The sequence below is a fragment of the Lemur catta genome, chromosome 9 (assembly GCF_020740605.2).
Source record: "Lemur catta isolate mLemCat1 chromosome 9, mLemCat1.pri, whole genome shotgun sequence".
NCBI classification, from domain to species: domain Eukaryota; kingdom Metazoa; phylum Chordata; class Mammalia; order Primates; family Lemuridae; genus Lemur; species Lemur catta.
Window position 1 is genome coordinate 23,175,169 of NC_059136.1, and position 233,991 is coordinate 23,409,159.

Consider the following 233,991-nt stretch of genomic DNA (forward strand, 5'->3'; position numbering starts at 1 on the left):
CCCCCATCAGAGCTTCAAGCGTGCCCATCCCCTAAATGGTGTGCATCGTACTCATTATGTATGTATACATCCATCCCCCCCCCACATCTGCCCAACACCCGATTAATGTTATTCCTGAATGTGCTCTTAGGTGATGATCAGTGAAACCAATCTGATGGTGAGTACATGTGGTGCTTATTTTTCCATTCTTGGGATACTTAGTAGAATGGGTTCCAGCTCTATCCAGGAAAATATAAGAGGTGCTATATCACCATTGTTTCTTATAGCTGAGTAGTACTCCATGGTATACATATACCACATTTTATTAATCCACTCATGTATTGATGGGCACTTGGGTTGTTTCCATATCTTTGCAATTGTGAATTGTGCTGCTGTAAACATTCGAGTGCAGATGTCTTTTTTATAGAATGTCTTTTGTTCTTTTGGGTAGATGCCCAATAATGGGATTGCTGGATCAAATGGGAGGTCTACTTGTATCTGTTTAAGGTATCTCCATATTGCTTTCCACAGAGGTTGCACTAGTTTGCAGTCTCACCAGCAGTGTATGAGTGTTCCTGTCTCTCCACATCCACACCAACATTTATTGTTTTGGAACTTTTTGATAAAGGCCATTCTCATTGGAGATAAGTGATATCTCACTGTGGTTTTGATTTGCATTTCCCTGATGATTAGAGATGCTAAGCATTTTTTTCATATGTTTGTTGACCATATTTCTGTCTTCTTTTGAAAAATTTCTAATCATGTCCTTTGCCCACTTTTTGATAGGGTTGTTTGAGTTTTTCTTGCTGGTTTTCCTGAATTCTAAATAGATTCTAGTTATCAGCCCTTTATCGGATGTGTAGCATGCGAAAATTTTTTCCCATTCTGTAGGTTGTCTGTTTCCTCTCATGACAGTTTCTTTGGCTGTGCGGAAGCGGTCTTCATAAATTCTTTGACTAGCCCAATGTCTACAAGAGTTTTTCCTACATTTTCTTCTAGAATTCTAATAGTTTCACACCTTAGGTTTAAGTATGTTATCCACTGTGATTTGATTTTTGTGAGAGGTGAAAGGTGCAGGTCTTGTTTCAGTCTTCTACATGTGGCTATCCAGTTTTCCCAGCACTATTTATTGAATAAGGAATCTTTTCCCCAGTGTATGTTTTTGTCTGCTTTGTCAAAGATTAGATGGCTATATGAGGATGGTTTTATATCTGGATTCTCAGTTCTGTTCCACTCGTCTGTGTCTCTGTTCTTGTGCCAATACCAAGCTGATTTAATAACCACAGCCTTATAGTATAGTTTGAACTCTGGTAAATTAATACCTCCCATTTTGTTCTTATTGCCTAAAATTGCTTTTGCTAAATGGGGTCTTTTCTGGTTCCATACAAAACATAAAATTATTTTTTCTATATCTGTGAAAAATGATATTGGTAATTTAATAGGGATTGCATTGAATCTGTAGATCACTTTGGGTAGTATAGACATGTTAACAATGTTGATTCTTCCGAATATGATCATATTCTTTGTTGGGCAGTTTTAACTTTCTTCATTCTCTTGGTTCTGTCCACACGTCTCTCCCTGACAACCTTAAGCTAATAAATATTTTTTTCCATACTCATCTTATTACATACAAATCATACGCAAATACATGCAATTGTACACATACAGCTATCCAGAGGCTTTTGGAATTCTGAGAGTCTTGTTTTGTTCTGTTTGAGACAGGGCCTCACACTGTTGCCCAGGCTAGAGTACAGTGGTGTCATCATAGCTCACTGTAGCCTCAAAGTCCTAGGCTCAAGTGATCCTCCTGTCTCAGGCTCCCGAGTACCTGGGACTACAGGTGCAAGCCATCACACCCAGCAAATTTTTCTATTTTTAGTAGAGACAGGTCTTGCTCTTGCTCAGGCTGGTCTCCAACTCCTGACTTCAAGCAGTTCTCCTGCCTTGACCTCCCAAAGTGCTGGGATTTACAGGCATGAGCCACAGTGACTGGCCTGATTGTTTTTTTTTAATGGTATCGTTTCATACATACTTATTTGTGTTTTTTTACTTTAAAAATACCTTATGAAATCCCTCCACATAATCCTGTGGAGCTCTCATTTTTTGCTGGCTGCTTGATAGCCATGGAGTGGATTTATCAGGATGTGTTTCCACCGCTGCCCCACAGTGGACAGTTGGTGTGTGTCCATGAGCTTATATTTGGGGGATGGAACCCCAGGAATACAGTTTCTGAGTGAAGGCTATAAGTGTAAGAATGTGAGTTTCTTTTTTCTTCCTCACCAAGAGTAACTTATGGTTTTAAAAATAAACTGCCAGCCTGCACTGTTACTGACATTGTGTTGTTCCTCTTATATTTATTTTCTGGCCTTGGTGTATTCCAGCCTGTTATGCCTATCCAGTCCAGTGGAAAAGTGAAGGAGACTTTCCTCCCCAGGTGTCTTCTGGCTCCATGGACCTGTTTCCCAGTGGTCACCAGCAGGTAGTTCATTTCCCTGCTACCAGGTTCCATAATTGAGCCCTTTCTGAGCTTTTAGGAAGTGACATTCCCCCGCTCCAAGTTTGAAAGTGAAGGATGACTCCAGTGGCTTTCAACACTGACCAAGAGGAGAAGAGGCACTGAGGACTCCTAGGGCAGTGACCAGGCCCATGTCCCAGCATGGCCCACACCTGGCACCTCTCAGTTCCTCTCGTACCCTCCCATTACATCGAGTCCTACACTGCAATCAAATAGGCCTCTTTTTTCCCTCTGAGAATGCAGATTCCTTCATCCTTTCCAGAAAGAGGCTGTGTGTCTGTTTATCTCTTGCCATGTAACCTCAGTGGCTCAAATAACAAAAATTATTCTATTTTATTATCTCTTGGCAATTCTAGAGGTTGCCTAGGCTCAGCCAGACAGTTTGCACTTAGGATTTTTCCTGCAGTCGCTGCCAGATGGTGGCCGGGGCTGGCACCACCTTGAAGGCTTAGCCCTCACGTCTTTGGTGGCTGATGCCAACTCTTGGTGGGACCTCAGGATTGTCAGGCAGGACACCTACACATCGCTTCTCACAGCCAGGGCTTCCTCACCATATGGTGCCTGGGTTCCAAGGGCAGCCTCCCGAGACAACAAGAGAGACAACATGTCCATGGCACTTTCATATCCTAGCCTCAGAATGACCATGATGACTCCTGCCAAACTCTGTGGGTCAGGGCAGTCATAAAAGTCTCCCCAGGCTTAAGGGGAGGGGACGGGGACCCAACCCCTCTGTGGGGGGAGTGTCAATGTTACACTGCAAGAAGAGCAGCTGGGCTGGAAATGCTGTGTGTGCTGGGAAGATACAGTCTGCTACAGCGGCCCATGTTCAGCAGTCACAGTATTCCCTCCAAAGTGGTTGTGATCTGAAAGATGGCACGAGAGTTAGAGAGCAGGCCACAGCCCTGCTGCTGTAGGTGGTCCAACACCGTGATGGGTCACCATCCTCTGCCACTGGCAACCCTTGATTCCCCCCTCCTCGCTGGCCTGAGCTGTTTACTGGTGGGGATACCCAGACCTTGATCCCTCAGCAGTCTGAGCTCTTGCTGTTCCTGTTCTTATTGGGCTGGGGTCGTTGTAGTTGTCTCTTGACAGTTCTCACTGATGTGGAAGTCCGAAGCTGCCTGTCCCCCCACCCCGGCAGTGTCCCCACCTTCAGAAACTAGGGCCTCCAACCTGGCAGCATCTCAGGTTTAGGATATGGGGCCACTTCTACTTCATTATCCTTGGTTCTCCTACCCTGGTATTCTAGCTGTAGGGCACACACATGGGTGGGTCCAAGTTTTAGAGGCCTAACGCTTATATAAATTTGGGGTCTGTGGTGTTGAAGGTCCCCAAGATCAGCCCCAGAATCAACGATTTGCTAGGGGGACTCAGAGAACTCAGGAGTATTTAGTTGTACTCCTGGCTAAGATTTCTTATGGAGTGAAAGAACGGTCTTGCTAACAGCTAACAAGAAAATAAATTCCTAACTGGCACACTTAGAGTAGCACAAACCCTGCCTCGAAGGGTATAACCTGAATATTTCTCCTACAGAGATGTTTGCCTAGCAATTAAAAGAAGCTGAGCAAGACAAAAGAAGGTCTAAATCCTCATTAACATTCACCAGAGCTGGTGGATTCACATTCCAAAAGAGAAAGTGTCTCCAGGAGAGTGAAAGAAAGGGTAGACTATCTGATGGACTGGCATCAAAAATTCACTGCCTTTGAAAAGGTTTTTTGAGTATTGTTTAAACAGCCTTGAAGAAGTTCCTGAGCTGACAGTAGGCGTGCAAACTTCCCCGGCTTCCTCAAGAAGAGACAGTACCGAATGCCTCCCACTATCAAGAGGAAAGAAGAAACTAATTTCTGTTATCTGCTACCTGAGAAACAGAAAAAGCCAACACAGCGGTTTCTCAGCTGTCTTCTGCTAACTGGGCTACAGTCATAACCCCCTTCCCTTCCAGCCTGCCTGAATAAAGAGTCAGAGTCCTGCAAACTAGTGCAACCTCTGTGGAAAGCAATATGGAGATGCCTTAAACAGATACAAGTAGACCTCCCATTTGATCCAGCAATCCTATTATTGGGCATCTACCCAAAAGAACAAAAGACATTCTATAACAAAGATATCTGCACCTGAATGTTTATAGCAGCACAATTCACAATTGTGAAGATGTGGCAACAACCCAAGTGCCCATCAATACATGAGTGGGATTAATAAAATGTAGTATATGTATACCATGGAGTACTACTCAGCTATAAGAAACAATGGTGATATAGCACCTCTTACATTTTCCTGGAAAGAGCTGGAATCCATTCTACTAAGTGAAGTATCCCAAGAATGGAAAAATAAGCACCACATGTACTCACCATCAGATTGGTTTCACTGATCATCACCTAAGAGCACATTTAGGAATAACATTAATCGGGTGTTGGGCAGATGTGGGTGGGGGAGGGGATGGGTGTATACACACATAAAGAGTGCAATGCGCACTGTCTAGGGGATGGACACGTTTGAAGCTCTGACTCAGGGGGTGGGGGGGGCAAGGGCAATATACGTAACCTAAACTTTTGTGCCCCCACAATATGCTGAAATAAGAATTAAAAAAAAAAAAGAATTCAAAAAAAGAAAAAAAAAAAAAAGAATCAGAGTCATTTGGCCCCAGGGCTGGCACCTCTCTTTATTTTCTGGCACTGTGCCTTTGAGAGAGAATAAATAAACTTTGTGCTTCTGTCAATCCTAAACTTTTGTCTGAGAATTCTTTCTCCCCCCCACTGCGTATGGACTTTACACAGAAGACAGAAATCAAAGTCAGCAAAGGGAAAGGCACAAAGTCTAAAGGAAACCAGGTGCTTCCAGAGTCTTCTCCCAGTGGACTCACACAGGCACTTAATTCCCCAGCAACAAGTTGGGACAACGTGTATGAAATGCTGCCTTCCAGGGAAATTTGTTAGAGACTCCGAACCCCGGGAACTTTTGGGAGGGCTGATCACAAAAGCACCCTCTGCCAGGAATGTACCCAAATTCCAGACTCCCAGGAGGAAAGCAGGTGTCCAGCATAAGCCATATTTGTTTATACAAACAGGCCAAGAGAGCCACTCTTATCAGGGAATGGTGGGAATCTTTCTGAAACCCATGTTCCCAGATACCAGCCAACTCTGCAAGCTTGCTTTTTTTTTTTTTTTAATTTTTATTTTTTATATTCGTTTCTGATGAATAGTCCAGGGAGAAAGTTTGCCTTTTGAAGAAGAGCAGTCTCAGGCCTGATGTGTTAACTCTACTCTGCCCAGGGTCCTCTTTAAGAAATAGAAGAGGCCGGGCACAGTGGCTCATGCCTGTAATCCTAGCACTCTGGGAGGCCGAGGCGGGAGGATCGCTCGAGGTCAGGAGTTTGAGACCATCCCTGACCAGTTTGAGAGCGAGATCCCGTCTCTACTAAAAAAAAAAAAAAAAAAAAAAAAAAAAAATACAAAGAAATGATTTGGACAGCTAAAAAATATATATAGAGAAAAAATTAGCCGGGCATGGTGGCGCATGCCTGTGGTCCCAGCTACTTGAGAGGCTGAGGCAGTAGGATCGTTTGAGCCCAGGAGTTTGAGGTTGCTGTGAGCTAGGCTGATGCCATGGCACTCTAGCCCGGGCAACAGAGTGAGACTCTGTCTCAAAAAGAAAAAAAAAAAAAAAGAAATAGAAGACAAAATTATATATCACATATTAGGTAAATAGAGTGAGAAAAGAAACCCCATGTAACAAAAATTTTAAAGTTGACAAATACCACAAACCACAAAATACAGAAAACCAATGTAATATTAATATAATGTTAATTAACTGCCTGGCATGTAATTAACTGTAACATGTTTATCCTGCATTTTTTGGATGCATATTCTGATGGCCTTTTAAGGTGACAATCCTTTATGATGCCACCTTCTATATATAGAGAGAAAATAATTCAGTCTCTTCTCTGACATGTTTTATCAAAATTTACTTTTATTATTTATAGGTTAGATAAGTTGCTATCAGGTAACAGCTCCTTTGGGTAATATCATGTACATTTTTAGGATTGTTGTTAAATTTTAGGAAACCTCTATCAAATTTCTTCCATATATGAGCCATAAGATTTCAGGGCTTTTGGGTATTCTTGCTTGTGACTAATCTTAGATACTCATTGAGCTGATGACCCTTGTTAGCCAATTTCACTAGCTTGTGCTGTCATAACACTTGGCGGAGGAGGTGGGTGTGTTTCTGGAAGCCATTTCTACCCCAGAATCACTTGCAGTAGCATAGATATATCAGGAAGTGACTGTTCTCATTAAACTCAAACTAAATGTCCCCTCAACTCAACCTACTCAGAGCTGGGTCCCACATGCCTTCTCCAGCTCCATGAAGCAGAGCAGGTCGTAGTGGGATGAGACAGTCTTAACTGACTGTGGTTAAAATATTTTATGTTTGTAAACTTTACTATAATAAATACACAAATAATATTGCTGGGGTGAGGGGCTGGAGGAGACCCTCATGGCTTCACGGTGAATCTGTCCCTAGAGCCCCGACTCCTTAGGGTGACACAGATGCATCCCAGCAGTGTCCCACCCAGAAGGGGATGACATCCAGCTGGCAGCGTGGCTGGGCCTTCAACAGACAGCACCACCCCATCCTCAGGCTGACGGGGAATTTGGGAAGACCAGGAAGTCCCAATGTTGTGAGCTCATTGCCACAGGTCCTAGGGTCTGGGATGGGTCCTTGGTGTGCAATGCCACCCAGTGGGAACGAGGGCATTTGGGAAGGCTGGGAGGCAGGTACTGGCAGAGGAACTACAGGCAGGAAGGGCATAGTTGTGTCCAGAGTAGGTGCCGGTTCTGGGAAGAACAAATGACTGCCCACTCCAGGGAAGAGGGACCTGAGGATGTTGGTCACTGCTGCTACATGTTGGGCATTTGGCAGCAGCAGGTGGACCACACAAAGCCACCATCCCAGCGACCATGGCCACTCTGTTCATAGGCCTTTGTATAAGCAAAGCTGTGCCATCTTTGCCTGCAAAGTCCAGAATCTGGCCCCTTCAAGGCAGTTACCACTGCCTGCTTGCTCTCCTGAAATCAGTATTGGAGGGACACCTGCACCCCCATTTTCACTGCAGCACTATGCATGATAGCAAAGATATGGAATCAACCCAGGTGTCCATCAACAGATGAATGGATAAAGAAATGTGGTATATTTACACAATGGAATACTATTCAGCCACAAAAAGAATGAAATCCTATCATTTGCGGCAACAGGGATGAAACTGGAGATCATTATGTTGAGTTATATAAGCCAGGCACAGGAAGACAAATATTGCATGTTCTTACTCATGTGTGGGAGCTAAAAGAGTTGATCTCATGGAGATAGAGAGTAGAATGATTGTTACCAGAGCTGGAAAGGGTGGGGATGAAGAGAGGTTGGTTAATGGGTACAAACACACAGGTAGACAGAAGGAATAAATTCTAATGTCAATAGGGGAATAGGGTGACTATAGTTAGCAACAATGTATTGTATATTTTAAAATAGCTGAAAGAGAGGACTTGAAATGTTCCCAACACATAGAAAAGATAAATGCTCAAGGTGGATGATAAATGCTCGGGATGGATACCCCAAATACCCTGACCTGATCATTACAGATTCTACCCATGTGAAAAAATATCCTATGTACCTCATATATATGTATACATATTATTATCAATATAGAATTTTTTAAAGAGGTGTATTATCCTGTTTCCTTGTATGTCTCATCATTTTTTGTTGAAAACTGGACATTTTGGGTGGGCACAGTGGCTCACGCCTATAATCCTAGCACTTTGGGAGGCCGAGGCAGGAAGATTGCTTGAGGCCAGGAGTTTGAGACCAGCCTGAGCCAGAACGAGACCCCATCTCTACAAAAATAAAAAAATGAGCCAAGTGTGGTGGTGCCCAACTGTAGTCCCAGCTACTCAGGAGGCTGAGGCAGGAGGATCACTTGAGTCCAGGAGTTTGAGGCTGCAGTGAGCTATTAATATAATGACATCACTGTCCATTGGCCTGGGCAACAGAGTAAGAACCTGTCTCACAAAAAAAGGCCTTGTAAAAAAAGGCCACAAAATCAAACTGACTGCAGAGAAGTGTCCCTTTAAAACCCAAATTGGATAAAAGAAGAAAGTCCTTTATATGATCTAAAACGCAAGCCCACTGTCACCCTTGGGGGTAGCTCGCCTGTCCCTGGGAAATCCCATCCTTAGGCCCAGGTGATTAGCCACCAGGCTGTGGCCCAGATATGGTTCCTCCTCCAGGGCACCTGCAAGCCTGCTGTACCCTCCAAGTGACAATGCTGTGGCCCTGCCACCCCTGCAACAAGCCCAGCCTGCCTTGAGGTGGCACTTGAGATGGACTGCCTGGTCCATCTTTTTGCCTGCAGCCCCATCCCATGCTGTCCTAAAGTGCTCATTGGCACACCCACACCCATCTAGTGCTAACCCGCCCTGGTCACCTCTGTCCAGCTCCTGCTGCTGCTGGGCCAGAAATGCTCCCTTCCTGCAGGGCAGCTTATGCACCCATCCTCCCTGACCCCTTAGATGCCATGTCAACTGTGACTGCCCAGATATCATGCCTAAGTGCCCAGACTCATGTCCTGGCACAGGCAGACTGGGAAGCTACAGCTGGTGGCCAGTGGCAGCAAGGTGGGCAGGTGGGGATGTCTGGATCCCCTCATAACACACCTGGGCTGGCCTGGGACAAAGAAGCTTCCATCTTCCAGGAGGGGATTTCTAGAGGGACCCAGAGGCCTGGGGCAGGTCTGGGCATCTAGTGGTCATTTGGCCTTCAGGGGCCAGAGATCAGAGGTTAGGTGAGCCCCACCATAGGTGGTCAGAACAGCTGGGCACTGACCCTGAAGTCGTGGAATGTGGCCAAGACATGGGGGCAGGGGCAGCCACTGACCTCATAATGGCAGGATCTGCTGTCCCTGGCCAGCCCGCAGGCTGCTGGCCAGCTGCTGCCCCTGACTGCAGGGCATGTCCCTCCTCAGCAGCTATGAGGGCCTGCGGCAGGAAATCCAGCGGCTGGCACAGGAGAATGAGGAACTGCGGCGGCTTGTGCAGCTCATCCAGGAGAACCAAGAGCTGAAGCTGGTGCTCAGGAACCGGGGCAGCAGCCTGGGCTTCTGTGGCTCCGGGTTCCTGGCTGAGGTCACTGCCAGTCCCCGGCTGCCCAGGCGAAGAACAATCAAATTCAAGGATGCTGACAGAGGTGAGCAGTGGTGGGGGCTCTTCTCAGAGGCCCACAAGGGTACACTCATTCAGCTTGTGCCAAGACAGTGAGAAGCCAGGCAGAAGCCCCGCCCCATGGAGCTGTGCTGGGCCAGGTGCTGACTAGTGCTGTGGCAATCTCGAGGATCTCAGAGCAAAGGAAAGGGCAAGGGGGCACGGTGGGGCTCTTTTAGGAAGCATAGCAGGGAGAAGGTGACATCTAAACAGAGCTGGAGCCAAGTGAGGGAGCCATAAGGCTGAAATGCGGCTTTGCAGGCCAAGGAAATAGTCTGTGCAAAGGCCCTGAGGTGGCAGCAGGTTGGGTGTGCCTGAAGCACAGTGATGAGGCCAGCGCTGCTGCTGCAGCAAAGGGCAGAAAAGGACCAAGAGAGCCTCACAGTTAGAGGGAGCCCGAGGGTAGACTCTGTTCTCTGGCCCTGTGCTCTCTGGGCTCCCTGGACTGATATACCGGTGGTGGGGAGGAATGGGGACAGTCCCACTCCTGGAGAGAAGGGACAGAAGCCTGGTCAGGGTGGAAGCACGAAAAATATTGGGCTCTGGATATATATTTCGTCTTTTTTCTAAAATGACACCTTGACATGCAGAGATGGATATATATTTTGAAGGTGAAAGTAACAGGACTTGTGGCAGATTGGGCATGGGGTGTGAGAGACAGGGCCTTGAGGGCAGCTCAAAGGGTTTGACCTGAGTGCTGGAGGGGGAGCTGCCCCTGGAACAGGCATGCTGGGAGGTGACCTGGATCTTGATGGAATGGGCCCCTTGCTTGGGGAAGTGTCTGGCCATGCAGGGAGAGACAGGAGGTGGGAGGATCCCACAGGCCTGGTCCCTGCCAGAGACAGACATTACCCCAGGGCGGACATACTGGAACAGCTGGGATGCTGACATTCAGGGACAGATGAAGACAAGGAGCTGTCAGGGGCGGGGGGCCGGGAAGGTGGGGTGGCTAGGGTAATGCTCATGGGCAGTGAGAGGGTTTGCAGCCCCGGCACAGGTGAGGTGGGCAGCAGGTGGTGGTGGCTGTTGTGCAGAAGGTTGTGGAATCCTCTCTGGTGCACCCTGGGCTAAAAGCCAGGCTAGAGAGGCATATTGGGATTGGAGGAGTAGAGAGGGGGCAGCACCCAGGAGCTTGGGGGTGTGAGTGGGCTAGCCCCAGTGGGAGGCTGCAGAGGCCTGTGGGTGTGTGTGTGTGTCCTGAATTAAATGGGGTTGCTGAGCAGAGCAGTTGGGGTGGGGCTCCTGCAGCTGGGCAGTGGTGTGATGGTCTAGGCCCTGGCCGGGTGTAGGGATAGAGGTAGAAGGGAGGTCCACGAAACAGGGGTCTGGGGGCAGCACAATGGAGGGCACCTGCCATTCAGTGGCTAGTCATACAGACATGGCAGCAGCCCATTCCTGGGGCAGTGGGTCCCATGTGCCTGATCCCTGTCTACTGGGGAGCTGGAGTCCCTGCCCTTGGCCCTAGAAGGGCTGGAGGAACAGAGACCCAGGGAGGGGCCACGCAGGAGCAGCCCACGGAGGAGGCCAAGAGCCTGGGCTGGTGGAGGGGCCGGGGAGAAGATCAGAGGGCATAAGGCGGATGCCTCGGAGCCTGGCTTGCCCTGAATCAACCAGATCTCGTGTGTCCGCGTGCTGTGGGCCAGTGGACCAAACACTGGGTCCAGTACCTTCTAACGACGTCTCCTTTCGTCTCCCTTCCGCCCTTACTCCCCTGTCGCACGGAGGACACCAGCCAGGGCAGCCTTTGAGGACGCCCACGCTCGGCCAGCTCGGGCCGCGGCCAGCAGCGCCAAGGTGCCCTTGAGCCGGGCTGCGGGCCGCCGGGCTTGCACCGTTCGGGGCGGCCCGGGACTGACGCAACCGCGAGGGCCGGGCAGGGTTGTGCGGGGCGGGCCTACAGGCCCCTCCCCAAGGCGCGCCGGCGCAGGCAGGAAGGGCCGGGAGCTGCAAGAGCCCGGGAGCTGCCTGGAGCCCAGCCTGCGGGTCAGGTGGGCGCCCCGCCGGGTGTCGGCCCCTCCCTTGCCTGCGTCGCCTTCTCCTCCCCGGCCCTGCGCTCCCCGCGCCACCGCCCCCTCTCCGCCCCGGCCACACGCCCCGTCCCGTTGTGGCACAGGCTCCGCCCCATCCCTTGGCCAGCGGGGGCCGTACCAAGGTCTAGCCAAGCGGGAAGTGCGGCTCCCTTGCCTGCCAACCCGGACCCCGTGCCTCTCGAGGAGCCGGGACCGCCCGCTGGCTCTAGAGTCCAGCGGCTCCTCCGCCTCCGAAGTGCCTGCTCCCCGGTTTCTTCCGCAGCCCAGGAACACTGAGAAGTGGGTAAGGGGTTGTGGGGACCGGCGGGGGACCGGCGGGCTGAACGGCCTCTTCAGCTCTGGCTCTGACTCAGGCCACCCTCTCAGTCAGTCCTGCAGCTCTGGCTCTGCCCACAGTCGTGCCCGTGGGTCTCTCCCCTAGGACCCCTCCTGGACTGGGAAGCCCCCTTCCCTGATCTCACCCTGTTCAGGAATCAGTCCCACTACCAATGCCCCCAAGCTGACCCCCACCTCTGTCCAGTTCTCCCAGAGCTACCAGCTGAAGAGCCACTACTGGGCACCGGCCCCACCATCATGGGCAGCCCAGAGGGGCGCTTCCACTTTGCCATCGACCGTGGAGGCACCTTCACAGACGTCTTTGCCCAGTGCCCCGGTGGGCACGTGCGGGTCTTGAAACTGCTCTCAGAGGACCCTGCTAACTATGCAGATGCACCTACTGAGGGCATCCGCCGCATCCTGGAGCAGGTGGGCAGGGGCAGAGTGAGTGGAGTGGGGAGGGACCCATGGCCAGAAGCCTGACACTGACCATGCGGTCCCCAGGAGGGGGGCATGCCGCTGCCCCGGGACCGGCCTCTGGACACCAGCCGCATTGCCAGCATCCGCATGGGGACTACAGTGGCCACCAATGCACTGCTGGAACGGCAGGGGGAACGGGTGGCACTGCTGGTGACACGCGGCTTCCGAGACCTGCTGCATATTGGCACCCAGGCCCGTGAGGACCTCTTTGACCTGGTGAGCTCCTCCATGCCAGCAGGGGGCCAGGTTATATGGCTCACACATCTCCAGGGGAGCCGTGACCCCATGGGGTAGGCAGTTGGAAGCGTTAGTGGTGGCCCCAGGGCACCCACTAACAAGCAGTCTCCCAGTCCTTTGGGCACATGGTACCCTGTTCCTACCTGCCAACATACTCTATCCTGGACTCCAGTGTGGGGCAGCCCAAGCCAGCCCTGTTCAGGCTGAGGGAAAGGCAGGAGCCCTACCCCCACTGCTGGATTCTGGGAAGAAGCTGCCCGTATGGGGCGGGCCAGTTGGCTGTACTCAGTTGCCTGGGGGCAGAGAACCTATCGCTGGCTGGGCCTTGCCAGGACCGCCCAGTCTGACTGTGTCTCCTGGGCCTGTGGACTGGCCTGCTGGGACACATCCCCTCGCCTGCCCTGCCAACCCACACAGGACCCTACCAAGGACCCTCAGGCCTGGGCCTCCTCTGAGCCTCTGCCCACCCCCAGGCCGTGCCCATGCCTGAGCTGCTGTATGAGGAAGTGCTGGAGGTAGATGAGCGTGTGGTGCTGTACCGAGGGGAGCCAGGCGCTGGGACGCCCGTCAAAGGTGCGGGTGTGGGTGGCAGGTATAGGATGTGGGGGCTGGCAGATCCTGATGGCCTTTGACTGTGCTATGATGAGATTTCTGGCAGGTCGCACAGGGGACCTGCTGGAAGTGCAGAGGCCGGTGGACCTGGGGGCCCTGCGTGGGAAGCTGGAGGGGCTCCTATCTCGAGGGATCCGCAGCCTGGCTGTGGTGCTTATGCACTCGTACACGTGAGTGAGGGCCTCTGGTAGCAGGTGGGGGGGTGGGCCTCAGTGGGCACTGCAGCACCAGGGGTTCTCATCATAGGTGGACGCAGCACGAGCAGCAGGTGGGTGCACTGGCCCGGGAGCTGGGCTTCACTCACGTGTCCCTGTCCTCGGAGGCCATGCCCATGGTGCGCATCGTTCCTCGGGGGCACACGGCCTGCGCCGACGCCTACCTTACGCCCACCATCCAGCACTACGTGCAGGGCTTCCGCCGAGGCTTCCAGGGCCAGCTCAAGGTGAGGCCCCTTGGCTGCCTATACCTGGCCCCAGCTCTGTACCTGCCTGGCCCTTCACTGCCACCTGCCGCTGGTTCACAGGATGTGCAGGTGCTGTTCATGCGCTCTGATGGCGGCCTGGTGCCCATGGACACCTTCAGCGGCTCCCGTGCTGTGCTCTCAGGCCCCGCTGGTGGTGTAGTTGGCTACTCAGCCACCACCTACCAGCTGGAGGGTGGCCAACCTGTCATCGGCTTTGACATGGGAGGTATGAGGGCTCAGGGGCAGAGTCTAGGGGAGGCTCAGCTGCCAGGCTGAGCAAAGCTGGGCTTCTAGATCTTCAAGTGACTCCCAGCACCATCCCTCCAGGCACATCCACAGATGTGAGCCGCTATGCTGGGGAATTTGAACATGTCTTTGAGGCCAGCACAGCTGGTGTCACCCTCCAGGCCCCTCAGCTGGACATCAACACAGTGGCAGCTGGGGGAGGGTCCCGTCTCTTCTTCAGGTCAGCCACCGCCACCACCTCTTGGGTGGGGACCCCCAGCCCTGCCTCCCTCCCCACCTCCAATTCCACTCCTCCCTTTCTCAAGGTCTGGCCTCTTTGTGGTCGGGCCTGAGTCAGCAGGAGCTCACCCAGGCCCTGCTTGCTATCGCAAAGGTAAGAGCCAATATCTGCCCAGCCAGGCCTCTCTCTCCTCCTGCTGCCCCCAGTCCTTCCCTTCAGCCTCATCCTGGCTGCCCACTCCTGGTCCCCGGCCTCCAGCTCCAAACCCTACTCCATGCCTACCTCCCAGGGGGCCCTGCGACAGTGACGGATGCTAATCTGGTCCTGGGTCGCCTGCTGCCTGCCTCCTTCCCCTGCATTTTTGGGCCGGGAGAGGACCAGCCACTATCCCCTGAGGCCTCTTGCAAGGCCTTGGAGGCTGTGGCCACTGAGGTCAACAGCTTCCTGACCAATGGACCCTGCCCGGCCTCCCCGCTGAGCCTGGAGGAGGTGGCCATGGGGTTTGTGCGTGTGGCCAACGAGGCCATGTGCCGGCCCATCCGTGCACTCACTCAGGTACGTCCACTTCTGCTCGCCTTCCAGCCCTGCTTCCTGCCCCCAGGAAGGGTACAGGGTAGGAGGGCAGGGTAGGAGAGACCACTGACCCCTTCTGGCTCCCCAGGCACGAGGCCATGACCCTTCAGCCCATGTGCTGGCCTGCTTTGGGGGAGCTGGTGGGCAGCATGCTTGTGCCATTGCTCGGGCCCTGGGAATGGACACAGTGCATATCCACAGGTAGGTCTGGGTATGTTGCATTGGTGTGCGTGTGCTCTGGGCTGGGGAGCCAGATTTGGGAAGTGCACTTATTACCATACCCTTGTCCCCACAGGCATAGTGGGCTGCTGTCGGCACTGGGGCTGGCCCTGGCAGATGTGGTACATGAGGCACAGGAGCCCTGTGCCCTGTCCTATACACCTGAGACCTTCGTGCAGCTGGACCAGAGGTTGAGCCGCCTGGAGGAGCAGTGCGTGGATGCCCTACGGGCCCAGGGCTTCTCCAGGTGGGCTCCTAGGGCTCTCAGGGCAATGGTCAGAAGGGGCTCCTGGACTCCAAGTGCTAGAGAAGGCAGGACAGGTGTCCTTGTGGGGTGCTGGGTGGGTGGGGGGCAGGCCAGCGGGCTCTGTGTGAGTGCCGTATCCACCCACCTACCCCAGGTCCCAGATCAGCACTGAGTGCTTCCTGCACCTGCGATACCAGGGCACGGATTGTGCCCTGATGGTATCTGCCCACCAGCACCCGGCCACAGCCCGCTCCCCCCGGGCTGGCGACTTCGGGGCAGCCTTCGTGGAGAGGTATATGAGCTCCTCATCCTGGGGGCCCTGATGGGTGGCCAGCGAGCTTGGCCACCTTGCCCTGATGGTTCCCTTGTGCCGGGGGTGGCAGGTACATGAGGGAGTTTGGCTTTGTCATCCCTGAGCGGCCGGTGGTGGTGGACGACGTGAGGGTGAGGGGCACCGGTCACAGCAGGCTTCGCCTTGAGGATACCCCTAAAGTCCAGACTGGGCCTCCCCGGGTAGACAAGGTTGGTGGTCCTGCCGTGCCAGCCCTTCCACAGCCATGGGACGTGGGAATAGGTGTTGGTGGGGTGACCATGCCCTGTTGAGAAGCCTTGGGAGAGTGCTGGACTGAGAGGCTGTACTCACCCTACACTCTCCACAGATGACCCAGTGCTACTTTGAGGGGGGCTACCAGGAAACCCCTGTGTACCTGTTGGGAGAGCTTGGCTATGGGCACAAGCTCCAGGGGCCCTGCCTCATCATCGACAGCAACAGGTGGGCCGAGGCTAGCCACGATGGAGGCGGGACTGGGGCCCCTAGTAGGGGATTTTCTGGCTGTAGGGGTCTGAGGGACTCTGTGTGTCCCATCACTGGCTTGGGGCTGTGGGGCCCCTGGTTAGGGGGCTCTGCCTGGTACTTTGCAGCCTCTCTGTTCTTCCTGCCCCCAGCACTATCCTGGTGGAGCCAGGTTGTCAGGCAGAGGTGACTGAGACAGGTGATATCCGCATCTCTGTGGGGGCTGAAGCCCCCAGTGCAGTGGGTACTCAGGTTGACCCCATCCAGCTGTCCATCTTCTCGCACCGTTTCATGAGCATTGCTGGTGAGTGGCTGCTGCCATCCTCCCCACAGCCCTGGCTCCCTGTGGGGTAGGGTACAGAAGTTCTGCAAATGGTACAGAGGTAGGCACGGGCGGCATTGCTGACAGGCAGCATGGCTGACAGCACTGGCCTTCTCATGTGTGGTGGCTGGTAGGGGTGTACAGAAGGAAAGCATGCCCACGGCAAAAAGCACAGGGTCTAGGGGAGGTACCAGGTTCTTGCTGGTAACTCCAAGCAGGGATGGGAAGAAGGTGGTGCCCTTCACACAGGCCAGGACATGGTCTGGCTGTAGCCTCACTGTGCCCTGGTGGGCAGACCACCACCTTGGTCTTCCCAGGGCACAGGAAAAGTTACTGAGTCCTGGGTTTGAGCCAGGGAGGCCTTGACCCTGGTGGGTCCTGTTCCTCCCTTTCCTGGGGCCATGCTGTGGGTAGATGGTGCCAGCATGTGCCTGGTCACTCTGTGTCCCCAGAGCAGATGGGCCGTATCCTGCAGCGCACAGCCATCTCCACCAACATCAAGGAGCGCCTTGACTTCTCCTGTGCCCTCTTTGGGCCTGACGGGGGGCTGGTCTCCAATGCTCCCCACATCCCTGTGCACCTTGGTGCCATGCAGGAGACTGTGCAGTTCCAGGTGTGGTGAGCCCCTCCCCTGCTCTCCACCTACCCATGCCCCATTCCCCCTTCCCTGCTCTGCACCTGTCCCCTTGTTTCAGATCCAGCACTTGGGGGCTGACCTCCACCCTGGTGATGTATTGCTGAGTAACCACCCCAGCGCAGGGGGCAGCCATCTTCCAGACCTGACTGTCATCACCCCGGTGAGGGGTACTGCCTGGCAACCTTTGGTGGGGCAGGGGCAGCCAGTACAGCTGACCATTGTTCTCCACCCCCACAGGTGTTTTGGCCAGGTCAGACACGGCCTGTGTTCTACGTGGCCAGCCGAGGGCACCACGCAGACATTGGGGGCATTACCCCGGGCTCCATGCCCCCCCACTCCACCTCCCTGCAGCAAGAGGGGGCTGTCTTCCTGTCTTTCAAACTTGTCCAGGGGGGTGTCTTCCAGGAGGAGGGTGAGTGGGAGTAGGAGTGGGGCTGGGGTGGCATTCAGCATGCTGGGACATGTGGCTATTGCTGGCAACCAGGAAGGGCTGGACCTGGGGATGGAGATAGGTGGTGACCCCAGGGGGTGGATGCAGATCACCTCTCTGAGATGATCACAGGAGCTGAGAAGAATTCTGCCCTGGCCCAGGAAGGCCTCCTGGGAGGTGGTTTTGAGCGTGGGGAGTTGGCCAGGACACCCAGGGTCAGGCTGCTGAAGGGGGAGGAACTGTTTGAAGGCAGGTAGGCAGTGGCTCGTGGTGTGTGCTGCCTATGCTGGGTGGGGGCCTTGGAGAAACAGCGGGGCCAGGGTCAGGGGCTGCAGGCTCCTGGAGAGTGTTTTGGGCCTGGGTGTGAGTCACTGGGGCGGCTGTGAAGGACTTTCAGCTGGGCCCACGCTGGTCTGCCTATATACCCAGGTGCAGAGAGGACAGAGGTCTGAGTGGCCCCATGGTGGGGCGGGGTCAGTGAGGTAGGAGCAGCTGCATTGTCCCAAGTGATGCTGAGCCTTGAGCTAGGCAGAAGGCAGGGTTGTTGTGGAGGTGGGAGCAAGTGTTTGATGGGATATAGGGGAAGTGGGAGGGGTCGAGTCGGACAGTTAGAGGGTGGAGCTCCGGCACAGGGCAGGTGGGACAGGGAGCCCAGGGAAACATCTGGAGTGAAGGGAGGAGCCATGGCCAGGGTGGGGGTAACAGAGCCACAGGCTGCTCTGGGCACTGGGGACACAAGTAGGATGTCCAGGCCTGGCTGGTCCCTTGGTCATTGTGAACTGGGGCAGGGGCAAGGCTCATGGAGGGACACGTGCAGACGCATGGCAGAGGACGGGGCTAGGGTGCCTCAGAAAGGACCCTCACCCAGACTCCAGGGTGGAGGGGCTTTCCCAAGGTGGGAAGTGGTCCAGGCCTCACTGCTTGCCAGAGGCTGGAGACCTTGTCCAGACCTGGGAAACCTGGGGGAGGGGTGCAGATGGCACTGACAGGTGCACCTTGATGTTCTTTGAAGGCACTTGGCTGGGGCAGTTGGCAGGGCTGAGGGCAGCCAAGTGGGGGAGGGTCAAGGGGAGTGGGCAGAGAAGGTGGGAGGGATGAAGGAGGGAGCACAGTTTGCTGAGGGACGAAACTCACCCCCACTCCAGGCACCTCCAGCTCCAGTGAGGTCATTAGCAAAGCTGCTTGCCCAAACCTAGGGTGCCCTGGGGTGCTGGGCTCTGGTGGAAGGGTGGAGGCTGGGGTCTTTAGGATACTGCAGGAGTCAACGGGGGAGGTAGAGAGCCAGTGAAGGGCCAACGTGGGGGGCCCCAGTGCCCAGTGGGGGTGCAGTGGGTGTGGAATAGGGCACCAGGCAACTTCCAAGCTTGGAGAGGGGCTCAGTGGTGACCCTGTCCATCCAGCGGTTACTGAGGCCCTGCGGGCGCCAGGCAAGATCCCTAGCTGTAGTGGAACCAGGAATCTGCATGACAACCTGTCAGATCTTCGTGCCCAGGTGGCAGCCAACCAGAAGGGCATCCAGTTGGTGGGGGAGCTCATCGGGCAGTATGGCCTGGACGTGGTGCAGGCTTACATGGGCCATATTCAGGTGGGCCTGGGTGCATGAGTTGGGGGGAAGCACTGTGCCTGCCCCTAGGCAGCTGGGCCACCCTGAAGGTGACATGACTGCTGCTGAACCTCCTCCCTGCTAGGCAAACGCTGAATTGGCAGTTCGTGACATGCTGAGGACCTTTGGAAGTTCCCGGCAGGCCCGGGGCCTGTCCCTGGAGGTGTCTGCGGAGGACCACATGGATGATGGTTCTCCCATCCGCCTCCGCGTGCAAATCAACCCGAGTCAGGTCAGGCTGCCTGGGGAGTGCATCCACTTGGGAGTCAGGGGCATGGCCGCCCACGTGCTGATGTCCTCTTCCCTCCCCTTGGATGGGCAGGGCAGCGCCGTGTTTGACTTCAGCAGCACTGGGCCCGAAGTATTTGGCAACCTCAACGCACCTCGGGCCATAACGCTGTCTGCCCTCATCTACTGCCTACGCTGCCTAGTAGGCCGGGACATCCCACTCAACCAGGTCTGCAGGGGTGTGTGTGTGAGAGGGTGCCCGACCAAGTGCGAGGTAACCCTGAGTGTGCCTGAGAGTTGGTCAGCCCAATTCCAGACTGATCCCAGGGGTGCTGGGGGGTGTGTTTCTTCCGGAGCCTGAGAGTGAGGCCCACCCCCAGTTGCCCCCACCCATGCACAGGGCTGCCTGGCACCGGTTCGGGTCGTGATTCCCAGAGGTTCCATCCTGGACCCCTCTGCCGAGGCGGCGGTGGTGGGCGGCAACGTGCTCACGTCGCAGCGCGTGGTAGACGTTATCCTGAAGGCTTTTGGGGCCTGCGCAGCTTCCCAGGTGTGGCGGGGCAGGGTGCATGCAGTTCTGGGGCCTGCTGGGCGGGGAGGGGAGGCTCCGTCGCAGCTGAGCGCAGCAGCCACTTGCCCTGGACAGGGCTGCATGAACAACGTGACCCTGGGCAACACCCACATGGGCTACTATGAGACGGTAGCGGGCGGCACAGGCGCGGGCCCTGGCTGGCACGGGCGCAGTGGTGTGCACAGCCACATGACCAACACGCGCATCACCGACCCTGAGGTCCTGGAGAGCCGGTGAGCAGCGCAGGCCGGCTGGGGGCGGGGGAGCGGGCTAGAGTTGGAGCCTGGGCCGGGGGCTGCACTGAGCTCTTGCCTGCGCAGGTACCCGGTTATCCTGCGCCGCTTTGAGCTGAGGCCGGGCTCTGGGGGCCGAGGCCGCTTCCGGGGCGGTGACGGTGTGATCCGTGAGCTGCTTTTCCGCGAGGAGGCTCTGCTGTCGGTGCTGACCGAGCGCCGTGCCTTCCAGCCCTATGGCCTCCATGGTGGGTGGCCTCCTAAGCCCCTTTAGGCCTGATGTGCCCCCTTCCCCGCCCTGCTAGGCTTCCCTTTATGTCCCACCCTCCCAGCCGGGTCTCTCTTCCTGGCCTCCCTGGACACCTGGCACGTGGCCTCTCCCCACAGGGGGTGAGCCTGGTGCCCGTGGCCTAAACCTGCTGATCCGTAAGGATGGCCGGGCGGTGAATCTGGGTGGGAAGACATCGGTGTCCGTGTACCCCGGGGTAAGGTTGTGGCCTGTCCTGTTCCCACCTCCCCTCGTGGGCCCCATTCCACAGAGGGTGAACAGAGTTGTAAAAATAACCAGAGACCGAGTTAATTTGACTCCCGAAGGGAGGGGCGCGTTCTGGGCCGGGGTGCGGGTGATGGATGCTGCCCCGCTGGGGAGTGGGCTACAGCCACAGACAGGGAGGGGCCACGCCTGCGCTGAACCTGCTCCTCTGCCCTTCAGGATGTATTCTGCCTCCACACGCCGGGAGGCGGGGGTTACGGGGACCCAGAGGACCCCGCCCCACCGCCGGGTCCCCCGCAACCCCTGGCCTTTCCAGAGCGGGGCAGCGTCTATGATTACCGCCGGGCCCAGGAGGCTGTGTGAGGGCCTCCACAATAAAGATCCGTTCAGTTGCCTGGTTCTCAGGGCGCGGCTACCGGGCCAAGTTCGAGCTCTGCGTTGTGCTGTTTGTGTCGGCCCACGCCTGTCTTCCATGTGCCTGCGTTAGGATGCCACTGAAACTCGGAGCTGCAGGCTCATGGCCAGGTGGTCCGTGAGCACCGCCAGGGCCTTACTGAACGTCACCTGTTCCACTTCCTGGGGGCGGGAGTCAGGTTCGGTGGGGGTCGTCCCAGGGCCTGCAAGCCCAGCCCTCAACTCTGGCACTTACTGGATTCAGCGGGCCCCTAGGCACTCCCCGGTATGTGATGTAGTCCACACGCAGGCCCCGCCAGGATTTGGTCCAGCTCCTTCCGAAGGGAGGGCTTGCTAGGTATAGGTGGCGCCCTTTCTCCTGCTCCAGGGCCCTGGGGGAGGGGCGGTGTCACCAAGGCAGGGCACCCCTTGGGCCGAGGGCAGATGGTGCCTGGCCTCCAGGTCGCCTCTTACCTCCACAGCATCTCGGGGGAGCTGGCCACCGAGTGGTGGAGCTTGCGGGTGCTCAGCATCGTCCCTGTGGGAGGCCGAGGGAGAGCCGTGTCAGCTAGAGATTCGGCCCACGGGCCTTCTGCATGTCCACACTCCCCTCCGCACCGCTCCCCAACCCCCAGGCCTGGTACCCAGGGCCCAGGGCTGCTCCTGGCCGGTCCCCTGCCGGCAGGGGTCCCGGAAGCAGCTGAAGAGCTTGTGCTGCCGCTCCTGTTCATGGTCTGCGGAGAGAGAAGCTTGTGCTCGGTGGGCGGGGCCAGACCTCCTGGCCCCGCTCGCCCAGCGTCCCCCTCTCCCGCCAGCCTCCCCTCACATTTCGAGTTGTCGAATTTAGATCGCCCAAGAGCACGCTGAAGGCCACGACTTCATCAGTCTGGCTGCTCTTGGCCTCAAATTGCTCGGCCCAGTCCAGCAGCAGCGTCAGCTGTTTACAGCGCAAGGGCCCGTCCTCTGCGGAGGGGAGGGGTGTGAAGTCTAATCAGCCCAGGGTGGGGATCTGCACCTGGACACCCTCCACCCTACCGCTCCTGATCTGTGAGCCTACCCAGTCACTTCTCAGAAATTCCGGTGCCTGGGCCAGTGAACAGACAGTGGGAGGTGAGGAGTAGAGGTGCAGGTAGAATAGGGACCCAAAGCTGCCACGGAGAGAGGGGCAGGGCCGCCTGGCTAAGTTCTGAGAACACCACCCACAGGGCTTACCAGGCGGTGCATGCAAGTGCGTGCAGTGCAGGAATCCCACTATGCGGCGCCCGTCCAGGTGGCCCAGCTGCGCCTGCAACACCAGACAGCCCCGGCTCCCCTTGCCCGTTCCACCCAGCACCCTGGCTCCTCCCCAACCAGGGCGTGCCTGCACCGGTGAGCCAGTACCTGTGCGGACAGTAGTCCCTTGGAGGGCAGCGCGTCGTCGCCACGCGCGTTGGGGAAGCAATGGAAGGTGGCACGCAGCAGCGGGTAGCGTGAGGCCAGCAGCAGCCCGCTGCCCAGCAGCTTGAGGTGCGGCCCAGGCTGCAGGCCGAGCGTACCCACGTCGTACAGCACTGGGCCCATATTTGGCGCCAGGCGGCCCACCAAGCAATGAGCGGCGCGCAGATCGAACACCTCCTGCAGACACACAAAGTCCAGATCCGCGGGCACTGCGGCCACCACCACCCCGCGCTGCGCCCGGGGCCACGGCTGACTGCAGTCCGTAGTTCTGTAGAGCGCGGGCCGCAGGCCCGCTAGCAGCGCGGCGCCAATGGTCTCGGCCCGCCGCTGGCTGTGCGACAGGTTGTTGAAGCGCGCCAGCCCGTCAGGGAGCAGGCACAGATTGGCCGAGAGGAAGACGAAGCAGCGCACCTGTTCGGCGGGTGGGCGCCAAGGCGCGGGCGGCACCCAACAGGGCGGAGCCGGCCGGTAGCAGAAAGGGCGGCGCCAAGCCTGCAGCGGCAGCCAGAGCAGTAGGCCCGGCAGCTAGGGGCAGGCCGACCAGCAGCAGCAGCAGCAGCAGCGCCGCCCAGCCGCCCGCCGCCGCTCTCAGCCACCCCAGGCGGGCTGCGCGTGTCGCTGGTGCACAGCAGCCCAGCAGCTGGTCCAGGGCCCAGTAGGCTGGGAAGAGCAGCACGCGGCCCAGGCTGTGGAGGGCGTGTAGCAGGGGGTGCGGGAAGGGCGAGGGCCGCAGGGCGTCGGGCGTCGGGGGCCAGTCCGGCGGGGATTGCATGGCGCACGGGGCTTCTCAGAGGCGGGCGTCCAGGCGCGTCAGCGCGAGCTGGGGAGCGACAGGGGTCAGCGCCAGTAAGGCGCTGTTTCCAGCCAGCCAGAGGGTTCAGGCGTAGGCAGAGAGGGGTGCTTCGGGTAAGTTGCCCTCTCCTCACTCGCGATTTCGGCGGCCCTTGGGAAGAACAAAAGAAAAAGCAAAAGGGACCCTGACCTCATAGCCCCACCCAGATTCTCTTAGCCCCGCCCCATCCACCCCTGAAGGCCGCAGGGGATACCTCAGAGCTCCAGGGTGCAGCCAGCCATAGGTGAAGGCGACCCTTCTAGATAGAGTGCCAGCGGGCGCAGCGCTGGCGAGGGGAGAGCAGTGTGCTCTGCATCCGGCTCCCCAGTACCCCCACTCCACCTTCCCCCTCGCCCCCCGCAAGTCAGCATGGAATGGGCCGGGCACTCGGCTGCCCAGACTGCAGGGTCTACCCCGCCCCGTCTCTCCGCAGTTCCGCGGTGTCCGGCGCCTGAGTTCAAAGACCCGACACCAGACAGAGGAGGGACTAGGAGCCGCCTAACCAGCCTCCGGCCCAGCGCCCAACAAAGTCCTCCAAAGGGCTGCCACATGGGCGGCGGCCCTGTGACCCTACCCCAGAGAGCTTCAAATCCGGGGGGGAAGGGACCGTTGGTCCTGCCCTGCATGGCCGCTGCGCCGGCGCGCGAGCAGCATGGAAGCCCCCTCCCCCATTCTCGGAGCCCTCTGGCACTTGTTCCGTTGGTTCCCAGGACAGTGGTGCCTGGAGCTCCCAGGCGCTGCTTACTTCCCACGTTTCTGAAGCACCCTTGCTTTAAAAGCACCCCTTTCTGCCTCTCCCTGACCCCCCAGGTTCGCTGGAAACAGTGCCTTACCGGCTCTGACCCTTGTTGCTCAGCTGAGTACAAGTGTCTTTTACATAGCCCTGGAGGTTTGGGTCAGGGCTGCCCTTCCCCCTGGCTGGCAGGGAGGTGGAGGGGCTTCTGGGCCCCACATGGCCAGGCTGGCCCTAGAGTTGCCCTCTGGGTCAAGAGTCCTTCCCTGCTCTTCCCAAGAGCTATTGGGCTGGATCCCCCTGAGGCCTCAGGAGGCCTGGGAGTAGGGAGGCCAAAGAGGCAGCCAGCCCTGGGCCTGGACATTCTGAAGGGCACCCTGGAACGAGGCTCCCAGCTTTTTGGACTCCTTGCTGCTGGCTGATGAGATTCCCGTTTGAACCCAAACCCTGTGGCTCCTCTGGTCTCTCCTGCCATCCTCTCTGGCTAGCAAGCACTGGTGCTCTGGGACCCTCCTCTAAGGGGGATCCTTATCCCCCCTCCTCCCATTGCAGCCAGTGCTTTCTTGCCTTCTCTCAGGCAGGCTCTCCTTTTCTACCTGTGGGCCAGAGGCCACTCTGGACTGTCCCACATTGCCTGTCTCTCCCCCTCAGGCACTCCCTCCCCAGGGACAGCCTGCCCTGGCCAGAACCCCTCAGTTTCCTGCACTGTCCACAGGCCCTTCCATCTCCATCTACAGGTTCCCTCCCAGGATCCCTCCCTTCCCTGTTTCATCTGCTCCCCCATCCTGCCTGTGCCTTTAGCCCTCGTGACAGGTGGGCTTTGTCCTTGCCAGCTCTGAGGCCCCCACCCCAGGTCTCCAGGACCCTGTGGAGTGGGTATCTCTTCCTGAACCTTGGGTGTCTTGGGAAGGGACTGCCATGTGCCTGAGCTGCCCCACACCCAGGTTTGGGTGAGCTGCAGCTGCACTCCCTCTAATGCCCTCCTGTCTTCAAGGTCCAGAAGATACCCCCCAGTCCCAGCCTCTGCCTAGTAGGGAGGGAGGGACTCCCACACCCGTATACTTGCCTCCTCCTACCTCTGCCTTGTGCTCTGCACTGAGGTCCCTGCTCGGTGGCCCTCACCAGTGCAGCTGACCAGAGCCACAGCCCTTCCCTGCCCTCTCCACTCCTTCCCAATTCCTGCTCTTCCTGCTCCAAGTTTCAGAAGCTCCTGCTGCTCCCTGCTAAGTGACGGGAGCCTGGGGCCTTCACACCAACCCCTTCAGCCAGACAGTGCTGAGCCCCAGGGTTGCGTGTGGACATCCAAGGCAGGCAGGACTGCAGGGGCCCAGTGCAGGGGTCTGGCGGGGCACCCCAGGGGAGGCAGTACCATCCAGGAGTGCTGGCGCGGGCCCAGCGGCCAGCGTCTATGGAAAGCTTTAATGGCCCTGCACAGGGGTGCGGGGCAGAATGAGCCTGGGCCGCCGGGCACCAGCGTCACCAGATGAACATAGGCTTGCCGTCGTCGTGTGCCAGCCGGTTGAGGCAGGAGAGCAGCAGCAGCGCATCAGTGAGCATGCTGGGGTGCACAGTCTCCACCAGCACACACTGCAGGAAATCCACGGTGTAAGAGCCGCCCTCAGACACTGCCAGCTCAGGCCGCTCTCGTAGGATGCCATAGGCATTCACTAACTGCTCGGTCAGTGCGGGGTGCACCCGGCCATTGTAGCCCAGGCTCTGCAACCTGTTCATGATGCTCACATAGCGCTGTGTGAGTGTCTGGCATAGCTCCTCATCCAGCTTGTGGTCACTAGGGTTCAGGGAGGCCTGTGGGGAGACCAGCCATCAGGTCCCTTCCACTCCACACCCCACGCACAGGGGCAAATGATGCTGAGGGAGGTTGTTGGGAGGACCACGCTCAGAGGGGTGGACATGGAGGGGGTCCTGTGAGGGGCCTGAGGGTCAAGGGTAGGAAAGCCCAGTGGGCAGAGCTGACAGAGAGGTAGGTCCCCCAGGCCTGACTCAGGCAGGGCAAGTGGCCCCCAGAGCTCCCCAGTAGGGCCTCAGCCACAGGGGATGAAGCCCACACCCCATCCTCATCGCCTGCTCCATCCACCACCAGGGATTTGGGACTGGGCTGAGGCCACCAGAGGCTGAGGCCAGGGAGTCTGGCTGGGAGTCTGGAAGCGAAGGAAGGATGGAGGTGGCTGGGGGACTCCTAATACCCCCAGGGCTGCTACAGCCAGGAGTCACAGGCTTTCCTGGGCCTTCTCCTGGCTCCCTGCCCTGTTCTCTTTCCACCTCCTCTGGAGACCCCTCCCATCCTCAGAACCTCCTGGCCTACATGCCCTGTGCAGCTGCCTTTACTTCCTCCTCGTGCCTGGACCTGGGGATCAGCAGCATATGGTCACTTCCTCATTGCCCTTGTCTCACCAGCCAGGCAGTGGCCGCACCCTGCAGCATCGCATGATGGCAGACCCTCCTTGCCACCCCCTGCTATTGTCTCCTGGGCGCATCACCTGGGCAGTCACACAAAGCCCCGTGTTTAGCTTGATGCTCTGCTGTCCCCATCCCGAAGTTCTTAATACATTTTGAACAGGCTCCCTGTGTTTTCATTTTGCACTGGGCCCTGCCAATATGTTGTAGCCTGTCTGCTACAGGTGCCCCTGTGCCCTCTCTGCACAGACCCACAGAGCCATGGTCTGAAGTTGGGGTGGGTGGGCTCTCCCCTCCTGAGCCCCTCCTGCACTTCCCATTGCTCCCACTCTTGGCGCCAGGGTCGGCCTGCAGGATTAGGGTTAGGGTTAGCCCGATGCTGAGTCCCAGCCTGCTGGGAATACTCTTCTCCACTCTGCCCAGACAGGCTGTTCAGGCATCACCTCCCTAGGAGACTCCCTTGGCTGCACCTCCCAGGCTGGTTGTATAAGCAGAGAGCACCAGGCACAGGCTGGACTCAGGACTGGGCTCAGCCTGAGTAACCCCTGACCTCTGGCAGGTGCTCCCAGAGCCTTTGTTGCTGGGCATCTCCTGGGACAGCTAGTGTCCCCAAGTCTTCCAGGCAGAGAACCAGCACAAGGGGTGAGCAGGGAGACGCCAGCGGCACCCTAGCAACCAGGTTCGATGGCTACTTGTGTTACCACGTGGGGTCTGAGCCTCAGTTTTCCTGCTGTGACGTGGAGGAAATCACAGCACTATCTGATGGTTGTTTTGAGGATTAAAAGAAATGTCCCCAGTGAACACTTAGCACAGTGCCTTTTTGGTCACTGGGGACATGGGCTCTGAACCCGCACCATGGAAAATGTCAGTGGCCCCTCATACTGCAGCAGAATTGTGTTTCAGAAATATCACTCTGGCTGCCACTAAAGAAATAGAGAAGGCGGGGGCATCCAGGATGTTGAAGTTTGAGGCCAGGATCTGGCTGGGGGAGGCTGCAAGGCCATGCCACCATCTGTCAGCACCACTCCCTCAAATGCTCCTGCCCCCACAGCACATAGCACCTCCTGACCCCTCTATCTAGGGTTTATTGCAGGCCTCCCCAGCAGAGGAGGCGCTGCCTGAGGGCAGGGGCTGTGCCTGTCTGGTGTGCACTTGGCTCTTCCCCAGGGAAGCGGGGACGGCATGTGAACCACAGGCTTGAGTGGATGAGAGAAGTGAGTGGATGGGAAGAACATTTAGGGGGGCTCAGGAGGACCTAGTGTTGGACGAGATGTGGAGGAGAGAAGGCGTAACCACACATGTGCATTCTTCCAAGACAAGCGCATGTGCTCACCACCCCACTTTCCACCCTGGAGCACCCACGATGCCAGCCACACGCTCTGTAAGGGAATGGCAGCACACGTCACAAGACCAGTGTTCTCTGAACACAGGGCAAGTGGGTTAGAAATCAATAAAAAGACAGCCAAAAGCCCCTGTGAAAGTTGCCAGTACGAAAAAGGAGTCACTTATGTCAAACCAATAAGAAGTTGGGAGGCCATGAAGAAGCCCTCACACACACAGGCCTGAAACAGGACTTATCGCGAGAACTTCCTGAAGGTTGCAGTGTTCCAGGTATGCCGCTTGCTCAAAGACACTCGCCTAACGATGCCTGTCTCCACCAACAAACTAGGCACACTGCAGTGAGCTTCTGTGCTCTGTGACTTTGTTTCAAAACAGCTTTCACAGGCTTTTTTCTCTGTCTTTAAAAGTTTCCCCTCTACCTCGATCCCCCTGGATATGCCTGTGATCCATCGTAGCCTGCATACTCTGATTGCAATCCTCTATTCCCAAATAAACTCATGTGTTCTGGAGAGCTTGTCTTTCTGAGTTTCTTTGTAGATTGACATCATCTGATGTTAGAACTAGGACCCAAAGAAGATAAGCATTTTCCGGATTGGCAACCCCTGGAACCATGTGATGGTACCCATGAGAGCCCACATGCTCTCAACCTCCACAAGTCATCATCCCTGGATGGTAAATCACCTCTTAGGTCTGAACTCCCTCCCTTTGGTTGAGTTCTCTAACTTTATTTGGGATCTCGTTTTATAAGACCTTTAGAAAAGGACATGGTCCTTCTGGTGAGTTCCTTTTTGGTTTCATTTTTGGTTGACTTGCATATCTGGTTAAAGATTTTGGTGAGTTAAGTGGCCGTGATGGGGATCAAACTCCCCAAGATTGTTTTCTTAGGACTAAACTAGAAGAGTGTGGCTATAGGGTTAAACAGGCTGAAAGGGACACATATTTCAGTTGGAAACTTGAGGTTTAAAACACATCCAGGACTCAACAATTGTTTCACTGCAAATACCATCTCAAAGGCAGCTGCAACACATACACAATTTAAAGAGGATGTAAAGGTCTTCTCCCACTCTGGAGCCTTCCCCTCCCCTCCTACCACCCCGTCTTCTTCTCACTCTTCTCAGGCTGAGCTCCCTCTCTCCCCAGACTCCTTGGTAGCTACTCCTCAGCTGGAACTCGTTAAAACCTTCCCCTTTAAATAAAATCCTCTGATGACACAGATAAACCCTGAGTCTCTGGTGTTGCTTGGAATACCGCTGAACTGAGTCATTGCCAAGGAATTTCCAAAAGCGACTTGAAGACCTTCCCTGATTGGCTGATGAATTCAACATAGCAATCCAGTCTTATCAGCCTGACTTCTCTGATCTAAACCAGTGGGGTCACATGCTTGTCAGTGAAGGCCAGGTCCAACTGGATGGCCAAACCTGAATGGACTCACCCTGACCAACACTTAGAAAAACAAATACCCCAATATTGGAAAGAATCTTGTAATTTAGCTAGACTCCTTCATAAGGCCATTGCCACAGCCTTTCCTGAGGCTAGATTGGAACAAGATCCAAGGTCGCACCCAAGAACCTAATGAGCCAGTTCATAATTATTACGGCCAACTCTAGGTTGTCTTTCAGGAAAATCCTGGACTTCCAGTGGATGCCCATTCTACTTGAGTAGCCTTTAATTTTATGTTTGTGAATGGCCTCTCTTGAGAACTTTCCTAACTTGTTAAAAGAACCTGCATGGAATGGGAAACTAAGTCCACTCTAGATTTAGCAAATTTGGCTACTCAGCTAGCCTGTACTCTGGAGGATACTAATAAATAGAAAACTACCCAAATTCTCAATCTCCAGCTCCAACAGACAGAGGTGCCCAAACAAAATCCTCCTGGTCTCTGCCATTATTGCAAAAAGCCTGGACAATAGAAGAGAGATTGTGATATGTGAAAGAAGGCCCAACCTCTCCCTCAGGAAACTCTAGGTACACATTGCCAGAGATGGGGCTCTGTGGAATTACAGGGCCACTTCCCCACCCTTCCCTCAAGTCATCTTGGGAAGGGAAACCACCCTTCTGACTGGGAATGAGGTCCTCATTGACGCTGGAGCCAACCCCACCAACCCCCTAAGCTGCCTTGGAGTGATACTGAAGTTCAATAGTGGGGTCTCACACAGCCCCCAAATGTCTTTCTGTCCCTACCTATCCCTTTTCACCTTGGTCCTTTACAGGACACCCACTGCTCTTTACTTAGTAACTCTGCTCCAACCCACCTTCTTGGCCAAGATTTTTTGGAAACATATCACATAGGAATTTATTTCTCCTGAAAGGAAGAAATATTTTGGACTTTGGTAAATCAGGTCAAACTGGCTGACTCCAGAGCCTCTGTCTCTCCTAATCCCCTTGTTTACTATATTGTTCCTCATTCAGATAAAAAATGCCTAACTCACTTCCTTCTACTGGGTCAAATACTATCTCTTTATTTTTCTTTTATTATTTTTCTTTTTAATTTTTATGGATACATAATAGTTGTACATATTTATGGGGTACACATGGTATTTTGATACAAGTATGTATAATGGTCAAATCAGGGTAATTGGGATATCCATCACCTCAAACATTTACCATTTCTTTGTAGGGGAACATTCCAATTCCATTCTTTTAGTTATTTCAAAATGCAGAATAAATTATTGTTAACCATAGTCACCCTGTTGTGCCACTGAACACTAGCTCTTATTCCTTCTATCTTAACAAATATCCATATCTGAATGGACAAAATTATCAATATATGTAGGCAGGATTTATAGTGCACCCCCATTAAGATTCAGTTTGACCCATCGAAACTTCTGCCCAGGATTAACCAGTACTCTTTAAGAGAAGAAGCTCTACTGGGCATTAAAGCCATCATTGAAGAGTAGAAGGCAAAGGCTCATTATCTCATGTATCAGCCTTTGTAACAACCCAATCCTGCCTGTGAAGAACCTGATGCCTGTGGGTGGAGATTTGTTTAAGGCCCTCAAACGGTAGACAATGTTGCTGCACCCCCACTGGGCATCCCAGCCCCATCCTTGCTCACCCTGATTCCAGCCCAGAGCACGTGCTCCACAGTTAATGCTCTGTGCAGTGCGTTCTTCAGTATCCTGGTCAACCAAGCCAGCCCATACCTTTTTTCTTTCTCTTGGGAAGGCCAACAATATACCCGGACGGTCCCGCTAAAGATTCACTGAAAGCTCCTCTTACTTTTCACAAACTCTAAAGGCCAACGTATAGGATGTTTACTTCCCTCAGCAATCGTCTCTACTGCAGTGTGGTGACCTTCTCCGCTATTCTCCCTGGTAGGCAGCATATCAGGAAGACAGTGTACACGTATTAAAACTTTTAGCTACCAAGGTCATAAAGTTTCTGAACTTTATGTTCAGAATGTTACAACTGGTAAAACCCCAAGTAAAATATTTTGGCTATGTAATTTCAGAAAGTGGATGACACTTAGATGCGGACTGATACAAGGCGTCTTACAATTTTCTCAACCCAAAACTAAGCACCAATTCCTTTACTCTAGGAATTCTCAGAGACTCTGCTGCAAAGGATATCGCTACACAACAACATTCATTAACTTCTCTTGCCAGGGTAGTCTTAGATAACATCATTGCCCCCATTAGCTGCTTGCTGAACAAGGTGGTGCCTGTGCTATTGCTGATGCCAGATGCTGTTCCTGGATGAATTTGTCTGGGGAAGTTGAGAACCAATTACATGAAATAAGAAAATAGGCCATATGGCTACAACAGCGCTCACCCAGCTCCCCATGGTCATTTGATTTGGTTACCTTTGGGCCTTCTGTCATGGCTCAAAACTATTGTGCAAACTGGGGTTGTCATATTACTGTTATTTTTACTCAGTGTTATGCTATTAAAACTTTGTCCTCATTGCCTGTCAAATTTCTGCAAAAGTACAAAGTAATGCTGGCCTAGCATTGTGAGATGAAGGCCAACACCAATGAAACAGAAAAAATTAACCTTAACAATGAAATCTAGGCAGACTAAGCCTGAGAGCTTCTTTGGCCCCCTTGTTGCTCAAATATGGCTAAAAAGGTTTTGCCATTGACTACTAATTGTTAGCCATTTCCTCCCAACATGGGACCAGACCAACCAGAACAGGTCCATCTTGGCACTGAGGGACAATCAAATCTGACTTTAAAATCATTGTTTAGGCTGGGCACAGTGGCTCACACCTGTAATCCCAGCACTTTGGGAGGCTGAGGCAGGAGGCTGCCCAGCCTGGGCAACATAGTGAGACCCCATCTCTACAAAACATAAAAAAATTAGCTGGACGTGGTGGTACATGCCTGAGTCTTAGCTACTCAGAAGGAGGCTGAGGTGGGAGGATTGCTTGAGCCCAGGAGTTGGAGGTTACACAATGAGATATGATCATGCCACTGCAAACCTTGAATGATAGAGAAAGACCCTGTCTCTGGGAAAAAAAAAAATGGATCAGCAATGCTTTCAGAGAAAGATCTTGATCGAAAGGGGGAAATGTGTGAAAGTTGCTGGTATGAAAATGGAGTCACTTATGTCAAACTCTAAAAACATGGAGTCGGGGGGGGGGCTGTGAAGAAGCCCTCATGTACATAGGCCTGTAAGGGAACTTATCACAACAAACTCCACAAGGTCACCCTAATCCTGCAGGCCCTCTGTGTTCTGGGGCCTCTGATGCTAGGCAAGGGGTTGTCTATGCTCGGAAGAAGGCTATCTTACACCATCCACAGTGGTCATTTGCGTGAGTCAAAGAAACACGTGAAAAAGAAACTTTAAACCCTTAGAAGAAAATATAGAATAACTTAGAATACGGAAAATATAGAATACTTTCTGGACTTTCTGAGAGGGAAAGATTTCTTAAATAAGACTTGAAAAGTACAAACAATAAGGAAAAAGGTTGATAGTTTTGACCACATTAAAACCTAACCAAAGGAAAAGGCAAGCTGAAACCTGGACCCTATATTAACCCATTTAACCCAAAGTTGTTCCTGCCCAGACTCCACACAGAAGGTCTGTCTCTAATCCACAAAGACGGCCTGAGAGAAAAAGTGGCCGGGAAGTCAGTAGGGCTGTTTTCCCAAGAGAAGCTGGAGTGGGGATCTGTGCCCTGCGCCACCTGCCTGCCCACCTCAGAGGGCTAGTTCAATGAGATGAGAAGAGACTGGCAGCCTGTGGCCCAGCCAGGCCTTGTCACTGTAGGCAGAGCAGCTGCTCCCCCACTAGTGCTCACGGTGCTAGAATATCCTCGTCTTCCACAGTAAGACCTACTACGACATGCCAGTGCTGGATGGTGTCATCCAGTGCATGGAGGAGGACAAGTTCTCCTACCAGAGGTGATGCCAACCTGCCTTTCTGCAGCCACCTCAGCCCACAAAGGTGCTGATTCTCGCGGGCAGTGACAGGGCATTCTGCGAGAGGTGAAGCACCTGCCATGGAGTCCACGGTCCAGTGGGAAACTGAGGAGGATGTCATTCAAGCCTCTAAGAAGTTCCTGCTGGGCATGGCCAGTGGCTACTCTAGCTCAAAGCTGACCCCCTACACATGGGTTTGTGAAACAGAACCAGGATGCCTTCAATGTTATCAGCACTGACTTCTCAGACCCCACAGGCCCCACTGAAAGCCTCTTCAAGGAATCCTATCACCAGCTCATGAAGACGGCACTCAAGGAGGGTGGCAGGGTGCATGCCAGTGGCTCACCTCGACCTCATTAAAGAGATGCGGCAGTTCTGCAAGTGGCTTTCCCATGGTGGGCTACTCCTCCTCCACCATCCCCACCTACCCCAGCGGTTTTGTGCTGTGCAACAAAAAACCTGAACATCAACTTCCAGGAGCCTGTGCAACAGCTGACACAGAAGCAGGTGGAACAGATGTAGGGAGCCTTTGTACTGCCCGAGTTTGCCTGCAAGGCCCTGAGTGATGTGAGCTGAGCCCAGGTGCCATCACCGACACCACCCAGAACCTGGGACCAGGGAGCCTCCAAGGTGCCTGGACCCCTCCAGCCCTGGACCAGAACTGCTAGCTCTTGCCCACCAAACAAGGATTATAGGTCCTGGAATGCTGCCTGGCTTGCCCTGCTGGGTGGACCGTCTGTGTTTGTCTCTCTCTCTGTGCAGCATTCAGCCTCCAAACCTATAACAGCTGTGTACAGCACTGTCTCTCTGCCTTTGTTGCCCCCTGCCCACCAAACATGTGTATTTATAACAAAAAAAGGAGAGAAGCCCAAGTGATGAATATGTAGGGACATGGTGGTCCCACCCTGTGGTGGCCAGGGAGGAGAGGGCCTGGAACTCACTGCAGACTACCCAAACGCCCAACCCGGATCCCTCCTCAGTGTCTTCTACAGCCTGCCACACACGGTGGCACAGAGACACGCATTTCAACACGTTCACAGAGGTGTTGTCCTCCACACCCTTCCATGGAGGAGGCTGAGTGGATGACATCCTGGGAATGCATGGGAATGAGCCTGGGGCTTGGGGTCCCCAGTAACCAGGCCCACCACTGCTTAGAGGCTTCCCCAGGGACCTTGGAGAACACAGACAGCATAGGGGAGAGCACCCGTGGGAGCCACTGTTGGAGGCCACCCTGGTGGCCCAGACGGAGAGCTGCCTGGCTGTGCTCTGAGGAGGCTGTGCCTTCGGGCTGTCTCCCTGAAGCTCTTGCTGGCTGTGTGGGCTGAGCACTGTGCTTCCTCTGACCCCTTGGATTCTGGCACGTTTGGCCTGCCTGGAGTCCATCGCCCCTCAAGGGGCCCTCATGAGCCAGCATGCCCCCATCCCTGCAGGCCCCTCTGGCGCTGTGTGGGAGACAGACAGCCACATACCTGGATGATCTTCTCTGGAATGTTGGAGACGGTGAAGCCGTAGAGGCGCACACGCTCTGGGAAGATGCTGGACAGGATCCTGCGGTCCAGCTGGAAGGCGATCTCCCCTACCAGCCTCTCCCAGGCCAGCTGCTTCGACTCTGGGGACAGCAAAGGGTCTCTCAGCTGAGCTGCCAGTGGAGGGGGTGGCAGGGGAGATAACCTGGAGGGTCCCCAGACTCCTGCTGAGCCTCTGTGGGTCACTAACCTCGGGCACTTTCAGGGAACTTGCTGATCTTGCGGTGGGTCACCTTCCGATCCAACTCCATGACACTTTTCCGAGACGGTTCTGTGGTGCGTGGACTCCGGGCATTGTTGACCGAAGCCAGGGAGGATGAGGTGCGAGGCGGGGAGCAGGGGTTGCGTGGAGGAGAGTGGTGGGTGGGTGGGGTCCGGGTGGGGGAGTGCTGTGTCCGAGCCATGTGGAGTGTGCTCAAGGGGGTGCAGCTGGTGGCAGCTTGGGAGGGGAGGTTGGGGGCTGAGGGAAGCACGGTGACAGTGGGGGAGGTGTTAGTGGTGGGGACAGAGGCAGGGACCATTTGTCCCTGGGGGTAGCTGGAATGGACCCGGGCATCTGCAGTGCTGTAGAAGGCCGTTGGGGGGCCAGGTGCGCCCATGGTGCCCACGGGGGTGGAAGTCTGCAGGGGTGGGCCCACAAACGTCATGCTGAGGGGCTCTGGGTCCTGGGCTGGCCGGGGGTTCTCAGTGGAGACTGGGGCTGGTGATTGGGAGAGGCAGAAATGAGACCAGGGGGATTAGAGCGAAGGGGGAGGGGATCACCCCGGCACTCTGTGCCCGCCTCCCCACACCTGTTACCTTTGGAGGTGGCAGCAGGCACCATGCAGGCTACGTGGGCCTCCGAGGGGCACCCGCGGAGTGTCTCTGCCAGCCGCACCCTCGGGGCCTCCTCTGACAGTACCAGGTTGTTCATGGGGTTGGCCATAAGGTTCTGTGAGATGCCTAGAGGGGCAGCTGTGGAGCTGAGCAGGGGGCTGCTCAGAGAGACAGCCACTGGGCCTGCCATGGAGGCCATCAGGGGGCTGCTCTTAGAGACAGCCACAGGGCCTCCCAGGGCACTGCTGGGAGTCAGGGGCCCAGTAGAGGGCAGGCCCAGGGAGCTGGCCAGGGTGCCACCGGGGGGCACAGCCAAGGGGCTGGCCAGGAGGCTGGTGAGGGGGCTGCTCTGTGGCACGGGCACTGGGCCGGACAGCAGGGTATTGCGTAGGCCCACCAGGGGGGTCATGAGGGAGCCTGCCGCGGGGCCGGGCTGCGGGCTGCTCAGCACTTCGGCCAGGGGTGCCAAGGCCACAATCCCCACTTCTTCCAGGACTGGTTCGTTTGCTGCTGCTGGGGACGGGGGCAGGAAGACACCTGGGGGACACAGAGAAAGCACTGAGACCCCAGATGAGCCCCTCCAGGACCACGGGGCACAGTCATGGGCTGTCCCGTGGTGGCAGAGCCTGGCCACGGTGTCCGTCTGCCTCTGATGAGCAACTGGTCTCACCTGACCTCTCTGATTCTCACTTCCTAGGTGGGCTGGGGTGCTGACCTCTCTGCCTCGAGGGCAGTCTATGGGGTGGGGAGAGGACACTCTTTGCTGGGCTCAGAGGACCCTGGACGTGGGCCTGCCTTCCTACCCTCCCCCCAGCTCCCCACCAAAGGCCTCATCTCTGGCCCTGACTCTCTGGTCAGTCCTCTCAGGCTTCCTTCTCTGACCACCTGCCCCCAAGCCACACAGGGACATTCCTTGACTCTCTCCTCAATTGTGCCCCCTGCACCGAGCAGCTCACCCCCACCCAAGAGAATAGAGTCTCACAGCAGCTGGATCCCCAGGATGCCAAGTTGGCCCCTGTGTTCTCTGGTGGGAAAGAGGGGGCCCCAGCCTCCTGACCACCATCCTTGTGGGAGAGATAAGCCTCTCCAGGCGGGGGCCCCTCAAGGGGTCAGGGACACAGCAGTTAGAGTCCCTCTCTGCCCAGCACCCGTGCGTGGTCCTTGCCCTGCAGTGCTCCATGTGGCCACCAGAGGGGGAAGTGCCGGTGCAAGAGGGCAGGTCAGACCCAGTCACGCACCCTAAGAGGCCCAAACTTATGCCTTATACTCCTGGAGCCCTGCCTGGGGCCATGGCGGCCTGTTCTCTGGGTCCTGGAGGAGTGTTCCCTTCAGTGACCACGTTCGGGGGAGAAGCCCCTTGGAGGAACAGCTGCTGGTGGAAGGGGGAGTGCAGGGACAGTTTTTGTGAATATGCAATTTAATTGAAAATTTCCACTTTTGTTGCCGTTGTTGTAACAGCAGCACCTGCTTATTATAGGGAAAGAATGGACATACAGAAAAGTAAAAAAGGATGAAAAACTACAGTCGTCCCATGGCTAGTCACTCTTGAAAAGCCCCGTTGCCTTGGAGACTTCCTCTACATATTTATATAGACCAGGAGTTGGCAGGCATCTTCTGTGAAGGGTCAGGTGGTAGATATTGTCAGCTTTGCCAGCCATATGTGGTCTCTGTCACAGCCACTCAAGTCTGCATTGTAGCAAGATGGCAGACACAGACAATCGGAAGTGAGTAGAGGTCGGGTGTCAATAAAACTTTATTTCTGGACACGAGTTTTTGAATTTCACGTACTTCTCATGTGTCACAACACAGTATTCTTCTTTTGATTTTCTTTCCACCATTTAAAAATGTAAAATTCATTCCTTATTCACAGGCTGTGCACAAACTGGTGGTGGCCACATAGATCTGTCTTTTTGTACTTTGCCTCTTCTTATTGGACTCATGCACGGCCTCACTCAGCATCCTCATTCTTTGAAAACAGTTTTTGTTGCGGCTGCAGAGATTTCTGTCTATGGATATGCCATTGTTTACTGAGTTATTCTAATTGTTGAGCATTTAAATAGATTCCAATGTTCCCAGTGACAAACAACCCTATTATGTAAATCTTTATTATTGATTTTTTCCTGGAAATGGACATTTTAGAGGTTCTTGATGCACACTGCCAAATCTCCCTTCTTTAAGATCCCTCAGGAGTATCCTGACACTGCCCTGGGCTTGTCACTTCAATCTCTGCCAATGCTAACACTGTACAATGTGTGGCAAGATGTTTTGCTGCTTTAATTGCCTTTTAAGTTCTAAGTTTTGTTTTCCAAACAAATAAACCATTAGATTGCATAATCTAATCAATGCTTCTTTCTTTTATTTCTTGCTTTGTTTTGGTATCCAAGAGATGATAGAGCTTGTGGGCCACAGGGAGGCAGCCTGTGGAGAGAGAAGCCGGAGCCTGGTGGGAAGACAGAGGGATGGACAGCAGTGTTGCAGAGGATGGAGACTGGCATGTGGATATCTGTCCTCTTGGCCTCTGTTTCCTCTCGGAGAGCCTAGGGTCTGAGTGATGTGGAAAGGACCACTTGGGTGGCATTTTTAGGATGGCAGGAGAGGACAGTCACTGCTCATTGTCTCTGAATGGCCAGGGCAGCCCAGGGAGCACCTGTGGTCCTATTGGTTGGAGCAGCAGGCAAGGCAAGAAGACAGAACAGAGGTTTCACCTTGGTGCCTGTTCTGGGAAGATAACTGTGGTGGAGTGAATGCCCGTTAGGGCTGTGAGGCAGAGGAGTGCTGGGCAACCTCAGCTATCTCTCCAGAAGAACATGGTCCAGTTTGCGCTTTGACCAAGTTGTATTCCAGGCAAAACCATCAAACAGGACAAAGAAGGTAACTTTATGACCACAAAAGTTGCAATTCACAGAAAGTACATAAAGCAAAATATATAAAGCAAACACACAGGGACTCCCAGGAGGTGCTGGAGTAGTAGCTGTACCCAGATCCAGCGTAGAAGGAACAGGGTGCAGGGATATGGTGATATAACTATGGAGTCAGGCTAATGTCTAACTTGACTGTGCACACGGAGCGGGTGGCTGGGCTGCAGTGAGCTGGATGCTATTCCTGGCGGGATGAGGGCAGCCTGAGAAGAAAGTGGGCAGCAGTGACTGTATTTGGGTGAGGGCTGAGGGGCACCAGCAGTGGGATCATGAGCTCCAGGGAAGGCCAAGTTCAGATCATATACAGGAATAGCAAGACAGAATTGAACGGGGGGAGGACAGGTGGGCCTGGGGCAGGAGAGGGTGTCCAGACCCTTAGAGCTTGTGGAGGGCAGGGGGCAGATGCCAGTCCTCAGAAAGACCCATCCTGTTTGTCTGTTAACGGTAAGAGCTGGCACAACCCACCACCAAAAAAATCGTCCAGCAAACCATGAAATGTTCAAATGTACCTTAATGTGAAATCATTTAAAGTGCTGTTTGCAAAGCAAATATGAAAACACAATGAAAATGTTTATAGTAAGTATTAATGTTGTAATATTAAATATAGAAATATGAATTAAAAACTGAGATTTACAGTCTCCATTCTGTTTGGAAAATAGGTGAATAAATACTCCTGATGTGTCTGGTGATGTCCTCTCCGGGGGAGGGTTGTATGTGAATATAGAGTTGATTTTTTTTTCTTCTTTATTATTTCTATATACTTTCCCAAATTTTCACAATATGAGTATGCAATTTTTTTTTTTTGAGACAGGGTCTTCCTCTGTTGCCCAGGCTGTGAGACAGGGAACTGGCAGGTACTGCTTTGGGTGCAGCATTGCTGCAGCGGAAGCCTTGGGCATTGCTTTGGTCACTGCTGCAGCAGTACCTGAGTGGGGAAGTCTTAAGACAAAGTTTCAAATTGCCCTGATCAAAACAGGATGGAGGCAGGGCAAGTTCCAACCAGTTAGAACCAAGATGGTGGAGGAACACCACCTGCCCCTTTCACGAATATCCTCCCCTTGTTTAGCCCTTTGCTTAAATAGAAAGACAACAGGAACTAGGGGGCTGGTTCTCTTCTGCAGGGGGAACCTGCCTCTTCTCTGTTTGTGGAGTGGACTTTCTATAGTTTCTGAATAAATCTTGCTTTCACTTTGTACTGTTGGCTCCTGAATTCTTTCTTGCATGAAGCCAAGGACCCACTTGGACTTCAAGTGGCTCCCAGCATTGGGAGTCACTTTTCCTGTGTTATCTTGAGTGCAGTGGTGTGATCATAGCTCACTGCAGCCTTGAATTCCTGAGCTCAAGTGATCCTCCTGTCTCAGCCTCCTGAGTAGCTAGGACTACAGGCAGGTGCCACCATGCCCAGCTAATTTTTCTTATTTTTTATAGAGTTGGGGTCTTGCTATGTTGTCCAGGCTGGTCTCAAACTCCTGGCCTAAAGTGATCTGCATGCCTCAGCCTCCCAAAATGTTGGGATAACAAGTGTGAGCCACTGTACCTCATAGAGTATGTATTTTAAAAAATAAACTTTATAAAGAAAAATGTATTTTCCCAAAAAAAGGAGAATGTATTTCTACCTGGTTTCATCCTGAGACCAGCAGGGGCCTCATAGCCCTATTCACACCCAGCAAACAAAGCCAGGTTCCTGAGGGCAGGACTGGTCAAGGGTGGCACTCAGACCTGAAGGGATGCCCCAGACACAATCAAACCCATGTAGAGGGAACTGAGCCTCCTTCACCAGCCTGCATGTCATGGGAGGCTCATGGCATGCCCCAGCCCTCTTTGTGACACTTGGGCTGCCCATCCTCTACCATGCCCTGGACAACATGCCCTTTCCCAGGTGCCCACATGTCTCCCCTGGCTGCCTCCCCAAGGCTGACTCTGGGCCCTTGTGGTCAACTGGGAAGGACCCTATAAATAGAAGTCTAGCTGCAGGGGAAGTTGGGGGGATGTTCAGATCAAGAGAAGTAAAGAACAGATCCTGGAAAGTAAGGGGTTTTCAAGTCCAAGTGGCTTGGCTGCATCATGCCTACACAAACTCAACCTCAGCTCTTTCAGGTGGAGCAGAGCTCCCCCAGGACCACCTCCCCATCGGGACTCCTCCTCTTTTCCTTCCTTCCTTTCCAGATGGGACCAGCCTGCCAATGCTCATCAGTGATGTGGTTACCTCTCCCAAGTCCCTGTGCTTCTGCTGGTGGTAATTCACAACCTATTTCACTATGGACTGAGAAAAGCCAACATTAGCATGAAAACAGACCCCAGACGGGGGCACTAGAGACCCTAGAGTCACCAAGGACAGTGTACGCCTCCTATACCAGCCTGCAGGGCCAGCCACACCCACTTTCACTGCCCATGGAGTGAGGCCATGTGCAGTGAAACTGTCTTTCCCTTTGGACTCAAGACTAACCAGCCAGGATATAACTGAAAATGGAGGAATAGGGAGATCCAAAATACCACCCCTCTACCAAAGCCATGATTAAGCTGGCAAAAACAATCAGAATAAACTTTTTTGGATCTCTAGAATCTAATGAAAAACTTACAGTAACCAGGGGAATGCTTAATGAAGAAAGATGCTGCTAAATTTTGGTAAGAAAGCATTATGGTATTTTAACTTTTCTTGTTTCATTGCATGCCTTATAATCTTTTGCTCTTTGTTGAAAACTGGACATTTAAAATATTATAGTTTGGTAACGCTGGAAATCAGATTCTCCCTCTTCCCGAGGGTTTGTTGTTGCTGCTTTTTTGTTTAGTGACTTTTCTAAACTACTTTTGTGAAGGCTGTATTCTTTGTTGTATGTGTTCCTGGAAGACCCTATCCACACACCTGATACATGGAAGTCACCATCTTCATAGACACTTACTATCTCCCACTCTTCAAATCAGTGATGGCCATAGGGACACTGGTCTGCATTCCTGGTGTGGCTTGCTGGTGCCAGAGGGAGCAATATCGACAAAAAAAAAAAAAAAAAAAAATCTTAACAAAAAAACAGTTTAGAAAAGTCATTAAACTACCAAATAAGTACAACCCACAATGAGCAGCAACAAACCTTGGGGAGGGGGGAGAATCTTATTTCCAGAGTCATTACATTATAATACTTAAAGGGTCCAGTTTTCAAAAAATTAGAAAGCATTCAAAGAAAGAAGGAAGAATGGCCCATTTACAGAAAGAAATTAATTGATACTCTTCCTGAGGAAGCAAATATATTGGACTTATCAGACAAAGACTTTAAATCAACTGTCTTAAATATGCTCAGAGAGGAAACCATGGACAAAGACCTAAAGGAAACTAGGAGAACAATATATAACTCAATAGAAAATATCAATTAAGAGATAGAAATTATTAAAGAAATCAAAAAGAAATTCTAGTGCTAAAAAATACAACTAAAATAAAAAAATTTACTGTAGGGATTCAAAAGGAGATTTGAGCACACAGAAGAAAGAATCAGCAAACTTGAAATTAAGGCCATTTAGATTAACCAGTCTCAAGAATAGAAGGGATTATGAACAGATCCTAAGGGACCTGTGGGACACCATCAAGCACACCAACATACACATAATAGGAGTCCTAGAAGGACAGGAGAAAGAAAAGAGCAGGAAAAAAATTTGAAGAAATAATGTTTGAAAACTTTTCAAATTTGATGAAAGACATGATTGTACATATGTACAAAGAAAGTCAATGAACTACAAGTAGAATAAATTCAAAGAGATCTGCACTGAGACACATTGTAATCAAACTGTTGAAAGACAGAGAGTATCTTGAAAGCAGTAACAGAGAAGTGACTTATGATGTACAAGGGATCCTCTGTAACTGTGGTCCCCAAACCCCAGGCCGTGGACTGGTACAGTAGTCTGTTGGGAACCGGGCAGCAGACCTCCGCCTACCCCTCAGTTCTGCCTCCTGCCCTAAGCTCCACCTCCCATCCCCATCTGTGGAAAAATTGTCTTCCATGAAACTGGTCCCTGGTGGCAAAAAGGTTGGGGACCACTGCTCTATAAGATTAACAGCAAGTTTTTTTTTTATCAGAAACTATGAAGGCCAGAAGGCAGTGGCTTGATATATTTGAAGTGCTGAAAGAAAAAAAAACTATCAAACAATAATTAAATATACCACAAAACTATTCTTCAAAGATGAAGAAGAAATTAAGACATTTTCAGATAAACAAAAGCTGAGGGAATTTATTGCCAGTAGACCTTCCCACAAAAAAATGCTAAGGGGAGTCTTTCAGGCTGAAATGAAAGGAAACTAGACAGTAACCAGAAGTCATGTGAAGAAATTAGAACACTAGTAAACGTAACTACATACACAAATGTAAAAGCCAGTATTGTATTTCTGGTTTGTAACTCTCATTTTTCCTATATGATTTAGAAGACAAATATATAAAACGATTATAAATCTATGCTAGTAGACACATAATGTATAAAGATGTATCTTGGGACAATAAGAACACAAAAGGGCTGGGCTGTGGTTCACACCTGTAATCCCAGCACTTTGGGAAGCCAAGGCAGGAGGATTGCTTGAGTCCAGGAGTTTGAAACCAGCCTGAGCAACATAGCGAGACCCCATCTCTAAAAAAAATACAAAAATTATCTGAGTGTTGTTGTGCGCACCTGTAGTCTCAGCTACTTAGGAGGCTGAGGCAGGAGGATCGCCTGAGCCCAGGAGTTTGAGGTTGCAGTGAGCTACGATGACACCACTGTACTCTAGCCTGGATAACAGCGAGACCCTGTCTTAAAAAAAAAATAATACCACCAAGGGGAGCTACATATTATTTGTATGCTGTATGTATATTTTACATACTATTAAAGTTGCTTTTAGCTCAACTAGGCTGTTATAAAGTAACCAAGAAAATAACTAAAAATATATACAGAAGAAGACATGAAAAGGAATCAAAATTGTACACTAAAAAAATTAATGAAACACAGAAGACAGTAAAGGAAAAATTGAGGAAAAGCAACAACAACAAAACTATAAGACATGCAGAAGACAAACAGCAAAGTGGCAGAAATAAGTCCTTCCTTAACAGGGACTTCTTTTCTTTCTATTTTTTTTTTTTTTTTTTTGAGACAGAGTCTCGCTCTGTTGCCCTGGTTGGAGTGAGTGCCGTGGCGTCAGCCTAGCTCACAGCAACCTCAAACTCCTGGGCTTAAGCGATCCTACTGCCTCAGCCTCCCAAGTACCTGGGACTATAGGCATGCTCCACCATGCCCGGCTAATTTTTTCTCTATATATTTTTAGTTGGCCAGATCATCTCTTTCTATTTTTTAGTAGAGACGGGGTCTCACTCTTGCTCAGGCTGGTCTCTAACTCCTGACCTTGAGCGATCCACCTGCCTCGGCCTCCCAGAGTGCTAGGATTACAGTTGTGAGCCACCGCGCCCTGCCTGGATCTTTTTGAGACAGGGTTTTTCCCTGTCATCTGGGCTAGAGTGCAGTGGTGTCATCACAGCTCACTGCAACCTTGAACTCTTGGGCTCAAGCAATTTCCCCACCTCAGCCTCTTGAGAAGCCAGGACTATATCTGCACGCCACCATGCCTGGCTAATTATTATATTTTTTGTAGAGATAGGGTCTTGCTTGTGCTCAGGCTGATCTCGAACTCCTGGCCTCAAGCAACCCTCTCGCCTCAGCCTCCCATAGTGCTGGGATTACAGGCTTGAATCACCTCATCCGGCCTCTTTTAATGGATTAAAATCTCCAGTCAAGGTCGGGTGTGGCTCCAACACTCCAGCCTGGGCAACAGAGTGAGACTGTCTCAAAAATAAATAAATAAATAAATAAATAAATAAATAAATAAATAAATAAATAACAACATAACTGCACACCTTAAGGAATTAGAAAAGGAAGAAGAAATTAAACTCAAGCAGAAGGAAGGAAATAAGATTAGAATGGAGATAAATAAAATAGGGGATAGGCCGGGCGCGGTGGCTCACGCCTGTAATCCTAGCACTCTGGGAGGCCGAGGCCGGTGGATTGCTCGAGGTCAGGAGTTCGAGACCAGCCTGAGCAAGAGTGAGACCCCGTCTCTACTAAAAATAGAACGAAATTATCTGGCCAACTAAAAACATATATACAAAAAATTAGCCGGGCATGGTGGCGTGTGTCTGTAGTCCCAGCTACTCGGGAGGCTGAGGCAGTAGGATCACCCGAGCCCAGGAGTTTGAGGTTGCTGTGAGCTAGGCTGACGCCACGGCACTCACTCTAGCCCGGGCAACAGAGTGAAACTCTGTCTCAAAAAATAAAAAAATAAAAAAAATAAAATAGGGGATAGAAAAAAATTGAGAAAATCAGTAATACCAAAACTTGGTTCTTTAACAAAAATCAGCATAGCTGATAAAGCTAACTGAACAAAGGCTAACCAAGAGTCCTCTTGATGCACAGAGGGAGGCACAGGGCACAGACACTCAGAGTTTTACCCTCACCTTCCACTGAGATGTTCTTGCAGGGTCACTAGTGACCCTGCGCTGCTAATTCAGCACTCAGTTCTCAGATCTGTTGAACGTGCTGGTGGTAGCATTCACACTGGATTGCTCCTCCTTGTTGAAACCCTCTCTTGGTTTGACATCCAGGTCCCTGGTCATTTCCAGGTCCTGGTGGTGCCACTTCATCTGCCTTCCTGGAGGTGTCCTAGGCTCCCCCTTGATTCTGCTTTTCCTTGGCAAGCTGATGCAGCCTAGGCACTGTGGATGGGCCACATGTTGCCGGCACCCTTGCTGACTACCCAGAGTGGACCTCTCTTCTAGACCCCAGACCCACACCCCAATCGCCTGACCTACTTCTTCCCCAGATCCTGAGGAGGTTGTAGCTTAGTGCTCTCCCACCCCTCTGCAGCCCTGGCATACTTCCCCATCCCTGTCAGCAGGCACCTCTGCCCTTTCAGTAGCTCATGCCCAGAATGGTGCAGTTAGCCTCAACGCTTCTTCATCATTCACACTTCCCATGCAATCTGTCTGCAGCACCTTCCAACAGATCCGGAATTCAGGCATGTGGCCTAAAACTGCCCCACTGGTCCACATTGCTGCCACCCTGCCTGGTTTCCTGATGCTGGCCTTGTCCCTCAAACATCAGCCAGAGTCCTCAGTCAAGATCCCCACCAGTCCACTATCTCATTCTGAGTGCCAGGTCATTTCAGGCTGCCCACGATCTGGCTCATAGCTTCTCTGACCTTATGCCCCCTCCCTCTTGTCTCCTCCTCACTCCCTCTGCTTCTGCCCCTTGGGTTTCCTTGCTGGTCCTCAAATGCTCCAGGCACACTCTTGCTTTGGGCTTGTGTTGGCAGTTCCCTTTCCCAGAACACTATTTCAGTGTGTGCGGCTGGCCCCCACACTTCCACCTATCCCTTCGATTGTGACCTCCTCCGTAAGGTCTTCCCATCTAAAATCACCAGCTTCCTCCACCTCAGCAGCTCCTTCCCTTTCTCTTGAACTTCTTCCTCCCCAGTATCTCTAAGATACTCTAGTTTAACTTATTGGTTTGTCCTATCTCCCTCCGTTAGAATGGAAGCTCCATGAAGGCAAGGGATTTGTCAGTTTGTTTTCCCAGTGCCTAGAACAGTGTTTGGGCCACAGAAAGAGTTCAATAAATACAAGTAAAATGAGTATGTGTATGAGCAGAGATGAAACCTGATGTTAAAAAAAATTGTTCAGGGTAGGAATTGAGGTCTATTTGACTCAAGTTGTGCCCCAAACACTAAGAGCTTAATCTGACCACAGAAGTGTTCATAGAATGACCTTATAAACTGTGACCACCCAGACAGCCATACGAGATATTAAAAATTCAGTCAGATAGCATGTTATTAACAGAAAAAGTCATGTTGCCCTCAGAACACAAAGAGTGCCAGGTTCATCAGGGTCTACAAAAATCAATTGTATTTCTATATAGTTTCAATAAACAATCTAAACATGAAATTGAGAAAACAATTTATAATAGCATCAAAAAGAGTAAGACATTTAGGAATAAATGTAACAAAAGAAATACAAAACTTATACTCTGTAAACTTTGTTTAAAGAAATTAAAGATATAAATAAATGGGAAAACAACTCATGTTTATGGATTGGAAGACTATTGTAAAGACAGCAATACTTCCCAAATTGACCTACAGATTCAATGCAATCTGTATCAGAATACCAGACGGCTTCTTTGTAGAAATTGACAAGTTGATCCTAAAATTTATATGGAATTGTAAGGGACCCTGAATGGCCAAAGCACTATCAAAAAAGAAGAAAGTTGGAGGACTTACTTCTGGATTTCAAAATTTACTACAAAGCTACAGTAATCTGAGTGGCAGTGGCATAAGGACAGACATATAGATCAATGGAATAGGATTAGGAGTCCAGAAATAAACCCATAGGTTCATGGTCAACTGATTTTTGGCAATGGTGCCATGACAATTCAATGGAGAAAAAATAGTTTTTTCAACCAGTGGTGCTGGGACAACTGGATATCTATGTCCAAAAGAATGAATTTGGACCTCTGCCTCACACCATATACAAAAGTTGAATCAAAATGGAGCAAAAACCTAAATGTAAGAGTTAAAACTATAAAACTCTTAGAAGAAAACATGGAGGTGAATCTGCATGACCTTGAATTTGGCAATGGATTCTTAAATATGACACTAAAAGCATGAGCAACACGACAAACAATAAATAACTTGGACATCATCAAAATAAAAAGCTTCCATATTTCAAAAAGCACTATCAAGAAAGTGAAATGACAACCCAGATAATAGGAGAAAATATTTACAAGTCATATATTTGATAAGGGATTGTATTCAGTATATATATGAAGAACTCTTACAACTCAACAATAAATGATAGCCCAGTTTTAACATGGACAAAGCATCTGAATAGACATTTCTCAAATAAGATATGCCAATAAGTACATAAAAAGAGGCTTAATATCATTAGTCATCAGGGAAATGCCAATCAAAACCACAAGGTAATACCACTTCATACCCACTCTAATAAAAAGAAATCAGATGATAACAAGTGTTGGCAAGGATTTGGAGAAATTGGAACCTCATATGCTGGTGGTGGGAATGTAAAATGGTGTAGCTGCCTTGGAGAACAATCTGGCGGGTCCTCAAACAGTTAAACACGGAGTTACCATCCAACCCAGTAATTCCACTCCTACATATATAGCCAAGAGAAATGAAAACATGTCTACACAAAATTTGTACACAAACGTTCATAGCAGCATTATTCATAACAGCCCCAAGGACGAAACAACCCAAATGTCCATCAGCTGAGGAATGAACAATATGGAATAGTATTTAGCCATAAAAATTCAATTGTTTACATCAGATAAGTGAAGGTTTTTTTAAAAAAGCAAATGTCTTAGACTTACAAGTGCCGTTTACAATGTTTTAAACTGTGTAACAGAACTCCCAGTTTCCTCCCCAGACCTGCTGTTCCCTTCCCTTAGGTCAGGAAATACTGCCAATTCAGCTGCCCCCACCGCTGGGCCCCTTGGTCCTCCAGGGGGCCTGGCCGGTCCAGCGCGGGGAGGGAGGCGGGGCTGCTGGCCAGGGATCCAGGGGCCTTCCTCCCCAGAGTGGCCGGTGGCAGGAGCTGGGGGGACTAGAACACCAAGTGGCCCAGAGGCCCTCAGGAGGGATGGGGCGTGGCCATTGTGCCTGGGGCAGGGCCCTGGAGGGGGCGGGGTCATGGCATATAGGCTCGGGTTCTGGGGGCGTGGCCCGTGCGTAGGGGCAGGACCTGCCCTGGGGCGGAGGGCGTAGTGCTAGGGCGGGGCCCTCATGGGCGGGGCCAGAGCTTTTTGGCGGGAAGCTGAGGACCCAGAGAAAGGACTGAGGGGAGCTGGTGAGTGGAGGTGGCTCTAGCGCTCTAGGTGAGGGTTCCAACGCTCCAAGGTGGGGAGGATGGCGATGGGTCCTGAGCTGAGGGGGGAGGGCTTTGAGCGGGGAGGGTCCTGAGGAGGCAGGGTCTGAGGGGCGGGTCCTGAGGGGGGAGGGTTTGAGGAGCGTGGTCTGAGAGGGGGCGGGTCTGAGGGGGAGGGGCCGGTCCTGAGGGGTCAGGGTCTGAGGGGGAGGTCATGAGGCGGGGAGGGGGGTGGGAAACAGGCCCCTGGAGGAGATTGGAGGTCCTGAGGCGTGGACTCGCCTGGGTGTGGGGCTAGCCTCAGACAGGTGACGCCGTGTTCTCCTGGAGAAAGGAGAAAGGCTGCCCTCTGCCGGATGAAACTCCCAGCCTGCAGCCCTGGGAGGAGGGAGGGGACAGCCGGGCGTGAGTGGAGGAGGGAGGAGGGAGAGGACAGCGGGCGAGTGGAGGAGAACACGGGCCCTGGGCGAAGGGGAGGGCTGCGGACAGGGAGGAGCGCCAGGCGGCGAGTGCGGCTATCCTGTCCTGACCGCCGTCCCACCCCGACGGCCTGTGCCTCCTGTCACCTGACCTCTATGTGGAGGAGCCAGTTCTCGGTGCAGTTACTGTTTTTAGGGTCTTGAGCACTCAGTTGGGCCTTCATGTCCTCTCTCCTCCCTACCCCCACAGCCCTGCCTCCCCGACCGCTTCTGTGGGGAGACTTCCCAGTGCGTGGCTCTGAGCAAGTACCCGAGCTCTCAGGGGCAGCAGGCGCTACCGTCTGAGTGTCCCAGCCCCGTCCTGGCGCCTTCTCGCTACTGCCCTGTGCACAGGGCCAAGTCTGAACCTCTGGGCGCTTGTTTTTTCCCAGTGAAGTTAATTTGGCCAAGGGCCAACGTTTTCTGATTCCCTGCCACTCAGATTACCCATTCTGGCCACACAGTTGTACTTCTGGCTTGCTCAGAAGATCACTCCTGGCCACCCGGTCTTCCAGCCTTTCCAGATCTTTAGTACACTGGCCTCTTTATTTTCTCCCCATCTGACAGCCTTCTTGGTTTTGGCTTCCCTCAGCCAGTGCAGTCTTTGTTGAGCTTAAACTCTGGCTGAGCCCTCCTCAGAGCTCTGCCTGCCTGCCTCCCCCATGCCTGCCTCCAGTCTGAAAAATGCTGCTGGAGAAGGCACGAGGTTGGTGGCTGCTGCTTTTATAAATCCATAGATGGCTAGTGCCATTTGGCCACTGTACAGCCAGACAAAGCTCCCAGGTTCCCCTCTCAGTTCCTCCCCCATTTTCACTCTATTTCAGACCTTCCCCACATTCCCCACTCCATCCTTGCTTTCAGAGAAGGACATTTTTACAGAGAAAATTGAGGCCATCAGTTTGGAGTTCCCTCAGCTTCCCACCACCTGGCATTCACACTCACACTTCCCTTTCTTCTTCCCTTTCAGGACAGTGTAAAAGATGTTCTTCCTTCGGTCAAGGGCACTGTTCCATAAAGTATCCTTTTTCTCCTGCATCTTTTCAGAGTCTTTTCTGGCCCCTTCCTTTCACATATAAACAAACTCAGGTCTCTGTCATCTTGAAAAGAAGCTCTGGACTCCATGTCCCTCTTGAGCTACTGTCTTCTCCTTGCCCACTCACACCCTCCTTTCCCCAAAGCCAAACTTCTTGAATTAAGTGTCTCCATCATCTGTTTTCTCCATTTTCTCACTCAGTCTTCACTCTGGTCAGCCTTTCCCCATTTATAGTGGGGTTGAAATCTTTCTAACCAAGATCATGAATGCTAAGCCATTATTCACTAAAGGCTGTGGACATTTTTAGTACTTTTCTTGCTTAACTTCATGGCAGCCTTTACCTTGTTGACTCTCTGTTCCCTTTAAGCTGTCTCTTGGCTTTTTTGATGTTACGCTTTTGAGGTTTCCCTTTCCTCTCTGGATGCTCCTTTTCCAGCTTCTCTACTTGTCCTCAGTCAGGACTTCTCCCTCAGTCTCTTCTTACTGTACACTCTCTTCCCAGAGGGTCTCACCTCCACCTCCACCTCTCCAACTCCCCCAGCAGGGCTTGAATTATCAAAACTCTTGAATCTTTTCTCTCTAGCCCTGACCTGTCATCTGAGCTTCAGGCTCATAGTGCCACTGCTTCTTGGACATTTCACGTGGATATTGTGTGGATATCTTAAAATCAGTTTGTCCAAAATACAACTCATTTTGTTCCTCCAAAACTGCATTTGCCCCAGACTCACCTCTAACATTTGCAGGGCTGTGAGCAAGAGCACAAATGGAGGCCCACATACCATATATCAGAGTAGTTAAAAGTTACCACTCAAGCTAACTGTTACATTACATTTTCTTTTCTTTTTCTTTTGTTAGAGAGGAGACAGGGTCTCACTCTGTCACCCATGCTGGAGTGCAGTCATCATAGCTCACTGCAGCCTCAAGCTCCTGAACTCAAGTGATCCCCCTGCCTCAGCCTCTGGACTAGCTGGGACTACAGATGCATGCCACCAGGACTGGCTAAGTTTTGTATTTTTTGTAGAGACAGGGTCTTATTGTGTTGCCCAGGCTGGTCTTGAACTCCTGGACGCAAGCCATCCTCCCACTTCAGCCTCCCAAGTGCTAGGATTATAGGCATGAACCACTGCACCTGGCCACATTCTGTTTTCTTACTCTGACAAATAAACCCTTTTAACAACCTGGAGGGTCAGATTTGAATTTAGAGTTCTTGTGCTCCTTGGAGTTCTGTGCCAGGATTTGGTAGCTTGGGGAGAATTGGCCCCCTGGCCCCAACCCCTCCTCCTGCACCTCTTTTCTTGCCATCTGGGTTTGGTCCTGTACTGTGAGGGGCCTGATGCACACACTTGTGAGCATCCTTAGCTCACGAGTCCAAGCTCTGTTCCTGCCTCCCAAGTACTTCTCAATAATACCTAAATCTAGAATAAGAGCCTGACTCTATGAGGAAGGGCAGTCACAAGGATTGGGTGGGCAGGGGGAACAGGCAGGATGAGGAAATGGCCAAAGAAAGATCCTCTAAGGCAACTATATGGATCTGCCTTGTCTGGGCCTGGGAATGGTGAGTTCTGCAGTCTCCTACTCACCTCAGCTGGGACAACAGACACATTCTGGATGCTGTCTTTGTCATCCCTCACATCCAAGCAGTTAAGGTTTCTATTTTCTTAACAAATAACTTGAATGGATTTCTTTCCACCTGTAGTTCATGCCATCATCTCCTACCTGGATGACTGCAACAGCCTTAGTCTAACCCATCTCCCTGCTTCAGTCCTGTCTCCCTCCATTCCATTTCCCCTATAGTGGCTGGAATGATGTTTGTGAAGTGAAAACATGATTGCTTCCTGTTAGAAACCACAAGTCCAAACTCCTTAACATGTCATTTGCAGCCCTTGGTGATCTGACCCCTGCTGACCCCCTAGCGGCATTGTTCACCTCTTACTGGCCCTCAATACATGCAAACACACCACACACATACCACATAAACTCACATAAACAACACACTCACAGTCAGAATATCAGACATACATCATAAACACTCAAACACCCACACAACACACACATTCATACACACACTTAAAAACATTCATACACTATCACATACAAAAACACAATCACATGCACACATTCATTCACAGATCACATGCTCTCTCAAAGCACACATTGTACATATTCTCTCACACACTCATGCACATTTTCCACGCACATAGTCCACACAGAGCTCACTCACACATATCCATACATAGTCATATACACATACACTGCACACCCGAATCACTCACACACCCACACCATACAATCCACATACACATGTCCCACTACACACTTATGTACCACACATACTCTCACACCACATTCATACACATGCTCACACATACATACCCCCATACTCCACATACACCACATACTCCCACACACCACACCACACATACACACAGAATCTGGGCTTTAACCTCACTGATCTGTTTCTCATTCCTGTAGTCCCCAGCGACTTCATACAAGTTGCTCCTTCTCCTGGCATGCTCCTTACCCTATCACAACCAGCTGGCTGGGCTCACCTCCTCCAGAAAACCTTTCCTAACCCCCGAAGCTTGACCGTTTGGGAGTTGGAAGATCTGAAGTGGTCCAAGGATTCCCTTAAGAACCAAACTTAAGAGGATAAGGTTTGCTTGGTTAGCCTAGGAGTAGGAAATCAGAGTCTAGCATCTTAAACTGTGTGATTTCTTTCTTTCTTTTTTTTTTTGAGACAGTCTCACTCTGTTGCCCGGGCTAGAGTGCTGTGGCATCAGCCTAGCTCACAGCAACCTCAAACTCCTGGGCTCAAGCAATCTTCCTGCCTCAGCCTCCCGAGTAGCTGGGACTACAGGCATGCGCCACCATGCCCGGCTATGTGTGTGTGATTTCTTAAATGTTGTATCTCCCCAATGTGTATTATTTTTGTCACCCTGTCTGTTGTCTCAGTGTCATTAGAGGTATAACATTTAAAACCAGGGAGGACTGCATGCTTGTGATCAATAAGGGGGAATGCAAGGCCAGCCCCATACCACTTTCAGGTTGGATGGCAGGGAACTCAGTGGGTAGGAAGCAGGGAACCCAGTGGGTAGGAAGCAGGGAAGTAAAACGGCAGGGGAGTGAGCACACACACAGGCCTGAGGGGCTTTAGCATCCTGCAGGAAAGGCCCAAGTTCTTAGAAACGTGTCTAGTTTGAAGTGAGCTAAGTTCCAATGACTCCTTGGGCCTTCAGGATCTTCTGAGGGGATCTTCACTTCTAGTACAGTTTTGAAGCCACACAGTGGGTGGGCCGGCTGAAGGTTGAGGGGCCGAACCTGAAACCCGAGCCTGGGAGCAGCAGTGATTAAGATGAGCCAGAGGGGTGGGTGAGCCAGCTTGGGAACTCAGAAAGAGGGACATGGAGGAGGGTTATCAGGGGGAGGAGGGTTATCAGTCTCAGATGCCATACAGAGGTGGAGAAGGATGCAGCACCTAGGAGGCCACCTGCGACCTTTCTAGAACAGCAGCATTGGGGTCGATTGCCAAGCTGTAGAGGCTTAAATAGGCAAAGAGCAGAAAGAGCAGAGTCATCATCTCAGGGAAGGAGGAAGGTTTCATGTCTGATGGTGGACAGAGGAGAGGGCCAGGAAGGGAGTACAAGGTGCAAGGCCTGTGACAGGGGGGCAGGTTGCTGCAGAGGTTGGGGGGTTCTGAGCACATATGGAGAAGTTCACCTTGGAGAGGAGGGAACATAGGTTTCTCCGGGACAGAAAGGACATTGTAGGGAGGGAAGTGGATGTAGCAACCACTGGCATTTCGTCACCTGCTTTTGTCCGTGGTAACCTTCACCAATACACCATGTCAGCCACAAACTCCTGTGGCCACACCCTGGGGCCTTTCTACCACCAGAATTTCTCCCTCTAACATCTTCAATGCTGACCACTCTCTGTGTATAGCTTTCCATTCTTCCAGAACCTTCCTTGTTCCTGTCACCACACTCAGCTGTGTGGCCTCTGGCCTCCCAACCTCTGAGTACCCTCCTAGCCTCAGTCCCTATACTCCAGGCCTAACCCAAGGATCATCACTTCAACTATTTTTCTGCAAACACCTGCAATTTCTTTGCCCATTCTTCTGTCTCACTCTACTCTGTAAATTTGCTCCAGCCCCAGGGCTTCTGACACATGTTAACAAATTTCCAAACCTCAAACTTCAGTCCTGGTTTCTCTCTTCAGCTTCTAGACTTGGGTTGTCAATTGCCTACTGGCCATCTCTAACTGGAGAGTAAGGGTGGAGAAAGATGGGGTGCTAATGGTAAGGGATGGGGGTCAGGGGTGGAGAGGCTGAGGGTTAGTGACATACTGGACCCAGTAGGGCAGCACATTTGGATTCCAGAGCTGGGAAATTCTGTCTTTGGAGCTGCTTGGAAATTCAGGTGAGGGAAGGAGTGTGAGCAGGGGCTCCTACCATCAGGTGAATGAGATTGGGGCATAGTTTTGCCCTTTCATCCTGATGGTCCTGTGTTCTCACACTACTCTCATCTGGTGGGGCCAGTGTCCCCCAAGTTTGTTACTATCTATGCACTCCCTGTATGACTTCCTGAGGCCCCAGCACGCAGAGTCTCTCCCCTGTGGTGCAGCCTCACCCTTCCCTCCCCATTCTCCTTGGACCCAGGCCTCTTACAGTTGCTCTGGTGTGAAGGAGGGCCTGCTGCCACCTCGCCAAGCCCGCTGGTGAACCCGCTGATGCCGAGGCCACCTGCCTGATTCTTGATCGCAGACTTGAGCTCGTGATTCTCTCGAATAAGCCGCACCAGCTTCTTGAGTTCCTCATTTTCCCGCACCAGCCTCTCTATCTGATGCCGAAGCCCCTCATAATTGGTGAGTAGAGACATGCCCCGGGGCAGCGGGAAGGGTGCGGCCCACGGGAGGGCACTGCACCTGGAGGTTGCCCAGGGCCCCGGGCCTTGCCCGGGCTGAAGGAGGGCACAGAGCCTGCAAGGCTGGCCCAGTGGGCCCTGGGTATTGTGAGGTCAGAGACTGGGCCCTCCTCTTTGCCCTCTCTGCTCTAACAGGCTCAGCTCTCCGTGCCTCCTGGTCTGTGCACAGGCCTTGCTTCAGCCTGAAATGTCCTGACCCCTTATCTGTTTGGCCAACTTCACTCTCAAGGTGCCTTCTCTGTGAAGCCTCTTCTTGCCCACTGCAAGCTAACTGCTGCCTGCTGGGCTTCCCCAGCAGATGTGTCCTGTGTCTTAGCACTTTCCCTAGTTCCATGCAGTTTGCTCCTTAACACTGTCCACTCACTTTACAGGGAGGGCAGAGATTGTGCCACTCTTCTGGACTCCCCAGCATCCAGCAAAGGGCTTAGTAGGTAACCAGTGAATATTTGTTAAATGAAAACTCACCATCCTGCCTTCCTGGCCAGGGTGCCCCTTCTTGCGATCTTAGACATGCCCGGATTTAGCCTGTCAGGATCTGGGGATGCTCTGTCTTGGATGCCTGGGCACTGGCCCATGATTTCTTCTGACCCCAGGTGCTCCGAGTCTTTCTCTAACTGCTGGCCCGGGAGCTTCTTCCTCTAAGCACCTGGCTCCCTGCAACTTGGAGTTTCCATTTCTGGTGGAAACTCAGGTTTCCTGATTCCAAATCCCGCAGTGGTACCTCCTCTGCACCTGGATCTCTATTCCCCAGCTCCTTGAATTTTCCTGACTTTAGTCCTTCAGGAACCCAAGACCACATTCCTCATCTGGTTCCAAGAACTTGGGACTTCGAATCCTCATGGTGCTCCCTTATCTTAGAGCTATCTACAGAGAACTCCATGAACCTGACCTTGGGTATTGAGAGAGGGCTTTTCCTCATAACCTCCACTGGCTCTGTGGGCATCTGGTTTCAAACCTCTTCACAGGGTAGGGAGAGGATGGTGAAGTCCAGGTGCAGGACAGAGGGCAGACTCCTGGTAGAGGGTGGGGATGAGAAAGGGGCAGAAGATCAGCTGCAACCAGTGTGAGCTGAGCATTCTACCTGGACCTCACAATGGGGGGCCTGCCCCCCTGATGCCCCAGACTATAATCCTGGCTGAGTCACTCTGGCCACATGGACCAGAGCGCTCAGGGACCAGGGCTGAGGTTTCTTCAGTCATCTCTCTATAGAATGTCTCTGCTGGGCTTTCCTACAACATGTAAAAATAAGCTTATCATGGTCTTGTCCCACTGTTGGCCTCTCCTTGGGTTGATGCTGTCTGTGATAGTTACATTTTATGTGTCAATTTCACTAGATTATGATGTCCAGGTGTTTGATCAAAATATAGTCTAGATGTTGCTGTGAAGGGATTTTGTAGAAGTGACTAACATCTACAAAATGTTGACTTTAAGTAGGTTACCTTCAATTGCATGTGGGCGTCATCCATTCAGTTGAAGAACTTAAGAGCAAAAAGACCTGAGGTTTTCTGGGGAAGAAGGAATTTTGCCTCAAGACTGTAACAGAAATCCTGCCCAAGTTTCCAGCCTGCCCTACACATTTCAGACTTGCCGGCCCCCACAACTGTATGAACCAATTCCTTAAAGTAAACCTATTAATATAGAATAACTCTGACTGATACACCATCTCTATTTCACTTTGTACCAGTGCTCTTTCCTCCAAAAAAATTTTTTTTTGAACACCAATTGTGTGGCAGGCATTGTGTTAGGAATCAGGGGTTCAGTGCTAGTCATAGCAGGCATTGTTCCTGCCTTATCAGCCTTATGGTCTAGTGGGGAGCAGTCATGCATTCAATGATCTCCTGTGATGAGCACTGCCTGGGAAAGGCACTGGTGCTGGGAGAGGGTGGATCCAGTCAGTCAGGGCAGCTTTCCCTGAAGAAGTGCTGATCAAAATGATGTGAGGGAGGAGTATCAAGTGTGGGAAGAGCTTGGAAGTCATTAGGGACTGTGCTCCCTAAAGGAAGGGAAAGAGTGGTAGAACAGTATGAGGGGAGTGGACATATGTGCTGGGGAAGGATGGAGATCCCAGGACAGATCGGAGCTTATGGCTATGGGACTGATGTTGATCTTCATCCTAAGGCCTTGGGAAGCCCTCAAAGGGCTTTAAGGAAAAGGATGTGGGAACAGATTGGAGGGAAAAGAGTTGCTGAGTGGTGCATAGTGAGGAGGCAACTGCAGTCAACCAAACAAGTGATGAGGGTGGCCGGTTTGCAGGTACTGCCGTGGAAAGAGGGTGCAAAGCTGAGAAATGTTTAATGATACTGGGTGGACTGGTCTTGGGGATGGCTTGTAAGTGGGGATGAAGGCAAGAGCGAGAGCAGGGACGGCCTTGCCGTTTCTGGTGTGGACGGTGGAGCAGTTGATTATACCAACCTAATAGGGAAGACCCGGTTTATAGCAAAGATCCTTAGCCCATCAGGTTTGAATGTGCTACTGAGCTTAGGATGTCAAGGAGATATGTCAAGGAGGCAGGAAGTTACCACCCCAGGTCCCAGAGGAGAACTTGCTGTGCGGACTGGAAAGATACACTTTGCATTCGTCAGCTTCTAGATGGCAACTGAAGTCATACGAGTGGATGAGGTCACCCAGGAATTAGTGGTGAACAAGAGAGAATAGGCCTTAGGCCCATTGTGCCTAGCAGGGCCAGAACAGGTCTGCAGAGGACATAGAGCAGAAGCACCCACAGGGACGGGTGGAAGACCTGGGAAGGCTGGGGTGGGGAAGCCACAGTCAGAGGATACTTCAAGGCTATGAGAAGCAGCTCTGGTGTTTAATGCTGCTGAGAAGTCATATGAGACAAAGACTGAAAAGTGTGCATCAGCTTTAGGGACTTGGAAGTCATTAGGGACATATCAAGGGCTGTTTGGGTGGAGTAATTTGGCCAATTCCAGATTCACAAGCCTGAGAAGTGAGAAGGAAGGTAAAGTGGAGATGGGGCACACACAGCCCTTGGGCCATGTGGAGTAAGAGTATGGGCAGAACTGCAAGCAGATTCTTCTTGCCCTATTCCCTTCCTCCTCTGGCAGCCTGGAGCCAGGGAAGACTGTGGTCCTCTCTGCCCAGCCACTGTACCTCTGCTGCCTCCAGCCTCTCTTAGAGTTGCAGTGTGCAGTAGAGGTCTTTAAAATACCCAAAGGCTTCCCCAGAATGTTAAGCTGCAGCCTCCTGCTCCTTTCCTTGTATTTACCTCTGCCAGGCTGCATCTGCTCTCTCTACTCTTATTTCCACTTCATTCCAATTTTCTTATCATTATTTTTATCTTGTATATACAGAATATCCTTTGGTATCCAAATCTACTGGGTTTGAGTTTGGGATATAGAGTAGCACAAGTTTGGAGAATGAGATTCATCCAAAAATTTCTACACATCAATTTGGATCATGTGTTTGGGGTGAGAGTCTGGGAAGTGAGAGACACTGGGCCTCACTACCCTGTCTTCAGTCCTGCTCGTTTGAGCTCCTGGACAGCATCACTTCATGGGCCACAGCTCTTGACTACAGGGAGGTTGGACCCGCAGGACTGACGGGAACCTCCTGGCATCCACTCAGAGTTTGCATTCCTCATGGGCTTGTTAAGAACTCGCTGTAAACAACCCTCTGTGTTGTTCCACTTGCTTATGCTGCATCAGATCTCCTCCTTGGGTTTGGGTCAGTGGCTTTTGTGCAGTTTGTCCCCATTCACATTTGCCTCATTAGATTCAGCTCAGCATTCCAGGTTGGCAAGGCCTCCAGGGATCTTTGCTTCCCTCTTGGCTTGGATTCTTTGCAGGTTTAACAAGCTTTCTTCTAAAGGCATCTTTTCAAGGCATAAAGTTGCTGAAGAACAGGGCCCTTTAGCCTGGAGCCTTCTGTCCATACTCCTCTTCCTCCTTTTACCTCCACTCTTACCCACAAGGACAGGCTGTAACATATCGCCCCCATGCTGGACGTGCTGAGAGGCACCTGCTGGCAAGGAGCCACATACTGCACGTGGCCAGCGCACATCCTGGCAGTACTGGCCATGTGATCATTTCAATCCTGCCTGCTGTGGTTGTTTTTGACCTCTGGGTCTGCCAGCATGTAGTTAGTCGTGTTGCTGACAGGGAGTTCCTGGGCAGATTTGTCCAGTCATCGCTACAACAGATTTAGTTGGTCTTTGACTGCCAGTACCTTCCTGGATGTCTGTGGCAACTCTTCTCTACCCACCTCCTATACTTCAGACAATGAAAGGGTCATGGATGACACTTACTGAGTGCTTATTTTAGACCAGGCACTATTGTGACAGTCCTAACAACACCCTGAGGTGGATAGTACCCTATCCAACAGGTGAGGGCACTGAGGCACAGTCAAGTCATGTGCCTAGGCTCCCCTCTCCCCACCGCCCCCAGGGCCTTGGGTCTTTCAGCATTTTTCCAGCTGCCAAGGTCAGGGCTTGATGCAGGCAGCCTGGCCTCTGATCTGCTCTTCTTGCTTCTAGCCTCACCTGTCATTGTAGTCTCTCTCTGTGAGCTTCCAGGGGGAAGGGGGCATCTTTCTGATACCCTGTCGGGTGTAGGCTCTGCCCAGAGGGAAAACTCAGAGTGACATCCTGGGAGAGGACAAGGGCCACAGCATATTCTCCTCCATATAATAGAGCCCAGCACAGGCCCTGGCACATACTAGGTGCTCAGTAAATGTATGAATGCACTTTTAATTTAACTTTTTTTTCTTTTCTAAAAGAATCCTATCATGAAGCTAGAGAAAATGTTGTGCTGACTAGCAGTTGAAATAGGCAAGGTGCTAACTGGTCTTCTGAGTGTCTGAGGACATGCCCCTGAGTTTCTGAGAGAGCCCATTGTCCCCTGGATGAGTCTGGAGGGCCTTGGGAAGGCAGATGACCCCCAGAAGAGCAGGGACATCTGCTTGTTTACCCAGGGCCCTGCCAGATAGGAGATGGGAAGAAGGGCCTCAGGACAAAGGCTCCTGATGTCTTGGCTAGAAGCAGAGAGTTCTGGAGGTATGACCTTAGTCACCAACCCCAGGGGTCATCCAGTTACCCCTCAGGAAGGGCTCAGGGACTAAAGGCCAGGGGCAGAGACAAGGAGGGCTCTGTCAGGCTTCCGTGTTGTTGGTTCTTTTCTACTTTTTACAAAGCATTGTTTGGAAGGCAGCAAGGAAAGAGAGAGCTGGGGAGACCAGAACTTAGGCTAGGAGTTGAAAACCGTGAAGGGTAGAGCGGTAGGCTCTAAGAGAAAAGAGCAAGCTGACACAAGGGCCTACCAGAGGCGTGTGGTTGGGGTTCCAGACCCTCAGACTCTGTCTTAGGCAGTTCGGGCTGTTAAACAAATTATCATAGATGGGGCAGCTTAAACGTCAAACATTTATTTTTCACAGTTCCAGAGGCTGGGAAGTCCAAGGTCAAGGTGCTGGCAGTTCTGGTGTCTGGGTGAGGATTCATTTCTTGTCTGCGTTCTTGTTGTGTCCTTACATGGTGGAGTGTAAAAAGACAGAGAGGAAGCGAGCTCTCTGGCTTCTTTTTATAAGGGCTCCACCCTCATGATCTAATCACCTCCTCATACCATCATATTGGGGGTTAAGATTTCAATATACAAATTTGGGGTGGGGACACAAATATTCAGTTCCTTGCAGACTCTGAAGCCACAACCTCAGACCTGTGCTGCCCTCAGCCCTGACCTTCAGTTAACCGCTACTCCTCCTTCAGGGCTCAGCTAGCATGCCACCCCTCAGCATCCCCCAGTCTCCATCAGTCCTCATCAGACTGGTCGCTTTCCCTTCAGCAGTAGCATAGTGGAGATAGAAGCCCCACTTCCCAGCTTCCTCACGGTGGGCTTGGGGCAGGCCCTGACTCTACTTTCTGTGTCTCTGTCTCTTCATCTGTCAAGTGGGGACAGTAATGCTTCCTTCTCCTGCTGTTGCTGTGAGTACCAGACCAGGCAGTGCATGTAAAGCAGTGAGAGCATTGCCTAGCAGAGTACAGCTAAATGCATTTTCTCATCCACCCATGGATCTTGAAAACCTGCCAGGCACCAGGCACGCTGTGGGTCCTGGAGGAAACAGCAAGGAACAGCCAGACGTGTGGGAGTCCCTGCTCTCTCTCTGGCTCTGTTTATATTGCCAGGAGCTGCCAGCATAGCCAGGCTAGAAGCTGACAGGCGGATGGGGAGCACCAGACTCCCCTAGCCCCATTTCCTGCCCAGAGGGTGTTCACCAAGTCTCTGGAGAGACAGGAGGGCACAGAGGATCTGACAGGCCTGAGTGAAGGTCCTCGCTCTGGTAGTTATGGTCAGGTGACCAGGGACTGTGTGATCCCCTCCATGCCTCAGTTTCCTTCTCTGGAGCATGGGGTGGTGATGCTATCTCACGGCCATTGTGAGGACTGTGCATTCGGTTCTTTGCTACACAGCAGGCATTGAGCACCATCTCTTACCCGTGCAGGGAGTACAGCAAAGGCCCTGCTGCCCTGAGGCTGACATTCTGGAAGACAATGGGCAGTCAACAATATAAAGGGATGATGATGTAGGGGTGTGTGCCTTGAGGAGGGTGAACCAGGGGAGGTGAGGGCAAGAGGGCAGAGTGCTGCCTGGTGCAGAGTGGTTGGGAGGCCTCCCTGACAAGGGGCTGCTTGGGAGAAGACCTGAAAGAAAGTAGAAACTAAGAAAAGGCAAAGCCTTCCCAACAGAGGGGACAGCCAGTGCAAAGGCCCTGGGGTGTGTGAGCAGGCTTGGTGTGTTTTTGGAGACTATCAAGGAGGACTATGAGATGGAGGGGAATGAGCCATGTGAGAAGAGGGGACGACTGAATCAGAGAAGCCCAGGATGGGGTCTGCAGCTGAGATAAGGGCTTTGGATTTCACACCCAGTGAGATGGAAAGGCTAGGAGGGTTTACAGTAGAGGAATGAACTGGTCTTATTCAAAGAACTATCCCTGTTTTAAAGGACCAGTTCACATGATTATATGATTGGTGAGCCCCGGGGATGCAGGATAGTAGCTTCTGTCAGGTCCCTGAGGTCCACTGTCAGCACTTCCGAAGGTTCCTGGTAAGTCCTTATGGAGCAAACATGTACACCCTGCCTGACCCTGCCCACTTCCCTTGCTCTTTGTCTTCAGGGTGAAGGCTAGGCCTCTCTGCTGACTCCCCCATCTCCTGTATCTCCACCCCACCTCCAACAGCTTGCCTCGGACTTTCTGCCTTTAGAGATGTTGGTCCAGCTGCAGACCCTCTACTTACTCCTCTCCCAGTCTCTTTTGAGCTGGGTGCTGTGCTCACCCCATGCACCACATAAGCCTGCCTTGCTCCCAGTTTATGCCTTGACCCTGCTCTGGGACACTGGGCCTGACCTGGTGCCTGTGTCACATTCTTGCTGGTCCCCGCAGCCAAGGACAGACCTGGGAGGTACTGTCTCAGATATAGCCTGTTCCTGAGTGGACAAGTGAGCCGGCTCTCTCCCCAGCCCTCAGCTCAACTGAATCGGAATAGATTCTGGAAAAGTTTTTATCAGGAATCTCCATGAACACAGAGGGAAGTGGCAGGCAACAGAGGGGCCTGATTTTAGGCCCTCGTCTGGGGAGCGGCACTTAAATCCAGCCTTCCACTGGCTGTGTTTGGTGGGAATGTAAGGTCATTGCAGACTGGTCTGCCTCCTGTGTGGAGTGGGGATAACACCTGCACTCAGTTTGTCTTAAGGGGCAGACAACGTCTGGTAAGTGCTGAGGCCAGTGAATACCTGCTTGTGATTCCAGACTTCTGAGACTCAGATTCTTCACCTGCCTGAGCCCCAGGGCTGCAGGAGGAGGGACTACAGCAATGGTGTGCAAGAGTGGAATGGCCTAATGGCGGACAGACCTTACTAGGTTATTCTGATAAGACCACCAAGCTAAATCTCATATGTCAGGATTGGCACAGGATTAGAGCATCTGTAGGGCATCTGCCAGTCCTCTCTGAAGCCAGTCAGGCCTCCCTTCCCTTGGCCCAGAGGCTGCCCAGGCTCCCACACCTGTACTAGTTAGCCGTTGGGTTGGGGTCTGGGTTCTGGACCTGGGGTTGGCTTTTCTAACTTGTTCATACCTTGCTGGGTTCCGGACAGAGCTCAGTGGCAGCCTTATTCCCTGGGAAAGCTTCACTTCTTCGCTTGACATTTTTGGCCAGGCTTTTCTGCCTGGTCCTAGGAATGTGTCTCTGCTTTTCTTCCTTCTTTGGCCAGATCAAAAGTAAAGACTTTCTCAAACCCAAGGAGCTCAGGTTTCTGACACAGGATCTTCCTAGATCTAAGTATAGGACCTTTCTAGATCTTTGCTGGGTGGTGATGATGGACACCTGCTTAGGCCAATCAATGCTCAGACCCTGCTCTGACCAGTTTTGCCTCCACTCCCTGTGGATGATCCTCCCTCCCAGGCAGTTCCCCCTGCAGGGTCTAGGAAAGTCTAACCTTCAGGCCATTGTCCCTCAGAGAGAAGACTTCTGAACACAAAACCTCTCTTCAGCTTGTCTAGATCCTTGGGCCCATTGTGCTGTAGTTTTATGATATAGATGAGTAGAAGTACCCTTATGTGGTATAGTTGGGACTCTTAGTTTGTTGTGTTATAAATGGGAATAGTTTGAGCATAAAGCACATTTCATGTTTGTTTGTGTGTGATTTTATCCACGAGAAACATTATGTGAAAATAGAAACCAAAAACAGCATTTAGCTGAATGGATGGATCACAGCCACATAGGAGTACACAAAATACACACACCTCAGAGGTCTACCAGTTGCCTCAGTTTGTCGAATGTCATTGTGTGTCCTATGAGTCACACCTGCTGACACCTGGTATTACATCTTTCCACTGGATTTCAGATGACCCCCTCTACAATAATTCACAAGTCATAATCCTTCCCATTCCCACTTCCACAAGCAAACTTCGGGTCTTTTTCATGGCAGATGCTATGTTTATTGTAATATTTATGTATTTCTTAATTATTTAACATATGCAAAACTGTGCTATCATTTTTGGTAGGTTCCTATCACTTTAAAACATTTTATTATTTAAAAAATTGTAGTGAAATACACATAAAATTTACCATCATAGCTATTTTTAAGTATACAGTTCAGTATTAAATACATTCTTAATGTTGTGCAAACATCATCACCATCCACTTCAACTCTTTTCATCTTCTAAAACTAAAACTCTGTCCCCATTAAACACAAACTCCCCATTCCCTCCTTCCCCAGTCCTGGAAACCACCATTCTACTTTCTGTCTCTCTGAGTTTTACCACTTTATGTACTTCATATAAGTGGAATCATATAGTTGTCCTTTTGTGACTGGCTTATCTCACTCACCATAGTGTCCTCCAGGTTCATGCATGTTGGAGCACATATCAGAATTTCCCTCCTTTTTCAGGCTAAATAACATTTCATGTATGTGTATACCACATTTTACTTATCCATTCATCTGTTGATAGACACTTGGGTTGCTCACTTTTAAGCTATTGACTATCCCTTTTTATTTATTTATTTATTTTAATTGTTTAATATTTTGTAGAGATAGGGATCTCACTATGTTGCCCACACTGATCTCGAATTCCTGACCTCAAGAGATCCTCCTTCTTCAGCCTTCCAAAGTGTTGGGATTACAGGCGTGAGCCACTGCACCTGGCTGACTATCCCTTTTTAAATGTGTTACTAATGAAGTTTCTTTTTTTTTGTTTGTTTGTTTTTTGAGACAGAGTCTCACTCTGTTGCCCGGGCTAGAGTGTCATGGTGTCAGCCTAGCTCACAGCAACCTCAAACGCCTGGGCTCAAGCAATCCTCCTGCCTCAGCCTCCCGAGTAGCTGGGACCACAGGCATGTGCTACCATGCCCAGCTAATTTTTCTATATATATTTTTAGCTGTCCATATAATTTCTTTCTATTTTTTAGTAGAGACGGGGTCTCGCTCTTGCTCAGGCTGGTCTCAAACTCCTGACCTTGAGCGATCCTCCCGCCTTGGCCTCCCAGAGTGCTAGGATTACAGGCGTGAGCCACTGCACCTGGCCACTAATGAAGTTTTTGAGTGTTATGCCTGTAGCGCCATTTTCCTCATAAGTCTTTTGGTTTTTATTGTGCTGGTTGGACCCTGGCTCAACCTGCCTTATGGCTCTCTGCAGTTATTTAATCTCCCTGAACTGCAGACTCCTCGTCTTTGAAATGGTGCTCATAATCCTGCCTCCTCTGTTAGTTTCTCTGTTTGACAGCACACAACTGGACATGTCCCTGCTGTGTATAGATGTGTTCACATCCCTATCCCCTGGGCATGCAGTATGGACAAGACAGTGAAGCTACTCCAAGTGCAAGGGTTGTGAAGACAGTAGAGCAGTGTGATGGGACAGAGGGGCCAGCTGAGCAGGGCAAAGGCCCTGGGGGGACTTGTGGCTGAGATCTGGGGCTGAGGCAGGACAGCAAAGGTCCTGAGACAGGAACCAGCATGCTGTGTTGAAGAACTGCCGGATGACGGTTGGGCAGGACAGCATGAGCTGGGAAAGAGGCCAGGAGGAGCAGTCAGTGGGGGAGACTGGGCAGCGCACATGGGGCCTGTACACAGGATGCATGCAGAGAAGGCTGGGTTGGAAGTCTGAGTGACACAAGGTATGTAAGACACAGGAACTGCTCTGTAAGTTTCAGCTAATGATTGACTCTGTGTGAGAGCAAGGGTAAAGAGAGGGGGTGCTGTGAATTTGGGACAGTGGGGACATGTCAAAGACACTGGGACACCCTGCCCTGTGACTGTCCTCCCTGCCTTGGTCTGCCCCAGCAGAAAATGGAAAAGGCTGGTAGGGGTGTGAAGGCTATGGGACATGTGATATGGAGCAGGCCCTGTCCACCTTAGGGAGGGAAGGACAGACTCTGCCTGAGGGAAAGTCTAGGAAGTGGAAGAGAAGGGAGAGGGGGAGGGTGGAAGGAGCTGGTCCCTTAACAGTTCTGTGGAGGCCAGAGGGGCACCTGGGGATTTGCACCTGGGGGGCTGGAGGAGCAGGATGAGAAGAGCCTGGCCAAGCCTTGACCCAGTTGTGCAAAAGGGAGTGCCCCAGACTACGAGACTCCCACATGAAAGCCTGGTCCAGTCCATTCCCAGAGCAGATGGGTTGAAGGGTGCATCAGCTCAGCCTTACTTTGGGAGCCTGGATATGGAGAGGTGAGCTCACCCAGGTGGAGAAAGGCTGAAATCCCTGCAGGGCAGTGCCTGTGTCAGGGCAGGGAGTCAGAAGAGCTGGAGAGGAAAGGTGAGGGCCATAAACCTGCTGAAGTCAGCACTGAAGTCTGGGAGAATGAAGAAAAAAAGAAGAGAGGCTGGGTGAGTGGGATCTTCCAAGGAGCACATGGGAGGGCAGAGGGGAGCAGATAGATGACAGACACTTGGAAATAGACACTTGCAAGAAATGCCCAATTCAGGAGAAAATCAGACTGGGATTTTGTCAGGGCAGTATCTCACCCACCCACATGGCAACATGGCAAGGTGGGAGAGGGTGTGCCCATGGGCTGCTGGAGTACTCTCGAAGCTCCCAAGTCTCCTCTCAGGCTTGGTTCTCAGTTCAGTGACTGTTTATTTTGTGTCAGGGGCTGTAGATACAAAATAAGATATTCTGCTCTTAGCTTACTGTCTCCTAGATGAAAGTGGCCAGAGCAATGTGACCCTCAACTAGGACAGTAGTGTTGGGAATGGAAAAGGTGCAGAAAGAAAACCACCACCTTCTTTCATACAAGTTAAAAGTCAGATCCTGAAAGATTGGTATCGGGAAGTGAGTCACCTATGGGAGGGGTAATTCTTTTTCTTTGGGTTTCACCTACCTCTTGGGGGTTCTCTGTCCTTCCTACCCTTAATTCCACCATTAGACTCAGGGACTCTTTGAGATAACTCAACAAAGATTGGATTTACTGAGCACCAATTTTGCACCATACAGCATACTAGGCATTGAGGTAGCGTTGGGCACATTACAGAGAATTAATGAAGTGGCACACACAGATAAGTGAATGAGCAGTGACCAAACAGTGAGCAAGGGCTCTTTTGGGGAAGCTGAGGCAAAGGTCACCTAACCCTGGCTGGGTGGTCAAGGGGGTGTCTCAGAGGAATAACTTCTGAAGATCTAAGTCTTAAGAGGGAGATGGCCAGGTTAAAGGAATGTCAGGTGAGGTCAGGGTGGGTAAACACTTGAAGATCCAGAATCAAGGGAGGTTGGTGTGGCGGAAGTGTGCAGTGTGAGGACGAGAGAGGCAAGGCTGGGGACATCGGCAGAGGCATATCACACAGGGTTTGAGGCTGTGTAAGAGTTTGGATTTTATTTTGGGTGATGAGGGTGGGGCAGTGGTTCTTACCTAGGGGCTGTACATTTGGAAATGTGTGTGGGCTCTTTGGACTGTCGCAAGGACTGTGGGGTGTCAGTGCCAAAAATGCTAAGCCCCTTGTACTGTGCAGGATGGTCCAGCACAACGTTTGTTCTGCCCAAATGCAGGAGCATCCCTGTTGAGAAACACTACATCTTCAATGCTTAGCCAAGAAAGAGTATTTTAGTTTCCAAATATATTCTCTTGTTATCTTATTGTTAATTTCTGATTTTATTACCTTGTGGTCAGAAAGCAAGATCATAATAATATTCTTCCATATAGCTATCATTCTTTCATTTTGATTGCTGGACATTCTGTGCATGTTCCACAGTTTATACATCCATAATCTTGCCTTTGGACATTTGGGTTGTTTATAGGTTTTGCTAATATGAACAGTGACACTGTGAACATTCCTATATATGTCTCCAGGTATACAAGTACAAAAGCCTGTCTTGGATATACCTAGGAATAGAATGCAGGGTTGTAGGAATGTAAATTTTCAACTTTACAAGATAATGCCAAAATTTTTTTTTGTTTGTTTTGAGACTGGGTCTCGTTCTTGCTCAGGCTGGTCTCAAACTCCTGAACTCAGAGGATCCTCCTGCCTCAGCCTCCCAGAGTGCTAGGATTACAGGCATGAGCCACTGCACCTGGCCAATAATGCCAAATTGATTTGCTAATTTACCTGCTTATCAGTGACATGCAAAGTGATTCTATAGCTCTGTATCTTTTCCAATACTTGATATTGTCAGATTTCTTAATTTTTGCCTATCAAGTAGTATCTCACTGTGGTTTTGGTTTCATTCAGTCATTCAACAAATATTTATTGAGTGCTAACTCTGTGCCAGGCACTGCATTAGGACTAGACTTGCATCCCCTTATGATTTATCAGGTTGAACATACTGTCACATGTTTCATGGCCATTTGTGCTTACTCTTCTGTGAAATACCCATTGCAGTGTCCACCCTCTTAGTCTACTGAATATTTAGCCCCACCCATAAGACAACCACAGGCCACCCTTGGCACCCATCTTCTCAGAATGGTGTAGGCCAGGAAATATAGTTGGCCAGCTGCAGAGTTATACCTTCTTTTTCTGCAGGAATCCATCCAGTGGTTTATGTAGCCATCAAGGCTACATCTTTGGAACTCTAGGTGACAGCTCACATGCAAGGATATGAGATCCATATCAGGTGGGGCAGGAGTCATCTTGGCTTCCAAACCTTATGTTTCACAGGAGCTATTGTGTTTTATGACAGTTCCAGAGGTGTAGCTTTCAGGGTCTTCATGAGAGACATGCCCCATTTCAAGAGTCACTGTCCTCCAGGAAGCCCACAGTTATGGCTTCCCATCAGGCATTCACAATTCATCTGTGGTTCCTCCCTGTCCACATGCAACTTACCAATAGGGGCAATTTTTACCGTAAGCTGTGTTGCCTAGTCACGTACTTGACATTCTACCTTTATCTGGTTACCAGGGGAACATAGCTAGAGAGTTAACCAAAAGTCAGATTCTCAAGCAGAAGAGAAATGAGTTTTGTTTACCCTTTGCCCACATCCATTTTAAAAAATCAACTTTATTGAGGTGTAATTGTTGTGCAAAAAGCACTTATTTTAAGTGAACAATTTGATGAGTTTTGACAAATGTATATACCATGTAACCACCATTACAGCAAGGTACAGAATACTTCTATTACCCTAGAAAGTTCCCTTGGGCCTTTTCCTAGTCAATTCCCACCCCCTACCCCTGCAGTAATAGATCAGTCTTTTCTAGAGTTTTAGTCATACAGTATATCCTCCTTTGTGTCTGGCTCTTTTGTTCAGCATAGTGTTTTTGAAATTCATCCATGTGGTTATGTATATTATTAATTAGTTCCTTTTAATGACTAAGTAGTATTTCATTATATGACTATACCTCAATTTGTTTACCTATCTACCTGTTGATTGATATGTTAGTGATTTCTATTTTTGGCTATTATGAATAAAACCGCTATGGACATTTATGTATAAGTCTTTGACTAAAGATCTAGAAGTGGAATTGCTAGATCATATACTAAATATATGTTTAATGTTATAAGAAACTGCCAAATTGTTTCCAAAGTGGTGGTACCATTTTACATTTCCACCAGCAGTAAATGAGAGTTCCAGCTGCTCTACATCTTTGTCATAATTTGGTTTTGTAAGTCTTTAGCTACTCTAGTGAATCTACTGGCATCTCATAGCAGTTTTAATTTGCATTTCCCTGATGACTAATGACATTGAAAATATTTGTATGTACTATTGGCCATTTGTATATCTTCTGTGAAATTCCTTTTCAAACTTTTGCCCATTAAAAAAAATTAGATTGAGTATCTTCTAATTATGAAGTTGTAAAAATACGTATACAGTCTGGACACAAATCCTTTGTTAAATATATGTATTACAAATATTTTCTCCCAGTTATGGTTTATCTTTTCATTTCCTTAACAGTGTCTTTTGACAAGCAGAAGCTTTTAATTTTGATCAAGTTCAGTTTATCAAAGATTTTTTTAATGGTCCATGCTTTTTGTGTCCTACCTAATCTGACTACTCTAGGGTCATGAAGATATTTTCTTAAGTTTTCATGTAGAAGTTTTTATAATTCATAATTTTACATTTAGAGTACATTAGATTTACATTATATTTCAAGTTAATTTTTGTATATAATGTGAGATAAGAGCTGAGGTTCTTTTTAAGACAAATATGGATATCCAATTTTTCTACCTCCATTTGTTTAAAGAAATATGCATAGGTCTATTTCTGGATTCTCTATTCTCTTCCACTGATCTCTATGTCCCTCCTTATGCACTGTCTTGATTATTTTTTATTAATATATTTAATATTTATTAAAATATTGAACATATTTTGGCTGTAGTAGTAATGTACTTTTTTTTTTTGAGACAGAGTCTTGCTCTGTTCCCTGGGCTAGAGTGCCATGGCATCAGCCTAGCTCACAGCAACCTCAAACTCCTAGGCTCAAGCAATCCTTCTGCCTCAGCCTCCTGACTAGCTGGGACTATAGGCATGCGCCACCAGGCCCAGCTAATTTTTTGTATATATTTTAGTTGTCCAGCTAATTTCTTTCTATTTTTATTACAGACAGGATCTCGCTCTTGCTCAGGCTGGTCTTGAACTCCTGAGCTCAAATGATCCACCCGCCTCGGCCTTCCAGAGTGCTAGGATTACAGGCGTGAGCCATCACGCCTGGCCTGTACTTCTTTATTCACACATTAAATAATAAGATCTAGCAGTGGTTCTAATGACTATGCTAATTTTGAAGAAGTGATAGGCACGGCACTGTCTTGATTATTGTAGTTTTATAGTAAATCATGAAATCAGCTAGTATAGGAGCTCCAAATTTGATCCTCTTTTTCAAAATTGTTTTGGCTTTTCTAAGACTTTTGCATTTCCATATAAATTTTAAGGTATTTGTCAATTTGCCAGCTGGGATTTTGACTGGGATTATGTAGAATATCTAGATAACTGGAGAGAATTGACTTCTTATCAATGCATCTTCTGATCCATAAACATGGCGTATCTCTATTTAGGTCTTTTAAAATATCTCTTAGCAGTGTTTTATAGTTTTCAGTATGTAGGCATTCCATATGTGTTGTTAAATTTGTCATTGTGCATAAAAGAGTTAACACAGCAGGCCCGAGACTGCTATCCTTAGAAATGTCTGTTTGCAAGTTTGGCCCTTGGCTGTCATCTGGGAACTTGAGAATTTCTGGGAATTTCAGGAGAATTCTCACCATTCCCAGAACTGAAAAGAGTGGTTCATTGTGTCTGAACAGTTTGTTAAAACAACATAGTTTATGCCACGCTTCTGATTTCCTTCTGAAAGTCGGGAATTTTGGTACATGCTTGGCAGAGGATGGATACTTGATCAGCCCTCCAATAAAAACGCTGGGCTCTGGATCTCTGATGAGCTACCTTGATAGACAACATTTCACATAGGTTGTCACAACTCATTGCTCAAGAAATTAAGTGCATCTTATGTGACTCTACTGGGAGAAGACTGTCAGGGTTGGTTTTTGGGAGAGCTGTCCTAGTTCTTTGGCTCCTGGCTTGGAAGAATCACAAGCCAGGCCAGTGTGACAGAGTGATGACAGACACAAGCAACTCACACAAGCAGCTTCACTGCAGGAAACAGGAAGCTTACAAAGTGAAAGTAAAGTGAGAATACGTTCTGGAAAGAGAAATGGGTCTGTCTCTGTGAGTGGAGAAGACTGAGTTTAACAAGATTTCCCCTTTTATGTTGGTTCCCTAATTCTATGTTAAACTGGGGGTGGAATATTCATGATTTCTCTGAGAAAGGGGTGGGGAATTCCTAGAATGGTGCCCTCCCACTTTCTGTCCTTGTATGGCTGGCTCTGGAATTGTCATGGTGCTGGGGGTGTGCTTTTTACCATGTTAATATATGTTAATGAGAGAAAGGTTACCTTTGGCCATAGGCTCCTAACTTCTGCGTGTGCTCCTGGTGGGGAAAAGTCCCCAACCTCAAGTCCTTGCTGTTGTGGTTTCTTTTCTCTGTTTTCATTGGTCCTAACCCTCAGCCCTTGACCACATCCTCTTATCACCTACCTTGTTACCTGCATGTCTAACCACCTGCCCTGCCACCTGTATACCTTCATCCCTACCTAACAAAAGGTTTTGGAAGTTTGCATCTGGTTTCCTTCAACTTTGCACTATGAATCTTCCCTTTGGTAATTTTGCTTTATATCCTTTCTCTGTAATAAATCAGAGCTGTGAGCATGACCATATGCTGAGTTGTGTGAGTCCTCCTAGTGAATCATCAAGCTTGGGGTGGTCTTAAGGACCCTCAACCACATCCATAAACATTTTTTATATATATTATTTATTTCAGCTTATTATGGGGGTACAAAAGTTCAGGTTATATATATTGCCCATGTCCTGCCCATCCCCCCGAGTTTCTGTCTGCTTTGTCAAAGATCAGATGGCTATATGAGGATGGTTATATATCTGGGTTCTCAGTCCTGTTCCATTGGTCTATGCCTCTGTTATTGTGCCAATACTATGCTGTTTGGGTTACTATAGCCTTGTAGTATAGCTTGAAGTCTGGTAAATTGATGCCTCCCAATTTGTTCTTTTTGCTTAAGTTTGCTTTAGCTGTAATGGGGTCTTCTCTGGTTCCATGTGAAGTGTAGAATTATTTTTTCTAGAGCTGTAAAAAATGATGCTGGTATTTTAATAGGAATTGCATTGACTCTGTAGATCATCTTGGGTCGTATAGACATTTTAACGTTGATTCTGCTGATCCAGGAGTATGGTATGGTTTTCCATCTGTTTATGTCCTCTGCTATTTCCTTCCTCATTGTTTCATTAGTTCTCCCTGTAGAGGTCTTTCGCCTCCTTAGTTAAATATATTCCTAAGTATTTTATTTTCTTTGTTGCTATTGTGAAAATTATTGAGTCTTTGATTTGGTTCTCAGATTGACTGTTGTTGGTTGTATACGAATGTTACTGATTTGTGTACATTGATTTTGTAACCTGAGACTTTGCTGAACTTATTTATCAATTCCAGTAGTCTATTGGCAGAAACTTTGGGGTTTTCTACATATAGGATCATATCAACAGCAAAGACTCATAGTTTGACCTCTTCTGCTCCCATTTGGATGCCCTTGATTTCCTTCTCTTGTCTGATTGCTCTGGCTAGGACTTCCAGCACTATGTTGAATAGAAGTGGTGATAAAAGGCAACCTTGTCTGGCTCCAGTTCTAAGCGGGAATGCTTTCAATTTTTCCCCGTTCAGTATGATGTTGGCTGTGGATTTGTTGTATATGGCTTTTATCGTTTTGAAGTAAGTCCTGTCTATGCCTATCTTGTTAAGCATCCTTATTGCCCTTTCCGTCTGGCGGTGGCCATCAGATAAGCCAAGATTGGTGCATACAAGTATATCCAGGAGCTATGGAGGAAGAAGCAGTCTGATGTAATGCGCTTTCTTCTGAGGATCCGCTGCTGGCAATACCGCCAGCTCTCCGCGCTCCACAGGGCTCCCCGCCCCACCGACTGGATAAAGCACGCAGACTGGGATATAAGACCAAGCAAGATTATGTCATATATAGGATTCATGTGCGCTGTGGTGGCCGCAAACGCCCAGTTCCTAAGGGTGCAACCTATGGCAAGCCTGTCCATCATGGTGTTAACCAGCTAAAGTTTGCTCGAAGCCTTCAGTCTGTTGCAGAGGAGAGAGCTGGACACCACTGTGGGGCTCTAAGAGTCCTGAATTCTTACTGGGTTGGTGAAGATTTCACGTACAAATTTTCTGACGTTATCCTCATTGATCCATTCCATAAAGCTATCAGAAGAAATCCTGACACCCAGTGGATCACCAAACTGGTCCACAAGCACAGGGAGATGCGTGGGCTGACATCTGCAGGCCGCAAGAGCCGTGGCCTTGGAAAGGGCCATGAGTTCCACCACACTATTGGTGGTTCTCGCTGTGCAGCTTGGAGAAGGCGCAATACTCTCCAGCTCCACCATTACTGCTAATATAATGTTTGTAAAATTCATACCTAATAAATAATTTAGGACGGCCTGTCTGCTTAAAGGTGTTATTTGTCTGGTTTTTTTTTTTTTTTTGAGACAGAGTCTCACTCTGTTGCCCGGCTAGAGTGAGTGCCCCAGCTGTGGCGTCAGCCTAGCTCACAGCAACCTCAAACGCCTGGGCTTAAGCGATCCTACTGCCTCAGCTTCCCGAGTAGCTGGGACTACAGGCATGCGCCACCATGCCCGACTAATTTTTTCTATATGTATTTTTAGTTGGCCAGATAATTTCTTTCTATTTTTAGTAGAGACAGGGTCTCACTCAGGCTGGTCTCGAACTCCTGACCTCGAGCGATCCTCCCGCCTCGGCCTCCCAGAGGGCTAGGATTACAGGCGTGAGCCACCGCGCCTGGCCTTGTCTGTTAAACTAGTCTGCAGATTGTTTCATGAATGCTTTGTCAAATTATGAAGTTAAAAGTGCAATAATGTTTGAAGACTATAAGTGATGGTGTATCTTGTTTCTAATAAGATAAACTTTTTTTGTCTTTGCTTTATCTTACTCGGGAGTTATATGTCAGTGTTTAAAACATGCTGTGTGGTATAATAGGTGTAAAATAAATTCTTTACAAGAGAGGAAAAAAAAGCATCCTTATCATAAGAGGGTGCTGAATTTTGTTGAATGCTTATTCTGCGTCTATTGAGAGGATCATATGGTCTTTGTTTTTACTTCTGTTTATGTGGTGAATTATATTTATAGATTTGCAAATGTTGAACCATCCCTGCATCTCTGGGAGGAAGCCTACTTGGTGTGATGGATTATTTTTTTGATGAGCAGCTGAATTCGATTTGCTAGGATTTTATTGAGAAGTTTTGCATCTATATGCATAAGCAATATTTTTCTGTAGATTTCTTTTTTTGTTGAGTCCTTTCCTAGCTTTGGTATCAGGGTGATGTTGGCTTCATAAAACATGTTGGGGAGAATTCCTTCCTTTACAATGTTATGGAATAATTTCTGCAGGATAGGCACCAGTTCTTCTTTGTAGGTCTGGTAAAATTCAGGTGTGAAACCATCTGCTCTGGGACTTTTTTAGGAAGGTTTTTTATTTCTCTTTCAATTTTGGTACTTGATATTGGTCTGTTCAGGAATTCTGTTTCTTCCTGATTTAGGCTAGGGAGGCTGTTTGTTTCTAAGAATTTGTCCATTTCCTCTATGTTTTCAAGTTTATGTGCATAGAAATTTTTATAGTATTCAGAGATGATATTTTGTATTTCCATGCTATCAGTTGTAATTTCTCCATTTTCATTTCTGATTGAGCTTATTAGAGTCCTTTATTTTCTGCTTCTGGTTAATCTAGTGAGAGATGTGTCAATTTTGTTTATCTTTTCAAAGAACCAACTTTTTGTTTCATTAATCTTCTATATATTTCTTTTGTTATCAATTTCATTTAGTTCTGTTCTGATCTTGGGTATTTCTTTTCTTCTGCTGGGTTTGGGATTGGTTTACTTTTCCTTTTCCAGTTCTTTGTGTTGATTCATTAGATTATTGGTTTGTGACCTTTCTGTCTTTTGGATGTAGGCATTTATGGCTATGAATTTTCCTCACAGGACTGCTTTAGCTGTGTCCCAGAGATTTTGATAGCTTGTGTTCCTTTTATCATTTAGTTCAAAGACTGTTTTGATTTCTTTCTTAATTTCCTCCTTGACCTGAATATCATTCAGCAGTAGGTTGTTTAGTTTCCATGACGTTGTGTAGAGACGAGTATTTCTGTTGGAGTTGATTCCTAATTTTACTCCACTATGATCTGAGAAGATGCATGGTATAATTTCTATTTTTTTTAAATTTGTTGAGACATGTTTTGTGGCCTAGGAAATGGTCAGTCTTAGAGAATGTCCCATGAGCTGATGAGAAGAATGTATATTCAGTGGTCTTGGGATAGAATGTTCTGTAAATGTCTGTTAGGCCCATTTGTTCTAGAGTTCTATTTAAGTCCATTGTTCCTTTATTTTCTGTTTGGAAGATCTGTCCTGTTCTGTCAAAGGGCTTTTGAAGCCCCTGGCTATTACAGTGCTGCTGTTTATCATTTTGTTTAGATCAAGTAGGATTTGCTTTATGAATCTGGGTGCATCTGTGTTGGGTGCATAAATATTTAGAATTGTTATGTCTTCTTATTGAATTTTTCCCTTTACCATTATATAATGACCATCTTTATCTTTCATTACTTTTGTTGAAGACTAAGTTATCTGATATGAGAACTGCTACACGAACTTTCTTTTCATTTGTGTGGAATATTTTTTTCCATCCCTTCACCTTGAGTCTGGATGCATCCTTGTGGGTTAGATGTGTTTCCTGGAGGATACTTGGCTTGTGTATATTTATCCATTCAGCCAGTCTATGTCTCTTCAGTGAGGAGTTCAAGCCATTCACATTTATTGAAAGAATTGATAAGTGGGGTGGATTTCTGTTGATCCTGTTGAGTAGAACTTTGTTACTTCGTTTTATCTCTTGAGCCATTATGGTGTCTGTCCTTTGACCTTTAGCTTTTGAGTGATTTTACACTGGTGAGTGTCTATTGTGCTGATCTGTGTATAATGCAGTTCTAAGTACTTCCTGTAGGGAAGGTCTTGTCTTGACAAATTCCCTCAGTGTTTGCGTGTCTGAGAAAGACTTTATTTCTCCCTCATATATGAAAGGATACAAAATTTTAGGCTGGGCATTATTCTGTTTGAGAAGACTGAGACTGGGGCCCCAATCCTTTCTGGCTTGTAAAGTCTCAGTTGAGAAGTCTACAGTTAGTCTGATGGGTTTTCATTTGTAAGGTACCTGCTCCTTTTGCCTTACAGCTTGTAAGAGCACCTCTTTCATGTTAATTTTGGCCAGTCTGATGACTATGTGTCATGGTATTTGCCTCTTTGCAATGAATCTCCCAGGAGTCCTCTGAGCTTCTTGCACCTGGATATCCAGATTTCTAGCAAGGCCAGGGAAATTCTCCTCAATTATTACCTCAAATAAATTATCCAACCCTTGTGTATTTTCTTCTTCACCCTCAGGGATGCCTATGATTCTTATATTAGGCCTCTTCACATAATCCCATATTTCTTGTAGGCTTTTCTCATTCCTCTTATTTATCTGCTCTATCTCTTTGACTAACTTGTTTAATTGAAAGCTATTATCTTCAAGCTCTGAGATTCTTTCTACTGCTCAATCTAACCCATTCCTAAGGTTTTCCAGCATGCTTTTTAATTCCTGGAATGAATTTTTCATTTCCAGAAGTTCTGCTTGATTTTTCTTTAATAATTCAATTTCCGTAGTGAATTTTTCATTCATTTCCTGCATTGTTTTTGTGGTTTCCTTGTGTTGGGTTTCCATTTTATATTGCATTTCATTCGGCTTCCTTGCAATCCATGTTTGAAATTCTTCATCTGTCATTTCAATATTCTGATTTTGGTTGGTATGCCTTGCTAGAGAGCTGGTGCTCCCTTTTGGGAGTATCCTTTTGCTCCGATTCTTCATATCTCTGGAGTTCTTTCACTGATTCTTTCTCATCTGGGGCAGCTGTTGCTTCTTACCTTTGGATTTTCTTTTTCAAACTCCACGTTTTCTAAAAAGCCTAGAGAACACATTTCAGGCTCTCCTCTTTCCTTTCATGTTTATCATTTTGGTGAATTATTGGAAAATGACAGTTCCAGTCAAAAGGCTCTTTTTTTTTTCTTTTCTTTTCTCTTTCTTTCTTTCTTTCTTTCTTTCTTTCTTTCTTTCTTTCTTTCTTTCTTTCTTTCTTTCTCTCTCTCTCTCTCTCTCTCTCTCTCTCTCCTTCTTTCTTTCATTTTCCAATTCATTTATATCTGTTATTATTTTTGTCATTACTTTCTTCTATTTACTTTGGGTTTTATTTGCTATTATTTTTCTAGCTTCTTGAGGTGGAAGCTTATGTCACTAATTTTGGACCTTTTCAGATGCAAGCATTTAAAGCTATAAATTTTTCTTAAGTGCTGCTTTAGTAGTATCCTACAAATTTTGATGTTATATTTTTATAATAATTAAGCTCAAATGTTTTCTAATTTCCCTTGTGATTTTTTTGACCCATGTATTCTCTAGAAATATGTTGTTTAATTTCCAAATCTGAATTTTCCCAGATATCTTTCTGTTAATTATTTCTAGTTTAATTCTATTGTGATGCAAGAACATACTCTGTATGACCAACATATAGTCTATATTGGTGAATTTCACATGTGTACTTGAAAAGAATGTGCATTTGGCTATTGCTGAGTGAACTGTTTTATACATGTCAGTTAGGTCAATTGGTCAATATGTCTTTGATATACTTTATGATGTTCTGCTTCCTTGTTTATTAGTGAAAAGATAGTGTTGAAATCTCAAGCTACAATTGTGGATTTTTCTATTTCTTCTTTTAGTTCTCTCAGTTTCTTCTTATGTATTTTGAAGCTGTTATTAGGTGTATATGCATTTGATATTGTTATGTCTTCTTGATGAATTGACTCTTTATCTCTATGAAATGTTCCTTTTTATCCCTGGGAATATTCCATATTCTTAAGTTTTATAATTAATGTTTGCATGATATATCTTTTTCCAACCTTTTTTTACCAGCCCATCTGTGTTTATATGTAAGTGGCATTCTTATAGACAACACGTATTCAGTTGATAATGTCTGTTTTTACCTGGAGAATTTGGATATTTACTTTTAATGCAGTTATTGCTGCAGTTGAGTTTAAATCTACCATCTTGCCATTTGTTTTCTGTTATCCCTTCTGATCTGTGTTCCTTTTATGCTTTTTTCCTTCTTTTGGATTAATTTTGGATTAGTTTATTATTTCTTTATTCTTCAATTTTGTTGAAGAAATTGTTTTATTTTCTATGCCTATTTATTTATTTATGCTTTGGACACTGGAGTTTACAACGTGTGTCTTTAACTCATCAAAGTCTGCCTTCAAATAATATTACATCTTCCTTTCTTTTGTGCTATTATTGTTGTACATTGTATTTGTACATTTTAATAAGGTCACAATACATTATTAATATATTTTTTTTTTTGAGACAGAGTGTCTCTTTGTTGCCCGGGCTAGAGTGAGTGCCGTGGCATCAGCCTAGCTCACAGCAACCTCAAACTCCTGGGCTTCAGCGATCCTACTGCCTCAGCCTCCCGGGTAGCTGGGACTACAGGCATGTGCCACCATGCCCGGCTAATTTTTTCTATATATATTTTAATTGGCCAGATAATTTCTTCCTATTTTTTTTAGTAGAGACGGGGTCTTGCTCTTGCTCAGGCTAGTCTCGAACTCCTGACCTTGAGCGATCCACCCGCCTCGGCCTCCCAGAGTGCTAGGATTACAAGCGTGAGCCACCGTGCCCGGTCATTATTAATATTTTTTATTTAAACATTCTTTTAAATTTTTTTGGGGGGGAGGCAACAAGGTCTTTCTCTGTCACCCAGGCTGACAGAGATTGCAGTGGCCTGATCATAGCTCACTGCAACCTTGAATGCCTGGGCTCAAGTGATCCTCCAACCTCAACCTCCTTAGTAGCTGGGACTACAGGCATGCACCACCATGATTGGCTAATTTTTCCATTTTTTTGTAGATGTGGAGTCTTGCTATGATGCCTAGGGTGGTCTTGAACTTGTAGCCTCAAGCAATCCTCCCGCCTTGGCCTCCCAAACTACTGGGATTACAGACATGAGTCACTGTACCCAGCCAAGAGATTTAAAAATGGGAAAAATGTCTTATATTTACCTGTATATTTACCACGCCTGGTGTGCTTCATTCCCTTTTGTATATCTAGGTTTCCATCTGGTATGTTCCCTAACAATTGTTAACATTCCTTGTACTACTGCAGGACTGCTGGTAACAAATTCTCTCAGCTTTTGTTTTTCTGAAAAAGCCTTTATTTCACCTTCATTTAAAAGATATATTTTCAGATATAGTATTTTATGTTAACAGTTTTTTTTCCTCCAGCAGTTTAAAGATGTAATTTCATTGTTTTCTGGCTTGTATAAATATATGGTGACTAGCCTGAGCAAGAGTGAGACCTCGTCTCTACTAAAAATAGGAAAATTAGCTGGGTGTCGTGGTGTGTGCCTATAGTCCCAGCTACTTGGGAGGCTGAGGCAGGAGAGTCACTTGAGCCCAGGAGTTTGAGGTTGTTGTGAGGTAGGCTGATGCCACGGCACTCTGCTCAGGGCAACAGAGTGAGACTCTGTCTCAAAAAGAAAGAAAGAAAGAAACCTATGGTAAATCTTATCTTTATTTCTCTGTATGTAATATGTTTCCCTCCTCCCTGGCTGCTTTTAATTGACAAAAATTGTATATATTTATGGTGTACAAAATGATGTTTTGATGTATATACATTGTAGGATGGCTAAATCAAGCTAATTAACATATGTATTACCTCAAATATTGATTTTTGTGATTAATTTTACTTTTTAAAAAGTTGACAGAATTGTGTGTTATTCATGGTGTAGCTGCTTTTAAGATTTTCTGTTTATCACTGGTTTTCAGCAGTTTGGTTATAATACACCTTGATGTGGTTTTCTTTGTGTTTATCATGTTTGGGGTTCATTGAATTTCTTGATCTGTGCAATTACAGTTTTGATCACAAAGGGGATTTTTTATTTTTATTTCTGCAAGTACAGTCATGCACCACATAATGATGTTTCAGTCATTGATGGACTGCACATATGATGACAGTCCCATAAGATTATAAAGGAGCTGAAAAAATTTCTATTGCCTAGTGATATTGTAGCCATCATAATATCAGAGTACAATTACTTTATAATTTAATAAATTTAGTATAGCCTAAGTGTACAGTGTTTATAAAGTCTGTAGTAGTGTACAGTAATGTCCTAGGCCTCTACATTCACTCACCACTCACTCACTGACTCACCCAGAGCAACTTGCAGGACTACAGGGGCCATTCATGGTAAGTGCCCTGTACAGGTGTGCCAATTTTTATCTTTTATACTGTATTTTCACTGTACCTTTTCTATGTTTAGATACACAAATACTTACCATTGTGTTACAGTTGCCTACAGTATTCAGTACAGTAACATGCTGTATAGGTTTGTAGCCTATGAGTAACAGTGTAGGTGTGTAGTAAGCTATACTATATAGATTTGTGAAGTACACTCTGATGTTCGCATGACAAAATTGCCTAACAACACATTTCTTAGAACATATCCCTGTTGTTTAGCAATGCACGATTATATTTTTTTATGTTCTGCCTGTTTCCTTATGGGACTCTACACATATGATAGGTCACTTAATATTAGCCTACTGGTGCTCTGTTCATTTTCTTTTCAGCTTTTGTCTCTGGGTGCTCCATTTTAGATAATTCCTATTGTTATGTCTTCAAGTTCATTTATCTTTTCTTCTGGAACATCTCATCTGTTGTTAATCTCATCCAGTGAATTTTTCATTTTAGATATTGTATTTTTCATTACAAGAAGCCCCATTTGGCTATTTTTATATCTTTCTCTCATTTTGGCCATGCTTTCCTTTAAACATTTGGACTTAGTTTAATGTCCTTATCTGCCAATTCCATCACCTTTGTCATTTTGAGGTCAGTCTGTTTCTATTGACTGATACTTCTCCTTGTTATAGTACATATTTTCTACTTCTTGGCTTATCTGGTAATTTTTTATTGGATACTTGACATGAGTTTTACATTATTGAGTGTCTATATTTTGTTAAGAGTGTTGAGCTTTGTTCTGGCAGGCATTTAAAGTACTTGCATTTGAGTTTGACCCATTTGAGTCTTGTCTTTAAGCTTTGTAGGGGCACCTCTAGAGTAATCTTTATTTTCAGGATAGTTCAGCCCCACCTCTAAGGCATGACCTTCTGGTCATGACTGGTTGAAACATGAATGCCTCCTAGGCCTGCATGAGTTCTGGGAATTATTCAGCTTAGGAGTTTTCCCCTTTGCATGCATGGCTTAGTATTCAGCAAAGACTTAAGGGGGACCCTATGCAGATTTCTATAGCTCTTTATAATGTATTGTTCCATTCTTTCCAGAATTCTGTCCAGTTTTTCAGCTTCTCTGACCTTTAAGTTTTGTCTCCTTAGCTCAAGGAGATGTCAGTGCTTTGCTTGGGACCCCTTTTTGGTCCTGTGTCCTGAAATGTGCCTCTAGGCAGAAATCCAGGGTGATCACAATGCTCCCATCTTTGGGGGTCACAGTCCTGTGCTATTTTATAATTTTTGAAGAAAAATAAATAAATAAATAAATAAACAAACAAATAAATAAAAATACAAATTTTGGAAAGTCTTGTTTCATAAAGATTTTTTAGTTGTTTGCAGTGGGGAGAGTGAGTATAAATCCTGGTTCACTGTTAGTCCATCGTAGCTAGAAGTGGCAGTTTCCACATTGATTTTTTAAAAATTTTTTAAATTAAAAAAAAATTGTCCTACATTGATTTATAGGAATTCTTCATATATTCTTGATGCAAATCTATTGTCAGTTACATGCATTATGAATATCTCTCCCAGTTTATAACTTGTTTTTTCCAATTTAAGGTATAGTTAACTATACTATCCAGGTCTGTTTCACTGACTATACTTTTCAGGTCTTTCCCCACTGATTGGCTGGACATACCACCTTTGTCATATATCAAAATCCTATGTAGTTGTGGTTCTATTTTGGGGTTTTCTGTTATATTCCTTTTTTTTTTTTTGGTCCATCCTGCACTAATACCACACTGTTTTAATTGTTATTGTTTCATAATATGTCCTGATGTCTGATAGGGCTAGTCCCCATCCAGAATTTTCTTCAGAAGAAGTGTCCTGCGGATTTGAGTATTCCTGTTCTTTCACTCTTTCATGTAAATTTTAGAATCAGCTTATTGAATTCTGTGAAAAATTCTACTGTGATTTTTAAAAAAACATTTATTTTGAGTCAGGGTCTTGCTATGCTGTCCAGGCTGTTTTGAACTCCTGGGCTCAAGCAATCCTCCTCCCTCAGCCCCTTCAGCAGCTGGGACTAAAAGGCGCATGTACCATCATCCCTGGCCTATTTTGATTTTTGTTGGAATTGCTTTTTTTCTGGAATATTTTAAAATCAATCCTAGGCACTTTTATGTTATTTCATAAGTATTTTGGTATGTATCTCTAATGGTTAAGGACTTTGCTATTTAACGTAACAACAATAACATTATTACTTCTAATAAAATACTGAGAATTGACATATTTTTAAAATGTTAATTTTCCTATATATGAATATGGTCTATCTCTCCATTTATTAATGTCTTCTTTGATGTAATTTTTCCATCCCTTTATTTTTCAACTTTTTGGATTAGCAAGTTTTATATTTGTGTCTTATAAATGCTTAAAACTAAATTTTTATTTATTTATTTATTTATTGTTTATTTATTTTTTTTGAGGCAGAGTCTCACTCTGTTGCCCAGGGTAGAGTACCGTGGCGTCAGCCTAGCTCACAGCAACCTCAAACTCCTGGGCTCAAGCAATCCTCCTGCCTCAGCCTCCCAAGAAGCTGGGACTACAGGCATGCGCCACCATGCCCGGCTAATTTTTTCTATATATATTTTCAGTTGTCCATATAATTTCTTTTTATTTTTAGTAGAGACGGGGTCTCGCTCTTGCTCAGGCTGGTCTCGAACTCCTCAGCTCAAACGATCCACCGGCCTCGGCCTCCCAGAGTGAAAACCAGATTTTTAAAATTCAAGTCCAAGTTTATCTTTTTTTTTTTTAAGAGATGAGGTCTTTCTCTCTATTGCCCAGGCTAGAGTACAGTGGCAAAATCATTTCTCAGTGCAGCCTTGAACTCCTGTGCTCAAGTGAATCCTACCCTTTCAGCCTTCCAAAGTGTGGGGATTACAGGCACGAGCCACCACGCCCAGCCAAAATTTGTCTTTTAATAGCTGAATTTAATCTATATATATTTATATACTTGGTCTTATACATGCCATATGATTTTTTATTTTCCATTTACTATGTTTTGTTATTTGTTCTTTGTTTTCTCCTTTCCTTCCTCTGTTGGTTTGCTTTTTTTCTTCTTCCTTTTTCCTCTACCTATTTGGAGGTTATATGTCATATTTCTGTTCCTTTCATAGTTTCCCTAGCTTTTATTTCCCAATTTTTCTATTGTGGTAAAATTTACTGTCTTAACCATTTTAAAGTGATATACAATACATTCATAATGTTATATAAACGTCACCACGACCCATCTCCAGAACTCTTTTCATCTTGTAAAACTGAAACTCCGTACCCATTAAATGATAACTTCTCATTTCCCCTTCCCCCAAGCCCCTGTCAATCACCATCCTACTTTGATTTTTGACTAATGTTAAGTACCTCATGTAAGTGGAAACATGCAGTATTTATCTTTTTGTGGTTGACTTATCTCACTTAGTATAATGTCCTCAAGATTCATCCATGTTGTAGCATGTGTCAGAATTTCCTTCCTTTTAAGGCTAACTGATATTCATTTGTATGGATATACCACATTTTGCTTATCCATTCATTTGTCGATGGATGCTTGGGTTGCTTCTATGTTTTGGCTATTGTGAATAATGTTGCTATCAACATGGGTGTACAAACATCTCAAGACCCTGCTTTCAATTCTTTTGGGTATGTATATACTCAGGATTGGAATTGCTGGGTCATTGTATTTTTTAATTTTGTGGGGGCTGGGGATGGTGGCTCATGCCTGTAATCCCAGTGCTTTGGGAGGCCAAGGTGGGAGGATCACTTGAGGCTAGGAGTTTGAGGCCAGCCTGGGCAACGTAGCAAAGGCCCCGTCTCTAAAGGAAAAAATAAGAAAAATTAGCCAGGCATGGAGGCACACATCTGTAGTCCCAGCTACACAGGAGGCTGAGGTGGGAGGATCACTTGAGACCAGGAGTTTGAGGGTACAGGAAGCTATGGTTACATCATTGCACTGCAGCCTGAGCAACAGAGCCAGACCCCGTCTCTTAAAAAAACAAAACAAAACAAAAAACGGCCCGGGCGCGGTGGCTCACGCCTGTAATCCTAGCACTCTGGGAGGCCGAGGCGGGTGGATTGCTCGAGGTCAGGAGTTCGAGACTTAGCCTCAGCAAGAGCGAGACCCTGTCTCTACTAAAAAAATAGAAAGAAATTATCTGGCCAACTAAAATATATACATAAAAAAAATTAGCCAGGCATGGTGGCGCATGCCTGTAGTCCCAGCTACTGGGGAGGCTGAGGCAGTAGGATCGCGTAAGCCCAGGAGTTTGAGGTTGCTGTGAGCTAGGCTGACGCCACGGCACTCACTCTGGCCCGGGCAACACAACGAGACTCTGTCTCAAAAAAAACAAAACAAAACAAAACAAAAAACTGTCCTTTTCCCATTGAATGGTCTTGACACCCTTATCAGAATCATTTGACCATATATGGGAATGTTTTTTCTGGGCTCTCTGTTCTATTCATTTGTCTATATGCCTGTCTTTACGCCGGTATCACACTGTTTTGATTACTGTGTAGCTTTGTAGTAAATTTTGAAATTAGAAAGAGTGAGTCCTCCAGCTTTGTTCTTCTTCTTCAAGATTGTTTTGGTTATTCAAGGTCCTTTGAGATTCCATATGAATTTTAGGGATGAGTTTTTCTAATTCTGCAAAAAATTTCACTGGAATTTTGGTAAGCATTGCAGTGATTTCCTAGGTGCCCCCCACCCCTAGGAGAAAGCTCAAACACAGTCCCCTACTACCACAAATTATGCAGTCAAGTTTCCCACATTTGGGGAAATCGCAGGGGTCAGCACATCGGGAGAGCAATGGATAAGCCTTGCCCTGGGAAAACCGCATTCGTAATCATGGTATCTCCCCTGCCAGGTAAGTATAATTCTGCCATTTTTTAAACATATATAATCTACTTTATACTTTCCTAACTCAGTCTAAGGTTAATTAAATCTCTGAAAGGATACGTGAAAAACTGATGACATTGGTTGATTCTGGAGAAAAGAAATGGGTGACAGGGAGATAAGCGTGCAATAGTCTTTTTATAGTAAACCCTTTATACTTTTTGACCTTGAACCATGTGAATGTATTACTAATTACAAAAGGAAATACATATTATTAAAATAAATAATAATGTTAATATCTCAATTCTTTTCCCAAATAAGAACCTTAAAAAGTGTTAACTTCCCTTCAAAGGTTTTCTTCTTCACTTACATGTTACTATTGTCTAGCATGTTATTTATATACTATGTACAAGTGTTTTCAGAATTAGTGGTTATCATTTTCCATAGTTAACACTGATCCAGATTTATCAATACATTCTACAAATGTGTTTGCTCACTATTGCAGCTTGCAACCATGCATCCCTCTGGGTTTGTTTTACTTCTACTGAAATATATCCTGTATGTATTTTAAATTAAATTTTAATTTTAAATATTAAGGTTCAATGAATGGTAAAATATCATGCTTTAAAAAAAATCTTACATCTATGAGTAGTAGATTATTTTAGCCTTTGTTTATCTTAAAATGCTTTTATTTTGTTCTCCTCCATGGTAGTTTGCTAAGTATAGAGTTCTGGATTGAAAATTATTCTCTACCCCTACCCCAATACCCCTGCATTTTCAAGATATTATTCCATTGTCTACCAGCATTTATTGTTGTTGATGAGTCTAATTGACCTTCCTCTGTTTGTAATTTGCCATTTATTTCTGGGATTTTTCCTCTTTTTTCCTCATATGTAATAAGGTTATTGTTTTGCAAAGTTTTTATTGACTTGACTTGTAACATTTAGACAGAAAAGTGCACAAATCATAAATGTAGGTCTATGAATTTTCCATATTGTTGCTTTAGAGTACTCCATTGTATAATTATATGATGAGTCATTTCTCCATTCTACTGCTGAAAGATTTTTGGTTTTTTTTCCAGTTTTGCCTTGTTACAAATAGTACAGCTATGAACATTTTTACACAGATCATTTTTTTTTTTTTTTGAGACAGAGTCTTGCTCTTTTTTGCCCTGGCTAGAGTGCTGTGGTGTCAGCCTAGTTCATGACAACCTCAAACTCCTGGGCTCAAGTGATCCTCCTGCTTCAACCTCCCCAGTAGCTGGGACTACAGGCATGTGCCACCATGCCCGACTAATTTTTTCTATATATTTTTAGTTGTTCAGCTGACTTCTTCCTATTTTTCAGTAGAGACGGGGTCTCACTCTTGCTTAGGCTGGTCGAATCGCTCAGGCTGGTCTCAAACTCCTGAGCTCAAGCGATCCACCCGCCTCGGGCTCCCAGAGTGCTAGGATTACAAACGTGAGCCACCGCGCCCGGCCTACACAGATCATTTGTTAAGATGTTTGTAATTTGTTTGCAGGGCATATACCTGTAAGTGGAATTGTTGGATCATAAGGTATGTGTATATTCAGCTTTAGTAGATATTGCCAAAGAGTTTTCCCTAATCGATTTTCACTTCACCAGCAGTTATACGAGTTTTGGTATCCTTGCCAACACCTGGCACTGTCAGCTAAAAGGTAGCCATTTTCGTAGGTGAGGAGTGGTATCTCATTTAGGTTTGATTTGCATTGCTCTGATTAAGGTAAGCACATTTTCATATGTTATCTCAATATTTTAATGAAGTAAATGTTCAAGACTTTTTTTTAAATTTTTTTTTAAAAATTTGAGACAGAGTCTCACTCTCTTGTCAGCCTAGCTCACAGCAACCTCAAACTCCTGGGCTCAAGCAATCCTTCTGCCTCAGCCTCCTAAATAGCTGGGACTACAGGCATGCACCACCATGCCCAGCTAATTTTTTTCTATATATTTTTAGTTGTCCAGCTAATTTCTTTCTATTTTTTAGTGGAGACCGGGTCTTGCTCTTGCTCAGGCTGGTCTTGTTGCTCAGGCTGGTCTTGAACTCCTGAGCTCAAATGATCCACCCGCCTCAGCCTCCCAGAGTGCTAGGATTACAGGCGTGAGCCACCGCGTCTGGCCTGAATGGTGCGTCTTTAGATTAGTTTATATTTTCTATTTCATGATCATTCTGTTTGCAAATAATGAAAATTGTATTTCTTATATTTTAATCTTTATACCATTTTAGTTTTCCTGCCTTGTTGCAGGAAGGTCTGCAATATAGTGTTGAGTAGAAGTGACAGGAGATACTCTTATCTCATTTCCAATCTCAGGAAGAGAGCTTTCAATAATTCACTATTAAGAATGATGTTTGCTGTGGGGTGTTGTAGATATTCCTTATCAGATTAAGGATGCTCTTATAGATTCCTAATTTGCTGAGAGTTTTTATCATGAATGAGTAGTGGACTTTACAAAATGCATTTTCTATATCTGTTATGATGAATATGATTTCCTTCCTGTTTTTTTCTGTTAATATGGTTACAAGTTGGGTGTTAAAACCACCCTTGTATTCCTGAAATAAACCTCCCTTGATCACGATCTACTCTCCATTTATACATTATTGGATTTGATTTGATAATATTTTGTTTGGAATTTTTACCTGTATGCTTATGAGATATATTGTCTTGTAAAAATTTTCTTTCTTGTAATGAGCTTGTCAGAATTTGGTATCAGTGTTGGGCTGGGTATATTAGTTTGCTAGGTCTGCTATAACTAAGTACCACAAATGGAATAGGTTAAACAACAGAAACTTATTCTTCACAGTTCTGGAGGCTAGAAGTCTGAAATCAAGGTGTCACCAGGGCTGTGCTCCCTCAGAAGGCGCTAGGGAAGGATCTATCTCAGTCCTCTCTCCTAGCTTCTGGTAGTTTCTTGGTTTGTGGCGACCTAACTCCAGTCTCCACATGGCATTCTCCCTGTGTTTGTGTCTGTGGTCAGATTTTCCCATTTTATAAGGACATTAGTCATGTTGCATTAGTAGCCCACCCTACTCCAATGTGACCTCATCTGAACTAATTATATCTGCAACAAACCTATTTCCAAATAAGGTCACATTCTGAGATGCTGAGAATTAAGACTTCAACATATGAATTTTTGGGGGGACATAAATCACCCCATAAAGTTGGGCTCATAAGACGAGTTGGAGAGTTTTATGAGGCATAACCTTCTCTTTGTGTCTGTTTTGGTAGATTATGGGTTGATGTCTTAACCCATTTTGGAAAATTTTCAAGCATTATATCATCAGACACTATTACTTCTTCCTCATTTTTTCTCTCTTGTCCTTCTGGGACTCTAATTATGAGTATTTGCGACTTTACTTACCACATATCTTATACTTTACTTACTTTTTTTTTTTTTTTGAGACAGGGTCTTGCCCTGTTGCCCGAGGTAGAGTGCCATGGCATCATCATAGCTCACTGCAACCTCAAACTCCTGGGCTCAAGTGATCCTCTTGCCTCAGCCTCTTGAGTAGCTCGGACTACAGGTGTGTGCCACCATGTATGGCTAATTTTTCTATTTTTTGTAGAGATGGTGTCTTGCTCTTGCTCAGGCTGGTCTAGACTCCTGGCCTCAAGCAATCCTCATGCCTCAGCCTCCCAGAGTGCTGGGATTATAGGCGTGAGCCACCACACCCGGCCAGATATCTTACAGTTTTCTCTATCCATTCTCTTTTTTCTCTTTGTGAGTTAGGCTATTTTCTATTGACCTATCTTCCAGTTCACTAATACTCTCTTCTGACTTGTCTTATCTGCTCTTAAACCTGTCTCTTGGATTTTTGGTTTCAGTTGATTGTATTTTTCCATTAAAGAAGTTCAATTTGATTCTTTTTATAGAAACTGTTTCTCTAGGAAAATCCTCCATATTTTCCTTCATATTTCTTCATTTATGTCTGTAGTTTCCTTAACATATTGATCATATTTATTTTAAAGTCCTTTTTTGTTATCCCTAATCTTTGAGTCACCTCTAGGTCTGTTTCTGTCATCTTGTTTTTCCTCTCAATTTTCAGTCATAGAGTCCTGTCTTTTAAAATGCCTAGTAAATTTTAATTGAATGACAGGTATTATGTATAAAAAATTGCAGAAGTTCTGGATGATGTTATCTTCTTCCAGAAAGAATTCACCTTTTCCTCTGCCGGGCAGATAGAGTGGGCTGATTTCCTTTGACCATTAGGGGCAGAGCTGAGCGGAATCTGGGTTGGGGTTTTGGTAAAGCTGTCTGGTTCACACCTGCCCCCAGGTGGAGCATCAGGTTTCTAGCAAGGAGCCTGGGGTTCATGAATGAGAATTTTTGTCTTCTCAGTGCAACTGCTGTAAATCACACAGCTACAGTGCTTCCCTCACAATTAAGGGGTCTCCTCTCTTTACATTTAGTTCTTGCATTCCTGCTCAGCTATGTATGTTTAAATGTTTTAAAATATTTTGTCTAGCAATTTTATGTGTTAAGATTGGGATTTGGGATCCCAGGTCAGTTCAGTCCACCATCTTGACTGGAAGTTCCCTGAAGGAGTTTAAGCAGGAGAGTGACATTATCTAGTTCTTCAGAAAAATCCCTTTGTCTGTGGTGCTGAGGATAGATGAGGGGCTGTTGTAGAGATGACCATGGTCTTGACTTGAGAGAATGACATAGCTTTGAGAGGTGTTCAGAGGATAGAGCCTGTGATGCCCAGGGATCAAGTTAGCAGTCGGGGTAAGAGGAGGACTTTGAGCCTGGTACTAGAGTCCTCCCAGAACCAAGAAGCTATGGATAACAACCAGAGTGGGATGAAGGAGAGGAGGAGGAGGGAGTTGCACTGGAGCCTCAGGGTGGGAAGTTGCAGTGAGAGGGAGGAGACATGGATGGTGTGGGGTGAAGCAAATCCAGAGGGCAAGGGCCCACAGGGAGAAGAGGCACTCGTGAAGAGAAGAGACTTGAGAAGTCAGAGGGTGAATACTTGCATTTTTGGCATTCTGAAAGGTCACCAATGGTCCTACAAGCCTGAGACAAACTAGATATTCAAGAGACATTTGCAGAGTATTTTGGTGCCAGAATGGGCTCAGCCTTCCTGCTGTCTGGGAGGAAGCATCTGGGCCCTAGTGGGGAAGGGGCCACTTTGGGGGCTGCAGGGCTGGGACCAGGCCCCCAGCTGTCCCTCTTCTCCTGACCTTTCACTACCCCTAATTCCGGGTTCTCCCTGCTTGCACCGTCACCATAGTGCTCACTGATCTTCAAACCACTTCCAGGTTTATCACTGCCAATAAAACATGGTTCAGATTTTTGACCTTTCCACCTATGGTTGTCCACACTTGGCCTTAACTCACTTCCCCAGACACCCGTGACTCTTCCCTGCATCCTCTCCTCCTTCCACCTGGTCCCTCCAGATGTGTCTCCATGCATTCCATGGGCTTTTAGTTTTGTTGCCCACACTCCTGGAATGCCTTTCCACCAATGTTGATGTTGAGCCAAACTCCAGAAGTGTGCAGAGTTCTCTGTTCCTGGTCCTGGGCAGTTGGTGTTCATGCAGATCGTGCCATGTAAAGGGCATTCCTTCACTCCATGTTTGACACCTGTGGTGTGCCAGGCCCCGGACTAAGTGCTAGGCTGGGCATTAAAACTCACAGATCATACCCTGTTCTGAAGGTGCTTCCAATCCAGAGATGCTGAATGATAGCCCTGGTTAGTCAGGGGCAGTGGCACAGGGCACCTGTGCTGGTATTATATGAGCTGAGGTCCAGAGCTGGTACCATTGACAGTGTTGCTTTGCAGGGCAGGGGATGTAGTAGAAACTTGGAGATTTTGTTCCATAGATACTTGTAGTGTTTAATTTTGCAAACAAGAGTGGATTTAATTATTACTTATGTAAATAATTTTTTTTAAGTTTTTTTTTAGAGACAGGGTCTTGCTGTGTCACCCAAGCTGGAGTGCAGTGGCATCATCATAGCTCACTGCAGCTTCCAACTCCTGGACTCAGGGGATCCTTCCACCTCAGAATCCTAAAGTACTGGGATTACAGGTGTAAGCCACTGCACCCAGCCAGTAATGTTTTCTGATTGAAAAATAAATTTGCTTTTTTTGGCCTTGGTATAGTTACCTGTGTTGGTGTTCTCCCATGAAGCTCACTGGAACACACCCGTGGCTGAACAAGTTGAATTACTGCTCATTATAGTGAGGCAGGATGCACACTGTGGGGAGTCATGGTGAAAGGGTGCTAGGAAAGGACTTTTTATAGGATTTGGCTTGTTTTGAGTAATTTGGGGAGGGTTTAAGGAAGTAGGCTTTTCTCTGTATTAGCCTCAGTATATCCTATTTGGTTTAGCCTCCAGTCCAGCCTCTGACTGGAGCAAGACTGAAGCTGTCAGTTATAAGGAGGCAGCAGCTGCTCAGATTGGTCAGGATAGGGCACTGCTTGGTCTTTTCTATGGCTTGGACAATGCTCATGTTTTGTCTGTGTCTAGACATAATTACAGAGGGGTCACAGAGTGGCCTTGTCTAATGTTGATTTTCTGTGAAATTATTTATATTTTTACCAGGAGGGCACTGAGGTCTCTATCTCTGAATGCCAGGCCAGCTCCTAGCAGCACCGAGGCCTCTATCTGTGAGTCCCAGGCCAGCTCCTAGCAATGCTGAGGCTTAGCAGATAGGACCAGGCCAGCTCCCACATGGCAGGGACTGCTTTTCTTTCTCCCCTGAAAAATTAACATGATGACTTCAAAATTGCTGTTTCCATTCCTCTTGGTAAATCAACATGCGCACCATCAACTTGTGCCTTTGCTTGGCCAGATCTCCAGGCACTGGGGCTCATTTCCCTCCCTGGGTGGTGTACAGCAGACAGCAGGGCTCTCAGCTGGCAGACATCCCCTGCTCCCCCTGGCTGCATACAGCCCAGTGCTTCTGGAGGCCTCTGTACTATCTGCTCCTAGCTCCTCCTAGCACACCTCAACAGCTTCCCTACTGCTCACTTTACCTGTGCTCACCCCACAGCCTCCCCTGTACGTTCTACCACTGGACTCACCTTCCTAAACACAATCCCCTGCCTGAGTGCCCTTCACCGACAGGATAGGCTTGAGCCCTCCCTGGCCTTTTCTCTTGCACTAGGGGCTTTTGCTGTAGATCCCCCTGGCCCTGGTCCTGGTCCACACCTTCAGACCCTAGCCATCCCCAGGGAGCCTCACCCAAGCCTCTCCCTCTTAGCCAAGGCATGTGTCCTTGAACTTCTCAAGAAAACACTGTCCTTGCACATTTTGCTTAGCAGTTATTCCTGAGCTCCTCCTTTCACTTCTACAGATGTTCTAACCATGTAAAAATTCTGTGTTTTCCTCCTTAGTGTAAAATCCTGATGTGTTTGGGAGTTAGCACTAGACAGGTCGCTTCTCCTAATCAGAATGCTTACAGCACTTGCAGTCACCCTGGAGAAGGAACCGTACCTGCTCAAGGAAACTGGCAGAAAATGGGGGGAAGGTGGAACCATGTTGCCTGCCCCATGCCCAGCATGTGACTAAGCTTAGCCCTGTGTCCCATCTAAGGAGTGTGGACTTCATTCTGAGGGCACCCATTAGAGGGTTGTAAGCAGGTGAGCAGTGTGATCACCATTTCTGCCTGGTGGAGGGCTGATGAGCCTACAGGGTCAGTGTGAGGTGGCTTGAGGCAGGTGGTAGGGAGAGGGGAGGGAGGCTGGCCTTGCTCTGTACTGGGAAGATAATGCAGAAGCAGCAGGTTTCAGGGAGCAGGAGCTTGGCTTTGGGCAGGCCCCAGCTGCCTGTGAACATGGCTTGTGGTGTATGGGTCCCTTCACAAGCACTGAGGTGCCGGTGCCAGTTAAACAAGTGGATTGACAGGCTGGTGGGGAGGAGGTGGAAGAGCAAGAGAGGTTCTCATGCCAAGTTGGAGAGTCCTGGGGAGAAAGGCTACAGTGGGGAATGTCCAAGTCTAAGGCCGTCCCTGGCCCTGGAGGCACTGGAGTTAGGAGCTCAGGAGGGCTCAGACAGAACCCCAGGAAGCAGAGGAACCTAGCTTTGGAGCAGCAAGAGCCACAGCAGAGGAAATGCAGAACAGGCTGAGCTGTGGGCTTAGGAGAGGACAGGACCTGACTAGCTGAGCCCTCAGAGCCTTTGTCCAGCTTACTGACTGGGGCTCTGGTCTGCAGGTTTCTGGTGACAAGGACGGAGAGGTGCGGAGGCTCTTTGTCTGAAGCAGACCTAGGCAGCATTTCAGGGTGCCCACTCAGATGGACTCCACGGTGACTGGAAAGCCCTAGGGAGAGCCTAGCAGAGCCCCAGGGGCAGGACAGGCTGCCCTGGGGTGGGTCAATGACCTGTACCACTGGCCCTTGCCTGGGGCAACAGACGGTAAGGGGCTTATGGGGCCCACTGCCACACTGTGCCCCTTCCAGAATGATCGAGTGTCAGACATAGCCAGGTCACTTACCATCATGTGACCCGGGCATAGGTGTAACTAACTTTGATGGAGCCTCAGATCTCTCCATCAGCTGGGAATCCCACGACATACCTTATAACACAGTGGGGAAGATGGCGAGGAAGGATGTACAGTGTGGACGGAGGATCAGCTACTGTCATTAACCTTTCATATTAATGCCTGGTCCTGTGCCCCCATCAGCCAGGGGTGCCCAGAGCCCCCTCCCTACCTCAGTGAGGCAGTGAGAAGAGTGACCGGGAGAAGGCAGAGAGCAGATCTCATTTATTGGCATTTTAACGACAGCAGAGTGAGAGGAAGGCTTCTGCCTCCCCTGAAACATGCCGTCCTCTCTGCCCTCAGGGCTCAGCACAGGGATGAGACCCCCACACTAATGTCCCCCAGAGGGCAGCACTCCAGGGTGCAGTGGGGAGGGGAAGGGGTACTCTATGCCAGGCTGGGGAGCTGGGACAGGAGGGAAGACGTGCACCCTCAGCTCTTGGCTCAATCCCTCTCCCCTGGGACCTGGTGTTGCCCCCAGACCCTAGGGTGGGCTGGCAGACAGGGCTCATGCAACAATGAGTGAATAGGAGGTGGCCCGGAAACGTGGCCTTGTTGCCCCTTGGCAGGGGCGGGAGGACTAAAAGGGCCATGCTGTGGCCACAGCGGGTCCAAAGAGAAGTATCTGCAGTATACATAAAGGAGGGTTGGAGAGGGGCTTTCTCTGCCCCAGGCTGTGCCTAGGATGAAAGAGAGGGGAAGTACAGATGGCACTGCCATGCCAGGGGCAGGGTCCAGGCCAGCCATGCCACCTGATGGGACACAGCGAGTTGGGGGCTTGGACTACTCCTTGGCGCGGCCGATGATGGTGAGGATGTACAGGAAGATGTTGATGATGTCTGTGTATAGGTTCAGTGCAGCAAACACATACTCCTCTGGGCTCAGGGACAGTTGCTTGTTCCCCAGTAGCAGCTGGGTGTCCACTGCCAGGAACTAGGGGTGACAGAACAGTGGTGTCGAGGGACAGGCTTGCCTACCCGGTGTCCCAGCCCCTCCCCACCAGGGGCTCCCCCTGCCCTCACTCACACAGGTGAAGAGCAGAGCACCCAGTGAGGCATACACAATCTCCAGGATGCGGTTCCGGAGGAAGATGCAGAGGATGGCGAAGATGAAGAGCACCACCATGCTCACCAGGAGCACGCCCATGCACGAGGTGAAGTCGTAGCGAGTCTAAGAGGGCGGGAGAGGAACAGGGGCCATGGGTGCTTGGCCCCCTGGGAAGGCCTTTGGGCCCCAGGGCCATAGCCCTGCCATAGAGGGCCCCTCACCTGCATGGAGAAGATGACCACTGTGAAGCAGACGGCCGTGGTGATGCCCACGGCCATGATGACTGCCTCAGTGTTGTAGAAGCTGGCAATCATGCCCACCATGTAGGACAGGCTGACGGTCAGGATCGACTGTGGGGAGACGGGAGGAGATGGGGGCGCACCAGCCTTGGGTGTGCAAGCTACTCCCTGCCTCCCCCACGTCCCCTACTCTCTCCTGCTTTGTGGGCAGAAGGGGAACCAGGGTGACCAGGCTCCCTAGAGTGGACATGTGGGACTGAAACACTGAGCCCAGGGGGCCAGAGGCCCAGGTTTGGGGGTTACCAGTGCAACAAGGTTCCAGGGGTGCTTCCGCCGGAAGTCCCCACAACAGCTGAGGACGATGAGGGAGATAAAGAAGATGGCGTAGGAGACATAGTAGGTCCAGACGTTCTCTCGGACAAAACCCTTCACCTCCCGGACAAAAGTGAACACAGACACCGTGGACAGGGTCACCGACAGCTGCAGGGTCAGCACCAGGAACACCTGGAGAAGAAGTGACTCAGAGCCTGCCAGGCGCTGGCCTCCCACCCCACAGACACCCTGGCCCCACCTTCCGGATGAAGGCCTGTCGGATGCTCTTGTCATCCCAGTTGGTGGCAGGAAAATCCTGGTTGTCATAGTAGGATGGGGGCCCCTCCTCCTGGTAGTTCCCATGCTGTGGTGCTGGCAGCGGATGGGCTGTGTTAGTGCACTTCTGGGTACCGTACCCATGCCCGTGACCCTGCCCTGCCCCGCCCCTGCCCTTGCCCTGCCCCTGCCTCTGCCCTGCCCCTGCCCCACTCACAGTCAGGGTCCTGTGCCTGGAAGGCCTGTGGTTGTCCATAGGGGTTAGGGGGGAAGGGGCTCTGAGGGTATGGCCCCTGTGGGTAGCCCTCTTGGGGGTAGGGCCCCTGAGGGTAGCCCCCTTGGGGGTAGGGGCCCTGAGGGTAGCCCCCTTGGGAGTAGGGGCCTTGAGGGTAGCCCCCTTGGGGGTAGGAGCTGGGGCCATGGGGATACCCTGGCTGACCATAGGGGGAGGGCTGGAAAGGGGGCTGTGGGTAGGGGGCCCCTGGATAAGGAGGCTGAGCATAGGGAGGCATGGGTGGCTGGGGCCCGCCAGGATATCCAGGGTTAGGGGGAGGATAGTTGTCCCCAGACACCAAGAAACTCTTTTCATGGGACATGGCCTCCGGTTCCGTGGTCTGCCCCTAGAGGAGACAGAGAGAACAGTTAGCCCTGCGTGACACTGTGGGAACCAGCCTGTGGCGGTCTCACCTGCTGCCAGGAACCCAGAGGGAAGGAACGGGAAGCCATGACCTTTGCCCCCGGCTGTAGGGAGCCCTGGAGAGCAATGGGGCCAGGAAAAGCGGGTGGGGACCTAGACCAGCATTGGCCTTCAGAAGGGGCGGCTCTAGACCAACCCTAAAGGTGGGGGAGGAGACGGACGAGGGAATGGATGACTGTCAGCCGGGACCTGGGGCTTTAGTTGTTTCTTACAAGCAACTGGAGGGCCCTTCTCACCGCTGCCGGCGTCTCTCGAGCTAGAGCTCAGCCCGTGAGGGCTGGGGGCGCGGCCGGGGATGTGTGAGGGTGTGTCCGGACCCTCCCCTTCACAACCTGCCCCTTAAGCAGCTTTAAGGGGCCAGAGCCCGCGGCTATTTCTATCCCAGGAAATCCCCAGGCCATCTGTGACCCACGAGAGCCCTGGCACCCCCATCCCAAGAGCAGGGCCCAACCGTCCCCCGTTCCAGGGTTTGGGGGGATCAGGCCAGGATCGGCTACCGGGTGCTTGCCAGTAGGGTACGCTGGGAACAGCGGCGTGCGGGGGTGTGTGGGGGATGGAACCGACCAGAGGGCGTGCGGGGGAACGAAGCAGGTGTGCGGGCGAAGCGGTGGGGGCGGCGGCCGCGGAACCCGCACCCAGGGGGGGTGGGCCCTCCAGCCGGGTTGGGGGCTCTCGGGGCCCGCGAGTCCTGACGTAGCCGCAGCGCGTCCCCCCCCCCCCCAGCTCCAGGCCGCCGCGGCTCCCTGCCCCCACTGCTGCTGCCACCCTGGCCCCGAGCGGGCCGCGCGCCCTGGACAGACTGGCCAACCGAAGGCGGGCCCCCGCTCAGCTGCGAAGGGTCGGCGCGGGGGCGGGGGCGGCCGGCAGTGGGGCTGCGGCAGGTCACGCGCTCTCCTGGGCTCTGGCCGGGGACTCACCGCTCGGGAGGCGCCGCAGGCCGGTGCGCACGGTGTCCACTGCGCGGCCGGGCGGTGATGGCCGGTTCGCCTGCACCTGCTCGGAGGCCGGCTAGGCTGGGCCTGCCTGCGCCTGCGGCTCGGGAGACGCAGAGGGCCCTTGTGACGGGGCGGGGCTGGGGCCACGCGGGGCGGGGCCGGGGCGGGCTCTGCCGGGACTGCGGGAATTCTTCCGCGCGGAGCAGAGTCGGTACGGCCCCCCGCGGCTGACCTGCCGGCTCTTCTCCTGGTCCTAGACCCAGGGCCAGCGCCGCGCGGCTGGCAGTGTCTGCCGAAGGCGGGGTGGAGGGTCGGACGATGGGACGTGAAGACCCCTGGAGGCAGAGGCCTGGTTTGACCAATTTGGCGGTTCGTTCAGGGAGTTAAGAAATTTATTCCTAAATCCAGGGTTTGCTGAAGCTGCCAAGGATTCTCAGTCCCTTCTTGGCCGTAAAGCACAGCGTTCACTTTCCCTTTGCATCCAAGTCTATCGCAAATCAAGAGGCCTAATCGTTTAATTGCCCCATTCTCTTTACCAGCCCAGCCTCTGCCAGGCTCCATCCTAGAGACCCTTTACCTTTGCTTGCCTTCAGCACATCCTCGTAAGCTGTAAGGGGCTGAGGCTTAGAGATACAGTAGCACTGGACGCCAGGCGAACTGCCCTCCTGGCCTTGGAAGTCCTCCTGAGGAAGTGCTGTCACAGGCAGAGCATCCCCTGCAGCAGGGCCTCTCCACTTGGGGCCTTGGGGCCTTACTCTGCTCTCTTGGCCCTTGGATGGCTGGCGTCTCCCAGACTGGGTAGTGGTTGGGGAAAGACTCTGCCCTGTGCCCCACAGTGTGAGTTCAGTATTTACCAACTTGATCTAGTAAGGGGAAGCCCTGATCTGTAGCTTTTGCACATGCCCGTGGTGTAAATACTCCCGCCACAACTGGTTTCAAGCTACCACCAGTTTAACGACCAGTTAATGGAAATTCCTGTAAATGTAACAATCTGGTTGTGGTGTGAGCTGCTCCAGTGCACCACTTCCTGTAGCAGAACCTCCTCAGCTGTGATAGGCACAATGAGTGATAGACAGTGGTAGAAGGTGATGAGTTCTATGACAAGGGAAGAAGTAGAGCAGGCAGGCATAGATTTAGGTTTTGTAGAACCAGAAGCTCAAAAAATTTGAGGGGCTTCAAGAAAAATGATAAATACAAAGTTGAGTACAAGGCTTCGGCAGGGGCTTATGCAAGTCAGAGATCCTTAAGGGTTTTTAGCTTTGTGTTAAATCTGCTCCTAAGAGCAGGATAAGGGAGGTCACAGGGGAGGATGCCCATGTATCTCTGTGGGGAAAGCCAGGCCAAGCAGAGGGATGGGCCACTGCAAGAGCACTGATGCAGGAGTGGCCTATAGTTTTGGAGGATGAGCTGAGAGGCTGGAGCCTCCCTGAGCATCAGGGTATGCAGGCAGGCATGGAGCCAGAGAGAGGACTGGGACCTTGTCAGGCAGAGCTGGACAGGCCCTCAAAGGGATTTTGGCTTTTACTATTACTGGCACTGGGAGCTGTAGTGGCCATTGGTACCACTTTACAAGGTCCACCCTGCCCTCTCTGTTGAGGGCCCACTGTGGGGACAGGCAGAAGTGGCAGAGGGAGATCAGCTAAGAGGGTAGCATAGCTGCCCAGTGAGAGATGCCGGAGGTGTGGACTAGGCTGGGGGCAGCAGAGGTGCCAGGTGTGCAGGGCTGGGGGTGCAGGCTGGCTAGGGTCCTTGGCTCCCTGGAGGAAGGAACAGCAGGGATGGGAATAGGTTTCTGTGGGCTGAGGGGTGAATGGGAAGTGGGGGGTGCAGAGCTGGGTTCCACTCTGAGAGGCTGGAAGCAAACAGAGCTTGGGTGATGTTGGGGGGGTTGGTGGGAATGGGAGTGTGGATTCTAAAGGCACAGCCTGGGTGTGAGCCCTGGCACTGCTGTGGGCCCTGTCTGCTCCTCCATTTCCCCTTCTGTGGTAAGGATTAATGGCAGCAAGGCATGCCAGTACAGTGCCCATCACATGTGGGATCACACATGGTGATGGCAATGATGATGATAACATGAGATGGGAAAGTTAAGTGGATGTGCAGGCTGGAGAGAGAGCCACAGGGATGGGCCCCAGTGGGGGACCAAGGAGGCAGGAGGAAGGCTGTGCTGAGATGCAAAGTCTTGTAAGTCACAAAGTATTTTCATGACTGTGGGAAATCTGGTCACCTGGGAGGTGTGAGGGCCCCGGAAGCATGGTTTGGGAAGGTTGCTGGAGGCAGCTACAAGCCAGCCTCAGGCAGCAGCAGGGCTGGAGACCCAATGCTGCTCCTGTTGAGTGAGGGTGACACAGAGACTTAGAGACCCTCAGTTGGGGGCAGTGACTCAGGCCCCTTGGTGGATTTAGTGGGGAGGGTGATTGACCATTTCTGGGCCACAGGGAGAGGCCAGGGGAGTGGAGGACCACCAAAGGACACTCCTGTCCACCCTGCCAGCCAGGGGCTGGAGTGGGCCAGATGAAGCCAGTGGGCTGGGCTGGCAGGAGGGTCCTGAGGGACCCAGCCCAGCCAATACTTCCTGGTCAGAGCTGGGAGTTGAGGCTTCAGCAGAGAGGAAGCACCTGAGCCCCAGTAATCAGGCCCCAGTGTAGAGGACTGAGTTCAGCCCCTCCCTCCCTCTCACCCTCTCTCTTTCAGTTTCACTTTTGTTTTCCTGTTCGGGCCTTCTGCCTGTGGGGATCCATGCTCCAGGAGGGGTAAGCAAAGGAGTCCTGGTTGAGGGTGTGGGCTGAGGCTGCCCAGCAGAGGGGGTCTGGGGTGTAAGTGCTGTCTGTGGGGCCACCCACAATCAGGGGGAACTGGGGAACACTGCAGAAAGGCCTGGGGAGAGGCAGGAGGGGTGGAGCAGGCATTTCTCTACCCAGCAGATGCCCTCTCCCAGGGTTGCCATGGCAGAGGTGGAGGCAGGGGCAGCAGTGGAGGTCTGTGGACTGTCCCCCGATGTGTCCGATGAGCTGCTCACTCTCTACTTCGAGAACCGCCGACGGTCTGGTGGGGGGCCTGTCTTGAGCTGGCAGAGACTTGGCTGTGGGGGCATTCTCACCTTTCGAGAGTCTGCAGGTGAGGGGGTGCCAGCTGAAGGGGCAGCCTGGGTGCCCTGATGCCCTGATGCCTGATGTTCTACCCCACTTCTGCCTGCAGACGCTGAGAGGGTCTTGGCCCAGGCAGAGCACGAATTACATGGTGCCCAGCTAAGCCTGCGGCCAGCTCCTCCACGTGCCCCTGCACGACTGCTGCTCCAAGGACTGCCCCCTGGCACTGCACCCCTCCTTCTGGAGCAGCATGTCCAGGCCCTGCTACAGGCTGCGGGACTCCCAGTGCAGCCCTGCTGCGCCATGGCCAGCCCCCGGCCAGACCGGGCCCTGGTCCACCTGCCCAAGCCCCTTTCTGAGGCAGGTGAGAGGCGGGAATGGGGCTGAGGTGCTGGTTAGGGGAGATGCCCCAAACCGACCTGCACATTCTCCACAGAAGTCCGTGTCTTGGAGGAGTGGGCCCAGAATCTGGGCCTGGAGGGGGCCACGGTGTCCCTGGCCCAGGTGCCCCAGGCCCGAGCAGTGCGTGTGGTGGGGGGTACCCCCTCCATAGACCTCCTGCTGCTGGAGCTGTACCTGGAGAATGAGCGCCGCAGTGGTGGGGGGGCCCTGGAGGGCCTGCGCATCCTACCCAGGCATCTGGGGACTGTCGTCTCCTTCCAGCAGTGGCAGGGTGAGTGGGGCAGGATGGACCCAGCTGAACCCCGCTTTCCCACAGAAACCTGATGGGCTTTCTGTCTTCTCCCTTCCCCAAAGTGGCTGAACGGGTGCTGCAGCGGGACCACTGGCTACAGGGCTCAAAGCTGAGCCTTGTACCTCACTACGACATACTAGAGCCTGAGGAGCTTGCTGAGGACACCAGTGGAGGGGACCACCTGTCCAAGCTGGGGCCTGGGGCCACCAAACATGCTCTCCTGAAGGCTGGAGGGCTGGCGAGGGCACTGAAGGGTACAGAGACTGTGACAGTGGGCTCTAGAGAGACCCCAGGGCAATTGGAGGCCTCTCTGAGGACAGGTCCAGCGGGGTCTCTGGGACAGACTGGGCCAGTCAGCTCAGAGACCAGGGGCTCTCTGGAGCAGGAGGGGCCCATGAGCCTGGGGACTGTGGGGTATCCAGAGAAGGCTGAGCTGGTGACCCTGGGGTCCATGGTGTCTCCTGCCCTGGGGGAGATCTCTATGGGGGAGCTAGGGCAGGAGGGCCTGGTAGAAATTGCCATGGGCTCACCAGGGCAGGAGGGGCTAGTGGGTCCAGTGGAGATCACTGTGGGGTCTCTGGAGAAGGCAGGGCCGGTGAGCCCGGGGCGTGTGGGGCTGCCAGGGCAGGTGGAGACGGTGCTGTCGATGGAGCCTGGGGCGATGCGCTTCCTGCAGCTCTATCATGGGGACCTTCTTGCTGGCCTGGGAGATGTCGCCCTCTTCCCACTTGAAGGAACAGATGTGACTGGCTTTCGGGTAAATGACTCCTCAGGATGCCTCACCTTTGGCCCCCTCCTCCCACTGGGGACTCTGAGTACCTTTCCTGTGCCCTAAACCTGCAAACTGCCCCTCCCCATGGTCCTGCAGCTCTGTGGAGCCCTGGCTCCATGCCAGGCAGCTGAAGAGTTCCTGCAGAGTCTGCTGGGCAGCATTAGTTGTCATGTGCTGAGCCTGAAGCACCCAGGCAGCGCCAGGTTTCTCCTGGGCCCAGAGGGGCAGCACCTTCTTCAGGGGCTGGAGGCTCAGTTCCAGTGTGTCTTTGGGACAGAGCGTCTGGCCAGGGCCGCTCCGGACACAGACTCTGAAGAGGTAGAGATGGAGTCCTGCCCCTGCCCTTTCTTATACCCCAGATTCCAGGACCTCTACCCTTGCCCAGAGGCTGATTGTCCTGACATCCTCTCCCTACAGGTGGACCCCACTGAGGCCCTCCCGATCCTCCCTGGCAGTGCCCACATCCTGTGGCCCCCAGACAGTACAGGCAATGACCGGGAGAACATGAGCCTGGGTACAGCTCCCTGGGAACCCTTAGCACGTCTTAAGGCCCTTGCTTGACCTCCTGCTCTGCCCTGCTCTGTGTTTCCACCTGTCTAGTGACCCTTCCCAGGCCCACCCTGTACCTGCTAAACCTGCTAGCTATCTTTCACCCATTTTGACTCCACCTGTCTTCAGTGACACCCTGGCTGGGCCCAACCCCTGACCCAGTGGCCTCTCCCTGCTCCCAGAGGAGGTCCGAGAACTGCTGGCCACCCTGGAGGGCCTGGATGGGGAAGACTGGCTGCCTCTAGAGCTGGAGGAAGAGGACCTTGAGGAACAGCCAAAGGAGGGGGTAACTCCAGGACATGAGGAGGGTGATCCTGTGGTTCCCAGCACTGGGGCACCTGGACGGCTGGAGGAGGAGGCCGCACTGCAGCTGGCCCTCCACCGGTCATTGGAACCTCAAAGCCAGGTGGCTGAGCAGGAGGAGGCTTCTGCGCTACAGCGAGCCCTGGCCCTCTCCCTGCTGGAGCAGCCCCTGTCAGAGGTAGAAGAGCCCCCAGGTGGGGCGATTGGTGGTAGGGCCCAGCTGGTGGTGCACACAGCCTTTGAGCAGGACATAGATGAGCTGGACCAGGCACTAGAGGCTGCCTTGGAGGAACACCTCTGGGAAGAGACAGCGGGTCCTCAGAGCCATATGCTGCCCACAGAGCTATGTGCTCGCCTCGAGCGGTGCCATGGTGTGAGCATTGCCCTGCGTGGGGACTGCGCCATCCTCCGTGGCTTTGGGACCCAACCTGCCCGTGCGGCCCGCCACTTGACTGCACTTCTGGCAGGCCCCTGGGATCAGAGTTTGGCCTTTCCCTTGGAAGCTTCAGGCCCTACCTGTGAGTCTGCATCCTGGACTAGGGGAGGGTGGGGTGGGCCAGCTATCAGGAGCTAGTGCCCCAGACATGGCCCTGACACCCTGTCTCCCCATGTGTCAGTGCCAGAGCAGGGCCTGAAGGAGCCCTTAAGCAGGCTGGAGCAACTGGCAGAGAGCACTAGGGAGTTCCAGGAGGTGGTGCAGGCCTTCTACGACACCTTGGACGCTGTCCACAGCAAGATCCGCATTGTCCGGGTGAGTCTGTGCTCTTTTTCACTGGCCTCATGGCCTCCTGGGCTCTTGGCACCATTAGCACCTTACAGAGTCTGTGAGCTGTCACTCTTGCCTACATCAAGGTCGGCTCAGTGCAGGCAGACTGGAAAACTGATGGTGGGGGTAGGGGGGCAGGTAGCACGAGGCCTCCCAAGCCCCCTTCCCTGCCCAGGGGATGTTCACAAAGTCAAGTAGGAGAGACAGGAGGGCAGAAGTTAGTGGGGGTCCCTAGAATCTGACAGGCCAGAGCGAGGGTCCCTGCTCTGCCAGTTACAGCCAGGTGACCAGGGACTGTGTGACCTTCTCCATGCCTCAGTTTCCTTCTCTAGAGCATGGGGTGGTGATGCCATCTCATGGCCATTGTGAGGATTACTTATTCCACAGATGTGTACCGTGTGCTGTTCTGGGGGCTCTTCTGCCTCCAAAGGGGGCCACTTCATCAGGGAAAGGGCCAGGACTTGCTGCAGCTCGGCAGCCTCATCCTGTATTCTTACTTGCTAAATGTGGCAACTCTGAGCATGAGTGTGTTTCAGAAAAGGCTGAGAATCATTGGTGGGGAGCCAGAGAGAAATTTCAGGATCCCCAGGAGCCACCAGCCTATCTGGGCAGCTGAAGGAAGAAGAGGCTGAGAAGGAGGGACAGGGAAGGCCAGGGAAGCATGAGCACATGGGTTACAGGAGGCAACAGGGGGATGAAGAAGGGAAATGGGGTCCACAGCATCTGCACTGCCTAAAGGAAGGTCTGCGGAGAGATGGTCTATTGGCTAGTTGGTGTGGGGTGGGGATGGAGAGTAAATAGGAGGTGTGGGCAGGGACAACAATGGAAATAATAAGCTGGTTACAGGAGGGAGTGATGGGAGAGTAGCCAGAGGGGAGAGCAGGGTTGAAGACAGAGGTTTTCCACTTGGGAAGACTCAGTGTGCTCATAGCTGAAGTGAAGGAATCCACAGAGATGGCTGGGCACAGCCAAGTGAGAAGAAAGCGACAATGAAGATCTGGGGTCACTGTGCTAGTGAGACTGGGCCGGACACTCACAACTCTTGATGCTCAAAGTTGTGGGTGGGGCCAGCAGCATCAGCCTCCACCTGGAACTGGTCAGAAATGCAGAAAGAGCTGCTGGTCTTCTCCAGACCTGGCCCAGTCACCTACCACCACCCACTACCACCACCACCGCCACCATCACTACCACTATCACCACCATCACTACCATCACCTTCACCATCACCATCCCCACCACAACCATCACCATCACCATCACCGCCACCCACCACCTTCACCACTGCCACCCATCACCATCACTGCCACGCACCACCATCGCTGCCACCCACCACCATCACCACCATCCACCACCATCACCTTCACCATCACTGCCACCCACCACCATCACCATTATCACTGTCACCATCACCACCATCACCATCATCACCTTCACCACCACCACCATCATACCTTCACCACTGCCACCCACCATCATCACCATCACCACTACGACCACCGTCGTCATCATTACCATCACCATCACCACACATCACCATCATCACCTTCACCATTCACCACCACCTTTACCAATCACCATCATCACAATCACCATTACCTCCCATCACCATGATCACTCACCACCATCACCATCAACTTCACCATCACCACCCAGATGCACTGTGCTCATATCCTGCTGGTTTTGTTAATTACATGCACTTGGTTCTCCTAGTGAGCACCTTTATGACTTTAGATGGTAACACTTGAATCTTTTTTTTCCCACTAAACAACTTTAGAGACTGCTTCTTTCCTTCATGCACAGAAGATGAGGAGAATGGGCCTCCCTTCTCTCTTGCTTACTCCTTCCTCTTCCATCTCATGGTTTGGTCAGTTACATTATTTTATTTATTTATTTATTTTTTAGACAAGGTCTCACTCTGTTGCTGGGTAGAATACAGTGGTGTTATCATAGCTCACTGCAACCCCAAGCTCCTGGGCTCAAACGATCCTTCTGCCTCAGCCTCCTGAGTAGCTGGGACTATTGGTGCACACCACCATGCCCAGCTAATTTTTCTGTTTTTTGGTAGATATGAGGTCTTGCTCTGACTCAAGGTGGTCTCAAACTCCTGGCTTCAATCCTCCCACCTTGGCCTCACAAAGTGTTAAGATTATTGGCATGAGCCACCATGCCCAGTTAATTGAAACTCTTTTTATTATGTAGTCAAAGTTTATAGACAAATTTCACATTGTATTCTATAACTATCATGAAGCCTCCATGCTTGGGCCATAGGTTGATAGACACACTATGATAATGAAAAAATATCTACCATTGAACCATAGAGAAGGAAATGAAGTCCTAGTTATTAAAACTGTGTTGCATGAAAGAGAATGTTCTAGGATTCAAGGTCTAATAGCTTCTCTTTCTTTTACTTACTTGATTTTTTCTGGGTCATGCTAGATTGTTGGGTTACTCTTTGTGCCCTGTCACCCTCTTTCATGATTCTTGTGTTTAGTGGGAGTATCCCCTTGAGTGGGTAGTAAACATCTTTGACTTTTAAGTTTATGGTACCTTTTACAATTAGAGGTATTTTGCAACTATAATTTGATATTAGTGTTAACTTTCCATGTTCTTACATGTCCTAATAAGTCCTTATTTGTCCTCATTCACTCTTCATTAATGGTTTGACTGGATATAGTGTTCAGGTTCAAAATATGTTTTCCCTCAGATATTTGAAAGCTGCTCTTTTTTTCACTTCTAAAAATTTTTTCTTGGAAAGTTACAAAAAAATTCCTCCCTGGTTTCTTAGCATCTGGTATTGGTAGTGAGAAACCTAATGTAAGAATATGAGATTTTTCCACCCATTTGTATATTGATCTTGTGTATGTGTGTGTGTGTGTGCATGCACTCTTGTAGGGTTTTCTTCCACCTTGAAGGTTGAGGTTTCCTGGCAGGTAGGTAAGTGCCAGGGGTGTGTCTTTTCCCATTGTCCTTCTTGGTATTTTATGGATCCTCTCCATCTGAAGATCTGCCTCCAGCTCAGGGAAACTGCCTTCCTTTGTGTGTTCCCGTGCTTTGGCATCCTCTGGAGCTCCTGCTTTGAGCGAAGACCTCATGCTGCCTCACCTGCTCTCTCAGGGTTCCCTTCTCTCTTTAGCTTTGCACTCGGCCTCAGTTCCTTAACTCCATCTAGACCCGAAAGCTGGGTCTTTAGCTTTAACCATTTCATTATTTGGCTCACTCAGCAGTTCCCATTCTTCATGTAAGAACTCTCTTATTTTCAGACTTTTTCTTTTTTCATAGCACGTAGTCTTATTTAATCAATATCATATTTTTTTGCATCACTCTGAAGAGACTAGAATTTCTTTAAAAGCTTTTCCCAGGGCTGATTGTCTGGTGGTCACCTGAGGCCTTCTCTCCCACCTGAGCCTTCCAACACTGAGAGGTCCGTGGGCATCTCTTGTGTTGGAAGTAGGGTCCTGTGGGCAGTGCAGGCACCTGGCCCAGCTTTTTTCTGCAGAGGCCTGGCTTGGGGTGTGTGGGTGGGTCTGCCCACCTGCAGGCCTCCATGGAGGGCTCAGACATCTCTGGGGGGACTCAGGCCTCTCTGGAATTCTTCTGTTACTTGCCCCATGTATGTGCTGGGCAGAGCATGATGGGAGCTGCTAGGTCTTCTCCAAACCCTGAACTCCACCAGAGGAGGGCTCTAGATTGCAGGGCTCAAGTCTGCCCTGGGTCAGCCCAGGGGCACAGGGACAGCCTCTCAATTGCCTGTTCCTGACCGAGTCACCCTGGGCAGGTGGAGCGTGTGTTGCACCTACTACTGCAGCAGCTGTATGAGCTGCACCGGGAGCGCCTGCTGCAGCACTGTGACCGGCACCCAGTGGAGCAAGTCCTGTATCACGGCACAACAGCGCTGGCCGTGCCTGAGATCTGCGCACATGGCTTCAACCGCAGCTTCTGCGGCCGCAACGGTCAGGCCTGGGCTGGGCAGGGGCGGGGGTTCTGCCCACCCCTATGACTCTGACCTCCACCCGTCCTGCCCCGCAGGCACGCTCTATGGGCAGGGTGTGTACTTCGCCAAGCGCGCCTCCTTGTCGGTGCAGGACCAATACTCACCCCCCAACGCTGACGGCCACAAGGCGGTATTCGTAGCACGGGTGCTGACGGGAGACTATGGGCAGGGCTACCGCGGTCTGCGGGCGCCCCCGCTGCGGGCCTCTGGCCACGTCCTCCGGCGCTACGACAGCGCCGTGGACTGCCTGGACCAGCCCAGCATCTTCGTCATCTTTCACGACACCCAGGCGCTGCCCACCCACCTCATCACCTGCGAGCACATGCCCCGGGCTTCCCCAGAGGACCCCTCTCGTCTCTTGGGCCACTCCCCGGCCACCTGACCAAAGAGGCCACCCTCTGGCGTTCTGCTCCCCAGGATCCTCACTCCTCACTGCCCTCTTTCCTCTGGGGACGCCCTGGCCTCTTGCTGCGTGGGGCCGGGTGGGGGGCAAGGCGACAGCAGCGGACGAGGAGGGCGGGGGCGGTCCTGTCTTGCCGACCCAACCACCAGGGGTCAGCAGAGCCCAGAGCCCCAGCCACCACCACCCGTCTTGGCCACACCTTGCCCGAGCGCGGCTCTGTTGTTTGAATAAACGTTTAGGTGAAGCCAGGCGTAGTGCCTCTGGAGCTATGGGAAAGACCTGTTTGGGGAGTGGGGGACCTCATCGTGACAGGGGCGGGGTCGGCTGCCCCGCGAGGCGGCCCGGGGTAGCAGACCAAGGCTACGCCGGGACGACAGTGTGGGGCGTGGCCGAGCGCGCACCCGTGCGGCCCCACGCCGTCCTGGTGTCACGCACGCTTGTCCCAACAACGTCTCCTTGCCTACCCGCTCGCTCTGTACGCTCGGAGAGCAGGCTGCGCCGACAAAGTGTGCGCACGCGGGGGTCGCACCCGCCGCGGACCAGATCTCGTGGGCATAGCTCACATGCTCTCGGCGGGGCCGGGGCGGGGCTCGGGCTAGGACTCGCCCAGCCTGCGCCGCCTCCGCGGCTCCCGGGTCCTAGCAGTCTGGCTGCGCCGCCGAACTGAGGAGAGTGGAGCCACCAGGAACGTAAGAGCAGGGCTGGGATGGAGAGGCGCACAGCGTGCGGGAGCCGTAGAGTCTGGGTGGGGACTCCGGCCGCAGGCAACCCGGAACTAGGGGCTACGCTGCGGCCGATCCTGCCCTCCTTCTCGAGGGCAGCACCTCCCTGCGCGCCCGAGACTGCGGAACTGGACGGGCGGTGCCCCGGGTGTGGGCAGGGAGGCTGCTGGGGAGGCGCGGCTGGCCGCGGGGCTGCGGACGGGGCGCTGGAGCGGACGCGGCCCTCGGAAGAGCCAGTGGGGGGCGGGGGGGTTGGCCCCCTGCTCTGTGCCCGCTGACTCCTCCCTAGCCCTTGGCCTGAGAGCGGAGGCACAGAGCCCACATTGTGCCCCCACACCAGCCCGCCCCCGCCTAGACAGAACCCCATTCACCTCCCACACGCCAGTGCTCTGGAGGACGGGGAGCTGGGGAGTGAGTACGCGTGGGTATGCGTGCGCTCTGGTTGCGCCCGCGATGCCGGCGTACACGACACGCAGGGTGGGCTACAGGAGCGGCAACACGGGCTCCCTCCCGGCCTTGCCGCAGCCGAGCTCCCACGGCCCACGTCGCTGCGGCTCCAGCTATTTATAGGCTGCCACTGCGGAGACCGCGGTGGGGCCGCGCGGGGCTGAGGTGCGATGGGGTGATGGAGAGTCCTAGAGACCGAGACAGCTTGGAGATAGAGGCTCAGTGTTGGGGGTGGGGGTTGGGTGTCCTTCCCTGATGCCCCAGTGAGGAGAGGGGCAGTGATCAGCGTTTGCTGATGGCCTCACTTACCTGCTGATTCCAGGATTCGAGGAGAGGGAGCCCGGGTTTGGGAAGGAGGGATGGGAGGCCGGCGTCTGGGTGACGATAATCACGCCGCTCCTGTGTGACAGGGTGGAGAGTGGATTCAGTGCTGTGGATGGGGTGAGCCCCTGGGTATCAAGATACAGGGGTCTGGGTTTGGGTAACTAATAGTGGCAGTCAATGCTTGCGGGTCAGGGTGGCAAGGGTGGTCACTGTCTCGCTGATAGACTAGAGGGGTGAGGTTAGTGTCTCCGGAGTTGTCACCGTGTGGGCATCTGAGAGACGGGCTGGAGGAAGGAGGGTTGTCAACATCTGGGTTGACGGTGTATGGTCCGTATGTGGATGAGGCAGAGCATAGGAGAACCGTGGGTGTCAGTGTCCAGATGATAGGGTGGATGGAATGGTGTCAGTGTCTAGGTGAGGAAGAGGGTCGGTCAGTGCGCACCATCTTCTCCCTCCAGTGGTAGAGGTGTGACTCTTCCTGCCCCCGCTCCAGGAGGCATGTCGGGTGAGGACTCTGAGGTGCGGGCAGTGGCTGAAGATGTCTCCAATGGAAGCAGTGGCTCGCCCAGCCCTGGGGACACACTGCCCTGGAACCTTGGGAAAACACAGCGGAGCCGGCGAAGTGGGGGTGCCGCTGGGAGCAACGGAAGTGTCCTGGACCCTGCTGAGCGGGCAGTCATTCGCATTGCAGGTAACACCGGCGGGGCAACTCTTCAGCACACCTTGTTTGGGCACATTTTGTGTGCTGTATGCAGGTGCTGGGACTGGGTGAGAAGTTTGCTGAGATCTGTGGGTCAGGGAGGGCTCCTGCAGTCCCAGGTAAGTGCAGATAACACAGTGCCACCTGCTGGCCCCACCTGGGAAGCTGCAGTGGCCTGAGGTTGGGCTCCTTGCTGCAGTGGCACCATCACTGGCCTCATGACAAGGATCCAGGGCCCGCATGTGACCATAACTTCTTGGGCTTCTGGGGCAGAGCTGCCCACCAAGCCCCTGGTCTTGGCTGCCACCAACCGGGGCAGGTGGGAGTGTATACGAGCAAGACAGGAGGGGGTGCCTGTTTGTCCAGAGCCCCAGCCCCTCCCTGAGCCAGGGTCTGGCCTTGCCCTCCAGTAGCTGCCAGTGTGGGGAGGAGGATGGGAAAGACACAGTGAGAGGCCCCAGGGAAGGGGTGGGCAGCTAGAGGGTAGCCCCTCCCTGTAGGAAGTTGGTGACCTAGGGCTGGGGGCCACTTGGCCCGATGTACTGGGAAAGGGAGGAGCCAGTGGAGGGTCTCTAGGCTTCTTTGCAGTACTGCCCTAGTCCACCACTAGGACCCCTAGGGGGATCAGGAGGCACCTGAGGGGGGGGGACTGCAGGAGGATGGGAGGGTGGACTGAGACTTGTCTGGAGAGGGCTGGGAGGCCAGGTGCTGAGCCTGAGGAGCTTGGTTGGTGGGAGCACAAATGTGGCTTGTGGAAGTGGAGAGGGACAGAAAAGAGTGCAGGAAGCTCTGTCGCCACCCTGCACCTGGCCCCTGGGGCCGGTGTGGGCAGTGCATGCCCTTCTGGGCTTTTCATATCACATACGGATTTTAATGAATGAGGTCATCTTTTTCCCACTTGAAAGGGTCAGGAATGTTCTTTCTCAGCCCTGACCTTCTTCAGCATCACCTTTAAAGATGTGGGGGCAGGGTAGAGTGCTGGGCATACCAGCAACCCCTGCTGCTGCCCGCAGTGGTCTTGGGCCATGTCTCTGTGCCATGATCTTCTTAGGACTGATTCCTAGAAGTGAGACTCTCTATCACAGGGCATGCAGCATTTAAGGTTAGAGAGGTATTGCCAGGGGCGTTCTCGAAAGGAGGACATTTGTAATTGCTGGGAGAAAGGCTTTGCCAATCTGATGGGTGGAAAATAATTCTTTTGTTGTTCTTAATTATTTTTTAGAAATTTTTGCAGAATTGTTTGACAGTTAGGTGCAGGCATCATGAGGTTTTATTCTTTTGTGTTTTTCAAGAGATGGGGTCTCATTATATTTCCAAGGCTGGACTCCTGGACTCAAGGGATGCTCCTGCCTCAGCCTCTCCTGTAGCTGGGAGAGGTGTGCCACTATGCCCAGCTTTCTTTTTCTTTTATCACTATTTTTTTTCCCTTGTGTAAGTTGACTATTCCAGTTTTATGTGTAGTTTTTTCTTGTGTTTTAATAGCTATTTATATACAGAAGATTCCAACTCTGTCTATCTGCAATGTTGCAGTGGGAGAATTCCAGCCCAGGTGAAGGAGCAAGGGAGGGAGGAGGGCAGGGGCGCGCCTGGGGCGGCCAGGTGAGGTCGCTGTCTCGGCTAGGATCTGGGCCCGTTAGGGCCGACGGGGCAGGGGGCCGCCTCGGGGTGGGGGCCCAGGCGAGGGATTCGGGCCGTCGGCGGGCCGTGACTGGGTCGGGAGCGGAGCTGGAAGGGTTGTGCGCCCGCCAGGATGCGTGTGAGACCGAGTCTCGGAGCCCGCGGGGTTGGCCCTGGCCAAGCCAACGCGGGGAGGCGCTCAGCTGCCCGACTGCCCGACCGCCCGGCCGCAGCTCCCCTGGGCCCGGCCCCCCGCCCCGCCCCGCCCCGCCCGTGGGGCATCCTGGGTGCGGGGGCGGGGCGGGAGCGGCCTCTTTAAGTGGCCCGCGCGGCCACAGGGACAGAACGGCCGCAGGGGGTTGAGGCTCCCTCAGCGCCGAGCCCCGCGCCCGCCGGCATGGCCGCCCTGCTGACGCCCGGCCAGCCGCCCGACGAGCAGGACTTCATCCAGGCCTACGAGGAGGTGCGGGAGAAATATAAAGGTACGGCGCCCTTCACCCGGTTCTGGCCGTGCTGCCGTCTGGCCCGGCTGCTCCAAGTTGGCCAGCCTGACAACCCGGCCACTGACCACCTTACCCACCGTGGCCGTCCAGATGGCAGCCCAGCCAGAGCCGGGCCACCCTGTTGGCCTGCCAGCCTTGCTCGTCCCCTGCCCCCAGTGCCCAGGGAAGGGGCGGGCACACTGGGCTGAGCCCCCGCAGCCATGCCCTTAATAGGGCATCCTGAGGCATGCATGAATGGGTGGGGTGGGCCGCTGCGTGGGTGGGTGCACCCAGGGCTTGTCAGTCCCCCAGTCAGGTCAGTGACCAGTGTGCGTGCCTAGCAGACACGTGGGTCAAGGCTGAGCCATCCCCCTGCCCCTCCTCTGGGGCGCGTCCCCATGGAGCAAGGGTGGCTGGGGCTGCCTGGCAATGGGTTGCATAGTTGTTGCCTCTCCTCACCTCCTCAAACTGGCTTGGGCCTGGGCTGCCACCTTTCTTTGGCAGGGACTCCTGTGGCACCCCTTCTCTGACCCCTGGGGGGCAGCTTTGGGCTGGGGAAGTCAGAACAGCCCCTCCGTCTTCTCTAGAAGAACATCAGGGTGGCCTGTCCACCCACTCTGTGGCATTGACAGACCCCCATGTCCTGCTCCTTGCCTGCCCAGAGCCTGTGGACCTGCCCAAGCCCTCATTGCTCTTGCCACTCTTGCAGCCCAGCTGCCTGGCTTGGGCTTGGGTCGCTGGGTTCTGAGCAGGCATGGACACAGGCCTGGCTCCCAGCCCACAGAGGCTTAGAGGCCTGGGATTGAGCTGCCAGGGAGGGTCAGGGTGGGGGCCTCAGGCAGTGCCGACCACAGCAGGTTCCAGCTTCATGCGGCTGGTTTTGCTGGCTCTGCCCCCAAGGGCAGCTCAGGGAGAGAGGTCCTGCTGGGGCTCTGCCCGGGGCCCTGTGGTGCTGCTCTCCACTGTGTCCTTACCCAGGCAGGACAGTTTTCACTGTGCCTTGGGTTCATCTCTTCCAGGTGTACCCCATGACCAGCTTTCCTGGGCAGGGTGGATGTACTGCTGTGGTCCTCTTTGCTGGCCAGCCTGTTTGCCTGTGTGACCAGTACACCTGGGCCAGGGGAGACGCTCCTGTGAGAGTGGCTCCTAAGTCTGACCACCGCACCCCAGGGAGGCCTTGGGAGGCCTACCTGTTGCTCATGCTCTGCACAGCTGGCCCTGTCTTGGGGGGGTCCACCTGGACAGCTGCAGGGCAGGGGAGCAGCTGCCTTCTTGGGCCACAGTCTTCTTGGCAAACCCCAGGAGAGAACTGTTTATGAACTGGCCACTCTGTTTAAAGTGGAGATACCTATGCAGAGTAGTGTTTCCTTCTGGAACTCTCCTTGGTCTGGTCAGGTCTCTGGGTTGTGTGTGGTGCCAGAGCCCATCCTGGCCCAAGGGGCTTTATTTCCTCTACTTCTGGGGTGGGGACCTACTTCCAACTTGTCCAGGAGTGGGGCCTGACAGATCCCATCTTGGTGCCCTCCCACCCAGTTCCTGCGTGTGGGTGCTGGGGTGCCTACCTGAGGGGGCATTGTCGTGTGGTGGTGCAGCTGCCTGCATGTGTATGGCACTGGCCTGAAAGTCACTAAGCAGGAAAGCAGGTGCTGAGGTTCCTTGAGCAGGATCGAAGTAAAGAGCATGTGGGACATACTAGGTGCCTGAGCTCCTCAGCTCCTGGCTCAGACAAGGTGGTAGGGGAGGGGCTGAGCTGGTACCTGTGGCTGGGAGGCACAGGGTGAGGCTTAGCAGTGGCCTAGGGAAGGCCAGAGGTGACCCCGTGTGCCCCACACCTCTTCCAGGCCTGGTCTCTGTGAGCCCCTTGGATGCCAGAGAGGGAAGAGGGAAGGACATGATGCCTGCTGTTGGCCAGTGACTGCCTGGGGGGTAGTACCTGAGTCACCTCCATTGTGAGCAGTTGGAGAAGGGATAGGGGAGTACCGCTCTCCTGGGCCCAGCTCAGCACTGGCCCATGCTGAGGAGGGCAGCGAGGCCCAGACCTGTACCCTGGGACTGATCCCCAGCCTGTCACTGAGCTGAGGAAGGTTCTGGCTTCTGCCTCCTGGACTCCTCCCTGCTCTCACACTTGCTCCCAGCCCTGCCCTCTCTCACAGAGGCATCACCTCCCCTGTCTGACCCTTACCCCAGTGACCTTTACCCCTCCAGCATCTCAGGCCCTACCCTGGACATGTCATTCCCTGGCTCTCCCCGTGGAAATCCCCAGTCTTCCCTTTGCAGTTGGTTGGTCATGCTCCTCCCAGAATATTTTCAACTTCCTGTCTGCCCAAGCCCCTCCCCCTTCACCATCCTCCCTGCTTTCTCTTCAGGGCAGATTCCTCTGGGGCTGAGGCCTTTGGGGCCTGTGGTGGGAGAGCTCTGGTTGCCCCATGGGAGGGGGCCTCCCATGCCAGGGGCTGTGGGCTGGTGACTTGCAGCCAGTGAGCCTAGCAGCAAAGGGGTCCTGACCCTCTCAAGCCTGGCCTGTGACAGCTCGCTGAGGCTGAGCCACCCTGCTATAGGGTGGCTCATAGGAGCCTGGAGAGGCCTGTGTTCGGGTGCAGGAGGGCAGGAAGGGGTTTGGGGGAGAGTTGAAGTGATGTGGGTGACTGAAGGGGAGGATATTTGGTGACAGAGGAGCAGCCTGAACCCCAAGCAGTACTGTACACACAGCAGGCAGGGCCTGTCCTTGGGGTCAGGGCATAAGGTGCAGGGCGGGGAATGGGGAATGAGGCCAGCCAGGGGACCTGGGCAGCCAGGGGTAAAGACTTAAGCTTGTCTTGTCAGGGATGGGACTGGGGTGGAAACGGAGTCAGTGTGGATCCGAGGATAGGGCTTGGGGATGGCTGACCAGGCTGATGAGATGGTCCTGGAAGGGCTAGTAGGTGTGAGAGGGGCGAGCAGGGGTAAGTGCTGTTGGTGAGTGGGTGGGGTTGATCCCTGAAGAATGCACCCACCTGGGAGACGCCCATTGGTCTGGGGAAAAGGTGGGGCTGGAGAGGGGCCAGGAGGAGTATCAGTGTGTCCATAGGGCATGTGCCAAGTATGTGGCCTATGCTTTCTTTAAGACCCTCGCAGGCCCTGGGCCTACCCAGTGCCATTGTACCTGGCCTCTCCTCACGTGTCCCCACTCTCTCCCATTCTGGCCTCTGAGCTTGGGTTTATCTCTGTCTCTGGCACTGGCCGCAGCCCCTCGGCCAGCATTTGCAGGGTGTTTGCATGGGTGAGTGGGTTAGGGTGTGGGGTATCATCTGCAGTGGCTGGAGCTCAGTTGGCAGAAGCAGAGGCTAGCAGTTATTTGGGGCTCTTTGGAGAGAGTTTTTGGTCTGCATTTACTGTCAAAAGTAAAATATGCTAAAAAAAAATCAAGTACTGTAGAAGTACATGAAAAATGGTGAGAGTACATCTCTGGCCCCCAATCTTACTGGCTGGGATGACCACTATGTGCATGCGTGAAAGAGGGAGAGAGAGAATGCAGAGATGTGGCCTGTCTTTACAGTGAGCTCAGATGGTGATTTCCTCTGGAGCCACTGGCTTTCCATGTCAGCACAGATTAGGTCAGCCTCATGCTAAGTATCACTATTTTTTAATAGCAGCTTTATTGAGATGTAATTCACATGCCATACAATTCACCCATTTGAAGGGTACAATTCAGTGGTTTTTGGAATATTCAGTGTTGTGTAGCCATCACCACCATCAATTCCAGAATATTTTTGTCACTCAGCCCCTGGCAACACTGATCTACTTTCAGTCTTTATGCATTTGCCTGTGTTGGACATTTCATATGCGTGGAATCATACATGACTTCCTTCACTAAGCATACTGCTTTCAAGGTTCATCGTGGTATAGTGTCCATCAGTACTGCTTTCCTTTTTATGGTAGAATAATATTCCATGGTGTGGATATACCAATTTTTGTTTATGCATTTGTTAGTTGGTGGATATTTGGATTATTTCTGCCGCTTGGCTGTTAGGAATGATGCTACTGTGAACATTTACTTGTAAGTCTTTTTGTGGATGTATTTTTTTAATTTCTCTTGGGTAGAAACCTAGGAGTGGAAATTCTGGGCCATGTGATAATTCTATATTTAACCATTTGAAGAACTGCCAGATTGTTTTTCAAAGTAGCTGCACCATTCTGCATTCCCAACAGTAATATGTGAAGTTTCCAATTTCTTCACATCCTCATCTATACTTGTTATTATCTGACTTTTTTATAGACATCCAATTCTAGTGGGTGTGAAGTGGTATCTCATTGTGATTTTTATTTGCACTTCCTGATGGCTAATGATGTGGAGCATTTTTTCATGTGATTTTCGGTCACTTATATATCTTCTTTTGAGAAATGTCTATTCAAATCCTTTGTTCATCTGTAATCCTAGCACTCTGGGAGGCTGAGGCGGGTGGATCATTTGAGCTCAGGAGTTCAAGACCAGCCTAAGCAAGAGTGAGACCCCGTCTCTACTAAAAATAGAAATTATATGGACAACTAAAAAATATATATATACAGAAATACTTAGCCGGGCATGGTGGTGCATACCTGTAGTCCCAGCGACTTGGGAGGCTGAGGCAGTAGGATTGCTTGAGCCCAGGAGTTTGAAGTTGCTGTGAGCTAGGCGACGCCATGGCACTCTAGCCTGGGCAACAGAGTGAGACTCTGTCTCGGAAAAAAAAAAAAAATTCTTTGTTCATTTTACAGTTGGGGTTTTGTATTGTTATTATTAAGTTATAAGTGTTCTTTATATACAAATCCCTTAACAGATATATGATTTGCAAAAATTTTCTCTGATTCTATGGGTGCCTTTGATGGTGACCTTTGAAACACATAGTTTTAATTATTATGAGTCCGGTTTATCTATGTTTTGTTTTTGGTTGCTTTTGCTTTTGGTGTCATATCTAAGAAACCATTGCCTCATCCAAAGTCACAAAGATTTATGCCAATGTTCTCTGATAAGAAGAGTATTATAGTTTTAGCTTTTACATTGAGGTTTTTTTTTTTTTTTTTTTTTTGAGACAGAGTCTTGCTCTGTTGCTCTGGCTAGAGTGCTGGGCGTCAGCCTAGCTCACAGCAACCTCAAGCAACCTCAAACTCTGGGCTCAAGTGATCCTCCTGCCTCAGCCTCCCAAGTAGCTGGGACTACAGCCTCAAGCCACCAAGCCCGACTATTTTTTTTTTCTGTTTTTAGTTGCCCAGCTAATTTTTTTCTATTTCTAGTAGAGACGTGGTCTTGCTCTTGCTCAGGCTGGTCTCAAACTCCTGACGTCAAGCTATCCTCCCGCCTCAGCCTCCTATAGTGCTGGAATTATAAGTGTGAGCCACCTCACCTGGCCTTTTGTTTTATTTTGAATGAATTTTGTGTATTGCATGAGGTAGGGGGTCCAAATTCATTCTTGTGCATGTGGCTATCCAGTTGTCCTAGCACCGTTTGTGGAAAAGATTATTCTTTTCGCATTGAATGGTCTTGGCAGCGTCATGCTTTCTAATGCCTACAAAATACTCCATTATATGGGAGTACCACAGTTCATTTACTCAGTCGTTTAAATGTCCTTTAGATAGACATTTATCATTAGAAAAGATTGTGTTTCTAAATCGCTCTGCAGTACAGATGAGCCCGGCAGATATGAGGCTGACATTCTCCTTTTGCTTGCTCATCTGATTGATGAAAAATTCTAATTTGTTTTAATTTGCATTCTTTGAGTATTAATTAAGGTGAGCGTTTCATAGTTGTTGACCATTTGTATTTTTATGAGTTGCTTGTTCAAAAGCATTGTTCATTTGTCTATGAGGTGTTTTATTTCTTTTTGACTTATAAGAGCTCTTTACATATTATACATATTAACTTCCTTATATATTAATATCTTTTCAAATTTTTTGCTCAGTTTGTTACTTTTTAAGTAAATTTTAAAAAAACTTTCTCTCTCTCTCTTTTAAAGAGATGGAGTCTCACTATGTTGCCCAGGCTGGACTTCGACTCCTGGGTTCAAGCAATTCTCCAACCTCAGCCTCCTGAGTAGCTGGGACTACAGGAGTGTGCCACCGTGCCTGGCTTTAAATATACTTTTTATTGAAGTATGACATTTTTACAGAAAAGTGTACAAATTACACATACGAATCCTTCATATCTAAGGGTTCTGCATCTTAGGACTCCACCAACTGCAGATCGAAAATATTTGGGGGGAGTAAAAACCAATAAGAAATAATAATACAAATAAAAAACAACATAACAACGATTTACACAGCATTTACATCATATTAGGTGTTATATGTAATCTAGAGATGATTTGAAGTATGTGGGAAGATGTGCATAGGTTATATGCAAATACTAAGCCATTTTATATCAGAGACTTGAGCATCCGTGGATTTCGGTATCCTCAGAGGTCCTGGAACTGACCCCTTACTGATACCAAAGGATAACTGTATACCACTTAAATTTCAAAGTTGCCTTGTAATCAGCACCCAGGTCATGGGACAGAGCTTTTTTAACTCCTTAAAAGCTCCCTGTGTCCCCAGTTGACCCTGTCCTGACATTTCACACCATGGATTAGTTTTGGTTTAATTCTATGTTGTCTTGAGCCAAATCAACTTTTAATATTCACTAGTCTCCTGTTTTATGACCCCTGGATTTTATGTTGTGCTTAGGATGGCCTTTTAGAAACATCTGCTGAGAGTTTCTTCCAATACTGGTACATTTTAAAAAATATCTTCATCTTTAATCAGTGTGAAATTTGTTTGGGGGTGAGGTATGCAGGAGACTATGGGTATCATGTTCTCAGGGTCTGGATGTGGGTTCGTGGGCAACAAGGATTTTAAACATCTCCCCTCCCACCAACTCGGCTTCCCAAGGGCAGCGTCCATTTTCTGCTGCACCTCTTTGGCCCTGAGCCAGACCTTGCCCTGTCATGTGGCAGGTGTGGCTTGAAACAAGTGGATGGACGGTGGGGACAGTTGGACTCCGAGCTGGAACCTGCAAGAATCATGGCCTGGCACCTCCAGAGGAGCTGCCGAGGAGAGACCCCAGTGGCAGCAATCGATATGGAGAGCAGCCTGGGGTGGAGGTGGTGTGTCTGCAACAGGGAAGGCAGAAGAGCAGTTTAGCTTTGGGCATATAAAATTAGAGATGGCCATGAGATAGGAATGCATGCACAGATGCCAAGATGCCAGGACATCTGACTGAGCTAGGGGAGACCAGACTCGGGGGCAGTGGTTCGGGCCCTCACTAGAGAAGGCCATGGACCTGAGCTCTGCAGCCCAAGTCCTCCAGAGTCTAGTGACTGGTAGGCCAAAGCTGTGAGGGAGCAGAGCAGTGGGCTGGGGTGGCGCAGGGTCCTGGTAATGCAGAGAAGGAGGCAGGGCATGAAGAAGCAGGGAAGGGCCACCTGGGACAGGTTCTCGAGAGCAGGGTGAGGCCTGAACAGTGCTGGAGACCAGTTGATGAGGTGCATGGGAGACCTCAACAAGACTGCTTGGGGTATGGTAAGATTAGAGGTGGGAGGCCATGGTGGGTCGAGCAGCGTGGGAGGGAGGATCCTCTCCAGGATGGAGCAGTGACATGGAGGCTGTGCTGCCTGCAGAGCACAGCCTTGTCAGAGCACTGGCCCGAGGTCCCTGGGGAAAGGGCCAAGCCGAGTACTGGGTGATCTTTCTCATTTACCTAGCCACACCTGTGGGGGGGGGCAGTTATGATTGCTGCTTGTCACTGAGGGCCTAGTGGTTCAGATGTGAGGGGTGATTTTCCCAGCATTGAGCTGTTGGGCCCTAGCAGGATGGGAAGATGTGAACAGTATGCCCTGTGGCCCAAAGGGAGCTGGCAGCAGAGGGGCCAGCCAGGGGCAGGCATCTTGAGAAGGGACTCAAGGCCGGGCGCAGTGGCTCACGCCTATAATCCTAGCACTCTGGGAGGCTGAGGCAGGCGGATCGTTTGAGCTCAGGAATTCGAGACCAGCCTGAGCAAGAGCGAGACCCCGTCTCTACCAAAAAAATAGAAAGAAATTATCTGGACAACTAAAAATATGTAGAAAAAATTAGCCGGGCATGGTGGCGCATGCCTATAGTCCCAGCTACTCAAGAGGCTGAGGCAGAAGGATTGCTTGAGCCCAGGAGTTTGAGTTGCTGTGAGCTAGGCTGACGCCATAGCACTCTAGCCTGGGCAACAGAGTGAGACTCTGTCTCAAAAAAAAAAAAAAAGACAAAAGAGAAGGGACTCAGGAGGCTGGGGAGGGATGATACTGGTAGGGGGCCAGCTGCCCAGATCTGCCATGGATGGCAGCAAGGGTGATGCCCACAGACCCACGGTAGGCAGGGAGACTCAGGGCCTGGAGAGGTCAGTGACTCAAGAGGAGCATGGGCCAGGTTATCTGTAGGATGGTGGCCTAGGGCAATGGCAGACCAGGTAGAAGGGGAGTCAGGAACTCCCTCTCAGATGATAGAAGGAAGGTGTCGGCTTGAAAGCCTGGTGATCCCTATAAGATTTGGGACCCAAGCATGCGGGGTCTGCTTCCCTCCTCCCTTCCCTTTCTTCCTCTACTCTGTGGGAGTTTGGGTCATGGTTTAGCTGCAGAAGGGTCTTCCCAGCTGAGTGGTCAGCTCTTGGCAGAGACCTTTTTTGCTTCTTCCCTGAGGCAGAGGTAACTTGGGCCCAGGATGGGGGTCACTCTGCTGCCCTATCTGGTTCCAGGAGTGGGGGCAGACCCAGGACCAGTGCTGTAGGAAAGGAAGGCCCTAGAGTGGGCCTTGGCTGATCTGAGTCTGGGAGATCTTGGGCAGGCAAGTGTGTCAGGTGGGCTGGGGCAGTACCCGGGACAGTGGGGTAGGGAAGGCCCTCTACAGGAGGCACACCAGGGCAGGGATTGGGGGGCTGGATGCTCAGTTTTACAGGGTGCACATGTGAGGTAGCTGGTAGGAAGCAGAGAGAGGTGTCCACAGTAGGATTCTCTAGATGTGACTTTAATGATCTTTATTCCACTCTTCTTTTGTTTTCCAAATGAGTATGCATTTTGACTTTTTGAAAATGCATCTTTTTTTTTCTTTCTTATTAAATGAATGGCTACATGGGAAGCTAGCAGAACAGGCACAGTATAAGCCTTAAGAGACACAACTGGACAACTGGGCTTCACTTTTTTTTTTTTTTTTTTTTAGAGGCAGGGTCTTACTGTGTCACCCAGGCTGGAGTGCAAACTCCTGGGCTCAGGTGATTCTGCTGCCTCAGACTCCTGAGTAGCTGGGACTATAGGTGTGCACCGACCACACCGGCCTAATTAAAAAAAAATTTTTTTTGTAGAGATAGGATTTTGCTATGTTTCCCAGTCTGGTCTTGAACTCTGGAGCTCAAGTGATCCTCCTGCCTCGGCCTCTCAAAATGTTGGGATTATAACGTGAGCTACCATGCCTGGCTGGGCTTTGGTTTTATTATTACCACAGGAACTCATGGTTATTTACAGAATACAAATTGCCCCAGAGAACATCCCCCGTTTCAGGTTCCTGTGGCGGCTGTAACAATTCCCACAAACTAGGTGGCCTGGAACAATAGGAGTGTGCTCTCTCACAGTTCTGGAGGCCACACATTCACAGTCAGGACATTGGCAGGACCACACTCCCTCCGATGCTCTCTGGGGCAGATGCTCTTCCTTGCCTCTCCTAGTTTCTAGTGGCCCTTGGTGTACCTTGGCTTGTGGCTGTATCATTCCAATATCTACCTCCATCTTCCCATGGCCTTCTGTCCTGTGGCTTCTCTTCCACTTCTTGTAAAGACACTTGTCATAGGTTTTAGGGCCCCACCTGAGTAATCTAGGATGATCCTCATCTCAAGATATTTATCTTACTTACATTTGCAAATACCCTTTTCTCCAAATAAGGTAACATTTGTGGGTTCCAGGGATTTAGATGTAGACATATCTTTTGGGGGCCTCCATTCAATCCACTACAGTCTGCCCTCTGGCCTCCCAAAATTGATGTCTGTCCCATGTCCAAAATACATTCACCTTCTCCTGACATCCCCAAAAGTCTCCACTTATAGCATACCCTCTAAGTCGAAAATTTTAGTGAGGGAGCTGCTCTGCTATGTACAAAACCCTGACCCAGAAGCAGGTTGTTTACAAATGGTTGGCCCCAGGTTCCCCACAAACATGTGTTGCATGATGGGTGCCTTTCTGGCCATGCCCCCAAAGAACCAAATCTCATCACATAAATTGTCTAAATCAGGTATGGCTGAGGCTCTGCGTAGAGCCCAGACTGGGACAAAATTCTTCTCCATCTTTGTAAAACTAAAAAGTAAGCTGTATACTTCCAAATTACAATGTTGGGCATTGACTGGATATTCCCATTTCTAAAGGGAGAAATGAGAAAGAATAAAGGGGTCACCAGTCCCAAGCACATCTGAAATCCAGCAGGACAAATTCCTTTAGGTTTCAGGGCCTGGGAATACAGAAGAGTTTCTGTGGCACAGTGCTCCACTCTCTGCACCTGTAGCTCTGCTGGCCTCTGCCTCTGCACCCATGCATGGCTCCACCCCTCTGGGCCTGAGGCTCTGCTCCTGAAGTCATTCTTCCTTTTTTCTTGAAGGGTATCACATGTTTGCAGCTGACTAGTTCTGTCACCCTGTTTCTTGCCTGTAGAGTCTCAGAAGTCCAACACCTTCCTTCATTTCATCCTGCTCTGTCCTCTTCAGTACAAGCTGGCAGTGTTTCTGCTGATACAACATTCTCATAGAACTTGTGGGTCTCCCTTGTATGTCACAGGGAGCCAGGCCATTAGATAGGTGGGCTCACCACTGATCTTTCCTGGATAATCTCATCTGTAGTCCTGGCTTCTGCTGAGTTGGTTGAATGGACCCAGGAGTCATGCGCCTGATCTGTTGATTGAAAGGCTGTGCAGTCACACTTGTGTCTCTCTCTCCAAAGCACACTTTCCTAACAGTGAACCTCCCAACATTACCATCTTTTGCAATCTGAATAGGCCTCAAATTTCCCAAATCACAAGTGTTGGTTCCGTTTTGCTTAACAGTTCCTTCCCCAGTTTATCTCTTTCTTCCTGCACTTCACTGTAAGCAGAAAGAAGCAGCCAAGCCACACCTTCTACACTTTGCTTGGAAATCTCTTTAGCTAAAAACCCAAGTGCATTGCTTACAATTCTACTTTGTACCCAACAGTAGAACACAATTCAGCCAAGCCTTTGCTGCTATCTGACAAGGCTCACCTATCCCCCAATTTCCAATAATATGTTCGTGGTTTCCTTCTAAGGCCTCACTAGCAACATGTGTAACCAACATCCATATTTCCACCAAACTGTCTGGTCAGGTAATCTAGGCTTTTTCTATCATGTGCCTCAAAGTTCTCCAGCCTCTGTTCAATACCCAATTCTAAGGCCACTTCCACATTTGAGGTATTTGTCACAGTAGCACCCCACTCCTGGTAACATCTGTATTAATTTCTTGTGGTTGCCATAACAAATTATCACAAACAGAGTGGTCTAAAAAACCAAGATTTATTTTCTCACAGTTCTGGAGGCCAAAAGTCCAAAATCCAGGTGTCAGCAGGTCCGTACTTTCTCTAAAGGCTCTTGGGAAGAGCCTGCTTTGCCTCTCTGGTTCTCCCATTCCCTGGGTCATGGCTGCATCACTATAATCCTGCCTCCGTGTATCTCTCCTCCTCTGTCTTTTCCAAGGACACTTTGAGATCTAGTGCCCATCCAGATAGTCCAGGATGATCCATCTCGAGACCTTTAACTTAATTACATCTGCAAAGACCCTACTTGCAAGTAGAGTTCTAGGGATATGGGCATATTTTTTTGTGGGCTACCATTTAACCCCCATCCCAAGTCATTCTGCAATGGTTGATTGATATGTTGTGTGCTTGTTTTAAAAAGTGTGCACAGCGACGGGGCGCGGTGGCTCACGCCTGTAATCCTAGCACTCTGGGAGGCCGAGGCGGGTGGATCGCTCAAGGTCAGGAGTTCGAGACCAGCCTGAGCAAGAGTGAGACCTCGTCTCTACTAAAAATGAAAGAAATTATCTGGCCAACTAAAAATATATAGAGAAAAAATTAGCCGGGCATGGTGGCGCATGCCTATAGTCCCAGGTACTTGGGAGGCTGAGGCAGTAGGATCCCTTAAGCCCAGGAATTTGAGGTTGCTGTGAGCTAGGCTGACGCCACGGCACTCACTCTAGCCCGGGCAACAAAGCGAGACTCTGTCTCAAAAAAAAAAAAAAAAGAAGTGTGCACAGCACTTTTTCGTATTTTTAAATTTATTTGTAATTTCATAATTCAATGTTATAAAGTATTTTAGACATATGTAACTTCTTTTTACTTAATGATACAACATGGACATCTTTCTATGACATCAATTTACAATATTATATTCCTTCATACGGTAACCATGTAATATTTAAATCAATTCCTTCTCATGGAACATTATTTTTGTTTTTTTGGTATTAGAAACTGCTGCAGTAAACAGCTTTGTAGCTGGATCATTGTGCATGTCTATGACAGTTCTTAAAATAGAATTTCTGGGTCAAATGGTTTTTAAAATTTAAGCTTTATTAACACCAAGATATCATTTTTCTCCTATCATATTAGCAAAAATCCAAAAATCTGGATTTCTGGATTCTGCTGGTGAAGTTGTGGGAACCAGGCCAGTGAAAGTGTCTGTCAGATCTCTAGACACAGGGTGTGAACAAGCAGAAGACAGGGGCGCCATCCTGAGCACCTCGCACTGTAGGAGCTGGGTGGGTGGGTCCATGTGCAGAGTGGTGACTTCCAAGGGGTGGGGTCGACAGAGAAGCCAGGGCAGAGGGTGCACATTAGATGTCACCATTTGTGTTAAATGGGGGAAGCCAAGAATCACATTTGTATTTGCTTTATTTTTCCATAAAGAAATTCTGGAGGAGTAAACAGGAAGCCACTAACAGTGATTTTCACTGTGTGTGTGGGTGGGAAGGGTTCAGGCTGGGAAGGAGACTTTGCACTTTATACCTGTGATGTTTGATTCACATGAATATTTTCTATTCAAACAAAATTTTAAAAATAATTTCTAAGAAGCTTGTTAGGTATCGCAGTTGAATCCCCCCAGGTAGTGCCTGTGAGGCCGACTCCTCGCACCTGCCATAGCTTCAGACAATGGAACCTCGCCAGTCTGATGTGGAATTGTGTAAGTGAGTAAATGGGGCAATTATTAATGGAGTCTTCTCACGGAGCCAGCAGGAGGGCCGGGCAGAACTGCAGTGGTGTTAGCACATAGGTTAACTTGCGGAGCGTTGGTGTCTATGAGGTTGGACCTCTGCATTCAGGAACCTGATTCTCCTCATGGAGCTGGGGCTTTATGTACTAGGGCTTTCCATGCTTAAGTTCTGACCAATTGTTGTTTATCTTATTCTAGAGTATTTTGTTTCTTGCACTGCTGATGAAGAGTTTTTCCTGTTGTGTTTTCCTAACAAGTTATTGCTGGCCTATAAGAAATCTCTTGGTTCTTTTAAAAATGTATTTGAAGCCAGCCCCTTCAATGACCTCCTTTGTTAGTTCTAATGAGTGGTGAGTTGAGTTTGTGTAGGTGCCCTTAGGAGCAGCGCTGACATGTATAAATGCTTTACCGTGCTCTGGTGCTGGGATGAGAGCCAAGCCGGTGCTGTCTCCTTTCATGTTCACACACCCTCATGGGCCTTGAGAGGCCTGTTGCCTCTGGGAGGATGCTGTGGTGGCCTTCAAAAGACGTTCTCATGTTAACAAGTGCACTGTCTTTCCTCAGTTACTGGTCCATTTTAAAAAATCAGAAGTGCTGATTGATTTTTATCAAATGAATTTTCAGCATTTTTGAGATCAATATACAGGTGTTCTCCTTTAATCTACTAGTGAAGTAACTATATTAAGAGTTCCTGGGATGTACATCATCCTTGAACTCTAAGAATTCATTTATCCAGGTGTTGAGAGTTGCAAAAATAAGAAAAACAAAACAAAAAAAGAATTCATTTAGTCTTTCACCCCATGTTTCCTGTGTGACACACCTTTGTGTCCAGTGCTGGGGTGAGACAGCCACCTCAGGGGCCCACGCAAGTGTCTCAGCATTGGTGCCATTCCTGCTGGATGCCTTTCTGCTGAGGCCTAGAGATGGGGTCCACCGTGCCACAGCAGAGAAGATCCCTGTGAGGAGGGACGGCCGCAAGGAGGCGTGGTGGCAGGGCTGTGGCGGGACCTAGCTTGTGCTTTAAAAGCCCCTGGCTGCTGTGTGCCCAGTGCTTGGAGGAGGAGGGGGTAGGGGCAGTGAGGAGGCCACCACTGTCCTTGAGGTGAGCAAGGTGGTGGCCAGGCCCGGGGTGGTGGCGGACACAGTGGGAAGAGGATGGGTTTGAGAGATGTTTAGGAATGATAAGAGCCTCCCAATGGGTGGGATGTGTGGGTGGGACCCAAGACCTTCCCCCCAAATAGGTCTCTGGTAGGCCTCTGGTCTCATGATACTCTTGTACTAGGCTGCAAAGGCAGAGAGGTAGATGGGGTAATCTCTGCATCCTGGGCCCTCATTGAGCCACCAGGAGCCCTGGCAGGCACCCCACCCAGCAGTGTGGCGGACCTGCACCCAGGTCCCAGGAGCCCCCAAGGTGGCTGGCCAGCACAGGGGTGGCCTCCCCGTTGGAGGAAGGCTTCTCTCCCACCCCTGTCCGGCAGGTTCTCAGAGATGAAGGCTGGTGCTGGGCCAGGGCTGCAGGGCTAGTGGTACAAGGGGGTTGGCTCCTGTGGTCCTGAGCATGTACAGGCAGGGAGCACAGCAGGGATCCGTATGTCAGGAGAGAATGTCACCTGCAGGAACAGTCTGTGGTGGGTTCTCACTCGGCTTGGTCTCCCTTGGGCTATCATGGGGGTCCCTGAGTGCAAAGTGTCTGCTGGCAGAGTCTCCAGCTATCAGAGGTCATCCCTGCACAGGACCACCCAGATCACCTGCCCACTGGCCTGCTCCACCACTACCAGTGAGCTCCAGCAGGGCTGGCTGCCATGGGGATGAGGGAAGGTGTGAAGATGAGGGGCCCTGGGGGGGGGGGCGAAAAGCTGAGGGCAGGCAGGGTGGTGGTTGGCAGGGCCTCAGAAGTGGGACCATCCTACGTGCATGTGCGGTATGTAGGGCAGAGTCAGGGCCCCCTCTCATTGGCCTGAGCCTAGCCAAGGGTACCAGGGTCTAGGGGACTTATGAAGAGGGGGTTGCTTTGTGCCCAGATAGAGGGGCTGGGAAGGAGGGAGAGCCTGTCTGTGGTATCTGGGCTTGGCTCAGGTTCTAGGGTCCAAAGGGTGTGAGCTGCCTCCTGGAATCTGCAGAAAGCTTTGAGAGGGTTTGGCCTTGCTCAGGGTGTAGGTCCCTGGCCCAGGTGACCTGGTGGGACCCTAGTTGGGCAAGGGGGAGCTGTGCTGGGCCAGACTTCCCACCCTCTGGAGAGGCCCCCAGGTGGCCAGAACACAAGCTGGAGGCTGAGGGTTCTGCTGCTGCATCTGGTGGTCAGCCCTCCCACTGGGGGTTTCCCCAACTGATAGACCCACATACTTTTTCAGTCAAACTTATTTGTGACCCATGGTTTGGTTACCAGGGGTCAGAGCAATGAAATTTCCTGGGCAGTAAGGCTAGGAAAAGTTGAGTGCTGTAGTGAAGGGTCAGGGGCTTTGCTTCTCACTCACCAGAGCTGGGTAACCAGGGGCATCCAGTTTCCTCTACACCTGCTCCCTTTCCCCCAACCCTGCCTAAATCTCTCACCTCTAGGCCCTTCTCCATTGCCAGCCTGGGACCTGCCTGTCCTGCTGAAATCTGACTGTAGCTCTGTCTCCAGCTGCCCCCTCCTGGCTGTAGCCACCCCTACATTCTTTGGTGTTGGCTGGACTTCCTTTCTCTTGCCTCAGTCAGGGCCTTTGCAGGTGCAACCTCTCTTCCTTTGCTGGCTAACTGCAGCCTGTCTTTCCATCCCCACTTAGCTGCCCTTTCGCCTGGGAAGCCTGTGCTAAGAAAGAACCGAGGAGCCAGCTCCCACATGCCCTGCAGAGCCTTTCCCAGGGTCCTGTAGCTGCTGCCACTTCAAAGGCTGCACTGTGTAGCCACAGTTCCAGGCAGGCTGAGCAGGGCCATCTCAGGGACACCTTCACTAGACCTTCAAGCTGCCAGAGCTTGTCTAAGAGACCCTTGGTTGCATGCAGGTGGCTGTTCACATGTGGGCAGCTCAACTGGAGGGGCACGTTACAGGCAAGGTCAGTGCATGGAAACCTGGGGCATCCCTTCTCTGAACAGTTTCTGCCTTCACTTTTTCATTAGCTTCAAACCAGGATCTTATGAAGTTCAATTTTATGCAATTAAAAAAATAGAACCAGCGCTGATTTTTTTTAAACATATGAGCTTTTCCATAGTTTTTAGATCTGCTTATATAAATACCTATTAGTTTCATTTGAGTTTAATAAGGAAGTACTGTTCACTTGCAGACCAAGTTTAGGTTTATCCAGAAGTAGCTTAGTAAAAAGTAACTAGGAATTTGGGTGTAAGGAGTCAAAAAATTCTGTTTTAATTTCTCAGTTTACCATTCACCTACCCCCAGTTTGGCAACTGGTGTTTCCTTAGACCCACCCTGGCCTGGGCTGCTTAAGTCCCAGGGAGGGCAGGAATGGGAACAAGAAGCCCAGAGCTGCTAGTCTCCAGCCTGGGGCTGGCACTGGCCACTGCTTTGCCCATTAGCCTGTACCTGCAGGTGCTGCCTGTGCACTCCTGTGCCACTACCACGTCTCCACCCCAGCCCAACCTGGCACACAGCCGCCTGCCTGCAGAAAGGGTAGGCACCCACAGGAGGTGGCCTGGCTGGGCAGGTGCTGTCAGGTGAGGTCAGAGGAAGGGCCTGGCTGGAGACTGAGGCAGGCTGGCCACTTCCCATGGAGACTATCTTGCCCTCCACTGCCCAGCACAGAGGGCCAGGGTAGAGCACAGTCTGGGTGCTGATGCTGAAGGAGTGCCGTGGTGTGGGCATGCCCTACATGTTCCTTTATGTCTTCCTGCAGCACAGTGAGTGAGCAGAACTGGTCTCACATTGTCCCCAGGAGGCAGGCAGTGAAACACTCCACTCCCCACCAGCTGCCCTGTCAGCGATTGGGGTTAGATCAAGAGCAGCTGCCTAGGGTCCCCAGTGGTGGTGGGGAGGTGTGGAGGTGTGGAGGTGGGACCCTGCAAGGAGCCGCTGTGTCATCCTGGTGGCAATGGAGATGGTGACAAGTGGACAGACTGGCAGGTGGAGCCAAGAGGACCTGTGGGGCTGGCTGTGTGGGGTGATGATCCAGGGTTTTGGCCTGAGCCACTGGGTGGTGGATGGTGGGATACCCACGAAGCTGGGAAGACAAGGTCATTCTAAGGCCAGCTTAGTTGGGATTTGCTGAGTGGCAGCAGCTAGGGTGCAGGTGGGAGCCTGGAGGGACATGTCATTTTGGGAGTATAGAGAGCATCTTGAGCCATAGAACTTGGTGAAGTGACCCAGGGAGCATGTTGGTGAAGGGCTCACGGAAACCAGGGGAGAGGGCACAGGGAAGGGGCGCTGCCGTTCAGGTGTGGGAAGTGAGGAAGTGGCCTCTCCTCTTGGTGAATCGTGGCTTGTCCTTGGTCCTGGGGGCATGACTGCAGACAGCCCCCCAGCCCCAGCCCTGGAGAGGGGCTGGTTGAGGAGGTCATTGGGAGGTCCGTGGGTGTCTCCTGCAGGGAGTGGGTGGCGGGGTCTTTGAGGCCACGGACAGGCCCTTGCACATGCGTCCTGCAGGCATGGCAGTAGAGGTAGGGGACTGTGAGGTGGGCCGTCTGAGCGCGCCTGGATCCGGCCTGGTAGCCTGGTGGTCCCGCTGGAGTTAGCCAGGTCCCATGCCCCAGAAAAACAGTCTAGGAAGGAGGGGTGGGGCGGTGCCTGGCCGGGAGCATGCGCCCGGGACAGCCCTGTGCGGCGCATTGATTAGCCGAAGCCCCGCCCCTGGCCAGCAAGCCCTGCCCCGCACCTCCGGGCTCCTCCTCAGGCTGCGGCGCTGGCCCGGGCAGTGCAGTGCGGGGCTGGACTCCGCGTGGCGGCGGCAAAGCCGCTCTCAGTCCCCCAGAGCCGATATGGACCCCTCACGAGCCATCCAGCATGAGATCAGCTCCCTCAAAGGTGGGGTCCGGGACTGGGCCCGAGCTGGGGGGCGCGGACCACGCAGTGACCTCTAGCTGAGTGCAGCCTCCGCAGGGTGGCGGTCAGGGTCGGCCACCCCAGGAGCAACTGTGGGGCGCTGAGCTGGAGCCGCGGGAGACCCCAAGCTCATCCTCACCAGGCTCCACCTGGTGCGGTGTCTTCCCTGGGCGGGCTCCAGAGGCAGGTCTGCAGCTTTGCGGGGAGTGTCGGGGGTGCGGCCAGGGTCGGTGGGAGCTCAGCCTTTCCAGTGGGACGCCCCTTCCTCCTGGATAGCTTGAGGCGCAGGGTAGGGCTTGGGGGTCACTGTGCAGAGGCGCCGGCGGGCTGGCCCCCCGGCAAGTCTACAATGTGGCTCTTTGTCCTGGGGTGGGGGGGAGCTGGGGGCTGCCCAAGAGCCCTGACTGGTTGCCCTGGAAACCTGAAGGGGGCCTGGAGTGGGGGAGGGGAGAGGAGGGGGCGGCCCAGCCCACACCCTGGCCCTCCTAGTGCTGAATCAGCTACTGCAGGGTGGGGGCGGGGCAAGGAGCGGACGTCTTCCCGCCCTGTTGACCTAGGGGGACGCCTGGACCCTGGAAGGTGGTGGAGGGAGAGGGGGGTGTGCCGCAGGGGCGTGTACCGCAGGGGGCGTGTATCAGAGCTGGCGGGGTGGTGGAACATTCTGCTCCACTCCTCCCTGCTCCCCCCATGCCTGCAGGCGCCTGGGCTCGTGGGAGGGACCCCACCGAGCCCCGCCCCCTTTCTTTGGAGCCTGTAGCTGCTGCCCTCTCCTGCCTGGGGTTGGCAGGGGGAGAGACACCTGGGGGTTAGGGGCCCATACAGGGCTGTATAGGAGGAGAGACCTTAGGCCCAAGTGCTTAGGGACCTTGGGTGTGGCTTGGGACCATTTTGGGATAGTATAGGGGCCATGGGTTGGTTTCATGGGGCATTGGAAATTTGGGGGTTAGGTTAGGGAATCATACTGGGAAGATGGTATGGATGTATGGGGTGGGCATGGGGGGAGTGCAGGGAGTCAGTGTGTAGGGGGCTGAGGGACAGGCTGAGAGAAAAGGAACTTATGTGGGCACAGGGCTGGACTGTGCTGCTGGACTGAGGGAGACCTGGATCCCTGCTGTTGTAGGTTTCCAAGCCCAGCCCTGGTGGTGTGGAGGGTCTACAGGCACTGCGGGGCTGATGGTGCATGGCCGCTGCCTGTCTGTCTCTGGGTGTCCCTTGAGGTGGCACTGCATCCTCCTAGAGGTCTCAAGGGGCTGGCCCCCCATTCCTGCATGGGCCTGGCTGGAGGGGAGGGAGAGTGGTGTCAGTGCTGCAGTGAGTGTCCTGGCAGGCAGGCTTTGGGAGCAACAGCCTTCAGGGTTTCGTGTGTGTGTGTGTGTGTGTGTGTGTGTGTGTGTGTGTGTGTGTGCGCTGCAGTGAGTGTCCTGGCAGGCAGGCTTTGGGAGCAACAGCCTTCAGGGTTTCGTGTGTGTGTGTGTGTGTGTGTGTGTGTGTGTGTGTGTGCTGCAGTGAGTGTCCTGGCAGGCAGGCTTTGGGAGCAACAGCCTTCAGGGTTTCGTGTGTGTGTGTGTGTGTGTGTGTGTGTGTGCGCTGCAGTGAGTGTCCTGGCAGGCAGGCTTTGGGAGCAACAGCCTTCAGGGTTTCGTGTGTGTGTGTGTGTGTGTGTGTGTGTGTGTGTGTGTGTGGAGCCTGCACCGTGGCGCCATGGCGACGGCCCCATAAACCCGCCCCCACTAGCTGCTCCTTGGCCGCCTGCCTGCCGGCTGGCCAGTACCTCCCACCTCGAGATCCCCCACCCCCGCCCTATTTATAATCAGTTCCTGGGCTAGCCCTGCTTGGTGGGAATGGGTGTGTCAGCTTGTGGAGAGCACGAATCCGGTTGGGGGTTGATGGGGCACAGCATGGGCGAGTTGGGGTGTTGGGTGAGGCCCCGGCTATCCATGGTTGGACCCTCAGTTGTGGGGGCTGGGGGTGGTGACGGGTGTGGCTGGGCCAGACTCCTAGGGCCTTACAGGGCCATTTCCTCTTCCTTTCCCTTGGGCCCCTGACTCTCTCCTGCTGTGGTATGCTTCTCACCTTAATCTGTCTAGCTAGACCACAGGCTGGCACTCTCTGTGCCCAAGGTGGGAGTCTGTGTGGGCGGTAGGGACTGGGTGACTTTGATTTCCTGCAGCAGCCGGAGTCTCTGGCCTCTGACAGCTGGCCTGGGCTGGGGGTGGGTAGAGGCCCCAGTCAGAGCCCCACCTTATGCTCTTCTCAGCATGCTCTGGGCTCAGAGTGGCTGCGGTGTTTCTGAGCCATCCCTAATCTGGCCTAGAAGGGGAAGTGTTAAATCAGTGGCTATTGCCTCCAGGCTCAGCCTTTGGAGGTGGGGGCTCTGTCCCTTTGCCTGTCTGACGGACAGCAGCAGGGCTGCCTGCAGCCTGCCTGTCCACGTGCTCCAGCAGTACCCTCTGCTGCCCCCTCAGATTTCTGCCCCCCAAGGCCCAGCTTCTTCCCATGTCCTCCCTCAGACTTCAAGTGCCCCCTCTTTAGAGCTGTGTGAAGCCACGATGCCCTGGAGTCACATCCGTGGTGGGCTCCCTGGCCTGAGGACCCCTCCCTGTCCCCCCACTCAATCTGCCACCTTTTTTTTATAGATTCTTGGTTTATATCTACTCCCTGTTCCCCACCACCTCCATAATCTTAGGAACCTTGAAGGAAGTGTTTAGAAACTGATGTAATTTCTGATGTTGGTGCCGTGGGGCCTGGGAGGGGAAAGGGGCAGCAGCCGTGGGGGTGGCAGCTGCCTTGAGGTGCCCCTGAGTCCATGAGGGGCCCTGTTGGCTGTGGGTGGGAGGGGCCGCCCATGCTGCTGAGTCAGAGGGGGCTGGCCCAGCGTCCTGGAGGGCGGGCAGGCGGGAGGCTCGCACAGGCGGTCAGGCAGGCAGCAGTGCCGGCTGGAATCGAAAGAGCCAGGGAGCCAGGCGCCGCAAGCCACGCCGTCCCAGAGCCCGTGCCTGAGCCTGCCTGCCCTGCAGCGGGCCTCTGTTGCACCCTGTGCTGAGGGAGCCTCCTCAGGCCTCCTCTCTGTGCCCTGCTGGCCGCCCTTGCCCGTGGGCACACCCGGCTCCCCTGCAACCATGGTGGCTGGCATGCTCCTGCCGCTGGACCAGTTGCGGGCCATCTACGAGGTTCTCTTCCGTGAGGGTGTGATGGTGGCCAAGAAGGACCGGCGGCCTTGCAGCCTGCACCCCCACGTGCCCGGTGTCACCAACCTGCAGGTCATGCGCGCCATGGCTTCCCTGAGGGCTCGGGGCATGGTGAGGGAGACCTTTGCCTGGCGCCACTTTTACTGGTACCTCACCAACGAAGGCATCACCCACCTGCGCCAGTACCTGCACCTGCCGCCGGAGATCGTACCTGCCTCTCTGCAGCGTGTGCGCCGCCCTGTCGCCATGGTGATGCCTGCACGCCGCAGCCCCCATGTGCAGGCTGTGCAGGGTCCCTTGGGCCCTCTGCCCAAGCGGGGGCAACTGCCGGCTGAGAGCCCTGCCCGTGAGGAGCAGCGGGTGTACCGCCGGAAGGAGCCTGAGGAAGGGACACCTGAAACCCCTGTGGTGCCTGCCACCACCCTGGGGACCCTGGCCACACCAGGCCCAGAGCCTGCCCCAACCACAGGTCAGCTACATCCTGGCCCCAGCTCATGAGGGGCAGAAAGTGGGGGGTTCTGGCTGTCAAACGCTCAAGCCAAGGCCTGGTGGGCTAGGGCAGGCAGTGTATGTGCAGGAGTTTTGCTCATGCCAGCAGGTGGCGCCTTCTCTATCTGAGGGTGCTGGGTGGGCTGGTCAGTGGAACCATGTGGCTCCTCCTTCTGGGTTGAGGACTTTGGGGTGGGTCAGCCAAGGAGGAGCTTGTGGGCTGATGCCAGCCCATCCCCAAGTGTACCCCAGGGCTGGGCACAGGGCCTGAGGGGCCAGCTGCTGGCTCAGCCCTGCCCCTCTCCCCAGCACTGCCTTGGCCTTTGCCGCCTGTCACTCCTCTCCCTGTCCCAGTGGCCTTTCTGCCTGGAGGCCCCTCTGCAGAGAGGTAGGGGTGTGCAGAACAGGTGCTGGCTTGGGACAGTGTGGCCCGGGCGAACTGCTCCACTTTTGTGAGCCTGCACAGTGGGGTGACACCTGCCCCAGGTATTGGCTCAGGTTCAGTATTGCACAGAGAGTGTTGGGCATCACCAGCAACCAGGTGCTTGACTAGTGTCGGGGGTGGCCCTGGGTGGGATGGGGAGGAAAGCAGACCCCAGGCAGGAGAATCCTCTGGTTGGCAGAGGCCAGGGCTTGGTGGGTTCTGGCACAGTCAGGTAGGCCCCTCTCAGGTAGAAACCAGGTCCCAAAGGGTGGGACAGGTCCCGTCCTCCTTCCCAGAGACCCCTCATTCTGTCTCTTCTCTGTGGCCTCCTTCTGTCCCCTGTGCCTGTGCAAGCAGGCCCCAGGTGGGCAGATGTGTCCTATGCAGCCTGAAGCCCTCTCAGGTACTCCCAGAGCACAGTGCCCTCAGTGCCAGCTCAGGGCAGCCCGGGTCCCCCAGCACAAGGTAGGCTTGGCCTCCGCCCCTCTCTCTGTGACTTGCCACTGGGGGAGAAACTTGTTCTCTAAGGAATGAGGAAGGGGCCTGGGCTGAGGCTAGCAGGGTGGGCAGGGGCCTGCCAGGAGAATGGGGTGAGGGGACCTAGGTGCAGGCCCAAGCTGCTTAGGGCACAGCTGCTTATGCAGGGTGCTGAGCAGGAACCCCAGTTCTGGCTGGCTTGTTCTGTGGGAGCCCATCTGGGAGGGTCAGTGAGGGTTGTGGGAAGGGCAGCCTTCTGGCTCTCCCCATGCCTCGGGCAAGTGGTATGGCTTCTCTAGCCCCTCTGTAAGCAGGGTGACATAGTCTCCCAAGAGGAGCCATGAGACGAAAACCGCTTGGTTGGGCATGTAGTCCAGGCCCTGGTCCCCTGGCTTCCCCTCTCCCTGTGCCCCTGCCCACTCTCAGCCACTTGGCAGACCAGCCGTCTCCCCATCCTCGGGCCCTGGGTGTGGTGAGTGCGAGCCCCTCCTTTCTTCTTTCCTTCCTTCCTTGTCCGTGGCCAGGCTGGGCCAGCTGGGCAGCAGTTGGCAGAAAGGGCCAGGAAGGGGGGACTGGGTGTGGCCGCAGCAGGCAGAGCTGAGGGCACCCCCCCCAACCCCCGTCCCCGAGGAGGTGACTCAGTCTTCCCTTCCCAGCCACAGCCGCCAGTGGCAGCTCACAGTTTCCAACAGGAAATGAGCTCCAGCTCCAGGCTGAGTCAGGGCCAGCAGGCAAGGACCCCCAGTCCCCCCCCAACCTCACAGGGTGGAGCAGGAGGCTGAGGGAGGGTGAAGGCTTGGGTGCTGGGTGTGGCTCAGGGCCAGGGCTAAGTCCCAGGCCCCTGTCATTGGCAGGGATCATGATGGTTCCACATACAGGCTGGGGCAGTTCTGATGGCACCAAAAACTGTCCACTTCTCAGAGTTTTAAAAGTGACCAAGTAATGAGCCACATAGACCCTGTCCTTCCCCGTGGCATGGCCCCTCCGTGGCAGAAGGGCTGGCAGAAGGGCAAGGTCAGGAGCTTGTGGGGTGATTGCACTGGTCACCAAAATGGCTCTGGTTGGGAGGGCTGCCTCTGTCCGTCAGCTCTGGCTAGGAAGCTGAGGACAGAGCAAGGCCAGTAGGGAGTGCCTGCCGTACCTGGCCCCTGCCTGTGTGTCCCCCGCCCCACTGCCGTGGTGGTCTGCTGTCTCTGAGTTGGGGCCCTGTGGGCCTCCAGGGAGCACATCCGTGTGGGAAGGTGTCCACCTGCTTGTTCAGCTACACTCAGGCCAGGGTCAGACCCAGACTGAGCCCTGCCCCAGGGAACCCCCAGATATGTGCAGATGAGTTGGATGAGGAGAAAGCTCTGGGAGGCGTGATAGGAGCCGTCAGGGAGGCCCCTGCAGAGGTGCCCTGAGCTGAGGCCTGGGTAAGGAGCGCTGCCCTGCCTGGAGCAGCCCAGCAGAAAGAGGGAGAGAGGGAGGCTGTGGGGCTGTGGCCGGAGGGCAGGGCGAGGACACGTGGGCTGGCCCTGTGCCTCCGGCAAGGAGTTTGAGTTGACTTTGTGTGGTAGCAAGCCTTTGGGGTGGGTTTTGTATGTGAATTCCATTTATGTTTGGAATAGTAACATTTTCCCTGGCTCAAAATTCAGAGTGAACTGAGAATTGTATAGACAAAAGACTCCCAATGAACTTTGCCGAGACATTTTCCACTAAGCAGGGGGCCCTATGTAGACATCAGAGGACACACTTAGGCCTTAACTTCCCTGGGTGACCCTCCATTGTGGAGGAGACATGAAGGTGGATGTAGAGCTGCCCTGCTCTTCTTCATGGCTATATGTAGCACCCTGTTTGGAGGTGGGACCAGCTTTTTGTGGTGATCACTAGCTTTGCACGCAGGGTATGTCTGTACAGCTCTGGCAGGTTTCTAAGCGCAGTTATAGTGGTATTAGATTTGCCTTTTGTTGGGTCTTGCAGCAGCTAGGTGGAAAGGGGTGTGGAGGAGGAAGGCAGAGGCAGAGACAGGAGGTGCCACGCTGGCCCAGGTCAGGCCATAGTGCCTGAGACTGAGTTGGTTGTGGGGTCTCACACAGGAAGGGGCCAGCTTTGGGGGCTGGGGAGACATGGGTGCTTAGGAGGGCTTGGGGGGTAGTTTGAGGCTCTGCTTCCACGTGGCTCTTGAATGCCACAGGGCACGTGGGTGCCTGGAATGTGGGTGGGTGGTGTGACAGGGCTGGGCTGGTGGGGCCTGCAGAGGGAAGGGAAGGCTGTGGGGGTGGGCTGGGCAGGGCAGGCACAGTAGGGAAGACCACTGGGCTGGGGCCTGAAGGCTCAGGGATTACTGGCAGGCTGGTCCCTTGCACCCCCAGGCTGGTCCGCCTGGGCTGGTCTGACCCGTCCTGTAGGTCTACACTGGGCTCCTGCTCGCTGGCTGCTCACTGAGGGTGGCCCTGAGGAGGAGCCACTGTTCCTAGCGCTGGGGCTGGGCGGGGAGACCAGGGCATGAGTGAGCCCTCCCTCTGCCTCCCACCCCTTCCCTCCTTCCTGCCTTGCCTTCCTCTCTGCTGGTGTGAGCGGCCTGGCCTGTGCTCGGCAGCCATGGACAGGTACAGCATGGAGGAGCTGATTCAGCTGGGCCAAGGTAGGGCAAGGCAGGGACTGGGCTGCAGGGGGAGAGGAGAGAGGGAGGGACCCAGGCCTTTGCTGGGGCTGGGCCCTCCCTGGCAGCCTGTGTAGGAGCCCTGGAGGGGCTGCCCCGTGCAGATCTGTCTCTGCCTCAGACCCACAGTTCTAGTGCCCTCAGATGCCAGAATCCAGGAATACAGAGATGCGCATGGCCCTATCAGAGTTGCCCCTGTGTGTGATGTCGGTGTGTGTGGTGTGGGTGTCCCAAAAGCCCAGGCCATATCCAGGCCTCTGTGGGGTGGTCGAGGGGCTGCCCACTGCAGCCAGAGGCACTCCTACCTCTGGGAGCCAGTTCTCACCCAGGCTCCTCCGAAGCCTCCTACAGCCAGGTGGGGGGAAAGGGCCAAAGACCCTGTCCACTGCTGGCCGGCTCAGTCAGAACTCGGGCCCTTGCTGGCCTGCCTTTGGGGCAGTGGGTGTCCCCCATCCTTGTTGGTGGCCTGAGCTAGCCCAGCACCTGGCTGCCCACAGCCAGCCACCGCAGACCAGTTTCCTTCAGAAATGAGCTTCTGAACCATGGGGCTGCAGGGCCCTGGGCTGTGGGCCCGGACCCTTCGTGATCCCACCCCATGTGTAGTTTGCTGTCCTTTGCTGCACGCGGAGGCTTTGCGCAAGGCAGAGACCGCCTAGGCTCACATCTGGGCTCCCCTTGCGGCCTTGTGGGAGTCCTGCGGGCTCCTTCCCTTTCTGTTCCTTAGGTCCTCACCTGTGTGATGCTCCACAGGAGTTGCTTAGGATTCAATACAACGGCACCAAGGAAGTGCCACAAAATGGGATGTGCCATTGTCAGTCTGCCACAAAATGAAATATTTGATTGTCAGTCTGCCAAAGCCTGACCTGGGGTCTGGCCAGCAGGTCCTGGCTCCTGGGAAGAGGGGGGCAGGATTATGTCCTCACATCCTGTTTCTCTGGGTACACTGGGATCCAGATCAGCACAGGATATTCAGGGCCTGCCTGCTGACATGACCTCCAACCTCAGGCCTTCCACGGACCAGGGCTGCTTGGGGTTGTGGGCAGGGCCAGGACAGTGTCCCTCTCTGGCCCAGGAAGGGCCTTTCCTGTCCCAGCCTGCCTGGGACAACCAGAGAGTCTTGGGGTAGGTAGGCGCAGCCCTGTGCTGTGGGGTAGGCGCTTGCTCACATTGTCTGGGCCCTGATTTTGGGCTGCCAGGGTCTCTGGCCGGCAGTGTGACCTTGGGGAGGCTGTCCTATCACCCTAGGGCCAGGTGTTGTGTTGAGTGACCTGCGCTGGGCCCTCTGGGAGAAAGGGCAGTGGTGTCCCTTGGCCTGAGTGGTGCTTCCAAGAGCACCCCCTGGTGTGGGCAGGTCAGACAGTGGGTGCCACTTTCCTTCATGGGACATGAGCCCAAGGCCCCTGTGCCTTGTTCTGTGTGGTTGGAATCACCAGTGGGCACCTGGGGGTGTTGGACAGCGCCACCCGGACAGACCCGGCTCCAGAAGGCCACAGAACCTGGGCGCCCTCGCTCTGCACGTCATGTTCTAAGTCTGGACCAGTGACGGGCCCTGCTTGCCCTCCTCAGATATTTATATCCCCCTGGGCCCCTGCCCACTGCTCCCCTCCCCCATGCACTGCTGCTGACAGCCGCCACCGCACCCTCCTCCCACCCGCCGCTGCTGCCGCCGGCTCACTGCCTCCACAGGGCCTGTGACCCCCCACACCCCTCGCCCGCTCCCTGTCCGCCCTGTGGGCTCCCGTTGCTGTCCCCAATGAAGATCGTGCCCGGTAGGTGGGGCAGCCCTTGAGAATCTTGTGAGAGCTGGACTAAGGAGAGGGGACAAAGGGCTGGGGCAGGGGCTGGAGGCCAGGGCTCTGTCCTTCCATCCTGCACCTAGTCTGCTTCCCATGCCCTCACCTACACCTCCCCTTGGACCCTGTCTGAGGTCCCACATGGGGGCATTGGGACTTGTGAGGCGGGTGCACGTCTTTGAGTGTGGTGGAGTCAGCTGCAGGCCTGGGTGGGGGCACCAGGGCACTGGCATCGCCTGGCAGCTGTCCCCAGAGGGCACCCTTGGAGGTAGAATGGGGTGCTTGGGCCCTCGTTCTGGTGGGGACAGCTAGGTGGCGGGGGGTGGGCGGGCAAGCGGATCTTGTGTTGAGGCGGCCAGGCTGGGCTGGGGGGGGCTGCGGCTTGGCCATGCGTACTGTAGGCCCCTCCTCCTGGCGGGTGTGGCCATGGGTAGGCAGGGGTTAAGGCTCCCGCTAACCTTGAGCTCACAGCTCTGCGCAGGGACAGCTGAGCTGGGCTGAGGTTGGAGGGAGGGTGGGGAGGTGCCGGGCGGCCAGGAGGGAGGAGGCAAGGAGGGCGGTGAGCCCAGTTGGTGCAGTGGCCGGGAGTTGCCCTGGTCCCCAGGCTGGTGCGGCTGAGGGCGGTCCTGTAGGCAGGGCAGGCGCTGGTCTGGTCTCTGGGCGCTCCCCCTTGCGCCCTCCACACAGGGAGGGGACTGTCCAGCCTTGGAGCAGCCGGGTCCTGGCGCACGAAGGGCAGTGCTGGCAGCTGTGGTTGGCGGCCATGGAGCCGTCGGGCAGCCTGTTTCCCTCCCTGGTGGTTGTGGGCCATGTTGTCACCCTGGCCGCTGTGTGGCATTGGTGCAGGGGGCGTCAACAGGCGCAGGACGAGCAAGGTAAGCATTGCTTGCTGCTACCGCCTCAGCCACTGTCACTGGCCACCGCCCCTGCCAGGGAGCTGGGGGCGGGGCAGAGGCGGAGGGGCCGCCTCCCTCCCACCCCTTGAGTTTCCCTGCACCCTCCTCTTCCTGTCTCTGAGCTAAACAATTGGAGGCGAGTGTTTGAGAAAGCTGTGTAGGCCCCCTGCCCCTACCCTGCCTCGAAGACCCTGCCTGCTTGCCAGGGTAGGGCAAGGCTTTGCGGCTGTGCTCAGCCTGGAGCTGTACCCGGCAGTTGCATGGAAGGAGAGGTTGGGACTGGGCTCCACTGGGGAGCCTGGGCAGTGCAGGAGCGTCCCCTCCTGAAGGGAGGGCCCTCCCAGCTGCCACAGCAGGGACAGGTGAGCCCAAGTGGCTGTCCTGGGCAGGACTGAGGTGGGCGTTATCTCCTCACCCACAGAGTGTGGTGTGGAGCTGCACAGAGGGGAGGCAGGTGCCACGTGCCCTCAGGTAGGGCTAGGACCATATTCAGGGCAGGCAGCCAGGCTGTACTCTGCCCTCCCAGCACAAAGTCACCAGCTTCTGGGCCATCGCCTGAGGCAGAGGCAGCAGCTGTGTCCTGCACAGGATGGGGTGGAGCCTGGGGTGGGGCTGGGGATTGGGCAGTTCTGTGCCTGGGCTTCTGGCCAGAGGGACTGCCCTAATGGGGACACCAGCCACACCTCAGACAGGGACTAGCCTGTTAGGGGGGGGAAGCTGACCAGGGCTGCCCCCTAATGGGCCTGCTCAGTCTCTGCCTCTTGTGGTAGATCCCTGGACTTGAGATCTGAGTTAGGATGGGGCTTCTAGGCGTGGCCTGGGGGCTCCTGGGAGCAGCTGGTGACTCAGCTGCAGGGATGGAGCATTCAATAAAATGCTTGGGCTGAGGGCTGAGGGCTGAGGGCTTCTTCTCCCTCAGATTGTTCTGTTTGGGGACCAGACTCTGTCCTTCCCTTCATCAGCCCACCTCTTTCCCGTCTGCATGTGGGACGGGAGCTCCCCTCTCAGCCTGCTCGCTGCCCCCACCTGGTGATACCAGGCTTACAGGCCTGGGTCTTGTTCTTGACTGTTTTTTACCCACCGCCTGCGCACCATCCCCCACCTTCCTTCTGGTGGCCGCAGCCCCTACCGCACATCCCGCTGGGAGTGGCCCTCTTGCAGACGTCAGTCTAGGGGAGTTTCCCAGTGTGTGTATCCCCCGGGGCTCCCCTCCCAGGAAGCCCGGGCCCCAGACAACCCCTAGGCTGCTTTGTCCTATGGCAGCCTCCCACCTGACCCTGGGGCTGAGTGGCTTCTCTCCCAGGGTTGGGGCAGGGCTTCCTGGCCTACGCTGGGCGGAGCCACCCCGCTAGGGGCAGGTTCTTCTGGTCTGGGCCTCCCTCTCACCGTGGTCGGCGGAGGATGTGGAGAGCAGCCTCGCAGCCTGGGCTGGAAGCAGAGCCACCTTGCTGTCTGTGGGTGACCCCAGGCCACCTGGGGCTCGTGGCTCTGCAGGCATGTGGGAGGTGGGGGGCGCCTTTGCCTCACAGAGAGAGGTCCTGCTGGAGCGGCCGTGCTGGCTGGATGGGGGCTGCGAGCGGACCCGCAGGGGCTACCTCTACCAGCAGCTGTGCTGCATAGGTGGGTGCGGCCACAAGGGTTGGTGGCACAGGACCTGTAACCTCATCTGGTCAGGCCGGGTCTCTGCTAGGAACTGCTGCCTGGGCTGGGATGAGGGTGGTGCCTGGCCCAGGTGCAGCCCCGCCTCCGCCTCCGCCGGAAACACCTGGGGAGTGAGGCCCAGTGGTGTCCCCGGCCCACTAATTTGTCTCTTGAGAAGAGGCTGGGGGAGGGGCGGGGCTGGGGGAGGGGCAGGGCCGGCCCACCCCCAGCTGCTCCCTGCCAGCCTTGGCTTTGGCCTTGTTCTCCAGCCAGGCGTGGGCAGGAGGGAGGAGCAAGGGAGGGAGGCAGGCGCTGGGCTCTCCAACTTTTGCTGACTTGCAGCTCTCCTTGGCCAGCGGGATTCCCTTCCCAGTCTTGGGCATTTCCCTGGCAGGACCAGATCTTTACTAGCCATAGGGCATCCAGCTTTAGTTTCTACATCTGTGAAAAAAGCAGAGGAATGCTTCTCCTCAGAGGGCCGTGGGCAGCTTCTGTCCCCTAAGGGACACTGTGCTAGTAGCTGAGGGTTAGCTGCCTGGACTGTACAGGAGTCAGTCAGATGTGCAGGAGCAGCAGTGCTAGGGGTGTCTGGGGCAGCACAGACAGAGATGGCAGGGCCAGGTGAGGTGTATGGCAGTGTTGGAGGAGGGGGCGTGGCCTGGCTGGGCGAGATGGGGGCCGGCCAACCTGCGAGCAGTTGCCTATTGGTTTGAGGGTCTGAATAGGATGGACTGGAGAAGGGGCAAGGAGCAGGCAGGCCTGGGAGGGGAGGGGTCACGAGGGAGGAGGAGCTCAGGGGAAGGAGGCACCAGAGGCAGGAAGGCTTCGAGTGGGGAGGGGTGCTGGAGCTAGGCTTGGGGAAGTGGGGCCCCAGTCCTGCCCTGGGTATCCTTGGAGGCCCTAGTGGCAGACTAGGCTGGAGAAGGGGATTGGTGGGGGCCTAGGGTGGGGGCCCACATGCCTCTCCAACCCTAGGCCCAGGCTCCTCCAGATTCTGGCAGTTCCTGGAGTTCCCCATGCCCACCACCCCATTCCCAGGAGCCTGTGGTATGTGCCCCTTAAGCAGAATGGCAGCCCCACTCCTGCAAGGTGCCCCCCACCCTGCCCCTATCAACACCCCTGCACTGCTGGGCCCTCTGTTAGCCTGCATACAGCAGGGGCCTCTGAAGAGTCAGGCAGGCTTCTACCACTCCAAACCTGGGGAGGGGCAGGTGGGTGAGTGTGGGTGTGAGATGTTCTAGAGCACCCTGGGAACACTGACCAGTGTGGGGTCAGATTTGAGATTGTGGAGGGCCTCAGGAGGGTATAAACTGGAGTCTGGTGGGATTTAGGGGGCTACTGGGCTGCACAGGGGGCAGAGCAAAGCCGGGGGTCTCCCTGAATCTCAGGCCAGGCTGAGTCCAGGCTTGGAGATGGAGTATGTTCAGCGGTGGGGGTAGCTGTAAGATGTTTGGGGCTGTGCCCTAGGCATGGGGGGTGGGGCTTTAACCACCTCTGCCTGGCTTGGGAGGCAGTAGGGATGGGGTGGGGTGAGCTTTTCCTGGAACTCAGGCCCGAGGCCTGAGAGCACTGTGGCAAGGGGGGCAGTCCTTCAGCACCTCACAGCTGGATCACATCAAGCTAGATGCACATACTGGAAAATTCTTGTGGTTTGGGATGGTGCATTTTTTCCTATGGTGGTCGGGTGGGCTGGGTGGTCCTAGATGCTGGCCATAGGCCACGGACCTGAGGAGCCAGAGGCCCCATCAGGGCAGGCCCATCAGTCACTGGCGCCCTTGGTGCCCTTTGCCCAGGTCTTCCACCTTTATAGCCCTGAGCAGCTGCTATCTGCAAGCCCCACCCGACTGCGAGCAGCCCCCATGTCCTGCCCCAGGTGTGGCTTCCTTTCTAGTGAGTCACAGTGCCTGGGCCCCCCTCCCCAGCCCTGACTCACTGGCTGGGTCCCCCTCCACCCCCAGCGTCACCCCCCCCATGTGTGGAAGTGTCCCTGCAGCTGGGCGGTCCTGCCTCTGTGAGTCAGTGCGTAGCTATGCACCCCTTCCCTGAGGTGTGCTGCCTGGTCAGCCTGGGCTTGGGGTGGGCTCTGCAGGCAGGCTTTGCTCCAGGGCATGGCTGGTGGGTAGCTGGGAGGGGCTGGCCTGGCATAGGACCCCTGTGGCTGGGAGCAGTGGCCGAGGAGCTTGGCAGGGGTGGGGGCTACAGGGTAGGGTGTGGTCTTTTCTTAGTGCAGGTCTATGAGGAGGTGTGGTTTAGAGCAGCCACAGGAAACAGAGAGGTGTGGCCTTGAAGCCCGGCCCCAGCCCTGCTCAGGCACCAGCCCTAGGTGATGGGGGCCCCTCCCCATGATGGGGGATCCTTCTGGGTGGTTGTGGGGATGGTGTGCATTCCTTTGCGGTCCTGGCACCAGTCCGTGTAATGAAGTACCATGCTCCCCTGCATCCCCAGGTGCCATCCCCCAGGGCTGCGGTAGGCACAGTGGGTGAGGAAACCCCCGTTTCCTGTTTCTGGGGCCGAGGGTGTGGCTGTGGGGGAGGAGCTGCCTTCCTCCTTCCCGCTGGGACACTCCTCTCTGGCCGGCAGGGTGGGGCTGGGGGTGGGACGGCCGCCTGCTGGGGAGTACTGCAGGCAGGGAGTGTCCACACCGACTCTGAGCTGAGCCGGTGCCGAGGGATCATCCCGTGCAGCCATAGCCGCCTGTGTGCCACTCAGGGCTGCCTAGCATTGAGGGCAGAGGAACAGGGCAGCTGAGGGGCGGGGCAGCACCATGTCCCAGCACCAGCTCCGTGTGCCTGAGCCCGAGGGCCTGGGTCGCAAGAGAACCAGCTCGGAGGACAACCTCTACCTGGCTGTGCTCAGGGCCTCGGAGGGCAAGAAAGGTAGCGGGCACTCCCTGCTGTATAGGGCGGGCCTCTGTAGCAGCAGCTGCTTCCGGTGGCAGGAAGCCTTGGCAGCATGTGGGGGTGGGGGTCCAGACTCTGAGGTGGGGGGACGCTAGGGGGTCAGCCACCCATGCCCAGTGTGGATTGGGCTCCCCAGCGTCCACAAGGCCATCCAGGGTGTTTGAGCCTTAGCTGTAGGGCCAGGGCAGACTGAGGGGCTCTCTCCGCCCACCCTGGGGAAGGCCCACTGCCCTGTTGGGAGAACACAGCTTTCCCTGAACTCCCCGGCTCTGCTGCACCTCTGCCTAGGTCGCAGAGGCAGCGTGTTGCAGAGCAGGCTGGGACTTGTGCAATCTGGGCATGGCTCTGGACCCTCCCCTCTCTGAGGGGAGACAGTGGAGGATTGAGCAGCAGGCCTCCCTGTGCCTGAGCTCCTGCTTGGACCAGAGCTGGCCAGGCCAGGAACCAGGGTCTCTGCTGTCCTGGCAGGGCAGTGGGCCGAGGGGAGGGCTGGTTCTCTGTGGGATCTCAGGGAGGCTTTGGGGGCTTCCTCAAGTGGGATCTGGCCAGCCAGGCCTCTGTGTCTGCACAGTGGTTGCCTCTAGGGCTTCTCTGGGCTTGTCCCAGGCCCTGGGTAAACTGGCCTTATCCCCCACCCAGATGAGCGGGACCGTGTGCAGAAGAAAACCTTCACCAAGTGGGTCAACAAGCACCTCATCAAGGTCAGTGGCGTGTGCTCAGGAGCCTGTCCTGAGGCAGAGGAGGCTGGGGGTCAGGGAGGAGGGTAACCCTACCCGCCCCATGGTTGTCCTCACCCTGCCCTCACTCTGCCTTTCATCTCTGAAACCTGTCATTTCTGTCCTCTCTCCTCCTCATGCTTGCTCCTGTCTCTTTACTACTACTCCTCTTCCTTCTCCTGGTCTCTCCTGGCTTCTCCGTAGCACTGGAGGGTAGAGGTAGGTGCTTCCAAGGGGCAGAGGCCGTGCTCTGTGCCCTGAGGGACTCAGACCCCATCTCTGCCCCTCTGGGGTTAGGGCCCAGCTCTGGGCTCTGCCCTCCAGGGCCTGTTGGTGGGTGTGGGGATCTGTGGTCAACCCAGCTCCTATTGTCCCTGCAGGCCCAGAGGCACATCAGTGATCTATATGAAGACCTCCGAGATGGCCACAATCTCATCTCCCTGCTGGAGGTCCTCTCGGGGGACAGCCTGGTGCGTGTGCCCCTGCCTCTCCACCTGGGCTCCCCTGCCTGCCCTCCCTCCTTGGGACCGTCTCCTGCCCACTCTGTGTCCAGCTCAGCCCCTCCTGCCTTCTCCTGGGGAGCAGGCTGGCCTGCCCCACGGTGCCTGCCCATCCAGGGTGTTGGGGCATCGCAGCTGAGGGCTGGCCTAGGAGTGGCCACGACCCCCATGCCTTGGGCTGTTCGGACCCTTGCTGCCCTCCGCCTTGGAGCCCTGACACAGTAACCTCATGCTCTGCTCTGCTTTGGTTTCTCTGCTGCTTGGACTCTGATCCTTGACCTCTGCTCTTTACCCTTTGCCCTGCTCTGGCTGGGCAGCCGAGGGAGCGGGACGTAATCAGGAGCTTGCGCCTGGTGAGTGGTTGTGCCTGCTGGCCACAGCGGCACGTGGGCAACCCGAGACCGTGGAGCCCAGCTCACCCGGGGCTGGCGGCTAGTTTAGCTGACCCATGCCTGGCCCTTGGGTGGGCAGATGGCCGTGCATCAAGTTGCCTGCTGTGCTGCCTGGGGCTGGGCCTGGGACCCATCAGCAGCTGCCGTGGCTGCCACCGCCAGGCAGGAGGACCCTCCCTTACCGCCACTGCCCTCCACCCGCCGCTTCCTGACCGTGTCTCCTCCCCACCACCCTTCCTTCCTTTCTGGAGCCTGGGTTGCTGGACTTCCTAAGCCCCTGCTGGGCCTGGCCTAGACTCTAGGCTGGCGTCCTCCTTTTCCAAGCTGGAGAGGGTGCACCTAGGGTGTGGGAGGGGCTGCTGCCCCAGTCGCTGTAGTTGCTTTGGGGGGTACTAAGGGGTGGGGCCCAGGATATGCAGCTGCTATGTGGACGCTGACCATGCCATGCCTCCTCTCACAGCCCCGGGAGAAGGGCAGGATGCGCTTCCACAAGTTACAGAATGTCCAGATTGCCCTGGATTACCTCCGGCACCGCCAGGTAAGGCTGCCCACCTGGCCCCAGGCCCCTCATGCAGCCAGGTTTGCCCCGTGGGCCATGACTTAGAGGTCTTTGCTCACAGGTGAAGCTGGTGAACATCAGGAATGATGACATTGCTGATGGCAACCCCAAGCTGACCCTCGGCCTGATCTGGACAATTATTCTGCACTTCCAGGTAGAATGGTCACCCGCAGGAGTCTCCAGGGTTGCCGTGGGCTCCTGGGCTGGTGGGCTGGCCTGGTGGCACCTGGGCACCTTCCTGCCAGCCCTAGCCCTTGGCTGGCTCCGTGGCCTGAGGGCCTAGGCCTCTCTCCAAGCCTATTCTGTGCCCTCTGGCCCTGGCTGGGCAGGGCCTGGAGACTCCCTGTGGAGGAATGTGTTCTCTGCTGCCTGCCCTGGGGAAACTTCTGGAGCACCATAGGCTGTACCGGCTGACTCACCCATTGACCGTCCCGGCTGCACAGGAAGCCACAAATCTGAAAGCTGGGCAGGCAGAGCCTGGCTGGCACGGTAGCTGAGTCACATGGGCCAACAGGATGACAGACAGCAGGGCAGGCAGGCTGCCAGGCCCACACGCCATTCACAGTCCCCAGGGTCCTACCCCCAGCAAGCGGAGAGGGGCTTTCCTAGGCCTTGGGGTTCTGGGCCTGCACCTGCTCTTCTTGTGCCCACTCTCCACCATCTCTATGCCAGCCTCTGGGGGCATAGGGTGCATCCCAAGCCTCCTCAGTCAAGGTGGTGGCGGTGGGGCTCCGACTTACTTTGTGGCCAGTGGCTGGCTGGAGTGGCCTGGGCTTGTGGCCCTGAGATATAGCTGGTCCTAGCTACATCTCCCCCAGGGGCAGAGCCCTGGGAACCCTGCGCAGCCCAGCCAGGTGCTGAGCCACCCGCCCTCATGCATGTGGTCATGGGCATTGGGCAGGTCAGACAGCTGGGCTGAATGCTCCCTCCTGTCCACTGCATGGGGCAGATCTCGGACATCCAGGTGAGCGGGCAGTCGGAGGACATGACAGCCAAGGAGAAGCTGCTGCTGTGGTCACAGCGCATGGTAGAGGGCTACCAGGGCCTGCGCTGTGACAACTTCACTTCCAGCTGGCGCGATGGCCGCCTCTTCAATGCCATCATCCACCGGCATAAGTATGTGGTGCTGGGGAGTGAAGGGCTGTGGGCCAGGGGCACCCCCAGGGCACCTCAGCTGGGCAACTTCAGACAAGTCAGGGCAGGGAGGGTGAGTGCCAGCCGCTTCTGGGTGGTGCAGGCCAGCAGGGCCCAGCCCCACCCTGGCGCCCGACCCACCTCCTCCTGGGCCCTTCAGAAGCACCGCTGCCTTCTCAAGGCCTTGGGCCACTACTTCTCATAGCCATGAGCATCTGTCCCATTTGGACAGCTCAGAAGGGGCCTGGCTGGCCAGTGCCCTGCACTGAGTGCACCATGCCTGTGCCCATGCCCACCACAGGCCCATGCTCATCGACATGAACAAGGTATACCGTCAGAGCAACCTGGAGAACCTGGACCAGGCCTTCTCTGTGGCAGAGCGGGACCTGGGAGTGACTCGGCTCCTGGACCCAGAGGGTGCGTGTCGCTGGCTCCTCCCTGTCCCTCTCTCCTCTACCAGACAAAGCCTCCTCTGACCCCCCACTCCCCTACAGATGTGGATGTGCCTCAGCCCGATGAGAAGTCCATCATCACCTACGTCTCATCCCTGTATGACGCCATGCCTCGAGTGCCAGATGCACAGGATGGGGTGAGGGCCAATGTGAGTGGTGGGCCTGGGGGGCAGGTGGGCCTCATGTCTTGACGGCCCCCAACAGGCCCTGACGACCACTTGCTCATGTGCTCGCAGGAGCTGCAGCTTCGCTGGCAGGAGTACCGGGAGCTGGTGCTGCTGCTGCTACAGTGGATCAGGCACCACACAGCTGCCTTTGAGGAGCACAAGTTCCCTTCCAGCTTTGAGGAGATTGAGGTGGGTCTGCCACTTGGGCAGGGGTTCTGGGCCTGCCTTGGGGGCTGGGCATGGTGCTGACACCCCTGTGCCCACAGATCTTGTGGTGCCAGTTCTTGAAGTTTAAGGAAACAGAGCTTCCAGCCAAGGAGGCAGACAAGAACCGGTCTAAGGGCATCTACCAGTCCCTGGAGGTGAGGGGGTATCCCCTCAGGAGGTGAGGGAATGTCCTGGGAGGCTCCTCTGAAGTTCAACTTGGCCTCGCCTTTTGAGCCTCTGGGACCAGGGCTGTCCCAGGTCTGGTGGGCTGGGGGCCCGAGGGCCCAGCACACCTACCACCACCCCCTGCAGTCTCAAGCCTGAGCTTGGCCCTGCCCACAGGCCGCGGTGCAGGCAGGCCAGCTCAAGGTGCCCCCTGGCTACCACCCGCTGGACGTGGAGAAGGAGTGGGGCAAGCTGCACGTGGCCATCCTGGAGAGGGAGAAGCAGCTCCGGAGCGAGTTTGAGAGGTTGGCCAGGGTGGGGGAGGCCCAGTGGGTGGGGCCCTGTGGTAGCAGGGGAGCCACCCGAGGGTGAGTCATTGCCTGGGGAGGAAACCCCCCCAGGCCAGGGAACTGAGCTGCTGCTAACCCGAGGGCCAGTGGGCGGGGGAGGCTGGAGCCGAGGGGAGCTGTACTCTGTGGCCAGGGAAGCTGGAGCAGGAGTGGGGCTGCGCTCTGTGGCCAGGGAGGGTGGTGGCTGACCCAACTTACAAGTGGGTCCCTGCGTGCCTTGGGCTGCAGGCTGGAGTGTCTTCAGCGCATAGTGAGCAAGTTGCAGATGGAGGCTGGACTGTGTGAGGAGCAGCTGAACCAGGCCGACGCCCTGCTGCAGTCGGTGAGGGGGAGGGATGGGGCTGGAATGGGCGGGAGGGAGGCAGGAGCCCTAGCCTGCCCCGCCCTGCAACCAAGGAGCCTGGCAGGGGCTGGCCAGGCAGGGGCGGGCTTTAGGGTGGGGAAGCCTGAGCTCCTCCCTCTTGGTGTGCAGCCAACTTTCACTGCAGGCTTTGGGCAGAGTTGGCTTCTGGGCACCAAGCAGTCCCCCTCCTATACAGTGGCTTGGTGTTAGGGAGGGGTTGGTGGGGGAAGGACCCAGACCTTCTGTCGGCTGAGTGCCTGTGGGGCCCAGCATGCACAGGGCTTTGTGGCCTGGGCAGAAGCTTGTTGTGGGAGGAGGAGGGAAGTCATGGACAAGGCCACAAGGCATCTTAGTCCTTGGACCTAGCAGAATTCCTGTGGACTTGTTCCCAATCCTGCAGAGAGCTAGAGGGTAGATTTGGTCAGAAGTGCATGTCAGGGTCGGTAGGGAGGGCAGGCAAGGACGGGGATTGGGAGCAGCAAGCCAGCTGAGGGCTGGGACTTGGGCTGGGCAGGTGAGTGAGGGCAGCTACCTTGGCCGAGGCCCCTGTGGGATCAGGAGGTGGGTCAGCTGGGCTCTGTGTCACAGATAACCACCTTGCAGGATGTCCGGCTACTGGCCACAGGCAAAGTGCCACAGCGCGCGGGAGAGGTGGAACGGGACCTGGACAAGGCAGATGGCATGATCCGGCTGCTATTCAATGATGTGCAGACCCTCAAGGATGGACGGCACCCACAGGGCGAGCAGATGTACCGCAGGTGGGGCCCACCCTCACCCATCCCGGGGTGCCCTGGGTATGGGCAGCCTGAGGCCTGGCTGACCCCCTCCCTGACTCTGCTGCCCCAGGGTGTACCGCCTGCACGAACGCCTGGTGGCCATTCGCACCGAGTACAACCTCCGGCTGAAGGCAGGCGTGGCTGCCCCTGTGACCCAGGTGACCCAGGTGACGCTGCAGAGTGTGCAGAGGCGCCCTGAGCTCGAGGATTCCACCCTGCGCTACCTGCAGGACTTGCTGGCCTGGGTGGAGGAGAACCAGCGACGGGTGGATGGTGCTGAGTGGGGTGTGGACCTGCCTAGCGTGGAGGCACAGCTGGGTGGCCACCGTGGCCTGCATCAGTCCATCGAGGAATTCCGGGCCAAAATCGAGCGGGCGCGGAGTGATGAGGTGAGTGGCACCCAAGGAGTGGGCAGTGGGTGGGGGCCAGGCCCTGGCCACTGTGGGCCTCAGTCCTCTTGTCTCTTGCAGGGCCAGCTCTCCCCTGCCACCCGGGGTGCCTACCGTGACTGCCTCGGCCGGCTGGACCTGCAGTATGCCAAGCTGCTGGTGAGTGGGGGGGCAGGGCAGGGGCTGGGCGAGGTGGGCAGGCTGTGGCCTGTTGACACACACCTGCCTGCCCACAGAACTCCTCCAAGGCCCGCCTCCGGTGCCTGGAGAGCCTGCATAACTTTGTGGTGGCAGCCACCAAGGAGCTGATGTGGCTAAACGAGAAGGAAGAGGAGGAGGTGGCCTTTGACTGGAGTGAGCGCAATGCCAACATGGTTGCCAAGAAGGAGAGCTACTCGGTGAGGCAGGCAGTGGCCTTCTAGAACTCTCCCATGACCACCCCACCTGTTCCTGTGGTTGTCCCCCAAGGGTGGGAGCACCTCAGGTGGTGGCTGGTCAGGTCCAGCTCCAGAATCCACAGACACCAATATGGGACTCAAGTCAAATTTGCTGGGAGACTGGCAGACCCCGGCGTAGCCCGACACTGTCCCTGAGACTCTCTGCCCTTTTGCCAGGCCCTGATGCGTGAGCTGGAGCTGAAGGAAAAGAAAATCAAGGAGCTCCAGAATACTGGCGACCGGCTGCTGCGGGAGGACCACCCTGCTCGGCCCACAGTAGAGGTGGGGCAGGGCTGTGGGGACCACCCTGGGCCCTGGGGGTGGGATGGGGCCTGACAAGGACCTTGCTGTCTTGCAGTCCTTCCAGGCTGCCCTGCAGACCCAGTGGAGCTGGATGCTACAGTTGTGCTGCTGCATCGAGGCGCACCTGAAGGAGAACACCGCCTACTTCCAGGTGAGAGCAGGAGACCCCCCCCACCCCACACAGCTCAGCTGCAGCCTTGGAGCAACCCCTGGACCCCCATGGCAGACATGTGGCCCCTGACTAATAGCTTCCTGTCTGTCCAGATGCTGCCAGCTGCTTCCTGAACTCTGTCCCACTGGGCTTGGAGTTCTCCCCGGGCCTCCCAGGGGGTTCATTGTCCCTTGCCTCAGGCCTCACCCCTTAGGCCTACACTGAGGCAGCTCTGGCCTGGGGCTCCTGGCCCAGGCAGCCTGGCATAACCCCCTTCCATCACCCTAGTTTTTCTCAGATGTGCGGGAGGCTGAGGAGCAGTTGCAGAAGCTGCAGGAGACGCTGCGCAGGAAGTACAGCTGCGACCGCTCCATCACCGTCACCCGGCTCGAGGACCTGCTGCAGGATGCCCAGGTGAGGCAGACTCGGTGCAGGAGTGCAGGGAGAGAGTCTGGCCTGGGGTTTGGGCTGCATGGTACTCTGGGGGTGGGAGCAGCCAGAGGGGCCAGCAGGGGTTGGGGATGCATGATGGGGGGCATAGAGGCCACTGAGTGTAGGGGAGACAAGGTGTGGGTATATAGGGAGTAGCTGGCCGCAGCCGATATGAATCCCTGACCCCTGGAGCCCACGGAGCAAACAGAGGCTTGAAGTCAGCTGCCGTCACCAGCCCTTTTATCATAGATGAGTGCAGTGGCCTTCTGGCCTGCAGCAGACACAGTCTGAGGGCTGTGAAGAGCGGAGGAGTGGCTGGGCACCCAGGAGGGCAGAGCATGCTTGGTGGGGGGGTGATGGAGGGAAGAAGGGATGGGACACTGGACAGGTTCCTGTGGTCGGCAGGGGCTGGGAGAGGGCAGGAGAGGTGTAGATAGCTCCAGGGTGGACTCTGACCCACAGCCTGGGCAGTCCTTGATGGGGTTTGCCTCGCACAGAGGGGTTGGATGGGGGAGGCAGGTGACCTGCCGCCTGAAGGGGAGGTGGGAGGCGAGAGAACACTGTAGGGGCTGGTGCATAGCCAGGCTGTACTCTGGGTCCTGGAGGACATAGTGGGTAGTCTGGGGCACAGGAGGGCACCCAGTCCTGATTAGGAGAGAAGAGAGTGGGTGAAGTCTGCTGGGCTTGTCTCAGCCACACCTGTTGCCTCCAAGTGCCTCCCGACCCCAGAGTACCAGGAAGTCCCCATAGACTTGTCCTGGGGGTGCTGGACATGTCTGCGCTTCACTGTGGCAGGCCCGTGGGTCTTCATGGCCTTCACCCAGATGTCCCCTGTGTCTGGATGCGGCCATGTCGACCTGAGCTGCCCCTCTCCCACAGGATGAGAAGGAGCAGGTGAACGAGTACAAGGGCCACCTCGCAGGCCTGGCCAGGAGAGCCAAGGCTATTGTGCAGCTGAAGCCCCGCAATCCAGCCTACCCTGTGCGGGGCCACGTGCCCCTGCTGGCTGTGTGTGACTACAAGCAGGTGGAGGTGAGGGCTGGGCCAGGGGTCACATGGGAGGAGCATGGCCAGGCAGGGCACAGGTGTGGCCACATCGTTACTGATTCTGACTGTCCCAGGTGACCGTGCACAAGGGTGATGAATGCCAACTGGTGGGCCCTGCACAGCTGTCCCACTGGAAGGTGCTTAGCAGCTCTGGCAATGAGGCTGCTGTGCCCTCTGTGTGCTTCCTCGTGCCGCCACCCAACCAGGAGGCCCAGGAGGCCGTCACCAGGTGGGTGGTCCAGGGTCCAGCAGCTGGAGGGGTGGGCAGCAGGCAGGCCCCAGACACCCTGACTGTGTCCTGACTTGCCAGGCTGGAGGCCCAGCACCAGGCCTTGGTTGCATTGTGGCACCAGCTGCACGTGGACCTGCGGAGCCTTCTGGCGTGGCAGAACCTCAGCCGAGATGTGCAGCTCATCCGCTCCTGGTCCCTGGTCACGGTATGACTGCCCACTGGCCGCGGGCTCTCTGAATGGGAGGAGGGGACCAGCCTGCCTCACCCTGTGCTCAGCCCATGTCCTGTCCCCAGTTCCGCACGCTGAAGCCAGAAGAGCAGCGCCAAGCCCTGCGCAACCTGGAGCTGCACTACCAGGCCTTCCTGCGGGACAGCCAGGATGCTGGTGGCTTTGGGCCTGAGGACCGGTTGATAGCCGAGCGCGAGTATGGCTCCTGCAGCCGCCACTACCAGCAGCTGCTACAGAGCCTGGAGCAAGGTATGGGGCGAGCAGGGCCTGGCAGCGCGGGTGGCTGGCTATGGGCTGGGCAACTGAGTAACCAGGATGTGCCCCCAGGTGAGCAGGAGGAGTCTCGCTGTCAGCGCTGCATCTCAGAGCTCAAGGACATCCGACTGCAGCTGGAGGCCTGGGAGACTCGCACTGTGCACCGCCTGCGGTTGCCACTAGATAAAGAGCCAGCCCGGGAATGTGCCCAGCGCATCGCTGAGCAGCAGGCAGGCACCTCCCCTCCCCTGTCTCTGTCCCTTTCCAGCCCCACCTCCCTCCCTGGGCCTTCTAAGGGTGCTGTGCTAGGTCTGGGGGTCAGCATGGCCCTGCTTGGTCTCTCTGCAGAAAGCACAGGCTGAAGTGGAGGGGCTGGGCAAGGGGGTTGCCCGGCTCTCCTCGGAGGCCGAGAAGGTCCTGGCCCTGCCTGAGCCATCGCCGGCTGCCCCCACTCTGCGCTCGGAGCTGGAGCTGACACTCGGCAAGCTGGAGCAGGTGCGCAGCCTGTCTGCCATCTACCTGGAGAAGTGAGTGAACCTGTCTGTGAGGGGCTGGTCACGCTACGGTGAGGGCTGTGACCACAGGAGCATTCTGAGCAGAGGAAGGAGGGGCACAAGGGGATGAGGGCTACTGGGTTAAGGGCTGTAGAGGGATCTGGCCAGGGGACGGCTGCGGAGGTGGCAAGAAGAATTCAAGTCCTGAGGTGTTTCAGAGACAATACCCTTGGGACTTGCTGATGATTGGATGGGGCATGAAGGAGGAGGAGGAGGGCAGGAGCTGTTCACTGAGGTCAGGGGCTGATGGAGCCAGGACCTGGGGATCCCAACCTATGGGAAGTCGGGGCAGCCAGCCCAGGCGGGAGACAGGGAGTTTAGGTGGTGGACAGAAAGGAGTGCTAAGGAGGAAAGAGCCAAGGAAGCACCACCCCAGCCTCAGCATTGGGAGGTCAGGAGGAGGAGGGTAGTTGGGGTGGCCCAGGCCAGAGAGGTTCTGAGGGGGGAGGGCTTGGCCTGAGGGCAGGGGTGGCCTCAAGAGAGGGTCTTCTTGGTGGAAGGTGGGCATGGAGACCTGCAAGGAGTAGGTGGGAGTGGAAATAGTAGGTGAGACACTGGAGGGCAGGATGTGAGAGGCCCCCAGCGCCAGGGTCTGTCTGGGCATTGCCCCCAGCATCTTCCCCTGGTCACAGAGCCCTCACCAGGTCTGCCCTTCTCCTGCCTGCTGGTGCCCAGCCACAGAGCCTCTTCTATCCTTTCTTTGCTGCTTATTTCAGCAAATTTTAATTCAGAGGCATAAAAAATACCTTCACGTGGATCCACTTTCAGTAGAGTAGTAAGAAATCTTTCTCCACCCTATTTCTCATCTGTCCCATTCCTGCCTTGCCCCTCAGGGGCTTCTGGCATATATTTGTTGTTTTTTTTTTTTTTCCCCCGGAGACAGTCTCACTCTGTTGCCTGGGCTAGAGTGCCATGGCATCAGCCTAGCTCACGGCAACCTCAAACTCCTGGACTCAAGCAATCCTTCTGCCTCAGTCTCCCAAGTAGCTGGGAATACAGACATGTGCTACCATACCGGGCTAATTTTTTCTATATATTTTTAGTTGTCCATGTAATTTCTTTCTATTTTTAGTAGAGACGGAGTCTCGCTCTTGCTCAGACTGGTCTCGAACTCCTGAGCTCAAACGATCCACCTGCCTTGGCCTCCCAGAGTGCTAGGATTACAGGCGTGAGCCACCACACCTGGCCCTTCTGCCATGTATTTCTAATGTATTATTTCTTAGGCTCCTATATTGCAAACAGTACGTCCGCCCTTCACCCACAAATACTAACTGATGTTTGAGAGAAATGTCGCTGTCTGGTACAGGCTGCCATTCCCCTGGGTACCCCTCACCCAGTCTTGGGCTGGAAGGCTAATCACTACATCCCTAGGCCCTGTGGGCATCAGGATGCTGCAGGAATGCAGCCTGTGGGCTCCACTTGCCTCAGGGCCTTGGAGTCTGCTGTTCCTAGCCATGTGACCTCCCTCCAGGTCTTTGGGCTAGAGCTTAAACCACCTTCTCCCCACATGTCTGTTTTTCTCCCTGAAGCCTGTGAACACAAGGGTCAGCTGACCCTCAGGGCTTTGGCTGGTCAGGTCTGGGCTGGGCAGGCAGCACTCACCAGGAACCTAGGCTCTGGTTCCATCACTTTGGGCCTGGCTCTGAGCTGTGCTCTCTTTCAGGCTCAAGACCATCAGCCTGGTGATCCGCAGCACACAGGGGGCAGAGGAGGTGCTCAGAGCCCACGAGGGGCAGCTCAAGGAGGCCCAGGCTGTGCCTGCCACCACTGCAGAGCTTGAGGCGACCAAGGCTGCACTGAAGGTACTGTTGCAGGGCTGGTGCCTTGCCAGGGGCGGAGAGACAGTGGGACCCAGCTAAAACGGCACCCTCCTCTCCTGTCCCCAACAGAAGCTACGGGCCCAGGCAGAGGCGCAGCAGCCTGTGTTTGACGCTGTGCGGGATGAGCTGCGGGGGGCACAGGAGGTGGGTGAGCGGCTGCAGCAGCAGCACAGCGAGCGGGATGTGGAGGTAGAGCGCTGGCGGGAGCGGGTCACCCAGCTGCTGGAGCGCTGGCAGGCTGTGCTGGCCCAGATCGACGTGCGGCAGCGTGAACTTGAGCAGCTGGGCCGTCAGCTGCGTTACTACCGTGAGAGTGCGGACCCGCTGGGTGCCTGGCTACAGGACGCCCGTCAGCGGCAGGAGCAGATCCAGGCCATGCCGCTGGCTGACAGCCGGGCTGTGAGGGAGCAGTTGCGGCAGGAGAAGGTGGGCCAGGGTCAGTGGGGTCGGGGGCAGTAGGGCACACCCTGTAGCCACTGTGCTGACCACCTTACCCCTCAGGCCCTGCTGGAGGAGATTGAGCGACACAGCGAGAAAGTCGAGGAGTGCCAGAGGTTTGCGAAGCAGTACATCAATGCCATCAAGGTGAGCCTCCAGCCTCCTGCTGTGCTGGCCAACCCCCATTTCCAGGGACACTTGCGGGGTCAGTGGGCATAGGACTCTGCAGTGCCTCCTGAGCCTGGGCCACGCCGGGGAAAGCCGGTGGGTAGGTGTGGAGGCTGGGCACAGGCAGCCAGAGGACAGAGCTGCTGGCTGACCACAGTGTGTACCCACAGGACTACGAGCTCCAGCTGGTCACATACAAGGTGCAGCTTGAGCCAGTGGCCTCCCCAGCCAAGAAGCCCAAGGTCCAGTCTGGATCAGAGAGCGTCATCCAAGAGGTAGGGTGGGAGTGGGCTGAGCCTGGCCTGGTGAGGGGCTGGGTGGGCCTTGTGGAGGTGTGGCTCTCAACAGGGCTGACCCTGGCTGTGCCCCCTACCCCCCAGTATGTGGACCTGCGCACACGCTACAGCGAGCTGACCACACTCACGAGCCAATATATCAAATTCATCAGCGAGACTCTGCGGCGCATGGAGGAGGAGGAGGTATGGTCACGTTTGGTGGGGCCGGGTAGGGGTGGGGAGGGTCTTGCCACCTGCCCCTACAAATGCAGCCAAGGGAGCTGTCTGAGATCACTTACTGCAGCCCCCTCACTCCCCTTCTGCCTGGTGCTATCCAGCACCCCTTGCCCCCCAGCACGGCCCACCCCAGGCTGCCCCCCCTTGGCCTGGCACTGTGCTGCTCTCCCCATGGTGGCTGGTGCCTCCTTTCTCCTCTGTTTTGGCGAGTGTCCTTCGCCAGCATCCCATTGGCTCTTGTGTGCGTTCTTCCTGGGGCTTCTGTATTGGTCTCCACACTTGGCCCTTTGCTCTGGGAAGAGTCGGTGGCGGGGCATTAGGTCATGGGGGCCAGGAAGTGGTGCCCATCTGTTCAGTTCCTTCCTGCCTCTCAGCTGCCCCTGCAGTTTGGGCTGCCTGTGGCCCTGTCTCCTCTCTGTTCGAAGCTGCTGGCTGGAAAGTCCCTCTTGTGAGCTGTACTGCTGTGCCCACTCCGGCCACTCTGCCCTGCCCCAGCCAACCCCACTGGGCTTTGGGAATGGCCCCTGACTGGAGAGAGGGGCTCTGCGGTGGGTGCCAGGCCCGCTGGCCTCCAGCAGAGCTCAGGCACGGCTGTGTGGTAGGCACAGCTCACAGACCCTACGAGCCTCCTGCTTTGCTCTCTCTTTCTCCCCCCATCCGTTTGTCTGTCTCCGTCGCCTGTCTGCGGGGAAGAGGGGAGGACACCTAGGCCTCCTTCCCCAGGCTGGTGAGCACGGTGGGGCTGGCTGCGCTCGCTGCCCGAGTGCCCTGGGCGGGTGCACGCTGTCTCCTTGGCCGGGCTGGGACCTCTGTCCTCTCTGATCCCCCTGCATTGCGCTGTCCAAGTGAACTGTGGTAGTGCTGTGTCCTGTGAGCACCTGGCACCTGCCCCATGCTCACGCTCTCTCTGGTTCTCTTCCTCTCTCTGCCGCGGCCTCAGAGGCTGGCTGAGCAGCAGCGGGCAGAGGAGCGGGAGCGGCTGGCCGAGGTGGAGGCTGCGCTGGAGAAGCAGCGGCAGCTGGCTGAGGCACACGCCCAGGCAAAGGCTCAGGCAGAGCGGGAGGCACAGGAGCTGCAGCAGCGCATGCAGGAGGAGGTGGTACGGCGGGAGGAGGCGGCGGTGGATGCGCAGCAGCAGAAGCGTAGCATCCAGGAGGAGCTGCAGCATCTGCGGCAGAGCTCGGAGGCAGAGATCCAGGCCAAGGCCCAGCAGGTGGAGGCGGCTGAACGTAGCCAGCTGCGCATCGAGGAGGAGATCCGCATTGTGCGCCTGCAGCTGGAGGCAACTGAGCGCCAGCGCAGTGGGGCAGAGGGGGAGCTGCAAGCACTGCGCGCGCGGGCAGAAGAAGCTGAGGCGCAGAAGCGGCAGGCACAGGAGGAGGCCGAGCGCTTGCGGAAGCAGGTGCAGGACGAGAGCCAACGCAAGCGGCAGGCAGAGGCAGAGCTGGCCCTGCGCGTGAAGGCCGAGGCTGAGGCAGCTCGAGAGAAGCAGCGGGCCCTGCAGGCACTGGAGGAGCTGCGGCTGCAGGCTGAGGAGGCAGAGCGGCGGCTGCGGCAGGCCGAGGCAGAGCGGGCACGCCAGGTACAGGTGGCCCTGGAGACAGCCCAGCGCAGCGCGGAGGTGGAGCTACAGAGCAAGCGTGCCTCCTTCGCAGAGAAGACAGCGCAGCTGGAGCGCACTCTGCAGGAGGAACACGTGGCAGTGGCACAGCTGCGGGAGGAGGCTGAACGGCGGGCGCAGCAGCAGGCAGAGGCTGAGCGTGCCCGCGAGGAGGCAGAGCGTGAGCTGGAGCGCTGGCAGCTGAAGGCCAATGAGGCGCTCAGGCTGCGGCTGCAGGCAGAGGAGGTGGCGCAGCAGAAGAGCCTGGCACAGGCTGAGGCTGAGAAGCAGAAAGAGGAGGCAGAGCGTGAGGCGCGGCGACGCGGGAAAGCGGAGGAGCAGGCCGTGCGCCAGCGGGAACTGGCCGAACAGGAGCTGGAGAAGCAGCGGCAGCTGGCAGAGGGCACTGCGCAGCAGCGCCTGGCCGCGGAGCAGGAGCTGATCCGGCTGCGGGCTGAGACAGAGCAGGGGGAGCAGCAGCGGCAGCTGTTGGAGGAGGAGCTTGCCCGGCTGCAGCGCGAGGTGGCCGCAGCCACGCAGAAGCGCCAGGAGTTGGAGGCCGAGCTGGCCAAGGTGAGGGCTGAGATGGAGGTGCTGCTGGCCAGCAAGGCACGGGCCGAGGAGGAGTCGCGCTCCACCAGTGAGAAGTCTAAGCAGAGACTGGAGGCTGAGGCCAGCCGGTTCCGTGAGCTGGCTGAGGAAGCTGCCCGCCTGCGTGCCCTGGCGGAGGAGGCCAAGCGGCAGCGGCAACTGGCTGAGGAGGATGCAGCACGGCAGCGGGCCGAGGCAGAGCGTGTGCTTGCCGAGAAGCTGGCTGCCATCAGTGAGGCCACGCGGCTTAAGACGGAGGCGGAGATCGCGCTCAAGGAGAAGGAGGCAGAGAATGAGCGCCTGCGACGGCTGGCAGAAGATGAGGCCTTCCAGCGGCGGCGGCTAGAGGAGCAGGCTGCGCAGCACAAGGCTGACATAGAGGAACGCCTGGCCCAGCTGCGTAAGGCATCGGAGAGTGAGCTGGAGCGGCAGAAGGGGTTGGTGGAGGACACACTGCGGCAGCGGCGGCAGGTAGAGGAAGAGATCCTGGCACTGAAGGCAAGCTTTGAGAAGGCAGCTGCTGGCAAGGCGGAGCTGGAGCTAGAGCTGGGGCGCATTCGCAGTAACGCTGAGGACACTCTGCGCAGCAAGGAACAGGCCGAGATGGAGGCTGCACGGCAGCGGCAGTTGGCAGCTGAGGAGGAACAGCGGCGCCGCGAGGCAGAGGAGCGCGTGCAAAAGAGCCTGGCGGCCGAGGAGGAAGCTGCACGGCAGCGCAGGACAGCACTGGAGGAAGTAGAGCGACTCAAAGCCAAGGTGGAAGAGGCGCGGCGCCTGCGGGAGCGAGCAGAACAGGAGTCAGCCCGGCAGCTGCAGCTAGCCCAGGAAGCTGCCCAGAAGCGACTGCAGGCAGAGGAGAAGGCTCATGCCTTCGCAGTGCAGCAGAAGGAGGAGGAGCTGCAGCAGACACTGCAGCAAGAGCAGAGCATGCTGGAGCGGCTGCGTAGTGAGGCTGAGACGGCGCGGCGAGCGGCCGAGGAGGCAGAGGCGGCACGAGAGCAGGCCGAGCGTGAGGCGGCACAGTCTCGGCGGCAGGTGGAAGAGGCCGAGCGGCTGAAGCAGTCAGCAGAGGAGCAGGCACAGGCCCGGGCACAGGCGCAGGCTGCTGCAGAGAAACTGCGCAAGGAGGCCGAGCAAGAAGCAGCACGGCGGGCACAGGCAGAACAGGCAGCCTTGCGGCAGAAGCAGGCAGCTGATGCAGAGATGGAGAAACACAAGAAGTTTGCTGAGCAGACGCTGCGACAGAAGGCACAGGTGGAGCAGGAACTAACGACACTGCGGCTGCAGCTGGAGGAGACCGACCACCAGAAGAGCCTCCTGGATGAAGAGCTGCAGCGGCTAAAGGCGGAGGCAACAGAAGCCACCCGCCAGCGCAACCAGGTGGAGGAGGAGCTCTTCTCGGTGCGCGTACAGATGGAGGAGCTGGGCAAGCTCAAGGCTCGCATTGAGGCGGAGAACCGCGCACTCATCTTGCGTGACAAGGACAACACACAGCGCTTCCTGCAGGAGGAGGCCGAGAAGATGAAGCAGGTGGCAGAGGAGGCTGCACGACTGAGCATAGCAGCTCAGGAGGCTGCACGGCTGCGGCAGTTGGCGGAGGAAGACCTGGCACAACAGCGGACCCTGGCTGAGAAGATGCTCAAGGAGAAGATGCAGGCAGTACAGGAGGCCACGCGGCTCAAGGCCGAGGCTGAGCTGCTGCAGCAACAAAAAGAGCTGGCGCAGGAGCAGGCTCGGAGGCTGCAGGAGGACAAGGAGCAAATGGCACAGCAGCTGGCACAGGAGACGCAGGGTTTCCAGCGGACGTTGGAAGCAGAGCGGCAGCGGCAGCTGGAGATGAGCGCCGAGGCTGAGCGCCTCAAGCTGCGTGTGGCTGAGATGAGCCGGGCCCAGGCCCGTGCTGAGGAGGACGCCCAGCGTTTCCGGAAGCAGGCAGAGGAGATTGGTGAGAAGCTGCATCGCACAGAGCTTGCCACGCAGGAAAAGGTGACACTGGTGCAGACGCTTGAGATCCAGCGGCAGCAGAGTGACCATGATGCTGAGCGCCTGCGGGAGGCCATCGCTGAGCTGGAGCGTGAGAAGGAGAAGCTTAAGCAGGAGGCCAAATTGCTGCAGCTCAAGTCCGAAGAGGTACCAGCCCTCTCTCCATGCACTGGGTGGACCCTGGGGATCTACTCTGGGGTGGGGTGGCAGGTGTTTCCGGGCCGGTGGTCCCTGACTTCCAACTCCCTTCCCCACAGATGCAGATGGTACAGCAGGAGCAGCTGTTGCAGGAAACACAGGCCCTGCAACAGAGTTTCCTCTCGGAGAAAGACAGCCTGCTACAGCGTGAGCGCTTCATTGAGCAGGAGAAGGCCAAGCTGGAGCAGCTCTTCCAGGATGAGGTGGCCAAGGCACAGCAGCTGCGCGAGGAGCAGCAGCGGCAGCAGCAGCAGATGGAGCAGGAGCGGCAGCAGCTGGTGGCCAGCATGGAGGAGGCACGGCGGCGTCAGCGTGAGGCGGAGGAGGGCGTACGGCACCAGCAGGAGGAGCTGCAGCGGCTGGAGCAGCAGCGGCGACAACAGGAGAAGCTGCTGGCTGAGGAGAACCAGAGGCTGCGTGAGCGGCTGCAGCGCCTGGAGGAGGAGCACCAGGCTGCACTTGCACACTCCGAGGAGGTTGCTGCCTTACAGGCGGCAACCTCAAAGGCCCTGCCCAATGGTCGGGATGCTCCCGATGGTCCAGCTGTGGAGGTGGAGCCTGAGTACACCTTCGATGGCCTTCGGCGGAAGGTGCCAGCCCAGTGGCTGCAGGAGGCAGGCATCCTGAGCACGGATGAGTTGCAGCGTCTGGCGCAGGGCCACACCACAGTGGCTGAGCTTGCACGGCGGGAGGACGTGCACCAGTACCTGCAGGGCCGCAGCAGCATTGCAGGGCTGCTGTTGAAGCCCACCAACGAGAAGCTGAGTGTCTACACGGCCCTGCAGAGGCAGCTGCTGAGCCCCGGCACAGCCCTCATCTTGCTTGAGGCCCAGGCAGCCTCAGGCTTTCTGCTGGACCCTGTGCGAAACCGGCGGCTGACAGTCAATGAGGCTGTGAAAGAGGGTGTTGTGGGCCCTGAGCTGCACCACAAGCTGCTGTCAGCCGAGCGTGCCGTCACTGGCTACAAAGACCCCTACACTGGGGAGCAGATCTCCCTCTTCCAGGCCATGAAGAAGGACCTCATTGTGCGGGACCACGGCATCCGCCTGCTGGAGGCCCAGATCGCCACGGGTGGCATTATTGACCCCATGCACAGCCACCGCCTGCCTGTGGACATGGCCTACCAACTCGGCTACTTTGATGAGGAGATGAACCGTGTCCTAGCGGACCCAAGTGATGACACCAAGGGCTTCTTTGACCCCAACACCCACGAGAACCTCACCTACCTGCAGCTGCTAGAGCGCTGTGTGGAAGACCCTGAGACAGGCCTGCGCCTCCTGCCACTCACAGATAAGGCTGCCAAGGGTGGGGAGCTGGTCTACACAGACTCAGAGGCCCGGGATGTCTTCGAGAAGGCCACCGTGTCTGCACCATTCGGCAAGTTCCAGGGCAAGACAGTGACCATCTGGGAGCTCATTAACTCGGAGTACTTCACGGCAGAGCAGCGGCGGGACCTGCTGCGGCAGTTCCGCACGGGCCGGATCACAGTGGAGAAGGTCATCAAGATTGTTATCACAGTGCTGGAGGAGCAGGAGCAGAAGGGCCAGCTCTACTTCGAGGGCCTACGCACCCTGGTGCCTGCTGCTGAGCTACTGGAGAGTAGGGTCATTGACCATGACCTCTACCGCCAGCTACAGCGAGGTGAGCGCTCAGTGCGAGAGGTGGCTGAGATGGACGCCGTGCGGCACGCTTTGCGGGGTGCCAACGTCATTGCAGGCATATGGCTGGAGGAGGCGGGGCAGAAGCTAAGTATCTACGAGACCCTGAAGAAAGACCTGCTGCAGCCAGACGTGGCTGTGGCCCTGCTAGAGGCCCAGGCCGGCACTGGGCACATCATCGACCCTGCCACCAGCGCCCGGCTGACCGTGGACGAGGCAGTGCGTGCTGGCCTCGTAGGCCCTGAGCTGCACGAGAAGCTGCTGTCAGCTGAGAAGGCTGTGACAGGCTATAGGGACCCCTACACAGGGCAGAGCGTCTCCCTATTCCAGGCCCTGAAGAAGGGCCTCATCCCCCGGGAGCAGGGCCTACGCCTGCTGGATGCTCAGCTATCCACGGGGGGCATTGTGGACCCCAGCAAGAGCCACCGTGTACCCCTGGATGTTGCCTGTGCCCGGGGTTACCTGGATGAAGAGACCAGCAGGGCCCTGTCAGCACCCAAGGACGATACCAAGGCCTACCGTGACCCCAGCACACAGGAGCCCGTCACGTATGGCCAGCTCCAGCAGCGGTGCCGGCCCGACCAGCTGACCGGGCTGAAGCTGCTGTCACTCTCAGAGAAGGCTGCACGAGACCGGCAGGAGGAGCTCTACTCTGAGCTCCAGGCCCGTGAAACCTTTGAGAAAACGACAGTCGAGGTCCCTGTAGGTGGCTTCAAGGGCAAGACAGTGACCATCTGGGAGCTCGTCAGCTCTGAGTACTTCACGGCAGAGCAGCGGCAGGAGCTGCTGCGGCAGTTCCGCACAGGCAAGGTCACTGTGGAAAAGGTCATCAAGATCATCATCACCATTGTAGAGGAGGTGGAGACTCTGCGGCGGGAGAGGCTGTCCTTCAGCGGCCTCCGGGCTCCTGTACCAGCAAGCGAGCTCCTGGCTGCCGGGGTCCTCAGCAGAGCCCAGTTCGAGCAGCTCAAGGATGGCAAGACATCTGTCAAGGACCTCTCAGAGCTGGGCTCTGTGCGGACGCTGCTGCAGGGCAGTGGCTGCCTTGCTGGCATCTACTTGGAGGACTCTAAGGAGAAGGTGACCATCTATGAGGCCATGCGCCGGGGCCTGCTCAGACCCAGCACAGCCACGCTCCTGCTTGAGGCGCAGGCAGCCACCGGCTTTCTGCTGGACCCCATACGGAACCAGCGCCTGTACGTCAATGAGGCTGTGAAGGCTGGTGTTGTGGGCCCTGAGCTGCACGAGAAACTTCTGTCAGCTGAGAAGGCTGTCACTGGCTACAAGGACCCCTACTCAGGCTCCACCATTTCCCTCTTTCAGGCCATGAAGAAGGGCCTGGTCCTCAGGGACCATGGCATCCGCCTGCTAGAGGCCCAGATCGCCACGGGTGGCATCATCGACCCTGTGCACAGCCACCGTCTGCCCGTGGACGTGGCCTACCAGCGCGGCTACTTTGACGAGGAAATGAACCGCGTCCTGGCAGACCCGAGCAATGACACCAAGGGCTTCTTCGACCCCAACACGCACGAGAACCTCACCTACCTGCAGCTGCTGGAGCGCTGCGTGGAAGACCCTGAGACAGGCCTGCGCCTCTTGCCGCTAAAAGGGGCGGAGAAGGCCGAGGTGCTGGAGACCACGCAGGTGTACACAGAGGAGGAGACACGGAAGGCGTTTGAGGAGACACAGATTGACATCCCTGGTGGTGGTGGCCATGGAGGCTCTACCATGACCCTGTGGGAGGTGATGCAGTCAGACTTGATACCTGAGGAGCAGCGGGCCCGGCTGATGGCTGACTTCCAGGCTGGCCGGGTGACCAAGGAGCGCATGATCATTATCATCATCGAGATCATCGAGAAGACGGAGATCGTGCGCCAGCAGAACCTGGCCTCCTATGATTACGTGCGCCGCCGCCTCACTGCCGAGGACCTGTACGAGGCCCGGGTCATCTCCCTCGAGACCTACAACCTGCTCCGGGAGGGCACCAAGAGCCTTCGTGAGGCCCTCGAGGCAGAGTCCGCCTGGCACTACCTCTATGGCACAGGCTGTGTGGCTGGTGTCTATCTGCCTGGCTCTAGGCAGACGATGACCATCTACCAGGCCCTCAAGAAGGGGTTGCTGAGTGCTGAGGTGGCGCGCTTGCTGCTGGAGGCACAGGCGGCCACGGGCTTCCTGCTGGACCCAGTGAAGGGTGAGCGGCTGACCGTGGATGAGGCTGTGCGGAAGGGCCTGGTGGGCCCTGAGCTGCACGACCGGTTGCTCTGGGCTGAGCGGGCAGTTACTGGCTACCGAGACCCGTACACCGAGCAGACCATCTCGCTGTTCCAGGCTATGAAGAAGGAGCTGATCCCTGCTGAGGAGGCCCTGCGGCTGCTGGACGCCCAACTGGCCACAGGTGGCATTGTGGACCCTCGCCTAGGCTTCCACCTCCCACTGGAGGTGGCTTACCAACGAGGCTACCTCAACAAGGACACACATGACCAGTTGTCGGAGCCCAGCGATGTGCGCAGCTACGTGGACCCCTCTACTGATGAGCGCCTCAGCTATACGCAGCTGCTCAGGCGGTGCCGCCGTGACGAGAACAGCGGCCAGCTGCTCCTGCCACTCTCAGATGCCCGTAAGCTGACCTTCCGCGGTCTGCGCAAGCAGATCACTGTGGAGGAGTTGGTGCGCTCACAGGTCATGGATGAGGCCACAGCGCTGCAGCTGCAGGAGGGCCTGGCCTCCATCGAGGAGGTCACTAAGAACCTGCAGAAGTTCCTCGAGGGCACCAGCAGCATTGCTGGTGTCTTTGTCGACGCCACCAAAGAGCGGCTGTCAGTGTACCAAGCCATGAAGAAAGGCATTATTCGCCCTGGCACAGCCTTTGAGCTCCTAGAGGCACAAGCAGCCACTGGCTATGTCATCGACCCCATCAAGGGACTCAAGCTGACTGTGGAGGAAGCCGTGCGTATGGGCATTGTGGGCCCCGAGTTCAAGGACAAGTTGCTGTCAGCTGAGCGCGCCGTCACTGGCTACAAGGACCCCTATTCCGGGAAGCTCATCTCCCTCTTCCAGGCCATGAAGAAGGGCCTGATCCTGAAGGACCATGGCATCCGCCTGCTGGAGGCCCAGATCGCCACGGGTGGCATCATTGACCCTGAGGAGAGCCACCGACTGCCCGTGGAGGTGGCCTACAAGCGTGGCCTCTTTGACGAGGAGATGAATGAGATCCTGACTGATCCCTCAGATGACACCAAGGGCTTCTTTGACCCCAACACAGAAGAGAATCTCACCTACCTGCAGCTGATGGAGCGCTGCATCACTGACCCCCAGACAGGCCTGCGCCTCCTGCCACTGAAGGAGAAGAAGCGGGAACGGAAGACATCCTCCAAGTCCTCAGTGCGCAAGCGCCGTGTGGTGATCGTGGACCCCGAGACAGGCAAAGAGATGTCAGTATATGAGGCTTACCGTAAGGGCCTGATCGATCACCAGACGTACCTGGAGCTATCCGAGCAGGAGTGCGAGTGGGAAGAGATCACCATCTCTTCCTCGGATGGTGTGGTCAAGTCCATGATTATTGACCGCCGTTCTGGCCGCCAGTATGACATCGACGAAGCCATTGCCAAGAACCTCATCGACCGCTCGGCACTGGACCAGTACCGTGCTGGCACGCTCTCCATCACTGAGTTCGCAGACATGCTCTCGGGCAATGCCAGCGGCTTCCGCTCCCGCTCCTCCTCGGTGGGTTCTTCCTCCTCCTACCCCAGCAGCCCTGCCGTTGCCAGGACCCCGCTGGCCTCCTGGTCCGACCCCACTGAGGAGACGGGCCCAGTGGCCGGTATCCTGGACACGGAGACCCTGGAGAAGGTGTCCATAACGGAGGCCATGCACCGCAACCTGGTTGACAACATCACAGGCCAGCGGCTGCTGGAGGCGCAGGCCTGCACTGGGGGCATCATCGACCCCAGCACCGGCGAGCGCTACCCTGTCACTGAGGCTGTCAACAAGGGCCTGGTGGACCGCATCATGGTGGATCGCATCAACCTGGCCCAGAAGGCCTTCTGCGGCTTTGAGGACCCGCGCACCAAGACCAAGATGTCAGCCGCCCAGGCCCTAAAGAAAGGTTGGCTGTACTACGAGGCAGGCCAGCGCTTCCTGGAGGTGCAGTACCTGACGGGTGGCCTGATTGAGCCCGACACGCCAGGTCGCGTGCCTCTCGACGAGGCCCTTCAGCGTGGTACCGTGGATGCCCGTACAGCCCAGAAGCTTCGTGACGTTGGCGCCTACTCCAAGTACCTCACCTGCCCCAAGACCAAGCTCAAGATCTCCTACAAGGATGCACTGGACCGCAGCATGGTGGAGGAGGGCACGGGGCTGCGGCTGCTGGAGGCTGCTGCCCAGTCCAGCAAGGGCTATTATAGCCCCTATAGCGTCAGCGGCTCTGGCTCCACTGCCGGCTCCCGCACCGGCTCCCGCACCGGCTCCCGGGCTGGTTCCCGCCGTGGCAGCTTCGACGCTACTGGCTCTGGCTTCTCCATGACCTTCTCTTCCTCCTCCTACTCCTCCTCGGGCTATGGCCGCCGCTACGCCTCAGGGCCCTCGGCCTCCCTGGGGGGGCCTGAGTCAGCAGTGGCCTGAGCCCCTGCCTGCACCCTGCCCTCGCGCTCTGCATGTGGCCAGGCTCCCCGTCGAGGCGCTGGGGTCTTTCTTTAATGTTTAAATGTGTCTTCCTCCCAAGTGGTGCCTAAAATTTAACCAAAAAGACCAGACTAACATATTAATATATATCTGCTGTCCAGACAGCCTGTATCTTGGGGGACAGGGTTGGCCCAGCCCCACTGACCACCTCACCCTTGTGGGTCTCTCCACTCCCTTCTACCTGCCACTCATCACAGCCAGGTGCCTTGGAGGGTCCAGAGCTGGGCCCTAGCCCACCCCTCCTGTCTCCCCAGGGAGGGTTCTGTCTGGGCGAGACCCCCAGCCGCATAAAGTGGCCCACTGGACGCCCACCTGCCAGTTCTAGCTGCCAAGGGCAGCTGGTGCCAGTCCTATACACAGGGCCCTTGGCCAGCATTTTCTTCCCAGTGTTTCCAGGACTGGCCTGCTCAGTGGGCCTTGCTGGGGAGGGAGGCGGTCCCGGGCCAGCCATCTTTTCCTGCCTGCTCAGAGAAGCCCCTTCCCCATGGGAAGACGAGGAGCCAGCTGGCCCAGGCTAGGTCCCAGCCTGGTCCCGTCCCCTCCCAGCTCCTGCAGCGCCCTCTGAGCTCTGCCTTCTAGCTCACCCCCCGCCCCCACACACTCCTGTGACCCCTGGCCTCTGGCTTCAGCCTTCCAGCCTCAGCTCCCCTAGTAAGTGCCTTCTGTGTCTGCCCTCGAACCCCAGGCCCCGAGGACCCAGATCTAGGGTGGGAGACCGATGTTCCCGGCTGGGCATGGCCCGAGATTCTATCGACCTGTCCTTTCTGTGGGCCCTGTGGAACCCTATCCTGGGGGCCTGCCTGCCTGTCCCAGGGAGCCCCAGCCCCACATCATGTGGCCCAGGGATGCTGCTGGGCTATCTGCACTGACACCCCAGTGCCATCCAGCCCCTGGCCTTGGTGGCCCCTATCCCTGCCTCCACCCTCTGAGCTTTGCATGTTCCACTAACCCAGGTAGGCAGCAGGTGGAGGTGCCAGGCTGCTGGCTGCCTCTGTGAGGGCAGAACACTAACCTGACCATGGGTGGGGGGCTCTGTGGCCCCCACCCCACAATAAAAGCAATTCCAACCTTCCTGTGGGTCCTACCTCTCGTGTCTTTGTCCTGGGGTTGGGTGTGTGTCGGGGGTACACAGGTGCTGTTGTCCTGGGCTTCAGGCTCTGAGCCCAGCCACCACATCCTACCTGGGACAGAGGGGCTTTCGTGAAGATGCTGGCTTGAGGCCAGATGTCTGCAGGCAAAAAAGACTGGGTGGCTGCTGGAGGACAGACTACGAGGCCCTGGGCAGAGGGTACGGAGGAGGGCAGGGTAGAGGCCAGGCAGGCTGGGGGTGCTCCAGGATGTCCACCCCATCACCCTGCCCCATTGCCCATCTTTCTTCATCTGAGCTGGGTGTCTGCCATACTCCCATGTCAGTCATTGGCTGTGCCCCTAGGGGCAGCCCCCCAGACAAGGGGGAGTGAATTAATGGCTACTAATTACTTTCTAAATAGATGAAAACCATGAATAATTATATCGAAAAAGCGCACTAAAATCCTGGTATGGCAAATAAAACATCTATATCAAAACACATTGTAGCAAAATTGCAGAAAACCAAAGACAGAGAAAAATTTTAAAGCAGCCAGAGAGAAAAGACAGATTGCCTCCTAAAGGATGCCGTTTAGAACAACAGCAGATGTCGCATTAGCAAAGATGGAAAGCTGCTCAGAAGGTGGCCCATAGACAAGGAGCTTGGGCATCATCCTGGAACTTTTGGAAATGCAGAATCTCGAAGCCCACCACAGACCCACTGAATCAGAACTTGCATTTTAACAAGATCCCATGTTAATGTTATTTTAAAACAAAATTTTAGAATAGTTTAATATTTGTAGAAAAATAATGAGGATAGCACACAGTTATCATATACTACACATGTAGTGTCTTCTGTTACATAGTAATATAAATTTGTCACAATTAATGAACCAATACATTATTAAAGTCTACACTTTATTCATATTTATTTATTATTATTTTTACCTAATGTTCTCCTGTCATAGAATCTCATCCAGGCTCCCACATTACATTCAATCATCATATCTTAGGCTTCTCTTGGCTGTAACAGTTTCTCAGGCTTTCATTGTTCTTGATGAACTTGATGACAGTTTTGTCTAATGGTCAGGAATTTTCCCACATTAATGTTTGAGAACCACAATGCTAAATTTATGCCAAGCTTTACCATTCGAGAAATAGACTAAATAAAGATGTCTGTTCTTTCCATCTCTGCTCAGCCTTATACTGGAGGTTCTAGCCCAGCCAATAAGGGAAGAAAATGAAATAATGAAATAAGAGGCAACAAGATTGGAAAGGAAAGAGTTAAACCACATTTGTAGAGAGCATGATCTTACATATAGAAAATCCTAATGAATCCACTAAAAAACTAAATCTCAGCGAGGTTGCAGGATACAAGATCAATAATGATCAATTGTTTATCTATACACTTGAATATTAAGAAAACAATTCAATTTTAATAGCATTGTATTTAGTCAGAGTTCTTCAGAGAAACAACCAGCATGAGCTGTAAAGAAATCTGTTAAAAGAAGTTGGATCACATGATTCATGGAGGCTGAGTCCCCAGGTCTACAAGCTGAAAACTCCAGAGAGCTGATGGTGTCCAGTCAGAGTCTGCAGACAGGAAAAGCCCAATGTCCCAGCTCAAGCAGTTAGGCCAGAGTAGTTCACTCTTACTTAGCCTTTTTGTTCTATTCAGGTCCTCAACTGATTGGATGTGGCCCACCCACATTAGGAAGGGCAATCTGCTTTACTCAGTCTACCAATTCAAATGCTAATTTAGGCCAGATGGCTCCTTCCTGCCTATAATCCTAGTGCTTTGAGAGGCTGAGGTGGGAGGGTCACTTGAGGCTAGGAGTTCTAGACCAGCTTTAGCAACACGGCAAGACCCCATCTCTACAAAAAAAATTTTTTTTTAGTTAGCCGGGTGTGGGGACTCATGCCTATAGTCCTAGTTACTTGGGTGGCTGAGGCAGGAGAATCACGAGTCCAGGAGTTTGAGGTTAAAGTGAGCTACAATTGTGCCACTGCAACCCAGCCTCGGTGACAGAGCAAGACCCTGTTTCTTAAAAAAAATAAAAATAAAAACACAAATGTTAATTTCACTAGAAACGACCCCACAGATCCACTCAGAATAATGTTTAGCCAAATATCTGGGTACCCCATGGCCTAGTCAAATCGACACACAAAATTAACCACCACAAACACAAATTTAGCAAAATAAGTGCAAAACATGTATTTTAAAAATTATAAAACATTGCCAAAAGAAATTAAGGAACTAAATAAATGGAAAGACATCCCATATTTGTGTATGGAAATAATTATTGTTTCTCAAAATGGCAGTACTTCCACAATTGATCCAAAGATTCAATCCCTATAAAAATTCCAGCTAGATCCTTTGCAGAAACTGACAAGTTGATCCTAACATTCACATGGAAATTAAGGGATTCAGAATATCCAAAACAATCTTGAAAAAGAACAAAGTTGGAGAAACTCACACTTTTCAATTTCGAAACTTATTACAAAGCTATAGTAATCTAAACAGTGTGGTACTGGCATGACGATAGGCATATATTTGAATGAGATAGAATTAAGAATCCATAAATAAGCCCATACATCTACAGTTAATGGATTTTTGCAAAATTTATACAAACCTTTGTGCATTAAAGGACACCATCAAGAAAATGAATATAGTATGAGAGAAAATATTTGGAAATTATACATTTGATAACAGACATATCTAGGATACATAAAGGATACCTACAACTCAAAAGACAAAGGCCCAATCTAAAAATGGGCAAAGGATCTGAATAGACAAAAACAAAGAACAAACTCTTTTAAAGCAGGCAGAGAGAAGAGACAGATTGCCTACTAAAGGATGCTGTTTAGACCAACAGCAGACATTGCATTAGCAAAAATGGAAGCTTCTTAAAGTGTGCTTCGTGGATCAGGAGCTTGGGCATCACCCTGGAGCTTTTGGAAGCGTGGAATCTTGTGGCCCACCACAGACCCACTGTATCAGAACCTGCATTTTAACAAGATCCCACATTAATGTTATTGTAAAACAAACTTTTAATTTTAGGATAGTTTAAGGGTCTGAATGGAAATTTCTCCAAAAAAGATATACAAATGGCCAATAAGCACATGACTACATGTAATTTTTTGTTATATGCCTGTCTTAGTCTGTTCCTGCTGCTATAACAAAATACCATAGACTGGGTAATTTATAAGCAACAGAAATTTATTTTTTACAGCTGTGGAGGCTGGAAAGTCCAAGATCTAGGCACTGAAAAGTTCACTGTCTGGTGAAAGCCTGTTCCACCAATGGCATCTTGCAAGGGCATCCTCACATAGCAGAAGGGTGACCTGCTGTGTCCTCATGTGGCAGAAGGGAGAAGGTCAAAGGGACCTAGCTAGTTCCTTCCAGCTCTTTTATAAGGTTGCTAATCACATTTATGAGGGCTCTGTCCTTGTGACTTAATGACCTCATAAAGGCCCCCACCTCTTAATACTGTTGCATTGGGGATTAAGTTTCAACATGAATTTTGGAGGGGGCACAAACATTCAAGCCATAGCAATGCCAGACATTATCTGTCAGGGAAACAGAACCACAGCGAGATGTCACTTCATACCCACTAGGGTGGCTATAATCGAAAAGACAGATAATGACAGATGTTAGAGAGGATGTAGAGAAATTGAAGCTCATACATTGCTGGTGGAAATGTAAAATGCTGAGGCAGCTTTGGAAAACATTCTGGCAGTTCCTCAAAGGTTAAGCATAGAGTTACCATATGACCCAACAATAACACTACTAGGTCTATATGCCCAAGAGAAATGAAAACATACATGCACACAAAATCTCATACATGAGTGTTTACAGCAGGATTATACACAGTAGATGAAAAGTGGAAACATGTCAAATGTTCATCAACTCATGAATGGATAAATAAAATGTAGTATATTCATACAATGGAATAGTATTCAGCCTTATAAAGGGGGGAAATTCTGACACATGCTACAATATGGATGAACCCTGACATTCTGCTAAGTGAAATAAGCCAGTCACAAAAGGACAAATACTGTGTGATTTTACTTATATGAGGTACATAGAATAGTTAGTTTTATAGAGACAGAAAGTAGAATGGTGGTTGCCAGGAGCTCAGGGGAGGGAGAAATGGGGAATTATTGTTTAATGGGTCTGAAGTTTGAGTTTTGCAAGATTAAAAGAGTTCTGGAGGTGAATAGTGGTGATGGTTGCACAACAGTATGGATGTACTTAATGCCACAGAACTGTACACTTAAAAATGGTTAAAATGGTAAATTTTATGTATATTTTACTACAATTAAAAAGTAAATCAATAGTATTGTTCAATTTGGAGGTTAAAAAAATGGAATTGGACTTTCACTTCTGTCCAAGATGGGGTGAATGAAAAAATGAAAACACCAGGTAAAATATATGAAACAATGGTTCTCAAGTCTTTGGACAGTAGTCAATGGAGGACAATGATCCTGAGAGATGGGAAACAAACAAGGTGAGCCTTACAATTTTTCCAGCTTACTGCCTTGAGAAAATGTCCCATGCCTTGGCATAGGGAGGGCAGCCCAGGTGGGTCCTGACAGACTCCCAGAGGTGAAGTGGAGCCGTGAGCCCAGGGAATTAAGGACAGCTAGAATTTGCATGGTGGGAAACCGGAGTAGGGAGAACGCATAGGGAAAGCAACTGCACAGCAGGTCCTCCTCAGGGATTCAGCTGAGTGCTGGTCAGTGCCTATGTATAAAGGACCCACCTGAGGCTGGGGAAGGAGCACTCAAATGGATTAGAGGGAGAATCCAAGAGGTCATACAGGGCCAAGAGTATTGCCTGTTTCCACCAGCCAGAATGGAGACCATATAATTCACAAAGTATCAGGCAGAGTACTCAGGTAGTCTTACTTTAGTGGTGGGGAAAAAGCCGTGCCTAACAAAGCTTAGAAGCAAGACCCGAAAAGATCACAGTTGCTAAGCAACTTAACTGCCTCCCAAAACAAAGTTCAAAATATTTATAGGAAACAAAAATATCTGGCACCTAACAAGGTAAAATACACAATGTCTGGCATATAACAAAAAATTACAAGGCATACAAAGAAGCAAAAATCTACATCCTGTACTGCAGAGAAAAATTTAAAAAAAATTAGATGATAGAATTTGTAGACAAGGACATTGAAAAGAGCTGTTATAACTGTATTCCAAATTTTCAAGAAGCTTGAGGAAAGATTGAACATATTAAGTATAGATATGGAAGATATATATTTAAAAAAGAACCAAATTGAGCTTCTAGAGGTGATAGATTTAGTGACTGATATGACAAATACACTGGATATATGATTAACAGCAAATTAGACATCACAGAAGAAAAGATTTGTAAAGCTAAAGAAATAGCAAAGGAAACTATTTAAAATGAAACGTAGAAAAATGAGTGGAAAACAAATGAAAAGAGCATCAGTGATTGGTGGGACAACTTCAAGCAGCCTAATTACATGTAATTGGAGGCCCTGAAAAGGGTGAGGGGCATTAAATCTATTTGAAGAAATATTGGCTAAAATTTTTCCAAATTGATGAAAACTATAAACTATCTATGAACTAAAACACAGATCCAAAAATCTCAGTGAACTTGGAGAAAATTACACCAAGATCATCTTAGAACTAGTTGCTTAAAACTAGTGATAAAAAGAAAATATTAAAAGCAGCTAGATAAAAAAATATACATTATGTGTGGAGGAACAAAGATAAGGATAACAGCAGATTTCTTGTTGGAAACAATGCAAGTTAGAAGATTTAAAGAAAAAGTAACCTGTCAACCTAGAATTCTTTACTGAGTGAAAATATATTTCAAAAATGAAGGTGAAAGACTTTCAGACACACAGAAGCTGAAAGAATTAATCACCAGTAGACCTGCAATGCAAGAAATGTTAAAGGAAGTCCTTCAAACAGAAGGAAAATGATACCAGATAGAAATCTGGATCTACACAAAGGATTGAAAGAACATTGGAAATAATAACCATGTGGGTAAATGTAAAGACATTTTTTCTTATTTAAGTTTCCTCAAAATATAACAAACTGTTCAAAGTAAAGAGAATAACAATGTAATGTGCGGTTTATAACACATTGAAATAAAATGTATCATAGTAATAGCACAAACGCCAGAAAGGGAGAAATGGAACCATATACTACTGTAAAGTTCTTATGTGTTAAGTGGAATAATTTGACTTGAATGTAGACTGTGATAAGTTAAAGCTGTATACTATAAAACAGTAAAGCAATCACCAAAATGACACAACTAAGAGTAATAGCTAATGAGCCAAAAAAGAAAAAAGAAATAAATGAAACACTACAAAATAGTTAATCTAAATGAAGACAGAAAAAGGAGAAAGAGAAAACAAAAAAGAGATGGGAAAAACAGAAAACAAACTGCTAAATTGTAGATTTAAACCCAACTATATCAATAATCACATTAAATATAAATGGTTAAAACACCTCTATTAAAAGGTACAAAGGCAATTCAGTGAAGTGACGATGACCTTTTCAACAAAGGATGCTGGAACCACTGAATGTATGCGAAAAATGAACCTCACACCATGTACAAAAATTATCTCAAAATGGATCATAATTGGAACCTAAAACTATAAAACACCTGAAGGAAAACATAGGAAAAATCTTTTTGACTTTCGAGTTAGGCAGAGATTTCAAAATCATAACACCAAAATCGTGATCCCTAGAAGAAAATAATGGATACATTGGAATTTATCAAAATTAGGAACATATGTTCTTCAAAATCCACTGTTAAGAGAAGTAAAAGACAAGCCACAGACTGGCGAAAAAATACTTGTTAAGTCACGTAACTGATAAAGGACTTGTATTCAGAACATACAAAGAACCCTCAATACTCAATTAAAAAAAACAACCCGATTTAAAAATGGGCAGAAGATTTGAACAAATGCTTACCAATGAAGATATGCGGATGATGAAAGGCACACAAAAAGATGTTCAGCAGCAGCTGTCCTTAGGGAAGTCAAATTAAAATCACAATGAGATAGAACCCGCTAGAATGCCTAAAATTTTAAAAAAACTAACCATATCAAATGTTGGTGAGGATGTGGAACAACTAGAATTCTCACACAAAGCTGATGGGAATATGAAATGGTTCAACAACTTTGGATAACAGTGTGGCACTTACCATGTGATCCGGCCATTCCAGTCCTGCTGAGCGTGGGGCTGGCTGCATGGTGTACAGTACATCAGAGCTCATTTGAAAACACCTATGAGCCGGCATTTTCACAAATAGATCTCTATTCTGAGAAAATCTTACAAACATGCACAGAAGACGTGGCTACATTTGCCACATTCTTGGATATAGGGATAAGAGTGGAACTAACCCATGTTGCCTCAATTATTAATCCTTGCAGTAGGTGAAATATTTATTCATACATGGGAATAAGCAGAGGTTAACATGAAAAGAAAACAAGCTGGGCGAGGTGGCTCACGCCTGTAATCCTAGCACTCTGGGAGGCCGAGGCGGGCGGATCTTTGGAGCTCAGGAGTTCGAGACCAGCCTGAGCAAGAGCGAGACCCCCGTCTCTACTAAAAATAGAAAGAAATTATATGGACAGCTAAAAATATATATAGAAAAAATTAGCCGGGCATGGTGGCGCATGCCTGTAGTCCCAGCTACCCGGGAGGCTGAGGCAGAAGTATCGCTTAAGCCCAGGAGTTTGAGGTTGCTGTGAGCTAGGCTGATGCCACGGCACTCTAGCCTGGGCAACAGAGTGAGACTCTGTCTCAAAAAAAAAAAAAGAAAAGAAAACAGATGGAAATAAAAGCATTGAGATCAGTAACATGTAAAATGGAAGGTAGACTGTGAGTTAAAACATTTCTTTTTTTTTTTTTTTGAGACAAGGTCTCACTCTGTTGGCCAGGCTAGAGTGCCGTGGCATCATCATAGCTTACTGCAACCTCAAACTCCTGGGCTTAAGGCTCAAGCGATCCTTCTGCCTCAGCCTCCTGAGTAGCTGGGACTACAGACATGCGCCACCACACCTGACTAATTTTTTCTATATATTTTTAGTTGTTCAGCTAATTTCTTTCTATTTTTAGTAGAGATAGGGTCTCACTCTTGCTCAGGCTGGCCTTGAACTCCTGACTGGCCGTTTTTCTATTTTTTGTAGAGACTCACTTTTGTAGGGTCTCGCTCTTGCTCAGGCTGATCTCAAGCAATCCTTCACCCTCAGCCTCCCAGAGGGCTAGGATTACAGGTGTGAGCCACTGGCACTCGGCTTGAGTTAAAACATTTTAATGCCTTTATATTTTTCAGGAAGAAGTTAGAGATTTTGATTGACTCTGGACTTTGCTAAATATTCATGCTAAAAATGTAACAGCAACCATTAAAAGAATTGAAATACAGTTGTGTTTGCCAGTCTGAGTCCCAGCAGGAAACAGGGAAGCTGAGGAGAGTTTAACAAAGGACTAGTTCGCAGCGCCGGAGGGCGGGGGAAGGGGAGAGTGGCCGGGCAGGTTCTCGGGACCTGCCAGGGGTACCTGCCAGCACTTGTACTTGCCCGGTCAGGCAGATCCTGGTTAAGAACTGCTGATCCCTGCTGTGGTCGAAGGATTTCTCTTTTCTGTTTCCAGAGGGTGTTTTATCTGCTGTTTATTTACCTGGTTCTCTGAAGTCCCCAGGTGACAACTTAATATCACAAATTTTATTGTCAAAACAGCTGACCCCAGTCAGGGAATATGTGGGTGCATGGAAGCTCCGGAAACCCCCGTGGTTTTCACACCTGTGCTGCCTATGGGCCCAGCCTGACGGGGAGGGAGGCTGCCCCAGACTCAGGGCTCTGACCGGGGGTGGGGGGTGGGGATTCTTCAGTGCTGGGAACCTGCCCCCCCCCTCCCCCCCTCCACTGGGCATATGGTTGCCTGTGGTTCCAGAATGGGGCCAGTCAGGCCTCTCCTGTGAAGCCAGGCCCCTCTATCCTGGGTGGAGGCCCTCTGGGGACCACTGCTGGCAGAGGGCCCACATGGGGGAGGGGCGGTCCCAGGCAGGAGGCAGCTCCAAGTGCTCACTTAGGACCACATGTATCCTCTGGGGTCTCTGGGGACAGCCCAGCACAGGTGGTGGGTCCTTGCCCTGCTTGTTCATATGCAGGTGAGACCCAGGTCTCTGGGACCCAAGCCCTCACCCCTATCCTGTCTGTCCACCAGGGTCCCTGGGACAGCACTGTGCCCGGCTCTGCATGGACGGGCTGTCCTTGTACTCTGGGGGCCTCAGCTGATTCCCAAAGACAATCCCACAGCCCCCTGGCAGCTCCCACCAGGAACCAGTGTTTCCACATGTTAATTAAAACAGAAATGAGGTTTATATATTTTTTTAAAATGAGAGCTTTGTTTCTCATGAAGGGTTTCTCAACCTGCAGTGGCTGGGAAACATTACTCCAGCCACAGCCAGGAACAAATAAAATGGAACAGGATTTTATAGGGAGGGGGTTGCTAAATATACCTGTTTAACAAGCTATGGGAGGAATCATGAATATTTATGAAGAGAAAATGCGCGTGTGTGATTGTGCTTTACACGCCCTGTCATGGCTGAGAACTCGGTTTTAAGGCTTTTTTCTGGGATCCCCTTGGTCAAGAGGGGTCGTTCCGTTATCGGGGGACTTAGCATTTTAGTTTCAGTTCACACCCATATCCAGCGGGGCTGTGGCCTGGACGTGGGTGGGGAGGAGAGTGAGCAGCCGCCGGCCGCTGGGCAGAGGCCATGGCTCAGGTAACCACAGTTGCCTGGGAGGCCCTGGAGGAGCCTGTTTTCTGGGCCCCAGACCCCAAGGATGTCTCAGTGTCCGTCTCAACAGGGTGTCCCTGAGGGATACATTCCATGGCACAGAGGACTCCAGGGAGTAGTCAAGGTTAGGGCCACAGCAGGAGTCCCAGACAGACCTGTACCCAGAAGGGCTGGGGGTTCTTGCTCTGTCTCCTCTCAGAAAGGGGGGCTTTACCATATTAGAAATCTGTTTGGAAGAAGGGACAGTTTGAGTATCTCAACTACTTAAATCCCTGAGTTTAAAAAAAAACCTAATTGCTCATCTTTAGAGGATCCTGGGAACCAACTTAAAATTTTTAAGATGATAAATAAAGGAAAAGAATTAAGCTTTTACCCCACTTTTCCTGTAACAGACTGGGCCTCCAGGTAACCAAATGTAAGAGAGGGAAGTTTCTCTTCATAGAATTATTCCGGCTAGTGAACAAAGATCAGGTAGCAACTGTTGACAGTCTGCAAGGATGCCAACCTCCCCATGGGAGCACACACCTCACCCACCCGCTGATCTCACCAGAGTCCCATTCTGACACATTTCAGAGCCTTCTGGGGGCAGAGTCCAAACTCCCACCCACGGAGCCAGGAGGGTTCCCAGAGGGCATGGCAGGACAGAGCCTGGATCTGTGAAGGGGAGCAGCAGAGTGTGCTGATGACTGCCGGGCTCTGGGCTCAAGCTCTGGGTTGGGGGTGGGGGTGGGCAGCCACACCCCTGGGGGACCACCAGCCAAGTGGGGTTAGAGCTGGGAGGTGTTGGGGGACCCTCTCTTCCCACACTGAGGAGTTCCCACAGTTGCCTGGCCATGCAGAGTGAGAACCTGGCTCAAAAACAAACAAAAAACACATGATAATGAAAATACGAAACAGTCTAAATTAAGGAGGCCATGCATAGTGTGACAGTGAGCCCCGGAGGTGGCGCTCCTGCAGCCCAGGAGCCCAGAGTCACTCTGCTCTCCTTGTCAGCCTCTGAACCAGGACTGGGTCCTGACCAAGCCTTGTGCCTTCTCAGCCCACACACCGGTGCCACGTCTTTGTGAGTTCACTTCATCCAGCCCCAACTGGGCGTCTTCCTCTTACTAGATGGGGTCTTGCTCTTGCTCAGGCTGGTCTGGAACTACTGGGCTCAAGCGATCCTCCTGCCTCGGCTTCCCAGAGTCCTGGGATTACAGGAGCGAGCCACTCCACCTGGCCTATCATGTGTTTTAATTATGGCTTCCTGGTCCCCACTGACAAAGTACATATCTGTTTTTTGAGTTTCCCAGCAGATGGCAGCAAAGTGTCTTATTCTAACACGATGGGCGTTTCACTCCATTTTTCTGACAGAAGAAAGGGAGCATTGTGTCTGATCTGTGAGGCCCCATGTCACCTCTTGAAAGAGAAACCGGTCCAGTAACCAAAGGGCCTCATTGGCCTAAAGTCATCTCAAACAACCTGAGCTTCCAACACATGGGCCCTCTGACCAGAGGGTGTCTTAAAGGAGAGCTCCCACTGGGGACACTAAACATGGGACACTGGTCTTAAAACTTATTCTCCTCAAATATAGATTTCTAATCTCCAAAGCAGTAGTCACAGGGAGGAAGTTTTTGGAAATTTATTAAACATGAATTCTTCCAACTGGTGAATTTTTAAAAAGATTGGATCCTGCTTACTCTATAATTATAATACTCAAGGGAGTATGTATTTTGTTTTTATTTCAACCTCTCTGGACATGGAAAAAAAAGAGCTGATGAGTGAGGATGGTGGCATTTATCCACAACCTGAGCAAACATGAAAGTATGTATGACATGTACATCAGCAGTAGTATTGAATATTGAAAGTTAATAAAAAGTTTGAAAAAGATAATCTATGCTGTAGAATAAACACAACTTGAAAAACATTCAAGTTGTGTACTGCTCTTGATTGCTCATACACAGGCATCCTCCACTTAACATCAAGAATCCATTTCTGGCCGGGCGTGGTGGCTCACACCTGTAATCCTAGCACTCCAGGAAGCCAAGGCGGGAGAATCACTTGAAGCCAAGAGTTCATGACCAGCCTGAGCAAGAGCGAGACCCTGTCTCTACTAAAAATAGAAAGAAATTATATGGACAGCTATAAATATATATAGAAAAATTAGCTGGGCATGGTGGCACATGCCTGTAGTCCCAGCTACTTGGGAGGCTGAGGCAGGAGGATTGCTTAAGCCCAGGAGTTTGAGGTTGCTGTGAGCTAGGCTGATGCCATGGCACTCTAGCCCGGGCAACAGAGGGAGATTCTGTCTCAAAAAGAAAAAAAAAAAAGAATCCGTTTCCAAGAATCAGACATTCCCCACAAAAACTTCAGTTGAGAATCTATTTTAAATGAGAAAAATTATAATGTAACCAAAATCAAGAAAACACTTGTATGTAAGTAACACACTTACATATAAGTGACTGTAAAATGCTAAGCATGTTGCTCTCTGAACGCTATGATGAGCAAGGGTGTCAGCAGATCTCTTTTCAGGAGCACCGCCCCTAAGCCCAGCCCCCGTTCCAACAGTACAGACATCCCTTTGTTGATCCTCAAGTTTTGCAAAACACCCTCATGTTATTGCAACCATCTATTCATTGTTTCTGGAATGTAATTCAAGACTTTTCCTACACATTCTTTTGTTAAAATTCTTTTATTGGTTTTGGGGGATGTAAATATAAAATATTTCTGTATAAATATTGCTAGAAAGTACATTGAGAGATACATATGTTCTTTGAAGTTTAGGAATTAAAAATACAGAGGTGTTCCCTGGCAAAAATGTTGCTCTTGTAGATGTTCCGCAGGTTATACCTGTACTGGGTTCAACTCTCAGTGAGGCAATATCTAGGGTCCAAAAGACCATCCAAACAAAACTGCACACATGGGATAAGGCAAATGTTTTTCATTTGACAGAAAGCATAGCAAAATTCAATAACAGATGCCAGATCATTTATGCAGAAAACAATGATCTTTACTAAATGTTACTACTTGTTACTTAGTGGATAAATTATAAGACCCAAATGATTAAAATTACAGCAGATCGGATAAAGGTGATGATTTTGAATTAGGTGAGTAGGTGGTCAATAGTACTGCTCGCCAACTCTGCTCCATCTGCTGGCGAGTGGGGGAAGATTGCACTGCCTGGGCCCCTTGAGGTCAGGTGGGACCATGTGACCTTATTGGCCAATGAGTTATGAGAGGAAGTGTTTCCATGGCACCTTCATACCAGAGCATTTAACTGCCATCCTAAGACCCTCTGGAGTTCTCTGTTTCTCATCCAGGAAGATCCACAATGTTCCAGGTAGTGGTTGTTCTATCAACTTAAAGTGAAGATGGAAGAGCCAATCCCTGCCATGCAATGTGAGTGAGAATAAGCTGTAGCTTTGAGCCACTGAGATATAGGGGTCATTTGTGAGCATGGCATAACCAAGCCCATCCCAATGATGGAGACTGATACCAGAAGAGGGGCACTGCTACAGCAAACCCCATATGACACTGACTTAGATCTGACAGCAAGGCAGCTATTATCAGAGGTTAGAAGGATGGCAATCCATGTTATGCAAAACTGTCCCCAAGATAACTGAGAAGCAGATTGTGTGCTAATGAACTTGTGCCCAAGAGAAAAGGGTGGAAATAGAGTTTGTGAAATATGTGAGTCACTATGACTGCAATTGCAGGGAATTTATAAGAGAGAGTTTTGTTCAACTACAGCAAGCAGCAATAATGACAAACCCTGGGTGAGGTGTAGAATCTAATCTATGAAGTTGTCACATTATATTACTTTAAATGTCTAGTTTTCAACAAAAAAATTACAAAACATGCAAAGAAACAAAAAAGTCTACTCCTATACAGGAGAAAAAAGAATCATTCAGCTTACTAGACAAAGACTTTAAATTAGCTGTTTTAAATATATATTCAAAGAGCTAAAGGAAACAATGTCTAAGGAGCTAAAGGAAAGTATGAGATTAACACCTCACTAAATAGAGAATATCCATAAAGAGATAGAAATTATAAAAGGGAAGTGGGAAACAATCCAAATGTCCATTGATGGATGAATGAATAAACAAAATGTGTTATATACATACAATGGAACATTATTCAGCATTAGAAAAAGAATCAAATTCTGATGCATGATATAACATGGATGAACCTTAAAGACATGCTAAGTGAAACAAGTCAGTCACAAAAAGACAAATATTGTATGATTCCACTTATATGAGGTACCTAGAGAAGTAAATTTGTAGAGACAAAAAGTAGAACAGTGCTTACCAGTGGTAGGGGGAGAGGTGCATGGGGAGTTATTGTTTAATGGGTACAGAATTTTAGTATGGGATGATTCTAAAAGTTCTGTAGATAGTGGTGATCGTTGCACAACAATGTGAATGTATGCCCCTAAACTGCACACTTAAAAGTCATTAAAACGGTAAATTTTATGTTGGGTATATTTACGACAATAAAAAAATTCAAGGAACCAAATAGAAATTCTAGAATTGAAATGGACAATCACTGAAGTAAAAAATTCACTCAAGGGGGCTCAACAGCAGATTTGGACGGGCAGAAGAAAGAATCAGGCCGGGCGCGGTGGCTCACGCCTATGATCCTAGCACTCTGGGAGGCCAAGGCGGGCAGATTGTTTGAGCTCAGGAGTTCGAGACCAGCCTGAGCAAGAGTGAGACCCCGTCTCTACTAAAAATAGAAAGAAATTATATGGACAACTATAAATATATATAGAAAAAATGAACTGGGCATGGTGGTGCATGCCTGTAGTCCCAGCTACTTGGGAGGCTGAGGCAGGAGGATTGCTTGAGCCCAGGAGTTTGAGGTTGCTGTGAGCTAGGCTGATGCCATGGCACTCTAGCCCGGGCAACAAAGTGAGATTCTGTCTCAAAAAAAAAAAAAAAAAAAAAAAAAGAATCATTGAGCTTGAAGATAGGTTAACTGAGATTATCTAGTCTGAGAAACAGAAAAAAAAATAAACGAAGAAAAGTGAACAGAACCTCAGAGACCTATGAGGCACCATTAAGTATACCAACATACTCCTAATGAGAGTCCCAGGAGAGGAGAGAGAGAAAGTGGCAGGAAGACTACTTGAAAAAAGAATGGCCAAAAATGCTCAAATTTGATGAAAGACATTAATCTACATATCCAAGAAGCCCAACTAACCCAAACAGGACAAACTCAAAGAGATCCACACCTAGAAACATTATAGTCAAACTATTGAAGGTCAAACACAAACATAGAATCTTGAAAGCAGCAAGAGATAAGCAATTCATCACATACAAGGGAGCCTCAAAAAGATTACCAGCTAATTTCTTGTAAGATACCATTCAGGCGAGAAGGCAGTGGGATGACATAGTTAAAGTGATGAAAGAAAAAAAATCTGTCAACTAAGAATTCTATGTCCCCCAAAATTATTCTTCAAAAATGAAGAAAAATGCAGACATTCTTAGATAAACAAACACTGGGAGAGTTTGATACTACTAGACTAGAGTTTGCTTCTGACCTACAAGAAATACTAATGGAAGTCCTTCAGGCTGAAATTAAAGAACATTAGACAGTAACTTGAATCTATATGAAGAAATATAGGCCAGGCACAGTGGCTCACACTTGTAACCCTAGCACTCTGGGAGGCTGAGGCAGGAGGATCACTTGAGCTCAGGAGTTTGAGATCAGCCTGAGCAAGAGCGAGACCCCAAAAATAGAAAAAATTAGCCAGGCATGGTGGCGTGTGCCTGTAGTCCCAGCTACTTGGGAGGCTGAGGTGGAGGATCACTTGAGCCCAGGAGTCTGAGGTTGCGGTGAGCTAGGCTGATGCCACAGCACTCTATGCAGGGCAACAGAGCAAGACTGTTTCTCAAAAAAAGAAAAAAAAAAAAGAAATACAGAGCACCAGTAAAGGTAAGTACATAGGTAAATATAAAAGACAGTATAAATGTATTTCTTGCTTGTAACTCCCTTTGCTCCTACCTGATTTAAAAGACAACTGCATAAAGTAATAATTATAAATCTATGTTAATGAAAATTCAATGCACAAAGATGTAATTTGTGACAATAACAGCAAACAGGAGGTGAAAATGGAGCCACATAAGAGCAAAGTTTTTGTATACTATTTAAGTGTAGTTGGTAGTAATTCAAATTAGATTACTGGCAATTAATTTGTTAGTGATAATTCCCAGAGTAACCACTACGAAAATAACTAGTTTAAAAAAGAGAGAGAGATGGAGTGGACGATAATATCAGACGAAATAGACTTTAAGACAAAAGTTGTTTCTAGAGAAAAAGGACATCTTATAATAATAAAAGGGTCAATCTAGGAAAAAGATATGATATTTATAAACAGATATGTGCCTAACAACAGAGCTTCAAAATATGTGGAACAAAAACAGACATAATTAAAGCGAGAAATAGACAATTCAATAATAATAGTTAGAGACTTCAATATCCCACTTTCAATAATGGATAGAACAGCTAGACAGAAAATCAGTAAGGAAAGCAAATACTTGAACAATGCTATAAGCCAAACAGACCGAACAGACATTGATAGAACATCCCACCCGACAATAAAAGCATATACAATCTCTCAAGTGCACATGGGGCATTCTCCAGGATAGGCCATATGTAAGCCAAAAACCAAGTCGCAATAAATTTGAAAGATTTGAAATCATACAAAGTGTGTTCTCTGACCATGATGGAATGAAATTAGAAATCAATAAACAGAAGGAAATTTGGAAAATTCACAAATATGTGGAAATTAAACAGCACACTCCTACATAACCCATGAGCAAAGAGGAAATTCAAAGAGAAATTAGAGAATTTTGAAGTGAATAAAACAAAAACACAACATACCAAACTTATGAAATACAGTGAAAGCAGGGCTCAGAAGGAAATGGATAGCCATAAATACCCACACTGAAAAGATGAAACATCTTAAATCAATAGCCTAACTCCTTAAGAAACTAGAAAAGAAATCCAAAGAAAGCCTAAAGATAGAAATAACAGAGATTACAGCAAACATAAATGAAATAGAAAATAGAAAAACTGTAGAGAAAAATCAATGATAACAAAAGTTGATTATATGAAAAAATAGGCCGCGCTTGTAATCCTAGAACTCTGGAAGGCCGAGACGGGTGGATCATTTGAGCTCAGGAGTTCGAGACCAGCTGAGCAAGAGTGAGACCCTGTCTCTACTAAAAATAGAAAGAAATTATATGGACAACTAAAAATATATATAGAAAAAATTAGCCGGGCATGGTGGCGCATGCCTGTAGTCCCAGCTACTCGGGAGGCTGAGGCAGGAGGATCAGTTGAGCCCAGGAGTTTGAGGTTGCTGTGAGCTAGGCTGATGCCACAGCACTCTAGCCTGGGCAACAGAGTGAGACTCTGTCTCAAAAAAATAAATAAAATACAATAAAATAAAATAAACAAAATTGAAAAACCTTTAGCTAGACTGACCAAGAGAAAAAGAGGAATGTAAAATTGGTTCAACATGAAACTTAATCAATGTAATACATCATACAAAATTAATAAAGGGAGAGAAACCCACATTATCATTTCAGTAGATAGAACAAAAGCATCCATTCATAACAAAAAGAGTCAACAAACTAGGAATATAAGGGAACTTCCTTAACCTGATAAAGAACATCTAGGAAAACCCACCACTAAAACCATACTTAGTGGAGAAAGGCTGAAAGTTTCCTTCCTAAGGTAAGGAGCAAGACAAGGATATCAGTTCTCACCATTGCTAGTCAACATAGTGGAGGCTCTAGCCTGGGAATTAGGCGAGAAAAGAAATAAAAGGCATCCAGATTAGAAAGGAAGAAGTAAAACTACCTCAATCTTGTATATAGAAAACTCCAGAGAGTGCACCAAAAAACTATTAGAGCTAATCAGTGAGTTCAGCAAGATTGCAGGATACAGATTATTATACAAAAAGTAATTGTATTTCATACTAGAAAGGAACAATTCAAAAGTGATATTAAGCGGCCAGGTAGGGTTGCTCATGCCTGTAATCCTAACACTCTGGGAGGCCAAGATGGGAGGATCGCTTGAGCTCAGGAATTTACGACCAGACTGAGAAAGAGCAAGACCCCATCTCTACTAAAAATAGAAAAATGGCGAGCACCTGTAGTCCCAGCTACTTGGGAGGCTGAGGCAGGAGAATCCCTTGAGCCCAGGTGTTTGAGGTTGCAGTGAGCTATGATGACACCACTGCACCCCATGTGGGATGACAATGCAAGACTCTGTCTCAAAAAAAAAAAATGATATTAAGCAAACAATTCCATATACAATAGCATTAAAAATAATGAAATACTTAGGACTAAATTTAACTGGAGGGGCAAGGCTTGTACACTGAAAACTATAAAACACTGCTGAAAGAAATTAAGAGGACATAAATAAATGGAAAGTCATCTCATGTTCATAGGTATTCATATTATTAAGATGGCATTACTCCCCAAGTTGATCTACAGATTCAATGAAATCCCTATCAAAATTCCAACTTCCTTCTTTGCAAAGATGGACAACTCCCAAAATTCATATGGAATTGCAAGAGACCCAGAATAGCTAAAACAATCCTGAAAAACAACAAAATTGGAGAAATTGTACATGCCAATTTCAATTATTAATAATACATAGCTACAGTGATCAAGACAGTGGCATAAGGATAGACAATAGAAAAGAATTAAGTCCAGGCCATGCACAGTGATTCACGTCTGTAAACCCAGCACTTTGGGAGGCCAAGGCAGGAGGATCACTTGAGGTCAGAAGTTTGAGACCAACCTGAGCAAGAGCGAGACGCCATCTGTACTAAAAATAGAAAAAAAGTAGCAGGGTATGGTGGTGCACACCTATAGTCTCAGCTACTCAGGTGGCTGAGGCAAGAGGATCATTTGACCCCAGGAGTATGAGGTTGCAGTGAGCTACTGCACTCTAGCCTGGGTGACAAAACAAGACCCTTTTTCTGGAAAAAAAAAAAAAAGAAAGAAAAAAGAATTGAGTCTGGAAATGAACCCATGTATCTATAATCAATTGATTTTGGACAAGGGTGTCATTTGGTGGGGAAAGAATTTATTTTTTAATTTTTTGAGACAGAATCTTGCTCTGTTGCCCGGGCTAGAGTGCACTGGCGTCTTCATAGCTCACTGTAACCTCAAACTCCTGGACTCAAGTGATCCTCCTGCCTCAGCCTCCAAAGTTCTGGGATTATAGACATAAGCCACCAGGAACAATAATCTCTTTAACAAATGGTGCTGGACAAATGGATATCTACAGGCCAAGAATGGAGCTGGACACGTTCCTCATATACCATATACAAAAGTTAGCTGAAAATGGATCAAACGAGCCAGGCACAGTGGCTCACACCTGCAATCCCAGCACTTGGGGAGGCTGAGGTGAAAGGACCACTTGAGCCCAGGAGTTTGAGGTTGCAGTGAGCTGTGGTGGTGCCACTGCACTCCAGCCTGGGTGACAGGGCAAGACCTTGTCTCAAAAAAAGAGAAAAAAAAAAAGAGCTAGAAATTATTAATCTTAGTGAGGAAAGCATGTTGAAAGCTAAGATAGGTCAAAAGCTAGGTCTCTTGTACCAAACAATTAGCCGAGTTGTGAATGAAAAGGAAAAGTCCTTAAAGGAAACTTAAAATGCTACACCAGGCGTGGTGGCTCATGCCTGTAATCCTAGCACTCGGGCAGGCTGAGGTGGGAAGATTGCTTGAGGCCAGGAGTTTGAGACCTGCCTGAACAAGAGCGAAATCCATCTCTACAAAAAATAGAGAAATTAGCTGGGTGTGGTGGTGTGCACCTGTAGTGCCAGCTACTCAGGAGGCTGGGGTAGGAGGATCACTTCAGCCCAGGAGTTTAAGGTTGCAGTGAGGTCTGATGACGTCATGATGACATCACTGCACCCTAGCTGTGGTGACAGAATGAGATTCTGTCTCAAAAAAACAACAACAAAAAAATGCTACTCCAGTGAACACATGAGTAATAAGAAAGTGAAAACAGACTTATTGCTGATATGGAGAAAGTTTTAGTGGTCTGGGTAGAAGATCAAACCAGACACAACATTCCCTTAAGCCAAAAATCAATCCAGAGAAAGGCTCTAACTCTTTTCAATTCTGTGAAGGCTGAGACTGGTGAGGAAGCTGCAGAAGAAAAGTTTGAAGCTAGCAGAGGTTGGTGCAAACAATTTAAGGAAAGAACCCATCTCCGTGACATAAAGGTTCAAAGTGAAACAGCACGTGCTGATGTGGAAGCTGCAGCAAGTTATCCAGAAGATTAGCTAAGATCACTGGTGAAGGTGGCCACACTAAAGAACAGATTTTCAATGTTCTTCTTCCTTCTGTTGGAAGAAAATGCCATCTAGGACTTTCATAGCTAGAGAGGAGAAATCAGTGCCTGGCTTCGAAGCTTCAAAGCACAGATTCTCTTGTCAGTGGCTAATGCAGCTGGTGACTTTAAGTTAAAGCCAAGGTTTATTTACCATTCCAAAAATCCCAGGGCCCTTAAAAAAGATGCTAAATCTCCTCTGCTTATGCTCTATAAATAGAACAACAAAGCATAGATGACAGCACCTCTGTTTACGGCATGGTTTACTAAATATTTTAAGCCAAATGTTGAGACCTACTGTTCAGAAAAAAAGATTCCATTCCAAATATTACTGCTCCTTGACAATGTATCTGGTCACCCAAGAACTCTGAAGGAGATGAACAAGGAGATTAATGTTGTTTTCATGCCCATTAACACAACATCCATTCTATAGCCCATGGATCAAGGAGTAATTTTGACTTTAAAGTATTATGATTTAAGAAATACATTTGTAAGGCTATTGCTACCATAGATAGTGATTCCCCTGATGGATCTGGGCAAAGGAAATTAAAAACCTGGAAATGATTCACCATTCTAGATGCCATTAAGAACATTCATGATTCATGGGAGAAGGTCAAAATATCACCATTAACGGGAGTTTGGAAGAAGTTGACTCCAACCTTCGTGGGTGACTTTCAGGGGTTCAAGACCTTAGTGGAGGAAGTCAGTGGGGATGTGGTGGAAATAACAGGAGAACTAGAATTAAAAGTGGAGTCTATGGCCGGGCGTGGTGGCTCACGCCTGTAATCATAGCACTCTGGGAGGCCGAGGCGGGTGGATCGCTCGAGGTCAGGAGTTCGAGACCAGCCTGAGTGAGACCCTGTCTCTACTAAAAATAGAAAGAAATTATCTGGGCAACTAAAAATATATATAGAAAAAATTAGCCGGGCGTGGTGGTGCATGCCTGTAGTCCCAGCTACTCAGGAGGCTGAGGCAGTAGGATTGCTTAAGCCCAGGAGTTTGAGGTTGCTGTGAGCTAGGCTGACGCCACAGCACTCACTCTAGCCCGGGCAACAGAGCGCCACTCTGTCTCAAAAAAAAAAAAAAAAAAAAAGTGGAGTCTAAAGATGGGACTGAAGTGCTGCAATCTCAGGATAAAACTTTAACAGGTGAGGAACCACTTCTTATGGATGAGCAAAGAAAGTGGTTTCTTGAGATGGAATCTACTCCTCAAAAGACGCTATGAACATTGTTGAAATAACAAGAAAGGATTTAGAATATTCCATACACTTAGTTGATAAAGCCCTGGCAGAGTTCGAGATGTTTGACTCCAATTATGAAAGAAATTCTACTGTGGATAAAGTGCTATCAAACAGCAGCACATGCTACAGAGAAGCTTTCATGACAGGAAGAGTCAATCAATGCAGCAAATCACTGTTATCTTATTTTAAGAAATTGCCACAGCCACCCCAACCATCAGCAGCCACCACCCTGATCAGTCACACCATCAACATTGAGGAAGGACCCTCCACCAGCAAAAAGATTACAACTCTCTGAAGGCTCAGATGATCCTTAGCATTTTTTAGAAATAAACTATTTTTTTTTTTTTTTTTTTTAGACAGAGTCTCACTCTGTTGCCCAGGCTAGAGTGCTGTGGCATCAGCCTAGCTCACAGCAGCCTCAAATTCCTGGGCTCAAGAAATCCTCCTGCCTCCCAAGTAGCTGGGACTACAGGAACTCACCACCACAGACGGCTAATTTTTCTATTCTTAGTAGAGATGGGGTCTTGCTCTTGCTGATGCTGGTCTCAAACTCCTGAACTTAAGCTATCCTCCCTCCTCGGCCTCCCAGAGTGCTAGAATTACAGGTGTGAGCCACTGCGACCAGCTCAATAAAGTATTTTTAAATTAAGGTATGCATATTGTTTTTTAGACATAGTGCTGTTGCACACTTAATAGACTACAATATAGTGTAAACGTAACTTTTATATACACAGGAAACCAAAAACTTCATGTGACTGGCTGTACTGTGACATTTGTTTTACCGTGGTGGTCTGGAACGGAACCTGCTGTATCCTAGAGATGTGCCTGTGCTGGTTTGATCTTTTGTTTCATTGGTTTCTTCTCTATTTCATTATTTCTTTACTTCACGTTTCTTTGGTTTGCTCCATTCTTCTTTTGCCAATTTCTTGAATTCTTAATTCTTTTGCTTTTAACTTCTTTATTTCCTGATAAAATGTATTTAAACAGTGCATTAGTTCAAATGACTGCTTTAGCCGTACCCCACAAAATTTGTTATGTGATGTTTTCATTATCATTTGGTCCTCAATATTTTAAACTTTGCTTTATAATTTCCATTTTAACACAAGGGTTATTTGGTAGCATGCTATTTAGTCTCTAACCATGTGGAATATATTAATTAGGGCATGAGTTAATTAATATATTCAGGGGGCTTAAATAATATAGAAGCTTATTTCTCAGTCACAAAGAGCCCAGATGGCGGTGTAGGGGGCGGTGGGGCTGCCGCAGGCGCACGGCAGGGCCCAGCTCCCTCGCCTCTCCTGCCCTGCTGTGCCCGGGGGACTGTCCCGTCCACCACTGAAGCCTCCGCCACGGCTGCACTGGCGTCCTGGCCGTGGGAAGGGGAAGGAAAAGGCTCAGGCAGGTGGTCGAGGAACGAGGCTTCGGCACAAACCTGGTCCCGCGGCCACACTTGCTGCAGTGGTCACTGGGAAATGCAGCCCTCCGCAGGGCGGCCCTGCGCCCACCATGATGTAGGCTGGGTGAAGTGCTATTTATACACTGATACAGTCACTGCTTTGTGGGATTTTTGTTGTTAGAGATTTTTAAAAATTAATGTGTCTTGTTGCATTTCCCTCAAAAGATAGTCTGTGTGATGTTGACCATTTGGGTTATTCCAAAACTTCTTGGTGTCCTGATAAACAAGCAGAAATGTTCCCTGCGCAGTCAAAACGCACGTGTGCCCATTGCAGGGTGTGAGTATCTAGTGCGTCTGCAGGTATCTGGCAGATCGCAGCTATCAACTGTTTTGCTCAGATCTTCAATATGTCTCTTCATTTCCCCTCCCTGGGCTACCAGTTTTTGTGAGGCCTGTACCCCTGGGGGACCCTGAGGGTCGCTGGGCACTGAGGGTTCCGCTGCTCCTCGGAGCAGCACAGGTGGCAGCTCTTTTCCTTCCAACACTTGTCCGAAATCCTAGCTGGGCCGAGACCAGGACCTCTTTCTGTCTTTTGGTTTTAACATTGTTCCTTGTAGCCCAACATGTTGTTGGGTCTGGTTTGCTCTTTTTTCAAATCCGATCTAAGAATCGCTTTCAACTGATGAATTTGATCTTTCACGTTATGTGTCTGCTGTTAGATTTGGAGTGACTTCTGCCATCCCATTTTACACTTTCTATTTACTGTGCTTTATTTTTGTTTCTTTTTTTCCTTTTCTGCTTGCCACTGGATAAATCAAATTTTCCTTTGGAGATTTATAAGTTATGTCTGGTCCTTTTGCTCTTATCCTGCTGCCCCTAAGATCCAGGCTGGTGTTCTTTTCCTGCTCGTTGTTTTTCACCTTCGTGGATCCACATCTTCCCCTAACTCATCACCCTCCCACCCCTGCCCTGCCACCATCTTCAAGTGCAGTGTTCATGGATCTCAGCCGTGCCCCTTTCCCTTCCTTCACCCTGCTGCTGTGACCCAGCCCAACCAGGCCCCTGTGGCTTCTATCCTCCCTGTCCTCCACATTTCTCCCACTAGGGGAGGGATAGGAGGGCTGAGGATGTAGTTCCCATTACCGCCTCACATTTGCATGATGTTTGAATGGCTGGAAACAAGTCCAGAAAGGTCCAAAGTTCTTTCTGTTCAGAGCCGAAGAACAACACACCCCTGTCCTCGGGGCCCAGCTCTGTGGCAGAGAAGTCTGACTCTGTGGTTATGTCCCATTAAGCAGTGTTCTCTTGTTTCTTGAATAGTTTCCAGCTCAGGAGGTAGTGTAAGGGGCCAATGAGCTCTAATGGTCCTGGGCTCGGAGGTGGGTGTTCCCTCTCTAGGGAAAAGGGGCCCTCACGCCCACACCTGCCCAGCAGCGCCTGGCACCAAGGCCTCGCTGTCCAGGAGGGTTGGCTACATGTGGCTCCCAGTTTGGGGCTCTGGTTATAAGCAACGGAAACTTAAGCAAAGGTGGCTGTTGGGAGTGCAGTGGGGGGCCCGCTGAGTTGTGGAGCCAGGGAACAAGCCTGGGGAAGGTGGGGCCAGGGGCATCCCAAGAGGTGAGAGACAGGAGGCACAGCAGCAGGGAGAGAAGGAGTGGGAGCCGGGAATGCCAGCGCGACACCCCCACTGCAGCCATAGGTCGATCCATGATTGGACCACGTCCAAGATCCAGGCTCCAGGGCTGGGCGTGGGGAGACGAGGTGCGGGGAGAGTGTGCCACCACTCAGGACGAGAAGAGCTGCGGGTGGCAGGGCCGGGCTCCAAGGAGCCAGGGTGCATCTGTGACCAGCCATGTGCAGCGGGCCCCATCCTTTGCCCAGTGGCCTAGACCCCCAGCTCGGGTTCATTGACTAACTCAACACCAATTGTGCACCTACTGTGTGAAGGCTCCCCGCTGAGAGCTGCGTGGTGTGCATGGTGTCTGTGTGTGGTCAAGCCAGGGAGAAGCCTGGGCCTTGGGCAGGATCCCTGGGGGGCAGACCCTGAGGCAAGGGTCCGGTGAAAGCTAATGGGGATCGAAACCGGGAGAAGCAAGGAAGAGGTGAGGTGGGGGTAGCAGGGAGGGTGCATCTAGCGAGCCACAGGACAGATCAGTCCTGCAGGTGTCTCGACAAGGCTGGGGGCAGGATTCCACATACCAGTCATAGACTAAGGGTGGCCCCAGGGACTTAGATGTCCAGTCACTTTCACCCATGTGCTCACAGACTGGGCCGCAGGTGCGCACCGGGCTTGGAGGCATCTGTGCAGCCCAGCCTGTGCCCTGGGTCCACACTCCACCGATGCTTCAGACTTGCTGCTTCCCTGGTTTCTGGAGAAATGAGGAAGTCTTACGAGAGGAAGGTTAGTAGAACTCTCTACAGCCCCACAACTGTGGTTGGCCCCAAGGTCGTCACCAACACGCGGCATCTTCTCACAGTTGGCCAGTAGTCAGGTGCCTTAGCTGGCAGGTGACCCCTGACCCCTCAGGGGTCTGAGTCCCTGTGTGGTGCCCTCACTGCTAGGCTGCTCCAGCTGCCCTAAGGCTGGCAGCTTCCCCATGTGGCCATACAGAGGTCGGGCGTGGTCCTGTGACTTGCGCCTGTTGTGGTACCACCTTTGTCATAGGGCGAGTATCTTGGTTTGAACTAGGTTAAGTCGAATCCCACACAGGTAAATCTCTCCCTTATCCCTGGGAATGTGCTCTTTCCATACCATGGCGAGAGGATCAAAAGGAGGCTGCCTTTTCCCAGGAAGGATAACAGTGCACACGTGCAGTTCGCCACAGGGCAACCGTACTCTCCCACCGCCGCCATAGCGTGGCCCCCAGCACGCGGCTGCTCTTGGCAGTGGGGATGTCGAGGCACATTCTGCATGCCCTGTTTAGACACCTCGGTCTCTGGACATGGACACAGACCCGGGAAACATCCCAGGCACAAGGAACATATGCAAAGCAGCATGGAAAGGAAAGCCAGTGTGGGCGGAGCTCAGTGACCGTGGCAAGAGGCAGAAGCTGGAGAGGCCCACGGGCCTGTAAACATGGCGAGGGGCTGGGCGCGCAGGAGTTTGGGACGGCAGTGCAACCTCGGCGTCTGCGGTCACATTTACTCGGACGCAGTTCGGGCACACGTAATCATTTGGAGCTCACAGAATGGCCTCTAGTGTTGCCCTCCGTCCTCTGAAGCCACACGAGGCCTCTCGGGTTTTGTAGCCTCAGTCATGCAACTGGTACAACCTCACACCACAAACACAGGAGTGAGAGAAGACTGACTATACCATTTTCACAACTGAGGTAAATTCTTATTTGAGCAAGCATGCCACAGACTCTGGCTCAGGCAGCCGGTTCCCGTCTGCGGGGCGTGTCCGAGGTCCTGGCTACTCCCGCATAATGGCAGCGGCGGGGGTCTCCCTCCTCTATCTGCTGAGATGCGTGCTCACCCTGCCCGCGGCCCACCTTCCCCAGCTCCAGCCTCTCCCACCGGGTCTCTCTTCCCCCGCTTCTCTGGGAACCACTCCCTCCCGCCCTCACTGACACAGGTGGACCAGTCTCCTGGCACTGCCCTAAGACAGGACCACAAACCAGGTGCTTAAAGTGACAGGAACTTTCTCACAGCTCCAGACACCTGAAGTCTGAATGGAAGGTGTCAGCAGGGCGTGCTCCCTCTAAGGCGAGCCCTCCCTGCCCTCTCCCTGCCAGAAGCTGCTGGTGGTTTGCCGCCAACTCCTCCTTGGCTTGCAGCTGCAGCTCTTCCATTGCTGCCTCCATCAACACTCGGCGTCCTCCCTGCCTGTCTGTCTCCGTGTGGTGTTCCCTTCCAAGGACACGCGTCATATTGGATCGGGTCCCACCCTAATGACCTCATCTTGACTTGATTATATCGGCAAAAACATCGTGTCCAAATAAGGTCACATTCACAGGTACTGGGATTAGGGCTTCAGGATCTCTCTGGGGGACACAGTTCAATTCATAACAGCAGGTGACTCAATGAGAGCTGATGTGACTTTTCTGGAACTCCTGGGAGAGAGGCAAGTGGGCTTCCTCTGCACTGGGCTGGTTACATTCTCAGTCTGGGCCAGCCGGTCCCAGCCACTCTGGGCTCACCTGGCTCTAGGATGCAGCTCCTGCACCCGGCCACCCCGACTTTCCCGAGCTGCTAGTCAGGAATCACCTCTCTGTTTTTTGTTTTTTATTTTTTATGACAGTTTGTGTTGGGTTTCTGGTGCCTGGTGGAAGCTGGGTTCTGCCCATCCCTTGGCGGACCTGCCTTCAGCTGTGGGAGGGGCCTGGGGCTTTCCCACCACCTGGGACAGGGGTGCAGGTTCCCTGGACTCAAGTTGCCCCAGACACTCTGGCTTTTCTGTCCAAAGCATCTGCACTGGTTAAGGGTGGAAACTCTCACACTTGCCACAGCTTCCTTCCTAGTAAATCTCTGAATCTTGCAAAGAAAAGAGTCTCCTGCCTCCACACACATGTCCTGCCAACCCAGGTCTCTGGGAGTCAGCTCTCCCTGATCTTCCCTGTGCCAGCCCCTTCCTCCCACATATGAGCTGCCCCGTCCCGGCTGCCTTAGCTCCTCACCCCAGCAGGCTTCCCAAACCCCCGGTGCTGCGCCCTGGCCCCCTGACCACATCAATGGGCCCCCACCGAAGCTGGCCCATCCATGCCAGCTCCAGCTGGTCTGGCCACCAGCCACTGTCAGACACACCATGGCATGTCCACCAGGGACATTCACTCCAACGAGGGCTGGCGCTCAGTGGGACCCATCTGGGCTGCGTCTCCAGATCTGGTTCTGCCTGCATTCCCCTCTGCATTCTAGGTCCCTCCGACCATGCACAGGGAGGCCCAAGTGTGCATAAGTGACCACCTGGGGGCTTTGAGTGGTGCCAGTGGGGCCAGACCTCTAACCCAGCCCAGTAGGGGCACTAGGTCTGGTGTGGCCTCTGGAGGGGCTGCCCAGAGCATCAGCTTGATCATGCAAGGAGAGGACACAGAGAAGGGAGGTTGTGGCAGAGAGGTGACCTGTGCAAAGGCCCAGTGGCAGCACCACAGATGAGCCTCCAGCTACGTGATGTGGCCCCAGCAAACCAGTGGCCACATGGTAGACACAAAGGGGTGTGGGGTCAAGGCCCCTCCCTCCCGAGGCCCACTATGTCATTCCCCTGCAGTGACAGGGGAGCCCGTGTGGAAAGGGGACCACATGGCCAGCTGAGCTGCCAGGAGCTGGACATCTGGAGAACGGTCATCAGTGCCCCAGGGGCAGGGTAGCTGGTGACTGTGCTGGAGGGGCCTGCTAGGTGGGTGTTGCTGTCCCTGCCCAGGAAGAGTGGGAGGGGGAGGCTGGAGGCTGCCCCAGGCCGCCCCACCCACCTCCAGCCTCCAGCCCTCCCCGTCCAGGCATCTGCTCCGCTGCAGCCCCTGACTGAAATCCTACCCAGCCCTGCTGTGGGCAGGGAGCAGACCAGGGCACCTATGCTGCCTTCCACATGGGCCTAGGGAGGAGCTGGGTCAGGGAAGGACATTCTACGCCAGGGTCAAAGGCCTGGGCCTAGATGGGGTGGCCAGTCCTGGGAACTTCCTGGTCCCTGTGGGCACATGCTGGCAGCAGGGGGACATGAGCAGACCAGGTCTGAGGTGAGCAGGCCTTTGCTGGGACATGCCCTTCCAGCTCACTGAGGCTCCTGGAGGGGCCCTCACATGCTCCCAGGGCCTGGGGTGGGGGCTGAGGACAGGAATGGGCAGGGCAGGGGCCACCCTAAGGTGTGGGACAGACAAGCCCCTCCTGGGAGAGGCGTCCACCACCCATCCACCCACAGCGTGTCTGCGGCCTGCCCTGGCCTGTCTACCCGCCCACCCCACCCACCCCGCCCAACATTTCCATGGAAAGTATCCAGGGCAACAGCAGCACAAACCCATGAGGGAGACATGCCTGAGCAGGGGTGGACCTGGGTGGTCATGGGCTGGGGGCAGGAGTGAGGTCAGAGCTGACACAGTCCACATCCCAGGCTGCCCAGAGGCTGAGTCCCAGGCTCTGCTTCCCCTCCCAGAGGGTCTGGGGCCCAGCATGGTGGGGGACACCGGAAAGCCCCCAGCTTGTCTGCCACACAGTGTCCACTCCCCGTGGTGGCCAGTGTTGGGCAAAGGAATCGATGGATGGAAAAGCCCATGTTGGTGCCCACTGACCACCTGACCGCAAAGCACACCTGCAACTGCACACCCAGGAGCACTGCCGCTCTGCTGGAGAAGCACTTCCCCCTGCCTGGCAGGCCTGGGAGAAGGGGCTTCCAGGCTGGAGGAGGGGTAGGTTCATTCCAGGCCTGGGTGGGGGAAGGTGTGGCCAAGGTGTGGAGGTTCCTGGAAGCAAGAGCCCACAGGTGGGGGGTGGGAAGTCCTGGGTGGAGCATGTTGGAGCCCCAGGGTGGGTGGCTGCAGGATGGAGGGACCATCTAGGGGCGTGAGGCAGTGGGGAGCCATCCCTGGGACATGTCTGGGGAGGAGGTGGAGGAACCCACCCACAGGTCCCCAGCCCTACTCCTCATGTGAGCGATGTGAGCCTGTTTCCTCCTACCAGCGATCCCTCCCTCCCTGGCCTCCACCCTGCTTGGGAACTCAGCCCCAGGGCAGGGCAGTGGGCTGGGCTGGCTGGGTGGGGAGTGAGCACCCTGCCAGCCCCCAGCTCAGGGAGCTGAGGGGGAGGGGCGGGAAACCCCAGCAGCCCCTTCCCCAGGCCCTCCCCCAGCCAGAAAACAGGAGGCTGAGATGGCAAGGCCAGAGCAAAGTGCTGGGGCCTCGGCTGGACTGGCCTTTTGAGTGAGCAGTGGTGGCCAAGATGGTAGGCCGGGGCAGGGAGGTGGGTCAGTGTGGGCATCGGCCCCAGGGGCTTGGGCTCCCTCTAACGCCTGCCCAGGCCAGGGCCAGCAGCAGTGACCCCCAGGTGGTAAGCCTGAGGATGTAACCCCAGCACCAGCCTTTGGCACAGGGGCCTGTGGGGTGCCAGGCAGGCTGGATGACTGTCCAGATCCTGTGTCAGGTACCCCTGGCAGGGTCACCCTGTGTCCTGCCTGTCCCCCCCACATCCATAGGAAACCTGTCCCTGAGGCTGGGTTGTCTGGGGGGCAGCGGGAGCCATGCAGGGGCTGGCGCTGGCCTGAGGGGCAAGGAGGGCAACCAGCCCAGGTTAGGCAGGACCACTGGGTTGGGGAGAGTGGGGCACAGCCCCCAGGGCCCCTGGACGCCCTGCACAGGTGGCTGGACAGCATGGAGGGGCCGCAGGCCTCACAGGGGCCCCTGGCCACAGTGGCCACCTCCCAACTTTGGGAGCAGGAGGTATAGGTGTGGGGGGCAGGGCTGGTGGGACCCCAAGTGCTCCTCTGAGCCTCAGAGCAAAGCCCCCAGCACAGGATGCCTGCTGGGTGCTGGGCCACAGCTGACCCTTCCTAGAGGGTGGGCTGAACATATACTCAGGGAAGGAAAAAACCACCAGTGTCCCCATAGCCAGTGACTCCTGAGAGAGGCAGGTGGGAGGGCAGATCAGGGCGAGGGGCAGCAGGTGGAGCTGAAGCTTCAGGAGGTGTGGACTGTCTGGCCATGGGGTGGGACTGGGGAGGGTGTCACTGACTGCCCTGTCTTGGTCCCCAGGTGGGAGCTCTGGGCTCTCCTGGCAAGGCTGAGCCCAGGGAAAGGGCTCCTGGCTGCACCATGGCAGGGCCCACGGGGGCCTGAGGGGAGGGCAGGGGCCTTGTAGCCCCTGCAGGTAGGACTGGGGCGCAGGGCAGGGGCCCAGGGCTGGCGCAGGGCTCAGCAGGAAGTCTGTAGCATGTGCACGTGGGGCTGCAGCTCGGGTCAAGGACTTGGGACTGGAGACGGGCCAGAGGCTAGCAGAGCTGCCTGCCTGGTAAATGGCCCCTTGGCCTGCCCTGGCCTGGTTCTGACATCTGTGCCACTGTCCAGGGGACATGTCCCAGGCCCAAGGCCAAGGCCTCTCTCAGTGCTCACATCTAGTCACTGGCCCCTTCCAGCTGGTGAAGCAGCAGCTGGAGCAGCTCCAGGAGTGAGTGAGGCTGACCAGGGACAGCGCTGCTGTGTGCCCTGAGGACAGGGCCCCCCCCAATCCCTCACCCCCAGTGGGCCCAGCAGCCCAGCCTGTACTGGAGGGGCAGCCTCTGCACGTCAGGGACTCAAGAACCAAGAGCACGTGTTTGCGCTCCCCTCTGCCCACCCAGAGGAAGGGTCTCCACCCTGCCCCTGTCCTCTAAGGAGGCTGCAGCCCACACCCCCCGGAGCAGAGATGGCTGGGAGTGGGCACTGAGGGCCACCTGCGGTAATGCTGGGTTCCTCCCTCGCTGAGTGCCAGGCTGGCCCAGCAGGCAGAGCGGCATGAGCAGCTGGCACAGCGGGCAGAGTCCCTGGCCAGGCCACAGCACACAGCATCTGCACAGGAACAGCTCCCACCAGGTACCCCGGGCCTACAGAAGTTGCCAGAGAGACAGTGCATGGCCAAGCCCAGGAGGTGGGCTGAGGCCTGGGTGCACAGGAAGCTGGGGCCAGCTGGGGTGGGTGGGGTGCTGTCCCCAGGGCTGGGCTCTCGAGTAGACCTGTTTCTCCCCACCTGCACTGCAGGCAAAGGTGGGGCCTCTGGGGAAGCCACTGGTCAGAGGCTCAGGAGCAGGACACTAGGCTGACGGCCACTTGGGGTCAGCCCAGTGGACCTGGTGGGGCCTAGGGGAGCTGGCGGAGATCAAGGAGGGGCTGCAGACTGAGGGTGGCTGGGCCCCAGCCTTGGAGATGCTTTGGAAGATTGGGGGAGGGAAGAGGTCACCCAGAGGCCCTCAGGAAGATAAGGGCGACCACAGAGGGGCTGACAACCTGGGGGCTCTGGGCTGGAGCTGCTGTCTGCTGGTGGGAGGGGCCTAACCAGAGGACACCCACCCTCTTGGAAAGTGAAGAGAGTATGGCATAGGAGCAAGGAAGGCGGGTCCAAAGTGTTGATAGAAGGATTTCTATCAATTTTATGACTTGGTTCCCATATTTCCAACAACCTGAGTCCTGCATGACACAGTCACTCTGCTCTCCCCGTGGGGTCAGGGCTGGAGGTACAGGCAGACCCTGGCTGCCAGCCCCTACTGGTGGGAAAGCACTGTCCACCTTCTGAACTGTGTTAGGGTGGGGCAGAGGAGGCCACGGCGTCTGGGCCCCTGCCTGTTCTGCCAAGCAGTGATCCCAGCAAGACCACAGTGTTGTTATTTAGGACTCCCATTCATGCAGCGCCTGGGAAGAAAATATGTGTTTGGAGCAAGATACAAAGAAAATTAATTCTGAAGTACATGTTGGGGCCTTCTCTCCTGTGTTTAATGCAACCTTGAGGCCCAAAGGGGTTCTGCCCTGGCTTGGCCTTCCTCCTCCTCCCCTTCCTCCTCATTTCATCTGTAAAATGGGAGAAACTGGCCTTGCACGAGGCAGTCCTGAGGTTTGCCTCCTGCCCTGAACTTCCAGATCCTCTCTTCACTTGCTCTCCCAGGTTTATTTCTTGTACTTGGGGGCTGTATTAACCAACTACCACCAATTGAGTGGCTCAAACAACAGAAATGTATTGACTGCCAGTTCTCGAGGCCAAAAGTTTGAAATCAAGAGGTACACAGGGTCATTTCTCTCTGAGAGCTGTGAGGGAAGGACCCGCTGCAGGCCTCTCTCCTCTGTGTGTAGATGGCTGTCTTCTCCCTGTGTCATCACATCATCTTCCCTCTGTGCATGTCTGTGTCTGCGTCCAAATTTCCCTTTTATAAAGACACCAGTCACATCGGAGTGGGGGCCCAGCCTACTCCAGTATGACCTCATCCTAAGTAATTACATCTGCAGTGACCCTGCTTCCCAACAAGTTTGTATTCTGAGGGGACTAGGCGTTAGGACTTCTATGTGATGTGGAATAACCCTGCCGGCTCCACTGGCCTGTCCTCACCCCACCCTGAGCGTCCAGCATGATGGACGGCGCCAGTAGGGCAGAGGCTGTGCTCCTGCTGACTACCTCTGAGGCCCGGGGCAGGAGGGGCTGGGCCAGCCTGTGTCGTGCTGTCTGGTGCCTTCGTGGTGGGGTGGCCCAGCCCCATGAGGAGGGCCCGCCTGGTCCTGCTGCCCAGCTGCCATGTCCAGTCCTTTGGTGGCGTGGTCAGCCTGCTGCAGGGCTCTGTGCCCAGCCCGCTCCCACCTGGCCCTCCCTCCTGCCCACATCTGCCACATCTCCTCTCTGGGCCACACACCCTGGAGCAGGTGTGGCTGCTTGTGGGCCACTTTATAGAGCAGCTGCTCACACCCCCTCATGGGCTGGGCCAGGCTGAGCCCCAAGAGACCAAGGAAGAGCCTGTGGCCAGAGGTTCTGGCCTGCACAGCAACCACTCTGTGGGGTCAGGGCTCCCCAGCCCAGGGTCAGCACGGTGACACTGCTCTTGGGTGCCCTGGGCCCCCCCTTGGACCACACCCTCTGAGAGTCCTTCTGACCTACTGGGAGCCTGGGGGAAGCTGGGCGACCTGCAGGACAGGGTGCGCCTGCTGATGGGCTCTGGGTCAGGGGCAGCAGCAGCAGGCAGAGCGGTGGCAGTCCTGGCTCAGGGCCCACCTTGCTCACTTCCTGTCCCCTCCCATCCCTCCCCAGTGCCCTGATGCCCCTCCCTGCTGCAAAGGTGGTGCAGGCCCAGTCCTGGGGACTGCCAGCTGAAGCACCGGACCTGAGCCCCAGGGGTGGTATTGGCTCCAAGAAGCCCTGACCATGAGTGGCCCAAGGACCTGGGAAGTAGGGCAGCCACCCAGGTTTGCCTCCTGGGGGAGTCCCCCAAATCGCTGAGCTGGAGGCCACCCCTGGATAGAGGCCATCACAGGGAGCTGGAGCCACAGGAGAGGAGCTGGGAGACAAGGACTAGGGGGTGCAGCTGGGGAGGGCCATCTTCATGCAGCTGGCCCCCATAGAAGGTGGGGCAAACAGGCACATGCCCCCCCAAAAGGTGAGAGCAGACAGGCACATGCCCACCCTAGCCAGCATCACACTACGTTCTGGAAGTGAGGGGCCGGCACACACCTGGATTTCATGGCCTGGTGGGGATGCTTTGCTACCTGTGATGACTTGGCCACAGGAGAAGTGGCTCCAGGGTGCACCCCAGCCCATGAGCCACAGCCAGCACCACTGTGGCTCCCTGTAGGACTTAAAGGACAGGGTCCAGGTGTCTGGTGAGCAGGGCTGGGACAGCATGGTCAGCCTGGCAGAGCCCTGGGAAACATGGGACACATCAGAGCTCACCCCTCTGTGGGGACAGGGCTCCCTAGCAGCATGGCCAGTGTGGAGGACATGAAAAGGGATAAGCAAACAGGTGGCCAGAGGCTGGCCCAGGGTCCAGGAAGCCCTGGTGAGCAGGTGTGAGTGTGAGCCTGGTGGGTGGGCTGAGGGCAGAGCCATGGGAGCTGTCCACCCCCACCCCAGGAGGCCTGACCCCATCTGGGATCTCTGGGCAGCAAAGGGGAGGACCAGCCAGCAGAACCACATGAGGCTGCTGGGCTGGGGTTTCCAGCAGGCCTGGCCCCCCAGGGCACCCCTAGTGCTTCCAGTCTGCCTTGAAAGTTGAGTACTGGGACTGGCTTCGGAGGGGGTTGCCAGGCATTTCCAAGGAGACAGGGAACCTTCTCTGAGCCCAGGTGGAGGGGCTGGACCTGTGGGGTGAGTCCTGGCTACCTCCGCAGACAGGGCTGGGAGCCCGCTGTGGACACAGAGGACACAGACAGCCCAGCTCTTACAAGGTCAGGGCAGAGGAGCCCACAGAGAGTCCATGGACACCTGCACCGAGGGAGCTGGCCACCAGGGCTGGGCAGGACCTGGGGAGAGCGGGCAGGAGAGGGAGTGTTGGTGGGCAGCCACCCCCAGCCCGCAGGGCCCCTGCCTGCTCCCACTGTCCCGCAGCACTGGCAGGTCTTCATTTCCCCGCCAACTCCATGGGAAAGCCGTCGGAGATCCCCGCCCCCAGGGCGGCCTCGCTCCTCCGCAGTGACTGGGGCGGAGGGCGGGGCGGATGGGAGGGCCCCTGCCTGTCCCGCCCCGCGTCCCTCACTCCACCCCGCCCCCTCCCCGAGATGGAGGGCGGGACCGCCTTGGGGAGGGGCCTGCGCGGCTTTAAATGCGGGCGGCAGGAGGCTAGAGAGGGAGAGTACACCGGTTGTCCTGTGGACGGGTGCAGGTAGGTGGGGACGCTTGCCAGGGCCACCAAGGGAAACCGAAACACCTGCAGGTCGCTGGTTGGGGACTTGGCAGGCGGTGCAGCTGGCAGGGAGCTCAGGGCTCTGTCCTGGCCTGAGCCGCGGCTGGGCCTGTGGGATGCGGTCCAGGGCGGGGGTCTCTCGGGTCCCCCAGCTTCTGGGCAGGTTGGTGCGCTGCCCTGGGTGGCCCGGCAGGTCCGGTTCCTTCCTGTCCTCGCCCCGGTGGGGGGGGGGTCTGCGAGGAGGCGCCAGGCCATCCGGTTGACAGATTGAGAGGGCAGGGGCTCCTGGCAGCGTTGCTGGGGCAAGGGGGGCGTCGCTGACCCGTGGGGGAGCTACCTGCCATCCAGGGTGAGCGGTCAAAGGGAGGGCCACTCTGGTCATCTCGAAACTCTGGCGAGGCACAGGTAGGAGGGGCCCTGCTCCCTCCCCCCAACCACCAAGCTTGTGTCAAGGTCTCTGACTACAGGTGCAGAGTGCAGATGGGTGGGGTCTTCCCACCAGCTGCCCACATGGGGGCAGAGGTCAAGGTTGCTGCCTGGCCACCTGGATCTGTTTTGGCTTGGCTCCAGGCTGGAGGGCGGGGGGGCCTGCAATCAGTGTGGGGACAGGTCATCCCACGCCTCAGGGATGCGGACCCACCCTCCTCAGGAATGGCCCTCCTTCCACTTGGCACCTGGGGGCTGCCTGAGGTGGGGGCCCTTTTCTGCTTCAGACTCCTGGGCAATCTGCTGGGCCTCCTCCCGCAGCCCAGCCTGAAGAGGATGCTGACCCTTTGGCTTCTGTGACACACTGGGCTTGCCTGGGTCTCCTGCCTTGAAGCTGCTCCTTCCCCCCTCCCCAGGCCCTGCCCTGGACGTCCCAGCTGCCTTCCCCAGGTCCACAATGTGGACTCAGGCTGCCCACTTTGGACCTTCCCTCTGTCCAGCCTGGGAAAGGGCGGGGCCCAGGAGACACATACCAGGTCCAAGGTCACCACTGAAGGCACAGAGAGTGGCAAGGCCATCCCCAGTCTGCAGCTCCTGCCCTCACACACAGGCCCTGCCTGCCAGGCTCCTCCTGGCCTCTTCCCTGGATCTTCCTTTGTTCGGGGAACTTGAGCCACTGGCCCCAGCCCTGCTCACGCTGGCTGTCTCTGGCTTTCTTGCCCTGGCATCGCCCTTCTCCACGGCAGCATACCTGTCTGGGCCCGCTGCCCAGTCTAGGTCCAGGGCCGCCCTGCACCATGCCCCCCAGCCCCTTGCCCTTCCACGGCCACGATGTCTGACCTCCCCTGGGCTGGGTGGTCTTCTCTCCCCACCTGGGACAGGCCTTTACCTGACCCTCCTGCCGGAGCCCACCCTGGGCTAGACGCTGTCCTCGTGCATGGTTCTCCTGGGATCCCAGACCCTGTGAAGGGGGCCCTGGAACAATGCACACTTGGCAGAGGAAATGGTGCCTGGAGTCACTGGTACAGGTGGGCACAACAGCACCCAGGTCAGGTTCCTGGAAGCAGAGTCTGAGACAGGTTATTAGGGAGTGGCCTCAGGACTGCCTAGGGGAAGGGAAGTGAGGAGGCAGGTCTGGCAGAAGAAGCTGGCCTGTGCTGCTGTCTCGCCACCCCCGAAAGCAGGTCTGGGCAGCCCTGTGTCCATCATGGCCCACTGTGCCCTTGAACCCGGCCTCCTCCTGGGGAAGTGCGTAAGGAGAAGGCTTGCAGGATGGATCCAGCCCTGCCGCTGCAGCAGGTCTCAGCAGCACCGGGCACCTGTGGTCTCCCACTATCCAGTCCAGATCCCTCAACCTGATGCATGTCTGCTGGCTCAAGCCTCACTGGGGAGTGACCAGATCCCTTTCCCTAGGGTTTCCTCCCAGGGAGAACTGGACAGGGCAGACCCACCTGGCTACCGGGGCCCACACGTGCCCCAGCCCCACACGCACGCTGCCCAGTATGTAGGGGCCCCAACCCCTGCTGGTCAAGTGTACTGCCGTGCTGGGCGGGTGACTCCTCTCTGGCCGCGGGGTCTAGACATGAGGGGCCAGAGCACGCTGGGAGCCACAGTAGCCTTTGGCTCAGTGGGCCTGGCTGTGTGCCCTGGCAAAAGCTCTCCTTCCTCTGGGGACCAGGACTTCTAAACCCACTGACCCAGAGCCGTGGGGTTGAGGAGCCCAAGCTCCCAGTGGGTCACTGGGGACATGGCGGGGGTTCCTGGACCTGTGTGGCTCATGTCCTGGGACATAGTGCTGGGGGAAAGGCAGGATTTAGAGTAGAATGCCTGGCCTCCTGGGAGATGATGCCCTAGCCTGCAAGGTGTCCCCTGGGACCCAGTGCTTTGGCTGTGCCTTCAGTGGGTCATCCAAACTCCGTTAGGCCGGCTGCTTCCTGGGCGGCACACTGCATAGACAAGGGCCCCGGGCATCCCTTGGGCTGGTACTGTCCAGCTGGTCATTTACAGCCTTTTGTGATTTTTTTCTGGAGCTTAGTTGCTTAGCAGCAGTCCCCCGGGCCTGTCCTGCACGTCCTCTGTTTCTTCTCTGCTGCCCGACAGTCCTGAGTACACCACCTTGGGAGAGCTGGACTGCGACTGTGCTTCCTCCAGCCTGGGCTCTCTTCGCTCCCCAGCTGAGCAGCTGTTTTCCTGGTTCTGGATTCCCAAAGGGGCTGGCAGTAGGGTCACCTGCCCACAGCCGTCCCAAGCCAGGGGCCCAGTCCTGCACCCCTGGAGGGTGTCTGGGCAGCACCTGTCTACCCCACCAGGTCCTGTGACATCAAAGCCCTATCTTACTACTAACTGTGGGGGCTCTGTGCTCATCTCAGTCATGCCGCCCTGGCACAGGTAGGATTCAAGCCCACTTCCCCCACCAGCCCCAGTGTGGGCTCCTGCTCTGTGGTGTGGAGGCCCCCCGAGTGGGCAGGCTGCAGGGCAGCACGGGAGGCTCAAAAGCTGTGGTTAGGGCATGAGATGCTCATGAGCTGTGGGGTAGCCTCTCGTGGGGCCAGCCTGGGAGGACCCTGGCACCTTCCAAGGTTAGGTTCTGCAGGTTCACAGAGCACGGGTGGGCATGGGTGCCCACGAGACCAGGGAGTGGCTGGACAGGTAGTTCTGGGCTCCAGCTGTAGATTTAGGGAGCTGAGGGAAGACAGGTGGTGGTCTCTTATTTAATGGGTGGATGGAGGCAGAGTAGAATCCCATCACCAGGGAGAGGAGTCGGAGGTGGGTGGTAGGCAGGTCCAAAATAGGTTTGTTGAGCTTGGCAGCTGGACTTGGAGGCTGCCTCAGCAGGAGCTGTGGAGTGGGAGTGGGGGTAGATGTGGGGCTCTGACCCTTCTCCCAGGACCCTGTGGGAGGAGGTTTGGGCAGGCTTCTGAGCAGAAGGAAGGTTCTAGCAGGAATGAGGGGGGCTGGGGGCCATGGTTCTGAGGAAAACGAGCAGACCTGGCCCCCGGGCAGTGGACATGGCAGGTGGGGAGGTGTACCCGTGATCACAGACTAAGGGGCTTGAAACAGCAGAAACTGACCCTCCCGAAGCTCTGGAGGCCAGAGTCTGAAAGGGACACGTAAGCAGGGCTATGCCCAGCCTCTGCCTCCATCAGCACGAGGCTGCTTCCTCCCTGACTGTCATCTTTTAGGGACACTGGCTGCACTGGGTTAGGACCAACCCCATTATCTTACCTTGGTGACATCTGCAAGGCACAGGTGCTGGGAGTAGGCCTTGACATGTTTTTTGGGGGACACAATTCAACACAGCATGGAAGGGGGCAGACTGTGCAGGTGTGGCCAGGATGGAAGAGTGGCTACACGGCTGTCTGCCGAGAGGGGCAATGTGTGGAGCGGTGGGGCTTGGAGCCAGGTGACAGGAGCGGTGGGTGAGAGGCCCTTGCCTGGCCTATGCATGGCTCTTGCCAGGACTGGCATCCGTCCACTGAATCTGTGGCCCTGGTCCGGGCCCCCCAGGGCAGGGTGAGTGTGTGTAGGGGGGCCACAGCACAGAGACCATGGTTGTGGGGTGGGCTGAGGGGGATGTGGGATTGAGTGGGCAGAGGAGACACAAGGCCAGGCTGAGGCAGGACACCTGGTGGGTCAGAGGGCAGGCATCTCACGGGAGCCGGGTGGGGAGCTGGAGAAGGAAAGGGGGACCCCAGGAGATGTGGCGGGGCTGGTATTCCTAGATTTGAAGGCAGGAGCTTCCCTAGTTGGGGTGGGAGGTTTTGAGAGGCTTCTGGATTACGGCATGCACAGGGCAGAGCCTTTGGGGAACCAAAGGAAGAGCCCAGAGGTTGGAAGACTGCCAAGCTGAGGGTGGGCCCTTGTGGGTGGGGCCACAGACTTCTTGGACCAGGGCTGAACCCCGCAGGCAGGGCTGAGGACAAAGGGGCTGGGAGGGTGTTGGGCCAGGGTCAGGATAAGCCTCCAGCAACAGTTCCCCAGGCCTGAGAGGCTGCCGATGGCCAGCCCCCAGTCTCGGAGCTCACACTGGCCCTCTGCATGCTCTGAGCTCCTGGGGCCTCCTTTACTCCCTCTACAGGATTCTTCGGAGCCCAGGGAGACCCCTGGAGGGGGGGTGTTTGTTCCCCAGGGCAGGGCTGACTGGGTGTTCCACTTGCAGGAGCAGATCTGGCTTCTCAAGGAATGCTCTGGCCTGGGTGTCTGGACTCGTCCAGCTCGGGATGGTCTGGGGTTGATCCAGGATGGTGTCTTCCGCTCACACCCACCCAGGGCACTCAGGGTCCCTGGCTGAGCCTTTTTGTCCCCCACAGGACACAAGTGGACCTCCAGCAAGTTCTGCACAACCAGCTGTGTGTGATGAGTGGCCACACCTCTCCTCTGCTTGACATCCTGGTCACCGACAGCACAGAGGAGGCCAGCATCGCCCAAACCATGACAGCCATGCCAGGAGCTAGCACACCCTCTGGGCTCCACGCTGAAGCAGCGCCGTCTTCCCAGGCCAGAAGCATAGCTGGGGTGTACGTGGAGGCCTCAGGCCAGGCCCAGAGCTTCTACACTGCCATGAGGCAGGGCCTCCTGCCTGCTGGCCTTGGGCTGGCTCTGCTGGAGGCCCAGGCAGCCACTGGGGGCCTTGTGGACCCTGCCCAGGGCCACCTGCTCCCTGTGTCCGAGGCCCTGCGGCAAGGCCTGGTGGGGCTGGAGCTAAAGGAGAAGCTGCTGGCCGCTGAGTGTGCGGTCACTGGCTACCCAGACCCCTATGGGGGTGAGAAACTGTCGCTCTTTCAGGCCATTGGGAAGGAGGTTGTGGACAGGGCTCTGGGGTGGAGCTGGCTAGAGGCCCAGCTGGCCACAGGGGGCCTGGTGGACCCTGCCCGGGGCATTCGAGTGGCCGCAGAACCAGCCTGCCAGCAGGGCCTCCTGGATCAGGAGACATGGCACAGCCTGTTGGAGCTCGAGCCCAGCACAGGGGTCCCAGGCTTCCTCGACCCCAACACACTGGAGCGGCTGACATATCGCGAGCTGCTGGAGAGGTGCGTACAGGCCCCTGGCTTGGGGCTGGCCCTGCTGCCTGTCAAGGTCACCTTCCGCTCCTTGGGCGGGGCAGTGAGTGCGGCTGAGCTCCTGAAGGCTGGCATCCTGGACAAGCAGACCGTCCAGCGCCTTCAGGAGGGCAGGTTAGCTGTGGCAGATGTGAGCGGGCGCGCCGAGGTACAGCGCTACCTGGAGGGTACTGGCAGCGTGGCAGGGGTCGTCATATTGCCTGAAGGCCTCAAGAAGAGCTTTTTCCAGGCCACTGCCGAGCACCTGCTCCCAATGGGCACCGCACTCCCACTTCTGGAGGCTCAAGCTGCCACCCACGCCCTGGTGGATCCAGCCACAGGCCAGCGGCTGTGGGTGGATGAGGCGGTCAGGATGGGCTTGGTCGGCCCAGAGCTGCACGAGCCGCTCCTGGTGGCAGAGCAGGCTGTGACAGGGTACCACGACCCCTTCAGCAGCACCCGAATCTCCCTCTTCCAGGCCATGAAGAAGGAGCTAGTGGACAGGCCACTGGCGCTACGGCTCCTGGATGCGCAGCTGGCCACAGGCGGGTTAGTCTGTCCAGCCCGCAGGCTCCGGCTGCCCCTGGAGGCCGCCCTGCGCTCTGGCTGCCTGGACGAGGCCACTCAACAGTTGCTCTCGAAGGCAGCTGGCTTCACGGACCCCAGCACGCACCGGAGACTGCACTATGGGCAGTTGCTGGCCCATTGTGTCACTGACCCTGAGACAGGCCTCGCCTTCTTGCCCCTCCCAGGGGGGCCCAGTGGAGAGAAGCCCCAGGGACCCCCATTCATTGAGCACTGCACTCGGCAGGCCTTGAGCGAGGCTGTGACCACCATCTCCATGGGGAGGTTCCAGGGCCGACCCGTTACTCTCTGGGAGCTGCTCTTCTCCGAGGCAGTCCCCGTGGAGCAGAGGGTGACACTGGCCCAGCGGCACCAGGAAGGGACCCTGTCGGTAGAGGAGCTGGCTGCTGGGTTGAAAGTTACCATTGAACAGGCTGCAGCCAATGCCAAGGTCACCTTTGCTGGGTTGAGGGACACTGTGACACCAGGAGAGCTGCTGAGAGCCAAGATCATTGGCCAGGACCTGTATGAGCAGCTGGAACGAGGACAGACCACGGCCCAGGATGTGAGCAGCCTGGACTCGGTGCAGAGGTACCTGCAGGGTACGGGCTGCATTGCTGGCCTGCTGCTGCCCGGCTCCCAGGAGCGGCTCAGCATCTACGAGGCCCGCGGTAAGGGGCTCCTCAGACCTGGCACCGCCCTTATCCTTCTTGAGGCACAGGCTGCTACTGGCTTCATCATTGACCCCAAAGAAAACAAGAGACACTCTGTTGAGGAGGCTCTGAGGGCTGGTGTTATCGGGCCCGATGTGTACATGAAGCTGCAGTCAGCCGAGCGCGCTGTCACCGGCTACACCGACCCCTACACTGGGGAGCAGATCTCCCTCTTCCAGGCCATGCAGAGGGACCTCATTGTGCAGGACCATGGCATCCGCCTGCTGGAGGCCCAGATCGCCACGGGCGGGGTCATTGACCCCGTGCACAGCCACCGCCTGCCTGTGGACGTAGCCTACCAGCGAGGCTACTTCGACCAGACCCTGAATTCGATCCTGTTAGACCCCTCTGACGACACCAAGGGCTTTTTCGACCCCAACACACATGAGAACCTCACGTACCTGCAGCTGCTGGAGCGCTGTGTGCGCGACTCCGAGACAGGCCTATACCTGCTGCCGCTCCGCAGTGCACAGCCCCAGCTGGTGGATGGGGCCACCCGGCAGGCCCTCCAGAAGCTGCTGCTGTCTGTGAAGTATGGGCGGTTCCAGGGGCAGAGGGTCTCCGCGTGGGAGCTAATCAACTCGGAATACTTCAGCGAGGACCAGAGGAGGCAGCTGCTGCGGCAGTACCGGCTGCGCAAGGTCACGCAGGAGCAGGTCAAGTACCTGATGGAGGCAGCATCATGGAGGCAGGCAGACATCATGCTGCCTGCACTGCAGGGCCGTGTCAGCGCCTACCAGCTCCTGGAGGCCCACATCATGGACCAGCAGCTCCTGGACCAAGTGCTGGTGCGGACAGTCAGCCCCGAGGCCCTCCTCCACATGGACAACATCCGCAGGTTCCTGCGTGGCTCCGGTGCCGTGGGGGGCGTGCTGCTGCAGCCTTCCAACAAGCGGCTCAGCCTCTACCAGGCCATGAAGCAGAAGCTGCTGCGACACAGCGTGGCCCTGGCTCTGCTGGAGGCTCAGGCAGCCACTGGTGCCATTGTGGACCCTTGCAGTCTGGAGACACTCTCAGTGGATGAGGCCGTGCGCAGGGGCGTGGTAGGGCCAGAGCTATGTGGCAGGCTGAGGAGGGCCGAGGGTGCTGTCACTGGCTTCAGAGACCCCTTCTCTGGGAAGCGGGTGTCCCTGTTCCAGGCCATGAGGAAGGGCCTTGTCCCTTTGGAGCAAGCTGCCCGCCTCCTAGAGGCCCAGGTGGCCACAGGAGGGATCATTGACCCTGCAGGCCACCTACACCTCCCCATGCCAGTGGCCATCCAGCGTGGCTGCATTGACCAAGAAATGGAGATAGCTGTGTCCAGTGCCTCTGAGACCTTCCCCACACTAGACAGCCAGGGACACACTAGCTATGCCCAGCTCCTGGAGCAGTGTGCCCAGGACGAGGCCTCTGGCCTTCACCTCCTGCCCCTGCCAGAAAGTGCTCCCACCATCCCCACCGACGAGCAGGTCCAGGAGACCTTACAGGCCACACCGGGGACAGAGGATGGCATGTCCCTCTGGGACCTGCTTGGCTCCTGCCACTTCACTGAGGAGCAGCGGAGGGGCTTCCTGGAGGACGTCCGGGAGGGGAGAACCACCGTGCCACAGTTGCAGGCAGCTGTGCAGAAGTGGGTGCAGGGGGCCAAGCTCCTGGCCCAGGCCCATGTCACGGTGCCTGGCCCGCGGGGTGAGGTCCCCGCTGTCTGGCTGCTGGATGCCGGCATCATCACCCAGGAGACCCTCGAGGCACTGGCTCGAGGCACACAGTTGCCCACCGAGGTGGCTGAGCAGCCGGCGGTGAAGGCCTGCTTGTGGGGCACGGGCTGTGTGGCCGGCATGTTGCTGCAGCCCTCCGGGGCCAAGGTCAGCATTGCTCAGGCTGTGAAGGATGGCATCCTGCCTGCAGGCCTGGGCCAGAGGCTGCTGGAGGCCCAGGTAGCATCTGGATCCCTTGTTGACCCTCTTACCAACCAGAGACTGTCAGTGGAGGATGCAGTGAAGGCTGGCCTAGTGGGCAGGGAGCTGAGTGAGCCGCTCCAGCAGGCAGAAAGGGCTGCAGCTGGGTACACAGACCCCTACTCAGGGAGCTCCCTCTCTCTGTGGCAGGCCATGGAGAAGGGGCTTGTGCCCCAGAGCGAGGGCTTTCCTCTCTTGCAGGCACAGCTGGCCACTGGGGGTGTGGTGGACCCTGTCCATGGGGTGCACCTGCCCCAGGCAGTGGCCTGCAGGCTCGGCCTCCTGGACGAGCAGACGGGCCAGGCACTGACCGTGACAGATGCAGACAACAAGTTCTTCTTCGACCCCAATACGAGGGACAAGGTAACATACCAGCAGCTCAAGGAGCGCTGCCTGCTGGATGCTGAGACCGGCCTCTGCCTGCTACCGTTCCCTGAGAACAGAGTGCTGGAGGTGGATGACCACACCGCCGTAGCCTTGAGGGCCATGAAGGTGCCTGTCAGCATGGGGAGGTTTCAAGGCTGCAGCGTGTCGCTCTGGGACCTGCTGTGCTCTGAGTACATTGGCCCTGACAAGCGACGGGAGCTGGTAGCACTCTGCCGGTCTGGGAGGGCTGCAGCACTGCGGCAGGTGGTCAGTGCAGTTACTGCCCTGGTGGAGGCTGCAGAGGGGCAGCCCCCGCAGGCCACCTTCACAGGGCTCCGGAAGCAGGTGTCAGCCCGGGACTTGTTCAGGTCCCAGCTGATCACCAAGAAGACACTGGATGAGCTGCAGCAGGGGAAGAAGACCGTGCAGGAGGTCATGCAGACAGATAGTGTGCGGCAGTCCCTGGAGGGAGGCAACTTCATCGCCGGGGTCCTCATCCAGGCCACCAAGGAGAGGCTGAGCATCCCAGAGGCCCTGAGAAGGCACATCCTGCGGCCTGGCACAGCCCTGGTACTGCTGGAGGCACAGGCGGCCACTGGCTTCATCATCGACCCTGTGAAGAACCGGAAGCTGACTGTGGAGCAGGCATTCGAGGCAGGAATGTTTGGCAGAGAAACCTATGTGAAGCTTCTGTCAGCCGAGCGCGCCGTCACCGGCTACACCGACCCCTACACCGGGGAGCAGATCTCCCTCTTCCAGGCCATGCAGAAGGACCTCATCGTGCGCGACCACGGCATCCGCCTGCTGGAGGCCCAGATCGCCACGGGTGGTATTATCGACCCCGTGCACAGCCACCGCCTGCCTGTGGATGTGGCCTACCAGCGTGGCTACTTCGACAAGGAAATGAACTGCATCCTGGAGGACCCAAGCGATGACACCAAGGGCTTCTTTGACCCCAACACACATGAGAACCTCACGTACCTGCAGCTGCTGGAGCGCTGTGTGGAGGACCCTGAGACAGGCCTGTACCTGCTACAAATTGTAAAGAAAGGAGAAACCTACATGTACATTGATGAGACCACAAGGCAGGTTCTGCGATCTAGGACTCTAAAAATGCACGTGGGCAGGTTTGCCAACCAGACAGTGTCTCTCTGGGACCTGCTGTCCTCAGCATACTTCTCAGACGACAGGAAGCGTGAGCTTGTGCGGGACTATGGAGCTCGGGACAGGGGCCTGGAGGAACTGTCAGAGGTCATTACCATGGCCATCGAAGAGGCAGAAGAGCAGAACAAAGCCATCAAGGTGGCAGCCATCAGGGGGGACACGACAGCTGCAGGGTTGTTCCACGCTGGGGTCGTGGATAAAACGACACTGGATACACTTCGCCAGGGTAACAGGGGTGGGCAGGACCTCAGGCAGCTAGAGCACGTGAGGATCTACCTGGAAGGCAGTGGCTGCATCGCTGGGGTGACTGTGCCCTCCACCCAGGAGGTCATGACCTTCCACGAAGCCAGCAGGAAAGAGCTCATCCCCACAGTGTTTGCAGCCCAGCTGCTGGAGGCACAGGCCGCAACTGGGTTCCTGCTAGACCCCCACAATCACCAAAAGCTGTCCGTAGATGAGGCCGTGGCTGTGGGCCTGGTGGGCGAAGAGCTGCAAGAAAGGCTCTTAAACGCCGAGAAGGCTGCCACAGGCTACAAGGACCCTGACTCAGGAGACACAATCCCATTGTTCCAGGCCATGCAAAGGAAGCTAGTCCCAATGGCAGAAGCCCTGAGGCTGCTGGAGGTGCAGGTGGCCACGGGCGGCATCATCGACCCACAGCAACACCACCGGCTCCCATTACAGACAGCCTACACACGTGGCTGTCTGCACCAGGACACTTATGCACTTATCGCTGATCAGAAACACATGAAGAAAAGGTTTGTGGACCCCAACACACAGGAGAAGGTCACGTATCAGGAGCTCCAGGAGAGGTGCCAGAGGCAGGAGCACACAGGATGGGCTCTGTTCCCAGTGGTCAGGGACACACAGGAGCCTGAGTACATTGACGACGCCACCAGAAGGGCTCTCGAGGCAGAGCAGGTAGAAGTAACAGCGGGGAGGTACCGAGGCCAGAAGCGAACAGTCTGGGAGCTGCTGAACTCAGAATATGTGACGGAGGAAAGAAAGCTCGAGCTGGTGAGAATGTACAAAAGGGAAACAGCAAGACCACTGCAGACGGTGGTAAAAGAGATCTTAGACATCATCAAAAAGCATGAAACCAGCAGTGAGCAACTGTGGTTCCGAGGGATCAGAAGAAACATCACAGCCTCTGAGCTAGTGAGCGCAGCTGTCATCACCAGAGAGACCCTATGGGAACTGGAATCAGGGAAACGCACACCGCAGCAGGTCATCGCAGATAAGCAGGTGAAGCGCTACCTGGAGGGCACCAGCTGCATCGCGGGCGTCCTGGTGCCCGCCAAGGACGAGCCCGGTCGTCAGGAGAAGATGAGCATCTACCAGGCCATGTGGAAGGGCGTGCTGCGGCCCGGCACGGCCCTGGTGCTGCTGGAGGCGCAGGCGGCCACTGGCTTCGTCATCGACCCGGTGCGCAACCAGAAGCTGTCCGTGGAGGAGGCGGTGGCCGCGGGCGTGGTCGGCAGGGAGGTCCGGGAGAAGCTGCTGTCTGCTGAGCGCGCCGTCACCGGCTACACCGACCCCTACACCGGGGAGCAGATCTCCCTCTTCCAGGCCATGCAGAGGGACCTGATCGTGCGCGATCACGGCATCCGCCTGCTGGAGGCCCAGATCGCCACGGGCGGCGTCATCGACCCCGTGCACAGCCACCGTCTGCCCGTGGACGTGGCCTACCAGCGTGGCTACTTCGACGAGGAGATGAACCGCATCCTGGAGGACCCGAGCGATGACACCAAGGGCTTCTTCGACCCCAACACGCACGAGAACCTCACCTACGTGCAGCTGCTGCGCCGCTGCGTGCGCGACCCGGACACCGGGCTCTACATGCTGCAGCTGGCGGGCCGGGGCTCCGCCGTGCACCAGCTGAGCGAGGAGCTGCGCTGTGCCCTGCGCGATGCCCGCGTGACCCCAGGGTCGGGGCCCCTCCAGGGCCACAGCGTCTCTGTGTGGGAGCTCCTCTTCTACCGCGAGGTGCCCCAGAGCCTGCGCCAGGACCTGCTGGGCAGATACCGGGCGGGCACGCTGACTGTGCAGGAGCTGGGTGCCACGCTCACCTCGCTGCTGGCCCGGGGTGAGGAAGGGAGCCCGCACGCGGACCTGCGGGGGACCTTGCGTGTGGCCACCATGGAGGTCAAGGTGGGCCACCTCCGGGGGCACGCGGTGCCCGTGTGGGACGTGCTGGTATCCAGCTACGTGAGCGGGGCCACCCGGGAGGAGCTGCTGGCCCAGTTTGCCGCGGGGACCCTGGCCTTGCCCGCGCTGACCCACCGGCTGACCACCATCATCGAGGAGGCAGAGGAGGCTGACAGGGTGCGGCCAGGGCTGGAGGACGCCTCGCCCAACCAGCGGGGGCCGGGTACACCTGGGCGACGGGAAGGCAGCTCGGGGCGCTGCCCGCACGAGGCTGAGGCTGAGGCTGAGGCTGAGGTCGAGGCCGAGACCGAGGCCGCCAGGCACCGCCAGGAGCAGGCCCTGCGAGCCGCCACCATGGAGGTGGGCTCCGGGCAGTTCCGGGGGCGGCCCGTCTCTGTGTGGGAAGTCCTCTTCTCCTCGTACCTGAGCGAGGCCCGACGAGACGAGCTCCTGGCCCAGCACGCGTCCGGCACCCTGGGCCTGCCCGAGCTCATCGTCCTCCTCAGCCAGGTCATCGAAGAGACCGAGCAGCGCCTCAGCCGGGTGTCCTTCCGCGGCCTGAGGCGCCAGGTGTCCGCCTCCGAGCTGGGCACGTCCGGGATCCTGGGCCCCGACACCCTGCGCGATCTGGCCCAGGGCACTAAGACCCTGCAGGAGGTGACGGAGATGGACTCCGTCAAGCGCTACCTGGAGGGCACCAGCTGCATCGCGGGCGTCCTGGTGCCCGCCAAGGACGAGCCCGGCCGTCAGGAGAAGATGAGCATCTACCAGGCCATGTGGAAGGGCGTGCTGCGGCCCGGCACGGCCCTGGTGCTGCTGGAGGCGCAGGCGGCCACCGGCTTCGTCATCGACCCGGTGCGCAACCAGAAGCTGTCCGTGGAGGAGGCGGTGGCCGCGGGCGTGGTCGGCGGGGAGGTCCGGGAGAAGCTGCTGTCTGCTGAGCGCGCCGTCACCGGCTACACCGACCCCTACACCGGGGAGCAGATCTCCCTCTTCCAGGCCATGCAGAGGGACCTGATCGTGCGCGATCACGGCATCCGCCTGCTGGAGGCCCAGATCGCCACGGGCGGCGTCATCGACCCCGTGCACAGCCACCGTCTGCCCGTGGACGTGGCCTACCAGCGTGGCTACTTCGACGAGGAGATGAACCGCGTCCTGGAGGACCCGAGCGATGACACCAAGGGCTTCTTCGACCCCAACACGCACGAGAACCTCACCTACGTGCAGCTGCTGCGCCGCTGCGTGCGCGACCCGGACACCGGGCTCTACATGCTGCAGCTGGCGGGCCGGGGCTCCGCCGTGCACCAGCTGAGCGAGGAGCTGCGCTGTGCCCTGCGCGATGCCCGCGTGACCCCAGGGTCAGGACCCTTCCAGGGCCACAGCGTCTCTGTGTGGGAGCTCCTCTTCTACCGCGAAGTGCCCGAGAGCCTGCGCCAGGACCTGCTGGGCAGATACTGGGCGGGCACGCTGACTGTGCAGGAGCTGGGTGCCACGCTCACCTCGCTGCTGGCCCGGGGTGAGGAAGGGAGCCCGCATGCGGACCTGAAGGGGACCTTGCGTGCGGCCACCATGGAGGTCAAGGTGGGCCACCTCCGGGGGCATGCGGTGCCCGTGTGGGACGTGCTGGCATCCAGCTACGTGAGCGGGGCCACCCGGGAGGAGCTGCTGGCCCAGTTTGCCGCGGGGACCCTGGCCTTGCCCGCGCTGACCCACCGGCTGACCACCATCATCGAGGAGGCAGAGGAGGCTGACAGGGTGCGGCCAGGGCTGGAGGACGCCTCGCCCAACCAGCGGGGGCCGGGTACACCTGGGCGACGGGAAGGCAGCTCGGGGCGCTGCCCGCACGAGGCTGAGGCTGAGGCTGAGGCTGAGGTCGAGGCCGAGACCGAGGCCGCCAGGCACCGCCAGGAGCAGGCCCTGCGAGCCGCCACCATGGAGGTGGGCTCCGGGCAGTTCCGGGGGCGGCCCGTCTCTGTGTGGGAAGTCCTCTTCTCCTCGTACCTGAGCGAGGCCCGACGAGGCGAGCTCCTGGCCCAGCACGCGTCCGGCACCCTGGGCCTGCCCGAGCTCATCGTCCTCCTCAGCCAGGTCATCGAAGAGACCGAGCAGCGCCTCAGCCGGGTGTCCTTCCGCGGCCTGAGGCGCCAGGTGTCCGCCTCCGAGCTGGGCACGTCCGGGATCCTGGGCCCCGACACCCTGCGCGATCTGGCCCAGGGCACTAAGACCCTGCAGGAGGTGACGGAGATGGACTCCGTCAAGCGCTACCTGGAGGGCACCAGCTGCATCGCGGGCGTCCTGGTGCCCGCCAAGGACGAGCCCGGCCGTCAGGAGAAGATGAGCATCTACCAGGCCATGTGGAAGGGCGTGCTGCGGCCCGGCACGGCCCTGGTGCTGCTGGAGGCGCAGGCGGCCACCGGCTTCGTCATCGACCCGGTGCGCAACCAGAAGCTGTCCGTGGAGGAGGCGGTGGCCGCGGGCGTGGTCGGCGGGGAGGTCCGGGAGAAGCTGCTGTCTGCTGAGCGCGCCGTCACCGGCTACACCGACCCCTACACCGGGGAGCAGATCTCCCTCTTCCAGGCCATGCAGAGGGACCTGATCGTGCGCGATCACGGCATCCGCCTGCTGGAGGCCCAGATCGCCACAGGCGGCGTCATCGACCCCGTGCACAGCCACCGTCTGCCCGTGGACGTGGCCTACCAGCGTGGCTACTTCGACGAGGAGATGAACCGCGTCCTGGAGGACCCGAGCGATGACACCAAGGGCTTCTTCGACCCCAACACGCACGAGAACCTCACCTACGTGCAGCTGCTGCGCCGCTGCGTGCGCGACCCGGACACCGGGCTCTACATGCTGCAGCTGGCGGGCCGGGGCTCCGCCGTGCACCAGCTGAGCGAGGAGCTGCGCTGTGCCCTGCGCGATGCCCGCGTGACCCCAGGGTCAGGACCCTTCCAGGGCCACAGCGTCTCTGTGTGGGAGCTCCTCTTCTACCGCGAAGTGCCCGAGAGCCTGCGCCAGGACCTGCTGGGCAGATACTGGGCGGGCACGCTGACTGTGCAGGAGCTGGGTGCCACGCTCACCTCGCTGCTGGCCCGGGGTGAGGAAGGGAGCCCGCATGCGGACCTGAAGGGGACCTTGCGTGCGGCCACCATGGAGGTCAAGGTGGGCCACCTCCGGGGGCATGCGGTGCCCGTGTGGGACGTGCTGGCATCCAGCTACGTGAGCGGGGCCACCCGGGAGGAGCTGCTGGCCCAGTTTGCCGCGGGGACCCTGGCCTTGCCCGCGCTGACCCACCGGCTGACCACCATCATCGAGGAGGCAGAGGAGGCTGACAGGGTGCGGCCAGGGCTGGAGGACGCCTCGCCCAACCAGCGGGGGCCGGGTACACCTGGGCGACGGGAAGGCAGCTCGGGGCGCTGCCCGCACGAGGCTGAGGCTGAGGCTGAGGCTGAGGTCGAGGCCGAGACCGAGGCCGCCAGGCACCGCCAGGAGCAGGCCCTGCGAGCCGCCACCATGGAGGTGGGCTCCGGGCAGTTCCGGGGGCGGCCCGTCTCTGTGTGGGAAGTCCTCTTCTCCTCGTACCTGAGCGAGGCCCGACGAGACGAGCTCCTGGCCCAGCACGCGTCCGGCACCCTGGGCCTGCCCGAGCTCATCGTCCTCCTCAGCCAGGTCATCGAAGAGACCGAGCAGCGCCTCAGCCGGGTGTCCTTCCGCGGCCTGAGGCGCCAGGTGTCCGCCTCCGAGCTGGGCACGTCCGGGATCCTGGGCCCCGACACCCTGCGCGATCTGGCCCAGGGCACTAAGACCCTGCAGGAGGTGACGGAGATGGACTCCGTCAAGCGCTACCTGGAGGGCACCAGCTGCATCGCGGGCGTCCTGGTGCCCGCCAAGGACGAGCCCGGCCGTCAGGAGAAGATGAGCATCTACCAGGCCATGTGGAAGGGCGTGCTGCGGCCCGGCACGGCCCTGGTGCTGCTGGAGGCGCAGGCGGCCACCGGCTTCGTCATCGACCCGGTGCGCAACCAGAAGCTGTCCGTGGAGGAGGCGGTGGCCGCGGGCGTGGTCGGCGGGGAGGTCCGGGAGAAGCTGCTGTCTGCTGAGCGCGCCGTCACCGGCTACACCGACCCCTACACCGGGGAGCAGATCTCCCTCTTCCAGGCCATGCAGAGGGACCTGATCGTGCGCGACCATGGCATCCGCCTGCTGGAGGCCCAGATCGCCACGGGCGGCATCATCGACCCCGTGCACAGCCACCGTCTGCCTGTGGACGTGGCCTACCAGCGTGGCTACTTCGACGAGGAGATGAACCGCGTCCTGGAGGACCCGAGCGATGACACCAAGGGCTTCTTCGACCCCAACACGCACGAGAACCTCACCTATCTGCAGCTTTTGCAAAGAGCGACTGTTGACCCTGAGACCGGGCTTCTTCTTCTCTGTTTGTCTGGGAGGTGAATGGACTCTTCTTTTTATGATTCAGAGCCTTAAGGGCATGTATTGGTTTAGTTTTTTATGTTTCCAATTTTTTATTGTGTTAGGATTTTTTTTACCTGTCAGTTATAATTTTCAAATTTTTAAAGTCACCTTGCACTGTTTTATCCATATGCCTACCTTTTACCTTGTCTTTCTTCCTTCTTCTACTTGCACTTCCTTCTTTTTCTTCGTGGTGTCTTTGAATACGTCCAACAGTTCTCCTGTGTTAGTTTTCAATATTATTTTTATTTCTTGGAATATTTGCAGGTTTCTTTTCCTGATTCTGTGGCTATGTTTATAATTAAAAATTCTTTTCTATGCACCCTTGGCATAGCATGCTTAAGTGTACACATTTGTTGTGTTTTAATTTTCCTTAAATGCATTGCTTTCCATTATGAAAGAATTTTCATGTTTCTGACAAACTCATTTCCCATCATCTGAAGCCTTCAGTTAAGTGGCGATGGCTCCACTTGGGTGTAGCTACTTTCCTTCCAGTCTCTCTGCTCTGCAGAAAAGAGTCGTAGGCTTGATTTTCTCTGCTGGCAGTGGTATGGACCTGCAAAGACCAATAATCTGCTTCATTTTGCATCGGTCCTTTTGGTGGCAATTTACCAAAATGCTTATGTACGAACAAAACTCTGTATTTGGTTTCAGATTTTTTAATGTTCATCTACGGGACTTTATGTCCTTATTATAGACATAAGAGATTAAACAAGAAAAACAAGCAAGCCAAAATCCTGGGCAACCTAGAGCTGTATCTCAGAATCGTGTCTAGCGAGGCTGCAGTTCAGTCATGCTCAAAGATTGTTTCAAGAGCTGAGAACTTCAGTTGCTAATGGGGTTGGAATTGTGGCTAGTTCAGGCAGGCAACAGAGCACAAGTCCTCGCTGGTCCCCTGCATTCATGGGGTACCCTGTGGTCCTGCATGGCTGGAGTTGTGGGCAGGGTGTTGTGTGTACATGGGCTAGGCATGGGCGTCTTGGAGGACACTCACTACCTGTGCTGGGGGTTTGATGACTGGAAGAGGAGCAGATGGAGGAAACAGATGCTGGACATCTGAGCAAAGAGCCACTAGCCATGGTGCAGAAAGATGGATATCAATGAGGTATACATGTGGGTAATTAATCCAAATACTGGGCGTGACCTCTGAACTTGTGCCTCTCGGGCTCTGCAGAAAATCCCTGCCAGAGTCAGTGTGGGCTCAGAGGGGCACCTGGCCAGTCTGGAGGCAGCTTGAGGGGACAGAAATGGCAGGAGGTGTCTCACATGCTTGGACATCACAGACATCTGAAATGTTTGCTCTGCACACACATTTTGTGGCTCTAGTCCAGATTTTACAACTGAGAAAAACACTGTGCAATGAGGGATTAAGACTGGGATGGACGTGCAGAGTCGGGCACCAGGCCTTGCCTCGTGGGCTGGGAGCTCTGTCCCAGGCGGAACCTTGAAGCACAGGTGGAGGGGAGCTGGCCACGGGCAGGGAGCACCTGACACAACCCTGCTCCACAAGCAGGAACCATGCACCATGCACATGCACCTCACCCACGCTGTCACCCTGGCTTCTAGTCAGAGCTGGGGGGAAGTCACCACCCTGAATAGCACTTACACGGTCCTTTCCCTTATACCTCATCTGTGTCGTTATGTCTCGGGCAAGTTTCTTAATGGCTGACGTTATCGTAATCTAATTTTGCAATCTGTGTTTAAATGCCATATTTACACCATTAAATTTTATAATTGTTGATGTGATTGGATTATTTTTTTGCCTCTGTTTTTTTGTAGATTTGTTCTCCCTTTCCTGCCTTCTTTTGGATTAGTTGATTATTTTTCAGTATTCCATTTAAATTTATTGGCTTTTTGGCTATTATTTTCTAATTTTTTATCAGTTACTCTAAAGATTACAATATACATCCAATTTTTTACAGTCTTCTTAGAGTCACTGTTTTACCATTTCAAGTGAGATGTGGTGGCCTTCCGCCCACGCAGGCCCCTTTGTCACCCCGACATGCTGTCGTTGTATGTATCACATCTGCATGCATTGAAAATCCTGCCAGGTAATGTGGCAATTTTGCTTTCAACAATCATAGATATTTTATTTTTAAATTAAAATGTATTTATCCTTTATTTATATACATGTGCAAAGAAGTATGTCCAAGAATGTTCATGAAAGCATGATTTATAATGTAAAAAGTTAGGGGCAACTTAGTTAAATGTTTCTTTGTAGCGAAATGATTAATTATGGTTCATTCATTTTATGGAATACTCTAAAGCAGTTAAAAATAATGTAATTAGGTCAGGTGTGGTGGCTTACGCCTGTAATCCTAGCACTTTGGGAGGCCAAGGCAGGAGGTCCCAGGCGGAACCTTGAAGCACAGGTGGAGGGGAGCTGGCCATTTTATAATGTAAAAAATTAGGGGCAACTTAGTTAAATGTTTCTTTGTAGGGAAATGATTAATTATGGTTCATTCATTTTATGGAATACTCTAAAGCAGTTAAGCCTAGGAGTTCAAGGCTGCAGTGAGTTGTGATGATGAAGCACTCCAGCCTGGTCGACAGAGCAAGACTCTGTCTCAAAAAAAAAAAGAAAAAAAAAAGAGGAAAAAACCCAGTAAGTCTGCTGGTGAGGAATTTTATACATATACAAAATCTTTGTTTTTCAGAAGAAGTTTGATTACAGTGTTTCTGGGCATGGTTTTCTTTGAGTTTATCCTATGTGAAGTTTGCCAAACTTCTTTTTTTTTTTTTTGAGACAGAGTCTCACTTTATTGCCCAGGCTAGAGTGAGTGCCCTGGCGTCAGCCTAGCTCACAGCAACCTCAAACTCCTGGGCTTAAGCGATCCTCCTGCCTCAGCCTCCCAAGTAGCTGGGACTACAGGCATGCGCCACCATGCCAGGCTAATTTTTTTTTTCTATATGTATTTTTAGTTGTCCAGATAATTTTTATTTCTATTTTTAGTAGAGATGAGGTCTCCGCTCAGGCTGGTCTCGAACTCCTGACTTTGAGTGATCCACCCGCCTCGGCCTCCCAGAGGGCTAGGATTACAGGTGTGAGCCACCACGCCTGGCCTGCCAAACTTCTTGATTTCATAAATTTCTATCTTTCACCAAATTTGGGAACTTTTCAGCCATTATTTCTTCAAAAAATGTTTTATGTACTAATATCTTTTTCCTTTCCTTCTGGAACTCCAAATATACAAATGTTAGATGTTTTGGTATTGTTCCTCAGGTCTTTGAAGCTTTTAAATTTTTTTTCTTCTGTTTTTCAAGTTGGATAATTTATATTAATCTCCTCAAGTTTTTTGATTCTTTCCTCTGTAATCTCCATTTTTCTATTGAGACACTCAGTGGATTTTTTATTTCAGGTAATATATTTTTAACTTCTGACATTTCCATGTGGTTCTTTTTTTATGTATTTCCTATTTTTCTGCTGAGAACTTCTGTCTTTCCATTCATTTCGGAGTGTTCCCTTTTACCCCAGGGAGCCTGGCTATAACAGCTGCTCTAAAGTCTTCTGGTCATCCAGGTCTGGTCTCTGTGTTCTGCCACCTGTTAATCTGCTCCCTTGAGACTTGGTCAGATCTTCAGTACTTGGAATGTTGAATAATTTTGGTTGTATCTCGGATATTTTAGATAATATGATGTGAGGCTCTGGGCCCTGTCAGTACCCTCCTGAGAATGTGGACCTTTTGTTTTGGTTGATGCTTTTCCTGGTGGGTCCAGACCACGAGTGCATCCCACCCTCTGTGTGCGTGGGCTCAGTGTCATTTCTGTCCCCAAAGCTCTTGCCGTGCTGTGTGGGTTCCCCACACGTGCCGCATGGCACAGGACTAAACCCCAGATTGTGCTGTTTCCCCTGCAGAGTGAGGACCCTTCCTCCGCTCTCCTCTCTGAGGCCTCCCCATGTGCTCTGGCACCTGTGAGCCCCTTTCCTTTGTCCTCATGTAGCAAGGCCCTTCTCAGAGTTCTGGTCCCTGGGCTATTGTGCAATTTCACACTACCAGGGCTGTGCTCGGGGCAAAGCAGCAAGAGAAAAGAGAGGGGAAAATAAGAGAGGTCTTGCATGCACGCCCTGGACCACAAGGATCTCTGTGCTCAGATCCTCTGTCTGCAAAGTTGGAGTCTCTTGCAGGATCTCAGGTGCCCACAGTATCACCAGCACTGCCACCACAGGGCAGGCCTAGGACGCGGTTGGGAGAGGAAGGAAGGGAAGCGGGGGTTTCTCCCACAGTCTAGCTTACAAAGGGCAAGTTTTCTCGCAGGGTTTTCATCTCTGCATCCACAGCACAGTCGTGAGACTCGATCCATCCTCAGGTCAAAGCTATGGATACAGTAGGAGAGAAACTACCCAGTAAACTCACCACCACACTGACTGTTCTCAAGTCTAGACTTTCCTCCCCTGTCCAGCTGCTCCTGTTAGCCCTCCAGAGTCCGCAGGCACTAAATGTAGAGCTGTCGTGGCCTTGCTTCATCTCAGCGAGCCCCAGAAGCCTCAGGACATTCCCAGTTGCACAGATGAGGAAGCTGAGTCCTGGGGGGTTAACCTGCCCAGGTCCCCATGACAGGTGGGAGCCCCGGAGCTCGGCACTGTTCCCCCACGGGCCTGACTGGGTGCTGGGACTCGCACAGGGCCCCTCTGCGGCTGCGCCGGGTGACGGCAGGATGGACGGCAGCCAGCCAAAGGCTGGGAATGAATGCCCTGCGAGGCGTCTTGGAGTGCCTGACCGGGAGCGCGGAGGGCGGCCAGTCCTTACTGAGTCTGGACAGCATCGGACAGCTGGCAAAGGAAGCAGCGGCAGTTAGCTGAGCCCAACATGGCAGCGGCAGAGCACAAGGGGCGTGTCAGGCGCGGGCACGAGCGGCAGGCTCCGTGGCTAGCGCAGGGCGTGGAGGAGCCAGGCACGTGCTCCGGTCGCCATGCGCTTGCAACTCGCTGTCTCAAGTTTGGAACCAAAACAGATTTGGAGACGCCCAGGATCCGTTGACAAAAATATCTCTCCAATCTCTAGGTATCTGAACTCAAAAACCTTTATATTTACTCATATAAAGGATAAGATTCCAGGCTCTGAGATTAAACTCTTGCACTCACATGCCAACACTGCTCCTTAATAACTGCATACTCTTTGCAAGCTATTTAATTTCTCGATGCCTCGGTTTCCCTTTTTGTAAAATGGGCATAATAATAGTACCCAACTCATACAGTGGTTGTGAGTGCTAATAGAACCTGAATCCTGTACATTTCAAAGAAACCTACAATAATGAGAGAGCAGAAGTAGCAGAGTGTTGCTTTTTGTTATTTTTCACATGCGTGTGGCTTTTCTCTTCCTGTCTGAATATAAGATTTTCTCCTGAGTCAGCCCAAGGCATCCTCCTAGCTGAAAGGAAATTAGGATTGTTATAGAAAGAATCACAGAAGACAAGACTAATTAATATACAGATTTTTATGTTCAAGTAACCACGAAAGACGGGTTTGTGCCTGGCTTTCTGCCTTCCTTCAGCTGCTGCAGGCCAGGCCTTTTGTCTTGGAGAACAGTGAGAAGAAAAGGCAGGTATTGAGGAGGTCAGATACCTGGGTTTGCCCTTCCCTGATGCCACTAGTAGGGGTTGTTTCAAAAACACCCTGACAGGAAACTCCAAGGGCAGGGCACGAGAGCAGCACCATCGCCTACATCGAGCCCCCTGAGGTACCCCCTGAGGCAGTGTGGAGGTTGAGGTAGGAGTGACACCTGCCATGGGCCCACAACAGGGCAGTGGACCTCACAGCAGACACGTGGCTGGCAGCCTGCACCAGAGCAGAGACTGCGAGGGTCGGGGAGCACCCTGAGCCATGACCAGCCCAGGGCACTGACCATGTGTCTCATCTGCTGCCAGCTTCAACACAATGGCCAGTGGACACAGTGCCACACTCTAGACAAAGAAGAAGCTGGTGGTTCTGGGACTTCAGACCACCTGGGGTCCTCCAAAGACCCTTCTACTTTAAAAAAAAGTCCTGAGGGGCCACAACCTCAGGCTAAACCAGCCCCCTGTACAGACTTGCAGCGCACTAGGGTGACACCTGAGTTTGGGATAATGTGGACCAACAACACCACAGACCTTGTCACAAGTCGACAAAGCCCTCTGGAAGAAGATGCATCATATGGTGTGTTCAGTTTATTCCTTGTCAGAATAGTGTCCAGCACACAATCAAAGAAACCATAGCACATCAGGAGCGAAGCCTCCACAAGCAAGAACTCACAGAAATAACAAAACAAACCACAGAAACAAACCCACAAAGACTGTAAAACATCCCTGGTCACCATGTTTAATAAGTCAAACCTGAAAATGTCACGGGAACTAGAAACTGTAAAAGGAGACATAGATTTGAAAAATAAGAAATTCTGGAACTGAAAACAGTAATAACTAAAATTAAGAATCCAGGCTAGGCATGGTGGCTCACAGCTGTACTCCCAGTACTTTCGGAGACCAAGGCAGAAGGATGGCTTGAGCCCAGGAGTTCAAGACCAGCCCGAGCAACATAGTGAGACACCCTCTCTACAAAAAAAAAAATTAATAAAATAATTCAATGAGCAGATTTAACCAGGATATCAGACCAGTCGTGGAGGGAGCAGGAGAACCAGAAGACAGAAGGAACTATGGAGAATGTGGCACAAAGAGGAAAAAGCTGCAGAGGGCAGGAAAGAAGGTCAAAGAGAACAGTAAGATGGTCCAAGGTATGTCAAAGGGAGTCCTCAAAGGAAGGGAGATAGAGACTGGGTCAGAGGGAACATTGGGAATTTTCCACATCTGATCAAAGACATTTTAATGTCCAGATTCAAGAAGTCCCCAAATTCCTAGCAATGTCATAATGAAACTACAGACATCCAAAGGCCAAGAGAAGGTCTTAAAGGCAGCCAGAGAGCAAAGTCAGATTGCCACAGAGCAAGAGGTAAACTCACAGCCGACCTCCCCTAAGGAGCAACGAAGCCAGACCAGAGGAGCTTCCACAGACAGCCAGGGACCCAGACTCTTCCCCTCCCCACACATCTCAACACTGACCCTGGAATGGGGGCATGTTGTGGAAGACTGAGCCATCTAAGAGGTCCGTCCCTAGATCTGGGGACACTAGCATCACCTAACAGGACCAATTTTAATTATTGCAAGGAACTACGGCAGAGCTCGCTTTTGTCCCTGCTGTCCCAAAGTGAGGCTCCTGAGTATAGCCAATTTAGTCACAGAAGTGCCTTCTTGTCCTCTGCACTACAATGACTCCAAGGCAGAGAGAGGAGCAGGGTGAGGAAGTGGAGCTTGAGAGGAGGAAGCCTAGACACGGGGAGAAACAGCTCAGACAGCAGCGGGCCCAGAACAGACCTCAGGCTCCAGCCCACCGGGCTGCCCCAACCCAGGTCCTGCTCTTAGATTTCTGGGAGATTTGTTCCTCCTTATTCCATGCATATTCTCAAAGCACACCTCATGGTTGTGCAGGCATTTGGGGGATTCGCACACAGTGTGGCTGCACATCCTTCATAGTGAATGTGTTAGGGAGGCTAACGGTGCTGTTACAGAGCATCTGTTTTCCCTGAGGTGCTTAACGTTATGCAGAGTATGAGCCACCCTGTGGTGCAAATAGATATTCTGGCGAACTCTGACAATAGCTAGATTGCACAAAGGAGAGGGTGCATTTTATACCTAGTTAATGTCCAACATAGTGGCTTTGACAGATAGAATAAAAAGAAAAAAAAAAAAGAAGAAAAAAATAGTTAATGTCCAACAAAGTGATTACCGTGATCGTTGATTCAGTTATGATTTTTCCTTTTATTTTTTGAAAAAAGCCAGGATCTCCTACCTTGGGTACAGATTTAATGTTGATTTTATTTTTATATTAAAAAGAAAAAACTGGCCAGGTGCACTGGCTCACGACTGTAATCCTAGCACTCTGGGAGGCTGAGGAGGGAGGATCGTTTGAGCTCAGGAGTTCAAAACCAGCCTGAGCAAGAGCAAGACCCCGTCTCTACTAAAAAATAGAAAGAAATTATATGGACAGCTAAAAATATATACATGAAAAAAAAAATTGGCCGGGCATGGTGGCACATGCCTATAGTCCCAGCTACTTGGGAGGCTGAGGCAGGAGGATTGCTTGAGCCCAGGAGTTTGAGGTTGCTGTGAGCTAGGCTGATGCCACGGCACTCTAACTGGGGCAACAAAGGGAGACTCTGTCTCAAAAATAAATAAATAAATAAAATAAAAATAAAATAAAATGAGAAGAAAAATATGACATTGTATTAGTTATTATGCAGGTTAATTATTTTATTTTATTTTATTATTATTATTTTTTTATTTCAGCTCTTCATGGGGGTACAAAAGCTCAGGTTATATACATTGTCCATGTCCCACCCATCCCCCTGAGTCAGAGCCTCAAGCGTGTCCATTCTCCGGATAGTGCGCCTGGCACTCACCATGTAGTCATACCTCCATCCCCTCCGCCCCCCACCTCCCCGAGTCAGCACCTTCAAGCATGACCATTCCCCAGACGGTGCGCAACACACTCATCATGTAGACATATACCCATCCCCTCCCCCACCCCCATCTCAGTCTGATATCCAATTGGTATCTTCGCTGATGTGCATTTAGGTGATGATCAGGGAAACCAATTTTCTGGTGAGTACATGTGATGCTTGTTTTTCCATTCTTTGGATACTTCACTTAATATAATGGGTTCCAACTCTCTCCAGGAGAACCAAAGAGATGTCGTATCACCGTTATTTCTTATAGCTGAGAAATACTCCATGGTATACATATACCACAATTTACTAATCCATTCGTGGATTGATGGGCACTTGGATTGTTTCCACATCTTTGCAATTGTGAATTGTGCTGCTATAAACATTCGGGTACAGGTGTCTTTGTTATAGAATGACTTTTGTTCTTCTGGGTATATGCCCAATAATGGGATTGCTGGATCGAATGGTAGGTCTACTTGAATCTGTTTAAGGGACTCCATAATGCTTTCCACAGGGGTTGCACTAGTTTGCAGTCCCACCAGCAGTGTATGAGTGTTCCTGTCTCTCCGCATCCACGCCAACATGTGTTGTTTTGGGATTTTTTGATAAAGGCCATTCTCACCGGAGTTAAGTGGTATCTCATTGTGGTTTTGATTTGCATTTCCCTGATGATTAGGGATGTTGAGCATTTTTTCATGTTTGTTAGCCATTCTTATATTTTCTTTTGAAAAATTTCTATTCATGTCATTTGCCCACTTTTTGATAGGGTTGTTTGATTTTTTCTTGCTGATTTTCCTGAGTTCTAAATAGATTCTTGTTATCAGTCTTTTATCTGATGTGTAGTATGCGAAAATTTTTTCCCATTCTGTAGGCTATCTGTTTATTTTCATGACTGTTTCTTTGGCTGTGCAGAAGCTTTTTTATTTAATCAGGTCCCATTCATTTATTTTTGTTGTTGCTGTGATTGCCTTAGGGGTTTTCTTCATAAATTCTTTGCCTAGACCAATGTCTGTAAGAGTCTTTCCTACGTTTTCTTCTAGAATTCTAATCGTTTCCCATTTAAGGTTTAAATCTGTTATCCACCGTGATTTGATTTTTGTGAGAGGTGAAATCTGTGGGTCCTGTTTCAGTCTTCTACATGTGGCTATCCAGTTTTCCCAGCACCATTTATTGAATAGGGATTCTTGTCCTCAGAGTATGTTTTTGTCTGTTTTGTCAAAGATTAGATGGCTATATGAGGATGGTTTTATATTTGGATTTTCTGTTCTGTTCCACTGGTCTGTGTCCCTGCAGCAAGTTAATCTTTTTATGCTCCATCTTTAATTTGTAGTCACTATGATTAATGAAAAATAAACAAAACTTCCCTATGGCATCTATCATAAATCATCTCAACAAGAGAAATATTCATATCTTTTTATTTTGGTTATTGCAGGACAGACATTTCTTTATTTTCCTTGTCTTAATTCAGCCTCTCAGCCGGGTGCAGTGGCAGCACCTGGAGTCCCAGCTACTCAGGAGGCTGAGGTGGGAGATCACGTGAGTCCAGGAGTTGCAGGCTGCAGTGAACTCTGATCACGCCACTGCACTCCAGCCTGGGCGACAGAGCTAGACCCTGTCTCTATTAAAAAAATGTTTTTAATTTAAAAAATTAAGTTCAGCCTACACTTGTGATAGCCCCATGCACTTTGCAATGCTGAATACCAGTGGTTATTACAGCCCAAAGCCTAACATACATGACACAGCAGACAACTTCATACTCACTTGTCTCTACTGCTCTTTTGACAAAGTGATATTCAATCGTTACAGCAAGTTTTTTAAATGACTAAAAATGTCCACATAGTCCTTTAAGGCAATTTGATGTACATGTTAAGATTCCACCATGAAGGGCCTTTTATATTTAGAGTAGCCTGCTGTAGGCATCAGTTATCTTCTATTTAGACATTGCTGTATATATATGCTGCATATATACCTCTCTTTCTTTTCTTTTTTTTTTTTTTGAGACAGGGTCTTGCTCTGTTGCCCAGGCTGGAGTGCAGTTGTGTGTTCAATGAAGCTTTGAACTCCTGAGCTCATATGATCTCCCACCTCAGCCTCCTGAGTAGTGAGGACTACAGCTACACACCAACCACGCCCAGCCAATTGTTCAATTTTCTTGTAGAGATTTTCTTGCTATGTTTCCCAGGCTGGTCTAAAATTCCTGGCCTCAAGTGATCTTCCCACCTTCACCTCCCAAAACTCTGGGATTACAGGTGTGAGCCACCATTCCTGGCCTATGCCTCTATTTCTTATAAATAATTTATGATTAAATATATTGCTATCCTCCTGAAATCTTTTTTGAAAGAATTGATAATTTATTTCCAATTAGTACTTCTAAACACACACACACAGACACACACACACTCACCCGTACCCACTTCCAAACTGGCTGTTGCCCGACATGGGTCGTCAGTGGCTATCATTCAGACATGCCAGTTTCTTGCCACATGGGCCTCTTCTCAGGGCAGCTCACAGGATGCTTCCTTGGAGCAGGTGAGGGCATCTCTGTTACCTGGTCTCAGAGGTGCCAGCCTGTTGCCTCTGCTATGTTCTTAGAAGCAAGTCCCCAAAGGCAGTCCACGCTCCCAAGAGGGAACTGTACACGAGTGTGAAACCAGGAGATGGGATTGGGGGCAGAAATTGGGAGGGGTCCCCTGGTGCTCCTCCAACCCCTGACTGGGACCACCTGGCTTTCTCCTACCCCAGGATTCCTGGTATCTAGGACACCAGTCCTGAGCCCCTGAGCTGGGGAGTCATCCAACTGCAGTGGGAAAGAAATGGGCAGGAATTCAGAGAGCAGGTCACCTGCTTGTCTCATGGGAGGGGGAGGCTTGGAAAGACCCCAAGGGGTCCACAATGTGGGGGAGGAGGAGGAGTCAGTGAGCAGCAACACTGCAGCTGGCGCTATGTGTCACTACAAGAGGATGGGCTGTCCATCAGTGCCAACGATGGCTCCTGAGAACAAGCATGGCACCAAATGATGCCTAATAAATAACAAAGGGCTGGGCAGAATCTGTGGATGGGCAAGCACAGAGGCAGGGGAGAAGGTGGCCCCAGTTCTGGAGCACAAGCCCAAGGAAGCCACCTCCTCTTTGAGCTAGTGGGCAACAGTCAGACCCACTGTGTGGGGTAGCAGGGATAAATGGCTAAAGACCACCTGCCCACCCATTCTTGCATGTGAATACATGTTACTCTCACGTATCTTTGTTCCCATGTGTGGAGGGCATGCTGAGAGCTTGCACTAGTCTCCTGGGGCTGCTGCCCTCAATGGGGTGGCTTAAAACAATACAAATTTACTCTCTCATGGTTCTGGGGCTAGAAGTGCAAGATGAAGGTGTCAGCAGGGTTGGTTCCTTCTTGAGGCTCTGGGGAGATTCTGTACCAGGCCTTTCTCCTCACTGCTAGTGGCTCTGGTGACCCTGGGCACTCCTTGGCCCCTAGATACCTCCTTCCAGTGTCTGCCTCTCTCTTCATGTGGCCATCTCCCCTGTTTCTCTGGGCCTCAAATATCCCTTTTCTTTCTCTTAAAAGGACACCAAACGTTGGATTTAGGGCCTACCCTAAATCCGGAATGGCCTTATCTCAAGATCCTAAACTTACTTGCATCTGCAAATACCCTTTTTCCAAATAAGGCCATGTTCCTAGGGACTAGGGGTTAGGACATGGACATATCTTCTGGGGGGCTTTCTTTCACCCACCACAGAGCATATGTCTAGTTATGGGGGCAGAAAGAGAAGGAAATTCATTCAGATTCTGCTCAAATATTACCTCTTCCTTGGACCCCACCTAAAACACCCCATCAGCCCACACATCCATTCAACAAACATCTGCTGTGCCAGCCACTGTCCTCAGCATCACAAGAAGAGCAGGGACAGTGAGCAGACACCCCTGTCCCCCTGGAGCTCGGATCCCAAAAGAGACACAGAGAGTGAAAAGAGACGAGCAAAGCACACATGCCAGTTGGGTATGTGTAGACGCAAAGGAAGAAGCCAAGTCCAGCAGGGGAAGAGGGTACAGGCTGTGATGTCTGATGGGTGACCAGGACCTGCAGGAAGTGGACTCGGAAGCAGAGGGCACAGCCAGGGTGAAGAGCCTGCAGTGAGGTGCCTGTCATATGTAACAGACACCATGGGGCCCGTGTGCCTGGAGCAGCTCAACTGGGGAGGGTGGCAGAATGAGTTCAAGGTGATGTGACCACTGCAGGACCTTTGTGGTTAGGGTGTGGTCC

At 52.9% G+C, this 233,991-nt stretch overlaps 7 protein-coding genes, 1 long non-coding RNA gene, 1 other non-coding gene and 1 pseudogene across 29 annotated transcripts; 6 read left to right on the forward strand and 4 right to left on the reverse strand.

Moving 5' to 3' along the window:
- The first annotated feature begins 11,665 nt into the window (after window positions 1–11,665).
- OPLAH (5-oxoprolinase, ATP-hydrolysing) lies at window positions 11,666–21,117 on the forward strand. Of its 3 annotated transcripts, XM_045561255.1 has the most exons (27): window positions 11,671–12,048; window positions 12,286–12,509; window positions 12,585–12,776; window positions 13,271–13,370; window positions 13,456–13,579; window positions 13,656–13,851; window positions 13,933–14,098; window positions 14,200–14,338; window positions 14,424–14,491; window positions 14,628–14,893; window positions 15,000–15,112; window positions 15,207–15,377; window positions 15,532–15,669; window positions 15,761–15,899; window positions 16,037–16,149; window positions 16,323–16,474; window positions 16,945–17,105; window positions 17,188–17,289; window positions 17,367–17,541; window positions 18,960–19,144; window positions 19,248–19,394; window positions 19,485–19,619; window positions 19,791–19,940; window positions 20,037–20,194; window positions 20,282–20,442; window positions 20,582–20,679; window positions 20,907–21,117. In XM_045561255.1, the coding sequence occupies exons 2-27, from the start codon at window positions 12,339–12,341 to the stop codon at window positions 21,048–21,050; spliced, it is 3,864 nt and encodes a 1,287-aa protein (XP_045417211.1). In that variant the 5' UTR covers window positions 11,671–12,048; window positions 12,286–12,338; the 3' UTR covers window positions 21,051–21,117. The 3 variants fall into 3 exon arrangements, with proteins under 3 accessions (XP_045417214.1, XP_045417211.1, XP_045417212.1); XM_045561256.1 differs by lacking the exon at window positions 11,671–12,048 and having other exon boundaries at window positions 12,282–12,509; XM_045561258.1 differs by lacking the exons at window positions 20,037–20,194; window positions 20,282–20,442; window positions 20,582–20,679; window positions 20,907–21,117 and having other exon boundaries at window positions 11,666–12,048; window positions 19,771–19,907.
- Window positions 20,741–23,289, reverse strand: LOC123644379 (sphingomyelin phosphodiesterase 5-like). Its single transcript, XM_045560459.1, has 6 exons — window positions 23,059–23,289; window positions 22,461–23,009; window positions 22,293–22,365; window positions 21,555–21,618; window positions 21,337–21,472; window positions 20,741–21,263 (listed from the first exon to the last, which is right to left on the reverse strand). Exons 1-6 carry the CDS (start codon window positions 23,287–23,289, stop codon window positions 21,171–21,173), a joined length of 1,146 nt encoding a protein of 381 aa, XP_045416415.1. The 3' UTR covers window positions 20,741–21,170.
- Window positions 23,290–25,486: 2,197 nt separating this feature from the next.
- On the reverse strand, window positions 25,487–54,700 carry SPATC1 (spermatogenesis and centriole associated 1). The gene is made up of 5 exons (XM_045561260.1): window positions 54,490–54,700; window positions 35,525–36,079; window positions 34,917–35,426; window positions 34,670–34,809; window positions 25,487–25,888 (listed from the first exon to the last, which is right to left on the reverse strand). Exons 1-5 carry the CDS (start codon window positions 54,698–54,700, stop codon window positions 25,559–25,561), a joined length of 1,746 nt encoding a protein of 581 aa, XP_045417216.1. The 3' UTR covers window positions 25,487–25,558.
- On the forward strand, window positions 48,271–56,396 carry LOC123644882. 2 transcript variants are annotated; one of them, XR_006737296.1, is made up of 3 exons: window positions 48,271–48,317; window positions 54,481–54,686; window positions 56,177–56,396. It is a non-coding gene; the product is annotated as an uncharacterized LOC123644882 (long non-coding RNA). The 2 variants fall into 2 exon arrangements; XR_006737295.1 differs by having other exon boundaries at window positions 48,313–48,345.
- A 10,481-nt stretch (window positions 56,397–66,877) lies between these two features.
- LOC123644380 lies at window positions 66,878–73,664 on the forward strand (annotated as a pseudogene). The gene is made up of 2 exons (XR_006737124.1): window positions 66,878–66,901; window positions 73,011–73,664. The product of XR_006737124.1 is annotated as a 60S ribosomal protein L15-like (transcript).
- Window positions 73,665–85,278: 11,614 nt separating this feature from the next.
- On the reverse strand, window positions 85,279–85,442 carry LOC123645254. The gene has a single exon (XR_006737464.1). It is a non-coding gene; the product is annotated as a U1 spliceosomal RNA (small nuclear RNA).
- Window positions 85,443–94,107: 8,665 nt separating this feature from the next.
- On the reverse strand, window positions 94,108–97,536 carry GRINA (glutamate ionotropic receptor NMDA type subunit associated protein 1). Its single transcript, XM_045561261.1, has 7 exons — window positions 97,393–97,536; window positions 95,996–96,398; window positions 95,762–95,874; window positions 95,494–95,694; window positions 95,173–95,301; window positions 94,931–95,074; window positions 94,108–94,837 (listed from the first exon to the last, which is right to left on the reverse strand). Exons 2-7 carry the CDS (start codon window positions 96,372–96,374, stop codon window positions 94,688–94,690), a joined length of 1,116 nt encoding a protein of 371 aa, XP_045417217.1. The 5' UTR covers window positions 96,375–96,398; window positions 97,393–97,536; the 3' UTR covers window positions 94,108–94,687.
- A 2,019-nt stretch (window positions 97,537–99,555) lies between these two features.
- On the forward strand, window positions 99,556–108,050 carry PARP10 (poly(ADP-ribose) polymerase family member 10). The gene is made up of 11 exons (XM_045561259.1): window positions 99,556–100,160; window positions 100,329–100,524; window positions 100,606–100,860; window positions 100,933–101,169; window positions 101,253–101,947; window positions 102,059–102,280; window positions 102,380–102,476; window positions 102,694–103,332; window positions 103,432–103,565; window positions 107,356–107,530; window positions 107,607–108,050. The coding sequence occupies exons 2-11, from the start codon at window positions 100,332–100,334 to the stop codon at window positions 107,951–107,953; spliced, it is 2,994 nt and encodes a 997-aa protein (XP_045417215.1). The 5' UTR covers window positions 99,556–100,160; window positions 100,329–100,331; the 3' UTR covers window positions 107,954–108,050.
- Window positions 108,051–108,584: 534 nt separating this feature from the next.
- On the forward strand, window positions 108,585–169,402 carry PLEC (plectin). Of its 17 annotated transcripts, XM_045561265.1 has the most exons (34): window positions 108,585–108,663; window positions 109,961–110,158; window positions 145,533–145,594; window positions 145,814–145,828; window positions 145,990–146,079; window positions 146,962–147,039; window positions 147,122–147,214; window positions 148,010–148,176; window positions 148,496–148,611; window positions 148,689–148,795; window positions 148,883–149,002; window positions 149,080–149,175; window positions 149,363–149,490; window positions 149,764–149,857; window positions 150,482–150,636; window positions 150,725–151,043; window positions 151,125–151,202; window positions 151,280–151,441; window positions 151,658–151,762; window positions 151,839–151,934; window positions 152,223–152,348; window positions 153,246–153,398; window positions 153,488–153,642; window positions 153,724–153,850; window positions 153,940–154,123; window positions 154,202–154,359; window positions 154,478–154,656; window positions 156,347–156,485; window positions 156,573–156,929; window positions 157,005–157,088; window positions 157,280–157,384; window positions 157,490–157,588; window positions 158,562–161,942; window positions 162,053–169,402. In XM_045561265.1, the coding sequence occupies exons 2-34, from the start codon at window positions 109,966–109,968 to the stop codon at window positions 168,269–168,271; spliced, it is 13,740 nt and encodes a 4,579-aa protein (XP_045417221.1). In that variant the 5' UTR covers window positions 108,585–108,663; window positions 109,961–109,965; the 3' UTR covers window positions 168,272–169,402. The 17 variants fall into 17 exon arrangements, with proteins under 17 accessions (XP_045417221.1, XP_045417222.1, XP_045417231.1 ...); XM_045561266.1 differs by lacking the exon at window positions 145,814–145,828; XM_045561274.1 differs by lacking the exons at window positions 108,585–108,663; window positions 109,961–110,158 and adding an exon at window positions 112,143–112,266.
- A 39,769-nt stretch (window positions 169,403–209,171) lies between these two features.
- On the forward strand, window positions 209,172–221,604 carry EPPK1 (epiplakin 1). Its single transcript, XM_045561280.1, has one exon. It carries the CDS (start codon window positions 209,215–209,217, stop codon window positions 221,236–221,238), a length of 12,024 nt encoding a protein of 4,007 aa, XP_045417236.1. The 5' UTR covers window positions 209,172–209,214; the 3' UTR covers window positions 221,239–221,604.
- The last annotated feature ends 12,387 nt before the right edge of the window (window positions 221,605–233,991 follow it).

Coding starts and splice junctions, on each gene's coding strand:
- OPLAH (XM_045561255.1), top strand. CDS start 12,339: ATGGGCAGCCCAGAGGGGCGCTTCCACTTTGCCATCGACCGTGGAGGC. Junction 13,371..13,455: donor CGCTGGGACGCCCGTCAAAG/GTGCGGGTGTGG, acceptor GATTTCTGGCAG/GTCGCACAGGGGACCTGCTG. Junction 13,580..13,655: donor GTGCTTATGCACTCGTACAC/GTGAGTGAGGGC, acceptor TTCTCATCATAG/GTGGACGCAGCACGAGCAGC.
- LOC123644379 (XM_045560459.1), bottom strand. CDS start 23,289: ATGCAATCCCCGCCGGACTGGCCCCCGACGCCCGACGCCCTGCGGCCC. Junction 23,010..23,058: donor TGCTGCTGCTGCTGCTGCTG/GTCGGCCTGCCC, acceptor CTGCCGCTGCAG/GCTTGGCGCCGCCCTTTCTG. Junction 22,366..22,460: donor AGGGACTACTGTCCGCACAG/GTACTGGCTCAC, acceptor CTGGTGTTGCAG/GCGCAGCTGGGCCACCTGGA.
- SPATC1 (XM_045561260.1), bottom strand. CDS start 54,700: ATGTCTCTACTCACCAATTATGAGGGGCTTCGGCATCAGATAGAGAGG. Junction 36,080..54,489: donor TCCTTCACACCAGAGCAACT/GTAAGAGGCCTG, acceptor TGTGTCCCCCAG/GTGTCTTCCTGCCCCCGTCC. Junction 34,810..34,916: donor GTTCCCTGAAAGTGCCCGAG/GTTAGTGACCCA, acceptor TGCTGTCCCCAG/AGTCGAAGCAGCTGGCCTGG.
- GRINA (XM_045561261.1), bottom strand. CDS start 96,374: ATGTCCCATGAAAAGAGTTTCTTGGTGTCTGGGGACAACTATCCTCCC. Junction 95,075..95,172: donor TGGTCATCTTCTCCATGCAG/GTGAGGGGCCCT, acceptor CCGCCCTCTTAG/ACTCGCTACGACTTCACCTC. Junction 94,838..94,930: donor GTGCTCTGCTCTTCACCTGT/GTGAGTGAGGGC, acceptor TGTCACCCCTAG/TTCCTGGCAGTGGACACCCA.
- PARP10 (XM_045561259.1), top strand. CDS start 100,332: ATGCCCTCTCCCAGGGTTGCCATGGCAGAGGTGGAGGCAGGGGCAGCA. Junction 102,281..102,379: donor CGGACACAGACTCTGAAGAG/GTAGAGATGGAG, acceptor CTCTCCCTACAG/GTGGACCCCACTGAGGCCCT. Junction 103,333..103,431: donor GGAAGCTTCAGGCCCTACCT/GTGAGTCTGCAT, acceptor CCCATGTGTCAG/TGCCAGAGCAGGGCCTGAAG.
- PLEC (XM_045561262.1), top strand. CDS start 133,564: ATGGTGGCTGGCATGCTCCTGCCGCTGGACCAGTTGCGGGCCATCTAC. Junction 134,102..145,532: donor AGAGCCTGCCCCAACCACAG/GTCAGCTACATC, acceptor TCCCCCACCCAG/ATGAGCGGGACCGTGTGCAG. Junction 156,486..156,572: donor CGACCAAGGCTGCACTGAAG/GTACTGTTGCAG, acceptor TGTCCCCAACAG/AAGCTACGGGCCCAGGCAGA.
- EPPK1 (XM_045561280.1), top strand. CDS start 209,215: ATGAGTGGCCACACCTCTCCTCTGCTTGACATCCTGGTCACCGACAGC.